Source organism: Bactrocera tryoni, chromosome 1 (genome assembly GCF_016617805.1).
Source record: "Bactrocera tryoni isolate S06 chromosome 1, CSIRO_BtryS06_freeze2, whole genome shotgun sequence".
NCBI lineage: Eukaryota > Metazoa > Arthropoda > Insecta > Diptera > Tephritidae > Bactrocera > Bactrocera tryoni.
The window spans coordinates 71,849,217-72,136,893 of NC_052499.1; the positions used below are offsets into that span (position 1 = coordinate 71,849,217).

Genomic DNA, 287,677 nt, shown 5'->3' on the forward strand with positions numbered 1-287,677 from the left:
TATTTTTCGGGTAATTGGTTGGAATGAAAATATCAATAAATGCAAATTTTCTTGTGCAATATCATAACTGGGCGTGCTTACGTAGGTATAGTCGCGTGTTGCATGTTTTTCGGAGGTAAATTTGCGTGGATGTCGCAACCACAACATTTTATATATATATGTATGTATATTTGTATTTTTTCATTTTAAATTATTAGGAGAAAATTCAAGTTTTTTAAATTTGATACTTTTCCTAAGTACATACATACATTGCAACAATAAGATATCGTAATAAAATATAGAGTATTGTTTTATACATCTTTTGTAATTACTGTTCCATTGTGTATGAATCCATCGTGTACATTAATTAATAATAACTTGCAAAGAGAATTTTGGAAAAATTTAAATTACTTTGTGATTTCAACGACAATTTCGGGTGCACAAATCTTTAGATACTTGTTTAATGCAATAATTTATGTTTTAATAATTGTTATTAAATTTTGTTTTTAAAGTCAACTTTTTTATTTTTTTTTTTTCGTTTGATAAAGGTTTTAGTTTAAATCTATGTGTCGAGATGAATTCAAGAAATGTCAGAACTTTTGCGTGTTGGTGAGTATTGCGGAATTGATGGGTTATTCTGGCGAGTGAAAGCACAGCATTATTAATATAATTATAATTAGTATTTAATTAAAAAAAAAAATTTTCGAAGCTCTATGTATACCATTATCTTCTTCTTATTACACTTCTTGAAACAAGTGTATGAAATAAATATGTATGTATATGGAGTAAATATAAATTACAGGCTGTCATATTGGTTTTTATAGGAATATCATGTGGGGTTGTACAGAGTAAAGGGTGAGTCAAAAAAAGAGAAAACAAGTAATTAAAGCATTTTTACTCTAAAAAATTTTCTGCGACTTGAATTAAAAAAAGTTCATTTTGATTTTTTTGTATTCAATGCAATATTTCTTTGAGACTGTAATATCAATGTTTCAAAATGATTTCCTTTAAAGTGTTTTTGAATATTCGTATGTTATTGGGATTTGCAGATTTCAATTACAAATTGGCAGTTTATCTATCTATAATCCGTATCTCTTTGTTGAAGAAAAGCTGAACACATACTTATGAAATTTTCTATTTAATACAGTGTAGCAGAAAATGTAATGCTAACAGCCACTGAGTTGAATTTTTACTGCAGAGAATGTAATGTTAAGTACTCCTGCTAACAACTTAACAGAAATGAAATTGATTCACAGTCAAATATGTCAATGTAGCCTATATACTGGTATATTCCGTGTTACGAATTTTTCATTAAAAAATTTCATATTGAAATTTGAATCAAAATTAAATATTGGAAATGTTTTCTTTTTTTAATAAGAAATTAATTTTAGTTTCAAAAATTAATTTTTTTTAATTCAAAAATTGGAGTAACAAATAAAAAAATATATTTCAAGTAAAAAACTAAATTATAAATTTATTTTATTATGAAGAATTAGAAATTTTTAATTTAAAAATTTGGAATAAAAGATAAAAAAAAAAATTTTTTCAAATCATAAAGCAGAGTAAATACATAGGGTAAAAAGGAAGGATTTACTACTGAAAAACTACAATTAAATGTAAGTAAGATAAAAAGTGTTCAAATATGTTAAAATTTAATTAAAAATAAGCTTTCCTTTTACAAAGACTTTTTATATTAAATTTAGTAAATTATTATTTTTTAATTAATTTTTTAATTAACTTAAATTTTTCATAACTTTAAAAAATATTAATAGTATACTTGGCATCAATATTTATTTTTCATTTCTTCAATCCGCTATTTGGAATCAGAAATTATTTCGAAATATTATTTTCGGGATTAAAAAATAATAAAAAATTATTTAACTATAAATTCAATTACCTTTTAATGCATTATGGTCTTGTGCAAAAATATTAAAAAACGGGATAAAATTAACTATTTTTGGCAAACAAAAAATGCTTCAAAGGCTATATTCATACTAAAATTTTTTCACAAAAAAATAGGTTAGCTTTGAATGTTATGAATTTACTTTCCTTTCTCATGTAAAAGTGATATGCAAATACTTTACTCTCATGCAATTAAAAAATAAGAAATACATATACATATGTACACATGTATGTATATCTGCTGATCACGTTGCCTCAAGCTGAATATAGGATTAATGGGATGAGAACAATCGCTTGCTGTAAGTGATGCCGTGTATGTATGTTTTTATGTTTCGTTTTTGTGTGCTTTAATTTGTATTTACTTTGCTTAGTTTTAGTAAAATGTTTGCATTTCAAAATGTCTTATTTTGCATTTGATATGTCCGAGTTAAGCATTTTATTTAAGTCTAAGTGTAGACAAAAAGTCTTTCAAAAATTCTTAAAAAACCAACACAAAAAAATCTCTATTGTATTTAGCATCAAAAAACGATATACAAACACGCATTTGTTGCTGTTGTAAAATATTTACCATTCTAATAGCTGTTATAAGTTGTTACGGTGTCTTTTTTGTATAATAAATATTGTAAAAAAGTTAAATACGGTGAACACTGGCAATATTACCTTTTTACCCTTCATGCATACAAAGAGAACGCAACACGGCGTCGGATACGAGAGATCAAATAATGAGCCATATATGCGCGTGAGTAGCTTAGTTAAGGTGTGTGTGGTGTGTGTGTGTGTGGAGTTTGTAGTGAACGATGCAAGTAAGTGCAGTAAGCCCGCCATTTTGTGTTTGCGTGAATTTGAGCTATTCGACCGAATGACTGAGCGTGTGTAAATCGGCGTGTGACGTGTAAATCGCGTCGAGAGAATCGTCCAGCACAGTGTTGTTTACCTTCTGACCCCATTTGTTGCTGTTGTAATTGCAGTGTCAAAGCCAATAATTAATATTATATTATATAGTTTCAGTATGGTTAGCTTTAAATTTAATTTTTTGTCACGGATTCTCTGTCATTATATTTATAATATGTGTTTTGTATATCACTATAATAAGTGCCTTCATTAAAGTTGCTTGTTATAGTATTTTACTTTTGGTTTGTAGCATTAAGTTATGAGTTTTTCCTTTACTAAATTAAATATCTTGAATTTAGTTTTTAAAAATTTGGGACTAAGTATTACATTATTACAGCACCACATTTGTTATATATATATGTATATATTTAAGTTTTTAATTTTTCCTTTTTTGTTGTTGTAACTTTACATGAAGAATTCAACGAATCAAATTTGGTTAAATATTCATATAGATTTGCTTGATTTTGGAACTACTTGGTATTGTTTTTGTTTTTTTTTTTTTTGTTTTGCCTATTTATGTATTTTTTATATAAGTTATTAAGCCATAGATTTTCACCGTTAGACGGCAATCATTTTCTAAAACTTTTTTGTAATGCTTTGCTATTTTATTTGTGTTTATTATTATTGCCAACACTGTTTCTAGTATATTTAAGTGTATTTGTTCGTCTTTTTAATAAACCATCGTCACCTTGTCAGCCTAATTGAATCAATTTGGATGTGTTTTCTAACTCGCGTGACAACTTTCAGTGTTTCCTTACATTTCTTTATAGTTTATTTTATTCTAAATATACATATGTACTTTACATTATAGTATTATATTCATACCCATATATGGCCACTAGCTGTATTTTCCTGCTCACTAATACACAACTTAAACCATACTCTTGTTTCTAACGGACTTTTCAACAAAGAAACCCATTGGATTTGTATACTGCTTTATAACACAAAATAATACTTGGATTCACTCGGAACATCAGCAGCCGAAACAGACAATATACATGTACAATCTATCAAGTAAATGAATTCAACCCACCAGTTCGAATGTCGCTTTTTGAACTTTATACCTTTACCTTTAGGAATAAACTCACAGATTTTAGAGCAACATGGATACATTAACCCAATATTCAAATTGATTTTTTCAAATGATTTCAGCATTAAAGGTTAATATTATTAAGAAAAAAAATTGAGCTACAAAAACAATCCATCTTTGAAAATTTACTTTAAATCTGGATATCATAATTTATTTATAGGTTTTTTATTATTTGAGTGACATATTACTCTCTTAATATTAGTATTTCAGCTCAGAACACTGACAACTAAAAGATTATTTTGCAAAAACCTCAATGTAAGTACTCATCTCCAAAAGGCCTTTATAACATAAGTAGTCGATAATTCTTAAAAAAAAGCCGAAGTTCTGCCGAGGTCTACTAACAATTGGTTTTATTATACTCAAGAAACAATGCTGAGGACCTTTTGAGAATTTCTGCAGTAAAACTGTGATTTTTTTGTTAAGATCCTTTGGGATAAAGTGATCAATTCTATTGTCCCATTGCTGAAACTGCCGCTGATGCACCTCATGATTATTATCTCTTTCGTTTTGCTTTTTTTGTACATTACATATACATACATACATATGAGTTTTATTTTTTTGTTTCGTTATCTTATTGTTCAACTTGTTATTATTAATATTAGAATAATCAAGTGTTAGTATATTATATATTTTAAACTGTCATAAATATTTGATGTTGGTTTTGTTTTATTTTGGTAGGCTGTTTGTGTATTGTTGTTACTTCTTTTCATTGCTTTTGCTTGCTTTTATACCAGAATTTTCGAATCGTTATGTATGCAAATGCATTCTTTCGTGTGTCGTATAACTGTTATTTTTGCTACATACACGCTCATCGTGAGTATCTCTGAACTATTTTCTGAACCCTTTCGTATATCACTAAGTGTATTTATGTGTGTGTTCGTTTGTTTACGTTTAGGTGTTTCTGTGCCTTTGACTAAATATGCATTCCATAAATTTAGTTAATTTATTATTGCTAATTTGAATTAAATATTAAAATACTTAACCACTCCGTTTATCAACACCTCATCGCTGTTAATCCAAGAGTTTAACAATCTCCATCGCCCCAGACCTCATTCAAACAAAAACAATTTACACATACCATTCCTTAACATCCTTGGAATCTCGTTTCTTCGGCTTAGGCTGCACTAGCCCGGCCATTTGTGGGCGACCATCGGCGCCGGTACTGGCTATGCCGGAACTTATACAACCATAGCCGACTACGCCACCACTATTAACACCAGCTGCGCCGAGCATGCTGCCACTACCGCTGCCACCAGTGCCGCCACCTCCACCACCACCGCTAGCATTATGCCCATTGCTCTGATGGGGTGTCCCGTGGTGGCGCTGCTGATGATAGGAACCGTTGGTACTGCTGTTGCCCAACAATGCCGCATTGGGATTATGTCCATAGGCAGCGGCTTTCTCTCCTTCCGTTTTATAGTTGCGATCACCGGTCGATTTCAGCCACAAGACCAACAATATCACCAGTATTACAGCTATCAGTATGCCGGCGACAATGCCGATTATCATAGCGGTGCGCTCCTCTTCGATGGAGTTGACGCGACCACCCTTGCCCTTGGAGCGGTAGTTATTGCCGTATGTGGGCGGTTGTTGTGGTGGCATTTGATAGTATGGCGGTGTTTCATGTGGTGACGGTATGTGCGGTGGTGGTCGTTCCTCCGGCAGTGATGTATGCTCACCATTAAAGATCATATTTGATTTTTCATCTTCATCGCCATGATGTCGTTCGCCGCCTTCACCACCGCTAAACACCTGAACGATATCATATGGTGTGGTTTGATGTTCCGTCGCTGTGGAATGGATTTCAGGGGGTGGCGTTGCTTGGCTGGTAGTTGTTGTCAGTGTTGATGTAGATGCTCGTTGCGTAGAGGTCGTGTAGATCGAAGTGGGTGTTGATGTCTGCCGTTGCTGCGTGACAATGCTCGTAGTGGCGCTATAAGGTACGGTAGTTTCTCGCGGCGCATAAGTTTGACTCTCAGTTCGTGTCATCACACTGCTGGATAGAGTAGTAGTTGAACGCTGCTGTTCTGTGGTTGTGCTGGACGTATCAATTCGTCGGTTAACGCCATCTGTTGTCGACGATATGATTTCATGATTCGATTCTGTAATGAGGTGAATATTAATTTGAACAATTACTTTTTTAAACAATATATAGAAGATATTTGGTATAACCCCCAAATTATTGCAAATTTTCTATGCATTTAGATTTCCCAGACTTTTACGCAATCTTGAATCCTAGCTGTTCTTAATTTGTCTCTCAAAATGTGTATTTTTCCTCCATAGTAAGAAATCTTACATTATTCCTCTCCGTAAAACCTCAAGTTATCCACCTAGACCAGGTTAAATTATAATTTCATCACAATTGACATTTCATCCTTCTTTCATTGTCAAAGATGTTCAGGCGTTTACGAGGAATACTCTTCAATTAATGTTCCTCTGATCAAAATTTATTTATTTATATTTCTACTGCGCTGTCGAATCGAACCCATAAAGTTAAATGTTTAGCAGTTTGAAATGTTTATCTGGCTGTTTTTACCTTGGAAAAAAATTGAACAACGAGTTTGCTTGGAACTTTGTGTTTCCAATGGAATCACAACTAGACAAGTGTTGGAGATATTGTAAAAAAAATTCTGGGAGTATACTATACTTTATCACAAACAGATGTATTTGAACCGCACCAAGCATTCAGCGAAGGTCGCGAAGTCATCGAAAACTTGCCTTAGTCCATCCACCTGTGTTTATAACGATAACATCGAATAAGTTAAAGAAACTATGTTTTACTATCATCCTGTCGGCAATACATAAATAGGTGCGGATCACAGCATCTCAATACATTTTGGTTAATGTTTTGGGTAAGAAGCGTTTCTTTGCTATACTGGTACCAAAAGCCTGAATTTTATGCAAATATTACGTCGAATAGAGTCGCAAAAATAATGCTTAAAAACGCAGACCCTACATTCATAAAACACCTCATCACTGGTGGCTAGATGTGGGCTTATGAACATGGCATCGAAACTGTACAACAACCTTTCGGATGGTGTGCCAAAAATGAGCCGAAACCGAAAAAACTAATCGCTGAAGGCACCAAAGGCACTACAGGTTATCCCAGCGTAGGCTTGTAAAAAGTGTATGGTGAATTGAGTAAGCAATGTATGACTGTATTGACACGAAAGGACCGTGTTTTGAAAGCAATAATAAAGATTTGTAATAAAATACCTGGTACGAAGGGCTTTAACAGCTGGTCGGCAGTCATCTAGTGACTGACGCCCATACTAAATTTATGAAGGGAACACTTCTCCAGTCTGCCGAATGGCAGTGAAAGCATAACACCAGGAGGTGGCGAACCCGATTCCCCAATCGATGACGATGGAGCTGACGTTTCATTGCCTGACCATGAAGAAGTTGGCTTCAGGCCTGGAGCCCGTGAAAGAAGGATCGACACACACCACCTCGTCTTCGATTTCAAAACTGACTTTGACAGCATGAAAAGGAGCTTCCTTTATGCAGCTATTTCTGAATTTGGTATCCCCTCTAATACGACTGGGAAAACTGACTTTGAGCAACACCAAAAGTTCTATCAGGATAGGGCAGAACCTCCACGAGCCGTTCCATACCAAACGAGGCTTCAGCTTCAGAGCTTAATCGAGCAGGAAGGAAGCAAAAGAAATGGAACTGGTAGTAAAGTAGGGCAAGACGTAATATCTCCCGTAATGAAACAAACGATCTTCGCACTTGCGAGATGGCTTCCACGTCACTGTTGACAGTTATAACTTCGAAATCGTAGATAAATTCGTTTATCTTGAAACCAGTATTAACACCAACAACAATGTCAACTTCGAAGTCCAACGTAGAATAACTCTTCCTAACAGGTAAGCGGTGTCTGTCCAATCCGTTTCAGTGTTATTCAGATAGTATGTCTTGTTTGAACTCTGCATTGATATTAAATTTTCTTAGATAAAAAAATGTTGAAATACCACAGACTTTTATTTGTATACTAGTTTCAGCGTAATTTGATTTATTGTTATTGCTTCGCTTATTATTTAATTGCCAAAAAAAAGCAGTTCAACAAGTATGTAGACATACATATACATATACATATATGAGTATTTGATAAGAGCTGGACAACATTTGTCCATATAAACATATGTACAATAGATATGTAAGTATGTAGGTAACTATAGCAAGTGCGTAAACGAATAATTTTCTTATACATAAACATAGTACATACATAACTGTAAGAATCAACTATGAATACATAATAGACATACGAGTACATACTTAGGTACATAGTAGTAGAGATTGATAAATTTGTAAATTAATTAGGGGATATGTGTTTTAAAGAATAACATGTGCATTTCTAAGTCACTTATACTTATACATATATGTACATACGCAATTACATACACATGCATACAAGTAATTTTGCATGCATGCTCTGCCCCACCTGCGCGCTCTCTTACAAATCCATAACTACAAATATACATTTACATATGTATGTGTCCTGTAATTTCACCTATATTTACTCATTTCACACCTACTACCCACAAATACAAACTATATAACGCTTACAATCAATTATTTATAAATTTCTATGCATGTATGTACATATGTATTATATTTGTATATACACCTCCAAATATTTATGTTCGGAATGGTTCCGTTAAATTTAAGTTCATTATTATAATTTGTTTGTGATCATATGATTTGTAGGTGGCTTATCTGACATTTTACAAATGCGACGAATTTACTATATTACAGTTAGCCGTCAATTCAACACATCGTTGAGGTTATTTATTTTGAACGTTGAACCAATTTTAATGTTGTCGTTAGAGATTTTAGCCTTCTTGAACTTAGACATAAACGACGATGACATTTTGCCATTGTAACGTAAACGTAATTACATAACAGTTAACGCGTAGTAGTTGTAGTGAGTGGCCAGCAAAATGGTGGTGATGTTGTCTTTTGTTGTAATTTTGCAAGTGTTGTTGATCGTGATCGTGGTGGGCATGGTCGTGTTGTGAGTAAACTGAACTTTTTGATAGAATTTTTTCTGATATTCTTTTATTAAACATTTTTTTTATTTATAATATTTCATTTTTTGTTTTCTTTGTTTTTCATTTTGGCCATTTCGTTTGTTTCGAATACAACTTGTTGTTGTGATCACGTTCGCCACATATTCCACTCATTCTACGATTGCTTTGTTTGCAAGTGGCAAATCCATTGCACGATCAGAGTCAGAAATATGAAGAGTTCATTTTCTGAAAGAGATAATTCCAACTCAGAATCATGAAATCAAGATTTCAAGTTGTGGAACAGCGATTAACAAGAAACGAGTAACGAGCTTCCATGGGCGAACGGCAGTGGTTGTGGTGAATGTACGAATATGGCTGATTGATTGGTTGATTGAAATGTTGTTGATTGTTTATATATTTATATATTTTGGTAATTGTTTGGTTCTTTGTCTGGTTTAGCGAAATTGAATGCTTGGAGTTGCGATTTGTATGTCTGACATTATGAAATAATAATGTTTGCTACAATCAAATGATACGCAAATCTATCGCTTGATGAGCTGACAGGGCAAAGCCATGCTATTTACATATATACACACGCTTGTACATACACACAAGTGTCTAATATGCATGTTGGACTACAGCTTAGACTAGTCTAAATTTCTCCTAGGTACTGTAATCAGCTATGTATCTATCTTTGGCAAACTGTGTTCAATACATGCAGATATTATTTGTATGTCTAGTACAAAATATTTTTAAATCAATAAGTGTCAATTACGTAGAATATTTCCATATGTGTTTCTAATCTATATAGAGGATTTTGGTAGCAGAAGTTACTATTTTATATAGACTAGGATAGGAGGCAATAGAAATGCTTGGAAAAGTAGGAGGAACAAGGTGCACATAATTAATGAAGGAACTTTGTAGCATACCTATAAATCTAGTCAATATTTATGTACATTTATATGTAAGTATGGCGAGACATTTTACAAATACATACTTGTATGTAATGTAATAACCGAATTGAAGGGTAAAAATTAAAAATTGAAGATATGTTTTTAGATATTCTTTTGCTTAACTTGAAAATAGATCACACTCATTTCATATTAGAATTAAGCAGAATTTATTCTTTAAAGAACTGACAATATATCAGCTAGTCTTTAGAGCCCAGTCTGAATGTCTGGTTGATTTCTTTTTTTGAGAGACTTTATATCCTCTAATGTAAGGAGTAATACGGTTTATCAAGTATTGAACGCCCTTAGAAAACAACAAAAACCGTTAACTTTGCTGCAGCGAAGCTATATACCCTTCACAGATGCATTTCATATAGCATATATAAGAATTATACACAACTAAACCTCGAAACGTAACCTACCAACGGTGTGTTAGTTCTTTCTAGCCACGAAATTTCATTCAAACAACCTTAAAAAATCTTTATCTTGATCTTTAACAGTCAATTTAAGTGGCTATATGCTATAGTAGTCCGAACTGAACAATTTGTTAGGAGATTATATTATTTCCTTGGACTATAATCCAGGCCAAATTTCCTGAAGTTATATTGTCAAATAAAAAGAGTTTTCGATACTAAAACTTGATTTTAATCAGTTAATTTGTATGTATGAATAGATTCTTAGTAAGAAAAAGACGCAGATCAATAGCTCAAAAATTGAGGGACTAGTGACGGTTGTCCGAGATTTCGTTCTTCGAAAATCTGTAAAAACTTCATGAAACCTCTCAATTTATTACTATTGAAGTAGAATTCAACATTTCATAAACTTATATCCTGGAATGGCTAATGCCTTAAGTCTAAAACAAGGCTCGTTCTCGTTACGAAACTCCGAGTCTCTTAAAAGTGATTGTTCATTAAATGTTATGAGCTTGTTATAATGGATTTGTCTCCATGACTTTATCTTACAAATTCACATTATCATTTAATATCTCCCAAAATCATGTATTGTAATTCATTAAGTACCAAAATCCTGCAAAAAAACTAAATATCAAACTAGAACCCCGATTCTCCTCTAAACTTCAATAAGTAAATATTTATACAAATAATTTCAAAAACCTATGCCCATACTATATTCAATTTCCCCCATTACATTTTCTATTTTCATTTGCGCCTCCCTTCCTACTGCCTTATCAGCTTAATTATTGTGAGTGATATGCCAATGAAATGACCATACTGACTACCAACTAAATGGCAATTTAACTTTTAAATAAATTCTCTACTACTTTACTTATACAACAAACACTGACACTTACCTGATCCTTTCGCTGTGCTGGTGGAAGTGAACTGCTCCGTAGTCTCGCCGTAATCACCAGATCCATGCAGGCAGTCCTCATCGTCACAAGCACGCTCCGTACCGTTAGTTTTGTCTGTATTAGCAACTTGTGCTGTTGTGGTTTGTTTTGTGGGCGGCACATACACAGGCGTGATCAAGTCATCTCCGCTGCCCGATTCGAATGGTGGTGTACACTCATCTTCATCGTCACCGCGACAACCAGAACCGGCGCCGGAGAAGATCAAATCATCAATGGCGCCCGGATAGCCACTTGCTGGGGTCTGCTCGTAGGTGTCATGAAATGCATAATAATTTAGAAAAACATTTTCATAGACAGCAAATGCTTCAATTTTAATGACATCCATTACAGCGCATGAAGATGTATGTTTAAATGTGTGTATGTATGTATTAAAAGTCAAGACAAGCAATGCAATTTTATATGAAGTAAAGGAGTATATGTTATATGTAGAATTCGGGTATGATTATTACGAGTATCATGCAGAATATACTGTTATGTATGCATATGTAGATATTTGTATGTAAATCATGAAGAGATGTAAAGGATTTTGAAATGTGCTCGAATTAGTTAGTGCGTAATATAATTAGTGAATAAAAACTGGGTGGTTCCAATATAAATTACATGAAAGTGTGCTTTAGCGCAAAATATTATACATATGTATGTTAAGTAATTAAATTAAATAACTTAAATAAAAACACATTGCCTGTAGCAATAACTAAGGCCAAATTAGTCTTTATTCGTCCTTTTATACTATATACCGTTAATGTTTACTTCTTAATGATATATTTATTTTAATAGATGTATTATCATTCTTAGTAATTAATAAAAAAGTTCATTAAATATTTAGGAAGTATTTGTTTTAGTTTTTGACGTGAAGGCAGATAATTATATTTTGAAAATTTTTAGATAATCGGTTTTCAATAATTTAAAACTTTTAAAACCTGTACCCTTATACATATGTACATGGATTTACGGGTTTCAAAAAAATCAAATTTTTTTATTACCTTATTAAATTCTACAACATCTCAAGAATATTGTCCTAAATTTTCATGTTGATCCGAGTAAGAGTTTTAGAGATATAGCCTTGAGAACATGTGATCTCGAGACTAAACATCTTTAAACGCGTTTTTCTCGAAACATTGCTTTTGAAGTCGATTGTTAAGATTTCTCTAGAACTACTTAACCTATCTTCATGAAAGTTTACACAGGTCTTTGAGATACAATTCTTAGATTTGAACGAAGGATTTTTTTTTCTATTATAAAATTAAAATTATTATTAAAAAAAAAGTCCCGAAAATTTCACTGAAATTTTCATTTTTTTGTAACAAATATCTGCCAAAAATACGATTTCCAGTTTTTTTCATCCAAGTCTTAAGTTAAGGTTTTAACTAAAACACGTATTTTTTCTCTTTAGATGATCCTGTAAGGTGTTATCCAGCCAACGCGGACAGATCGGATCACTATAGTATAAGCTGCCACACAAACTAACCCATCAAAATCAAGATAAAGATCTTCATAAAACAATATATTTTTCCTTTTTTCCAATGTCAACAAATAAGTAGAATTAAATGAAAAAAACAAAAACAAAATAAAATATCATAAAGACACTTATACATGTATATATAAATGTAAGTATAATGTGTAAAATTTTCTTATTGTTGTAAGTGCAGTAAAAGTAGCAAATAATCAAATAAGCATATTGAATACCAACCCACGCTCACGTATTGTTAATATTCATGTATAATGGTTTGTATACATTAGGGTGTTCATTATTTACAAAGTTTATTAATTTTATTGTTTTTTTGCAAACTCGCCTTTTGCCTTTAAAAAACTTATCCAATGCAAGAAAGCTCTTTATTTCCCCATGAATATAACATAGGATTTTTTTGCATAAAGCAAGTATAATATAGAACTTTGGAGAAATCATATTGTAATACAAAATTTTCCGCAACGCAAAAAACAGCTCATTCATTTTTTTCATAAGAACATTCCTTTAAAAGTTAAACGCTTTATTCTTACAAGTGAATTATAAATTTCGTGTTGCGCATACGACATGGTGTACTGTAAAGTACACGTAAAAAAGAGTTTTTTTATGTTGGATAATTTTTTAGGGTAAAATGAAACTTCAAGGAAAGTCTGCAAAACACTCAACTTGAGAAACAACGGACACCCTAATATGCATGTACATAAATATTAATAGCGATTTAATTAATCATAAGCAAGATTGCTATTCTCTTTAAATAAAATAATATTTGGTTAAAGAATGCGAATGCAATATTATAAAACTTTACATCGAAACAATCCACAATGTTATTAGTTAGTATGAAAAGTTTACAAATATACAATATAGTATATGATAATAATTTATGAGCCATATTTGTACGCATGTTGATTTATTTGTCGGAAGTATTTCTTTACTTAGCACTTGAACAAAATAATTTAGTTTAAATATACACATAATACCGTTTGGTTCTGGGTACCTGTGAGGGTTATTTTTAGATCTTTAAATCACATTAATCATCCCAGTAGGAATTATTAAAGTATTTTATAATAAACTTGATCATTTTTAAAAACTTGATCTATAACGCTATAAATTTCTATACATCGAAGAGTAAAGAATAATATTGTGAGGGCCTATTTATATCGCTAAAATGTTAATGCTTAGTTAGATGATCTGGTTGTAATATATGAGTATACTGTGTTATATAACATATTCACAGGGTTGCATGGGCTTACGGTTTTCAAAAAATCGATTTTTTTTATTGTTTTATTAAATTCGACAACACCTCTAGAATATGCTGCTAAATTTTTAAGTTGATCCGACTAATAGTTTCGGAGAAACAGCATTGAGAGCATGTGAGCTCGAGGCTAGCTAGGCGAAGTGCGCCATCTATAAACGCTTTTATCCCGAAACTGTGTTTTTGAAAACGTTTGGCAAGATTTCTCGAGAACTACTCAAACGATCTTCATGAAATTTTACACAGATCTTTGAGATACAATTGTTTAAAGACTTAGGCGAAGGATTTTTTTTCGATTACAACTATTTGAAAAAAAATGTCTCGAAATCTCAATTTTTTTTTGTAAAAATATATGCCAAAAATCCAATTTTCATTTTTTTTATTCGTCCAAGATCTAAGTTAAGATTTTAAAATCCGTATTTTTACACTTTAGATGAACCTGTAAGGAGTTATCCTGCCAACGCGTGCGCATTTTTTCCGAAGGTCACCGGAAATGGCGTCGCAATGGCCGAGTTTAAAACATTTTTTTCAAAAATTTCAGAATATCTTTATTAATAGTGTATGTTTGTAACAATAAAAAAAAATCTAATAAAATATTTATTTTTATATGAGAAAAAAAATTTTGAAAAAGGCTGTTTTTACCCGAGGAAACCCACGTAGCTCCTTAAGATCGGAAACCTTTTGGTTTACGAGATATTGAGTTGCAAACCCGGTCCGCGGTCCTGTGCTATCAACTCACTTTGCTCAGATAGCTTCAAATGCGTTTTCTCAGCCTTTTAAAGCTTAACCTTGCCTGAGCTAGAACTAATTCTAAATATATTTACTCGGTTAGTTTTGATACTGATTGTTTCTATCTGTTTCTTATTTTTTTCCTCCCCATAAAACTCACCACTTTTAAAAAAATAGGTCGCAAATGTTAAAAAAAAGGTAAGAATATTCCTAATTTTATTTTAACGTATAATTCCAAAAGTGTTTTTTTCAGTCACACATTTGTTGTAATGTTAATGAAAATTTCCATGTATTTGTGCACGTTTCAATGTGTGTGTGTGTGTGTTAGCGATTGTGAAGTGTTTTGTTCACCTAATGGCTCATAAATTATTTATTCATATGACCAAGAGAGAAAGATCGACTGATTGATATATATAATTTTTTGTTGTTGCAAGACTTATTTACGATGAGAATACTTGAGATTTGAAGAGTTTGCAAGTTTGATTGTTTAAAATAAATTCCCTAACCTGCTGCATTCTTTGCAGATCATTTCTATCTAATACTCCAGTTACCAATTGAACATCTCCTCGTATGGTTATATGTGGGTCACGTTCAACAGCCAGATCCAGTATGCGTAGCTTATTCACCGACAAACCGGCAATAACACCAGCAAATGGACGTTCAATTCGTGTTCTACCGCCACGGCTAAATTTTCCGCCCACTTGAATGCTAGACATGGTATTAAACACGGTCGATTGATGCCCTGATGAAAAATATATAGGAGTAAATGAAAAACCACATAAATGTACTTTATCTTCCTGATTTACCTTGTGGTGTCAGTGTTTGCACATTATAGTCATCGAGCTGGAGTGTAGCGTTGCCACCTTTACGACTAAAACGCACCACATGGTAGGTGTTGTCGTTCACTTTGGTGCCAATTTCACCTAACGGCAAATCGCGCGTACCAATATTATACACCATAAATATATTGCCTTCGACTATTTCGAGCTCCATATAGTCCTGTGTGGTCGCGCTCTCCACACGCAATATCACAGCATCGGATTTGGTTGTGATGAAGCCCAAAGCGACATTATCTTCTTCGGTATCTGCTTGCATATTTTCCGGAAAAGCATATTGAATGATGCCCTTGTTGTTGCCGAACTCATAGGCGATTGATTCTGAAATAAAAGTAAAAATGTAAATAAAAATATTTGGTAACTTTTATTGCAATTAAATTTCAATAAACGCTTTTATTCACCATCGTAGCACGTCGGGCCGGTATACGAAGTCATGTCACATTCACACACGTAGGCATTCCATTGTTGCACGCAAACGCCACGATTGGCACATGCATTCTGACTGCATTTGGTCGGACCTTCACAACCAGACACCACCAGCGAGCTGGGCACAACCGCATCGCTGGTCAGTGTCGGCGATGTATCACCCAGATCCAAAGAAGCAAGACAACCCTCAAAACCAGAACGCGATGAAATGGACGCCGGCAATTTCGCGTACATGTCTTTGAACACGCCACCAATATAAAGTATGCCCGAAAGCTCCAAATGCATGCTATTGCCAGTTAGAGTAACAATCTCGAATGAATCATCCACGGTAAGTGTGTGCGTTTTGGGTCCCGGTCGACGTATGCTCACTTGATGCCAGCGATTGTCATTCATGTGTATGCGTGACTTGTCGCGCATTGTTATCGGCCCGTCACCAATGTCAAAAGTATAGTGTATATGACCGTTAACCAACTCCAAAGCAATGAAATCATTACGTCGCCCACCATTATAGAGTAACAAACCATTTGGTTCGACTGTTTTGAAGCGGAAATCGACCGAGACGCTTGAATACGCCTTCAGCATCGGCAAACCTACATAAGAGTGCTTCGAGCGGAAGGTGGCAGCATGGTAGGGATTACCGGGCGGTGAATTCACAAAACGCGCTGTCAACTTGAAGGTAGCGCTTGGCAGTGCCGATAACTCGGGACCCAAATTTTTAACAATATCAATATATCTGAAATAACGGTATAAATGGGAAACATATATGTATTTGCATCTATCCACAGAATTAAAATTTAACGCACCTCTGTCCATTGAAAATGAATCCCTGTAATTGGCCAATGAAATTCGGCATTGTCGACGTCATTTGGATTTCCTCCTCGGCATGAAACATTCCACCCAAGTGGATGGAACGTATCTCGATGGTGCTGTGACGACCGAGTATAGTCTCCGCTGTCGGAATATACATATGTACGCTAGATAAAATACTAAATCACTCATGCAACACACACCTAATTCAACTACGGCATAATTACGATTATTCGTTAGTCAATTAATTATACTAATACATATGTACGAGTAAATAATATATGGCAAATACAACATACAGTACATACATTCGTATGTGTATTGCAAATACATACTTTTGAAGTGGACGTTCTAAGTCCGCTCCTCAAAATACAACATTTTTACAATGTCTTTAAATTACAGGAAGCATGTACATATGTCTGTATGTATGGTATGTAAGTATAATAGTATATATGTTTGTATTATATATTGTATTACTAAGTATTGTAGCTTTAACAAATATTTCACTTAGTGAAATGCATAAAAGTAAGTTGCATGGTAGATGATAGACTCATAAGTAAATATGTATAAGAGTATACAGCTGTAGACATATACATATATGTACGTATCTACCATATGCAGGTGTATTAGCCATTGTTATGACTATACAATTTAACGTACATATGTATATATTAATATGTAAATATATTTATTATTTAAAGAAGTTTCAAGCAATTCTGGTGAGTCTTTGAGTTCTTGTTCAGATATATATGTATGTATATAGTTTTGCAGTTTGAATTACTAAATTTGTGCAGTTTACAATTGTTGGAAAATCAAATAAAAATAAGTAAGGAAGAGCTAAGCTCGGGTATAGCCGAACATTTCATACTCTTGCAACTTGTAAGGATTAAAGCCAGGGAAGTAACTTCAAGTACATAAGGCTTGTTAGTTAAATGGGGTCTAGAGCGAGTTTCCACGCGAATTTCTAAGCGCAAATGCACACCGCACCACAGCTTGTGTGGACGGACGGTCGGACAGACAGACAACTACCCGGATTTGAATTCGTCTTGTCATCCTAATCATTTATATGTATATAACCCTATATCTATCTCGCTTAGTTTTAGGTGATGCGTACAACCGTAGGTGATCAAAACTATTATACTATGTAGCAACATGTTGCAAGAGTATAAGGATAGTGTCTAAATAAGAAGAATAACAGAAGAACGCATATTCATAAAAAAAATCACTTGGCAATTAATAAATAAGTAAATATCTGACCCATTGATATTTCCCATAAAAATTCACAAACATGTATCCTTACCATCTGATCAAATATGACTCGGACTGGGCCATTTAAACTGCGCGCGCAAACCAAATCGATTAAAAAAATTTTTTTGTCTTTTGTATGTTCGTGTCAGGTCGTGTCCATATGTCAATTAGTGTGTGCTTGGCCGCTGTTTTCTTACGAAAGGAGGAGTTTGCTTTGGATTTAGTGTTCCCAAAAGAATCACGGCTAGGTAATCATTGAAAGTATTTCAGAAGTATTTTGCAGATTTTACTTTATCACAAACACAAGCATTTAGGTGGCACAAAGCATTCAGTGAAGGTCGTGACGTCATTGAAAATTTGCCGCTTGCGAGTCGTCAATTCCACCCTGTTACTGACGATAACTCGAAAAAGTTAAAGAAATAGTGCTTGGTAATGTCTTGAAAAGAGAGAAAGCAGAAGATCTCAACACCTTTTATGGGTTGACGGAAAACATTTTGGCTAATGTAAAAAGCTTGTCAAGCTTGAGGGTGCCGAAAGTCTGGACTGCTGCGCAAAAACAAAATATCAAATACATACATTTATCATTACTGGCTAGAAGACGTTGGTTTACAAATTATCAAAAAAATCGCTGAAGGCTCGGAAAGCCATCGTAGACAAGGCTTTTAGCAAGTAAATGGATAATTTTAGTAAGCGTTGGCAAGCTAGTATTGGCTTAAATGGAACCTATTTTGAAGGCCATAATAAAGATATGTATTAAAATAAGTGAAAACGTTGTTTGTTTTTTCTCAGTCCATGTCAAAGTTTGAATTCAGATGATAGTTTCGTCGAAGTTAATAGATTATGTCTTCACCGATATGTACGGTATAAAGTCATAGCATAATGAAATTTAAGATTACGGTATATTGGATTCTGGGGAATATCTTATATCAAGTTTTATTCAAATCGGCGAGTTTTCGAGCTATGGAATTTAGTTTGAAATTAATTCATTTAGTGTTTTGAATAAAACCATTATATGGGTGGTGGGTGTGGTTAGGGTCTGATTTATACCACTGAAAATATACTTATATATAAAAATATTATCTAATCATATTTTCGTCTGCCGCCAAGTGATTTTGTAGAATAAGTTTTTTAAATTATTTGAGTTAAAAAAAATTAGTAATTAAATTGAAGAAGAAAAGAAATAGCTTGAATAAAATGAAAAAACTACGTATGTATGTATACATATATCTGTATCGTGATTGACATAAAGAGTGCGCCAAGTTGGGAACGTACAATAATACTTTTGTATTTCAGCAGTTAAGTCTAAAGGTGCAATGAATTGAAAACGAATATAAAAACGTAAACGTTTAATAAATCTAACCTAACTTTTCATAAATCTGTGTAATAGAACGCAAACATACAAAATTCCGCTGGTTTGCCAGTATTTCATATTAACTTTAATTTGTAGATATACAAAATATATCTTTCGGTCTAAAGTTCTAAAAAGAAATAATTAAATTAGGATATAATGCGCATAAGATACTAATAAATGAAATAAGAGAAAACGAAAGTATGTATGTGCAGAATGTAAGATTATAGTTGGTACGTCATAAATTTGTTTGACATTTCACTTTTCTATTTATGATAACTTCATATGTAAGGTGGAACAACAAAAGCGATTTCACAAAATGAGTTGAAGTTGATGAGGTGGCACGGAATGAAACAGCTAATGCACATATACAATAACTATATATGTACGCGTATAATTATATATGTATATAAATGGAGTGGGTGTGTAAATTTCGTTATGTAATGGGTATTCACAAGACTTTGCAAAACACCTTAGTTTTTATCGATTTTTGTATATCGAACTATTATATACTGAACGTAGGACAACAATTAAAGTAATATTCTAGATAGTGAGGCACTCTAAGGTACATATTATATAGTTTGAAATATCAGAATTCCCAATATGTTCTGTAATGGTATTGGTAATAGTTATAGACAATTTTATGCGTTTGTGAATACCCTTCTATAACTCAATTATGAAGAGGATGATTGAGAACGTTCAGCGATTTAGATATCGGTGATGCTGATGGCAATGGCTTAATGCTCTAGAATTGGAGACATCAGGCAGCAATTTTTAGACTTGCGATTGTGGAAAATCACTCATGCAAATTAAAAGTTATAATTTGTGATAAGAAAAGTATAAATTACAAATATACATACATACATAAAAAAATATTTTTTCTGTGTATTAGTTATGGAACATGCGAAATATGCGTGTTGCCGTTAGAGCGGCAATTTGGCGCCATGCATGCATACATACGCACACACGCACACACACAACCAGGTGCAGCTGCAGCTAGGGTGGCGGTGTTGGAGAGCTAGGATTGGCGCGTGTATACGGTGGTTGCGTAGTAACAGTGCGACGGGTTTACGAAATTGACAAACTATTTAAGTATGTAAGTATGTAGTAAGTATGCAGAAGTCCGCTACACGCGATTCGGACATTTTTGGTGCTTGTGCGACAATATATAAATAACTAAAATTTCGTTGGTGAAGACAAACACACGTACATTATTGTGTAGTATTGCAAATGCATCGCTACGATTTGTGAGATTAGTTTTAGGTTATGCTTTTTTTGTTTTGTTTTTCTGCAGTACACGAATATATAGAATTAGAATAAAACACTAGTAGAATATTAGTAATTGGTGCAGATTACAGCCCCGGCGCTTTATAAACATTTTTTTGCCGCAATTGTTAGTGCCTCTTCAGCAGCAGCCACAACAACAGTGGCAACAAAAAAATGCGCACCTGTTCTTGCGTGTCGATTTTTTAATTTCTCTAATTCCTGCTCTAAGAAAAAAAAATATAACAATCTCTGAATTTTGAAAAAAACTTTGTCAAAAATAAAACATTTTTAATTATTAATTTATCATATATAAAACACTATACAAACCTATACAAATTATTTTTGCACTTTAACCTTTCTTGTAGCTTGCCTTCTGTTATCGTGATAGTATTTTGCAGTAAAATTTACTCAATTTCGCACTGCAAAAACATTATATTCCCGAAGTTACAGAAAACACGAAAAATGTTACCGTTACCTTTCGAAATGTACGCGCTGTGAGAATATGTATGTATGTATAATTAAATACTTATTTAATATCGTTACAGTTACATTTTATGTAATTATGTACATTAAAAATGACCAAAGTGAAATTTTGCATTGTAATCCATCAATCCATTAAAAAATATATGTCAGATTTAATGAAACATATTTCCACTGCAAGCAACCAATTTTTTGCTGATATTCGCAGACATTTTACACAAAGATTTCCCTATGATGAAGTTTTCATTTTCTTATTTTCTTAAAGCATGCACTTTCAGTACTATTACATTTTTGCTAAAGTGTCTTTAGTAAATTCTAACTTTTCTTGCTGTAATTTAATCTATTTTTTTCGCTCCAGGGAGAGGTTAAGTAAAAATCAAAGAAAATTTTCAATTTCATTTTCTCTTAAAAGAAGGCAATTTGGTATTGAGGCAAATGAAAACACGACATCAAGATTTTAAAAAGTTTCAAATTTACAAGAACAGAGGTTGAAATGTATGCGTTCACAGGGCACCCAAGTTTGTATATTTGTATAATACTTATATTCAACCAGTTGAACTTCGAAATCAGTTTTTATAACCTTAACACTAATAAAATCGGTTTTGGAGGTTATGTTTGCAAAATATATATCGAAATTACAAAATATTTATATTTCTGCTTCTCACAACTTTTACATAAGCTGTTTGGCAAACAATCGAAGAATACGTCCGCTATCGCCGCTCATTTTGGAATATTTTTCTGATCTTAAGCGGTTACATGGGTTTACGGGTTTAAAAAAATTCTTATTGAATTCTACAATACCTCTAAAATATTGTCCTAAATTTTCAAGTTGATCCGAATAATAGTTTCGAAGATACAGCCTTGAGAACATGTGAGCTCGCTAGCTAGGCTAAGTGCGCCGTCTTTAAACACGCTGTTCTCGAAGATGTGTTTTTGAAGCCGGTTGGCAAGATTTCTCGAGAACTACTCAATATTGCGATACAATTCTTAAAGACTTGGACGAAGGATTTTGTTCAATTACAATTATTTGAAAAAAAAATTTTGCGAAAGTTTCACTAATAATTTAATTTTTTTTGTAAAAATGTCTGCCAAAAATCCAATTATCAGTATACATTTTTTTTCCAAAAATGTCAGAATTTCTTTGTTAATAGTGTATGTTTGTAAGAATAAAAAGTTCTAATAAAATATTTCATATTTCATATGAGAAAAAAATTGTTGAAAAAGGGCTGTTTTTTACACGAGGAAACCCATGTAACACCTTAACACACTTAACAAAGAACCAAATTGAAGTCAATCTAACAATTTCTTCCGAGATTGCACCATTCGCTTAGCCAATATTTTATCTTTTAAAATGAAAAAGTTTTATATATAAACACTTGATTCCGATCGTTCAGATTGAAATAAAAGCTGGGTGCAAAATTAGAGTTCAATATCCCAAAAACTGAGGGTCTATACAGGCAGACGAACGGATGTTGTATGTATGTATTTTATAGGGTCTCTGAAGTTTCCTTTTGTATGTTCCAAATAACGTGGCAACCTGCTATACACTGTTCAGGGTATAAAAATTTAGCACGTGAAAACAACATCTGCTGAAATTTAATAGTTATATAGTTTTAAATAACCTATAATATACAATTTGCCAATTCTTTTCTTTTCCATTATTTTCTCACTTCGAAGTTCTGTTACTGGCCTACCTCTTAACATCCCTCACAACATTTTGTAAGTGCCGATTAACCGATCTTGGCAGACTTTCGGAGTTTACAACGTACTTTATATATTTAAGAATGTTTAGTATTCAAAAAATATTCATATAATTTCTTAGAATTTTTCGAAAAGCTTTCTGGTGCCCCATGATCGTTTATAAAACGAAACAAATTTAGGTACAAGTAACGTTTAAGGTACGGTAAGTAAATATAAAATTGTAACAAATGAATTTCATAAAAGCAGAATGAATTTATAAGATGTATGTATGCATGTATGTACTATGTATAAGTGATTGTATGTATTAATGTGAGTTGTCATATTTATAAATACGATTTTCGAGGTTCGCTGGTGAAGTGATGATCATATATTATTTTACAGGATAAAATAAACGTCGATAAAAGGAAATATGTTTTATATGAAAGTATGCAAACAATGATACATACAATATACCAATAACAATTTAAATACGATAAAATGAATCGAGGAAATGAACTGTAAATTATATAGTATTTAATTGACAACAAAAATATTTTATACGAACATTTAAATGAAAATAACAACACCTTTTGTATAAAAAAAGGATTTTTTTATTCAGCCTTTGGAGTTTATAGCATGGCAAACTAGTTTTACCTAATTTAGGGTACTTTCTGTTCCTCTCAACATTGAGTTATGGGAGATTGACTCCACTTATGATTATACGGAAGATGTAAAAAGGCCACGAGTAAAATTCTTGCTATTTTTGTCTACCAATACGTTAATTTGACATTTATTTGGATTCTGTTTTTGTTTATTAATGCATCACGCATTTGACAGGTGTTATTGTTGATTAAGTGATGGTGGTGATTTGGTGATTGGTGATTGCAAAGTAGGTAGGTATTTGTTAACATTTTCTTGAACAAAAAGTACAAGTATTTTTACGTTTGTTTTAACGAGTATTTACAGTTAACAAAAAAAAAACAAAAAACAGATTCAAATGAAATACCGAGTACGCCTGACAGAGACGAGACCACTGCACTGAAACTCATACACATACATAATATATACATATGTATTATATATACATATCGCAGATAGTTGTGTTTGTTCTTCCGTGGCCCATTGACGCACTCGATGAACAAAATACAAAATTGTTGGGTAATACAAAAGTAAAAAGCAAATCACAAAATTATAACAAAAAGCAACCAAACTTAAACCATAGAAATTTACAATTGTTGTTCTTGCTAAGAAGTTCGGTTGTTTGTCCCCTACGCTTATTATTGCTTGATTTACTTATTAACTATTTTCAATATTTCTTTTTAATGTCTAATTATTATTATATTTTTTTTAATTTTTGGTAGAATGAAAAAAACGACACGGCACGACACGTAGTAGGGCAAATAGAAGTGCTGGTGATACATACATAACATACCCCTGACAGGGGGAACCCCGTCAACTTGTAGCCGTAGATTGGAGGCACGTCGCGAGAAGCGTATTGTGTGCCAGTTGTTGTCATTCAACACCGATTGACCGGCAAGTAAATTCTATAGAATCACAAAGATTTAAAAGTAAACATGGCACAGCATAGCATTTAAATGCAAAGCAGTAAAGAAATCCTCATATTTACCTTCTCTCGATCACTTAAACGCACACTGGCACGCACACGTCCCGCCACCAGCGCGATCTCCAAGCGATCTGGCGAATTCGACTCGGCACTTGTTAATAGTATTAAGCCGGTGGGTCGCGATGTTTTGAAACGTATTATAAGCTCTTCGGTTTGAGTTTTGGTGCCTTGACCATTGCCCAGCCATATAGTCATATGTTGGCTGCCGTTGAAGGCCAATGTGGCCAACTCGCGTCCACATGTCGGTCCGGCGTATAGTGTAGCAGTGCAGTCGCAAATGGGTCGATTCCAGCCCTCTATGCAGGTGCCACCATTCAAGCAGGGATTGCCGGAACAAACGTTGGCCTGTACATGGCATGATGGCTTCACCGATGCTGCGGGTAAGTGTCAAATATGTAATTACATGCATTTAATAGATTTTTCAAATTATGTTAATTTTTTATCAGAGTGCTCTTAAATTTTATTTAGGGGATATTAGAGATCTTAATTTCAACTGACTAATTCCAAATGGTATCGAAAAATCAGGGGATCAATTAACGGTTTTCGAAAAAATCATTAAGTTTTTCAAAAATATGATTTATGACAGGCTAAAAAACATTACCTTTATATATGCGCTTTAAAGAACATGGTTATGTAAAGAAATGATATGCATATTTCACGTCGACCAGTATTTGAGTTATCTAAAGATCGTGTTATCTCAAACATTAGACACAGATAGTAGAGAGAAATATCTAAAATCTTTGGACTATGCCCAATTCTACCCAAACTAAAAAATATTCTGTGAGATCTTAAAAATAAATTCATTGAATATTTATCAAAATGCTTCTAAAACCGACTAAAAACGAAGTAAAAAAATGGAGAAATAAAAGGAAAATGTTTAATCTAATTATTTTTTTCATTGTCACAACAATTATCTTCATTCCAATTTTTTGTTGTCTTTGACATAATTTTCTTCTTTCTTCCTATCACATGCTAAACTGAATAATAATTATCAAAGCTTTTTGCTTTTTTACATCATGATACCAAAAAGTTGTCGCTATCAGCCATTTGCATAAATAATTGTGTCCGTTTATTTTTAATGGACAAAACATTTCATACTTTCACGTACATTTCAAATCATTTACATCGAACATGTACTACATACATACATACCTCGATATACGTATGCACATACATACCTGAGTCCTGTAAGCGTGCGAATGCTGCAATATCGATTGCCTTGCCGCTTAAAACCAAGTCACGCAAGCAACCGACAAAACCTTGCCGCAACGTTGCCGTCCAGATAGCCGGTGGCCATGCGATATTATTGTACGCTGGACCCGTACCACCGACATACATATGCCCATCCAGTTCCAGTATGGTACCATCGCCCGGTGTACGGAACTCATTCCAAACGCCGTCGACGCTTAACTTTGCATCTCGTCCGTTGCGCCGCAATATTAAATCATGCCAATCACCATCGTCAACTCGACGTCGTGAGGCACGCACCTTCGCCGCACCCGAACCCAAGTCCAAGTGTATGTAAATGTGTCCATTCAATAACTCAATGGCAAACAGTACGGCCTGGAAAATATAACAATTTAATTATGCCTTTTAATTGTGGCGGTAAACAAGCATTAGTGAGTTAAAATGAGTTAAAGAACAAAAGTAATTGAATTACTGGTATGGCGCATGCACTTGCATGAGGGTTAGCCTCAATTCATCATTACACGCCGCTTTTATGCAGCCAGCAGATTCTACTGAAGGTGGTTAATATGAGCAACTCATAAACAACAAGAAAATTATACAAGAAAAATTCCCTTAACCCACTTTAAATATAAGTTTAAATATTAGTTTATTGTTTATTAGTTTTATTGGTGATGTAACCCCACTATTCACATTTTCGACTAGCGCCATGTGTATGGTAATCAAAGTCTATTGATTTTAATTCATATGGCACCCATTTTTCTTGTCTTATTTTTAAACATTTGAAAAGGCTGCTTGAGTGCCTTCCAAAAATTCTGCTAGCACTTCTTGTGTTTGACAATATTATTCAGGCACAACATTCAACATATTTAAGTAAATCTAAAAAAAAACGCATTTTTGTTTACGCTTTTAATAAATGAATGAGAAAAACGCCCAGGGCAGTAGCTTTCCAACGCATGTTCGGAATATTGAAACGATGGAATAATAGTCAAGTTACTCCATCTTTTGAAAATTCGCTCAAATATAACAGACAAATATCACAAAAGAAAGCAAAATTATGGAGTATTAACTAACAAGTAAAAAGAGAATATATACCCGACACCCATAAGTCGGCACTGCTTCCATTTAGAGTATTAATAATCTCTTAATACCGCAGTATTTTCTCATTGATAAAAATATACTTACATTCTTCGAGCGCGGTTGTTTCGAGCCTGTGGCCAAAATAATCAATCCATTTGGTTCCTTGGTGCGAAATTTAAAGGATATAGAGCTTTGTTTGCCAGTCTCCCAAGGTGGTAAAACCTACAAAAATCGTGGTTTACATAAGCACAAGCCAAGTTTTAGACATATGTATGTATGACACAATATAAAGATAAAATACAAATAATCAAAATTTGTCTATAATTATAAAATGAACTCATACCAAATGCGATTCCCTTGTAGTAAACGTAACTGGGTCCTGTGGATCGCCAATGGGACACTGATATTCGACATTACCTGCGACTTGAATCAGTTTTGAGCCACTTTTAGCCAAATCAATGAGGTTTAATAATAATGTATCGGCAGAGAACTCAACCTTTTGAAACATTATTTATTTAGTATTTATTGAAAAAATTATAATAATATATAGGGTACTAACCTTACGAAGACAGCCTACAAAATTATTATGCACACGAGCACCGAGTAGCGCGCGTGGATTGACGGCGCCACCAACATAAACACGAGACGAAGACAGCATTGTAAATTTGCCGGCAATATGCGAGTGATCGGTGTAAACATCATCAACAACGGTCACAAGCTAGATTATAAAAGGTTTCGAAATTATGCGAAAACTGAGTTTACAAATTCTGGAGCAAATTGACTTACTCTGCAGAAGCTTGTTATCGAAGAGATTTCTTGAATTCGTCGATGTACCGTTACTTTGTGCCATTGATGATCATCAAAACGTACCTTGGATGGTTTGATATGCATTTCCTGTTTACCGTTAGCTAAACCCATTGTAAGTGAAACGCCGCCATCACGTAGCGCCAAATTCAGGTAATCAGTACCGTGCCCTGATTATGTGGGAGAAACAAGATTGGCAAATGCACTTGCGTATATACTTCCTTTTTAAAGTATGTAAATACAAACCTGTATAGAATAATAAACCATTGGGTTGACGAGTGCGAAAGTATAGCGTAATGGCATCCTGAGCACTTACAATGGGCTCGGCACTAGTTTGACCAAGATCATACGACAGGAACTGTTGACCGCGAAATGTGGCTTCAGATGGCGCTTTTTCTGCAGCGAAATGAGGTAAGTATTTTATTTTTGGATTTTCTATTTTGCAGCAAATCTGAGTAGAATTTACCTTTTTCACAATATTGTCCATCATATTCAAGATTTCGACACTCACATATTGGACCCGAATCGGTTGAGATGCAAATACCGCCATGTTGGCAAGGATCACTTCGTTCACAAGCATCTGTGGTATTACCGCCGCGTACACCCTGGGTAACAGAGAAATTCAGAAACAGATTTGTATAATATATATAGTAATTTCTTCTTAACTACTTACCCTAGGTACCTTCTCCTTTGGCATTTCACCGTTATCGCAAGGGCCGTCGCCACACTGTCGATTAAAAAAACAAAAGCTTATGCAAATAGTGTTGTTAAAAGAATTCAGTATAACTGAACAGTGTCCGTAGAAGCCAAAGACCTAAGTAGTCTAATTTTTATACAGATGGCCTTGGGTTAAAATCCAGTTTTGGATACTTGGGTGGACATACATTCCAGAAAATTTATGGCACGAAAAATTTGCATATAGATCCACCTTTAGAATTGGTATGGACCTCCTTCAGCAGATTTTTTAATACGCATACCACAAAGAGAAGGAGAAACTCTATCGGGCTTATAAGAGAGTGATGAACGCTGGTTATATAATAAGTGAAAACGTGAGTAACAATCTTTTGATTGTGAATAAGGTAGTTTCAGAAGAATAATAATAAACATTTTACAACAACTTTTTCTCCTTTAAGGGAAATTTCGTGTAAGGAAAGATCATCTAAACTTTCTTTTTATTTTATTGTAATTTTCTGGAAGCAAAAAACATGAAGGTGAAAATTTATTAGGAAATATAGAGCTTAGATTGACTTAAGCTAAGTCAGGTGCTTTAACTTTCGGTGAAAAATCTGAGCATATCCTCCAGCTGCATTTCACCATCGTCAAGTCTCGAATAATTTTATCACTACAACAAAAATTATCACTTTTATCTTTTATCTTTAAGTCGGGTTATGTTACAATTAAAATAGTTAAAGAAAAAAATATGGCCAGAATCTGTTAATTACCTTTATATCTCGTGGCTGCTTCATTTCCTGACGGCGTGTCGCCCCACCTGGCTGGTCGGCGTATACCAAATTGCGAATGGCACCCCGGAATCTCGGCTCGAAGATCACGCTTGGCAAGGCTAATAATGCCAACTTTGTGCTGTACCTACACACCATAAAAAATGTGTTGATATGCACAAACACATACGCATTAGAAGATATTCCGTGTAAATTTACACTTAACTAATTAATTTTGGTCTTTTCGCATTTATGTGTACTTATTATCAAATAAATACACAGCCATGCGTGCATATGTGTCACTCACTTACATGTCGCTCTCACCAAACTTTCCATAAGCAGATTTACGCGAATACATTTTCTTTAAAGCAAAGTCTTCTGAGAATAATAATCATATTCTTAAAATACATATTTTAACATTTTTTGCAATTTAATTGTACGGCGGATTTTTCGGCAGAGTAATGAGGACACGATTATATCATCGAAATAATGAGGCAATTTAGTTGTTCTTGTTATAGCAGTATTATCATCAAAGTCATCTAACGATATGCCCAGGAAACGTGATGTTTAGACATGGTCGGCCCATAGGGAGAAAGACGTTTGATGTGTGGTATTCGTGGGGCATGCAAACTGGTGATTAAAGTCATGAGGAACTCATTGCACATAGATTATATATTTAGTATGTCGGGGTCGACGCTGGATAAGTTAGAGTTTAACCTGCTACAGTATCCAGGGAGAAGTTATGCAAAGGCGAATTAATTAAGCCACGTCACGAATAAAATGAAAAATATCCCGTTGAATCAGAGAATATTTTTTGAAAACTATGAATGAATATGTATGTGAAGCATTAACTAAACCAAATAACGGAAATTATTATATTCAAATATTGAATACGTTGACATAATTTCAGAAATTTTCATATACATAGACTTCTTTAATTTAATAAAAGTGTGTAATTATCAAAATGCTTTTCATGAGGAAAAGTTGTAATAATATATCTGCTGTTTTACTTTCTCTCATTCTTTCATATTATTTAGTAACCTAAGAATAAAGGTCTCACCCACCCTACATATGCATGATAAAATATTTACGAAATGTTCGTCTTCAAAATAGATATCTAGATAGATCTGTTCTAGTACAATAAGTTATTTCAAAATGTTTTGATGATACACAAAAAGTACCAGTAAGAGTTGAATCCTACATCAAAAGGAATCTCGACATGTGAAGGAGCGATTTTTGAGGAAAAATCAGATTCAGCAATCGGCTTGAAATTTCTACACGATTTTCTTAGATATATTTATTAGAAAATCGTAAAGGGAAAAATATTTTTATAATAATTTCGATTTTTCAAGACACTTTGAAATGCAGAGTTTCCACAAAAAAAAGATTTTTTTGAGAAGCCGCCATAGAAATCGTCTATTTTTTTATTGTCCCTGATATCTTAGCAAATTTCGTTGCTTTCAGGTGTCCAGATTCCGATCTTATTCATGAAAATATTGAATGTGCTCTCGTACGTAGAAATATCTAGAGTGCAGTCCACACATTACTTTATTTTACCTAATGAAAATCTTCCGCTTCATAAGTAATTTGTATGGACTACTCAGAAACAATGATGCCGCCAAATACCCAAATATCGGTACTCATAGATTTAATACATGATCAAGTTAGCAATAAAACAATTTGCCAAGGCATTGGACATGGAAGGATGTTGTTTTGGTGACATTTGTAAAAAAATTTCAAACTTAGTATGGCAAAGTTCAAAGGTGGATTACTTTATGGTTCTCCAATACGGCAAATAATGACAGATATGGATTATATTGAGGTTATAACTGGTCTTATCTAATTATCTAAACTACTGATTAGCAATAATAATAGTAATTTAAATTGATGTTACGATGGCAATTGAAAAAATTATCTATCCTACTGATAATTTGAAGTTGAAGCAGTAAAGTAAAGTTTAGGAGGTATGAAGGTATTTATAACATTTGTTTACTGATTAATATAGATAATTTTTTCAATTGCCATCATAACATCAATTTAAATTATTATCACCAGAGTAGTAATAACTCTAGCCTCTATCTTTTCAAAAATAAGCAAGCACTAAATACCAAACTATGAAGAAATTGTGCAAAATGTGCTGAAAACTGGTCATATCTCTAGGGACACATTTGAGTATCAAGTTGAACTGTCTCCATAATAATTTGGATACATTTTCGAATAATTTTTGGAAATTACAGTAGGAACAGCAAAAGCGGTTCAACTAGAATTTAAAAGGAATGGAGGAAAGGTTTCAATGTAGATGGGATTGTCACACGATGACAAGTTAACAATCTGTTAACCTCGATGTGTTACTTTCCAAAACATTACAATGATTTTAATTATTTACTTTCATATTTTTTTGATTTTTGTAAAGAAAATGAAAAGAAATACTCAAAAACGAGAGCAAATCTTAGGAAACTATTATTAGTTTCATGAACTGTGAACACAAATGTGTCCAAAATCGTTCTAATATGGAAAAATGGAATGACTTAAAAAAAACTCACAAAAAAGCGCGCTTTTCTGACTAAGCGTGTCAGAAAATCTATAAAAAAATTCGTGGACGCCTTCGAGTCCCCCATTGATCTCCACAAATCGAGTAAAAGTCTGTTCTGATTTAAATGATTTCCATCATATAGTATCACAACACAATTAATGTCAAAGCAAATGCCAAATAATCGAGCTAATTTTAAGAGTAACAATTCTAAAGCTAATCTTGTAAAACCTTTAGAGCTGCAAAATAATTCTTAAGTCCTTAAAGTATACATATGTAATTCACGAATTCTTCACGATTTCTACAAAATTAGACTCAATGGCAATAGTTTGGTGAGAGGACAAAGCATTTGGTATTTCTCGGTAGATAACCAACCAATTTGGCATGCCGCCTACATAGACGTCAGAGTTGGTGGCAAATTTTCCAAATTGAAATTCCTTGCCCTTGGTCGTACTACTCTGCGACACGCCATCCACAATCAGCGATGTTTGTTCATCATTGCGCAACACCTACAAGCATAACGACAGTACTCAAATATATTTACGTAACAACAAATGCAAACATACTGCAGTACATCTAACCTCACACGGTAGACGAAAGCACCAAGCATACACCCACTTACCTGTACTTTATGCCAATGGCCATCATGTAATTCCCTGCCGACAGTTATGATATGCGCTCCACCGCCCAAATTATAACGCAAACGCAATGCACCCTCCACCAGTTTCAGCTCGAAGAAGTCATATGTACCGCCATCATCGGTGTAAAGCACCAAGCCGTTGGGCTGCTCAGTCTTAAACTCCAGCTCCAGCGAGCCATTGAGTCCCGTATACCATTTGCGAAATTGGGCGAAAGAATTTTGTGAGCCATCCAGCTGGAAAGCGTGGCATGGCGATAGAAGCGCCGAACACAACAGCACCAAACCGGTAAGGGCATACGCCGAGGCGGGCACATTTGTCGGCAACAGCGTTTTCAACTTTCGGCGCTGTTTCAGCCGTCCACAACTCGAATAGGGCGAATATGACGGCACATCGTCGCCAGCTTCTGGGCAGCCCACAAGCTGTGCCACTGCAGTTGATGGGCTCGTTGTTATTGTTGTTGTGCTTGTTGTTTTTGCTTTGATGCTGTTTCTGAATTTGTAGTTTGCATTGATATTGCCATTGTTCCTTTGCTGCCGCAATGTTTGCCGAAGTGGCAGTTTTTGTTGTATAGTTTGCAGTTGGTGCCTGCTATTGTTGTTGTTGCAACAGCTACTGTAGTCGTTGCTATGCCGATTTATGAGACGACCACTAATGCAGCAGCCGCAGCCACAACTACTGCTACCGTGACATGTTGTGGTACCATTAGAGAGGTAACTAACGGCAGTCATTGCAAATGCGCTGAAATTGTTGTTCCTCCTTCGCACTGTGCTGCCTGGCAGCAGCTCACAAGGTTCGCCTAAGGACATTCTGCTGCTGACTTCAAGCGTGACACTGCACTAGTGTTGCATATTTTTCGGCTTTGCGTTGCGTGTATACTAGATGATTGTGTAAGTGTGTGTGTGTGTATATAAGTTTTTTGATATGTTCAAAGTATTACGCATAAACGCGAATTCAACGCTGCAGTTTGCATGTGCAGATGGCATACAACAAACCAGCTGCCTCTACGCCAAAAAGCACACTACACTATTATTTAAATTATATCCCCACTCCTATACAATCGTGCTTTTTACTTAGTTTTTTTCTTTTATTAACTGTAAATGCATTTCGCCTTCAAGTTTTCACTCCCGATGTCCTTGTTAAGTTTTTTTAGCTGTGTGTGTTTGTGTATGTTTCTACACGCACATTAGTGTAGGTGTGTTTGTTTTTCCCACCGGATGTGGTTGTGAGTTTCTATTTTTTACACTTCGGCAGCACTTGCTATTGAGTCTAGCATATCGCTGTCGTTAATTTGTATATATGTATCTTGAAATCCTTGAAGTTCCTTTACATTTGACAAAATCTCTCGTACGTAATTTGTGTAGCTGTTTGTTTGTTTGTATGTATGCGTTCTGACGTTGTTCAGGCACGTGTGTGTCAGTATGTATGTGTGCTGTTTACGAGGATATGTGAGTTTGTGCCGTCGCGTATTACTATAACTGCTTCTCATGTGCATTTAAATCGCGTGTAAGTTTCATTGAATTGCATTTACGCTCTCAACCCTCTCACTCTCTCTCTCTCTTTTAACTTCCTTTGATTATGCTTTATTTTAGTCTTTAGTATTTGTTTTTGTTTGCTTATGCACCAATGCGTGTGTTTGTTTTTACAGTTTGTTTTATGGCGTCTTTTCTTTTGCTGCGAAAGCTTTCCGGGAGCTTTTCTCACGGATTTTTATGTACACAGAGCGTTTTTATCGTGATTTCGACGAACTCTACCTCTCTTTCTTGCTATGTGTCGGAATTTTTCATTGATTTCGTCACTGTATTGGTTGTTTATATGAACGCGCATAGGTGAACTGAAGCAGGCAGCGCTATTGAGTATGCTATTAAGTATGCTAAGTTTCTTACATGTTTTAACTAAGTAATTTTCGACATAGAAGCGGACGGTTGGTCGGTGTTACGTAGTTGATTGGTTAATTATTTTAAGGTTGCTTAGCTAATGGATTGTTTTTGCTTTATACTAGATTTTTACGCTTAACGTAACATCTCTTCACACTACACTTTACACTCATTGTTTTATGTTATTTTATTTGATTTGAAAAGCCAAAAAGCATTAATGACCACATTTGTTATATATTCTCTGCAAGTAGAAAATGCATTTTTCACATTTTAATGCCAATATACATATATACTTTTGTTGAAGGTTATGTTATATTTAATACTTATATTTAATTTTTATTTAATCAATTAATATTTTAAATATAACAATTATTTTAGATATTTCTACATTTTTATTTTTATAATTTTTTTTATTTACTTTATTATATTAATTAATTATTATTTTTTTTTTGATTACATTATAATATATATATTTTTTATTATTAACTCTTCAATATAATTTCTCATTAAACACATTCACATTAATTTGATAGCATAGCCTCCAAATGCTCGTAGCAGCTGCCAGAGCTCCTACGTCGGTTGCTGCTGCTGCTGTAAAACCAGTGGCTACGGCTATGACCACTCAAGTGCTACTAATGTTTGTTGTTTTTAGGTTACAACAATGTGATGGCAAAGGCTTTGAGGGTCGCGGAGATGCGTAGAAAGCTCAACTGTCTACCCTTACCGCTCAATGCCACATTTCGTTCGCAATCATTTTGGCCCCTCAATCTAAGTACATGTACATACTAAAATTGGTGAAAAAATTTACCAAAGCAAATTTTCACTACAATTTTTAGCATTTCTATATGCCTGTTTAGCAATACGAAAAGTTAACAGCATACAATTCGATTAGAGGAAAATAATACATTTTGTCATACAAATCATTAAATAACGTTTAACTCGAAATATAAATTTTCCATTGATTTTTGCCCATAAAACACACGCACATACGTACGCACGTCATGAAGTACCACTTTTCAGGTCTCTAAGTGCTGGTTGCTCATGTACGGCTGATGGAAAATTAATATTTAGTGCACCCAACATTTAAATTCTTTGGTTTTCACTTTAAGCCAATTTTCAATTTCGAATTCTTTTTTATAAATTTATTTAAAAATATTAACACATTCGTTATTTCCGTTATATATTTATTTCTCCCTTTAACTTACACTAAGTATATATTTTTGCTTATTCTGCAACTGAAGGATTTTCTATTAAATAATTTTTCACAATTTTTACATTTCACTCTGCCAATTTTTGTTCTATTATCGATCCACACTGCAATCGCGACGAAACTAGACTGCAATTTTCAGCACTGTGTATTCCTGCGTAGAGTTTTCAACGGGATGTTAACATTCACACACGCACACACACAAACACGCACACATATCATGCTCTCCAAGTTTTGGCTATAGGACATAATGTGGAAAGCTCATTTCGTTCTATTCACAAAATAAAGGAAAATACGAAAATTGGTCGTCGTCGTGTAGTGTTGGCGTTGTTGTTAGTATTAGTATTGGTGTTGGTCGCGGCAGCAGCATACCGTTATATCGTAGAGTAGTCGACAGTTGAGCTTTACTTTGACGTCTTTATGAGGCGTTGCGGTAGCGACCATATGTAGGCACACAGATGTACTCCCACATATTTGCACACACACACACACACATGTACTCATTCATGCTCGTAGTAATTTTTGCCTACAATCATCAACTTGATTTATACATACATATGTATGTATGCACATGCTTACACCTACACCCGACAGTTTTCGGCGGTTGACACTCGCAAGTTGAGAAAAGAGTCCAGTGCATGGCCAACAAGCAGAGAGGTTCATAACCTGCATGTATATGCAATTGCATGTGTATGTATATAGTATGTAATAGGGTGTTCATTTATTTGACTAAAATAATATTTTTTTTAGTACTTGGTACTTGGTTATTTCGTGAGGCTTCTCTTATTGTATATACTACTGAGGTAGTAGGTGCATTTCCGATCTTTTGACCTATTCTCTAAATTATAAAAACAAAAAACTAAATTATTTGGGTTGATAGATATTTTTGTTGGAAAATACGTCAACATTCAAATTTCCATGAGGGGCTTTCCAGCACTTGTTTTGCTACGCTTATTCTCAGATTGTTAAATGGTGAGTCTATGTGCTGTTATCAACATAATCAAACGGTAGCACTAGTAAGAGGACTGTTTTAAGAGAATTTAACTACCTAGAATGTTGTGTTTAGATTAATAGGAAAATACTATTATATGTCAGACTTAGATCTGATGCGAAATTGTGGTCAGCTTAATCGGATAATATTATAAAAAATATATAGATCATAATATACAAATAATTTAAGGCGTTATATCCATTTACAAATTTCAAAAAATAGATTTCTTTTCCATATATGGTGTGCATATTGAATGCACATGTTCTCCATAAATAAGTTCATCGGGCAAATGGTTTCGTAGGTAAAATTTTTTAATTTGGTCTAAATGGCTTTGTTTAACACTTTTCTAGAAACGATGTTTGCAGACTGTACGTGACTGTATGCATTTTTGTAATAATATTTTCTTCTTTTTTTGGTTTTTCGTTTTGCGATAATTTTAATCAGAAAAGTCCTAATCACCGCTAGACACTTTTTCTTTGAGACCTACTCAACCTGATGGGAATACAAAACATTTTATTTACCTAAGGGGTTAGGTGAGTTCGAAAATTTCAAAAAATCCTTTAGAATAATGTCATAAATTTTCAAGTTGATCTGAGTAATAGTTTCGGAGATACAGAGAACTTGTGCGCTCTAAGCTAGCTACCTGTAGGCTAAGTGCGCCGTTCTTAAACGCGTTTTTCTCGATACTGTGTTTTTGAAGTCGATTAACCCGATATCACGAAAGTTTATAGACCGATTTTGTTCGAGTAGTGTACACATCTTTAAAATAACATTATCTAGTTATTGACTGAAGGATTTTTTTTTACCAATTAATGGCTAAAATTTTACAAAAAAAAATTTTTTTGTTCTGAGAACAAATAAAAATTTTAATTTTTTTTACTTCCTTCGTTCAAAAATGAGGTTTATATATGTACTAATGGAATATGTTTAGTTTCTTAATTTTAGATGAACCAATAATAAGTTATGCTGTCCACGGTGAGAGCACTTTTTTTCTGAAACACCCAGGGAGGTGAGGTCTGAATGGCTGAATTTGAAAAATTTTTATATCAAAGTTTCAGGAAACATTGTTCAAATATTAAACTGTCGATTAAAATTAATTTAAAAAAAATCATGAAACAAGGCGTTTTTCCAACCTGTCCCTTAAACAAACGCAGTTGATCCCTGGCTAGCAAACAATATATTTGACGAAATTAAAACACTACTCCAACCATATTTTGTATGACCTTTTCGAACTGCGGCCGCCGAGCTTTCATTATCTTTGAAATATTGTTCAATAATGTAGACACGTTGTTCTATCATGTAACGCTCCATTTTTGCTAAGCTTAAAGTGTCAGCTGTCGATTTGTTTTTTTTTACTATACAAAAGGTGGCAAATTTAAATCTTGCATTAATTTTGTATTTAATCCAATCTAGCTTTAATTTTCGGACACCCTTCATAATAGACATATGTACATATGTACAATGTTTATGGACGTGTAGATGTTTCATTAAAGCATTTGCTAAATAAACATACATACTTGTATAGTACATATTTACCACGACATAAACTATTTGGAATGAGAAGCTTGCAGAAGTTATAAACAAAAACACCCACTTAACAGTACTTCAAACGTGACTTACCAGAAACTTATTTTAATGAAAATGAATTAATAAATAATACAAACAAATGTTAATTGCCTTATAATAAAGATTATGTTTAATTGATAACATTTTAATGACAATCCTATCGAGGCCATAAATATAGAACCACAGCTATGAGTTTCCCTCACAACGGTTAATAAAAAGAAATTCTTTAATAACATGAGCGTCAAAAAATCAACACTTCGTTGACTCCAAAACTCCATTTTTACTGTTTCAATTGCTGTGAAACGAAGATTTGTATGAATTTAGCCGCCTCGAACGTTTTATTATTTAAGAAAAATTGCATGCAATCGTAACATGGCTTTCATTATTTATCACTATTTTTTGCACAATTTTCAATAATTTAAGCGATTTTGCACTCTGCACTCAGCTCTCACTTTGATTGAAAACTTTGCCCATTACACAAATGCTTATCATTGTAATGCGCATGTCAGTCTTCACAAAGCTCTGCTAATAACACAACTTTAGGTTGTTATGGCTCGTAAACGGCCAAGATACGATATAACTGTTTATTTCAAAAAATAAAGTTGTGTTTAAAAAAATTAATAATACAATTTTTTGTGTAATTCCAATTTAATGTAGTCTAAGGAATCCAATACTACGTATATTAGCATAGATATTTGCGTGGCTGTTTTGGTACATTCTTATATTATTTTTGAGCTATTAGTTTTCAAAACTTCAATATCGTATTAAATGGCGCCTCCAAACTAGTATGCTTACCTTACGATTTTTCATTTTATAACTCTGTTTTATTTAATAAATAAATGCCGAGTTAGCCAATAAGCCCTAAATCAGTTTTTTTCTTTGATTTGCCGGCGATACATTCTTACCAATAATATTCTTATAGTACCAGTACCTCATAATACCAATTACTCTACACATTCCGAAGAGCGGTAATCTAAAATGATACCACCACAACTTCAGCCTGCTAAAAAAACTTTCGCGATATCGCATTTCCGGATTTCTACCATATATTAAGACAAAAAAACATCCGGAAATTGTAATTCAATTCCCCGGGTAAATAATATTTCAAACAAAATGTATTTTGCTAAATTTAGAGGACTGTCCTTCATTACTATGACAAATATGAGCGCGACCTGTCAGCAAGTTTGTTTACAGCAGCTGGTACACTCAGGCGATACACTAAGTAGTGCGTTGCGATTTTTAAAATGGATAAAAATACCGAACAAAGAGTTTGTCTAAAATTTTGTGTTCTTAACCAAATATCGTCTTGCTGGTCCGATGGAATAATTTTGGTTGTTATTTTAGGTTCTTAGTCGACTCGTCCCGATATAACTGAATTGCTTTCAAAGAAGTATGGTTGTGACCGAATTTAAAATCAAACAAGTAAGGAAGGGCTAAGTTCGGGTGTCACCGAACATTTTATACTCTCGCATGATAAAGTGATAATCGAGATTTCATTATCCGTCATTTACATATTTTTTTTATTTTGCTGTAAAATTAATTAGATTAGTAGTTCCTGAGATATGGGTTTTAGTCCATAAGTGGGCGACGCCACGCCCATTTTCAATTTTTAAAAAAAGCCTGGGTGCAGCTTCCTTCTGCCATTTCTTCCGTAAATTTAGTGTTTCTGACGTTTTTGTTAGTCGGTTAACGCACTTTTAGTGATTTTCAACATAACCTTTGTATGGGAGGTGGGCGTGGTTATTATCCGATTTCTTCCATTTTTGAACTGTATATGGAAATGCCTGATGGAAATGACTCTATAGAGGTTGGTTGACATAGCTATAGTAGTTTCCGAGATATGTACAAAAAACTTAGTAGGGGCGGGGCCACTCCCACTTTTCCAAACAAATTACGTCCAAATATGCCCCTCCCTAATGCGATCCTTTGTGCCAAATTTCACTTTAATATCTTTATTTATGGCTTAGTTATGACACTTTATAGGTTTCGGTTTTCGCCATTTTGTGGACGTGGCAGTGTCCCGATTTTACCCATCTTCGAACTTAACCTTCTTATGGAGCCAAGAAATACGTGTACCAAGTTTCATCAATTTTTACTCAAGTTACAGCTTGCACGGACGTACAGACAGACATCCGGATTTCAACTCTACTCGTCGCCCTGATCACTTTGGTATATATAACACTATATCTGACTCTTTTAATTTTAGGACTTACAAACAACCGTTATGTGAACAAAACTATAATACTCTCCTTAGCAACTATGTTGCGAGAGTATAAAAACGCAATGAATACCATTGATCAACACCGTATTAACCAGATTTGACACCGTGTGTGTTTTTTTTGTTCACCAAACTGAAAACAAAATACGCTGAAGAAGCCGAAGGCGACCCCAAAAAGTGCTTGTGAAAAGTGTAAAGTAAATCCAAAGTATTCACCAAAAATTACTTTTTATAAAAGCTGAATACCATTGTTGCAAATCAACATTAACTCATTATTTATTTTTATGTATAATTGGGTGTCTTCAGTAATGTTTTATTTAAGTTCTAATCCGTGTTAAGTGAAAGGCAAACATTTTGTATCTATAAATAATCTTTTACATTTTATTAATTTGATGTACATACATATGTACATATTTGGTATATGTGTTATAGTATGCATGAGCATTTAGTTAAATAAAATAAACAAAATATGTCATACACTTTTTTGTTTCTGCAATTAGTCAACAATTTGTGCTCTTAATACCGGCACATAATCATCGTATTGCGCTTGGTAAAAGTTTCCAGCGACCGGGTCACCCAAATTATATTTTGCAATGAAATCTTTTGCCTTCACCTTTACACGACCTTCACGAGACCTACACACACAAAAATATAAAATTAAAATATATTTAAATTATTACATCATATGACGAACTCAAGTATGTGTAACAATTCGAAAATTTTAATATTTGACTTACGTTTTTGATATGAATTTTTCACTCTCAATCTTTCCAGGCTGTTTGAAGACAAATGTAACATAACGGTGTAAGCCAGTACCCTCTGGTGGACCAGAGCCAATATATTCGGCAACAGTTTGACCTTCCGCTACTTTATTGCCTGGAATATTAATAACCAACCAGTGTAAAATTTCCCGACTAGTTGGCTCAGCACGTGAGGGTGCATCGGGGTCTACCATAAACAAAGTATACAGAGCATCATCTTCCGCCTCCCAATTGAGTGTGGGTTGATCCTTCACCTGCGTGGGTGTCAGTTCTTTACCAAGTTCTACTGTAACACCACTTGGATAAGTAACCTGGATTATTTATTATATTTATAATTATTTTGACTTATTTCGTATAGAAATAAAATTTGGAAGTCACCTGCAGTAAACCTTTAGGCTTGTGGTCAATAATTTCCGGAATAATACCACTTGATTCCATTTTGCGTCTACCTCCACTGTTTGCTTGAAAATGACTGAATACAATTATAGCAAAATCCAACTTTTATATCTCCTGCTTTATGCTTATCTGCCGGTCCGATTTGTGTAAGTCACTCTAACTTGCATTACTGATAGCAATATCAGCATAAATCGTGAATCAGTTTTTTCGATGATTTGCAGATTTGATAAAGAACGGCAGTCAAGATATTCAACTAATATTCAATACCTAATAATACCATATAATATGTAGCTCATCATCTTCTGCTCCCCAAACGGATGTAGGCAGGATCACTCACCTGAGTTCAACTTTCACACCCTCTGCGTAAATGATTTGAAAAACTATTTTTGTAAAACACTTAATTCTCACATTAGCTTTCCTTTAACGATTATTTGTCACGCTTTAGAGCTCGTAACAATAATCCGGAATATAGCTGATTAAATCCATTATTTGTGCATTGCTGCGGCGTAAAGGATCGGCAGGCCGATTGCCTTGTATGTTGCCAACAAAGTTTCTTTATCTTTTCCCCACGTGCTACCGGCTGGCGATTTGAGGATTTTATTGGGGCTATGTACTTTGGCATTTATCACGGTCGTATGAGGATTTAAGGAGCACAGGTTCTTCTTCTTTTTTACTGGCGTAGACACCGCTTACGCGATTATAACCGAGTTAACAATAGCGCGCCAATCACCTGGTCTTTCCATAGCTTGTGCCACACCTAAAATCTTAGGGTTATTGGCAGTCGGTATTTTAAAGTCATCGACTGCATTATTAAGGTTGAGTCTGTACTCATTTCTCCAGCTTATGAATATGGTCGATGTGGATTTAGTGAGGAAGAATGTTAGGTATCTTGCAGCCGAGAAGCGAGAAAGGTTAGAGAGATAACCGGTTACTTTTGAGCACATGTCATCGATTCAATTGTCTATCTAATCTAAACTATTTAGGCGTTTATAACGCTAAGTGCTGTGGGGGAGCTGTGCACCTTGCCAAAGCCATGCTGCTGGTCTGCTAGACTCCAATGATGAGTTAAAGTCAACTGCCTTCTGTATTGGGTTTCCCAGGTTTCAGTAGTGGGAGGCCACTCGTCCGACTCTCCCCATGTCGGGTATTTGAAGAGTGCAATGAAGAAAGAGCAACAGGTTGAGGACCGTGATTAAGTAGCTTACTCCCGTCGAGCCTAGGAGATTTAACATTCCATCTGGACCAATGGATTTAGAAGATTCTACTTTATTGATGACACTCGTAATATACTCATTGAAAGTAAGTAGTGCAAAGTATGCCGAAGGGTGCAATGTAAATTACCGGCTAAAATAGTAGCAAGGACTCCTCTTAGTTAGCGGGTTTCCCAGGTTTCAGTAGTGGGAGACCACTCGTCCGACTCTCCCCATGTCGGGAATTTGAAGAGTGAAGTAAAGAGAGAGCAACCGGTTGAGGACCCGAACTTAGGTACTTTAGCATTCCATCTGGGCCAATGGATTTAGTTTTGTGTCAGTTTTTTTATGACCTTTTAAATTTTTTCCTTATCTTGATGTTTTTTCGCTTAGTTGTAACATTTTGGCAAAAACGTAGTTTAACATAACTCGCGAACCACTCTTATCTATTTTTCCAATCCATTAGACGGTTGTAGCAGCTTTTACACACTATATTTGGTACCCAATTTTCGTTCACTATAACATAAGAAAAAATTTAAAAGGTCATAAAAAAAACTGACACATACGAACGCTAAACCCTTTGATGGTTTTACTATACTGACCTAGTACCATCACTCTGACTTGGAATTTCTCACCCCCCAGATTAGCTGTCGTACTGTGTAATTTATGATTCAATAAAAAAATTACAATCGAAAGACAAAAAACTAATATCTATTTAAATCCAATCCTGCGTGAACTTTGGAACACCCTTTGTTTTAAAAAGCTTTTCCCATCCATATCATCTGGTTAACTTTTTCAAGACTCTCCTGTATGTAGACATATTTTAGTAACAGTAACTTTACTGTTAACTACCTTAACAGTATTAGTTGATAATTCATTTTACTATTAACATTTCGTCAACATTTTGCTAATCATAAAGTGAGTCGTATGCAATGTCAAAAAGTACTACATATGAATGTTTATATGTATATATGCATAGATGCATTGAACTGATTAATAATGCACTGTGGTTCAGTAATAAAAAAATATACATATGTACATACAATACAGTATATATTTTATTGGTACTGGAAAATTTTTTCTAGTTTGATATATTTACATAACTATGTACATATGAGTAAGCATACAATTGTGTTATAATACATACACACATATATGGAAACGATAAAAATAAATTTATATTATCGCACTAATTGAATTATCATTTATGTTATTAATTCAATATATTTAGTAAACAAGTAAGGAAGCGCCAAGTTCGGGTGTTTCCGAACATATTATACCCTTGCAACTTGGAAGAATGAAGGTGAGGGGAGTACCTATGAGGCTTGTTAGTCATATGGGATCTGGGGCGAGTTTTCACTAAACCCAAAGATGCACCGTTATAAAAATACACGCTCTCTCAATTTTTATAAGATAACTCATATATTGGCCGGTATATGGGGTATAAAGTTACCCGATAGTTCCAAAATATCAAAATTTAGCATATGGAGGGTAAGTGAAATATCAAGAAAAGATTCTCTCTGAATTTCATTATACATTTATATCTCACACATTGACCGATATTTTCCGTAAAAAGTCAACTAGAGCACCAGTTTCACATATTCAATACTTAAAGACTTCAACAGTTTTGGTTCGATTTGGGAAGTTTCGAGTCAGAAGGTGGCACTCCTCAAAGGCACCATTCGTCCAAAGTTTTATCCATTATGTTAATTGACTCTTGATTTGCATACTGAGAAGTTAAAATTTGAAATGGAATTTAAAATTGTGTTATATGAGAAGTAGGCGTCGATTTTCGGGTATGGAGATATGGGATTTAGCCTAAAAGTGGGCGGGGCCGCGCCCATCATCCAATTTTTACCCCGGCTACTTTAAAGGTAAAATAGCTCTGGCGTAGTTAGTTATTGATTTGTTGTGCTTTTAGTAGTTTTTAACAGTACCGTTATAGGGGAGGGCTGTTTATATCTAATTCTATACATTTTCACACTGTCGATAGAAGCTTTTATAACATTTTCGCCAAGCGAATTTGGTTGTTATAGCTTTAGTGGTTTAAAAGATATGCGGCCACTCCCATTTTTCCAAAATTGCTACAACAATCCAATGTACCAAAAAACAGTTTTACTTGTAATCTTAATTTAGTGCTTAGTGCTTAGTTATGGCATATTATAGGTTTTCGATTAAAAGGGTTTTGTGAGGGTATCAGTGAACCGGTTTTGCCAAAGAAGATGTGTAGCGAGTTTTATTAAGACTTATTTTAGAATTTTTACTGAAGTTATCACACGCGCGGATGAACAAACAGTCATTCGGAAACCAACTTGCGTCGCCATTCTGATCGTTTGTAGTCATACGAGGTGTGACAAAAAAGTAGTGAGGCTGATTTTATTGCCGCGCTTGTGGTAAACCTGTGACCCTGAAATTTCCTTTTTCCGGCATCCCTCCCCTCTCCATTGTTATATGTACCATCGCTCTAGCTTGTTTATTTCGCCTGCTGCGTCAAGTTGAGTAGACGTGTATTGGTAGTGCTCGTCACGAAATTGGAAAAACGAAATCAAGAGCAACGCGTCGCGATAAAATTTTGCGCCAGATTGGGCTAAACAGCTTCGGAAACGTACGCTTAAATTGTAAGAGTGTATGGTGATAGTGCTCTTAGTCAGGCCCAAAGCTCAATGATTGTCTCCACGCGCCCCCCGCCCGAAAAAAGCTGGCATGAGCAAGTCGAAGGTGAAAACGATGATTATTGCCTTTTTTGATAGCCGTGGAATCGTCCACAAAGAATTCGTTCCACCGGGGAAAACTGTGAATCAAGTCTACTATTGCCAAGTACTCGAAAGATTGCGAAAACGAGTCAACAGGGTACGCCCAGACATCGCTAACTGGATCCTTCATCACGACAACGGGCCGTGCCACACCGCCCTCAGCGTGTTCAGTATTTGCAACAGCCGCCTTATTCGCCCGACATGTCACCCTGTGACTTTTTTGTTTCCTAAAATAAAATCGGTGGTCAAAGGAACCCATTTTGAGTCGATTACGGCCATCCAGGCGGCCATGACGAGGGTACTCGCGGACATCCCAGTCGCAGCGTTCCAGAAATGTTATGAAGCATGGAAAACTCGCTGAAATCGCTGTATAGCTGCCCAAGGCGACTACTTTGAAGGGGATGGCAGAGTTGTAGAATAATTTCCAAATATACGGTTTTTATGGAATCAGTCTCATTACTTAATTGTCACACCTCGTATATGTATACAATGCCTATATACATATAGTTTTTTTTTTAATTCGTTAAGAAAGGCACTGGAAAAGTGTGATATTAATTGTTTAATGATTGCAATAACTAATTTGAGCTCATACTGTTATTACTATTTTTTATCCGCAACGCTCATCAGTAAACCAGTGAGAAAAACAACCCTACTGTGATCGGTAAATCATCGGCTTGCTGTCGACATTCTTCATTCTATTTTGCTGCTTATCATTGAGCGACTGGACATTATTTCTACTCCATATAATTGCCCAGGATTGCATAATGTTCCAAGTGCGACCAAATCTGTATAGCCGATTTCTAAAGCCGTTAGTAAATTGTACTATAACACAACGCAATAATCACATAGAAACAAAAGTAAAACTTAGTAACGGTATCACCATCAATTATGTTCAAACGGGCAAAGGGGACAAAAATGTGTTGCTAATGCCTGGTGCACTTGGCACTGGCTGGTCACATTTCAAACCACAAATAGAAAAACTACCTGAGTTGCTACCAAATCATACAATAATTGCATGGGACCCGCCCGGTTACGGAAAGTCGCTACCGCCAGAACGACACTTTGATCTCAACTTTTTGCAAAACGATGCACGTTGTGCTGTAGACCTGATGCGCACTATAGGAAGACCCAAATTTTCTATACTAGGATGGAGTAATGGTGGCACAACTGCCATCATTGTGGCTGGTCGTTTTGTCGAATGTGTCGAAAAACTAGTTATATGGGGTGCCTGTGCTTATTTGGATGCTGAACACATAAAAACATTGCGAGGCAAATACACAATAATATTTTAAAACAATAAAGTTATTTTACAGCATGTAATGGATTTTACAGTTTTGCGCGATGTGCAGAAATGGTCACAACGGAATCGTGAAATAATGGAGAAAGTATACGGTGTAGAGGGATTTCCAAAGTTGTGGTCTGCGTGGGTTGATGCTGCGGATGCAATTTATAAAAAGCGTAAAGGAGACTATTGTTGCACAGAAGTAACCCAAATAAAAGCCCCAACTTTTATATTGCATGGCAAGAAGGATCCAATTATTGCTGCCGAGCACATACCATATCTAAGGGAATGTATAAAAGATTCCAAGTAAGAAATTGTGTATATTTCTGCGATAACTAGTTGTTTGATTATACATATATTCTTCATATTTCCAAAATATTTCAACTTTTTGTGATTAAAAATTAATCCATACATTTGAAATTTTTAGATATTATGAATTCCCCGAAGGCAAACATAATATTCATCTACGTTATGCAGACGAGTTCAATAAATTGGTAGCGCATTTCTTAACGCAAAAGCCCTAACATCGTACTTCAAAAGAATTTTATATGTGTATACATATGTATAACCGCTGACCTTTGGTAATATCGCAGTCTACGGAACCGATTGTGGTATTGTTTTATTTAAATGTTAACTCGTCTTAAGTAAAAGGTCAAACTTTTTATTTGATACATTTATTATCGCATGCGTATGTACATATGTATGTATATAAATAAAATAAAGAAAATACATAAAATATCTGTTATATTATATGTTTTTGCAATTAGTCAACAATTTGTGCTCTTAATACCGGCACATAATCATCGAATTGCGCTTGGTAAAAGTTTCCAGCGACCGGGTCACCCAAATTATATTTTGCAATGAAGTTTTCCCTTCACCTTTACACGACCTTCACGAGACCTACACACACAAAAATATAAAATTAAAATATATTTAAATTATTACATAATATTACGAACTCAAGTATGTGTAACAATTCGAAAATTTTAATATTTGACTTACGTTTTAGGTATGAATTGTGTACTTTCAATCTTGCCCGGTTGCTTGAAGACTAAGAAAACATAACGGTGTAAGCCAGTACCCTCTGGTGGACCAGAGCCAATATATTCCGCAACAGTTTGACCTTCCGCTACTTTATTGCCTGGAATATTAATAACCAACCAGTGTAAAATTTCTCGAAGGGTTGGCTCGGCACGAGATGGTACATCGGGGTTTACCATAAACAAAGTATACAGAGCATCATCCTCCACCTCCTAACTGAGTGTGGGTTGATCCTTTACCTGAGTGGGAGCCAGTTCTTTACCAAGTTCTACTGTAACACCACTTGGATAAGTAACCTGGATTATTTATTATATTTATAATTATTTTGACTTATTTCGTATACAAATAAACTTTGGAAGTCACCTGCAGTAACCCTTTAGGCTTGTTGTCAATAATTTCCGGAATAATACCACTTGATTCCATTTTGCGTCTACCTCCACTGTTTGCTTGAAAATGACTGAATACAATTATAGCAAAATCCAACTTTTATATCTCCTGCTTTATGCTTATCTGCCGGTCCGATTTGTGTAAGTCACTCTAACTTGCATTACTGATAGCAATATCAGCATAAATCGTGAATCAGTTTTTTCGATGATTTGCAGGTTTGATAAAGAACGGCGTTCAAGATATTCAACTAATATCCAATACCTAATAATACCATATAATTTATAGCACATCATCTTCTGCTCCCCAAACGGATGTAGGCAGGATCACTCACCTGAGTTCAACTTTCACACCCTTTGCGTAAATGATTTGAAAAACTATTTTTGTAAAACTCTTAATTCTCACATTAGCTTTCCTTTAACGATCATTTGTAACGCTTTAGAGCTCGTAACAATAATCCGGAATATAGCTGATTAAATCCATTATTTGTGCATTGCTGCGGCGTAAAGGATCGGCAGGCCGATTGCCTTGTATGTTGCCAACAAAGTTTCTTTATCTTTTCCCCATGTGCTACCGGCTGGCGATTTGAGGATTTTATTGGGGCTATGTACTTTGGCATTTATCACGGTCGTATGAGGATTGAAGGAGCATTTTAACGTCATCAACTGCATTATTAAGGTCTACTCTGTACCCATTCATCCAGTTTGTAAATATGGTCGATGTGGATTTAGTGGGGTTGAGAGTTAGACCCAGTTTACTATTGAGCACATGCCATCGGTTCCATTGCCCGACGTCATTATCGTGCAATCATCAACGTACGAGGTGATAGAAATTCCCTCTGATGGTTGATGGAATTTCGAAATGTAGAGATTAAACAGCAGCGGGGAAAGGAAACCACACCGCGTAACACCCGGTTTTTTCAATTTGGAATTTTTTCCTTGAAACAGTGTGGATGATTGCCGACCGTTCAGGTAGTTCAAGGCCCACCTCTTCAACCCTGGAGGGAGCGTGGATTGTTAGATGTCCTCAAATAGCGTTGTGTGGTTGACGGTGTCAAAAGCTTTTGGCAGGTCCAACCCCACGAAAATCGTCAGCTTGCAGGGTTGTTCGGGGTCATAAACTATCTCGTTTATGACTGTGGGGGTGCTGTACACTTAGTCGATGCCATGCTGGTGGTCTGCTAGACTCAAATGATGAGTGAAAGTCGAGATGTGATATTGATGTGGCCGTTACTCGTATGTGGTTTCAACGAGACGATGCCACGTGTCATAAAGTCGGTGAAGCGCTTCATTTACACCATGAGACATTTCCAGGTCGTGTACTCTCTCGTTTTGGTAATCAGATTTGGTACTCTCACTTACTTACCCTAGATCATGTGATTTAACATTACTTGTAAATCATTTCTTTCTCCGGGGCGTATGTAAGTTAAAAAACTTTTACTTAGTTTTTATAAAAAAAATGTTTTTCGGGAGCTATGCTCCTTTATTGAATTCTGTGTAAGAACTGAATTTTAAAATTAATTACGCTTCACTCTAAACCTAAGTTTACCTCTGCAACGAGTATGGAGTTTGCTGACGCTGCGCTTCCCACAGGTTGCCCCTACACATGTCGCACTCTCAACGATTTAACTGAAACGAGAAAAAAAACTATTATCTGTTTAATTCCAATCCTGCGAGAGCTCTGGAACACCCTTTATTTTAAAAAGCTTTTCCCCTCCATATGGTTTGGTTACTTTTTCAAAACTCTCCTATAAATAGACTTATTTTAGTAACAGTAACTGTACTGTTAACTACCTTAACAGTATTTGTTGTTTATTCATTTTACTATTAACATTTCGTCATCATTTTGCAAATCATAATGTGAGTCGTATACAATGTCAAATAATACTACATATAAATGTTTATATATATACATAGATGCATTTAATTGATTTATAATACACAGAGGTTTAGTAATAACAAAAATATACATACAAATGTACAATACAGTATGTGTTTTATATTTAACAAGTAAGGAAGGGCTAAGTTCGGGTGTCACCGAACATTTTATACTCTCGCATGGTAAAGTGATAATCAAGATTTTATAATACGTCATTTACATATTTTTCAAATACCGTATTTTTGTAAAGTTTTATTCCGCTATCATCATTGGTTCCTAATGTTTATACTCGTATTATACAAAGAAGGCATCAGATGGAATTCAAAATAGCTTTATATTGGAAGAAGGCGTGGTTGTGAACCGATTTCAGCCATATTTCGTACATGTCATGAGGGTGTTAAGAAAACATTATATACCGAATTTCATTAAAATCGGTCTAGTAGCTCCTGAGATATGGTTCTTGGTCCATAAGTGGGCGGCGCCACGCCCATTTTCAATTTTTAAAAAAAGCCTGGGTGCAGCTTCCTTCTGCCACTTCTTCCGTAAAATTTAGTGTTTTTGACGTTTTTTGTTAGTCGGTTAACGCACTTTTAGTGATTTTGAACATAACCTTGGTATGGGAGGTGGGCGTGGTTATTATCCGATTTCTTCCATTTTTGAACTGTATATGGAAATATCTGAAGAAAACGACTCTGTAGAGTTTGGTTGACATAGCTATAATAGTTTCCGAGATATGTACAAACAACTTAGTAGGGGGCGGGGCCACGCCCACTTTTCCAAAAAAATTATTTCCAAATGTGTCCCTCCCTAATGCGATCCTTTGTGCCAAATTTCACTTTAATATCTTTATTTATGGCTTAGTTATGACACTTTATAGGTTTTCGGTTTCCGCCATTTTGTGGGCGTGGCAGTGGCCGATTTTGCCCATCTTCGAACTTAACCTTCTTATGGAGCCAAGGAATACGTGTACCAAGTTTCATCATGATATCTCAATTTTTACTCAAGTTACAGCTTGCACGGACGGACGGACAGACGGACGGACGGACAGACAGACATCCGGATTTCGACTCTACTCGTCGCCCTGATCACTTTGGTATATATAACCCTATATCTGACTCTTTTAGTTTTAGGACTTACAAACAACCGTTATGTGAATAAAACTATAATACTCTCGTTAGCAACATTGTTGCGAGAGTATAAAAAGGTACTGGGAAATTGTTTCTAGTTTGATATAACAACATATGTACATATGAGTAAGCATACAATTGTGTTATGATACATATGTACATACATATGTATATGGAAACGTTAAAAATAAATTTATATTATCGCACTAATTGAATTATCATTTATGATATCAACAGAATATATTTAGTAAACAAGTAAGGAAGAGATTCGGGTGTATCCGAACTCATTACACCCTTGCAACTTGCAAGAATTAAAATGAGGGAAGTACCTATGTGTAAGGCTTGTTAGTTATTTGATATCTGGGGCGAATTTCCACCTGATTTTAATCATTCTAAACCTAAATATGCACCATTATAAGAAAAACACGCTTTCTCAATTTTATTAGAATAACTCATATATTCGCCGACATATGCGGTATAAAGTAACCCGAAAGTTCGAAAATCTTAAAATTAAGTATATGTAGGCTAAGTGAATTATCAAGAAAAGATTCTCTCTGAATTTCAATTATACATATATCTCACATTTTGACCGATATATTTGGCAAATATAAGCACTAGGTTCACATATTCAGCACTTAAAGATTTCAAATTTTCGATTTGGAAAATTTCTAGTCATAAGGTGGCATTCCTCAAAGGCACCATTCGTCCAAAGTTTTATACTGACACATTAATTGACTCTTGATTTGTATACTGAGGAGTGAGAATTTCAAATCGTGTTATATGAGAAGTAGGCGAGGCTGTAGTCCAATTTCACCAATTTTCATGATGTATCATAAGAATTTCAGAAGAATGTCGCGTACCAAATTTGATTGAAATCGGTTTAGCGGGCATTGAGAAAGGAATCTCACCTAAAAGTGTGCTCTGCCACACCCACCATCCATTTTGCACCCCTCCTTCTTTAAAGCCTTATTATACCAGCTCGGAGGTAAAATTTAATGGCTCAGGCGTAGTTAGTTAGTGATTTATTGCGCTTTTGGTAGTTTTTAACAGTACCGTTATATGGGAGGGAGGGACGTGTTATCATCTAATTTGATATTAATTGTTTTATGATTACATTAATTAATTTCAGCTCATACTGTTATTACTATTTCTTATCCCCTACGCTTATCAGTAAACCCGCGAGTGAAAACAGCACTAATGCGATCGGTAAATCATCGGCTTCAATCAGAATCAGCTGTTTCTTTTGTTATTGTTCCTATTAAATTTTTTTCTGCTTATCATTGAGCCACTGGACATAATTTCTACTCCATATAATTAACTAGGATTGCATAATGCTCCGAGTGCGACCAACTCTGTATAGCCGAATTCTAAAGCCGTTGATAAATTGTACTATAACGCAACGCAATAATCACATAGAAACGAAGGTAAAACTTAGCGACGGCATCACCATTAATTATGTACAAACGGGCAAAGGTGACAAAAACGTATTGCTTATGCCTGGTGCACTTGGCACTGGCTGGTCACACTTAAAACCACAAATAGAAAAACTACCTGAGTTGCTACCAAATCATACAATAATTGCATGGGATCCGCCCGGTTACGGAAAGTCGCTACCACCGGAACGACACTTCGATCTCGACTTTTTCCAAAAAGATGCACGTTGTGCTGTAGACCTGATGCGGGCTTTAGGAAGACCCAAATTTTCTATACTAGGATGGAGTGATGGAGGCATAACTGGCATCATTGTGGCGGCTCGTTTTGTTGAATCTGTCGAAAAATTAGTTATATGGGGTGCCGGTGCTTATTTGAATGGTGAAGAGGAAGAAGCCATGCGAGGCAAATACACAATAATATTATAACACAATTAATTTATTTTACAGCATGTAATGGATTTTACAGATATGCGCGATGTGCAGAAATGGTCACAACGGAATCGTGAAACAATGGAGAAAGTTTATGGTGTAGAGGGATTTCCAAAGTTGTGGTCTGCATGGGTTGATGCTGTGGTTGCAATTTATAAAGAGCGTAAAGGAGACTTTTGTTGCACAGAAGTAACGCAAATTAAAGCGCCAACTTTTATATTGCATGGCAAGAAGGATCCAATGATTGCTGCCGAGCACATACCATATCTAAGAGAACGTATAAAAGATTGCAAGTAAGAAAACTTGACTTTTCTAAAGCATTGAACGTATATATTTCTTCGATAACTAGTTAGTTGACTACATCTTCTTCATATTTAAATAATATTTCAACTATTTGTGATTAAAAATTAATGCATACATTTGAAATTTTTAGATATTATGAATTCCCCGAAGGCAAACATAATATTCATCTACGTTATGCAGACGAGTTCAATAAATTGGTGGGGCATTTCTTAACGCAAAAGCCCTAACATCGTACTGAAACAAAACAATTTTATATACAGGGTTTGTCCGGAAAGTAATAGGACAGTCGAAATAGTCTCCTTCGGCATCGATGCAGCGCTGCCTGTGCGATTTCTAAGCATTGAAGCGTTATTCAAAAATCGGGGTTCGGTTTCACACATCTTCAAATTTTCTTGGCTCTCTTCCACTCACAGCAATTTTGGTCGTCAGTGAGCACTTTTTGGACCATCTTCGCTCACACCTTGCGCATATTCAAGTGCTCCGTCACAATGTTATGAACCACAGATTTTGATAAATTTAACATCTGGGCAATTAAATTATATAAATACTTAGTCGACGCTCTGAGTTCAAAATTGAGCCACATTGCCGGTGTTTGTCGGAGTCGCAGGTCTCCCAGCCCGGCCTTTATTAGCGACGTATTCCCGGCCCTCTAAAAAGGTCTGATGCCAGCGAAACACACCACTTCTTGCTAAAGCAACATATGGCTGAGCCTGCTTGATCATATCAAACGTCTCTGTCGCAGATTTACCGAATTTCACACAGAATTAAATCGAGTACCTCTGCTCAAGTAAACGCTGCATTTTCGGCTTGCACCTCTCACAGAAACACGTCGCGTGAAAATGTTTGTCCTGACTCTCCAGGTGCTCGCAGACAACTAAGCTAAGAACTCTTCTACCGAATCCAGTTGGCACGGCGAAAGAAAATCAGTCCTATTATTTTCAAGACAAACCCGTATATATATATATCCCCGCTGACCTTTGGTAATCCCGCAGTCAACGGAACCGATTGTGGTAATCTGTTATTTAAATTTTAATTCGTCTTAAGGGAAAGGTCAAACTTTTTCACTATTTATATATTTATTGACACATGCGTATGTACGTATAAATAAAATACATAAAATATCTGCTATAATTATTTGTTTTTGCAATTAGTTAACAAGTTGTGCTCTTAATACCGGCACATAATTATCATATTGCGCCTGATAAAAGTTTCCAGCGATCGGATCACCCAAATTATGTTTTGCAATGGAATCTCTTGTCGTCACCTTTACACGACCTTCACGAGATCTGCACACACATATAGAATTAAAAAAATATTTTAAAATATTGCAGAATATGACAAACTCACGTAAAAGTTTGAAAATTTTAATATTTGACTTACGTTTTTGGTATAAATTTTGCACTTTCAATCTTGCCCGGCTGCTTGAAGACTAAGAAGACATAACGGTGTAAGCCACTGCCCTCTGGTGGACCAGAGCCAATATATTCCGCAACAGTTTGACCTTGCGCTACTTTATTGCCTGGAATATTAATAACCAACCAGTGTAAAATTTCTCGAAGGGTTGGTTCGGCACGTGAGGGTGCATCTGGATCCACCATAATCAAAGTATACAAAGCATCATCTTCCGCCCGCCAACTGACAGTGGGTTGATCCTTTACCTGAGTGGGGGTCAGTTCCTTGCCAAGTTCTACTTTAACACCACTTGGATAATTAACCTGGATTATTTATTATATTTATAATATATTATATTTTGAGCTATTTCGTATACAAATAAACTTTGAAAGTCACCTGCAGTAAACCTTTAGGCTTAATGTCAATAATGTCAGGAACTATGCCACTTGAATCCATTTTGCGTCTACCTCCACTGTTTGCTTGAATATGACTGAACAGTATAGCATTTTTAAGTTTTTCACTACTATTTTAATCAGTGCATGAATATATTTTGATTTGATTTCGGTAAGCCACTACAAATTCTGCAAGTACTGATAACAGTATCTACTAGTAGTGTTTTAACTCTCTTATCTCTATAGATATATAATAAATGTGTGGGTGTAAAAAAATTGAAATTATAAATATATATACATACATACATATATTATATTATTAAATGACACCAATCAATATCTTTAGGTTTGTATTACAAATGGTATATATGGTATATAAAAATGTGTGTCATGCTGCTTGTCCTAACTCCTAAAAGTGCAAGTGTTTGTTATTACAAATTATTTGGGGTGCAAATAGGCTGTTGTAGTTACTCTGGGTATCCAGATATACATAGTTCAGCTACCATACCATACCAAACAACGTGAGCAAATTTGAGTGAGGTGTGGTAACCAACCTTGAGGGAACCTTGATGGATTCTCTTCAAAGTAACCGTTTTAAGAGCTCAACAAGGGTGCAGTGCAAGAGGGCAAGTATCTTTGAGTAAGCAGCCCGCTATATAAACGATGAATAACGAAACTAACTTCCCAGCTGGAATCTTCTGGTTGGGTTGCGGACCCGCCACGTAAAAATATAATTAAAAAGAATGGACGCTTACATCAAACTCAATATGCACCTGAAATGCTGGGACCCTTAATAATAAGAGAAATGCTGCTATCCATGTGATGAATGTACTTTAAAAATGCAAAGCCGATATCATCGCACTCCAGGAAACGGAATGGACAAGACATGGCTGCACGATATATGCAACAGCTGCCATGAGACGATGCACAATTTGGTGTAGGATACGTGTTTGGTCGAAGGCTTCGTCACCTTGTCTCTAGGCTTATCCGGATGAGCGGAAGGACAGCGATAGTCTGCATCAAATCTAAATTTCATTTTATAAGTCTTATTTGCGCACGCCTAACAGAATAAAAGGATGACGAAACCAAGAAGCAATTAGACTTCACGACAACACTTCCAACAATGGAGAGAGGCTGGTTTATTTCGCCGAGGCACGTAATATAGCAGTTTGTAGCACCAGATTTCAGCATCTAAATATCCATAAATTTATCTGGATGTCACCTGATTAAAAGACTAGTGACCAAATTGATCATTTTGGTCTTTTCATAGACGGAAGGCAATCTTCCAGTGTTCTAGACGTATGCTCCATGCGAGGTGCTAACAAGGAATCACTATCATGTTGCAGCTAAGATACGTACACTTCGAAAAGCCACAATCACAACAGACAAGCAAGTGCTCGACCCTCCATCCTGCTTAACCAAAGCAACTTCCATCGTTAGGACGTATGTATACAAACTGTGGACGCCGCCTTCCGTCCTCTTTATACCTCTGTAGAAAATGGGGTGGGTTTCTACCGTCCTTTCAGTCAAAAATTTTGCCTTCAGAACCATCCTGCAGCCGATTGGGAAGAAGGCTGTGAAAAAAGGATGTCGCAAGAAGAGGAAGCAAAAAAACAGGAGACCGGAGGACATGAGTAGGAAGAACTTAAGATGCTGGCTCACTGGAATTCGAAATTCGAAAATTTTATAAGAAATCTCTTCCCAAGGGCCAACTTCTGTAAAGACAGATTACACATATCCAGTGTACATTTGAAATTCCTAAAGTACATTCCTAGACACTGCTAAGAAGGACCCGCACCAACAATGTACCCTGACAACGTATTAGTCCCGTTAATCGACTAAGACGAAGTGAAAGCGGGGTGTGTTTGTTGGGTTTAACTCCGGTGAACAATACGCCAACCAAACTACTGGCGAAACTGTGTACAGTCACCTATTACTTTATCTCTTGCCCTTTCTCAAGGACGAAAATTATTAATGTCCGGTTTAGATAATGAACATTTATTCTTTTTACCCATAGTACCAATATTTAGATACCTCAAGTTCAGTCCCTCGGATTCTTATACCGCAATAACGTTTTCGTCTTTATTCGTAAATTTATGTCTTGAATAATTTATTATAAAAGAATATAGTATAATGTATGTATGTATACCATAGCCACAACAACGTTTGGCCGAATCTACGTTATATATTCATATATGTGCAATGTACTACAATAAACAAAACATATTTTATAATTATTTGTTTTTGCAATTAGTTAATCATTTGTGATTTTAATATCGGCACATAATCATCGTATTGCGCCTGATAAAAGTTTCCAGCGATCGGATCACCTAAATTAAATTTTGCAATGGAATCTCTTGTCTTCGTTCTAACGCGACCTTCACGAGACCTTCATACAAACATATCGTTGGCTTAATATAGAAAAGGCGTATCTACATTTTTTTCGAAATCGCGTTTTTAATGTATTCTGGTAGACCACTGTCAAATACTCCTCCCCTTAAAAAATTAGTGGGCTATGATCGTAAATAACGGATTTATAGTCATATAAAAAAAAGCCCTAACTCATTCGAAGTTTTTTTTGAAAGAAAAAAGCCCTAAGTCATTTAAAGTTGAATTTAAAATAGACATACAATCAAAGCCACAACAGAAATTGCACTACATTTTGTATCTATTCTTATTCTTATTGTTTTGCTTTTGTATTTACTTTAAAAGAAAACAGGATTTCCCCGAGTTTGTCTAGCATAAGCATTTTTTCTGTGCTACGTTCCGTTCGTCGGTACGTTTTTGTTTTTTGTGTCAGTTCAATTAACGTTTTTGTGTTGGAAACAGTTTTTTGATTGAAAGTTTTAATAACATGAATTGTGCAAAAGAAAATTCTGATTAAGATGGTGTTCCAAAAAGGAAAAATACTGCTAACAAATCCGAATGGAAACAAAATGTAAATAAAAGAAAAAGATGGGAGGGGTGGAATATTTGGGTATATCAAAAAAAGGACTTTGTCAAAAACCTTCTAGGCAATTAGGAGAGCCATGTTCATCACGATTTTGTGTAAAAAGTGCGGTGAGAAAGTGTTCGACGTTTAATGAGTCCACGCGAAAAGAAATTTTTAGTTTGTTTTGGGAGATGTCCTGGGAGCAAAAGAGGCAGTATGTTGCAGGTCTTACAAGCTTTATGAAACAAAAAGGAAAACCTCTGAAAATTCGAGACGGAATCAGTCCATATCATATTTCTTGAGTCATAATTCAAAACGATTACAACTGTGCGTGAAATGTTTTATTCAACCCTAGGAGTAAAGGAAAAGATGGTTCGAAATTGGATTAGCAGCGCCGGTAAACACGGTACTCAATGCAGTCCCGATAAAGCTTTACTTTTGCGCAAAAATGCTAAGCGGTCATCAGTTATAGGTCAGCGCAAGAAAAACCGACGTGACTTTCTAAAAAAATGGCTAGAGGAGTTGCCAAAAATGGAGTCACATTATTGTCGAAAAGATAGCAAAAAGTTTTACTTCGAATCGGATTTTTCCTCATATCAGGAGATTTACAAGCTTTATGTCAACGAGTGTGAATCCGAAAAGAAAATGGACGCCTAAAATTGTCGTACCCAATATTTACGCAATTAATAAAGGAATTAAATTATTCTATTTTTAAGCCAAGAAAAAGATCAGTGCAATTTATGCGTATCACATAAAGTTAATAATGTTTCCGATGAGCTATACGAAAAACATAGAGAAGAAATCGGAAAAATGCGTGCAGAAAAGCAAAACGATATCAAAAATGCTGAATCCGGACTATGTGCAGTATTCTGTATGGATGTGCAGGCAGTTAAATTAGTGCCTCAACTAAAACGCGAGTGCTGCATATTATAAAATGAAGCTTCAACTACATAACTTTACTGTCTATAATATTGTAACGCATGAATCAGATAATTATGTGTGGAACGAAACAGTTGGAAATTTAGTCTCTTCCGTTTTTGCTACATGTATTATTAAGCACTTAAGGTATTTCCATGCTCGATCGCCTGAAACCCATCACATTATTATTTACTCGGATGGTTGCTTTCACCAAAATCGTAATACTGTTTTGTCTAACGCCTTGTTGAATTTTTCAAAGGAAAGCGAAATAACAATTGAACAGAAGTTTTTAATAAGTGGTCATACGCAAATGGAATGTGATGCATCGCATTCCCTTATAGAGAGAAAAATAAATAAAAAACAAATAAACTTGCCGTCTCAATTTGTTCAACTCATTAAGGAATCTAGAAAAGTTCCAGCACCTCTACAAGCGCACCATTTGCGTTATGATTATTTTTTAAATTTCGAAAATATTTCAAAGATATACACATCAATACGACCAGGTGAATATTGCACACTGAAACAACTCTTTAGATATATATACTTAAGCTTTTCTTAAATTGCAGGCAGGGCATTGGAGATCATACAGTAAGCATGCTTCGAGCCTTGGCGTATGACTCGTCAGGATCAATTTATTTTAAAACAAATGTAACGGATGAATATCAGTTACTCCCACAGAGATCGAGGTTTCCGATTGAAAATGTGTCCCCGATTGTCTTTATAAAGAGAAAATAGCCATATCTAAAAAAAAGTGGGACCATTTGCAAGATCTAAAAAAAAAATTTCTTCAAGCAGATTGCCACAGTTTTATGATAATTTACCTTATAAAACCTAATTTGTTTACAGTATAATAACATCTGCCTTGAAATATATATTTTAGTTTTTAATTATATATTTATTTTACTTCAAACATGAATTATTATATAAGTTTGTCCTAATTTTCACTTACGACAAAAAGCCCTAACTTAAATTTATTTTCAAGAAAAATAATAACATAAAGCCCTATCTCAAATAACTTCAAAGAAATTAAAAATAATAACAAAATTATACCACAATTGAATTTGTTACCTGTTTTGAATAAAAATTGCAATAGAAATGTTTTTTGCATCTTAAGTTTTTAAGGTTTTATTCAGTTTTTTCCTTCTCCTGAAAAGTAACGAAAAGTGTAGATACGACTTTTCTATATTAAGCCATCGATATGTATAAAATTTAAAAAATATTTTAATATTTATTATTTAATATTTGACTTACGTTTTCCGAATGAATTTTGTACTTTCAATCTTGCCCGCCTGCTTGAAGACTAAGAAAACATAACGGTGCAAGCCAGTACCGTCTGGTGGACCAGAACCAATATATTCCGCAACAGTTTGACCTTCCGCTACTTTATTGCCTGGAATGTTAATAACCAGCCAGTGTAAAAATTCCCGATTACTTGGCTCAGCACGTGATGGTGCATCGGGGTCTACCATAAACAAAGTATACAGAGCGTCATCTTCCGCCTCCCAACTGACTGTGGGTTGATCCTTCACCTGAGTGGGAGTCAATTCCTTACCAGATTCTACTTTAGCACCACTTGGATAATTAACCTGTACCAATTTCCATTAAGGAATTATACTTTCTTTGGTTTATTAGTAATAATCGTTTGTAGTCACCTGCACTAGACCTTTAGGACTGGTGTCAATGATGTCCGGAATTATACCACTTGAAATCATTTTGCGTCCACCTCCACTGCTCACTTGAATATGATTGAACATCAATATAACAAAACTCTCATAACTACTACTTAAATCAGTATGAGTATATTTTTAACCGATATTGGTAAGCCACTCCAAATTCCACTAATCTGATAACAGTATATATGTACTATTAACTACTACTAGTATGACATTAACTCTCTATGGATATATATATTTGTATGTATATTTGGTGGTCAAAAATTGCTAATACACATATGTTAATGTATGATATTTTGATATTTATTCTATGAATAAATAAATAAGGAAGGGCTAAGTTTGAAGCCCGTGTAATACCTATTAAGATATATGGGAGATACGGGTAGTATTGAACTTATTTTGCTATCTTTTTGGCGTCACCACATATGGTAGAAGATGCTTTCTGAGTTTCATTAAGAAACCTCATAAACCACCACCAATATATAAAGTCAAACGGATGTTTGAAGATTTTATCCATTACTGTTACTGTTACGCACTCTCTCAACTTCTTTAAGACAACTCATATACAGGGTTTGTGCGGAAAGTAATAGGACTGAGTCGATTTAAAAAAAATTATTGAACCAATCGTTACAATTCTTTAAAAACTTTTAAATTAAGCTTCTTCTGCTGCCAGCGCGATTTCCAAGCATTGAAGGCGTCACGGAAGGCATTCTCCGGAATAGCCTAGAGAGCTGAGGTGCATACTGCTCTGATCCCATCTTGGTCATCTCAAAATGCTTACCGTTTATCGGCCCTTCAGGCAAGGAAACCAAAAAGTCTCCCAGCACGGTCTTCATCAGCCTCCGGCCCTCCAAAAAGACTTGAAGGTACCGAAACACACTGCTTCTTGCTAAAGCAACATCAGGGTAAGCCTGGATCATATCAAAAGCCTCTGTCTCATATTTCCTGAGTTTCACACAGAATGGCCGATATTTTCAGTCAAAAGTCAACTATAGATACTGGGGTCCACATATTCGGTACCTATGTAGGTGCTGGAACAGTTTTTGTTGGATTTTAACAATTTTTAGTCATAAGATGGCATATACTAATAGTATTATTCGTGCAAAGTTTTATCCCGTTATACTAATTGCTTCTCGATTTGTGTTGTGAAAGAATCAAGTGGAATTTAAAATTGTGCTATTTGGGAAGTAGGCATGTTGGTTGTTCGATTCGATTCGTTTGTCGAGCGGATCCCGAGATATGTGATTTCACCTAAAAGCGGCTGGTGCCACGCCCATCGTCCAATTTTCAACCCGGATCCTGTAAAGCTTTCTCATATTATCTCCGAGATAAAATTCAATGTCTCTGAAGCATTTAGTTATTGATTTATCGCAATTCTAGTGGGCGGGGTTACATCCAATTTGATCCATTTTTACATTGTCGGTAGGAGCTCTTGTAATATTAGCTTTGGGCGAATTTAGTTATTGTAGCTTTAGTGGTTTAGGAAATACATAGGTACATTAAACTTATTAGATGGCGGGGCCACATCCACTTTTTCAAATTTTTTGCCCACAGGTGCACCTTGCTATGCAAACCATTGTCCAAACAACAGTTTTATACAAGTATATCTAATTAAATATTATATAGTTATAGTTCTTAATTGAGTGCTTCTTCTTCTTTATTGGCGTAGACTTTTCGCAACGTGGCGCCAATTGGAAATGTCAAGCGCAGCCAGGTCCTTCTCCACCTGATCTTTCCAACGGAGTGGAGGTCTTCCTCTTCCTCAGCTGGTGTTGCGTCCAATACTTTCAGAGCTGGAGTGTTTTCGTCCATACGTACGACATGACCTAGCCAGCGCAGCCACTGTCTTTTGATTCTCTGAACTATGTCAATGCCGTGGCCAACGCGCAAAGGACCATAAATCTTTCGCAGAACCTTTCTCTAGAAAACTCCTAAGGCCAACTCATCAGATGCCATATAGCAGGACGGGAATACTGAGTGACCTATAGAGTTTGGTTTTTGTTCGTCGAGAGAGGACTTTACTTCTCAATTGCCTACTCAGTCCAAGGTAGCACCTGTTGCAAGAATTATTCAGAACTAATGGCACGGGTGTTGCGGCCAATGATATCAATATCATCGGCATAGGCCAGCAGCTGTACACTTTTATAGAAGATTGTACCTGCTCGATTAAGTCCTTCAGCTCGCTTTGGGAGTCGCCTCGTTTGGTATAGAACGGCTCAGAGAGGTCCTTCCCGTTTCTGACAGAACTTTTGGTATTGCACAATGTCAGTTAACACAGCCGTATTAGTTTTGCGGGAATACCAAATTCAGACATCGCGGCATAAGGCAGTTCCTTTTCCTGCTGTCAAAAGCAACTTTGAAATCGAGGTGGTGTGTGTCGATTCTCTTCTCACGGGCGCATTGTGAATGTCTGGTCAATTGATGATTTTCTTGGTCTAAAGCCACACTGTTAATGTCCAATCAGTTTGTTGACGGTGGGCTTTAATCTTTCACACAATACGCTCGATAGAACCTCATATGCCATATTTAGGAGACTTATCCTATGGTAATTGGCGCAGATTGTCCTGCCATATTTTACAAAGAAGCTGATACAAGCTCCTTATCAGTTCCTCGCCGCCGTGTTTGAATAGCTCGGCTGGCAATCCATCGGCCCCCGCCGCTTTGTTGTTCTTCAGACGGGCAATTGCTATTCGAACTTCGTCATGGTCGGGCAATGGAACATCTGCTCCATCGTCATCGATTGAGGAATCGGGTTCACCTTCTAGATTTCAAACAATAACCCTGTCGGCCAGCTTGTCAAGCTCTTTGAACTCACGCATTTTGGCCCCTCTCTTTTTCTGTCTGCTAATGCGTCTCGCTTCCCTCTTCAACTATTAATGGGATAAATACTCTCACTTGTTGTGGTAGGCAGCCTGTTTTCTCTCCGTTGCGACTCGGCACTCCTCATCGTACCAGCTGTTCTTTTGCATTGTCCGAAAACCAATCGCTTACAGCTGTAGGTAAGGAGCTTGAAATGCCTTGATTGAAGCTTCTCGACGTCGGACCTAGCTTGTGTTTGTTGACGTACGTTTTTTGCTGCACAGAGGCGGGTGCGAATCTTGGCTGCAATAAGATAGTGGTGCGAGTGGATGGGCGCAAATCAGCAATATGTTGAACAACTTCTCTTTGATGCAGACTGTGACCAGACGTTCATCCACCGGGGTGAATGACAGTACTCGGCGACGGACTCTCTCTCACCGCGAATCCCACACCAAATTTCCTCCTCCTTTATATGGCCTCAGTCCTTGTCCCGTCCATCGCATTTCTTGGACGGCGGTGATGTCAGCCTTCACTCGAAGAGGACGGCATCTTCCTTATTAAGGGACTGGACATTCCAGGAACATGCCCTTAAATCGTAGTCTTTAACACATTTGCTGGGGTCGTCATCAAAAGAGATGTCTCTCATCCGAGGCTGTTATCTTCTTATCCTTCGTAGTGTGTTTTACGTGGGCCACTCTCAAGTGAATGGCAATCAGAGAACTTTCCTCACTTGTGTCAACTTCTACACATGGCTCCATTCTCCTTGTTTTATGATTACAATAATTAATTTGAGCTCATACTATTATCAGTATCGGTTATCAGTAAACCCACGATTAAAAACAACACTTACATATGTGATCGATAAGTCATCGACTTGGTGTTGATATTCTTCAGTCAGAATCAGCTGTTCAGCTGTTTCTTTTGTTATTGTTCCTTTGGTTTAGTTTTTTTTTTTTGATTTTTCTTATCATTGAGCCACTGGACATAATTTCTACTCCATATAATTAACTAGGATTGCATAATGCTCCAAGTGCGACCAACTCTGTATAGCCGAATTCTAAAACCGCTGATAAATTGTAGTATAATGCAACGCAATAATCACATAGAAACGAAAGTAACACTTAGTGACGGCATCACCATTAACTATATACAAACGGGCAAAGGTGACAAAAACGTATTGCTAATGCCTGGTGCACTTGGCACTGCCTGGACAGATTTCAAACCACAAATAGAAAAACTACCTGAGCTGCTACCAAATCATACAATAATTGCATGGGATCCGCCTGGTTACGGAAAGTCGCTACCGCCGGAACGACACTTCGATCTCGACTTTTTCCAAAAAGATGCACGTTGTGCTGTAGACCTGATGCGGGCTTTAGGAAAACCCAAATTTTCTATACTAGGTTGGAGTGATGGAGGCATAACTGGGATCATTGTGGCGGGTCGTTTTGTTGAATCTGTCGAAAAGTTAGTTATATGGGGTGCCGGTGCTTATTTGAATGCTGAAGAGGAAAAAGCAATGCGAGGCAAATACACAATAATATTATAACACAATTAATTTATTTTACAGCATGTAATGGATTTTACAGATATGCGCGATGTGCAGAAATGGTCACAACGGCATCGTGAAACAATGGAGAAAGTATATGGTGTAGAGGGATTACCAAAGTTGTGGTCTGCATGGGTTGATGCTGTGGTTGCAATTTATAAAGAGCGTAAAGGAGACTTTTGTTGCACAGAAGTAACGCAAATTAAAGCGCCAACTTTTATATTGCATGGCAAGAAGGATCCAATGATTGCTGCCGAGCACATACCATATCTAAGAGAACGTATAAAAGATTCCAAGTAAGAAATTGTGTATTTTTCTGCGATAACTAGTTGTTTGATTATACATATATTCTTCATATTTCCAAAATATTTCAACTTTTTGCGATTAAAAATTAATCCATACATTTGAAATTTTTAGATATTATGAATTCCCCGAAGGCAAACATAATATTCATCTACGTTATGCAGACGAGTTCAATAAATTGGTAGCGCATTTCTTAACGCAAAAGCCCTAACATCGTACTTCAAAAGAATTTTATATGTGTATACATATGTATAAGCGCTGACCTTTGGTAATCTCGCAGTCTACGGAACCGATTGTGGTATTGTTTTATTTAAATGTTAACTCATCTTAAGTGAAAGGTCAAACTTTTTATTTGATATATTTGTTAACACATGCGTATGTACATATGTATATAAATAAAATAAAGAAAATACATAAAATATCTGTTATATTACATGTTTTTGCAATTAGTTAACAGTTTGTGCTCTTAATACCGGCACATAATCATCGTATTGCGCCTGATAAAAGTTTCCAGCGATCGGATCACCCAAATTATATTTTGCAATGGAATCTCTTGTCGTCACCTTTACACGACCTTCACGAGACCTGCGCACACATATATAAAATTAAAAAAAAAAAAACATTTTAAATTATTGTATAATATGACAAACTCAAGTATGTGAAAAGTTCGAAAATTTTTATATTTGACTTACGTTTTAGGTATGAATTGTGTACTTTCAATCTTGCCCGGTTGCTTGAAGACTAAGAAAACATAACGGTGTAAGCCACTGCCCTCTGGTGGACCAGAACCCCTATATTCCGCAACAGTTTGACCTTCCGCTACTTTATTGCCTGGAATATTAATAACCAACCAGTGTAAAATTTCCCGATAAATTGGTTCGGCACGTGATGGTGCATCGGGGTCTACCATAAACAAAGTATAAAGAGCATCATCTTCCGCTACCCAACTGACTGTGGGTTGATCCTTCACCTGAGTGGGGGTCAGTTCCTTACCAAGTTCTACTTTAACACCACTTGGATAATTAACCTGGATTATTTATTATATTTATAATTATTTTGACTTATTTCGTATACAAATAAACTTTGGGAGTCACCTGCAGTAAACCTTTAGGCTTATTGTCAATAATGTCCGGAACTATTCCACTTGAATCCATTTTACGTCCACCTCCACTGCTTACTTGAATATGACTGAACATCAGTATGACAAAATACAACTTTCATTACTACTATGTACTGAAATCAATGCATAAGTATATTTTTATCCGGTTTTGTTAAGCCACTCCAAATTCTGCTAGTACTGATAACAGTATACATATACTATTAACTACTACTAGTATGACATTAACTCTCTATGGGTATACACATACATATGTACGGTGGTCAAAAATTGCAATTATACATATTTTTATGTATTATATTTTATTTATTCTATGAATAAACAAATAAGGAAGGGCTAAGTTTGAAGCCGGTGTAATACCTATTTAGGTATATGGGAGATAGGAGAGGTATTGAACTGATTTTATGTCTTTTAGGCGTCACCACGTACAGAAGAAGATGCTCTCTGAGTTTCATTATGGTACCTCACACACCAATATATGAGAAGTAAAGTCAAACGGAAGTTTGAAGATTTTAACCATTACTGTTGCTGTTATTATTGGGAGAAAAAATTGCGCTATAAAGCCAACGGGAAGTTCGAAACTGTTTACATTAGATGCATTAATTTCTTGTTCCCACGATGTATTTTGCTTCAATTGTTTCTTTGTTTTTCGTAAAAGGAGGTCTGCATGAATTTGTGAACCATGTACCATTGGGTTTTAGGGAGCATAAGCAAACAGATGTTATATTTACTGACTTTAGCAAAGCTTTCAATAAAGTCACTGTCTTGTAATAATGTTTGTTTTTACTACACTTAGCACCATTGCTGAAATGAGCATACATAGTAGTAGCTGAGAAATCCGCTTATTCGATAACTCTGACCTACACATTTTGTTCGCATGGTATTTACATTGCTGAAATAGATACCGACTTTAGTCCAGTTCGTCGCAAACAATTGCGCTTGTTATCAAGTATTGACGAATAATTATGTAGCTATGTAATTATTTTTTCTTTAGTTCTATTCTAATTTTTCTGTTCTTAATTCTGGATTAACAGATTTCTTTTGTTTTTTGCTTAATCTACCAATTTTTCACCTGTATGAATTATGTATTATATTTTAAGTTTTAATGCTCAATATAATGCCATATGAACATACAATTTGTATGCATATCTGAAATTTTATAGTTTTCAACATTTTTTACACGGTTTTTCGAAGTAAATATAGTTTTTTATTTCATCTTACACGGGTTTGAGATGACATGGAACGTATACCCCATTTTACTATAGGAAATACTTTTTTTTTTGCACGGATTTCTGAGGAACGTATCTACCGTGTAAAAAAAGAGTTGGGTGTACTTATTTATTTATTCAATAATTTGTGTACCAATACCACGCAAATTGTCAAATATATCAATTTCCATTTAACAAGTGCATCTTTTGATATTATTTATAAAAAAGGAAAAGAAAACATACACGATCTCTAGGATAAATTGTTTGAAATCTACAAGGCGGCTAAGGATCAAAAGGCGTAGACACAAAACATAAGTAGATACATAATTCAACTATTTTTGAATAATATTTAATATTTATTTGTCATAACTATCAATTCAACACTTTTAACATAATTATAATATTTCTATATGTTCGAGATTTGTGTACTTGAATGATTTTATTATTCTACATGTATGTTTATACTTATACAACAGAGAAATGAGAAGTTACGTTAATTGTTTTCTAACAGTTTAGACAATTATTTGCAGGTTTACACAAATTAACTAATACGAGTAATACATGTATTTGAGTAGATGTGCCAGCACAAATTTGTATGCTCCACTTTCAGACCGAATTTAACACTTTGTTATATTAAAATTAATATAGTTATACGTTCTTATTTTTAACATAATTTTCTTTTAACAGTATTCTTTTGTGGAGCATATTCTGTTTGGCTTTTCTTCAATATTTTCAATTATATTCAAAATGGATAAACAAAATTATTTTAAAAAAATTGCAGTCCTCCATTTACAAAAATTGTTTGTAATATACATAGAAACGCCTTTGCATATAACGTTAATAATTGAGAAAATAATAATTTTAATTATAAAAGGTATAAAATTGAGGAATATACATAGATATAATAGCAATTGCGATTAAATAATAATATGCATATATTTATGTAGGTAATGATGAATATACATTATAGAACTAGTGTGGAATATAATGTGTACAATTTGATTGCGAATACCAATCGGAAAATTGATTATTCTTCTACCCGACTTTATCAATAAACTGTTTAACAGCGAGTTTCATAAAGCCCACTGCGACCAATGTAGCGTACCCATTTTACTACATCGTGGTCAGAGTAATTGAGCTTTGGCTCGAAGACTTTTAAATAACGTACTTTAAAGCCAGAGGGTGCGAATGGTACCTCAAAATTCATTGAAATTGGTGGGCGTGTCCACTTTTTCTTTGTATCTGTTTCTAGTAATTCGATTTCTGCTGAAAGTTGAGTTTCTTTCATTCCCGCCATACGTTTGATCTTCCAAACAATTGCATTATCCGAGGCTTTATATTTAGCTTTTCCCTTCAAACAAATCAACTGAACACCAGAAGTATTGAGTGGTGTGGGAATTTTTACTTCAATTTTTTGACCCAGTAGCGAGGGTTTGAAATTCGATTTGAGCACAACTTTTACTTCCATTTTAGTTCGGCCAACTTCACGTACAAGTGGAATTACTCGGAATGGCAACGAAATATCTTTTGTGGTACGATAGCGCATGAGCTCAAATTCTCCATCAGGTGGTATAAAACTAATGGAATGTTCCGTCTCGAATTTACTCAACTTAACACATTGATGAAACTGACAATCATCGATGACGACAACAGGTTTACCTGAACGTGAAGTTTCCGCTTCAGAGTTGCCACCGATACCACGTCCTTTGGATTCCATAACTATTTTATCGTTGATACCAAACTTACATTCAGGCATACCTGTTTTTATACGAATTAAAATATTTCTATAGGATTACCATAACTTTATTCTTAAGAAACGAAACATACCCGAAAGATACGACTTCATAACCACTTTTCCAGCTACATGGGCAGAGAGCACTTGCCCCTGGGGACTCATCAGCAGATTCACGTACTCCAACACGTCGAGGAAAAGTTCATTGCGACGGTATTTTATTCCTTCACGTCGCCAGCCGATTTGACCGGTCACTTGTGAGGTGATTTGCATTTGTTCCTCCTTAGTAGCCGATTTGATACCCTGTTGCGTGATGAACGTCTTCAGCGTGCCCGAGTCCGTGTTCTGCGGATAGCCAAAGTCGAGAATCTCGTCGAGCAGTTCATATATTAGAACAAAGTTGTTCTTAATATTTTCTTCGGAAATTTTACCAAAGTATGACTGCATAACTTCTATAATTTTCAATAGGAATTCAAATACCATTGCTGCATTCACATTTTGCTTTGTGACTGCAGCCAACCAGATATTAGCACGCTAAAAAGAGTATTTGTTGCAATGAAATAGTCATTATAAACTCATTTTATAACATATACCTTAATATGAAAAAAACTGGTGCGTGCGATATTTGTTACCGGGGAACGAACTTGCTGTCTTGCATGGATGACGTTGACACGAAAAGCATCAACTGCATTACGACCAATATCATCTCGATACACACGGCTAATTAATACCTCTCCCTTGTGGTTATATACAAATAATCCACCAATCATTTCTAATAAAGAACTTATTTATTTAGTACAATCAATTAACACAATACGCCCAACTAAATATAAGTTTATTAATTTTTCACTTTCAGCGATTATCGATCAACACCCTCTTTTTCAATACATTTGACGGCTGTCACCAAATTCGTATCACACCACATAGTCGCATTTGATAAATATTACTTTTTCTTTAAAATTATTTATTACTACATTAAGCTTAGATTAAGCATATTTCTTACCTTAAAAATTATGTATGACTAAAATGCTTCAATTTCATATAACTTCATAAATTATACTAATAAATGTGCGATATTCCCAAAATGATTTATATATCAATGTGACGTGAACGCTTCCATGCAACCGCAACCAACTTCCCTGTGCATGACTTTGCGGCTTGAATAACAAAAAAATATTTTTAGTGTGATATTGGCAAGTTGATTTGTGAATTGAGGTTTCTGTCTTTTAATTATTGCTAAGCAAAAATGCCTGTCGAAAACTTGGAAGAAGAAGGTTTGGAAAAGAACCCTAAACTCGAATTAGCTCAATATAAGTTTCTATTGTCTTTACCGGAGCATAAACAAGATGCTGCCTTAAAAGCAAAATTACTAGAAGCAGTTCGCGCTGACAACATGGCTCCTTGGTATGAACATATTTGTTTGGAACTTAATTGGCCAGTTGACAAAGATCTACTTGCTCGTATGCGTGAACAAAACCGTCTAGAATTAACTAAATTGGATGACGCTATAGAAGATGCCGAAAAGAATTTGGGTGAAATGGAGGTACGAGAAGCAAATTTGAAGAAATCTGAATATTTGTGCCGAATTGGTGACAAAACTGCTGCCGAAACTGCCTTCCGTAAAACATATGAAAAAACGGTTTCACTTGGACATCGTTTAGATATAATATTTCACCTTATCCGTCTTGGTCTATTTTACTTGGATCATGATTTAATTACACGCAACATTGATAAGGCAAAGTATCTTATTGAAGAAGGTGGCGATTGGGATCGCCGTAATCGGTTGAAAGTATATCAAGGAATATACTCTGTCGCAGTGCGTGATTTTAAAGCAGCTGCTAATTTCTTTTTGGATACCGTAAGCACATTCACCTCCTACGAACTGATGGATTATCCAACTTTTGTTCGCTACACTGTATATGTAGCAATGATTTCTTTACCACGTAATGAATTGCGTGACAAAGTTGTCAAAGGCGCTGAAATTCAGGAGGTACTTCATGGCCTACCGGATGTAAAAGAATATCTCTTTGCTCTATACAACTGTCATTATGCCGAATTCTTCAAACACTTGGCTGATGTAGAATTAGTATTACGTAGTGACTACCTAGCAAACCCGCACTATCGCTATTATGTACGCGAAATGCGCATCCTAGCATACACGCAACTGCTTGAGTCCTATCGTTCGTTAACATTGCAATACATGGCTGAGGCATTCGGAGTAGATGTTGACTATATAGACCAAGAACTGTCACGATTTATTGCTGCTGGACGACTGCATGCAAAGGTGGACCGTGTCGGCGGTATCGTCGAAACCAATCGCCCCGACAACAAAAACTGGCAATATCAGGCCACAATTAAACAAGGTGATCTGTTACTGAACCGTATTCAGAAACTGAGTCGCGTAATTAATATTTAAAGTTGAAATCTATTGTAACATTTATAGTAAACGTATTTGTATAATTGGAAATGAGAAATAAAAACAAATCGTTTCCCCAAAATGTATTTTATTAGAAAAAGTTTTTAAAAACGTGTAACTTAATATTGTATATTGTCATAAAATGGTATTAAATTATCAAAAAATAGGTAGATAAAAATTCTTTGGATTTGGCTGTTGTACATTGAGTGTAACAAATACGAGTATTTTTAAACTTCAGTGCAATCTTCCCAAATATTGCGAAAATTGTTGAAATGGAAGTGCCTGTTTGCTTTTATCTTAAAAAATAGTTTTGACCTTGGTATATCTTTTTCAGGAATCTCCAATTTCGTTTTTGCACTTCCACGTTGCACCGTTATAGCTGCTGTCACGACTATTTATTTCTTTTTCAAAATCATTTGGTATGGTAGTCGTCGTAGATTGTCGAAAACCACAGTCCAATGGTCTAGATGAGTCTACATGTTCATCTATTATAGGTTGATTGTGTATGTTTGGAGTTATACGTGAAGGTGAGATCGTGCCCCTGTCTTTTGTAAAATCCACAACACCAGGAGTATGGTGCTGCGTCTGTTGCTCTAAACATTCGTTATGAAAGCTCTGCAGACTAGCGCTACCGTGCCCACTCATAGCCGCTGCTGTAGCTGCTGCATTGAGTAAACTGGTACCATGAGTAGCTAGTGCTGTAAAATTGCTTAAGTTATTTAAATTGTTGGTGTTGTTCCCATTAGTGCTTTGACGCCTAATGTTTGTGCTAAGGTTTAGCAATGCATTCATCATTACTTTATTTCGTTGATAATCTTTGCGTAAATGCTGGCGTATTTCAGTATGACAATGTTCGTTGTTCGTTACAATTATCTCGCCAGTGTCAGTGGTGGTGACACGTGCCTTACAATTGAATTTTCGTGATAAATTACACTGCCAATACTTCTTATCCTTGCGCACGTATTGGATGCCAAATGTATGACCGTCATGTACCAGAAGAGGCTTTCCACGTTGACTCAGCATAAACTCCAATTTGCCATGAAACCAGTGCTCACCAGGAGCAACTATATCATAAATAAAAATTAGCAATTAAAGACGTTTAAAATTTAAAATTTGTATACTTATGTACTTTTCGTTTGTTATTTCACTAATTGAACGTGTATATGTATGCATGAAAATGTATTCTTGTTAAGCTAGCAAATATGATGATTTCGTTAAAATGATGTGAAATTTGATCATTCCATGGACAAACACATGGTTAACTCTCGAAAATGATTGTTTTATGTATGTATGTATATATGTATATGGGTTACACCATCATAAATGTCCAAATTATGAGTTTGGTTCACCTATTACAGTTAATTTGCTCGGAACTTGCGTATGTAAGTAGATATAACGGCTCCCGAAACATGCAATACGACGTGTGATGTGTGGACGAATTTACTCCATGTGGGTATTAAAATATTGCAATGTGAGTTTAAATACGGATATGTAAACACAACCATACCTCCAAACATATACCTGCGTAGACCGGGAACATACCACTAAACTTTTTTAAAATTTTTTTAGGATTTCAGTTTTTTTTTGAAGCACAAGTAAACTATAACACATTACCACATTATAACTATAGTTTTTAATTTGTTACTTTTAGTGAAAAGCGGCCGATTTAATTGTTTCTATACGTATTACGTAATAACGCGACTAAACTTAAATTAAAAAAAAATAAAAGAAAACACTAATTTCAATTATATAGGGGTTTCACATATGTAGTCTCATAAGGTTATAAGTTATAACGATCCGAAAACATAGCGTTCAGAGTTGTATTTGCGTAAACTTATTTTAGTATGCAATCCAACAACAAAAATTTATGATTTTATGATTTTACGATGCTTTATGACACGTTGTGAGTACCCCAATAGTATAAATTAAATTAATTTAAAACTTGTTTCTAAACAGAAAAATTCGATGTCTGCAGTTAACGCAACTAAAATTAACTTCAGTTGAAAAAAACTTTAAATGAGATGTAGGCCAAATTCGTTAATAGTAACATTTTCGAAGTACTTTTGCGGCTCTCAGAAGCATTTTGTATAAAATCGCGTATACTTTGCCTTAAAAATCTCTGGCTCGAAACCGGATTTATGCAAAGTTGTTCAGAATGATCCGTAGAATATTTCACGCATATTCAATTCTGGGCTCCTTTAAAATCATCCCAGACAAGACAACAGTAACATAACCTTTAAATTCATTAACTTTAAATTTTGTAAACTTCATAATTTAAACTTATTTAAACCGACTGTTATGAGTTAAATAACTATATCTAATAAAATATTATTGTAAACACAAAACCGATTTCAATAGATGCAATGAATAATTACTCCGTTTCTTAATGGGGTGAAAATTGCAGCTAACTCAATTTAACCTACACACATACATACATACATATGTATATCATAAAATATGAATTTAAAAATCTATAGACTTTTAAGTAAGAAATAGTTCTATAATTTAAGTATGTATGTTTATTAAGTATCAGTATTACTACCGTAATAGCCGTAATTTACAACGAATTCCTTTCCGACTTGACTGAATACTTTCACTTACCAATTTCGCATCTTTGGCTTTACACTGACATTGTTATTGTAGTGCCGAAAGATGGAGGAATATTGCCGGGTTGACATCCCTTGGCCAGATAAAAATTCCGGTTCCGGTTACTTAGACCCGACTGTCGTGGGAACGTGTTTTTTCATGTTATATCCTTTACTCACCGTTCTCTCTCATACTATTTACAACAATTGCAAACATTTTTTTACTTAAACTAACAAATTTTTAATTTATCCATTGGCTTGTATGTATGTAATAATTATAATAAAGGGAAGGAGTTGGACTGTGCGTTTCGAACGCAATCCGCTGAGTAATATTAGCGTTTTCTGCTAGCGCAATTTTTTAACAGTTACATATCTTCCATTTTAAAACTATGTCCTTCCCCTGGTGATATCGTTATGGAGTCGATGACATGCGCTTGATGTTGTGATTCAGTCGCTCCATCTGTTGAATGCGATGAGACGGCGGTGTTTGAATTTATTTCAGATGGTGATAGGGTGGTCCCATGGCTCAGCATATGTTGATGTTGTTCACTGAGATGCGCAGAATGAGATTGCGTCTCAGACGCACAGATCGCCTCGTCGCTGAGATTCGTTTGCCCTGGTGATTTGAGCGCACTACCACTGGGAACCGAGGCTGGTGTTGTTGTTATTGGGGAGCTAAGCGAATTAGCACCACCGCTACCATGCTGTGACTGATTACTCTGATTCGATGGACTTTGCAGATGCAGCGGTGGGGGCGGCGGCAGCGGCGGCGATTGCATCAGTGGTGTTATTTCCAAATGGGGTTCGTGTTGTTGGTGATGTTGATGATGCGACAAATGCGACATGTGTGGCAATTGTGAATGGTGATGATGGTGCATGGCATTCGATGCATTCGCGCTATGCAATATATTCTGTATAACGCTGTTCGAATGCAAATTTTGCGATCCGCCGGCACTGCCCACGCCACCGTTTCCTGAGCCACCAATTGTATGATGCTGGTGATGTTGATGATGATGTACGTTGCCGGCCATGCTGCCATTGTCAGGCGCCGAGTGATGTGACATTAGTAGACTAGTTGCCGATGGAGTAGAGTGCCCGTGTAGATGTGTGTTGCCCATCAAGCCCGCCGACATTGGTGGTGGTGACGATGAACCACCCACTGCATGCAATTGATGTTGCTGATGTTGCAGCTGTTGTTGCTGATGGTGCAGCTGCAATTGTTGCGCTGGGGAATTATGCATAGAATTATGCTGTTGATACATCGCCGTACCAATGGCACCGCTTCCTGTTGTATGATGTAGTCGTACGCCAGTGGTGGTACTCACATTTGCCGCTGAATTACTACCGCCTGGCAACAATACACCGGCCATATTAATGGAGTTCAAATTTATTGCGGACGTATTAGAGGTTGCTACAGAAGATGATTGTTGTGCATTGACATCGATGGGAAAACCTACTCCATTCCCACTACCGGTTGCATTACTGTTTCCTCCTCCATTGTTACCCAAGCCACTACCAGCACCACTTCCGCGCATATGTGGCGGATGATTATGAACACCAGTTGCGGATATGACGCGCCCTTGATGGGTTATGCAGCGCGCTCTGCACATGCTTATGCGATAGGACTTGCAGAGCCAATACGTTTTCATACCTTGTTGTGTGGCTACGGTGTTGTTGCGATTAAAGACGCAGCTACCGTGCAACAGTGACGTCGATGAGAGCATCACCACATTGCTGCTGTCTACAGCAAGTACATGCATACATATGTACCATTTGTTGCGGATCCCGAGGTAAAGTTACGAATATGGTCAATGTTGTTGCCGCCCAAGTTGTTTGCACACAAGCAGAGCGCATTCGGCGAATCGGCAAAGTCAATGGCCAAAGATAAAGTAAATACGTAATATGTTAATATCATTCGGATATATAATCATATTACATAAAAAAATATTTGTAGTAATATGAGGAAACTGAACGTGAAATTGTTTTTGCTTTACGGCATAAATATTGGATTAAGTCGTTTGTGCTTTTAAAGGATTCAAAGTGAATTATTTACAGAAAACAGCGTTTAAGCAGTCAAAATATCAAAAGTGTAAGTATTTACATATAAAATAAATCAGTAAATTTAGCTAAAGAAGATAGTGCGAGGTGTCTGAATGTGCGGTGCATATGTACATACATATGTATATAGGTAAACATATGTCGGTATGTATGTACAAAGTTAAAGTTGTAAGTATATGCATAATATGTACAGCGTTGTTTTGGGTATATAATATTTATTTTCAATATTTAATGTTCAAAAGTCTAGATATTGCATAGTTTTAACTGCGCTAAACTTTATTTAATTGAAGAAATTAAATGAACAATTATGATTCAAATACAATGAAAATGTTACCAAATTACAGGCAGAAGGTAGAAACTATAATGTAAAAGAGCTGAAAAACAAAGAAAAACGCTTGAGTCCGAAGCTATAAACCTCATCACAAATACAAAATATTCCTTACAGTTTACAGCTACGTATATGCTATAGTGACCCTATCTCTCTTCGCAGACTGCACCATTGCCTTAGATAATAACACATGCTAAATTTCGTGAAGATATTAAATCAAATCGATATCGGCCGTTCTAACGGTTCGCATCCAAACGAACACGTTAAAAACCTTCACGCACAATTTAGGTTACTTTATAAGGAAGAAATATATTTTATGAAGTTCTTAGTGATCTAGTGATCCAATCTGAACACTTTGTTTGGAGGTTTAACGTTGTCTTAGACATTGTCAAATTTCGTGAAGATATCTTGTTCAATAAAAAGGTATTCCATAGAAGAACTCGATTTTGATCGGTTAGCTTGTATGTTGTCCGATATCGTGGTTCGGATAAAAGAGCAGTTTCTTGGGGAGAAAAGTAGGAGTGCAACAATTTCGACAAAATATCCTCATCTCTTTAATTATTTTTCTATCCTCGGTAAAAGTGACATCCATCCTCAAATTTCTAAATTTCGGTCGATATACTATGAGCAGTGGCTTTTGAAATGTTTACCATCGAGTATTTTACCCGTCAGTCATTTGATCAAGACTACTATATATGAGATAATTAAGTCTAATAAAAGCTTGTGTTTCCCTGATTTACAGAAATTGTACGTTTCAGTCGATAACTATAACGGATTTTGCTGTTACACTAAATCCACGGAGAATTAGCTACAGCTGCAGAACTTAGTATTCAAATCATAAATAGTGGGTGCGAATATTCTCACAAACCCCCAGTAAGTTTATAAATTTTTGTATATGACTTAGATCATATAAAAATTTTAGAAATGCACTGCGACCATCTAGTATGCCTTCACCTATTATCATATAACTACATTTAACCCAATTGCACTTATGTTCTTTCTCACAGAATTCATTACCCCGACAGTCTGACTTCCTTTTGCGATTTCAGGGTAATCGAGGAGTATTGTATATGACTTAGCACAGAGAATATGAATGAAGAGTTTACTTCTACTTTAAGTGCAACGTTTTTTTAAGTTTTCATTCTATGTCATCTAAATTTAGTTACCTCTAAAGAATTCCAGAATAATAGTTATAAGTAAATGTGCTGAATGAAGTTAAAAGGTGTTTTACTTTATCCGCCACCAATAAAGCGAAATTTCTAAAAGCTTATTGCCTATAGCTGGCTCATTGTTTGCTATGTACAATAGGTTATACAGTATAATTAATGATATACAACATACATGTAAATTATATTATTACATAGATCACTTGATCATTTTTAGGAAGTCGCTCACCGATAAATTGATTAGACATTTATCTAAATAAGGTTGCAGTATGTATATAATGTATATGCATATGCCTGATGCGAAATAAAAACTTTTAAGGAAAGAATTCAGCTGATTCTCAAAAAATCGATATTGATATCCAAAGGATTTTTACAAAGCAGAATCGAAAGTTACGTATGTAAACAAAAAAGATTTATCTAAGTTGGAATTCTCAAAGATCCAACAGCTATATTAATAATCACAGCATATTTGTATACATTTCCGATATTAATAAGATACGGTTACGTAATTCGTAAGAAAATAAGGTTGTTTATAAGCTTGTGCCAATTTTGTGTTGTTTCGGCATTCTCTCATAAATTTCGTGATCAAAATTCGATAAGTTAAAAAACAAAAGAAATACCTACACGATTTTGTAAATTCTGCGTTTTTCGAGAATCAGTCAATTATGTATGTTGTTCATTGAAAATGTCCCAAAGGGTAGCTAAAAATTTAGGCTTAAAATAATCGGGATCATTACAGTATTGACTTTGAAACAGAAGTAACATAATTAAATTAAGGAAGATAACAAACTGTTTATTGATCTTTGAGGTTTTAAAAATAGTCCACTTTCATCATAGGTAGAAGAACCTCGATAGGAATTTGGTTACAGAATTATGGGATACAGCGGAGGTTAAGTTGACTAAAAACTGAATATTTGGCCTATTTCAATTAGTACGTTGATAAATATTACTATTTACACAAATAAATACTATTTTAATGTTAGTACAGTTACAATCGTATATAAGGCATGCAAATAAAACAAAGCTTAAAAAGCCAATGCAACATAAAAATAAAAGCAACAAATAAGATTGGATGAACCATAACTACATAACAATAAAATATGTTAGTTTAGAATTTTCTAGCAGTGTATGGCAATGTGAAAATATGGCGATAATAGTAGGAATGCGTACAAAAAAATTAATACTTTGGAACGAAAAAACAATAACATTCGATACATACTTGGTGGAATATCAACATGATTTGCGAAGTTCTTTGAATAGTCACTGGGAATATGCAAATCATTTGGATACTCTGGGCCACTACTGCCACCACCAGGCGTGTTGCCACCACAAGCACCGCCAACGCCGCTTGCACCGCCAGCACTGCTATTTTTGTATAAATTATAATCAAACCCAAAGGCAGCGGGATTGAAGGTGCCTCTAAAAGCCGCTGCTGCCGCCGCAGCTGATGAGTTAGTGGCCAAATGTGGAAGAGATGGTAGGAAATAATCGGATTCAGCATCCGCATCGGCACTGTCACTATGATCGGTATTGTGATCGGCTGAAGCTATCGAGCGACGGAATTGTTTACGCGAGTAAATTGAAAGGGCTTCATTATTTACATCTGCATGTCGTTTAAGACTTGAAGCCGCATGATAATTCGGATGCAACGGTAAATTACTCTCCGGTGAGCTTTTGAAATTTTGCTGATTAGCATTAGCTGTTGATTCCGCAAAGCTCATGGGTGATGGTGACGATGCGGGTGAATGAGATTTCACCGAAATGGGATTGGACACTTTCACACTTGATAGCCCATCAGAACCATTCGCATCATCATTTCCACTGACCGCACGGTTTAAACTTGTTTTTGCTGCGATCCCACTACTATTATTATCAGCGTCTACGCATGCGTTGCTCGCTTCATCGGCATTGTGTGTTTGACTGGCAGATTTATCCGTCGTTGTATTAGCTGCTGTTGAGGAAGCATTTGTGGCAAGACCCTTGATTTGTAGCAATTGACCAATTTTCATGAACGACTGTAATTCCGTGTGCTTGACATTCACCACACCCTGATACATGAATTCCAGTAGTTCGCACATAATGTTGAAGGTGACATCTTTTAGTATAACTAAAAAGAAATATGAAAGAAAAATATTTGCTTTAGAAGATGGCGAAAAAATATGGTATGAAATATGATAAGAAAAGGGGAGAAATGGGGTTGGGTTGTTTCCTTATGCCAAGGTGAAATTACTAATTTAAAAAAAAAAAGATTAAAAACGGTGACCTCGACTGCACCGAAGCTATAATACCTTTCACAGGTGCAATTCTTGTGGTAGCTATATGTATAACTATATGAGCCCCCGTTGACATTGCTCCGAACACTTCGGATACAATTTATACTTTTCATTTCAAATTGCAATCTCAGTGTAACTTTTTCAACACCTCCAACAAATTTCAAACAAAGAATTTTTACACTCTATTTAATATAAGTAGTATTAAATACTATCTATTAGGTGCACCATAGATGCATAGATAATAAGCATGAACGCATAAATGCTTCGGACTGTTGTCATAAGCCTTCGAAAGTACAGTTAAATATCGTGCGTTTGCATATGTACATTTTAGAAATCAAAAAGGCGAGCAACGATTACAGTATACATACATATGTACATACATTTTATGGATTAATTCAGATGCTTATACAAACGTTTACTGTTTCTCGTATGAGTATTCATGATTTCATAACTGTAAAAATGAAAGAGGTCAAATATACTGAGAAGATGTTATCAGCATATGAAATGTATAAATACTAAATCAATACATAAAATTTTTCGATAAGAGCTAAAATCTTAAAAACAACGCTCCGATGTACGAATGTATGTATGCATTTATATATGTAGATAGATAGTATATTTGTTGGTAGTACATGTATCCCACAACAACTGCAGCAGCCGTTTTCATTACGATGGAAATAACCGATGTCGCTGCTGTGATTGAGACAGCTAAGCCAACCAACCAGCGCCAACATCTACTTAAAAACAATATTATCTCTTGTTCTCAATAATCACGAAATAACCGCACACTTCTACCCTACTCGACCTCCAACCCAACTAACCAGCCATACATTCGAACGCTGATGATCCACTTGGCGCAGTCATATCTATGAGCGTATAAGCGCTTGTGAGTATGTATGAGTGTACGAAACGAAAATCCTCCGCCTTTAGTACCCAGTCTATAAGTAATATCAACCGACTACAAAACGGAGATATTTCTCTTTTAATATAGTATATGTATGTTTAGGCATATGAATATATGAACAGGTCAACTTTTTTATTTATTTGCTCGAAAATTGTTTTTTTTTTTTATGACTGTGTAAAAGTCCATGCATGACTCGAGCGTGTCTAAATTTTTTGAAGCATCTCTAGCACGATACAGACCAAATACTTACGAGTCACACACATGCTTGCTAGTATGTAGTATGTATGCAGATGTGAACAATAATATGCCTAATATTATAACGCCGGCAAGCTTCGTCCGCTCATGGGGAGGATCGCTGATCAGCCCAGCTTATTCTCTGATGACACAAATATTTTATAGAACATAATGTTAGTTCCGCATTTCATCTCAGACATCAGAGTGCTGATATTAAGTTGTGTTGTTCGCTTGTGTTAGTAAAGCGTAGCTTTTACTAATGTGCATATGTATGTATGTATAAAGAGAAGTGTATGCATCGACATACATACATATATACATATATAAATGTGATTATATATATTTACAATAAGAAAATAAGCGATTTGTGACACACATATGTATGTACATATGTTGTTATGTACCCAACTTATGTCTGTCAGCGATTGGGCAGTTGCGAAGCGTCTTCCAATAATCCATATTTGTTATGATAAACTTTGATTAAAGTTCATTGAAAATGCGATAAATCCTCGTAGATAATCGCATGTTGTACGGACTAATGATCCAAAGTTGGAATTTTTCATAAATGTTGGCTTTTTAAAATCATTGAATGTTAAGAATATGAACACATGTAGAGACAAATACCAAATAGGTTCTATTATTGCGAGCTTATACTTTGTACCCAATATATATACGTATGTATGTGCACCTATATGTCTCTATTTATGGTCATTATGCATTTGTATTATTCTTAATTTATTTATGCATACACACATACAAATGTATGTGAATATATCTGACATAAATTCAACAAAAACTTTGAAATATAAATATATTCGACTGATAGCATGAAACAGCGACAGAAAAATCTAATAACTAATACTAAAACTATAGATAAATGTTTTTAACTTGATAAGCGTTTTTGAATCATTAACAACATTTTTTAATTATATGGAATTTTGTTATTAGGCATTTCTTGATTGTAGCACTTTCCACAATTCTTATTTTTAACAAAAAAAGTGGTTTTGGTGGTATTATTATCAAAACTCTTATTCTTTTGATGATTTCTTGACCAATATGTGTATGAAGGTAGGTAAAAATTTCAAATCGATCGGTTCAAAAATTTTCATCACAGACTCTGAAAACAAAGTTTTCGAGAAAAAAGCTAATATTAAATCTTCAGAAAGTTTCCAGAGCATTTTAAATCAAAATTTTAGACTCAAGGAGTCTAGACGTTTAACTAAACTTTCAAAAGGACTACGATTTCTAATATTCAAAATGAAAAAAGTTTACCAGAACGCGGACGAACGAGTTAACCAAACGACTGCCATTAAAAATAAACCTGCATATCTTACCTACTACTATCTGGTTTTTACTCGGAATGTTTATACCAAATTTTTTCATATTTGTGGAATCCTTTGAGTTAAACATTTTGCTTGGCACAAATAACATTTCCGCCAAATAATTTATCACAGACTTCACATAGATTACCACGACTATAATTCAACGATTAACTTAGCCCACAATCAATGATTTTTATCTGTAGAAAAAGCGGCTTATGCATTTAAATTCATTATTGATGTTGTCTGAACCGGCTTGAATCCAGTTTTTCAAGATTTGAACTCCACGAAGAACATAAAAAATAATATTACAAATATACAAAAATTTAATTCTAATTAAAAAAGTATTACATAGTTATAGTTATCCTTAAAATTATAAATTTTAAGACTACTAAGACCGTAGAGGGCGTTACCTTATTTTTATGTAATTTCAGCATTCATAATAGGCACGACCAATAGAAAATCGTTCAGGTATTTTCTCCTGATTACGATAAAAATTTATCGAATCAGAAGAGGGCAATGCTTTGGTAATGATATAGCAAGGTGTACACATATGTTACATATCTGCATATGATTTATTGTAGTCATTTCCTTGTGGCAGAAGAAAAAAAATTATAATTTGTTATCTCGACCATTCAAGCAGATAAATTCGAGTTGTACAACACTGTAGAAAATTAAGTACCCAATCTGCTTTCATTTAAAAATTTGAAGCAAGTGTGTATGTGAAAACATTTACAAAAGTAAATACACTCAAATGTGTAAAGTGAATCTTACTACTTTTATATAGCCAAAGTAGCAACGACCTCATAAAATTTTGAGTGAAGCAAAAAAACAGATCGATAGTAGGGATCGATGCAGAGGCTTTATTATATTTTCTATCCTTTTGATATTATCACAGCAAACTTTTTAAGACATATATTGAACACATATTTAGGTTTCCTGACCAATCCATGTACACACCGTACTTCTCATAAGCCTCATACGTAAGAAAGGGATGAACGATCACACGTATACATGGTTTTCGGTTACATTTATCAATTCGACCTTAAGAAACTCGTAGAAATTATAACGGATCTTTCTGTTTTCTGGGTTAACCAGATATTTAACCGATCGCTGTTAACATTTCGAGAAATTTGATAACTACCAACCCAGCAGGAAAAAATTCAATTCATATCCAGCGCATTACATTTGGCAAATAAAATTTATTTGAAAATAATGCTTATTAAAAACCCTTTTTATACCCTGACCAGGTTATACTGGTTATAAGTTTTCCAAGAAGTTTGGAACACCAAAAATGAGTGGTCTGTATCGATTAGAAATTTTGCACACTTACTTTTTTTCCTAGGAAGCTGAACATTTGTCGGAATCGCCGATATCGGACCACTAGAGCATATAGCCCAAAATGATTGTTGAAAATCAAGTTCTTAAAAGGAAAACTTTTTGACCTTTCGAAAGAAAAAACTGGTTCTAATACAACTCAAATAGAAAACGGACCAGTATTTTTGATAAATTAAATAAATTCTGACTAACCTCAAAGCGACCAACCATTTTAAATTGCAGAAGGTTATGCTACCATTTTTGGAAACTCGCTTGATGATAACCAATCGCAGAACTTTTTTTGCTTTTGAATTCCGCTTGAAATTCGTTTAAAGGTGAAGTGTGGACCATTTTCTTTTAATTTATATTATTACTATTTTGGGATTAACTTTAATGGTTCTTAAAACTCTGCAGCAAGTTAAATTTAAAGAGGCAGTCAAACTAAAATTTTAGAAATTAATTTTCGGAAAGTTATTTTTACTAATATTTTATTAATTTTTAATTAAAGTGAAATTGTAAGAATAAAAAATCTGGGAGTGGGTTAGAAGAAAATATGGTCGTTCTAGAAGAAACTTCGAAAGAGATTTATTCACATTTTGCTATGACATCTTCAGCAATCAATTACACAAGAAATGAAAATACTTTATAACCGCTTTTCAGAAGGCCACATAGAAAGTCGAAAAGTCACTATCTTGTATACATTGTATGTATATCATACGTATTTTCTAAATCAAAATGGGTATTTTCCTTTCGTTCTTACGACAGTCGGGTCTAAGTAACCGGATCGGAACTAGATTTTTATCCGGTCAAAGGCTATCAACGCAACACCATTCCTCGAAATTACTTCAGTAATGTCCCTACAACAACTACGACAACAACAAAAGTTTGGCCTCTGCTCCGACATATAGTACAGTAAAAAGTATATACATATGTATGTATATTTCAAAATGGACGCCTCTCGACAGAGAGAGATAAATCCACTAATGCATATTTGCTATAAAAAGTTGAGAGAGTCTTTCCGTTGCAATTAATAAAAACCATTAATTTTAAATAGTGTTACTTAAATAATTGTACATACATACTATGTATTTTTGCATATAAAATCTTTTTTTTTTCTGCTGCGACAATAAGCACGTGATTATTAAGTTTTTGAGATATGTACTACTTATGTCGATACAAATGTGTAAAGGAATTTCACGTTGGCCTTGCTACATAATCGTTTATCTGGTAGAATATAGTGATGAATGTTTAATACAAATGTATGACAATGCTGATCTAATCACCGTTAGCAGACGGTCATTGAATGCATATCGTCAGCGGATACAATGTAAACACACAAACCAGGCCTATTAAGCACAGTTTACCAACTAGCCAACCGGGCAAATGGCAAGTTAATATCAGTATATGAAGCCATAAATGATTGTTGGACGCGATAATAAGATAAAACAGTTTTTATATATAGTTTTTATTTCATTTTTCCTTTAATATGTTATGTTTTTGTGGCGATTTATGAAGTGCTCCCGTTCTGTTGATGTTGTTGTTTTTTTGTTTTATTTCCTAATATTTTGTTATTTATGGGTAATATTAATATTCTTTATCTTTGAAATACGAGAGTGCAGTAACAATAATTCGAAGGAGGCGAAAATACAAAACACTCCTAATAGTAGCACCTTTGCTACTACTTGAAAGATAAAACAATTTTTATTGCTTTTCGATCTGATAAAGCAAACGGGTAGCGTAGCGATATGATATCCAATTCGTACTTGTAAATAACATTTACGCACATCAAGTACTCAGACATATACATATGTATGTATGTGTTTGTCTGAATATTTTAGTATTTATAGTAGCAATAATGTGAGCCTGATGGCACCAACAAGTTGCCCGTTTTATTTGCAGTTGCCACCGTTAGATTATACATAAAAGGCGGAAATATTAAAAAGTAATAATCTTTATGGAATATTATTTAAAATATTTGAAATATCTGGTAATTTTTTTATTAAACTGCCAGGATATATTTTAAATATATTTTTAAGAAAATATTTGTACAAATTTATAATCTCATCCTATAAATGGAAATATTTCTAAGGGACCATCCTCCGACACATTAACTTTAAATATTTAATCTGCCCGTAAAAAATCAAATTAAGAGCAATCATTCACGCTTGATTCAAATCAAACAAAAGTTCTGAGATTAATTTTTTTTATATAATTTTTATTTTAAGTTAAAATTTTATTTTTGCGCCCTAAAATTACATAATTAAATATTTAAATGTGACTATTTGAATACAATAAGATCCAATGCACAAATTTTAGATTAATTATGCTTTCTAAAGATTAAAGATCTAGATTAAAAGTCGATTAAGCTATTTCCCTATTATAAAAGAATGACGGCTACATTATGTAACAGTATTACTATTTCAGCTAATAACTAATCCAAGTAATAATTTATTTTAATAATTCTAATGTATATTATAAAATCGACAGTACTATTTTCCCAATAATTTCACAAGTGATCGAATGTCCTTATTGTCTAAATTCCAGTACTCCATAATCTTTATTTATGTGTTGGTGTTACTTATCCATTATAAATGTCTGTCGATATTATTGCACTGGATTTATTGGTGAAAATCATTGGATTTATTAAGGTAGCAAAATATGCATTGATACCATAAAGCTAACGGTGTATAAAAGTATAAATTGCCTTTTTACAACTACTATCCGCAATATCAGTTTTATCAAGGTGGGAAGCTACATATGTATGTGCATGTGTACATACCTACGTTCATGGACTCATTTATGGCGTAGATACAGGTTTTTCGCCTATAACTAAACAGCTCAATAAGTTAAGTAAATTAAGTATGTCTATACGTTTAAGGGTGATATATTTGGAATATTTATCTAGCGCATACTGTTCACGAGAGTTATTTTAAAAAATTTATTACCAAAGTTGATTTATATCATAGCTGCTTATGACATAAGCAAGAATGGCTACTGTTGTAAAATGTGAACAATTGTCGTTGTGATCGCTGATAAAAAATGGTAAAATAAAACTAAAAAAAATCACAATCAATCGAAATTGTGGCATATACATTGTACATACTTAATATTATTTTAAACGTCGTAGCGAGAGAACATCTTATTTATATTTAATGAAAATTTAAGTGCAAAAAAGTTATTATTATTATATACATTTTTTTATTAGTTAAGAAAATTTAATTTCAGAATTTTAATTTATGCACAGGTTTTGTATAAAATTCTGAGAAACTCAGTACTACAGGGTTTTTCGATGCCATAAAAATTTTGATTTTAAATTTGATGAGCTTAAATCTGAAGTATTTTATTTAACCGTTACCTCTCTCGATAAGAAAACCAGGATAACGTACTTGGCATCAAACTGCTGTATAATAGTCAACAATGTAGGAGACTCAAAGATCTGATCCATTATATCTCCCATTTCGATTCAATTGATCTCCTTTTTATTTTTGTAAAATACTCGTATTTTCCATTGTACTTCAACGCCATTGTTTTGTGTCAGCAAGTTTAGTTATTGTCATTTTAAAAATAAGACAGATTCTAAGTACTTAACACTGAATAATATTGAAAAAAAATTATACATATAAAAATGTCGATATACATAGGAGCTTTTTTATGCACTAGCAAGTACTACATTTCGTTAATAATACCTCACTTGAAATAAGGTAATCGTAAGATATGCAAACCTGACATTAGATATATAGCAAGTATGTAACTACATAAATGTATCAAACCATATTAACCAGAAAAACGCTTCATTGAAACTGCTGAGAATTTAAAAGCGCTTCATGCATAAACAATTTTTGTGTACTAATTGTACATATAGTTCAATAAGAAAGCCATTTTTCTGCCGATAGAGGACATTAGATACCTAGTTCGACTTTTGAGCAATGACACCAATGAATAAATTTGAATGCATTCAAAATATAGTTTTGTAAGTTGTCGCGTTTAGTAAACTATATACATATATAAATATAGTATGTACAAACATTCAAATTATATCATAACAATAGCTCTTTGACATGTACTGCATTAAATATATTTATAATTTGTACTCAATGCAAAACATGGATTATATACTTATTGCATGATACCTTAATAAATTATTATAGTTTACTTACTTATTGGATGCTTGCAGGGATTGGTTATGAAAATTTCTTGAAAATATGGACTGCAAATTGCAAGTACAATTTTGTGCGCATGCAACAATTTTCCATCACAAGCTAATGTAACATCAACCAAATCTCCACGATCATATAAATTCTGAAATCCACTGGCTATATTATCCTGGAAATTCTTCCAGCACAGTTTAAACTCGTCATCCATTACTGAAGTTCCTAACCACAATAGTAGTGGTTGGAAAAATAATTAATTTATATCGATTTTTTCTCAGATGACAATGGCGGTTCTTATTTGCTCCCGTCTAAGGTAAAAATTGTTTTCATAAACTTTTAGCACATTTGCACCAATCAGGAGGCAAACCGTGATCCTGGTGTTATTTGTTAATTTCTATTTTAAAGTATTTTGCACTTATCGTTTATTTTTTACAATTTCACTTTATTGACATTTACAAGAAAACGTCAAACACGGATGATGTGAATTGTCTAGATACAAGATACAAAAGAGGAGATACTCAGATATGAATGCAAAACAAGAATCGCGGAATAATAACAAAACAAAAAACCGACTTGCAGTACTACACTTGGTTATCGTACATTAGTATACTCTTGTTATAAAACAAATTATTATTTATTTATTCACAGCACTTCAGAATTCGCCGCTTTCATAGACTATTATTAATATAAATAAATATTACTTTCATCAGCGAGAGCTTTCTCAAAACTAACCTGAAACCGATGAATGAATGGGATTTTCATTTCAAACCAAAGAACGTACAAGGTGAAAAGAAACTGGGGAAAACAAATTTAGGGTTGCAATCTAACATTTTAAGTAAGGTAGTTGATGTTATTCTAATATATAGTACGATACACTTTCAACCCTGGGACAATTGAATATAAAAGACGCATATGTATATAATGTTTATTAAATAATTAAATCAATTTTATTGCTTATGTATAAAATGTAAAATACCAATAAATACGTTAAACCAAAAAAATTTCAATAAACACAAATTATTACAATCAAATCAGAAAGTGTTCAAACAATGTTATATCTGGTATTTTAGTATTCAAGGAGATATCTAATGTCTTGATTTGTCTATGTATATCACATAAAATGACGAATACTATATATATTTTCTGCTATTACTATTATATACTTCGTATGGTAAAGCAGTTAAAAGATATAAATTTAAATAACTTGTCAATACGTACAATTGTCATTTTTGCCAAAGAATGTTTCCAATTTTAGGTGTAAATTCTTTGAAAAGGCATAATCATCTTCACCTTTATATGGAGTTGTGTTCTTTTTTCAAGAAAAACTGTAAGATTACGAAAAAATATATAAATCAGGAAATATTTTTTAACAATGTTTACATAGTCATATAGCCTTTTGTAGGGTGAATATAAATGAACTACCAAATCTTATCATTTGGGGTTTAATTTTCTTTATTTTGTCTATATGTAATAGAACTTTGTTATCAAATTGGTTCTTAGCATTCAGTTTATCATTAACTGTCGTGAGTGATTGGAAACCTATCAAATTCTTTTGCTTTTAATATGGGTGGTTGTTGCAGTAAGTTTGGCAAATTTTTAATATGTTAAAAATTTAAATTTGTGTACATTTATTTACATTTTTAGGTACGAGGAAATCCGTTGACTTACCAACGGTACCACCCGCTACTGGTAAACCTAATTCAAGGGATTACCCAGCTACCGGGGTTATTACAACTGGAAATCTCGGCACAAATATCGGTAGCACAAATTTGGCGTTAGAGGAAGATTAAAAGAATTGTGCTATAAGCTTGAAAGATATTGTTTAAATTTAAGCCTTTATATAAGTATGTAGCTAAATCTAAATTTAATATGTACATAAATAGTACATTAAATAAATTATGTTATGTTCGAACATAAGTGTGATTTTCCAAATGTTCATATTGGTTTATATATTTTATCAAATACTGTTATGGGTTTTATATATACATAATGCATATATGATAATATGGTTGACTCACAGTCATTAAGTTATGTGCACATATGTATATAGCTAGGTATAACACGTGTAGAGGTAGTGGCATTTGTAAAACTAAAAAATTTATATTAAACGCAAAAATAAATAAAAATTCCAATATGCTTACTAATTAATACATTTTTGGAACATAAATAAGTAATTTATGTAATGGTTGGAAATGGCATACAATTATTTCGATCTTCGGCGTTGTTATGAACGCAGCCAGATGGTTGTATTTTTTTGGTAGTGTAAACTTTTACTAATTCGAGAGTGTAAGTAATATGAAATGAAAACTTTATACCATTCCCATTCCATAAACATCTGATAAGCTCACAGAGCTAGATAACGAATACCATTTAACACATAAATTAATATATTTGTTGTAACGACCGTTTACCGATTGTGATTTTGTGTTAATAATAAGTAATTCGGTTTTGGATCGGAATTATATTGCTGGGGTAATACTCCGGCATTGCCATTTGTTTGTGAGAATCATTTGTGCTCAGACGCGCCTCCAGTGAAATTATTCTCTTGTTATTCCGGTTATTAAAATAGATTATACAAACTTAATACAATGGCCGGTAAGATAATTAAACACGAAATAAGACCAGATTTATTTTCATTAAAAATATGTTTTTAAAAGAATATATTGTAATAAATATTAAAATTGTGTAGGTGCCAATCCTTTTGCGCAGTTTCAAAAGTCATTTTCGTTGAATGGAACAACATACAAATACTTCGACTTGGCTTCAATTGATCCAAACTACAGTAAGTATCTTTAATTGTCAAAATATTTATTCAGGGATCATTCGATTGATTTTTGTGCTATAACATAAAATACGTGCTCTATATACATGCATATATTTATGTTGAAATTAATACTTGTATAATCAAAAAAGTGCAATTTATCAAACCAGAATAAATAATTCAGTCGTTTATCGAAGTATGTTTAAATACATGTAACATACGTCGTACTGATAGTTATGCTTGTAACTCGGTGCATTGCCATTGCAATGGAGTTTATGAAAAGTTATTTAATCAGACGCACCTTTGGAATGCACTGCACATACGTAAATTCATATAAAACTTGTTTCGATAAGCTTCATATATACATATTTACTCAAGTATCAAAAGGTTAAGCAAGAATAAGACTATGTATTTCCAAATCAGACATATGCTAAACGCGCCACTTGAGCTTTGCTATCGCGCCAATGATTTGGCGAATCACAGCTTTTGCATAATCGTAAGCGATAAAAAGAGGGCACATACAGCTTAAAAATAATTGTATATATTGCATAAGCGTGTAAGATTTTTCTTGAGCAATATACATATGTATGTATAAAAAGCCAAACAAATAAGTGTCGAGAATATTTTTATATAAGATTAGAATTTCCTAATTACTAATTCTCTCTTTTTTATCATTGTGCATAATTAGTCCCAGTTGGTTATCTATAGCTCTTATCATGTTGATTAGTTTAATATTATGTCTGTGTTATGTTTCCGTGTTTAATAGATAAACTACCGTACTCAATTCGTGTGCTCCTGGAATCTGCAGTGAGAAACTGCGATAACTTTTATGTACTTGAAAAAGATGTGCAAAACATTTTGGCTTGGACTCCCGACCTGAGGCAAGGTCAAAACGATGTGGAAGTTTCCTTCAAGCCGGCACGTGTTATACTGCAGGTCTGTAAATAAATATTTTTTTAATAATATAAAAACAAAGTAATATTTTTTGAATAGGATTTCACTGGTGTTCCCGCTGTTGTGGACTTCGCTGCAATGCGTGATGCAGTCTTAAAACTTGGTGGTGATCCCGAGAAAATTAACCCAATTTGTCCTGCCGATTTGGTGATCGATCATTCGGTTCAAGTGGATTTCACAAGAAGGTTGCAGACCAATTATTACTTTTTTTGTGCCCTGAACATGTTATGTTCGTCAGTCCGTCTGTCTGACTGTATATACGCAAACTAGTCGCTCAGTTTTGATATATCGATCTGAAATTTTGTATACTTCCCTTTCTTCCCGCGGGCATTGGCAAGTATAGTATAGTTTTTATTTGATAAAATGTCTTTAAGAAATTGAATGTGCCCAAAGAAACGCTATAATATCCGAACAAACTGTTCTTATCGGACCAATATAAATATAGTTGCCACACAAAATGATTTTGATCAATAAGAATCATTTATAGAAACTATTTTACCTGTGAATACTATTATAGCTTCGGTACAAACGCAGTTCTTATCTCTCTTTGTAATTTACTTACAGCACGGATGCAGTAACAAAGAATGAAAGTTTAGAATTTCAACGTAATAAAGAACGTTTTACATTCTTAAAGGTATGTAAAAAAATTTGTGTTTCCGTTCTCTATCTTATTTCATATATGCAATTTTTTTTTATTTTCCAAAAGTGGGGAGCACGCGCTTTCAACAACATGTTAATTGTTCCACCTGGTTCTGGTATAGTTCATCAAGTAAATTTGGAATATTTGGGGCGGGTAGTATTCGAGGAAGGCAACGGCAATACAAAACTGCTCTATCCGGATAGTGTTGTCGGTACCGATTCGCATACGCCCATGATAAACGGTTTAGGTGTACTTGGTTGGGGTGTTGGAGGTAAGCCTGACTCATAAGATCTTGACATTTCAAAGCACCTTTCACACATATATTTTTTTTCAAAAGGTATTGAAGCTGAAGCTGTTATGTTAGGGCAATCGATTTCCATGTTGCTACCAGAAGTAGTTGGTTACAAGCTTGTCGGAAAACTGGGACCCCTCGTTACATCTACTGATTTGGTATTGACTATTACCAAAAATCTAAGACAACTAGGTGTTGTTGGCAAATTCGTCGAATTCTATGGTCCAGGTGTAGCAGAGTTGAGTATAGCGGATCGTGCCACCATCGGTAATATGTCTCCAGAAAACGGCGCAACTGTGAGCTTCTTTCCCATCGACGAAAACACATTGGCTTATTTGAGACAAACAAGTAAATTTTGTACAAAGTCTTAGTTAGACAAGCATTTTCTTATATGTTGACTTAAATGCAGATCGCTCAGAGGAAAAAATTGAGGTTATCCGACAATATTTAAAAGAAACGGGTCAATTACGTGATTATAATGACGTCTCACAAGATCCAATTTACTCTCAGGTATTTATTAATTTCTACCAAAAACTTGATCGAATATTTTAATAACAATTTTAATTTCTTAAATTTAGACTCTAACTCTTGACTTGTCAACTGTCGTTACTTCTGTTTCGGGACCTAAACGACCGCATGATCGTGTTGCAGTTTCAGATATGAAGGGTGACTTCCAAGCCTGTCTGGTCAATCCTGTAAGTGTAAACTGATATTATTCTTCTTCTTAAGACGATGACAAGAAATTCTTCTCATAAATATATAAATACGTATGTATATACATAAGCAAATTTAATTTAATAATTGAAATACACATTACTCGCTCGATTATTTTCGCCAAATACGCTCCTGACGGAAATATATTTAAAATCTTAAAAAAAAATAATTAATGTTGTTAATGACATTCGTAAATTTCACTCCAACTTTTATAGGTCGGCTTTAAAGGATTTGCCATTGCTCCAGAAACTCTACAAGCCGCTGGACAATTCCAATGGGATAATGGAAAAACTTACACTATTCGCCATGGTTCAGTTGTGATTGCTGCAATTACATCTTGTACAAACACTTCCAATCCTTCGGTTATGTTGGGAGCTGGCTTACTTGCCAAAAAGGCGGTAGAAAAAGGACTGTCAGTGATGCCTTATATTAAAACATCGCTATCACCAGGATCTGGTGTGGTTACCTATTATTTGCAAGAATCGGGAGTTATTCCATACTTACAGAAGTTAGGTTTTGATATTGTCGGCTACGGTTGTATGACATGTATCGGCAACTCCGGACCACTTGACGATAATGTTGTAAATACCATCGAAAAGAATGGCTTGGTGTGCTGTGGTGTTTTGTCCGGAAACCGAAACTTCGAAGGACGCATTCATCCTAATACCCGCGCCAACTACTTGGCCAGCCCACTGTTGGTTATTGCTTACGCAATTGCTGGTCGCGTCGATATTGATTTTGAAACAGAGCCATTAGGTCAGGGCCCGTCTGGTGAAAAGGTATTCTTGCGTGATATATGGCCAACCCGCAATGAAATCCAAGACGTCGAGAGTAAACACGTCATACCAGCTATGTTCAAAGAAGTTTACGGTATGACATTCGATCCCATTGAACGGATCAAAAGCAACTAACGCAAATTCTATAATTTTAGGTAAAATAACATTGGGATCTGAAGACTGGCAAAAGATTGAGGTAGCTGAAAGCAAATTATATCCGTGGAATACTGAATCTACATACATTAAGCACCCACCATTTTTCGATGGTATGACCCGTGAATTGCCACCACTGAAGGGTATACAAAATGCGCGCTGCTTATTGTATTTAGGCGATTCTGTTACAACAGATCATATATCACCGGCCGGTTCTATTGCTAGAAATTCGCCCGCTGCACGTTATCTATCCGAACGTAATTTGACGCCACGCGATTTCAACTCGTATGGATCACGTCGTGGCAATGATGCTGTAATGGCCCGCGGCACGTTCGCAAATATTCGTTTAGTTAATAAATTGGTGAGCAAAACCGGTCCACGCACGGTGCATATACCAAGCAACGAAGAAATGGATGTGTTCGATTGTGCTGATCGGTGGGTAGAAATTAAAAGCATTAAGTTAAAAGTATAAAAACCTAAATCTTATTAACATTATTTATTTAGTTATCGTGAAGATGGCACACCATTAGTGCTTATAGCAGGCAAAGACTACGGTAGCGGTTCCAGCCGCGATTGGGCTGCTAAAGGCCCCTTGTTATTGGGCATCAAAGCCGTAATAGCTGAGTCTTACGAACGTATTCATCGTTCTAATTTGGTTGGTATGGGCATCATACCTCTGCAATTCTTACCAGGACAAAATGCAGACACTTTAAATCTAAATGGACGCGAGGTCTATAATATTTCTATACCAGAGAGCGACTTGAAACCTGGTCAGAAAATTCAAGTTGAGGTTTGTGTCATGTTACTATTGCACAGTTTTGTATGAAATTTCGTTATTGATAATAAATTCTCTGATTTCACATGCAGGCTAATGGCGTAGTGTTCGACACTATTGTACGATTCGACACGGAAGTCGATATTACCTACTACAGGAACGGTGGAATTCTGAACTACATGATTCGAAAAATGTTTGCTTAATTGAAAATGCACAGCAATGCGGGCAATATATATGGATATAACAAGTAAAAGGAAGACACTTCCGAAGGCCTTTTATTATTCAGAGTTTAAACTTTCCAGTTATGCATGAAATGCAAAATATTTTTAATAATAAGGCATCAAGGTTAAAAGGGTAATTTCTTACTTACAAACATAATAAAATATAATTGATATATTAATTAATAATGTTTAAATTGAAGTGTAAAAACTTCTGTATCTTCAACTATAGTGTTTCTCGACTTTCGTTGGGTACCCGCAGCTCGTCATTCTATCCCAATTTAAAACGTTTCGTAGTAAATTTTTCATTGGAAAATTCGAATATTCAGGTTAGCAAAATTTACTATTAACAGTTGCTCTTCGAATTCAGGTTTTTTTTTTTTAAACGTCGGTCACATTTTAATACTATGAGATAAACAAAGCCCAGTGATGAAAGGCAACAGAATAATTATTTGAACAAAACTGAACTTGGTATATCTCATATATCAAAACTGATATGATATATTGGCTACGCGCAAGAGTAGAATGCCATTTATTCTATGTCACATTAAAAATACCTGGATGCTTACAAAAGAGCTATCTAAAAGAAACAGCAACTGTGATATGCAAACACTTCGAGTTGAATAAAATCACGGCTACTATTTCCTTAGATAACTCGATATAACTCTATAACTGTTTTACACAACGAGACATGCACTGACGAATTTTATACATAACGCCACGTTTATATTGTTTCTTGTACTAATTTTCACAGCGAAATGCATTGATGTTCTAGCTTTATGATCGCTAAATACGCACTGGGACGGTCCTTCGTCATCATAAGCTAACACACCAAAGCAATTAATTGTGAAATATCCTTACACTAATACCGTAGAAAATATTATATATGTATGTATACTTTGAAATTAAATATCCATGTGTCAGGTTTAAAATTACAATTTTCAACTTTTTTTCTACAAGTGTTTTCAACGTTTCTGGACGTCTATGGATTTCCGCGCCAACTAAGTGTGCATATAGCAAATGCAGGCCTCTTATAAGCTCGTCTTTTGCGTTCGTTGCCCTAATTCTATGTCATTTATCGGGTTACTTACGAATACAAAAAATTTCTGCTAAAACATAAGAGTTGAAAACGCAGAAAAAATTACCAATTTTACTGCAAACTCAATACATGTAGCTTAAGAAAGCAATTTTCTGTAATAGTCAGCATTATATATCTTCATTTTGATTGAATCGGCATTGTAATCGCACACAACAACGAGAACGTACTCATTTTGGTTAAGTATTTTTTTTTGTTTTTAATATAATAACTGATACCTCATATGCCATGAACGATACTACTGCACACACACACACGGAGTACTGAAAGTACTTCAGACTTGAGTATATATTTTAAGTTGTTCAAATTGATCTCTTATCATTATAAGCACGGTATTTTTTTTGGTAATTCCTGTTCATCAAAAATATTATTGGTAAGTAAATGTTGCATTAGGAGTTTAAACCAGCTTTTAGTTTTTTTTTTTAATTTTCTAATAAACTGTTTAAGAAAATATAATGTAGAAAAGAAGGTCGGAGACAATGGGGATGTTCGAGTCTCAATCACTGCGGCAGTATAGCAAGGCATCATATTCGACGCAATAATTTTGCAGAATCTGCAGAAAAACAGCACTGTCGCAATATTGCTGCAGTTATTTGCTTGCTCGAACATCCCCAATTCCTCCTAGGCTCGGAGTTTTCAGGGGTCTGGAGTTCTACAAAATTTGTTTGCAGTTTTTTTTTTCTTCAACAATTGCTGCCATTATGAATCAATGTCGTTTTTTCATGTAATATTATAATTTGAAATTATGCTCCTACAGACTTCCCGGCGGTTAACATCAATTAAAAAGTAAAGTTCGGAACCAATAATTATTCTGGATGCTTTATCCGAACTTTACCAAGTTATCATATATACATATATTGAACACATGCAACATCAACAAGAAATATAAGTATGGTATAAGGAAACTATTTTTTTCTCAAAACAAGTATTATATATTATAATATTAATAAATTGATGGGGCCCGCATATCACATTCTTTCTCCCTCCCTAATGGGTATATACATATGTACATATGTATATTATATGTCAATATTAGTTTGGTTACATTACTTTCTTATATCGTTACAAATCGTTCGGCACTTGCCCTCTAAGAGACAGGTCAGCACATTTTACAGTTCAACGAAAAATGTTTAGACTATCAGGCTATACTTCCGGATTTAAATGTTTTTGATCGATTTAAAGTCTTGAATTGCCTCTGCTAACAGAAAATGCAGTTCGCATTTTAAAATACGTATCATTCCAAAGCTTATACATAGCACAGTAATAGGAGAATAATACTCACATTTAATTTCATTAAAAAACCACTCAGAATAATATATAAATACATATATATTACATTGTTTTTGTTGTTATTTTTGTTTTATTACTATTTGACCAGAAATTTTCTTGCTTTGTTTGTTTGCATATTCTTGACTATATTGCCATATTTGTGTTTGTTACAGTTGCACTTATATTTCTAAAACACATACATAACTATTCCACATTGTTAACATTTATAATAATTTTATTACTACCAACATATTACAAATAATTATATTAAGCAATTCGTTCCAACCTTTCGAATTAATAATAATTAATGTTAAACAAGTAAAGAGTTTACTTTGAAAACATTGTTCAATAATTTAACTAAACTACATTAAAACTAAAATACCAACAATAGTTTATTACAAAATCTCTATATTTATTACTATTTAGTTTGCGCAAAGTATGCAATAATTACAACAAATTGCTATTAAACACTTGCTAATTTTAATCATAAAATTAATTTATTCATTTTCCAGTATTTACAACATAATTTATAATTAGTCTATTTAGCCCCAAAAAGGATGTGCACACCACCAGTTAGATAATACATCCACACATTATTATTGTTATCGATTTCCATGATATATATGTATGTGCAAACGAGAGGGTAGCAATAATATGACAACATAAATTGCTAAACAAATACATAAGGCAAATTCGATTACTATTTAGATATAGTAATTGTCGAATAACACAATAAGCGGTGATTGATTTCTTTGGCATGCTTATATACGGTATTTAATTGATCAGGATGTGATTCTGGTGAGTGAGTTTGTATACAGTTAACACTTGGTGGTTACATAGTTGTGCATATTCATAGCTTTACTATAACTACGAATTTACCAACGTATTTGATGTTTGTATTGCTCTTCAACTGCTATTCGTTTTATTGTCTCGTAGCCTAAAATTATGCTAAATGAAAATGCCGCAGACTGTACCAGTCGTGCGGACAAACCTTTAAAGAAACAGTGTAGATGCTCTTCTCGCCATAACTCTTGAAATGCAACACGCATTGATTCCAGTCTTTGCACCTTCAAGAATAAAAGTTAATTTTCATTCGCAACGAAATTTATATGATTTACTTACTTGAAGGCGGGCTCTGACTATATCAAGCGGATTTGTGATTATGGTAGTAGTAAATCCACCTAAACTACCTGCAACGCATTGTATGAAGAGATGTGACACCCAAGGGGGGCATATTCGACACAGTTCATCTAAAAGTTGCAAGCAATTAATACATATGTGAATTTCATTTATTCTACCGCATTTACTACCTTGATACAAGTGATAAAAAGCCCACCACATTGCAGAATTGGGTACATATGCCATTAAACTTGCTGTATAACCACGATAGAAACCGCGAAAACCATCACGTTTCAATATCTCACGTGATATATCCATTGACAAAGCAAATCGACTGCGACCAGGTCCGGTTTTTATGCCAAGTGGGTTGAGGTCAGCTCTAGGACCTGCATGGGCTGCCATACCCAATACCATAGCATGTTGTGATATTACATCAAATGGTACCACAATAGTTTGGCCAACAAGTGAAGCACAACCACCAGCAACCAGGGCTTTTGTACGGTGACCGGCACCTATTTCATTTAGTAGGTGTCGTACACCCTCATATGTACTTATGTAGAATACACCTGACACAATTTGCACTGATGATATCCAAAATCCACGATATAGACCGGGAACACCTTCTGACCGATATATTTTTATTGCACAATCAATCATGCCTTTATACACATCACTTTTATATTGCACTTGTAATTGTGTTTTTATCACGGTCAATGGAAATAGGCAACATCGCACAGAAAACGAACTCAACATGGAAAGTGGAAAAAATTTCGTTTTATTCATCATGTCCCATTCGATGGTTCGTATGTATGGGGTAGCATCTACGGAACTACCAGAACCGGTAGCAGCTCCACTTGCAACTGAAATGCGATTCATGATGTTAGCTCTTAGTTCGATGAAGCCCAAAAGAATTGGCAGCGACTGTGATGAAGTTGATTCTGACAATAGTTTTTGGTGTAAAAAGCGCGTACATTCAGATTTGTGATGCAATGATGGTGATTAATTTTTACAGTCCTAAGAAAGCTGTACGCTCCGATGTCCCCGCAAGTAAAAGCTAAGTACAATTCATGTCGTCCTGCAAAAGTAAAATTAAGTCCAAATATATATACTATTTAATATTTATTTTCTTTGCCAATGTCATTGACCATGTTGTTTGTTCAGGGTCAGTACGTACAAATTATATGTATATATTATATACATATATGCTTAACATACCATTGTTTATAAAGCCATATAATTACAAAATATTTATTGTCTTGTCTTAAATATTTAAAGGATACATATCCTTAAAGGAGACATTATTAAGCATTAGTTATATAACAACCACGATAGTCCACCGTATGACACACTATTGTAAACATTCGCATCTTGACCAACATATTTAACGTTGAGTATAATGAAATACATCACTGACTTGCGAAATTTGCAATTTTGGATCATTGATATAACACTTGTAAAGCAGCTATAATTTGAATTTCAGAGACTTACACTTTAAAAACCGAACTCTATTTAGTGAGTTCACAAGTTAAATAATCATTGCCAATGGATTATTTTTGCGAAAAAATGAACTAAACTACCACACGTCAATAATAAAAATTCTAGCTGATAAGCAAAACACAATTACTAAAATGACAATTACAAATGTCAACGAAGTTGTCAGTGTACCTGTCAAAGCTTGAAAGGGGTAGTTTGCAAAGGTAGAGGATTTCGGAATTGCACCCAATAGGAAAATAATTGTGTAGATAAGGAACGAAAATGAGTGAAAGAACATGTTAGTAAATTTTGTTTTTATATAAGCAAAACGTACAATATTGTATTTTGGTTTAAATAATTCAAATAATTTTTATTTATAAATGTGAGAATGTTTACATTACATTTGTAGATATACTGGTTTTAGAAATATGCTAGTATTAATATATGTACATATATCAGTATGACACCACTTACATTTAAGAAATATTATTTGTTTTCGATTCGATTTAATTATACAAGTTGAAACAAAACATACCTCATGATAATAATTAAAAAACTTTTATTTGTTGCATTTCAAATAATTTACAGTTCTTCGTGTATGAATACTAAAGTGTGTGTAAAAATTTATTAAAATTTATTTTTCGGATTACATACTTAGTTCAACGTAAGTAGGAGCAGAACTTTTCTAACCATATTTGTACATATGTATGTATTTTCATATATGTACATATGTATAAGCAAATGTAATCACATATAATCATATGAAAATACCAGTGCATATATATACATATATACTTGTATTTACATACATTACGTATACATATGTACATCCATAGCTTATAGGTACATACGTTAGTATGTAATAGCTTTAAGGACTACAATATGTGACCAATAAGAAATCAAATAAGGCCGTTTCAAGCATGCGCATTAAAAATTATCAGCATTAAGCCCCGCCTCTATCAATATGAGATGTGATACTTATGCATAGATGAGCTAAATTCAAAATCCTTTTCCATTCTTTCAAACAGTAACGGTACGGGTTTTAAAAGTTTAGCATAAATACGTCTCGGAGAAATTTGTAAAAGTGTGCTTAATATATTTGCCATAAACTTTTAGCTAATTTAATTTTGATTATAAAAAGTAGTTTTTGAATACGTATCTCTAAAGTGAACGTTAATTTACACATCTGATTATTCAAATACAAATAGTGAAATGTAAGACGAAATAAGAGAGAAAAGAAATATAACATTTAACGGATAAATTAAATGATCGTGAACAAGTCTAATGGATACCCATAAATTGGTAAGAGCTTAACGTAAAAATAATTGTAAAGAAAAAGTATGTTTACAAATATAATGAAATTATTTATGTTAAATAAAATACATACTATGTTGTACATGTAAATATATTATTAAAGAATTAATGTAACAGAAATAAAATGGAATAACTTTCCGGTTCGGTTTTCGAACCAAAAATGTATACAGTTTTACAATTATTATAATACATAATCTAACGAAATATTTTTACAAATTCGGTTCGATATTTGAAATATCACATAGAGAGAAAACGTGCATGAAATATTATATTTTCCCTTCAAAAAGTGATGAAACAAGATACAAATTAATTTTTTTTACTTATTTTGAAATTGCAATATTTATATATTTCAATTATACATAACTAAGTATTTAATCCTCTTTACTTTGTCACTCTTGTAACAAAAAGTATCGCATACGATTTTTTAAATCATAAAACGTCAAGCAAAGGGCTGGTGAAAACCTTACATACCATTTTCGGTTGGAAGCAAATACTAAGTGTCGAGAATATGTTAGGATCTGTTACTATAACTAAACGGATTTTTGATCCAGCCTTTAATATACCATAATATTAAAAAAATGAACCGAATCTGTCTAGAAAAGGCCCGTCTAGCTTATTTACTATATACAGGTTTTGTCCGAAAAGTAATAGGACTGAGTCGATTTAAAAAAATGTACGAACGCTGCATTTTCGGCTTGCACCACTCACAGAAAGACGTCGCGCGAAAATGTTTGTCATGACTCTTCAGGTGCTCGGAGACAACCGACCAGTCGCTTGTTCGTTAGCTAGGAACGCTCCCTACCGAGTTCGATCGATCGCGGCGGAAGAAAATCAGTTCAATTCGATTTTTTTTTTCAAAATTATTTGACAAAAACATGTATGTATGTATTATTCAACATATTGCATACATAATATTTTCTCATCTTTATGGCGATTTATGGATTCCATTCCAAAAGAACCATTTGGCAACCAAGAATGAATCAAGCCAATTTTTGATGTATTGATCTCACTTCAGTAAGAGCATTCTGAATAAACCAGATCAAATGATAGTCAGAAGAGGCAAGGTCTGAGTTGTAGGGTAGGTTAGACAAAACTTCCCAACCACTGTTTTCCAAATATTTTTCCGACAGTGGCTGCAATTTCTATAGTTGTTGTGACTCCGCGCCCCTTTAATAGTTTCACCCAGTTGTCGAAGCTCAATTTACCAAAAAATAGCTTTTAATACAAAGATTCTCCCCGGCCTTCTTGTGTTTGCTAATAGTCTTCATCGAAAAGGAGATTATTATTTACGCTTCTAAGGCACGCAGTACGAATATAGTTTTAGACCCAATATTCATATCGTTATTATCAACAGATACTTTACTTTATTTAATGATTGTTATTTATTGCAGAAATCTCGAGAAACTAAATACAAATTTCCTTACAAAAGACTTATCAATAAATAAATAATTTTAATTTTTATTAAAGCTTACATTTCAAACGAAAAATGCTTATTATATTTAAACCTGATCTGCGTACATAAAATTAGGTAAAAGGCTGAGAGTGCAAAGATAGCAAGACAAGTTTTTCAAATACTTAGCGCGGGAAAAAATGGAAACAACGTTTCTATAATTTATCTAAGAAATCAGAATTCGGACTTGATACTTTTGTGCATTATAATAAGTTAATAGAATAAAACCTATAAAAGATTGTCAATTTTTTTATTAAAAGTAGTATTTACTTATTCTTATTAAAAAATTTCAAATTTCGTAAAAAAATAGACTTAGCTTTAACTCATAAACAGACATTTATAAAATAATAAATTAATTGTTCAAAATAAAGAGAACGGGAAGAATTTATTATTGTTAGATAATATTACAAACTATGAGAACATTTATAACGATGTCAAAATTTGTATAAATAATTTTTTTCTAAAGCAATATCAATTAAGTACAAACTAAGAACTATAGTAATGTTAAAATACAATTCTACTTCTCACTCTCTCCACTCAGCCATAACTCAAGGTGTAACCCATATTTTCCATTAAGGTTTCCTTAATAGCAGGTTGAAGTGCCCGTTGCATATATGTAGTTAGTAAGCCCCGTACACCCATTGAAAAAATCTTCTCTAATTCACTGGAGAAAGCGTCTCCCGCCTCATCTCGATCGCGCACGTTTCCCCGCTCGAAGTCATCACTGAAAAGATCTGCAAAAGCTCTAGCATCTGGAGCTATTAGGTCTTGCAAGTCATCGGATATGCTGAGTATGTCGTCATCGAAACTGAACTCATCCTTCCAATCCGTTTTACTCATTTCTGGCCGAAATTGATTACTCTCGCGTTTTTCGCGGAACTGCGCATGATCCAAATTCTCATTATCACGAGTATCATAAAATACATTTTCATTAGACTGTCCATTTTCGCGCCAGTGACGGTCGTGACTCCGGCGATTTGTTTTTTGGTACTTCTCACTTCGTATATCATACGCATAGGGATTGTAATATTTACGCCAACGATTTCCAGATACTTGTGTTTGCGTAGCGGCCGTACCCAAAACCACATGAGGCTCGGAAAGTTCTACAGCTGGTGGTTTTACTGTTCCCTGAGTGGCTGTTTCACTTTCAAAACCAAATCGGCGCTTTGAATTTTGCCGCAATCTCACACCTGAGGGACCCTGACATCCGTGAGCAAAAACTGATATAAAACCAGGCTCAGCGAAATGAGAATCCGTGCGCACCGAAGCGGCACCAATTCGGCGCGATTCCTCATTTGCGACATTTTCAAAACCAATTGGAATGGTACGAAATTCAATACCGGCTCGACGTAAGCGTAAAATCATGTGACATTTACCACCAGTTGGTTGTAGTACTACTTTGCCACTAATTGTCAAATCGGGGAATATGAGACGCGTGTCTAGCGTTGAGTTTTGTGTACTGAATCTGCATTTATCGACTTCAACCCAACGCGCACTAGTCGATTTCGACGGCAGACGCACTCTCAAATCCTCAACGTCTACGCTGGAGACGGCAGCTAATTTATGTGGTTGCCTTCTATTATACGAGTAGTCTGAGGAGAACAAATTATTGAATCTTCCCATGTATGCCGGCGACTCGCTTTGAGGTTGGCGCTGAATATTTTTTGCATAATAACCGCGATCGCCACCAGAGTAAAAGTCATCTTCTGGTTCACTATTTTGACCGTAGAATGTTTGATAGAGTGTGTATGGAGTTTCACCAGAGAATGATCTTGAACTTTTCGCTGGTATGCTACGGCGACGCATGTGCTCTAAGGCATTTTCTAAGCGACTCGAACAGCGTTGTTGTTTGTAGGGTTGTGCAATAACATCTGGAAGAGATGAAGGTTTGCGAATGTAAGGTAAATACAATATTTCCATATGTTTTTAGTATTTTAGTAATTGCATTCTAATTATGGTAAATGATCTCACTACGTTTCACGAAATTTAACATTCTACTTATAATAATATCAACACCTTTCAAGCTCTCCAAAAAAAAAAAATTAAAACCTTAAATCAGAAAGTATATAAATTGATTAATAAATCCGAAGGGCATTTTCAATAATAACCAACCCATGAAATTAAAATGTTGTTGAAGGGGGCCGTCGCCCCGGGCGCAACGTCTTGGGGGCGGCAAAACGATCTTCGCTGTTTTTTAATATTCAGAAAAATACTTCAGTTGAAGCATAGGGCAAACTGTGAGAGCGACACATTGCGACGTAGGAGTGACAAAAAAAAACAGTATCTTTATTTTTACCCTGTCGTCGCGACGTGTCACTCTCACAGTTACCCTATGCTTTGAATGTAACAAATACTTTTATTTCTGCAAATTATCAAAAATGGAATTTAAAAACTCCAATTCTGGCAAAAATGCCTACAAATTGTGTCAAAAGTGTACAAGATAAAGGGCGAGAATGGGTTTTTCCTATGGCTTTTAATAAGATATCTTGTAAATTTAGTATCAATTCCCTCAAAAACCGTATTGTAAGAATTTTGGAACTTCAGAATTTGCGTGACTTCTAGTTCCTAAATTTTATATACTTAATATCGAAGATATTTTGTAAAAATTCACTTTTGTTCGAACCACCTCATGAAGGGGGGCGGCAGGACATCCTTAGCCCCGGGCGCCCGAAGTTGTAGCTACGACACTGCCCTCAAAGAAGAAGTTTACAATTTATTCTGGGTGTAAGGAAAGCAAAATCGATCCGTCCGTCTGTCTGTCTGTCTTTATATACTCGATCTATAGTCCCTCAGTTATTTAGACATCGAATACAAACTGATCGTTCAAAACGAAGATAAAGATTTTTTACACCATTTTATGCTGTTGTGCTCCTTTATGTAGTTTACCGACATTTTTGCGCATAATGGCAGACATGTAAACTGTTCTTTATTTTCTAACGATTTTTTTTTATATTGTAGTCGTATAAGTTTTACAGACTACTTGGACAGCCGATTTTTTTTCATTACACAACCCTTCAGTATATAAGCCATTTAAATTAGGAAAAAATCACAAAGAAAAATATTATTACCGATTTTATACATTATAATAACAGTTTTCAATAAGAGCGCTACAAAAGTTTTTTTCTATTAATAAAACAAAAAAGGTTTGGGATATCAATGAAATTCTTTATTCCTGTGAAATTACATTCGATGCTATTATGTATGGAACTCGATTTATTGTGCATGGCCACCACTGGCTCGCTTGCAGATGTCCAGATGCTGAACCCAATTTTCGATGGTTTTCAAGCATAAATCGACTGATACTGCTGCAATTTCACGTTTGATATTCGTACGAAGTTCATCAATCGTCGGTGGCTTCGGGGCTTGGACCGTAGACTTGACGTAGCCCCACAAAAAATAGTCTTACGGCGTCAAATCGCACGAACGAGGCGGTCAATTGACTGGACCTTTTCGTGAAAGAACACGTTCACCAAACTCGGTTTTCAATAAATCGATTGTGACATTCGCTGTGTGTCTTGTGGTGCCGTCCCGTTGGAATCACATATCTTCCAAGTCCATATCATCCAATCACAGTAACGTGCAGGTCTTGATCATCATGAAATAAGTACGGTTCAATTACGCCGCCGGCTCATAAACCGCAGCACACCGTAATTTTTTCGGGATGCAATGGTGACTCATGGGGTGCGTGTGGATTGTTGCCTGACCCATAACGCATATTTTTCTTATTGACGAAGCCACAAATTATCCTCTTCGCTGAAGGTGATTTTTCGATGAAAATCCGGTTCATTTTCAAGTTGTTGCTCAGCCCAATTCACTAACATACGACGATTCTGGTGGTGAAGCGGCTTCAGTTCTTGCGTCAATTTAATCTCGTAAGGATGTAGGCCAAGAATTTTACGTAAAATTCGCCACATCGACGTCACAGAGACGCCCAAAGACGTGTGAGAGACTTATTTGGGTCGACACTACGACACTATGGGCACTTCTTTGACACGGGAACATTTTGCACTGTGTCTGTGGATTCAAATTTTTCCACTAAACGCTCAATTGTTGATCTTACAGGGCAATTATGACGACCATAAATTGGAGATAGCGCTCTCTAATTTGAGGTAACTGACTCCGAATTTCGGTAGTAAATTTTAATAATTTCGACTCGTTGTTGGATGGTATATGTTTTCATGATGAAATGGCAAACCTTATTGAAGAGAAATGTCAAGAGTGCTGGAAAAAATATGACGTCGTGGCCTGTCCCTATCGGTCTACTTCTGTAGCGTCCCTATTGAAATTATTATAACTGTTTGTGTATAAACGTTTTACATATATGTAGTTATTCTCACGAATAAATCAACCATTTATGTAAAATGGTTTATATCGAGAAAATTTTTTTACATTTAATTAGATCTTATTTTAATACCGATACTTTTGTGCAAGTAAGTTTAAGTTAAACGTCGAAAACTGGAATATATTGAATCTGCAGTTGCTTAGCAAGTTCACATTGTTCACTGAATTACTTCTTTTGTAAAACATTTTTAAGCATCAGCTCTAAATTTCAAAAGACTTCCCAAGAACTTTTATATATTAATTTCGTTTCAAAAGTTATATACTTTAAACATTAAATTATCGAGTATATCCTTAATTGTGTTTCGCACTGTCGGAATAGAATTCAATTTCATTATTCACTTAATCACTTGGCTTAAATGTCGAAAATATAGCACTTATAAGTTAGCATACAATTTCAGCACAATTTTGTTTTTACTAAATACCTTCGCATTTGCTTAGTAGGATCACATACAGGAATAACAATCCTGCTTTTAAAAATGGCACAGGATACTTCTTTCTGGTTTTCATTTTAGAAGGCATAAGCATTTCGTTATGCACACCCGGACTTTTGGGTTTGTGAAATTATTGTTATCTTATTATTGATTATAATAAAAAGTCGTAGATTTCGTGACTTTCCCGAACCCGCGAAATAAACCATAAATTTAAGCAAGACCGTTCCGTTCTCCTCTGTTGCACTGTCGAAAATGGTATTAAAAGTGGCACGTTGAATTGTGAAGCCTCCACCACTGAGTACCGAAGAAGTTTAAAGACTTTGTGCTTCTTGTATTATAGCGTGAACGCAAGCGCAACTGGAACCGAAAACTATCTATTACATGTAGTAAGTACCATACATACATATACACATTGTATGGATGTATGTGCGCATGCCCAAATGAAGATTTCTATAACTTAAACTCATGTCACTGCCTCATTGTCGACACTTCCAGCACCTTCGTCTTCAGTGAAAGTGTTTTCCACAACAAATAGCCAATGTAAGTTTACTTAATATGTACATGAATAAACACACAGTGTAGTTGTATTCAAGTTCAGCGCCGTTTCATGAAACTCCACAAAAGAGGGGTAATTACATATACATAAGTACTTGAAAACAATAGGGGTATTCTCTTGCTCTTGCAAGATTGCAGATTGCAGATTGCAAAAATACTATACCGAAATATACAAGAGCATGAGAGCACCCATTGCAGAATCTAGTGATATACATATGAACGGTTGAGTCCGTCAATTTATTGTTAATGACTATTATGCATGGCTATTGTGAATTGACGCACCTTTTGCATACATTTAATACAAAAAAAACTTTAACAAATCTTTATAATTTAAATAGAAATTATAAAATCTATTTAAAACTTATCTTCCTCAAATTTAACGACGTAATATGTCTTTATGTAAAATGACTGCTAAAACAGGGTTGCAATTATATTTTTGCGAGACATTGCTCGCAAATATCCATGGGTTTTGGTCTGACATATTTTACAGCCATTGCAAATAATTTTCTGCGTGTGTTTGTTGTTGTGCCGGTGCACCAAGAGGAAATATATGCAATTCTTGCACCGTGCTAGGGTTTTGCAAGAGCAATAGAATACCCCTAATAATTTTTTTCACAAATAATCTAAAGATCGCCAATCTATTACAGTACAAAAGAAATTAAAAAGGGCACGACCAAACGTTTTGAAAAATCCATCAATTCCGAACCTATTCTTCTTTACCGTGCTAGGTTTCAGAATATAAATTTAAAATTACTACGTTCTAAACGAAGTCACTATTTTATGTTATTAATTCTTCAGAACTGTAAAAGTATATAATATTAAATAAAGCAAGTAAATTTATTGTTTTATTAAATAAAACATTTTATGGGATATTAGAAAAAGAGTTAACTTCGTCGTAGATAATAATGCAAATCAAATTTTATGAAAAAATCTTATTAAATAAAAAAGTTTTCATACAAGGACTTGGTTTTGACCATTCAGTTTGTAAGGCAGCTACATCTTATAGTTATCCGATATCGGAGGAACCGATAAAAGAGCATTTTCTTGAGAATAAAAGGATGTCGGAAAAATTTCAGATTGGTATCTCAAAAACATATATGCAAACGGACATGGCTAAATCGACTCCATTCGCTGATCATTTCTCTTCTTCTTCTTAATTGGCGTAGACACCGCTTACGCGATTATAGCCGAGTTAACAACAGCGCGCCAGTCGTTTCTTTTTTTCGCTATTCTAAGCGAAGCCAGGTCCTTCTCCACTTGGTCCTTCCAATGGAGTGGAGGTCTTCCTCTTCCTCTGCTTCCCCCGGCGGGTACTGCGCTGATCATTTACTCTATATATATTCATATAGCGTCGCCACGTTTACATACTTCATGGCAACCGAGAATATTAGTTTAGCATATAAAAATAGAGGCATATAACCCTTGCGTACCCCTCTGACATTATTTAGAGCTACAACTGTTACACTTACCTTCATATGAATTACATACAAATATTCAATGGAAAGAAAAACTGGTGAATCCAACGAAACCGTTAGTGAATCGGTGATTGTACGAATGTTTTTTTTTAACTATATATGTATGTATTTATTTTAGTTTTCACACACAACTTCCATACTGCCTCACACTCCACGCTACCAACACCCACAACAAACGATCGTGTGACTAAAGGCTTAGGTATACATACATACGTACACATATGTACATATCTGTACATAATTTTATGTATTTTCATAAAACTTGCGCAGTATAGTTCGTTGAATGGTTTCACTAACTAAATTTTATGTTGACGTACGGAAGATGCTTGCCAATGTAACTATGTATGTATGTATAATGGAAGGTTTTCGAGTCTGCATACTTAAACAATTATATTCACGAAAGTTCATAATTTATGTATGAAAATGTTGGTGTTGCAAAAAATTAATAAGAAAAATTTTTGGAATTAAGCCTTTATACCCATGTTAGACATCGAACATAAGATATTATTTGTGAATAGAATTTATAGGATGCTCAAAATATGCCGTAAAATTAATAGTCGCTAATTATTATTATTTATAAATATGAACATGAGGACTTATAATTTGCTGATAAGTATTACATACTCGAGATAAGAAAAATGGGAAAACTACGACTCTATGGCATAATCATATGATATATTTAACAATTCGTCTAATGCTTCAAGGAAAGTTTATCAAACTCAAGAAACGTTTAAAGAGTCTTGGTGATATATGTATTTTTGAAACGGATATGTTAAATAAAAAATTATATATACCTACATATATATTTTGATAAAGATATGAAGATTGAGAACGAGAACAAATTTGTAGAGAGAGCTGCTGAGTTCTTATCACATGAGTATGAGTATGTTAAAATATTTGACATTGTATCAAAAATGAAAGGTTTAAATACGGCCTGTTCCTCACCCCACCTTACGCGCTTTATTTACATTTCCTTCTTGTTGCTAACTATTATTTATTAAAAACACATGAGTAGGCATAATTTTATATATATGACTGAATATACAATCTGAGTTGCAAATATTTCGTGGGAGTTTTTTGAATTATGTAATTTGCAACTATTCAAACTTATTACTACGTAGGTTGGCTTTTATTTTTCGGTATTTGGCAAACCTGGTGTTACAATCTGGCAACTGACATTTTTGATATTACTACATACATATATATACATATGTGACCGTTTTCACATACGACCGCTATTTGTGTTATTTATAGTAACTTAAAATATTCTTATCCGTTAAAAAATGAAATTAGATAATTTTCAAGCAATTATTTTTTACAACTTTCGACGTGGATTATCTCAGCAATAATGCATCGATGAACTTAATTCAATTTTATTCGATCGAACTCCATCTAGGATCAGTGTTCATCGATGGTATGGTGAATTCAATCGAGATCGTAGATCACTCCATGACCATTTTCAGTTATTGTTCCGGAAACTATTGATGTTGTACGCAAACTAATATTGCCAGATCGTTATGTAACCTATCTGAGATAGAGGAAAACTAAAGACATTAGTGAAACTAGCATACAGGTATATTCAATATTGCATGAACATTTGACGGTAAAAATTATTTGTTCACGTTGGAGTTAAGACAATTACGCATATGCGCCCGAAAGTAAAGAGCAATCGACTGATGATTGATATATGTTTCAAAATGAGCCGAATCCATCAAAATTAAGCGCTTCAGGCAAATGGTTGCCTGTTTTTTGGACATATCGCAACCATACAACTAGAACAACGCAGAACAATAAATTGTAAGTAATACACAACTATCTTTTAGCCAGTTGTGTTTCAAGAAATCACTCTTCAAGACGGATCACTCTTCATCACGACAACGCAAACTTTCACACAGCGACTGAAACAATTGCATTTATGAGCACTCAAACCATCACTTTGATGAGCCATCTACAGTATAGTCCTCACTTAGGACCGAATGACTTCTTTCATTTCCATTACGAAAAAAATAAACTATGAGTTCAAGGTTTTTCGACACCTGAAGAGGTGGTTGATACGTTCGGAACGCGTGTATTTTGAGAAACCTCAATCAAAGTGACAAAAGTGCCACAACAATTAGTTCAAACTCATGCAGACGTATATATGTATGTAGATCTTAATGAAGAACATTGTGGAAAACAATAAAGCAATTTTCGATGATTAAAATTTGTTTTTGTTCTCGAATCCCAAAATATTAAAGGCAACCCACGTATACATAAATATGTATATTTACATAATGATATATGTATATGTTTTAAGCGAAAGTTCCGATATTTATGTCATGGTCTAATGAACGACATCTCGACAAGTGTAGCAACTTTGTTAATTAAATTTGGTACCAAAATTTTACAAATATGCGTGTATGTGGGTTGCGAAAACACAAAATATTGACAAAAGTGTGCGAAAAATAGATAATTGTCAAACAAAAACAAACAGCAAACTCAACTATATACAGAGTTTGTCCGGAAAGTAATAGGACTGAGTCGATTTAAAAAAAATTTATTGAACCAATAATTACAATTCTTTAAAAACTTTCAAAATAGCCTCCTTCTGCGTTGATGCAACGCTGCCAGCACGATTTCCAATCATTCAAGGCGTCACGGAAGGCATTCTCCGGAATAACCTTGAGAGCCGAGGTGCATGCTGCTTGGACTCCCTCTGTCGTCTCAATATACCTCTTTGTCTCGAGATCATACTCAAAGATCCATGACTCGTCACCTGTAATGACCTTATTTAAAAATTGGGGGTCACTTATACACATGTTCAAATTGGCGTACCACTACAGCAATGTACACTTTTTAAAATTAAATTAAATTGAACTGGTTTCGAAACGGTATGCCAGTAAAGGAAACAAGTGATTTCGATTTTTCTTTTTTATATTAGTTAACAGTTAACTTCTCCATAATGCCTTCATTAAAATGTTAATTTATTTTTTTTTTAGAAATCCGTATTGAAAAATAATTTTGCTGCATTGGGCTTAAAATCAGACAACTTCGAAAGCTGTAAAAACTTTTCTAAATATATATTATGTGTCTACAGATATAATATATACTATAATAGTATATATAGTGTATATAGTATTGTTTGTTAAAGGCTTTTGCTTTCACGTTTGTGATAAAAAAGAGCGTGCCATCGCTTCGCACCTGGTTGACTTTGAGATGATTAAACTCGTGAATAAGTTTGTGATTAGTGCGTTTTTGATTCAGTTCATGTGTGCTTTGTAAATTCTATAAAACCATATAGCGGCACTAAATGATCAGCAATTTGTATAGTTTCGCAACAAATCGGTAACAATACTCACATAAAAAATAATAATGGATGCCTGTATATATATAGGCATAAAACATGTATGTATATAAATATTATATATATTAAATCAACTTTTATATCAAACAAAATATTGTAGATTCTATATTCTTCAAAGCAATTTCAATCCCTCAGGAGTTCAACATAACCAACAAAAATGTCTACTTCATCAGTCACTTTATTTATTTTTTTAAGCTTCTGAAAATTCTTGACGTGTGTGGGCGTTCAGATTGGCATCTTCTCGACCTTCTTGGATGCGCTTATTCAACGTATAAACAGTTTTTTTTATTTAATTCGAGTACACTCCAACTTTTAAAGCACTTAACTCCTTCTTTTTGTGCAAAATCGGTTGATAATTCCTTGACACACTATTGCAATACCAGAAAAATATAATACCTAAGCATTTGCACACTTTTGTGGTTCTTACCAAAAAACGAATTACCATAATGATATTTCTTCTCGCCGGATGTTACTGTTAAAAATCCAAATATTAGGAGGTTTAGATCAGTGCCTAAATGTTAACGTATGTTGATTTTTGGCAATGTTAAGTGTGTAAAAGTTCCAATGTTATACACATTCTCAATGACTTTCTTATTTAAAACTTTTACTATTGCATTTAACATTTGCTACTAACTCTAAACACAATTGCAATTTTTGTTTACATTTTAATTGAAGTGTTTTACTAGTTTTTACGTGTCTTCGAAATTATTTCAACCTTGAATTAGTCCCATCAAAAAACTAGTTTATAATTACCTTACCATACCGTATGTACTTGAAAACGTGTATTATTATTACTTTTCCACTTTTACTAAAATAATTATTTGCGAAATTTCGCTCAACAACAATTTCTCTAGAATTGACTCAAGAGTTAAAGTTCGAAAAATAAATGCATATGTTCGTATGTATGTACATATATTGTTAAAACATATAAATTTTCATACACATACATATGTATGTGTTTGGTGTAGTGTCACGCATGGGCACAACAGTTATATACTAGCTAAAGCAACTTTCGTTCGTTGCCCCATAAAAGAAATTTTGTTTTTACAGTTTTACGGCTGCACAATTTTCGTTGCTTATATGAGCGCCCAACAATCACAACTTAATGTAAGTTATAAAAAATGTGCCAATAACCAAAAGTTGTTAGGCATGGGCACGCCCTGCAGTGAAAATAGACTGACTTCCAACAATAAAAATATATATTCCAAAACGATATATATAATATGCTCTCGACAGGTTTGCTATTCTTCATAAATTTTATATACTAGGTGATAAGATTTAAGAGTAGGCTCTTCGTTATATCGAATCATATAACAGAAATCTTGTAGAAAAAAACCAGCCATCATTATTATTAGCTATTGTCATTGTATCGCTCTAATACACTAGTCGTAAGTGAGGAGTTTAACTAAGTTACCTTCACTCCAATAAGTATTTCACCGCGAACTTTTTACTGTTGGAATTTCAATCTTTTCAATTCTGAAAAAGTGTGCCTGGCTCCGACCTCTAATAAGTTTAATGTATATATCGCCTAAGCTACGAGAATTCACTTAGCGCAAGTATTATAAAAAATTCTACCGACGGTGTGAAAATGGATGAAATCCGATGATAAGTATGACAGGCCTTTAATGAAGACGGGTGGTCATTTAGTTGAAAATACATATCTCGAGATCCGCCCGACCTGTTTCAACAATCTGTATGTGACATTTCTCTGATCTTCTATGCTACAGTGGGCGAAATCGGGCTACAGGCGTGGCTTTTCATATAACACAATTTTAAATTCCATTTGACTATATCAGAATAAAACTTTGCACGAATTGTGCATTTGAGGAGTGCCACCTTGTGACTGAGAATTGTCTGAATCGAACCTAAACTGCTCAAGCAACTAGGCACTGCCCTAGACCTAATATAACTAACAAGCCGTATGTACATGAAGGTACTCCCCTGGCTTTAATCTTTGCAAGTTTCAAGAGTACATATGATAAATTCGGTTATACCCGAACTTAGCTCTTCCTTACTTATTATGATTTATATATATGTACTTATATACAATTTGATACTTCTACATCTTTCAGTTGATAAACTACAACTTTATAAACTTGAAAGGGCATTAAAACCATTTTATATTAATTGGCAACACACCTAATTATGTACTTATGTATGTATATACGTGTATATGGATAAATATATCATTAAAAACATATACATATGTACATATGTATACAATAAACACCTTGCAGAGCAGGTGGCCTTAGCTATTGTTTAACGACGGGTGGCAAGTAGTGCTCGTCTACCAGCAGGGATAGTCCACAAATGGTCTGTTCATTTACCACAATTGCATTTATCCACTGGTGTGACATCGAAGACATGGAAGTGATACTTTTGCCACATTGACTTTGTCTGCACTTGTCGTTTTACACTTGCGACGCACTGTCGGACGTATTGTCTAACTGTTTCAGCTCATCTCATTACTTAATTGGCCATTGTGGCAGATATACTGCGAATTCAATTCCACTATACATCAATGCCTTATGTTTACACAAATGCATTTGACCAACAATAAGTGGAACTCAGTAGCTGTTAACTTAATTACTATAAAATTTTGTTTACACAGCTACTGGGTCGATTTTTTTTTAGAAAATAGTGTATAATATAGTCGTTACTTTAGTTTTTCCAAAAGTTCACTTTCGTTGTATGAACAACAGATAAATTAACCTACTACCCATTTTTATACTCTCGCAACAAAGTTGCTAAGGAGAGTATTATAGTTTTGTTCACATAACGGTTGTTTGTAAGTCCTAAAACTAAACTAGTCAGATATAGGGTTATATGTATATACCAAAGTGATCAGAGTGACGAGTAGAGTTGAAATCCGGGTGTCTGTCTGTCCGTCCATCCGTGCAAGCTGTAAATTGAGTAAAAATTGAGATATCATGATGAAACATGGTGCACGTATTTCTCGGCTCCAAAAGAAGGTTAAGTTCAAAGATGCCCACAAAATGTCGGAAACCGAAAACCTATAAAGTGTCATAACTAAGCCATAAATAAAGATATTAAAGTGAAATTTGGCATATTTGGACGTAATTTTTTTGAAAAGTGGGCGTGGCGCCGCCCCCTACTATGTTTTTTGTACATATCTCGGAAACTACTATAGCTATGTCAACCAAACTCTATAGAGTCGTTTCCTTCAGGCATTTCCATATACAGTTCAAAAATGGAAGAAATCGGATAATAACCACGCCCACCTCCCATACAAAGGTTATGTTGAAAAAAGTGGCAGAAGGAAGCTGCACCCAGACTTTTTTTAAAAGTTGAAAATGGGCGTGGCGTCGCCCACTTATGGACCAAAAACCATACCTCAGGAACTACTAGACCGATTTCAATGAAATTCGGTATATAATATTTTCTTAACACCCTGATGACATGTACGAAATATGGGTGAAATCGGTTCACAACCACGCCTTCTTCCAATATAACGCTATTTTGAATTCCATCTGATGCCTTCTCTGTATAATATATACATTAGGAAATGAAAATACAATTCAATACTCAAAGTACACAAATTGATCTAATCTAATTAATTTTACAGCGAAATAAAAAAATATGTAAATTATTATCACTTTATCATTCGAGAGTATAAGATGTTCGGTGACACCCGAACTTAGCCCTTCCTTACTTGTTAGTACCCTAATTTTAACATTTCTAGCATTACTTTACAATCAAAGTCAAATTTGACACGGATTACTGAGATCGGAAACCGTATCGAAAAAATTTTTACCTATATTAATCTTTGTATGTTCCTGTGAAGTTTGATCTCCTCTCAATTAGCGTTTACGCCGCGAAAAGTTAGTTGGGAGATTTTTACCAATGAAAAAAATTTAACGAGTTTACTTCAAAATTTTTTCTATGTATTGAAATCACGTTTACGGAACAATTGAAAATGTGTTAGTAGTATTGTGGAGTGTCACAAAGCATTCAGTGAAAAACATTCGTAAAGTATTCTCATGCAAGCGGGGGATGACAACTTTGCAAATGACGATAGCATCATAAAGGAGTTTAAGAAACAGTGATTGAAAATCGTCATGTTGGTTTCAGAGTAATAGCAGAGGATCTCAACATATCTTATGGACTGGTTCAACACATTTTGGTTCATATTTTGGGAATAAAGCGTGTCAATGTTAGACTCATGCCAAAAGACATGAATGCGACTCCACATTCTAGATAGCATGATTGTAATCGACTTCGCCAGGTTTGGCTGGCTGTGACTTTTTGCTGTTTTCAAAACTGAAAAATCCACTTCGGGGAATGCGTCATGAGAATATTAATCAAACCTATAAATAATTCGAATTCCATCCAGTCTTATGAAAAACAACAAAATTACCTTATATTATGTTACAGGATCAAAGATTTGCATTCTTCCTATGAAATTCGTGACAAGTTGACGTATTTAAAAAAAATAGACAACAACATATTTAGTTTCTTAATTAACATTAAGTTTTTAGTAAAAAACATTACAAAAATTTACTTGATGAGTGCTATCTAGGTATACTCCACTAAATTCAAGACAATATGAGCCTCGGAGGTAATAGACGTCTCAAGGACCTTGTTGCGGATGAAAATTAAAAAAAAATCTACAAAGAGATGACCGCAAAATGAAGTTGATCGATATATCAGACGAGTTGAATATTTAAGTATGCGAAGCTCTGCCCATAGTGTATACTGCGCGTATGCCACTCTCGATAGAAACTTTAATAAATAGTAAAATAGAATATAAAAGAAAAAGAGGGTTTCTTTAAAACGATAAGAGCTTTTCAACCCATCACACAATTTTAATTTTCAATTTTTCATGCAAATTCCAAATGCACATTTTATACCCTTATTATTTTTTTTTTAATGGGGAAGCTTCTACACATACACTTCTGTATACATTAAAATAAAGGTATTTACCTTTATTTTAGTGACACTATAAGCAATAACTTCCTCATCATGACGCTCAGTGAGTTAGCACAATTTCCTGCTGCGGATTGCCTAACTTCCTCAATTATTTTCCTGTACACAATATTGATCTGAGCCATTTCGCCTGCAATTTTATGAACTTCCTTTCGATGGCACTGTTGCGCCTGATTGCCACAGATAGACATATTGAATTTTCATATCCACATACATATATTCACATATATATAATTATAACTGTAAATATTTTTATTTATGCTCCTTTCAAATTTTAGACAAACTATGCTTCGAACGTTGGTATGCTCGAGAATTTGCAATTAGAGGATGTAGTCGATAGCGAAGCATATTCACGAACAAATAACGATGCAGTCGCAAGCATCAGCAATGAGATATCTTCGACGGCTGTGACTCCCGCACCACTTACTACAACAAGAATTCACGGTATGACAAAATCGACGTACTCGCACTCAAACAGTAACAATCATAACAGAAATACAGCAAACAGAGCAGAGCAAGAAGAGTGCACTGAATCGGCACACTCACCAATGGAGGCCGACCAAAATGTCGAGATGCCTAGCACCACGTACAAATCACCCTGCTGCCTAACGTTTCCTTTGCCGCCGGTGCAAATGCAGTCGTTGGCACCGACGCTATCTATTACAACACCACTTCCCACGGTAGCAGCGGCAGCGGCCAGTAATGGTAGGTTTCATAACTGAAGTCGTTAGGACTCCATCAAACGATGATTTGCCAGATATTAAACTAGCCACTAAACCTAAAAAAATCTCATTTAAATATAAATTATTTTATACCTTTTAAATTCTAAAAATTCTGCAAATATACTCGTTGTGTGAATACCGAAGCTGATTTGAGCAGAGAGCACTGGTATGCACACGCCCATGTGCACGCCCATTCGCATCCGCATCCGCATCCACATCATCATCATCACCATCACCATCACCATCAGCAAATGAGCGAAGATTTGGTGATGTATACACCGCCAGTCGTCTCGGCCACCACATCCGTTTCGGCGACTGCGTCAGCGCCAGCAAGTCCGACATCGATTGGGAAATTTGGACTCGATAGCTCCACCGAAGAATACCTTAGTGCCCGCGTACACGCAACAACAACATCGCCGTCAGGCAAGTACAACAACACAAATACATATGTACATAAACACATATGTATAAATTATTTCAAAGAAGGATATGTAATCAAATGTGAACTAGAGGATGAACAAAATACACCATTGTATATTCTCTGACTTATTTGCTAACAAATTTTTCCACACATAAAATGCAGTTCTTGTTTATTAAAAAATCATATTAGTAGCCCGTTGTTTTTTTGGTAAATATATTTTTTAATATGTTTATGTATCAAATCTTTATTTTATTTAACTTTTGCTACATTTGTTTGTTGTTGCTGTGTGCATAAGTTTTATAATCGTGTTTTGGTTTGTTTGTTAAATAAATATTTTTCCACCCTTCAAAGTGTCTTAGCACTTTGCTTGCGTTGCCCGAAGGTGCGTGATGGTGATGCTTTTAAAATTTAATAAATTCAAGAACAAACTAAGTATTTAGTGTGGGTGTATGTAATTTTATGTGCTCATAATGGTAAGCGTATACATATAAAAGCATTATACATATAAGTGAATTGGAGGAATAATGCAGAATTATTTAAATATTTAGAAACAATAGAAGATACTCAACAAACAATTGTATAATAAGCTTAGTCATATTATTAGTATAGTATTATTGAAAAAAATAACATACAACATATATAAAATGCGAAGTCTAGTTAAAATAAATCTTATATTTTCCCAATAGATAGCTTTAGTAATCTGTGTCTCGTTTTGTAATAAACGCTATCACTATATGGCTTTTCTCGATAAAGGCCAAAATGCCAAGAAATTTTAGTGTGCCGGTTCCGTTCCGGAAATGTTGATGGCAAAGATACACTATGCTCTGGAAAGTCAATTGCAGTGGCTAACCATTGCACAAAAAACTGTTCCGAATCATTTAAATAAAACCGGACAGAAAAAGAAGTTCGAATACTTCCCAGCAAAATCGATGAATCCAACGCAGGATTGCTTGTGACAAAAGTATCAAGAAAGCGATTGCACAAAAGCAACAAACTTAAGCCAATAAAAGAGGCCTTATGTTCCATCAGTTCAATATCAGAGATATCGATAGCGATTTCCTATAAGCTACGGGGGCTTATTTGGGAAGAACATATATATCTCTAGCTTATAGAATGGTCCTTGCGCCAAGTGATTACTACTTGTTCGTGTGTATGGTGATCATTCCTTTCTTTGGCTGATGAAAAATTCCCCTCAAAAGAAGTTTGTGACGCAGTTTTTTTGCAAATAGAGGAGAGAATGAGGGTTTCATAATAAAATTTGCTTCAAAACAAGTAAGGAAGGTCTAAGTTCGGGTGCAACAGAACATATTATAATATTGCAGGTAAAGAGGCCGGATGTACGAAATTTTTGATATTAGTTTTATGGGTCACAAAGATACACTGTTATGAGTAAAACACGCTCCTTCATTTTCATTGAGATAATTCAAACGGTAGCTGATGTATGTGATGGTATAAAGTCCCCCGGAAGTTCGAAAATCTTTATGTTAGGTATGTGGGGCTTAGGGAAGTATTGACTCAACTCAACCCATTTTGGGCACACAGAAATTGTATCATCAAAAAGATACTCAATGTATTTCAATTGTATATCCCATAAACTTTTTTCGTACAAAAGTTAACTATAGATGCTGGAGTCCACATATTCGATACCTAGGCGCTTGAACAGTTTTGATTGGATTAGGAAATTTTTTCGTCATAAGGTGGCATACGCCAAAGGTATTATTCGTTTTAACCCGTTATACTAATTGCTTCTTGATTTGTGTACAGGAAAGTGAAAGAATCAGATTTAATGTAAAATTGAATGTGAGAAGAATATCACGAACTAAATTTAGTCGAAATCGGACAGGCAGGCCGAAATTTGTGATTTCACCTAAAATTGGGCGGCATATTTAGTTATTGTTTTTGGTTCATTATCTGTGGCCTTTTTTGTCATTGATGTCTCGCATTTTCAGTAGTTTTTAACAGTATCGTTATATGGAATGTGAACAGGGTTGTCTTCCGATTTCATCCAGTTTACAGTGTGGGCAGGGGCGCTAAAGGGATTTGTCGTAAGCAAATTTGGTTATTGTAGTTAAAGTTAGGATATACATATAGTACATATACATTAAACGAAATAGAGGATGGGGCCTCGCCCACTTAGCCCCCAGGTATGGCTTTTTATACGTTTTCAATTAATGGCGCTTTGTGGGCGTGGTAGTGGTCCGATTACGCCCTACTACGAAATCCGCCTTACTTCTTACTTTTTTGCCAAGGAACATTTATACCTAGTTTCATCAGATATCCTAATATTTATTCAATTTTGTCTTGCACGCATATCAAAAAGTCATCAAGGTCATAATTCCGAGAAGATTGTTCAGATCACTAAAGCATACAGCTGCAATTCAAATTGACCGATAACATCTAGATAAAGATCTTCTTAAACAAAAAAATATATACACCAAACTCTTTTTTTACACGGTAGATACGTTCCTCAGAAATCCGTGTAAAAAAAGAGGCGTTTCCTATAGTAAAATGGGGGATACGTTCCATGTCATTTGAAAACCGTGTAAGATGAAATAAAGAACTATATTTACTTCGAAAAATCGTGTAAGAAATGTTGAAAATTATAAATTTTCAGATATGCATAAAAATTGTATGTTCATATGGCATTTTATTGAGCATTAAAACTTAAAATACATAATTCATACAGGTGAAAAATTGGTAGATTAAGCAAAAAACAAAACAAATCTGTTAATCCAGAATTAAGAACAAAAAAATTAGAATAGAAATAAAGAAAAAATATTTACACAGCTACATAATTACTCGTCGCTACTTGATTGTTTGCGACGAACTGGACTAAAGTCGGTATCATCGCTGGAGATATCCATTTCCGCAATGTAAATATCATGAGAACAAAATGTGTAAGTAGAGTTATTGAATAAGGGGTATTCCCAGTTACTACTATGTACATACATATGTTTATTTCAGTAATGGTGCTAAGTGTGGTAAAAACAAACATAATTACAAGACAGTGATTCTGAAACCGTACTAGATTAAACAATTGTTTCAAAAACATTTTTTTTTCAACCGTGTAACTTCAAATCCGTGTAAAAAGAAACCGGGTAAAAAAGAGTTGGGTGTATATATTTTTCCTTATTACTTACCCTTATTCGATTTAAAAATAGTTTATACCAAAATAACATGGCTAGAAAAACTTGCAAAACATTTTCCTTTCGATGCCAACCGTTGACCGGTGTGATGCCCAAGTTCCTTTAAGACACAAAACATCAACAAAAAACACTCTTTGCATTCGCCAATTGTAGGTAATGAATTGCAATATTCCCTGTGGTGTGTTAATATTAACCAATTTTGTTGCACAAAAGCATTTTTTATGTTAAATGTGTATTTCTCTACAAAAAACATATTATTTATTTGTGGTACTTGTAAGTATGTACATTAACACTCATATAGTAAAATATGTTTACCTAACTATAATAACCTCAAGGCACATACGCACCACTTTCAATATCAAAACAAAATTCTATACGTAAAAATACATACACACACATTGAAGTACACATACATCATAGCATTTATGCTTTTTCTTTTAATTCCTGATCTTTAATGTCTATTGCAGCAAGCGCCAAAGGAGCACGTCATGAAAGAACATCCTCAACAGCTTTTTTCGATATTCCCGCTGTGACACATCCTTATTGTTACAGGTAAGAAAAGGCAGCCAGCTGCAATAGTGGGAGTTAAGTCAAAATCACCAGAAATAAAATAAAATGTAGCCCAAAACAATATATGTACATACATATGTCTGTATATATACTTGGCGAAACTGTATTATTCGTAAGTTAAAATTTGGCGAAAATGTTTTAATACTTATTTACGTTATTTGCCACACTTTCTGATGACAACATAGATATCATTAGCGATTAAGATCAAAGTGGCTGCGCACAGCAAGTAGTGGAACCAACAAGTTATTTAATCATTATTTAAAGCTAACGCAGGAAAATCGCGATGAACCGCACTTTTTGATTCTTTTACTTTCTTTCGCCAATCAACTTGCTTTATTGTTGTTCAATTTTTCACAATATTTGTTAATAATCTGTACATGTTGTTGTTGTTGTGTCGTATTTTCATCAAAATGCTGCCACCCTTCAAGATTCCCATCATCATCACCCGCAGCGATTCTTAAAAAGAACGACCCAGGTAAGAAACCAGCAAGTAAATCGAATTTACATAAATATCTCCTTAGCCATCCTGCTTAAATATTGCTTACCAATACAGCGAATACTAGAATACACACATACACATAAGTATATATACCATAAAGTTGAATGAAAGAACATTTATAAATGTAACAAAAGTAAGTAATCAGTAGACAGCTACGCAGGTGGCATACTATAACCGAGAGTTTCATTTATTTAAATTATGTGCATATTGTGAAGCCACCAAGCATCAGCATGCACCGCAACACAGACACACATACATTTCAGCCACCTGTTCTAGTGGCTTTATGCTTTAACGGCAGTTGCTGTTGTTGCAGCGCTTGTGATTATAATTCGATTTGTTTTTATTTAATTTGTTTCTAATAAAAAATACGCGGCACGATTTTCAAGTGCAACCACAAATGAAAATATTTAAATTGATTGTATGCGAGTATGTATGAATGTACGTACGTACATACTTATGTATGAAGGGAGCAACAACTGCCGCCGCGGAAACGCTAATCCAATTGATAAGCAATATACCTGGCGTATTGGAATGTCAACACGCTCGCTGGAATATCAATATTTCTTTGAAGGCGTACAATTTTATTTTTTCCTCGAATCATCATGTACTATATACTTGTTAAGTTATTGCCAAAAACTACAACCAACCAATAAACCTCTACCTATGTACATATGTTTCTAAAACCTATATGGTACCTCAAAATATTGTTTACTAATTAAATGCGCATCAAATTGAATATTGTTGTTTTCCACCAATATTCCATCAAACCTTAAAATCGCTCATCACCTTTAACATCAACATAAGCGCTCGTTTTTTTAATGCTAGCCTTCGTCAACCCTCTTTCTGTAGAGGGATAGTGAACTGCGAACATGAGTGCTTCCCTCCCCCAAGGGACTCATGATACTACTCTTCCATTCCAACAGTTTTAATGTTTTATATTGGCTCGTATCCATGCAATGTTGTTGTTCTTGTGGAAGAGATTTTTGTTTTGCCATGCAAAATTACGTAGCTGATGGATTATGCACGGCGAGCCAAGGATCCTTTGAATTTTTAATAGACATCCATCTGTACGTCATTTCAAACGTGTAAATTGCTGCTGTGATTAGCTGCTGCATTATGACCAAGCTATACGTACATATATATATATATGTATGTGTGTGTGTGTGTATGGTGAAAATTTATAACATATTGAACATTTAAGAGCACATTAAATGAGAATTGAACGGAGTGGAGATACTCTTAATAACGGTTAAATGTTGGAAAACAATTAAGAAAAATAAAAACAAGTTTGTAAACTTATGTGAAGTGAGGTGAATAATAACCGATGACAGGCGTTTTACTACAGTCTGCTCGAGATACCTGTTGTATTTTCACGGGAGTTGAATTATATATATGTTTGTATGTAGTAGATTATAATTTTTTGAATTAAATATGATTGCTGCGGTACATACTTTAAGATAATCTAAACAATATTGTCATAATAAGTGGTGGCTAAGATAAGTTAGGGTAGTGTACCAAGCTGATAAGCTTATATAGTATCTCCTTCCTCAGACTTGTTGACTGAAATCTTTTCGACCTGAAAGATTGCGCCACAAGCAAAGGACTTGTATCTTTGTATTAGATTACTAGCCTTAAATAAATAATTCATCCAATTGTTCCCAAAATATTGGTCAAAAATTTACGCTACCCAAAAGAAAAAATGTTAACTTCGGTTTGCATTCAACGGAAAACATTTTGTTAGTTGTTTGAAATGCAATACCTTCAGGTTGAAATAAGGTTACTTAATAAGGAAAAATCGTGTATGAAGATCTTTGTCTTGATTTTGATCGGTCAGTTTGAACGCAGCTACATGTTGTAGGACCGATCTGAAGCTTGGGCAATAATCTATGTCAAACTTCATGAAGATATATTATCAAATAATAAAGTTTTCCATACAAGAACTTGATCAATCAACTTGTACGGCAGATATGTATATTTTACAGACTCCGTTCCGTACAATTTGTTCGAAAATTTTACTATAGCTTTGGATACAAAGTTTAGTGATATTTTATTGTCAAATCAAAAAGTTTTCCAGACAAGGACTTTTTTAGTTTTCATGGGAATGGTCACATAAGGCATTAAAGCCAGAAAACGGCGCGCAAATTGGGCGAAATTATTTTGGGTGATATGATATTGAGTAAGTTAGTTAACACCATTGGCTAATGAGTACGTAGGACATATTGGACTGTATTATTCACATTTGGCTCACAGCGACTTTTACCTCTTTTTTAATTTTTCTCTTTCCAAAGTGCTTGAATGTTAATTTCAAAATGAATATCTGAAAAATAAAATTTTATCTTTTTCTGGCATACTTCAATTTAAAAGTGAGGTTTAACATTGTTCAAACTTGCCACAGGCCGGTAATACTTTGGGACAAAAAAGCACCCGGCAATAGTAATTAAACTCCCAGGGTAATGATATTTCAAAAAAAATTTATTTTGCTAAGTTGAAAGGACTGTGCTTAATTACTATGCCAAATATGAGCGGTCGATACACCTCAGTAGTGCGCCGCGATTTTTACAAGGATAAAAATATCGAACAAAGAATTTGTCTAAAATTTTGTATTTATAACAAAATTTCGAATGCGGAATCGTTGCAAATGTTGGAAAAGGCTTACGGTGATTTAGTTTTATAAACAACATAAGCCTACGAGTGGTACAAAGTCTTCAAAGACGATCGAGAGATCGTTGAAGACATGCCTCCTTCTGGACGACCTTCGACCTCTTCAACTGATGAAAATATTAAAAAAGTGAAGGATATGTTGCTTGAAAATCGTCGGCAAATGTTAGAGAGAGAGAGCTCGACATCTCTTGCGAGTTCGAATGATTTTGGTGGATATTTTGAGTATGAAACGCGTTCTTACTCGTCTCGTCCCGATAAAGCTGAATTTCAAGAACAACAAGAGTACGATCGTGAATTTAAAGCCAAAAAGGAATTGAATACCATCGATCAACCACCGTATCGACCAGAATTGGCTCCGTGTGATTTTTTCTTGTTTCCCAATCTGAAAATGTCGCTCCGTGAAACCTGTATTCAGTCGACCGAAGATATAAAACAACAATCGCTGAAGAAGCTGAAGGCCATTCAAAAAAGTGCTTATGAAAACTGTTTCGTGGACTGGAAAAATCGTTAACATAAGTGATTACATCTGGTGGGGATTACTTTAAAGAGGCGGCAAAATAAATATTGATGAATAATTAAATGCTGTTTGTCATTTTTCATTGGGGAAGGCTTTTTACGTGGCGGGTCCCAAACCCAGCGCACAACCCTATGCAGGGGTTGATGACGACCATGGCAAACGAAATAAGAACTACGAATTGAGGGCATGCACCTGGAATGTCCGGTCCCTTAATTGGGAAGGTGCCGCTGCCCAGCTGGTTGATGTCCTCGTGAAAATAAAGGCTGACATCACCGCCGTCCAAGAAATGCAATGGACGGGACAAGGACAGAGACGAGTAGGTCCTTGTGGCATTTACTACAGTGGCCATACAAAGGAGCGCAAGTTTGGAGTGGGATTCGTGGTGGGAAAGAGACTCCGTCGCCGAGTACTATCATTCACTCCGGTGAATGAACGTCTAGCCACAATCCGCATCAAAGCGAGGTTCTTCAACATATCGCTGATCTGCGCCCACGCCCCGACGGATGAGAAGGACAATGTGACCAAAGATGCCCTTTATGAGTGCTTGGAACGTACTTATGAGAGATGCCCCCGCCACGATGTCAAAATCGTGCTTGGCGACTTAAACGCCAAGGTGGGCAAAGAAGGTATCTTTGGCACTACGGTCGGTAAGTTCAGCTACCACGAGGAAACATCCCCAAATGGGTTGAGGCTGATCGACTTCGCCGGGGCCCGAAATATGGTTATCTGTAGTACTAGATTCCAGCACAAAAAGATTCATCAAGCTACCTGGCTGTCTCCGGATCGAAAAACTGCCAACCAGATCGATCATGTTGTGATAGACAGAAGACAGGTCTCTAGTGTTTTAGATGTGCGTGCCCTCCGAGCTTCTAACATCCGCTCGGACTACTACCTTGCTGCAGTCAAGATCCGCACCTGCCTCTGTGCAGCAAAAACGCACGTCAACAAACACAAGGAAGGTTCGTCGTCGAGAAGCTGCAATCACAACAGACTGCCGAACGATTTTCTACTCGGCACTCCTGCTCTCTGAGAGCACTCATCAACAACTCGGTATAAAGGGAACTGTGGGACGGCATTTCAAACTCCTTACGTACAGCTGCATCCGAAACCATTGGTTTTCGAAAAGTGCAAAAGAACAACTGGTACGACGAGGAGTGCCGCGTCGCAGCGGAGAGAAAACAGGCCGCCTACCTCGTAACGTTACGATCGACCACAACACGTGCAGGATGGGATAGATACCGAAAGTTGAAGAGGGAAGCGAGACGCATTTGCAGACAGAAAAAGAAAGAGGCCGAAATGCGTGAGTATGAAGAGCTTGATAAGCTGGCCGACAGGGGTAATGCTCGAAACTTCCACGAAAAAATGCGGCGGCTTACAGAAGGTTTCAAGACCGGAGCATACTCTTGTAGAACCCCCAAAGGTGATCTAGTCACCGATGCCCAGAGCATATTTAAATTATGGAGGGAACACTTCTCCAGCCTGCTAAATGGCAGTGAATGCACAACACCAGGAGAAGGCGAACCCGATTCCCCAATCGACGACGATGGAGCCAACGTTCCATTGCCCGATCATGAAGAAGTTCGAATAGCAATTACCCGCCTGAAGAACAACAAAGCGGCGGGGGCCGATGGATTGCCGGCCGAGCTATTCAAACAAGGCGGCGAAGAACTGATAAGGAGCATGCATCAGCTTCTTTGTAAAATATGGTCGGACGAAAGCATGCCCAACGATTGGAATTTAAGTGTGCTATGCCCAATCCATAAAAAAGGAGATACCACAATCTGCGCCAACTACCGTGGAATTAGCCTCCTCAACATCGGATATAAGGTTCTATCGAGCGTATTGTGTGAAAGATTACAGCCCAGCGCCAACAAACTGATTGGACCTTATCAGTGTGGCTTCAGACCTGGAAAATCAACAACCGACCAGATATTCACCATGCGCCAAATCTTGGAAAAGACCCGTGAAAGGAGATTCGACACACACCACCTCTTCGTCGATTTCAAAGCTGCTTTCGACAGCACGAAAAGGAACTGCCTCTATGCCGCGATGTCTGAATTTGGTATCCCCGCAAAACTAATACGGCTGTGTAAACTGACGCTGAGCAACACGAAAAGCTCCGTCAGAATCGGGAAGGACCTCTCCGAGCCGTTCGATACCAAACGAGGTTTCAGACAAGGCAATTCCCTATCGTGTGACTTTTTCAACCTACTTCTGGAGAAAATAGTTCGAGCTGCAGAACTAAATAGAGAAGGTACCATCTTTTATAAGAGTGTACAACTGCTGGCGTATGCCGATGATATTGATATCATCGGCCTCAACACCCGCGCCGTTAGTTCTGCTTTCTCCAGACTGGACAAGGAAGCAAAAGAAATGAGTCTGGCAGTGAACGAGGGCAAGACGAAATATCTCTGTCATCAAACAAACAGTCGTCGCACTCGCGACTTGGCACTCACGTCACTGTTGACAGTCATAACTTTGAAGTTGTAGATTATTTCGTCTATTTAGGAACCAGTATTAACACCACCAACAATGTCAGCCTGGAAATCCAACGCAGGATAACTCTTGCCAACAGGTGCTACTTCGGACTGAGTAGGCTATTGAAAAGTAAAGTCCTCTCTTGACGAACAAAAGCCAAACTCTATAAGTCGCTCATAATTCCCGTCCTGCTATATGGTGCAGAGGCTTGGACGATGTCAACAACTGATGAGTCGACGTTGCGAGTTTTCGAGAGAAAAGTTCTGCGAAAGATTTATGGTCCTTTGCGCGTTGGCCACGGCGAATATCGCATTCGATGGAACGATGAGCTGTACGAGATATACGACGACATTGACATAGTTCAGCGAATTAAAAGACAGCGGCTACGCTGGCTAGGTCATGTTGTCCGAATGGACGAAAACACTCCAGCTCTGAAAGTATTCGACGCTGTACTCGCCGGGGGAAGCAGAGGAAGAGGAAGACCTCCACTCCGTTGGAAGGACCAAGTGGAGAAGGACCTGGCTTCGCTTGGAATATCCAATTGGCGCCACGTAGCGAAAAGAAGAAACGACTGGCGCGCTGTTGTTAACTCGGCTATAATCGCGTAAGCGGTGTCTACGCCAATTAAGAAGAAGAAGAATAATTAAATACTTTTATTTACAATTTCCGGATACTTTTTTGTCACAATGTATATAGCACAAACGTTAAGGTCTTGTCTTCGTTCAGTATTCGACAAATATATGTACACATTTTTAACAATACAACTGTTATATAATTTAAATTTTGTTTTTTTAAAAACATTATATATATATATAAAAGTTATTATCTTCCATGCTTTAACCGACGCGACTTAGCCATCAAATTCCTAGTATATGATCTAGGCCCTAAAAGTCTCTAAAGTTGCAAATACCATAACATGAAAAATATTTTAAGATCGATGTATATCTATAGAATGTTTCTGAAATTTTTTGAAACTTACTAGTATGAAGATTATTTGGAGTATATATTGCAGTTTTCGATTTGCACTCTCAAGTTTCGAAAATAAATTCATGAACCACCATAAAGAATTATTAAAAAATAACAAAAATTTATTCCGAACAGAACCAGTACTGGCATTTTGTAGCAATCCAACAACAGCTGCAACAACGAATATGATTCCCATGAGTCACCACTACCACAGCACTAAAGAGGAGCATCCCGATTCAACTACCACACATCTGAGTGGCCATTCTCATCAGCAGTTGTCACATCATCCATCTCATATGCATATACAGCCGCATCCACATGCGCATCCCGCTGCACAACATTCACTGCCAACACATTCACACACCCACACATCCAGTCACCCACATGTACACTCTAGCATGTTGCATCAACCACATACCGGACACTTATCTACGCACGCATCAGCTTTCAAATTCGGACATGGATCCATCCTGTCCACCAGCGCGGCAACCATGTATCACCAGCACCCCTACAGTACAACAAACAGTAATTCGTATGGACTACGCAGTAACGGTTCACTATCACCAACGGCATCGTTAACTTTGGCATCAACGAGTTCAACGGATGTCGATCTCAAATACGAGAGTCCCTACAATTCGACCATATCATCAACGTACGCGCTGCGGCCAGTCACTGTGGACTCGACCACTGTCTCATCAACCGATGCAGACATTAAATATAATGGACTTTACAATAATGCCATTTCGACAAGCCAAACAGTGTCCCAGCGACGCGGCTCATTGCAGTTGTGGCAATTTCTAGTGGCTTTACTAGATGAACCCACCACGAGGTAAATTCTCAAAAATTTATTTAATTACTTCAGGAACAACATTTTTTTACCAAACGAATAGCTCAAGTTGCATTGCCTGGACCGGACGCGGTATGGAGTTTAAACTCATCGAACCAGAGGAGGTGGCGCGACGTTGGGGCTTGCAAAAGAATCGGCCCGCCATGAATTACGACAAACTGTCGCGCAGTCTGCGCTACTATTATGAGAAAGGTATTATGCAAAAGGTAAATGGCGAACGTTATGTCTATCGATTTGTATGCGATCCAGAAGCTCTCTTTAATATGGCTTACGGACATTTGGCGAGTGCGACCAATGGCACACCGCCCTCAACTAAAAGTGAACACCACACACATATCCTATCCACAGCGGCAGCAGCGGCGGCCGCAGCAGCAGCTGTAACATTAACGGCTTCAAAAAATATGCCAGATCCAATTGGCAATGGCAATTTGTTGGGCAGAAATGACTTATCTCTCAATGCGGATCACACAATGGAACACAGTCATGGCGAAAGGGAAAGGAATCTTGTGACACAGCTGAGCGCCGCTAGTGCGATAGCCAATAGTGATAGTATTTTCTATAGCAGTCCAATTCATAAATATTAAAAATTATAAATATTAAAACAACAAATATATGTACAGAATACATATTCACTCTATATGTGTGTGTGATGCAATGTATGTATGTATTTTAGGAGATTGTATGGCATGATTATACGTATGAATAACAATGAATAAAAGAATATCTGCGGGATCAAACCCGAATATGATAGTTAAACTTTATTTTATCAAACTTTTCATTCGAAATAATTTTGTTCATATGTATTGTACGTTCAAAAATATGCACCGTATGTATATATATGAATATGAGATATGTAAATTACATACGGACAAAGGTATGTGTCAACACTTTCGAAGAGTAAGTACAGAAATTTTGTATATTTGTGATTAATATCTAGTACATACATACATACATGTATAAGCACATATTTACTTAGCAAATATTGGCATTATCATCCATGTATATGTATTTGTGTATACCAAATTCGTGTGTTTTGCTTTCAATATTGGTTTTATAAATTACAAAACTGATGTATCTTATTCCGTCTTCTTCTTCTTTTCCGGTGTTTCACCATTATCTTCGTCATCGTCCTCACTATCATCTTCATCAGAGCTGGAGCTATCATTTCGTTCAACTTTACGTTTCTCAGCCTTTTTCTTGGAGCTTTTCTCCAAATACGACTTCACTTTGTCTGGCTGTGGACTGTAAGCCCAATGTATCAGTTCGAGATGAATTTCTGTCGGCTCACCACTTTCAGCATCAAATAATTTCGCTTCCTCAGCCTTCAATTTTTCCATTAACTTCGCAATGTTCCGATTGCGTATAATATCCCATGACGTCGAGTCATCATCTGCGGGGTACATAGTGCGTAGATGCTTGTAATTGCCCTTGGCTTTGGGTCCGCCATAGGCTTTAACAAATTCTGCTGCTAGCTCATCTTTCGCTTCGGGTAACTGTTCAATAATGGAGTATGCGAGGTAGGCTCGATTATTTTTAATCAAATTTTCTGTTTCAAACTTTTCTAAGAAATCTTCTAGTATCTTGACACCTTCTTGAATAGACTTGATTTTATCTTCATTTTTGGTACCGGACAGCACGCGCTTTGAACTGCCAATTAAGCCTTTAATTGCCAATTTCTGATAATCAGGGTCACGATCTTGAAGTATCCTAAAAATTAAGGATAAAAAGCGTATTATTCTGTATAGGAAATATTAGATTGGTTAATATAAAAAAGTTGGTATCAATGGATGACTACGTATGATACATATCCTTAACATAGTGTGGGGCAACTAAAATTGTTCAATAATACATAGATACTGTTTTCCGAGACCGCATTGTATATACGAAATTCTTACATTCTCGCATTCCTCACATTCAATTTCGAACTAAATTATTTGTTAAAACAAAATACAACAATAATTTATGATTGATGGTGCTTAGAAAAATCGCTAAAAATACGTGCTTATTCCCAACTTAGTCCAACATACAACAACTTATGCTACACAAGTCCATTCATATTTTAAGTTTTGCGCTCACACTCATATTTATAATTATTCATTAATGTGCAAATTGATTTGTATTTAAATATATTCTCTTAACTTCCCACACAGCGTCGGCCCTTATGGCGACTCATGCCAATTACTAAACGTGCGCTATGACATCACGCACAGGCGACCTTCAAGGCAAACAAAAAATAGCAAAAATACCGAAAGACTTAATAATAAGGAAATAAACACATTAACCGTTAATGCGCGTATATTGATATCAACATATGTAAGTGCTTGACCAAATGCACACAAACCGACATATGTATAAGTATGTATAGTATTTATCAAATAGTTTGAAAATAGTAGTGAAAATATAGTCCAATTTGAGGCTTGAGTCATGAAGTGAGTACTAAATGTATGAATGAATTATTGTATATTTGCCATATATACATATGTATATACATATGTATTAGAGCGGGTCGACGGAAAATGTTGTAAGTGTTTCATTAGTATACCTCAAATAATGCGAAAAAAACAATTTTACAATCACTAAAAGTTAAACTTCGCCTGGAAAATCGCTGGCTCGAAATCGGTTTTAGACCCTTAGTTGTGTTGGCAAAGTTGTTGAGAAAGATATGTACGTAGGTCATTTTTCGCATATGAGAATTTTCCGTTTTTTCGGAATGTGTATTTTACAGCTGTCACATTATCAGAACAGCAGGTACTGTTTGAAATGCAATTACTCATCAGTCTGAGGGGGATTCGTGTACACTTTGATAAAGTAAAAACAATCGATTGAATTAATTAATATTCACTTAATATAAGGCTTTTCCATGACAAAGTATGTCGTAGTTGCGTTTTAACGCAATTTACAACACGTCCAACACGGCGTGTACGTAATATTTTTATATGAAATCGATTTAGTACCCAATTATTATTATCAGTAATCAATATAATTGAACATAACATATTGTTAGAGCTTTGTTAATAATTTGTAAAGCAATCGAATATGTCGAAAATAGTAAATATGGCATAGTTGGGTATGTTATTAGCAACTAGCAAATGTATCATCTAAACAAAAATATTCAGTAGTATGTTATTTAACTCTTCTTCTAAGACATATGTACATATATCTAACTATTGTAACGGTATTCATAGACCATAGCCATTTATAGATGTTTATACTGCATATGTATGTATGTATGTATGTAAATGCTTATTAATTTTTAAGCACAATCATCCACCGTGCGAGCTCCATAATGATTTTTTGCTTCTAACCCTGTAATTTAACTCGTAGCGTATGTGTAAGTATGTATGTATATACATATGTATGTAAAAACATATTCATTTTGGTTTTGATGTTACCTTTACTACGAAGCTTTAAGCTTACTTGTTTTCGTGGAATAAATAATACTCTACATAACCCAGTAGAGAAGAACACTATACTAAATATAGAAGTTCTTATTTTGCTTTAACTTTGTGTTAAGAAAATGGCAAAGATTTTAAGTGTAATTTAATGTCTACAAGCGAAAAAAAATTATTTTGGAAAGTGTAAGTAGAAATATTCTATTAAATTATGGACGTCTCTGATATACTCTTCTGTATGTCTATACGAATTTATATAAACAGTTGAACCTCCTTAACTCCTATCAACGTAATCCTCAAAAAAATCGAGTTAGAGAGACTTCCAGTTATGGAAGGAAATGTGTAAGAAATTTGACTTCTATTGACAATTCAAGAGTTCGAGATACGGAAAACTCCGAGTTATGCGCTGTGAATGAAATAAGAGTGAACGAAACCGGATTGACCAACAAATTTTAACTTTTAATAAAAAATATATATTATTGTATTATAATTTATTAAGCTAGCGAATATTTTGTCGGTATCATTTTAAAACCAAAAAACCACCGTATAAAAACCAACTGGATGCCTTTAACAAAACATCAAACAATTTAAAGGTAATACTTAAGCCGAACATAAAATATTAAAAATTACGCTTTTGGGAGAAATTTCATAAAAATAATTCTACAAACTAAGGTAATTGCATAAAAAACATTTAAAATTCAACTTTTTAGACTTCACTCCGCCCTTCTACTTCTTATATATTTTTAACTAAAGTTAGTAAAAGTTTTTGGACTTATTGTAATTGAATGAAATTGGTTTTCAAATAAATAAATTTAATATGATATCAATTATGTTCCAAATTCACAGAAAATTTTCCTACAGGGATGGTTTATATTTATATTTATTGTGATGATCTCAGTAAGAGAGCCACACTGCGTTGTCAAAAGCATATACATATGTTAGTAAATTTGTTTAGTAGCACAATCAAACAAACAAAAATGCAAAATACTAATATATGAATATCGGAGAAATAAAAGTGTGCATATAAAACATCTATAAATTTATATGTATGTACATATATGTAAATGTATACATATGTGTATTTGATCATTAACGAGATATGTATTAACGATTCAAATCAATAATACAATAATTATAAACCGATTGTCTTTCCTAACGTTTAATGCCATTTTCTATTGGTCACTCATTGTCCCAACACTTTATACTTGAGTTTAAAAGTTCGTAAGCTACTACACATTCATTTAAGCACTCTCTATTACCTTAGTGTGGCTTCCGCTGCTGCCTTGTCCTTAAATCCTAAGCCAGGTACGGTTTCGACTTTGTCTTCCTTGTCGGTTTTGGCGTTTTTATTAGCAGCACCGCCGCCATTCTCCTCCAGCCATTTCTCGAAGACTTCTATTGCTGAATTGATATTCTTGACCTTCTCCTCAGCCTTGGTCACTGTAGCAATAACGAAATTAATTTTTTTATACAAATTTTATAAAATGTTTATATATACATACATTTTTTGTTGTAAGCACATTTAGATAAAGTTATTATTACTCACTGGTAAGGACACGTTTTGCTCGTCCCAGTAATCCTCGCACTGTTAGTTTCCGATACTGCATATCATGACTTTCTAACAATTGCAAAGTCTCCTCCGCCTTCTCCTTGTCCTTGAAACCGAACTTTGACTCACCATTTGCCGCGTCCGACATTTTTGTGCAATATGTTATTTAGATATTCCTACAGGTATGTATATGTAGCCACACTGTTACGAATGTTTGTAAGTGTGTATAATATGCACGTATAAAATAGTGAATATATTTTAAAAATATATTTTTTGAAATATTCCAACAAATATAATATTTAGTTAGAACGCATAAATTTTAAACTTAATATACTACACTGAATCTAGATCTGGACGTCTATTTTCAGACCGTTCCACACGATACTCAAAGCACTACTAAAAACAAGCGAATGTCTAACACATTATTAGAACTAGAAAATATTTCGAATTGTCGAATTTTTCGCTTGTGTAAGCTTTTGTACCAGCGAGGTTGAGTGAACGCAGCACGGAGACGATAAAGTAGCTATTCGGAACTACAACGCGCACCTCATCCAGTACGGGTGACAAATAAGCCGACATGGCTAGGTATACAGTATGTATTTTCAGACAAATATACTAAATTTTGTTTGATGTACATATGTATATACTTAAGTAGGTAAGTATAAACATGTATGCACATAAATGAGAGTCAAAAACAGAAGCCGGTTCTTTTCACAAGCTGTTATTGTTATTGCAATGCACGCGAGTGCTTGTATCTCTAAGAGCAATGTACATAAATTGAGTGGACCGAGGGTAATAAAAAAAAGCATATTAGATAAGCGCGGCAATATAAAACATGATGTCATAGAAACACGAAAGACAGTGTACATATACCTGTATATAAAACTCAGCGAAGAAATTGAGGAATCAAAACAGAAAGCTAATAATTAGGAATGAGTAAAGAAATTGTATATAAATCTGCACAAGCTCATAAACAGATATGTAGGTGTGCAATAAACAAAACTTTGCGTAATAGGGGGGTCCATTTATTTTACCAAACATACTATGTACTATAATGTAGTACTATTTAGCTTTCTTTAGTGTTTAATAAATGTCGCTAAACTTACATAAACCCACATCTCGTCACCAGTTATGATGCCATCAATTAATGTAGCGTTCTCAGCTACGTTGTCAAGCATCTCTTTTGCGATCTCTACTCAACTTCGTTTTTGCAAACGATTCATACTCAAATCATTAACCATCCATCCATAAAAGATGCTATCTCTAGATAAAATCACGACCTTCAGAAAATGTTTTGTATCAAACGCTTGTGTTCATGATAAAATACACTCAAAACACTTCTGGAACATTTTACAAACGTCCTTTAACTCACCTTTTCGATTTACTTTTACATGTAAATCGAAGTACTCTTAATTCATGCAGATTTATGTCGCAAAGACCGGCTGTAAGAATTACGATTATACTGTCTAACTCATATACAAATATGTTGTATCAAACGCTTGTGTTCATGATAAAATACACTCAAAACACTTCTGGAACATTTTACAAACGTCCTTTAACTCACCGTTTCGATTTACTTTTACATGTAAATCGAAGTACTCTTAATTCATGCAGATTTATGTCGCTAAGACCGGCTGTAAAAAATTACGATTATACTGTCTAACTCATATACATACATATGTTATATATGTACATACACACAGAAAAGATTCACAACTGAAAAGTTTTCAAAATCAATTTGTTTTTCTGAAATGTTTACTTTCGACGAAATAATTTTTATTACCACAATGTTATTCGATGCCTTAACTCAAAAATGTTTCCTAATTTCTCTGTTAAATTAGAACATTAATAATTTTTGAGTAAAGCTTTTAAATAAGATATACCATTTTTCGAGTTGTGACTCTTGTTATTTTGTTAGTGTCCGATGTACATACTTATTTAAAATCTAATCATACTAAAAATAAAACATAGAAATCAAAGATGCCTTTTCCTTTACATAATTATATATTTCATTGTCACATTTTGATGCCTTGGCGAAAGTCATACATTCATTAGATTAATATTTCTGGAGTTCTTAGCTGACGGTATACGGAGTATGTATAAATTACATATTGACCAATGTGCAAATATCGGTTATAGTAAAGATTTGAATAAGCAGAAATTGTCAATATCAAAGTGTAATAGGTACTAACCATGTCTATATATAGTATAAGTTAATTTTTATGAATATGCTATATATGTATTTATATATGTCAAATTGCGATTTGTTGAATAAAACACAAATGAAAAGCATTCTGATTACAAAAATAGGCGAAAGAAATCTACTTGTGCACAAATGTGATTGGGAACAATATTTTCTTAATCGCCTATATTCAAATATATATATAATTACAATATTATATACATATGTGTATCTGAGTGGTAATGGTGTTTTTATAGTCAAATGAGGAAATATTAATGAGCAATATGTAACGTTAATGTACTTAGTAGCAACCACGCTGAATCTGTAGTGCATCGTCCATCATGAAATTGCGTAAATGACACAGTGCTGTAACAACATCTTCAGTATTTCCCTCAGCATATCTTCCCAACCAGTTGGTGGGTAATGCAGTACCCGGCTTAGTGGTAACATTGGATGGTGTTGCCATCTTCACTGCAGTCTTCCATGTAGGCTTCTGTGGAGCACTCGAAGTATTTTGCAAATTTTCAATATATTTAATATATGCCTCGGAATGCAAAACGCGTTGAGGCCTTGGTGGCACCGTTACAAACATTGGTTCTGGCGGTGGTCCCAAACCTTGCATTGGATACTGCGAAGCCGCACCATTCTCTACTCCATTGACGGTGCCTCCTCGAGGTGACATAACTGCTTGTTGTACTTGATGTGATTGTGTATTTAGTTGAATAACTTGTGTAGTTTTTTGATTTTTTCTCGGCACAAAATTTTTGCTTCGTTCATTTGGAAGTAGAATTTTACCGCCCTTGCTTAAATGTACCTCCCGGACATGCTTGATGAGACGCAATAATGACGGAAACGCCTGCATGTTTTTCTTCATGCGTATACATCCGCGCCATAAGCAAGTGAATTCAGTATCGTTGCCTTGCATGGCAGTTCGTTGAATGTGGCCAGTGCCATCTTGAATACAATGTTCCATGCAGTCGACAGCATCTTCAAATTGATAATCACATTTATCCCATAGACATTCATATATATGACCATTCTGCTGATCATTGGGTCCTGGGCTACCGCTTACCGCACCACCTGCACAATTCAAACTTTCATCTATTTCCCGGCGGGCAGCTGACTCCTCATTTAAGCGTGAAGCACGATCCTCCCAACTCTGTTTGACGCTAGCTGGTAAATTCTTCCATTCCGTGCCCACCATACGTGAAATATCACCGAACGAAGCATCTGGATTGCTCTGACTAATTCCTAAAATTCCGAAAAGTAAAAATTAAGTGAATTATTAGTTTGCTATATTAAATGTACTCACCTTTACGCACTTCACTTGAATAGAGAATATAACCAGTAAGACTCTTTTTAGTTGTTTTATTCTTTACTTTCGACGATATCGGTGTGGAAGATACCGAAGGAGCTGGCGACGATATTGCCGCTATATCCGAACTGACCGACGGTGGATTACCATCTAATGAGTCTTCCATCAAAGCCAAGTTTTCCTGAGCTTCAGCCCCCTTAACATCTCTGATAGGCTTCAAATGAGTTTTAAAATGAAATATCTCATCCTGTGTTACTTCAGGACTATGTTGAAATTTCCGTAAACCGCCAGGTGTGTTGAGTTTACGTAATGATTTTCGTAGTTCGTCGTAAACAGACTCACAAATGTAGACATCGCACTCTGGAATCTCAGTGGGACGACTACTTATGTAATCGATATATTCCAAAACAGCACAGCGCCCAACAATGGCGATTAATGGACTAATGTCCTCAACGGTCGACAATAAAAGTTCTTGACGATAGTATTGTTTATTTGATGGCGATACTATCTCGCTTGGGGTCAAGAGCCAGGGTCCTTTGAAGTATGATTTGCTACCACTTTCCCATATTTGATGAATTTGTGCAATCGACTGCTTTCCACTTTGGGTAGCCACGTATACGAAATCACCGATTTTAACGGCACCACTGCAAATCGTGTTAAATTGCTGATAGTAAACACTGTTCGGTTCCGAATTTATAGGTAGAGTATCGCATATTACATTTGGTTTTTCCTTTTCCACCAATGTTTCTTGTAACTTAAGCTCTTCCAATTCACCTTTGTGCTTCTCAATGCGTTCTTTAAATACCGACATAACTCGTTTCAGCTCTAATGGCTCATCTCTGGGAACAAAACGAACGGGATCGTTCTCACGTACAAAAGGCCATATTTTGAATTTCTTGAAACAACGTGCGCGACCATTATATCTTGATTCACAAACAAATACATCCTTATCGGCATAACCTTCTGGACGCATTTTAATATAATCTTTGATGTGCATTATATAACACTTGCCAAGTACCTTGTCCATTGGAATCGTCTGAGAAACACTGCTTTTAAATACCTCCATTTCGAGAAATTTTCGGGTTGTAACATGGTATGTTTCATGTGGCCGCAAGAAAACTGATCCATGCATCCACTTCACATTATCTGCTGTTGTCCAAAGGCGCTCAATGTATGCAATGCTGGGAATTTTGTTCTCCGGTAGTTGAAAGTACACAAAGTCTCCAGGCGAAAATACTTTCTGATTTATGGTCATACTTTCACCTTGCATTGCAGCCGTATCCAAATCGTCCTTGTCTTCCTGGTCTTGATCTTCTTGTGCAACTTTCTGTTGACGCATTACTTCTACCTCCGCAAGTAAATTTTCTACAGTGTACAGTAGTGCTGGTGAACTGAATGTATCTTTGCACAATTCATCACGCTTTTTAATGAAGAACATCTGGAGTTCAATTGAATCCTGGAATACGTCGGAATCCGTTCGGGATAAACGTCGAGCTCTTTCGAGACATGAAAAAATATCTTCTTGAAAAACATCTAACCGCTTATATGTCAGCTTATCTAAACGGCGTTTTATCAAATCCAGAGAGATACCTCGAATTTTACTCATTTTACCGTTACCATCAGCAATTTCATCATACTCCGGCACTTCAGCTAAAGAGTCAGAATAGCATCTTCCTGCCTCATCTTGGTGATTGTATAACTGAGTAAACAAACTCAGAAACAATTCTTGTACAGCTAGTGATACATCTGGTGTGGATGATTGCTCATTTCTTAAGCTTTGTTTTAATTGGAGTGTCAATTGCTGTAATACAAGGGCGTCCTTGTATATCTGTGAATCTGGTTCATTATACTTGCAAGCATTTTCAAGCATCAATAAAAAGTCAGCCGCCAACTCATCTACGCTCTCGTAACTAGCTTGCTTTAACTTTTGCGCTATACGCTCCATATCGATTGGTTCCTTAATAATGTCATAGTAATCTGGATACTCATTTTTTGATGGAAGCTTTGTAAATATTAAAGACAGTTGTCGCTTGCCTTTTGGTTCTTGATATTCTCGTATGGTCTCATAAAATTGCCACAATTTATCAACAACAACAGTCTTTCTACGACCACTGGGTTTACCCAATTTTTGTGGCGGTTTTTTAATGTCTGCTAAACCAGGGAATTCTCGTAGTTTTTCATTCAATGCTCTTTCCAAATTATTCGCATCTTCATAAATTGTGGATCCCTCTTCATTATATTGTCTACAATTCGAAAACATAAGTCGATAATCTGCAACTACATCTTCTACTGTGGCATATTTATCACAACGTATGTTGTGTTCAATTGTATTCATGTCAATGGGATTTTGTATAATGTCATAGTAGTCGGGATAAATTTTTCTAGGTGGTTTCTCCATAAACAAGTCAATGGGCTTTCGATTTCCAATAGTAAAATCAACCAAATACCTTTGTATGCTCAAAATTTTTTTCTTTATGACGGCGTTTATCGGAATCCTACTTGCCTTTGGTGAATTACTGATAGGTGTATTGGGCGCACTTGTATTATTAGAATTAATACGCGGACGCCCTTTTTTCTTTTCACGTGGTGTATCACGATTGTTTAACAATGTATCCTCCGCATCTCCATCAATATCACCGTCATCATCCATGTCGCTAGTTTCCGGTTCCAACGACTCTTCAACTAACTTTGTATTCATTATTTTTAACATCTTCACGGCATCCTTGTGCGTACGATGAGTTGATGGAAATGCTTTTTTTGCATTGTCTAACATAAGACAGAGATCAGCGGTAAGATCGCTGATGTTTGCGTAATCTCCTTTTTTCAGTTTAGTATGTATTTGACACATTGATATCGGATATTTAATGAGTTCAAAGTACTCTGGATGAAAACGACGTACCGGCAATTTCCATAATGACGTACCCAATGGAGGACCTGTTGCTCCAGGATGCTCCGAAGAACCAGGTGCATTATATAAATGATCAAAAAGTGCCCACATCGGTCCTTCACCTTTTTTGCTTGTTTCTTCATCATCAGAACTATCAACTTCTTCCTTCATAGCTGTAATATAAAAATTTAAAAAATTTTATTGATTAACGTTAATGGAAAAAGCATACCCGAAATTGCAGCACTTGATAAAGTTTTGACGCGACGTGATGGTTTAATTTTACCACTATCAATTTCCATGCGTCTTTGCGTGAAAAGACGTTTTAGAGTTTTTGCATCCTTATAGATTTGTGAACCGGGCTCATTAAATTGACAAGCATTCTTTGTCATTTGTAAAAGATCGCGTTCCATTTCAACAAGGTTCGAATAAGCATTCATTTGAATTTTAGTAGCTATTAATCTTAAATCTATTGGGTGTTCAATGACATCATAATAATCAGGATACATTTTTTTAGAAGGCAATAAAAGAAACATCCGATGAAGCGGTCGATCATTCATGGTAGCGTCCACTGCGTTCATAACAACGGTAAAAAGTTCTTCGTAGGGATTTATATCCTCATCGAGTCGTGTTGGTTCGTTATCTACTTCGACTGAACCATTGTTACTGGTGGATCCAGTCAACCGTCTAGGATTGCGGCAGAGACGTTTCGTTTTTGGTTCATCTTCAACGATACCATTTGAATCCAATATTCTATGTTTATTCATCAGAATATACTGCCAAAGTGATTGGGCATCCTGATGCTCAACAGTGTCCGACTTGTAGAATGCTTTCGCATTCTTCACCAGAAGTTCGAAATCTTGCATCAAATCATCTATATCGTCGTAAGAATCTGTCTTTAATTTCTGTTGAATTTTCAGTAAATCAATAGGATTCGTTACTATGTCGTAATAAGAGGGCTCCTGGCGTCTTTTTGGTGCACGTATAAATGTGTCGCACAATGAAGCGCCATCTTCTTTTTTAATGCTTCGTATTGAATCGTACAGCTGCTGGCACAATTCACTTGGGTCTGGCCGACGTTTTTTGCGTACGGAAGTTTGTAGAACTGGAGATTGCTCCGGGGTTGAATCATCCATTTGTAAGGGATCCTCATCCTGCTTACTAGAAATAGAACTAGCTCGTCTTTTACGACTCATCATCTTTTAACTTTTGTAATAAAAAATAACACGGAATCACGCCAAATAACATGTAATACACAAGTAAAATTACAAACGCTTTCTTCTATTTCATAGAGTTGCCACACACCGAAACAATTGCGCAAAAAACGAGTTTGCCACACTTTTCAATGGAATTATACGTTCATTCTTATGATATATATTGCTTGGAAATTGCTTGGAACACAACTACGGAATCTGCAATATATTGAGAAAATTAGAATACAAAAAAGGAGTTAAAATTTTCATTTGTGTCTTAAGAAAATCATAGAAAGTTAACAGAAACCTCTAAAAGAGCTGTTGGGTAGTTAACCGATAAGTTGCTTGGAGGGTGGTTCGTAGAGATCACGGTTATACGCAAAATCATAGTTATCTCAAAATTATATATTTGTATGTAGGTCTGAAGATTTCATATCAAATAAAGTTTAAATGAATAAATAAATAAATTATTTAAGTAAAATAAGTGCAAATTCTTTAAAATAAAATATTTAAATATCCTCACAACCATTATAATCTATTTCACCATAAACATTTTGTGTTTCCATGTAATTTTGTGACATTTCGTTTTGCTATATTGACAATTATTTGCTTATGCTTTTTCCATTTTCTTGTATACATTAATATTTCGTTTTTTATGCCTTTCTAGTTTGTGCTAAATATCACATTTTTTAAAATCCTCTAATTACCAATAAATAAATAAATAAATATTTCAAAACCTCAAAATATAGTTCCTTAAAATTGTTCTAAAATATATGATATATTTCGGTTTAGGAAGCTCTAACAATGTGAAGAAAACGAAATAATTTTCAATTGGGCGTAGGGGTAGTGATAGTACGATTTGGATTGCTTGAGAACGTATTAAGAGGACATTATCTCATAAGAAAAAGTGTTTTGGGGACGAAAACTGAAAGTAAAGAAACATTTTGATTAAAAATGTTTAACGATGTTCACCTTGCACGCGTCAGTAAAATTCAACGCAGTGCGGACGTGGCCAAAGGTCCTGTTGAGCCAAAATCTGTCGGTCGACGCTTTACTACACGCAACACCAAAGAAGTTCATTTGGGAAATAATATCACAGACGTGGTATTTGTTAGTAGCAACTCTCCTAGGTCTGGTGATATTGTCGTTACCAAGGAAATTGAATCACCTGATCACACTCAACGCGACAACAATGAAAGTGATAATAACATTAGCTCCTGTTCCACATTGGATATCGGAAAGGTTAGTGGATAATACCTTAAAATTGTTTGGAGTAACAAGAACAAAGAAGTGTTAGTGGTGGTGAAGTAGTGCCTGCATTTTCTTTTATTTATTATTGACATATCACTGCGCAAGTACTCTTGTGATATTGTGATAGGACGAATATTAAAACAGAAAAAAAAAACAAAACGGTGCAAGGTCAGTACAAAAGGAAGAAGGTGTTTAGAAAACTAAGATTTGAATGACGTACAAGTTAAATTTTTATAAAAATTCGAACATAAAATTTTTGAAAATCACTGCAAAATTATTCAAATAAAGCTTATTGGCATAAACCGCGTTGTATTATTATGATCATGGAATATTTACCACCAATTACGAGAAGTTTTAGCTGTATGTGCTGCAGCGAAATGCAGCAACGTCGTCAACAACAACAGTCTTGTAATGAAAATATTGTCCCAACCGAATGGGAGTATGCGATGATATCACAGCCACTACCGCTGCATAGATTTAAAGTAGTCGTATAAAATGCACTCAATTCTTATAATACGTAATAATATGTATGCGGATCTGTGTGTATAATTTTAGGTGGAAAATCTATCACTTCAACAATTGGAATCTCAAGTGCGAGACTTAATGCATCGTCTTCAAATTTCTGAACAACAACGAGCAGATTTACAACATCAATTGGAGGAATGCAACGGAGAAAAAGATTTGTGCCTGCGTCGATTAGAAGTTGTCAGTGCTGCACATGAATGTCGCATAACAGAAATGCACTGCGTCATCGCTGAGTTAAGTAAGAAATTAAGAGCTAAACAAGAAACCGTAATATTAGAGGAAAATGAGCCTGATGAGAGTGGTAAGCTAGTTATCCTATGGACTCAGGAAAAATGTTACAAAAAATAAAAATTTTATTATTTTTTCCAACAGAATTGAGTTATCAAGAAGATGTGTCCGTTTACAATTCCGAGCTAAACTTGACAAACCCCGATGCTGAATGTCAAACTGATATAGTTGAAAGTGGGGCAGAAAAGTCTATCTGTAAAAGTCATAGCACAGGCGATAATGTCCATTGCGTAGATTTAACAGACCAATGTCGGATTAATGATGCGGTTAGTAAAGGACAAGTGGAGGTAGTATATAAAATTTTCTAAACCGAATTTTTATATTGAAAGTTTTTTATACGAAGGCACTTCATGAAGAGATTCTACATTTAAAAGCACAAATCGCTCTACTACAGTCAGAAATAGCTAATAACGAAATATCACCACGTGAGCAAAAACAAAGTACTGAGCAATTCGCATCAACAATTGTTAGTGAAGACAAAAATAGTGAATGTGATCCCAAAAGTATGACACAGTCTCGTATTTATTACAAAATGTCCCATTATTTCTCAGCAAAACACTTTGTGGTAAAATTGTATTACAGATTTTGTAACGCCTCTAAAACCGTATGAGCTGTTATCAGCTCCCCAAGTCCCACCACCTGTAGCGAAAATAGCTGAACGTGTTAAGTTGAAATGTGGCAGCAGACCAATGCCACACAAGCAGGAGTCAAACACTGAAACAGGCATTCCTAATACTAAAGTTCGTAAACTAAAATTAATATTTTTGAGGAAAATTGAATAAACCAATTATATCTCATCATCAAATCAAATTTTCAGATGCAGGACGACGACATAGTTGAGCAAGCCATGACGAATAGTTACTCCGAAATATCTCAAATGGATACGGAAATACAGCGGCTACAACGAAAAGTTGAGCACCTGAAAATGCGAAACACAATTCTATCCCTCTCACTAGACGAGTGTAAAGAACACTGCGAACACCTGTACTTACTTTGTGGCAAATACGAATCTAATGCGATAGCACTGCAAACGGCAGTAAATTGCAGTGATCGTGCAATAGAAGCTTACGATGTTATGTTGGCACTCCTGGAGAGCAAGTATGAACGACATAATAATGCGTATGCGAATGTAAATAACAAATCTATCATAACTATATTAAAAATTTAGGTTAGCATTAATGTCGGAAAAATCTCACAGCGCTGAAGAAAGTAGAAGAGCTGTAGAGACAGTGGCACGACACTTATTAGATCGCTTAGAAAGTGAAAAAAACATTTGTGAGAATAGTTTGGGGCCCTGGCAGTCAACGTAATTTAAAAACTCACAAAAGATTCATTTGAATTAAATAATTACATATTTTCAATTTCAGATTTAGCATTCCGGATAAAGTTTGCGTACCATGGACTACAGACGATGACAACCGCTTACGATACCACGTTTCCAAATTGAAAGGACGTCGTTCAACAGTACAAAATACTATAGTCAATTTGGAGTCACCGTTTAGTGACTTGTATGAGAAATCGCGCGTAGCCATCGAGAGTAGTAGAGGAATGGTTGAAAAAGTTAGTAATACACAATTTGATCTCGAAACGGCTGTAATGATGCAAGAATTATTGAATTTGCGAGAGGAAAATATCACATTGAAATCAAAGATGGAGTCAACGGAAGCAGAAAAACGTATTGCCAACGAACGCAATAGCTCGCTCGAAGAAGCTTTGCAGCAATTGCAACTTCAATTGCAATTGCAACTTCAAATTACAACAGATACGAGTAGCGCACTTTTCCATCGTGAACAGATTGCAGAAAATAGAGTATCGTATTCCGAGTCAGAGCATGTCGCACTTACAGAACAACAATTGGTAGAGGCATTGACACGCGAATCTGAGCTTAAAAGTCGTATACAAACGTTAATTGCATCAGTTACAGCTTCGCAACTTAATACAGATGAACGACACGTCCAGCTACAGAATAATATTCAGGATTTGCAAAAATCAAATTTGTAAGATTTTCTTGAATTTATTTTAAAACTTTAAGCATATTAATATTGTTTGTCATATTTCTAAGAAACCTAACGCAACTCTTGGAGCAAAACAAGCGCAGATATCAAGCACGAGTGCGCAGATTAGAACAGAGAATTGTAGAAATGTCATTTGGTGCGGACAAGAAATTTAGTGGAGAAAAATGTATTGCCAATGATAATTGTATTGGTCGAGACAGTTTCACTTATAATGCTAAAGCACAGCAGCCTCAACGTTTAAAATCAAAAAACTCAGAGGAACTATCACAGTCGTATGAGTCACAACTACAAATACAAGATATCGTGCCTGAGACTACTCTTTAGAATAATAAATAGCGGAACTATGTTCACAACAACAAATACAATACAATTAAGTTCTGTTTCCTATTATTCTAGCCTACCATATGCCAAATTCACTTAACATTTTTAACTAATCTAATCCAATTCCATTCGAGTGTGCCATTTATCAATTGATTTACCGCTTGGCTTAGCTAATCGGGCGCCTTTGTGCAAGTATGCAATATTTAATTAATTGTGCATAAATTACACATGCACATTTCTGCATCACTTAATATAAAGTATTGCGGTATCATAATTAATTCCTTGTATTCACATAATTATACCTTATATATAAATATATATACATATATATATATATACATATGCCTAAGTATGTTTTTGATTACACAATGCTTGTTAATATATTACTATTGTACAAAACGCGCTGAAATAAATTATTAAAATTGAAGCATAAGGCATTTATTCTCTCAATACATTTAGTGGAATGTTATGTGTTTATTATTGAGTCCATTGAGAAATATATGTTTTAAAATTACTCCTACGGAACCGTAATTGTCTTGGATTTCATCCGACCAAGGGCTAACATAACGGTGCTTTGACCAGAAATTGTAAGTAGCAAAGTAATTATGAATTAATAAAATGACGTATTTATATTCTAGATATTAATTAATAAGCAACGAGTAAAAAATGGTTGTTATTTTCTGATTGATTATAATTTTTCATACAAGTTTAATCGTTTATATTATATTTTGACTTTTTCGTAAACATTATAAATATTGCAATAAACTTTGAATGTAGAGCTCGCCATTCACACTACGCTCTCTGCTGCTGTCAATTTAGTTTACAACCAGCAGCGACATCTACAAGTTCGAATGTACAGAAATTGTCCGCCATGTTGGGCTTCCGCCCAAATGCTGTCTTTTTCTGTCCCCTATTGTTTGGTGGAGGACGTTTTCTGCTCTTACAGCGGGATTTTACGCGTATTTTTTAACAATTAGAAAGCAAAAATGGTGAGTTTCTCTTCAAAGAAGTGCGCTGTGTAATTTACAAATGATTAGCTTCTACAAAACTCTTAAAACACGGAAATAATATCCAAAACTTCATACGGAAAGTGTCGTACACGTGTTTAGTGTGGCATTACAACGCCGCTCATAGCTCGCAGAAAATTAATGGATAATAAATGACAGTGCTTTGGTATTTATTAACTTTATTTTAATTTTTTACTTTTAGAGTTTAGCCAACGCCAGACCTTTGGTCTCTGTCTATTCAGACAAAAATGAACAGCTTAAGGATAAGAATATCTGCTTGCCTGCAGTGTTCAAAGCCCCCATTCGTCCGGACATTGTTAACGAAGTGCATCAGCTAGTACGTCGCAACAATCGTCAACCTTATGCCGTTAGCGAGCAAGCAGGTGTGTAAAGAATTGTTGACTAGTATATAAAGTAAATTTAATAACTCATAAAAATTATTTTTAGGTCACCAAACGTCTGCTGAATCTTGGGGTACTGGTCGTGCCGTCGCTCGTATTCCCCGTGTTCGTGGAGGTGGTACCCACCGTTCCGGTCAAGGTGCTTTCGGTAACATGTGTCGTGGTGGACGTATGTTTGCTCCAACCAAAACCTTCCGTCGCTGGCACCGCAAGGTGAATGTCAACCAGCGCCGTTACGCTCTCGTGTCGGCTATTGCTGCATCAGGTGTTCCAGCCTTAGTTCAATCCAAGGGCCATATTATTGATGGTGTATCAGAATTCCCATTGGTGGTGTCTGATGATGTGCAGAAACTACAAAAAACCAAGCAAGCTGTAGTGTTCCTAAGACGTACGAAAATTTGGGCTGACATTCAAAAGGTGAGTTACATACCTTCTGGTTAATTTGGCAGTATTCCGTGCAGATGCAAACAAAGTTATATAGTTTGTTAATGCTGGAATCAAATTGAAATCAATACTGCTATAGTAAAATCTTTTCATAGGCGTTCCAGTGAGAAGTTTCAATACTTATCAATTGGGGTATTTGAAAAGTACATTCAAATACATATATACAAAGTATGGAATAATTGGCGAAATTGTAACGCAAATTGTTTTTCATTTAAACCATAGGTGTACAAGTCGCAACGTTTCCGTGCTGGTCGTGGTACAATGCGCGATCGTCGCCGTATCGCTCGCCGTGGTCCTTTGATTGTTTACTACAAGGATGAAGGTCTACGTCGCGCTTTCCGCAACATTCCTGGCATTGAAACAATGAACGTTGACAAAATGAATTTGTTGAAACTTGCGCCAGGTGGTCATGTTGGACGTTTCGTTATCTGGACTGAATCGGCATTCGCTCGTTTAAACGAATTATTTGGCTCGTGGAAGACACCATCAGCTTTGAAGAAGGGTTACAATTTGCCCCAACCTAAAATGGCCAACACCGATTTATCACGTTTACTGAAATCGGAAGAAATCCGTAAAGTATTACGTGATCCACGTAAGAAGGTGTTCCGTCGCGTCCGCCGTCTGAATCCATTGTCTAACGTGCGCCAATTGATCAAATTGAATCCATACGCTGAGGTATTGAGACGTCGTGCTGCGTTAGCTGCTGAGAAGCGTACTATTGCTAAATCTTTGGCAATCGCTAAGAAGAGGAACGTAGAATTGGCGAAATCGCACTTTGCTGCTGTGGCCACCAAAGCGCAAGCTAACCGCACAAAAATGTTGCAGAAAATTTTGGCTGAACGTAAGAAGAAAGCGGCCACCAAGAAGGCTGCTGCCAAAAAACCAGCCCCAGCTAAGAAGTAAAATGGGTGGAGTTCGATTGTTATGCTTTTCTTAATATGTAATTGAAGAGTAGTTACAAGAGTTCTATTCATAATATAAAATACTTTATAAAAAACACGACTAATGTTATTATTTAAGAGAATATACCATAGGAATTTTGTGAAAAAAATCCGTGCACTATATTTTTAGTGATGAAATATTTATGATTTTTTCATTACCACTAAAGGGTTACTAGTTTGCTAGTGTTACGAATAAGTTCAAAGAGAACAAAATCATGTCTCAATTTGACTCGAATTGGAAAACAAAAACAATAAAATCTTAAAAGAGATAGACACTGAACGATATTTCAGACATCATGCTTTAAAATGCTCGGGTCTATGTAACCGGATTGGACCCGGATTCTCATATGACCAAGGACTGTCAACTCGCCAAAATTCTACCGCTACAGCAACAAAATGCTCCGTCTTAAAACTTATTTTCGAAGCATATTTTTAGGCATGTGTGAATAGTTGAAACCCTTTAAATTAAATTATATGATTCGAGAAGTCAATCAGATTCAATAATGATACATACATACTCAGGTGTGTAGCATGCACACATATTTAAATATCCGAGCTTTTAAAATATTAATTATAAAATAAATTAAATATTAAGCTTTTATGCTATTTTCATTTTTTAAAAAATAAAAAAAATCATTACAACTCGCAAAAAGCATATGTATGTATATACATATACGGATATAGTCAATGTTATGTTTATAATTATTTTCCAAATTAGAAACTTTTCTAAAACTTAATTATACCAGATATAAGTCTTATATGATTCGATCCGCATTAGTTTGTAAATTTAAATGATTCGAACCCAAGGGCAATAGGCCCATTGTTTGTTATCATGCTGTCTTATGCTTTGCACAGTTCTCCCAATATTTCGCTAGTGATTAGAACTGAGTGCAAAGCTTACGCTCCCATTCGCCCGAGAAAACCGAGAAAAGGTCGGCGGTGCGCCAATTGAGATTTAATTAAAATACAAAAATACTGAACATCGAGCGACAGTTTCACCATAATAACAGTCGTCAACACTTCGCCGGTGTGGACAGTTGCAGAAATAATAGCTACTCTTCTTGTTTGTAGATAGCATTTAGTTGCTTATATTCACACCGCAACATAGTTAATTTTATCACACATTATCGATAGTATGGCGGCATCAATAAGTGTATAATATCAGGTTAATCCGAATGATGACATTTGTAAGGATTTACGTGAAGATTAGTGAACGCGTAATTCGATTGTCTGGTTAACTGACGAATAGTCAATTAATACATGCATGTTGCATACGGTACATGTGTGCCTATAATCTACAACGCGCAAGTGAATCCCTCGTATGATATTTTTCCAGCAGCCAGCAGCCACCAACACAATACGTCACAGATCATACGTCGCCCGCTTAGCAGCAGCCGTTGGCCTTATCAATGAAATAGAGTATGGCGGCGCAGTAGCTAAAGACACTCAATTGTTAAATGTGATCGCTTTTATTATTGTTTATACATACATACTGTATATACATATGTAAAAAATATGTGTTTAATTAGAGCGATCGTGTGATTTTGCTATTAAAGAAGAACAAAAATAATAAAAGTAATTAAACACAACAATATTGTGGCATATGTGTTCGCTTTTTTTACATATGTGAATTATTATACAGCATTAAAAAATAAAAACGAGTACTACTAAAAACAAAAACGTAATTAGTTAAACCAAAATGTTAGCTTCATTGCTGAACTTTGTGCAAGGAGCTGTGGAAATGTCTACCATCGGTTGTGTTGAGTTGGCATCAGTGGTTCTCATCGTTTACTATATCTACGCCAAAACAAGGTAATTTCGTCAACTTGAGCGTTGTGTCACGTCAAGTTCAATATCGTTTTTTGTTTACTAGTCTACCGGCGCTGTTAGTAGTTGGGGCAGTTGATGAATTCGTAAACTCGTAGTATAAGTAAATACCGAATATGCATGTATTTATAGCTATGCAAATGCTACATATTTAATTAAATTGTAAAGTTTTTTTAATTTTTAGTTTGCAACTATATTTTGTCAGTATTTTATTCTCCTTGCTTATTTAAGTAACTTATGTACATATGTATGTACATACATACATATATACAAGCGCAATAAAATATGCACAAGTATTTATCTATGTAGTAACGGTACGACACATTAAAAGTAGTCATAGGATAATATATCCGTTTCAGAAACTTATCGTCGAGAACAAATTAAAGACATACATTTGATATAAATATTTTTTAAATCTTTGTTTTAACCTTTGAATTCAAATTATTTTTTGACACTAATAAACCGACGATAAAAAAAATGTATAAAAACATAAACAATGTCCGCGACGAGTGTAGCATCTAAGCAACTGATGACATTAGTTTTATATTAGCCAAACGAACTTTTGAATTCAATTTGAAGGTGAAGAGATTTGACGGCGTACGAAACGCAGTAATTCTATATTTTTTACGATTTCATAATATGTGCATGTGTGACAAAAATTTGGTAGACAAGAATAGGTAATTTATTCTGTTTCGTATTAAAAAACAAATTAAAAAATAAATAATATTATAAAAAGAGACATCTTTGTTATTATCTTTGAGCTCCTCGAGGAGGTACAGAAAGTAATGCAATTACTTGACGTATTTAATTACGACTTTAATTTTATAGTAATGGTGGCTTTACGCATATTATAAATTGTCTGCAGATTGTTTACACCATTCTGAGATTTAAAACTATTACTTAAAAAATAATGACAATCAACAATTGTAATATCACTAATTAGAGTACTCAAATTTCTTCTCATTTATTCTGAATTTACATACATTTGTCTATTTAGTGTTTTATATGTTTATGTAAAAGGACAATCAAACTTTTATAGGCGGCTTTATATGAAGTGTTATTAACTAATTACATATATGTATATGTACATAATATTTTCTCGCTTTTGAGCTTATTGGGTATATTATAAATCGATTAACACTTTTTTATACACGCATAAATACTTGTGTTAATCTTAAAATCCATGAATTATACAGTAACTACTGAAGTGCCTAATTATAAAGAGCAACTCATTAGTTTATAATCTATATGTTTCCCGAAGTTGAACTTAGGACCCTCATTGCTATGAGTGCTTGTACGGTTTCCCAATTTGATTGATAACTTAATACGTATTTCTTTGTACTTGATGTAATAAGAGTATATACATATATACATACATATGCACACACAATTTATATAATTTAAATATCATTTGGATGTAAATTATATATTAAATTAATTGTACATAAGTATTTATTTACAATATGCTTCAGCTGATTAAATTCTCTTAATAAATTACTTTATACTAAGATACTTTCTTATATATTTGTTACAGAACGCTGGAAATCTTAACCAATCTATTTCCTAATTTGAAATTGAATATTAATTATCGGCCATCAATTGTAAAGTTCAACACCATGGGCAATGAACTGTTAACAACACTGCGTAGAAATGTTCAACCGGTAAGCGAAGTATTTTAATTTATTACGAACAGATTAAAAACGATTTCTAATCGCCGCACATTTTTCCTTTAATATACATATCTAATACAATATAAACAAACATGTTTAAGTTTTTTTCGATCTTTAGACAAAATATATGATTTTGAAATATATTTAAAATGACCCTAACAGATTTTATGTTCCAAAATATTTCATTATTTTATTCCGAATGTTAAATGTAATGTCAAATAATTTAAAAAAACAGAAAATCATTTGTATGATGATTATACTAGTGTTAATTTTTGCACGCGCTTATATTAATACAAACAAATATTTTTGAATGTTTCATGTTTTTTTTAATTATTTTATACGTTCAGATTAATTGATAGCGGAAAGAAGAGTCATAGTTACCCATAGACAAAGCGTGATCCAATGCAATATAATCATTTACTTGACTTTTCTATAGCATAGAGGTCGTTTTAACTGTACTAGACAGATTATACTTGAAGGCATTAATTGCTTCTGGAAACTGTCATATACCCCTTATTAGATATTTTATTTATAACCATCTACATACATATATTGCACATAAATATGTATCTAAAGATTCTTTTTAAAAAACTCATATTTATTAAATTATATACATATGTACATATACATATGTATTTATAGTCTAATAATAATATTCTTATACTTTTTCGTCTCAAATATTTTATTGGATTGAAAATATTAGTTTTGTACATTTTTAAGATCCAAGTACTGCTTTAAGTACACAAAAGCATAAATTCTAATTGTTATATTACAACTGTATTTCATTGAATGATAGAAAGAAGTCAATCGTAATAAACATTGTTTACTGAAAACACGAAATGAACATATAATATATAATTATGTTAAACATATACAAATTGTGAATATAACATTTTCTAATTTGTACACATCGTTCCAAAATTTAAAAACAACCCAGATGCTTAAAATTTAATGAGCTTTTTCAGAATATTTAAATAAATGGCAACTACAATATTACAATTTATATAACATTTTTTAAGAGAGCCTTAAGTGCTGGACACATAGAGCGCGACAGGCAGCAGCAGCACGACAGTGAACTGAAAACGTCGTTGTGCATCTTACTACATATACATTTGTGAGAAGCAGCAACAACACAATGGCCGGCATGTACACAAAACAACGCAGTTGTCCATTTTGTATGTACACAATTTCGTTGTGGCCATACTAATTCCTTTCACTTCAATGAAATTTTAATATTTTGTTCAAAGTAAAATTTTTTATGCAAAAAATAAGTAAATAGGTAAATATTTTTGCTTTGTTAAAGCTGTGAATAATTTTACATTTTACATATTAGTGGCATCACCACTCTACCTCATCTCTCTATCTTCCATTCTACTGTCAACTCTACTGTCGTTGGCAAATATAGGATTAAATTGAAGTTAGCGAGAGCGACGACTGTCGGCCTGCAGTCGTGTATTCGTGCAGCTGTCAAAATAACAGTGTCCATAAGAACGTGTGTATTTTAATATTTGACAGATGTAGTTTGCAGTCTGTCGCGCTCTATGCGTTCAGCACTTTACGTGAAATTTGCAACAAATTATTTATAGTTTCTAATCTGGCAACATTACTTATTTTGCCAATTGATGTTTGCATTGCATATTTTTTTGTTGGCTAGTGCTCCATGTAGCGGATTAAAGTATAACTACAGTTGCAGTGCAAATTAATTGTGTTGTTTAGTGAATCTTTCTTGGAAAATATTAGCATAGAGTCCAAAATTGAATGCTAATAATAGCTATTGTTATTTAAGTCCTGCAATTTTTGCTGACCGTTTTGAGTATATCATGTCCGACGATGAATTCCGCGCGCGTGGTTGGTTTGAGGTGGGATGATATACCGGCGTTAATTTTATATAAACATACAAAAATAGCCTTATATGTTACAAATTGTTATTTGTTACGTCACAATATATTTTAAAAATATTGTGTTTTTAGGAAACAAAACAGACCAATGCGCTCACACATGCACAAGGCACGAACAATATGTTGCAGTTAACACCTCATGCCGGTAAAAAGCCATACCAATCAATGTTTGACTGGGGTGTTTACTTCCCGTTTCTAGCGCAATGTTTGCGCATAAAACGTTTTGAATATCCACAGGTGGTTGCATTTCTCATATTCATCATATATAAAAGAATCATCTGTAAGTTCTGCTTTTCAGGTGTCTGGTGCTGCGCAAGAAGATCTAATGATACAACGTGCCATCAAGCAAGCTGCAGAACAAATCGTACGTGAACAGAGAATTGAATCACACAAAACATACAATTTAATTGGTGATACATCAAACGACACGGAAGATTCAAAAAACTACCAAGACATTTTGTCAAATCAAGAACGACGTGCTAATAATATTTTAATGAATATGCGTTCCACACTGAACCACTACTTAATAATGCTTACTTCCTGGTTATTGTACAAGCTTTTACCATGCTTTTTGTCTGGAGTGGTAACGCACACAAGACAAATAGAAACATTAAAAAAAGCTTCGGAACGTGCACCTGGTATTCCTTTAATATTTTTACCATTGCATCGAAGCCATCTCGACTACATAATGGTCACTTTTATTTTGACCAATAATGACATTCGCAGTCCATTAGTAGCTGCAGGCGACAATTTACAGATTCCCGTATTCGGCGGACTCCTACGTGGCCTTGGAGCTTTCTTCATTAAGCGAAAAATCGATCCTGTAGTTGGAAAAAAAGACATTCTTTACAGAGCTATTCTTCAGCAATACATTCAACATGCGCTAAAAATGTCCCATAATGTTGAATTTTTCATTGAAGGCGGACGCACCCGTACCGGAAAGCCCTGTATGCCAAAAGGTGGTATTTTATCAGTAATTGTTAATGCATTTATGGACCATAGCATCCCAGATGCGTTACTAGTTCCGGTTTCGGTTAATTATGAGCGTCTTGTTGATGGAAATTTTGTACGTGAACAAAAAGGTGAAAAGAAGGTACCGGAGTCATTCTGGAAAGCTATGGCAGGAATTTGGAAGGTTTGTGTTTGAAGAAATTTCAGTATATATTGAATATTTACGGATTTAAAATATTACAGACTTTGCACTCAAAGTACGGTCTTATGCGCATCGACTTTAACGAACCATACTCTATAAAGGAACTGGTCCAATCATATAACAAAGTTGCCACAGATGATAGCCAATTCAAAGTGTACAAGCCCTCCGAAAGGTAGGTTAAAAATTGTTATAAATTCTATTATTAAAATTATTGATGTGCAAATTTATTCGCAGAAAACTACAGCACAACCAATCAACATCATCTTTATATGGCACTGACGTGGTATGCGAAGAACATCGCACACTTATAGATAGCATTTCAAGAGAAGTTGTATATGATTGCGCTACCGCCACATCAGTAATGTCAACAAACGCGCTGGCATTTCTAATGTTGACTCAGTTTCGCAAAGGCGCACTAGCCACTGATATCGCGCTGGCACTAGATTCACTTCGTAATCGGTTAAAAGGGCGCAAAGATATGGCATTCGCGGGAGATTCTTTACATATTGTCAATTATTCGGCAGATTTATTAGGCGAAGGTAATAAAGGTTGACTTTTTCATTTGCATATAATAAGCAATGTCGTTGATAACTTAGGTTTAATAATGCGGACGCAGGATGAACGTGGACAGACTCATTTACAACCTGTGCAAAGCATTGAGGCGTCAATTGAGTTATCCTACTATTCAAATATGCTTACACCACATTTTGCTTTGCAATCCGTATTAATGATAACCTTCCACGAATTGTTGTCATTAAACGGAAAGTTCACTAAAACGGCAAGTTCACGTTTGATATAAAAAATATACTCTAAACATTATTGTTTTGTTTTTGTATTTGTCATTATAGGATACCGAAACGGACAATATACCAGGAATTTCGAGAAAAAATCTCATTGATGCAGCTTTAGCAAACTGTGATGTACTACGATACGAATTTATTTTACACAAGCCAACCCAGATATTAAGTAACCTTTTGGAGATTAATTTGGATGAACTAATAGTCAACGATCTTATAAAGTTACCAGAGGTGGGTTTTGTAAAATGATTTTTGAATTGTAATTATTCTTGTTCTCTTAGGTAAGAGAAGAACCTGATAGCAACGCCGAAAGCCGTAAAATTGCCCGTAGTATTGCGGCATACTTAGAAGATGCAGATGACTCTGAATATATTGATTATGTGCCGAATGGGAATAATCAAGATGAACAGCCCGATATATTTTTGGCAAATGACACACTGACTGAACAGAAAGCGATTTGTGAAGTTTTGGCGCCAGTTAGTCATACATATCTCTCGGTAGCTCAATCACTTAGTATTCTGTATAAAAATTCGATGCTCGAAACTGAATTCATTAAGTTCGTTATTAATAGCATATCAAACAAGGTGAATAGTGGAGCTTGTCCATATGGTAAGTGGTATAAAGCTTTACATATAACTAATATTATTTTTGAAATATACATTTCTCTTTTCAGCTGAAAGTGTATCCACAGACTCTGTGCGAAATTGCTTGAAGCTGCTAGAAAAATGGTCAGTGTTAGAAATTTCGAATGATCATGGTTTGCGTCTGTTAACGCTTGGAACGCTTTATGAAACATCCAAAGAATCTGTAAAGACTATTATTGGAAGAATAGCCAAAATAGTTCCGCCAAAAACCGGTTACCTGCATCTTTCAGCATAAAATAACAACGTATTGCCAAATATAATGGAGTTTATTCCTCAATAGGAAACTCCAAAAGAATAACAAAAGCAATGAATTTATCGACTGAGTAACTTAGCATAAAAAGTGAAAATCATTTAACTATTCGAAATAGTTTAAATTATCATAACGATATAATCGTTAAAAGAACCACATTGTCACGTGGACATTTCATTCATTTACATGTATATTAAAAGTAGAGGAAATGATATTAAGCTTTAGTTCCGATATATAAAGGGACTACGCATAAATGTAGACTTTGTGACATAACTCATTTTTTTTTTGTAATAAAATTACTTTAGACTAAGATCTTGTAAAAAAAAAGTGAAAATAAATTTTTTACAACATTTCTAACATATATAATTTATAAATATAGATATGATTTAAAGATTCTAGAAATTTTTATATTGTCTTATGCAGTAGACCAAATTATTGACAATAAACATTTTCAGACTCTTTGTCTATGGATATAGAGATATCCCGGTAAAAGTGTGCATTTCAATTACATATATTTATTTTTATTACTTCTAACACCACATTAGTGCATAAAATCAACGACTTATGTATGTAATTATATTAAATACTGTCTTCTACTGAAAGTTGCGTACTGGAGGAATATGTTTTTTAGGTTAATGTTCCTATTTGGGTCTGCAAATAAATTTTCGAACTATCCAACATTTAAACTACATAATTTGATTATAAAAACAATTTTTAAAAATAAATTTTTTACTCACGTTATAAACAGAATTTTGTTAAATTATCTCTATACATGCATGAAACGATTTGCGAATGGATATAAAATTAATATCAAAATATATTTGTTGTATTGTCGTCTTCATTAATTTTGGCAGCAGTATTAATGGAGTTGTCACTGTTCTGGTGTGATGTGTTCTCATCTGCTGATTCCTCAATCCTTACTGGAGTCTTCACTGTTGCATTAGCACGCTTTTTGCTTGGTTTCTTCCCATTTGCTTCCCTGGCACGATTTTGAAGCCTTTTTAAAGGTTTTCTCTTCCGTGTGGGACCGGCTTTAACTTTGTTTGTTTCGACTGCGGTGTTCTCCTGGCAACATCAAAATATTATTAAATTTAAAATTATATCGTCAAAGGAAAACTTACTTTAGAAACCTTTTCTTCTCTGTTTTTACCACCTATTTCACCAACACATTTAAGTGCTCCACATAAGCATAACTTTTTCTGATTTCCTAATAAATCATCCCAATGATAATTAAATGTTAGTTCCGTGTCCTATAATGTTGACATTGCTTAACGTTTGTATGTCGATATATATGGTTATATTATAATTTTCTTACCGCTGGTATATCTTTAATAGCAAAAAGTCCTATTCGATTCAGACCGTTTACTGACCATTTTTGTGTCTCACAATTCGGGTCACAGGAATGATTCATGAAGCGTGCCAAATTCCCCTTCGGACCCGCATCAATAATGTAGTCCTTCTCCACTGACAGAAAATAGAAATTTTCATCACGATCCAAAGACTTTTGAGATATTCGTTGCTTAAACTCATTATCATCGATGATTTCACCAACGTACTCAATAATAAAATCTCCCGCATTTATGGGTTCTCTACACACCAGCCCGAAACCACGCTCCTTCAGATAGACAACATCTAGCCGTGGTGATAATCTTGATTCGAACATTTGGTTTTGACAACGTTCGCCCGCTGGACACAACTTTGGATTGCACTCATGATATAGAACACGATTCAAACAATTTGAATTCGGCCCACATGGATTCTCATCGTAACTTCTGCATTCACATTTATTGACCTTTTCCAAATCTATGTGCAGTTTAACCGGATGAACGGCCCGATTAGCTTTAATCCGCACATATGGTTGTGGATGTAACTTCTCTTTATTTTCATTTGAAAGGCGTTGTGCCATCTTCTTCGATTTTATAATTTCATATATACGTTTCGCTTCCTCAACGCCGCGATTATAACTCTGATCCAAACCTAAAATACGAGTTATAAAAATATCATTTTTATCTAATATCAAATTAAAAGAATTTTACTTGATTTTGTTTTCGGCGGTTCCGAACTGTCACCCTCCAAATAAAGATAAACGCGACGCCTAGAGATCCAACCATGGTCATGTGTTCCAAAGAAACGAACTACAAAATCATTTGGGTTATGTGCCTTTCGTCTGATATTTTGTGGTATTTCTGTTGGTGGCAGTATTATAGCCGGCCACCATCGGAACGAATTGAATTTAGCCCATACCATTTCCCCATACAATGGCAGACGACCAGACTCACACTCCTCACATATGTAACCTTCACTTGGATCAAGGGGGATATTTAAACATTTCGCGTGCACAGCGGTTGGACAAGTTTCACAACAGATTACCTGACCGCCTCCTACGCAAATGAAACACCAACTGACGTTCACGTGTCCATCTGATTTACTTGATATACCATGGCGAGGGCATATTATATGCGCTGCTGTCAGTATTTGAGAACCGGCAGGTATGCAAGTCGAATCCATATGATAACTAGCAGGACATTTCACACATTTTGTAAGTTTCGAGTTACTTAAATGTTGAAATTTGCCTTTGGGATCATCTGAAACACAAGTGTGACAAACATGCGACGGGCAGCGAAAAGATTCAATTTTATTTTTCGATTTGGTGAACTTTGCTTGTGGCCAATATCTACAACAAGCAGTATGGAAAGCTTTCGAACAATGAGGCATGTTACATAAAATTAATTCTTCCTTGTTTGAATCTGATGAATTGTCTTCTTTGCATACTGCACAAACAGGGGGCTTTCCTATTGCACAGGAATCGCAAATTACTTCCATATTTACTTTAATGATGTGATCATCAACATCTCCGTCGGCAGTAACATGGTAATTGTTTAATGATGATGAGGTGCCAGCAATTTCCTGACCGTTATTTATTGAAGCTATTGGATTTTCAAATGACGCTTTCATATCAACGGATAATTTAGAAGAACTACGCCTTACATTTATAATATTTGATTTTCGACGACCTCCGTTCCGCGTTTTTTTTAAAGCTGTTGGATCTTTTCCAATACAATCAGCATGCAACCAAGTCTGACAACCTTTGGCACATCTGACCAATGGACCACCGGGATGAAGACAGTACTTACAAACAGGATCACGAGCTAATCCTCGAAATAAATACTTGTTATCTAAGTTGAAAATATCATCGATAACTTCTTCAATAGGTCGGTTCAATTGACGTTTGGGTTTGTTATCAACTGCTTGAACTTCACCTTCTTCTTGTTGTTGTTTCCCTTGCGGTTCCAATTCGAATTCATTATTAAATTTGGTTGGTAAACTATGACGATGTTTCAAAGTTTTTAATCTATTCGAAAGCCGCTTGACAGCACCTTCTCCACTACCATTTTCAACAAGACTAGAGCCCAGCTCATGCTCATTACTTCCTGCCTGCAATCGCCGTTTTATTTGATGTATATTAATCTGCTTTAATGCCCAAATGTTCCGTGATGCAACCATTAAGCTTCTTTCCAAAGATTCGTCCATATTATCTTCCAATACGAATTCTCTCATAGCGTTGTAAAACTTTCTATATTCGCTGTTACCCATTTCCATTTCATGCAACGCAGCAAACGAAGCCAAAGTGTTAGTTTCGTTTTCTTTAACTTGCACAGTACCGGAATTATTATTAGAGCTTTCATTAGTCTCGTTACTATCTCCACCTGAGTTCTCTGTAGTTTGCTGCGGTTGTGTAAAAGCATCACTTAATTTTCGTCGCTTCGTTTTCGATACTGGTTTTAGCGGTGAATAGGCGGGACTGTAAGGCGAAACTGAACGATCGCGTTTTCCCGAAGCCAAAGGATTTTTTACTATTAAACTTTCCATAGGATCGTGACTTAAACTATCAGTTCTACTATTGTTGTCCGTGCTCAATTTTCGTTGTTTTCTTTGTATTTTTTGCAAGACTCTAAAAAAATATTATTTATTGAAAAAAATACAAAAATTTAAAATGTTTACAATATGTGTATTTATGAATGTATTTTATATTAGCAATATTAACTAAAAATTATTATTAGTTGTCAATAAAAGAAAAAATAAAATAATGTTGCTAAGTAATTTCAATTTCACTTACTTTTTATGCTCGTAAATTTCAAAAAACTTTGTTAACCTATCCTCGTATACGATTTCAGAGACTTTATTTGCTTCTTTTATTGCTTCACGCCAGATCATTACTTTACTTGGCTTTGGTAAAAGTACCTTATATTTTAGACTCTTCTTGCCATATTTTTTGCGTATTTCACGCATATGTTGCTTGTAATTTTCTAGATCGGTATATGGGATGAGGTTTTCACGTTTTACCCAATTCCTCCGACCGCTATCAGCAAAGAATCGTACATGAACTAATACATATTCTTCCCCATTACGCACATTGCGTTCAGATGACAACGTCCTACCATCGGGATCCGGACATACTATGCAAGGCCAATAGCAGTAAGAGTATATTTGTCCCCAAAAGATATCTCCTGTTGAAAATGTCATCCAATCCATTCCCGTTACCACAGAAGAGCCTTTAGCGCTATCTAAACTGGTTGCAGAAGGTGATTTCGCACTTAAACCAACGACGTTGCTTAATATCATGGACTCGCCACTCTCTCCTCCCTCTAAATCGTACCGTAACATTGCCTCTGCATCGTCTATGGGACTTTCAACGATTTCCAGTTTACATTCCGTGGTTTTATCAAAGCTATCATTTTCGATTTTTACTTCTGCTGTTGGATTAATGAAGTTGTCCAGAGAATGAAGTTCTGTTGTAGAGGCTTCCAAATTTTCTTCGCCAACCTCACTAGTTCCACCTTTGGAAGAGTTAGCAATATCTGATCCTGCATTATTTACAACACTTGTCGATTCCTTTTTTATTAAATTAGCGATATGTGTTGTTTCTTGTTCATTATACTCTTCATTGCTTTCAGTTATTAAGCAATTAATGATATTGTTTATTTGCTTTTGCGGCAGATTTACCAAATCAGGCGAATTATTATTATTTTCGCAATGAACATCAATGAGTGTTTCATTATTTCTTGAAAGTGCAGGTTTACTTTCATATATATCGTTATTTAATATAGTATTTGGACTTACAGCTAAGTTTTTCACTATTTTTTCTTTGCTAATATCATTTAACACAACTGAGCCATTCCGTGCTAATAATTTATCAATGGGACTCTCAAATTTTTTGCGCGCTGACAATCTATTCGGGGACGGCGTTACTGATTGATTTGCCGCTCGTCTGACGCAGCCTAACAGTGCTTTGGACGAATCAGACAAGACTTCACTATCGCTACCTCCTCCTATCTCGGGACTGGCAACATATACAAGTAATTTACGATGACGAGAACTTCTAGTTTGAAGACCACCATCACTTTCGCTGCTAGTTATGGCAACTGTTGACGATGATGGGGGTGTCGTAAATCCAATATATTTAGGGCTCAAGTCCGAATATAAATTGGCTAACATGTTACGTTTCCCTTAACAAATACAATAACGAAATGTTATCATAGTGAAATTTTTTTTTGCATAAACTATGAACAACTCACTGCGTGGCGTAGACGAAGACAATCTATTGCCTGAACCAATACACGTTGATGTATCTTTTCTTTTTCCCTCATTGTCCGAGAATCTGGTTGTTGTTGGTGTCGACAATCGAGGCTCATAGTTTTCTGGTTTATTAATAAAATTACACTTTTCACTTTTCATTCTTTTGAGCTTTTTATCGAAAGTGTTTTTATTGCTATTAACACCTTTAATACTTTCTACCGGATATCCAAAAGAAGTATCAGCTTCTATTGCCGAACTGCTACGTGTTTCTACATTGGTCGCGTTATTTTGTTTTTGCTCGGAACGCATATTTCGTTCCTTTTGCAATATACAATTTCGAATTCACTTTTTATACTTATTTAAAACGCTTGATTTGCATTGATTTATATAAATATAAGCAATTTTATATAAAAATGAGGATCACCAAGCCTAGAATTTATAAAGCCGATTCGACATACGCGCCAAATTTCCGCAGCTGTTAGTTTAAGTGTTGCCATATTTTTTAGAAATTTTGCAAATGTCAGTTTCTACTGTCACATGTCATTTAGCACTTATGTATGTCTAATACAAATTTATACATATATGTATGTATATATTTACAACTATTTGGTATTTATTTAGAGTCCATATAACTGCAACAAAAATTTGTTACAAATTTGCAACAAATTTCAAGTAGACATACATTTCTAGAACATTGTACAAATAGGATTGTTTATCTGGCTTTCGAAGTCTAACTTTTAAATGATTTATTCGGACTCGTACACATGCATACATACATAAGTATGTTCAAAAGCATATAATAACCTATGAAGTAAAACTATATTAGATAAAAACATATCTCATGAATATACTTATTTTCGTACATATGTACATATATGGGTTATCAGTCGTGGAGGGAATCAGCATTTGTGCACATTTAAATTTCTAAATTTCACAATTAATTCCTGCAATAGCGATTTGAAATAAAGCTTGCTTGGAAATGTCATATCAAAACAATCATCCTGTTAGCTATAATAGGTAGATCAATTTATTCTACGTATGCAGCTACTTATGTATATGTACATATGTACATATAAATGGAAATGGTGGTAACGAATTTCAACTTAACAATAATGAAATCACATGCAAATACTTAGCTATCAGCTGGACAATCAGTAATTTAAAACTGCACTGAAAATCAATTACAGTATCATATTCAAAAGCCAAATGTATCTCTTTACTGTGATGGTATCTCAAAAGAAGGATTATTCCAAACTAATATACATAAGTTTGTTGAACGATACATCGATGTTCTCTCGTTTCTTATCAGATATGGGGGAGAAAGAGTTTTCATCCTCCATGGAATGACACAGCGCATAATGGGGTTATATCCACAAGTGCAACTACGATTTTTTTGTGAATTAATTTTGAAGACGCATTTTATTTAATAAATACATAAATCAAAAAAATAATAAATGAATAATTGAAGCCCTAATTGTACTTTGATAATCGATGATTCTTTTTGAAAATATTTCGAATCTTCAATTTCTGGAGATCGAAGTACCTTCCGCTAACGGCAGTCAACCTTCGTCATTATATCGTATACAATAATTTAGAAGATTTTGAGTATTTAATTAAAAAAAAAAAATAAATAAATAAAGCAGTACTCATTTTATGCAAGTGACCAACCTAATTTAAAGCTCACTAATATCTAAAAAATTAAAAATTTTTTTTTAGTTTTTTTGAAGATTCATCATTTTCCCAAAAAAACAAAAAAATACATTAACACGGACTGAAGGTCATTCATTTAATCGGTTCATTGTGGTACGGTTACTTAGGTACTAAAAAAATCAATTTTGAGTAACATCGCTGAAGTTTGTAATTCTCACCTCCTACTATGTGCGTTGGGGGAAATTTTTTTCACCGACTGTATATCGGGAAAAACTCATTGAAAGAAACTAAATTACCGACTGTATATCGAGAAAAACGCATTGAGAGTTTTTGCAGTATATTACACTAAATGAAACAAATTTTACAAATACGTTCTTCAAACCACCGACACTATGTGTTGAATAACCTTCAAATTTCTGAAATTACATAAGTACATTCGAAATATTTTGAATTTGAGTCCTGCAGTAAGTTATGATGTGATTTTAAATCACCCTGATTGGCGTCAACGTAGTTAAGGCAATTAGCGTAGAGTTCCTATATAAAAATCTGCATCTCGCAATGTCTAATATAATTTAAAATTTTGGGAACATTTGAGTTTTTTAATATTTCATAATACTGTCCCTTAAATTTTCATCATCAATTGGCAGTTGTATGTGCTCGAATTTATATCTATTCAATTTCAATTCATAACAATAATTAATAGATTATTTTACAATAATTATTCCTATATTATTTAAGCATATTAACCTCAAAATGAATATCAACGAAATCATAACACTGTACGAAATGGATATGCAAAGAGTTCGGTTTCAAGGTCACCTGTATCGACGACCGAAAATTATGTAACCAAGCCAACATTATTGTTAAAGAAAGCTAACCTTGAAATGAAGAGCAAAGACATGTGGACAAAGTCAATAGTGTTCATTCAATATTTACATAAGTTTAAGCGAGTGAAAAATTTAAATAGCCCATCCATAATAAAGATAATGTGTATGACACATGGATCCCTACAGTTTAGGAATTGTATGCGTATATAACTCGTTGTTGCATTTAAATGTAAATCCATGCACAAAACTAAGGTGAATCTTATACTGGTATATGTATGGTTTATTCCCTCTTTTGAAAACAAAAAAGCCCGAAATGGTGTTGGAGCAAAAGAGCATAAATATGTGCGTATATAAAATCATATACATTTTTACAAACATACATATGTGCATGTAAGACAGGTGAATCGCCGCAGTGGAAATTTCTGCTAGTTTCTGAGGGAAATTACTTGTATACTGGTCGCTTTAAGACTAGTTCTAATAAAACTATGTATACTGAGTTGGTAAAAAAGTATACATTAACTTGGATTAAATTAGAAATCAACAGAAATACACATACACTTCTGCTTTTGTTTATTGTAATTGAATATTGCTAGCCATACATACATATGTATATTTATGTAACCGTGTTAAATGCTTTTGCTTTCTTTCTAATTAGAGTCTAATTGGCTTAAGAAAATATCGACTTAAGGATTTTCGCATTTATAAGAAAGAGTAATATTCTCAAATGATCGAGTACCTAATTCAAATTAAATAAGAATGCAGTAGAAGTTAATACCGTCTAATAATATGTACTGGGTTCGAAACTCAACATTATTTTAATTTACATAAAATTATACAATTTTCTTGGGAGTAATAAAAACTTTTTTGGCGCTTTTCGAATATTACTCCAGTTAATCTACCAACATTATTATCGAAATCGTGTATTTTACATGTGAGAGCCTGTAAAGTCAACGACACTGAAATCGGCAAAAACTTCAAAGTTTGTTTAACAAATTAACATAGGATTGGCAATATGCTACTCGTTGACCCCAATAACAGCCAAACATTTTTTATGTAATTTAGCTATTTTTGCGCAAATTTATTTCGTTTAGCCAACAATATAAATATGTATGAGGATGCGTTTGTATTTTACACAAAAATATACATTAGTGTTTCTATTTTGAGTACGAATTTCGAACTCTGACCCATTCAGATGTATGTGTGTGTATAAAGGTATTGTTTTAATCTTTAAATTCTAATATATCATCCTTCATCCTTTAATGCAAGCTTTTTAACTTTCTAATGTTCTTAAGTATGTGTGAATATCAGTAAGAGTCAAATGTGATCAGATAATACACATACATACATATGTATATAAAATGTGTTCTAAAACTTAATGCGCATTTTTGCACACAATAAATTTTTTAATGCAGTATAACTTTACCGGCAATATTTCTCTCACAATTTTTAAATATTTTTTTACCACAGTCATTTCTTCACTCCCACTATAAACCATGTTTGTGCGTTGGTATGGGGTTTTATTTATATTTTGAGCTGCTGTTTCCACGAAGTCGTGTTCATGGATAATGCAATACTTTTATTAGTTTACTCCTATGACTTACTGTTCGCAATTGAGAGTGAGTAAAACATGGATGTTTTATACACATGTGCATAAGCACACATACATCTATTTGTAGATACCACATGGATTCGTATATAGATAGGTATATGGGTGTACGAGTGCGCTTTTTCGCTAAGTGGAAGCAGTATGATGATTTAACAACAGATTTTGCCACGGTTTGGCAGTCGTTTGCGCGATCGCTTGGTTTCAGTTACGAATTGTCTCTGATACGCGAAGTTTGGCACGGTGCGCAATCGCAACCGTTGTAGTTTTTTGTTGGTGTGAAGGAAGTGAAGGAATTGCTAAATCATCTGGTTTTATGGTATGCGAAAAAATATAAATCTACATATTTGAGACAAACAAATGTTTGTCAATAAACTGTTGAAAAAATGAGTGGTGTTATGATAAATAACAGTAATATACGAAAATATAGTGTGGTGAAAGAAATACAATTGCATTATAATATTTTTTTTTTTAACTGGAATATCAATTTAAAAACCCTTATTGCATTTTAGCGCATTGTTTTAAGGCTCTAATTCCTAGACTGATTGTAGATGGCAAAGCGCCGCTGGAACAAAAGACTTAAGACACAAACTGCATAGATACAAACATGTTATGAGCTAGTGATTTCGCATTTACTATGTGCTAGTGCTGGTGCTGCTATTTGTGCTTCGAATTACTGATTAACCAAAAATTACGTGCACATGTTGAAAAAGTGGAATAGCAAACATTACAAAATGTGTTAATTTTTCCATAAAAATGTGTAAGTGTGTGTTGCGGCAAGTTGCTGTTTCTTTTACAATGTTAGTGTTGCTAGCCACAAGCATACATACACATACCTACAAATGTGCGTTGAGCAAGTCAAATGAAACTGTATTATGTTCCACAATTATTGGATAAAAACTGTGCAAAAGCTAAATTTAATTATAAATATTAAAAAAAAACATGCACTTACAATACTCTCACAAAGAATAATATAAGTATGAATGTAGCAATACTTATCAACAAATTACAATTAAGGATATGTCATATTTGCATTCCATACAAATACATACACATATAAACTGTTATTTACATATTCTGGCAATTATATTCTGATTGTTGTCAACATTTCAGTTTCATATATGTATGTAATGCGTGTTAGTGTGGATGTGAGTACAGGATTTTACAGCTGTTTTGTCATTGAAGCTCTACAATGCTAACATTAATTGCCAAAAGGAAAAATCCATTTAACAACAGTTGTCTGTTCCATTCGCAATCATAGTAGCAAGTGAATGGACATTTATGTAGACTTGTATGTGTGCAAGTTTGTATATACCTATGTACATATATACCATATGTATGATGTTTGACTTCCTTATATGTCAGTTGGAGAGACCGAAAATGCATTGCAAATGTAAATAAATAAACAACAAGGGCGTATTCCAGGATAAACAGAATAAATAGTGCTTTTATTTTAGCACTTAATGTTATAACTGTATATAACTTCGTGACTTTATTTGGTAAAAATCAGCTTCTAACAAAATATCATGCTTTAATAAAAAATGGTTAACGAAATATTTAACTTGAAAAATGGCATCGGCAATGCAGCACTTTATCGCCTACAATGCCCAGTCTAAAATATTTAATTTGCAGTATTTCAAATAAACTTGCGTGCTTAATAATCTTCACTTTTACTTTCTGGAACCAATTATGCGGTTAAGAAGATTTTTAAAAAATTTTGTGGAATTTTTTCTTGCTAAATTTAATGCGTTTTGGCCAAAATCGGTGGAGTAAAAACTAAAATCGGTCACAGTTCAGAATATCCCAAATGTTCAGCAGAACCATAGTTTGTGAGTTTGCTCGTCATACTGAATTTATAACAAAAGAAGTATTATCAAATAATTTTGCTAAGCTTCTTAAAAAAAGGTATTGATGAAAATTATTATCTTAGGGGGAACAACTAATGAATAAATTCCAAAAAATCATTTTGTTATTGGTTTTCGCATATTTCAACAGCTTTAAATATAACATAAGAAAATTTTAATTGAATATTTAAATTTTTTTTAAGTTACAGCTTTCTAAAGTTTAGCCACTCAGTTCAATAAGCTCAGTCAGTTTATCTTTAAACTCGTTTTCGTTTTCAAAACTACTTCTTTAAAATTGGCTCAAATCATCCGATCGCTTTGAATTATTGTTCTTTTTATTCGATATACATACATATACATATTTATCTGTACATTTTTTTGATTAAGGATTAAATTAAGGAGAGCCCGCAATTATCAGACTATTGAGCAAAATTCAATATTTGTTTTTTTCAAAATCTACCATTTTATTAAATTTCTAATATTAACAACCGACAATGTATAGTTAAAACCTGGTACACAATTTTGTTTTTAATTTTTAAATTCGGAAATTACTGTAATCATTGAAGCAGTTCGTACCGTTTTTGGAAAGAGTCAATAACTTGCTAAAATTAAAGAATATTTTTTTTTTAATTATTTGCGTATATTGACTAATTGGGAAAAAATATATTAAAAAAAATTTTAAAACATATCACGCAATATTTTTTGTATCAAAAAAGCATTTTTTACTCGATTGCACTAGGATTGCATATGTAAACATATATTAACGGTTAAAACACTAAGAGAATTTCGTTCGTTATTATCTTTACTATTGGAACGCACCTTCAACAAAGCAACAATCTGGGTAGTCCAATGCTTCAAGGCACTTGTCTTCCACGACCATTGCCTTCCACCATACAGCAGCAGTCAGCAATCATTCACCACAACTACTTTGGCAATATCAATACGAACATTCGCTGCAACGGTAGCGCGCCACTAACCACAATCCACACTCTGCAACAGAGCCATATTGAGTAATATGCGAAACTCCATACGGTTGCTCAGCGTATTGTGACGTTGTTCATGCCACATAAGTACCATGCAGCCGACTCAACTATCAGTTCCACATACGAGTCGAGCACAATTTTACCAATCCTATCTCAGTTGCCAAAGCAAACACGTTGCTTGCAATCCACTTTGTTTATATAACTTTGGTTTTTTCTTTGTTTATATGTTTTTTTATTGCGATTTTATTTGCATACTCATACCAGTAATCGCTTAAGAGGCATTTTGGGGCATCAGTACAGGTAATAATAACGTTGCTAATTGTTGTTCTGGAAGCGTTTAGAAAAAGATTCACAAAATACAATAATTAAATAAATAAACCAGAAGATAATTTTTAAATTTGTCATACAACATTAACAATTGTTCAGCTGTCATTTGATTTATCGCATGTGAGGTGATTTTCGTTGCAATGACTGAGCGAATAACAATATACATACATACATATACCGATATGTATGATTTTGCAAAGATAATCCTTACGTGCATTCGTGTCATTCCATGTCAGTAAGTGGGAAATATGATTAATAATAACGACTGTGACGTATCTTAATCACTTTTTAACCAAACATGTGCCTGCGGCCCACCTAGAAAAAGTGAATATCGTAAAATTTGAATACTTAGATTGATTTGCGTACGCTCAACAATTCAATGCAATCTGATGAGAAATTATTAAACACGCATTTAAATATTTTTGTTGTTGTTTATTAGTTGTAGTTTCCTTCGTAATTGCAGCTACACAAGCACACTCAAGCTAACTGACCTTGGAGTTTGTGTGCTGATGTGTTTTGGAGGCATACTACACACCTTTTTCATGTACGTATAGTAAAAGCGGCGCTTTGATTTGACCCTTATTTTTTGAAACACAGAGTTTAGTAAAAATTAAAACTTTTTAAGTCGAATGACAGCTCTCGTGCAATTATAGATACGTAAGAGAGATGTTATTGTGTGTAAAATAATCCCTTAGTTTCTCATAAAATACATTATACGTTGTAAGATCATAATCAAGGTTAACTTATTTACTCTCTAATTCTGAGGTCAACCGGGAAACTTATGAATTAGAGCTTCTGACTCAATATGAGTCTAGCTTTGAAACGATAAAGACTATTTTTTTAAAACATACATTAATTTTATTTCTGGTATACTATATATCAAAAATGTTAAAAGTCTTTTCTATATCACCGAGGTTGTCAACTTTATCACCATAAAAAGTACTTATTTTTATTATTATTCCTACCGAACCATTGGATTTCCCATGGGCTTAGCAGATACCGGTCGAAGACTAAGGCTGAAACTTCTCAGTAGTCTTACCTTCGGCAAACCAGAAGACATGGCCGACATTACCCGTCTTAAAAAGTTTTTGGGAGGTTCAAGGCGCTTCGACGATTTCTAATCGTCTTATGATCCAGTATACAGGAGTTTTTTGGATACCACAACGGATCAGCGTTCTATAGCTGTCCAACTGGGATCCCTGTTCGGATCGACCTCTGAATCTAGCCTAACCTATATCTGAATAAATGACAGTAGTAGAAATTTGGAAACAATGAAAATAAAAAAAAATTCATATTTCATTCAATTCATTTGTAGCCGTTAACAATTATCTGTTCAGTTAAGTTCTAAGTTAAAAAAAAGTTCTTTATCGGAAGAAGGAGTTTTGGTTGAGTTTATCAAAACTTAACTGACTGATGGCTGCTAACCAGATATTGACAAAACGACCCTAAATTATTCTACATAAACGCACGGTATGCGTTTGATTCTTGTGTTGACCAACATCAAAATTTTTAAATAGCGGCCGGCTCTACAAAATACGACAGTTTAAAATAAATTGTAAGTCTCATCAAATTAGACTGTAAGCTCAACCGATTCGTCCCGATGAAGTCGAATTTTTTCAAAAAGAGTACCGTAAACAGATCTCTTTGGACTCTTTTGGACGTCCTTGTTTGTGCGAATTCCGACCCTAGATTCATGGAGTGCATTATAACTGCCGATGAGATATGGGTTTATGAATATGACATGCAAACAAGTCAACAATAATCGAAGTGGGAGAAAAAATTAGTCGAAACCAAAAAAACACGCCAAATCCGCTCAGAAATCAAGGTAATGCTAAATGATTTTTTTTTGATATTCTTGATATGGAGCATCAAGATTTGTTTACCGAAATACAGACGATCAATAAAGAGTTCTTTTTGTATTCCGTATTGAGGCGTTTGCGTGAAAACATCAGTCGAAAACGGCCGGAGTTGTGGAAGAACAATTCATGGATTATACCACGATTGTGACCGGATTTTAAGCCAAAAACGCAATGAATATCACCGTATTCACCAGGTTTGGCTCCATGTGATTTTTTCTTGTTCCCCAAACAGAAACAGAATCTGTGGAACCCGTTGTCAGTCACTGAAAGCGCTGATGAATATCCCAAAAAGTGTTTATGAAAAGTGTTTCGAGGACTGGAAAAATCGTTGACATAAGTGTATTACATCTGGTGGGGATTACTTTGTAGAGGCGACAAAATAAATTTTGATAAATAATTAGCTATTTTGCGTTTTATTTCCATCAGGTATTTTTTGTCACAATATGTGTACATTTGTGTAACAAAGTACGATGTTGGAAACCCCCAATTCAGTGCAAATACAAATATTAACCCAAATATTTGCTTAAGTGCATTTTTTAACTATAACTACATAGTTTGCATTATATATGTATGTATTTTTACGTATATATGTACATATACATATGTACATACATACATTTTTTTACGATTTAAGCCATTATTTACTTAATTACTATTTTAACTAAAATCAAGTTGAGTAATTTTCATGCCTAGACCCCCTAGCAAACACCATTCCAATTTTTCATTTTTTGTTTACAAAAGCAAAAACACACACTATGCACAAAAACTCTCTACGAACGGTGTTACAACAAACGCAATAGAACTAATACATTAACCTCCAAGAAAATGAAGTAATCAAAGAGAAGTAAACCGAAACCGAAAAGCGAATGTAAATGAATATTTGAACGTAAATATTCACTTACAAAGTCAAACACTTCGTTTATTTATGAATGCATGTGCATATGTTTGTACGCATACATATAGATATGTATATGTATATGCACATAGGAAATATGCGAAAAGACGGCCGACTGCCTTTGGTGCGTCGTTTAATGTAAAAGAGAGTTACGAGGTCAACTTACAAACAAAAAAAACGAGTTTAACCACGAAGAGACGCAGACTGCAAAAGCAATTAACCCATAAGAGACTGCGGTATTGCATGGCATTCAATAACATGCAGGTATTACAAAAATTCGTTGTAATAAAACTAAAATAAGCAACCAGCGTGTACACATATACTATATTAAAAAAATTAAAGGGTATCATAAGTCTCAAAATGTAATACGCATGCGCATCTACATACATAGTACATCCACATGTGGATGCATCGCAACAGGTAAATGGACTGGATGGTCTGAAGTAAAAAATCCAAGGTTGGCAGCAGGTTTGTAATATCAGCAATGCGCTGCCGTGCCGGCTCCACCATTGAGTTTTATGCAATACTATGAAATGTCGAAAATGTACCGAGACCACGACGCAGCCGAGTGAGCGTAGTTTGGCGCGTTGGAGCTACCATTGTGTACACCAGCTGACAGAGAGCAACAGCGATTGGTAAAACCAGAAGCAGTTTATTAGCGCTACAGTTTTTTGTTGATTTTGTCATTTAGACAAGCGACCGCTTTATAAGAGTGCAAAATAAATAGCCAAAGACAAACTCACAATTTCCACTTAACGATCTTCTGGCTGAGCGTGCATATATACTATATGTATGTCGCTAGGTATTTGTGCACATACATAAGTATCTATCCGTGACACTAATTATTTTATATGAACATAAGAACTGCTATGAAACTGACACACATGCACACATGCAAATGTACATATGTAAATATGTGCAACAAAACCTGAAGAAACAAATTTTAATTGATGAGCGGAAAATTAATGCCAGTGTCGAATTTGTTTTGGTTTATAAAATAGCTAGCTATTAACTTAAGGTATATACCATACGTAGATAAATGCATATAATAAATTGTTTATTGTTATTTACCGTTATTACTTGAATCAAAGTCATAGTTTAATAACTATCTCGAACTTTCTTAACTGCCAAATTTTTTAGTAGTTAAAATAAAAAAACAGGCTTGCAAACAATTCCAAGAAATCTCCGAGAGCCAACTTACCTAAGAAAACAAAATTGGCGATTACTCTTACTATAAGATCTACAAAAAAATGTCCGATCACTATCTCAAAAATTGAGGGATTAGTACGCGTACTACTTCAAATTTACAGGTGAATTTTGTCAATTTTATCTCTTTCAAAGTAATCCCCTCCCGCTGCAATACACTGATGTCAACGAATTTCCCAGTCATCATAGCACTTGGAAAAATCTTCCGTCGTGATGGCTATCAGAGCCTTCTTCGATTCAGCTTTTATATCCTTGAGTCAAAACGGTGTCCCCTTAGTGATAATTACGAATAACCAATGCAGTATTAGATGGTGCATCGCATTTCTTTATTCAATAAATTTAGACACAGTAAAAATCGAGAATTCTCTTTTAGAGCCTCACAAAACGACGCGTATCTCAAATACTAATTAATATTTTGACGTAAAATTTAGCATAGATGTCATTAACAGTACTACCAACTTATAGAAAATAAAAATTTACAAATTAAAAGTTTCAATCTGATCACAGTACTATATACAGTCCGACTCAGCTTCTGTGTGTGGCAAACTTAATATACTCTCTTCAAGTTATACAAATTTTATATTCCAATCAAAATTGTTTCGGAGTCTATGCTTATGAGATGCGTACTTTAAACACCATAAAAATTGTTTAATTCTATTTTAACTTGAACCGTATGTGTTTCCGTCGAAATCAACTCGATATACTCGAAAATAAATATATCTCAATATAAGAAATGTTACAAGCAATAATTAGGTGAACAAATCTATTTTAACATTGTATAATTTGGTTTTGTAAGATATACATAGACATACATATGAATTTTCACTAATATTGGCGATAAATCGTTAACTTATATGTTTGTTCAATAGAACATCAACTGGAATCCGCCTACGAGCAATAAATTTCCTGCTGAAAGAAAAAGTTCTAAATGAATTATTTTCAATAGCGTCATATAACCTCATATAGGTACGCTGTTCGTCTATATGTATAAGTTAGCAAAAATTTACAAATGCACTTTAATTAAGTGTTTAAACTAATGAAATGCTGCACGTACGTCTGTTAAAAATTTATTAAACAAATTATATGTACTTCCGAGAGGCATTTACCCACTTATGTATGTATATACAACAGTATTAGCACTAACTTGCACATACATATAAATATACACATATATACACATATATAATATGTTTATATTTATTACATAACAATTTGACGGATATAGGTACGCACAGAATGAGCGATTCCTCGAATGAACGCATTTGGAATATTAATTATTGAAGAATAAAAAGAACAGAATATTTGCGTATGTGGATGTGTGTAAATAAATCTATCTTTCATCTATGTATATGTTTTTATTATTTGTTCTAAAACTCAATTGCACTATTTGCGCTTATAATATTGCAAAATAATATTCATGAGCAAAAATAGTTAGGCAACGACCAAATATTTGTTGATTATATTATCTGTTTAAAGTTGAATTTCTATTCTGAATGAGACAATATTAAATTTTGTAAATGCATTCAAATACACCCTTACTAATAGACAATAACAATAGATAATCGAACTTTAACGATGAATTATTATGAAAAAAGTAACGATAGGCCAAAATTTAGCGCGTCTATTAGAACTTAGATACGATTGCAAATTTTTACAAGTAAAGAAGGGCTAATTTAAGGTGCAACTGAACATTTTATACTTTTGCAACTTGTAAGAGTCAAGGCTATAAAAATACCTTAAGGTGCAAACCGTCAATTAGAAGATCGGAATCCAAGTAATTATATAGTATACAGTTGAACTTCTTTAACTCGAATCACCATAATCCACAAAAAAACTTTGAGTTATGGAAAGAAAATTGTATGAAATTTTACTTCTATTGGCAAATCAAAAATTCGAGTTATGGGGAACTTTGAGATTCATACACTCACCGACTTATTCGATAAAAGGTTTGTTGGAAAAACGAAAATCATTACACATGTAAAGTATATGAGAGTTCTAGATTATATCGATCCGATTTGACCAATTTTTGCCTAAACTATAATACATATCATTAATATGCAACATACTAATATAATCTTCTCGTTGGATTTGAACATTTTTTGGTCACAAGGTGGAATACTCTAAAGAGATTATTCGCGCAGAATTGTATCCCGTTATATTAATTTCTTCTTGATTTGTATACCGGAAAGTGAAAGAATCAAATAAAATTTAAAATTGAGTTATATGGGACGAAGGCGTGGTTGCAATCCAATTTTGCCCATTTTAGCACTTTGGAACAATGTTATGTATCGAATTTGGTTGAAATCGGTTGAGCAGGTCTTAAGAAATGTGGGTGCCACGCCTATTTACATTGTACATTTTTTACACCAGCTTCTTTAAAGCCCTTACATACCATCTCAATGGTGAAATTCAATATCTCTGACGTATTTGTTATTGATTTATCGCATTTTAAGTAGTTCTTAACAGTACCGTTATATGTAAAGTGGGCAGAGTTATCATCTGATTTCATACATTTTCACTTTATTAGTAATAGTTCTTATAAAAATTGTCTTACATGAATTTTGCTATTGTAGCTGTATTAGTCTAGGATATATGTACATTAAACCTATTAGAGAGCCCCAGATGCCCCTTGCTACTGCAATCCTCCGTGCCAAATTACATTTCTATATCTTATTTTAGTGCTTAGTTATGGCACTTTATAGGTTTTTCTTTGATAGTGTTTTGTGGACGTACCAGTGGGCCGATTACGCCCATCTACGAACTGCTTCTTAAAACCGAAAATCGATTGAGTAATATATTGTAGTATATTGATTGACCTTAAAATATTGATGGTAGTAAATAACAACATACTGTGTGATGTAGTAGATGTGTAAATTAACCGTTGGGACGGTTATTCCCGTTCTCTGCGATTAAGATGACTTTAAATAATTACGTGTCTTAATAAAGAAAAGCTATCAAAATACTTATTGATATTTATAATAAAAGCATTTTTTTGCTTTACTTAATTGACTACGATTTCACAAATGTAAATATGTATATGTATGAATATACGTAGGGAATAAATATACGTTTTTATTTCATTATGTAATGAGTCGTGAGCACTGGCAGCTATGATATATGCAAATAGATATACATGTATATGTATGTATGTAGATCTATCTATCTATAGGCTATAATGGCGTAAGCGGTGTCTACGCCAATTAAGAAGAAGAAGATGTAGATCTCTGTATCTACGCTATGTACATACATACATATGTATACTTCCTACGACTTATCGGCTTTCATCATTTCATTTGTATGTTATTTTTTCCAGTTTGTACACGGTCTGAATAATTTATGCCGTCCATGATTCTAAAGCCAGTGTGAGCACCACTTAAACGTCAACGTCTCCAGCAGCATACCAACATCAGATCACAGCTACGTCCACATTTATATATCCACAGGTTTTTTTTATAATACTCATACATATAATTGGCTCACACTGGTCCGAAAAGAATATTTCCAGCGAGTCATCTATATGTACGAGTATAAGTTAGCATAAACCGAATTTAGCAATTTAGCGAATATAGATACAAATAAGCGACAAATTCCTTCAATATGGCGGCCGTAGAGGTACGCAACGGATACAAATACTATGGCAGTAAATCAAATCCCAAAATTATTCTCAATTACTTGAATATGAATGTAATGCGCGGTTCAATGTGAGTACGATTAACTTACTTCAATCACCCTACTGAGTGTGTACGGCTTTGTTTATTTGTATGCATTTCCTTGTTTTTTTTATGATTCACAGATATGGTCTTCTTGGTGCTTCAGGCTGCGGCAAAACTACGCTACTCTCCTGTTTAGTCGGCCAGCGTCAGCTTAATAGCGGTGAAGTCACAGTTCTGGGCATGAAGCCTGGCCAACCGGGCAGTGGCATTCCAGGTGCACGTATTGGCTATATGCCGCAGGTGAGTATCATACTAAGACTCCAATGTTTTCCTTTAAAGTTGGCAAAGATTTCATGTACATATGTACATATCCCCTAACCTATTAAACCAATTTACCTAGCACAAATATTATAAGAATTCTTACTGACAGCGTAAAAATGGATGAAATTGCATGATAACCCTACTCACTCCTCATATAACGGTACTGTTAAAAACTACTTAAAAGGCGATAAATCAATAACTAAATATGCCCTAGACATTAAATTTCAAACTGTACAAGCCCCTTGGTACCGAATATTTATACCCCAGTGCTTATAGTAGTACTTTTTACTGCAAATATCCGCCAATGTGTAAGATATATGTATATAGAATTGAATTTCCAATAGAATCCTTTCCTGTTAGTAGTATGTATGTGTACTACAAATGGGTTGAATCGAGTCAATACTTATAGCTCCCATATACCTAATATAAAGGCTTTCGAACTTCCGAGAAACTTTATACCGCATATATCCGCCAATATGTGAGTCATCTTGTGTGTAAGTGTGTTTTTCTTTTAACACACATTTGTGTTTATAATGAATAAAATCGGGTAAAAACTCGTCCTACACCCCATATAACTAACATGTACATACTTCAATGTACTTTCCTGGCTTTAATCCTTCCTGGCAAGTTGCAAGAGCATAAAATTTTCGGTTATACCCGAACTTAGCCTTCCTTACTTGTTTTATAATTAGTTTATGTACACAAATTTGTTTATATGTTTATTAAATAGGAAATCGCTCTTGTCGATGAGATGACGGTAAAAGAGACTATCTTCTATTTTGGCCGCATTTATGGTTTGAAGGAAGAACAGATTCGGGAGAAATTCAAAATATTACGTTCACTGTTGCAACTACCACCACCAAGGCAGCTTGTGAAGAATTGCAGCGGTGGCCAACAGCGACGAGTCTCATTCGCATGCGCCATGATACACGAACCAGAATTATTGATTCTAGACGAACCGACAGTGGGTTTAGATCCCATGCTACGGGAAAAGTAAGTATTCAAGTGAGATATTTCGTCACTGGGTACATTGATATAATAATTTATATTCAAATATAAGTAGTCGATATAGAAACTCTGAAAAAACACGCCCACTAAATACCGCTAAATGTATAAATATGAAATGATTTAATTGTATATTGAAATAAGCTATAAATTTAGTACAAAATATGCGGTTTAAATTTGTCTAAAAGTCTAATATGCATATCTCTCTAATTTTAAAAATTTCGAAAGTACATAATATTCGCCTAAACCTAAATTTACCTCTTCCTTACATTTTTCTAATAAAACTTCGTTTTTTACACCAGAATATGGGACTTCCTTGTGGAAAGCACTAGGAATAGTAAAATGGCTGTGATCATTACTACACATTATATAGAAGAGGCCAAAAAAGCCAATTGCGTAAGTTTATATAAATCTTTAACAATATAGATATATTATATATAGTATAAATAAATTTCGTTTTAGATCGGATTAATGCGAAATGGTGTACTATTGGCGGAAGATACTCCAATAAATATAATGATAAAATTTGAGTGCAACTCTATTGAGGATGCCTTTCTAATATTGAGCCAAAAACAAGGTGACTCCGACGTAGTGCAGCCCAACACGATTAACACATCCCAGCCGCCTGCAATTATGCATTCTGTGGAAGTAATCGACGCAACCTCTCCAGAACCCAACGACATGTGCAAAAAGCTTCCATTGGTCGATGAAAACGACAACAAAACGCAACGAACTGATCAAGGGGGCCATTGTAGAGAGCAAGAAACCGAGAATAGAAAGCGAATATTTTTCACGACGCGCGGCCGCATTAAAGCTTTGATGACAAAAAATTTTGTTCAACTTTTCCGACAGCCATCGTAAGTGGAAAGAACGTACATATGTATATGTATTATTCTTAATTACTATTTAAGAAGTTTGATTTTTAATTCTAATTTTATGTGCCATTTTCAGTGGAATAATATTTATGCTGCTCTTCCCACTAATCCAGCTCACCTGCTTTTATTTAGCCATAGGCAAAACACCAACAAATCTAAAACTCGGTATCGTCAGTGGTGAAGTAAATGATTATGCCACATGTTTTGATCACAATTTAAGGACGGTTTTTAATCACAATGACACGTGCGAATTTAAAAAGATATCGTGTCGTTATATAACCGAGTTGGGTGATGACATCGCTGAGAGAGTATGTATTTATCTACATATATTTTTTATTAAACTTCAAACAAAAGTTGGAAAAATTAGCTAAATATGCAAATAGTATTTTCAAAAATAAAAAGCAATTAACAAACGTACAAATACATATATCAATATTTGCTCAGGTATACTACAAAACAGAGGAAGAAGCTTATAATGCAGCCAAGCGCACTGAAGTCCTCGGTTATATCATGTTCCCCAGCAATTTTTCCGAATCAATGAGAGTGAGAATGGAGGAGGGACGTTACGCGGATGACGGCGCAGTGGAAAACTCCGTGCTTAGTGTACACATTGATATGACAGGTAAATAGGTGTCAGCAGACGCAAATTTGTTAACTCTTCTACATATGTATGTATGATATAAAAAATTGCCAAAGCTTCATATTCAGTTAACTTAAGTTTATAAAGAAAATTAGTTTACAAACAATGGATGCTCTTCTCAAAATATTATTTTTGAATTATTATTTACATCTTTGTTCACACTATTTTGACAACCTTACTATGCCTAATAAATAATTCCTAATTTTTTGCTTTAATTTATTAAATTCTTTTACCATATGAAAGATCAACAAATTGGATACTTTATTGAACGCAAATTACGTGATAGTTTTGGTCTTTTTGTCAAAAACGTGTTAGCTGATTGTAATCTACCAGCGGGCTTGGGAAATATTCCTATACAATTTCAGGAACCCGTTTACGGTTCTTTTGATATTGAATTTCAGCAATATGTGGCGCCTGGTGTTGTCATGACGTAAGTCTCTCAGCTTTATTTGTCAAATCGAATGAAACTTTTCGGTTCAACATTATATTACTATGATTGCCAATCATATATAAATTTCTTTGAATGGTCAGCATGGTGTTCTTTTTGGCTACATTGATGACAGCCGCCGTCTTCATTTCGGAGCGTATGGACGGTGTGTGGGATCGCACACTGGTGGCTGGAGTATCCGCCATGGAAATGCTGTGGGCGCATCTACTCACACAGCTCATTATAATGGCATTCCAATCTTTTGAGGTTATAATGTATATTGGATTGGTATTTGACACTTACAACAAAGGTGATACAGCAACACTAATTGGTCTATTAACAATGACAGCCTTTTGTGGAATGCTTTTCGGTAAGCAAACCCCACTAATATTATGTTGTTATAAATTTTGTAATATTTTAAAATGAAAATTTACTATAAAAAGGTTTGCTCATATCGGTGTATTGTAAATCGCACACAGAAGCGAATTTCGTGGCCACTGGTGCATTTTATCCAATGATAATTCTTTGTGGTGAGTACTAGAATATTTACCTACTCCTACGCATACATATGTATATACATATACATAATTTTAATTAATTTCAATATCAAGGATTGCTATGGCCACTGGAAGGAATGCCGAAATCTCTACAAGACATTGTTTTATTCTTTCCGTTTACGATCCCATCTATATCAGCACGAAACATTATAGAGAAAGGCTGGTCAATTACAAATTGGCAAGTGTACAATGGATTCATAGTAATGTCAGTATGGATAGTTATATTCTTTACACTCTGTATGGTGGGCCTTAAACGTAAAGCTTAATCCGATCTGGAATCTGGCGCCAAAGAAGAAGTTGTAGTATTAAATTTTAAATATGTATATACGTGTATAGAAATAGGTAAAAATAAAGCAGATGTTACAAGTACACATACAAAGTTATTGGTAAAAATTCTAATTTTAGCAAAAATGGCTTATCCTAAAATTGCGAACCGAACATTACGTAGCACGCCATACGCTTGCAAATTTAAAATACATATACATATGTAAATTCCTAAATCAATCATCTAAATTGTTATCCTGCATGCACATTCACTAATTTTCATTATGAACATAAGTTTTCTCCTTGTTAAAGAATTTATAATATTTTTGTAATATGTTAGCTACAATGCATGTGGTAGGAGATATACAGATATATGTATATATATGTATGTAGTATAGACATAATCGCATAGAATTAACAACAAATGTTTATGTATTTATGTACTTATGTAAGAAAAAAGTGTAAATACTTATTGGACGTAAACGAGCAAATATTGAATAAATATTATTTTGCATAAAGAAAGTCTTTATTATCGCAACAGTCTCGTTATTTTATTTGCAATGAAAGATACATTATTCAACTTAAAGTACGTACTTACAGATCCTCATATGTTGTATGTTTCTCCCTATATGTACTTCATACAAGCCTCATTTTAATCTCGTTAAAATTAAATTATTTTTTTTTTAAATATACAAAAATTTGATAAAAATACTTTTATTATAATTATTCAAAAACTAAATGTATGGAAATGAAAATTGCGGTTCCATATCGGATGTGACATTTCAACTACTTCAGAGTCTCGAATTTAGTGAGATAAAATTTAATGGCGGTTACTCGAAATTGTTCGACAACCAAACTTACTAATAATTACAATATATAATTTATTAAAAGCTGTTGTTATTCTCTCACTCCGTTGATGATTTGAGAGGAGTTCTTCACATCTATTAACACTTAACTCGCTTGGTTTTTCTCCGAAGTAAATTATTAAATTACTGAACCGATTTTAGTAAAATTTAACCTACTGTTACAACATTCATTTCGGGCAAAAGTAAATTCAAAACAGAAAATTAAAAAACAATATTCCCTCCTTAAAACTATGCGCGTGTTCTTTTATGCTAATATTAACTATATATTTACGAAAACAGAAAGTTTTACATAAAATATTTAAAATTCTATTTACATGCTTAAATAATTTATTTAGACACATTAGTCTGGCAACATGCAATGCAACCCTGATATTTGCGTTAGCCAATCAAAATGAAGCTTCTAAAATTTTCAATTACGGAAATGTAATTCTTCCATGAAACGCACACAACGCCAAGCGTTTGGTCGAAATTGGATTTCATTCGTAATTTGACCGAGAACGGTTTGTGTCTGGCGTAATACTATTGATGTTGTTACTACGATTTCTATTTTAGAAAGAAAATAGTTTAAAGTGAATCCAAAGTTAGAGTAGTTCTGCAAGTTTACTGAAAGCAGTTGTAATTAATTGTAAGTTTGAAGATAATACCACAGATTCATTGAAATTTTATCTGCAGCAAAAATAATTTCCCAGTTTTTTTTGGTAAAGAAAAACTGGTTTTATTTTTGAATAAACAATGTAATTGTCAATGAATTGAAATAATTGAATATCTGATTTGTGATCGTAATGTTTAAAATGAATGTTTTCTAGAATCTTCAGTACTTGGTACATACACAAATTTATCGATTTGTGTCAGCAAACACATCGGATCAGACGACGAATTCTCTAGTATTGTGTCAGCCAACATGGCGGACGACGAGCAATTCTCGCTATGTTGGAATAATTTCAACAGTAATTTGTCGGCTGGTTTTCATGAATCGCTTTGCCGCGGTGACCTGGTGGACGTGACGCTAGCGGCGGAAGGGCAATTTGTCAAAGCGCACCGTTTAGTTTTGTCTGTATGCTCACCCTATTTTCGCAAAATGTTCACACAAATGCCGGCCAATCAACATGCTTTTGGTAAGTGCGAAATTTCTCTATAGAAGGAAGTATTAATAATATTTATTTCTTTAGTTTTTCTCAAGGATGTATCTCATACAGCATTAAAAGATCTTATTCAATTTATGTACTGTGGAGAAGTAAACGTAAAGCAAGAAGCTTTACCAGCGTTTATTAGTACAGCAGAAGCTCTTCAAATAAAAGGCTTAACAGATGTAAGTATCAAATGTTTGTAATATAAAAATATGGAAAGCACACAAAAAAAATGCTATTTGTTCATGTCACGCTTTTGTTTTTGCGCCATTTTTATATAAATACATAAATATGTATGTATACATACACAAATATCTACATTTGTGTTTGTGTATGTATCTGCCCGAAACTGTACCCACCCCATATGAAAGTTGAAAGTGAATGTAATACGAAGATGCTTGTTGAAGCAGAAATTGAGACAATGTGTGCTTCTCCCCACATTAATATGTATTGTAATATGTAATAATATTATTCTTCTTTAATAGAGCGATCCTCCACCATCGCAATCGCCAGCGGAACCTTCCACACCTTCACCTCAAATTCAACAGATATCTTCGCCTCGCGTCCGCCAACGAACATCAACTTCTCGTTCGTTCAAAATTGAATCTGTTGAAGATTCTGGAGATGATAAGCAAACTCAGATTGTCATACAAACTACGGCGGCTCCTGCAGCACAGCAAGTCGTTGCTCAACCGCAAACACAACATTTGCAGACTCAAAGTCAAACGCATATAGCACCTCAACAAATCGCAACCACCACCACCGCCACTACTACAACTGTTGTTACGCATAAGCGACCAGCGCGAAGTATTGGAAGTGGGCCCCACATTAAACGCACCAAAAGTACAATTGATCCGCTAGATACAACTGATGTGTCGACCGGAACCCAACAAATAACTGTGCAAACAGCAGTTGTTGCTGCCCCTGCGCCTGAGACTAAAACACAAGTACAGCAACAGCAAAGTGAGCCGGAATATATAGACTTGCCAATAGAGTTGCCTACGAAATCAGAACCAGACTATGCAGAAGATGCTGGTGATGTAGATGGAGGCGAAAATGAAACCACTTATGTAGAGGATGATTCTTATGGAGAGCTTAGGTATGACGAAAGTTATTTTACCGAAAATGACGATACGCCTGCAGGTGCGACGACGGTACAAACTGGAACAGGTTCAGGTGGTGGTGTAAATGCAACAACATCAAAAGCTTTGGTGAAACAGCAACAATCATCATTCACCGACACCTCGTACGTGGATGTGGCGGACCAAGGAAACAGTGACGCACAAGGTTGGTTGAAAATACATTTCGTTTCTAGAATGTAAGAAAGTGGTATAACTGCAACTGAACTATTAACTAAGTATTCTGTAGTATGTATATCTACATATAGAAATTGTTCTTAGTACAGTCAACATTTAGTTAATGGTTCAATTACATGTATTTCCACGTTGCGTAAAGTCGGCTTAAAGAGGGTTGGTTCGTATTAGAACCGTAAATATGCCTTCATTAAGATGATCTTTCACCAACGAAATATTTACTTTAAAATTTATATATTTTATACGTATTTTCCAAAGATTTCGATTTTATTTATAAAATTGTGTTGTCTAATTGACGATACAACGGTCGTAATTCGGGTTTATACTTTTATCCATTGCAAGATTATGTGAATAATTTAAATGATCGCGATTCCGGTTTTATAATCTTATTTAGTGCAAGATTTTGTGAAGAATTTAAACGGCTGTGATTACTCTTACCTAGTGCAAGAATTTTGTGAAAAATTTAAAAATTTGGTGAACGTTATAAGTGAATATTTAAATTAAATATAACAATGTGAAGAAATATTTGCGGTAAGTCTTAAAATTTGAATTATACTTTAGAGTAATTACTTGATTAGTATATTTACATATTTAATACGCGTTAAATATTATTCTAGTATTGTGGTTTTCATACCTATTTTACATGAATTTTGTTTTGCAAATCCCACTGAATAACCTTTACTTTACTTTATAAGTGGTTTCTTTAAGTTATAGTAAATATGTACTTAAAAAACTAATGGTGCAAATATAAAGGGATCGGTGTCAAGACTTCTAATTTGAAATTGATGTCAGATGTTGTTTGTTTATCAAGCAATGGCGATACATTATTGCCGAATCTGTTCCGTGATTTTGACAAGTATTGTGATAAAAAAATAGACGTTAGGTTGGAGGTTCAAGCTGCTTAATTACGTCATACTAGGTACTATTTGTTGATAATGCTTTGTCGAAGTACTGCAGTAATTTCGCGCAATCGCTGAAAAATAGAATTATGAACGTACGTAATTAAAATAATGAAATGCTGGGATTTTTTTTCGCTAAAAATATTCCCTATCGCAGTTCATCGTATATGTCGCAAATGCGCGTAATTTGCTGTTGCTGAATTCGAAACTTTTTACAATACTTTATTTTGACAAAACTAGAATCGTTTATATTCAAATTAAATATAAAATATGGATCGGCTAATTGTCGCTATGAATTTCGAACTTTCGTTTGGAAATGATACCAATTTCGTATCTCCCAGAAGTGCAGTATACGATGATTTGCGTGGTAGGACCGATTACTGGAAAAAGGAATAAAAGTAAGACTACCAGGGGGCCTATTCTGTAACTCGATTCGAAAAAAAATTTACTCGAATTCGGATTTTCAAGCCAATTTTTGAATAAAATATTCGTTAGCTTTTGAGTTGTAGAAAGCAAAAAGAAAATTGTGCGTATTCTGGCACAGGATGGTACAACTTTCGGATAATTATAAAGTAGATTCGAATAGAGATACAGAATAGGGCCCCAGACATCTATTTTATCAAGCTTGAAATTTAACACAGGCTATGTTCGTAAATGCATCATGACTCGCAGCATAAGCAACAGTAGCAACACTGCAAGTTTGACGTTTGATACTTATACAATTTTTGACAATTTGCAGATACATTTGTTTGCAATTTTGAACGCGTATAGTACTAAAATGGAAATTTTGCTGAATCTAACACTAGACGAAATTTGTGAGCAAAGAAATGATAGATTTTCTTTAAATTTAAGAAAAAGAAGGGTATTGAAGCCAAAAAGAAAAATTTGTAGGTACAAATGTTTGTCTTTAAAAAGAAAAATACCTATAAACAAATCACTTTTTAAAACAATAAAGTCGTTTCCCGAGGACATATTCAACCGTACTCTCAGCAATAACTGCGTCTCCCCATTACTGAGATTTTCACTAAAAATTTAAAAATAATAATTTATACAATTATTATTAACATAATTTAACTAAATTCCAATACAAAAATTAAAGTAAAAAAGTTTTGCACTTACTTTTCGTCAGACATCGTAGTTAAATGCAGCAAACAATTTTTTGATAGAAATTATGTATGACAGTTGATAGAAATGTTGCTTTTTTGAACGCTTGATTATTGCAGTGTTGCAATATTGCATTTCTGAACGTTCTGTTTGTTATGCAATCGTCATGATGCGCGTCATGATGCATTTACGAACACAGCCACAGGCTATGTTCGTAAATGCATCATGACGATTGCATAACAGTATCAAACGTCAAACTTGCAGTGTTGCTACTGTTGCTTATGCTGCAAGTCATGATGCATTTACGAACATAGCCTTATTTAGACAGCTGCAGGCCGTCCGTTCGCTAACTTGAAAATATTCTTAAAATTCCTACCAACAGTAGAGAGGAGTGATGCCACTAACATGTAAAATGTAAATTTATTCAAAGCTCTAACAAACCTGACGTTATTTTACAAATAAAAGCATAAAATAGCTCTATAATAACAATTGATAATTAAAAACATAAATTTTCCTATCTACTTATTTTTTGCATAAAAAATTTCACTGCACAAAATATTAAAATTTCATTGAAATGAAAGGTATTAGTATGGTCACAACGAAATTGTGTACATGCAAAATGGACAGCTGTGTTGTTTTGTGTACATGCCGGCCATGTCGCTGTCTTCTGCCAAATGTTCATGTAGGAGAATTCACGACGCCATTTACAGTTCACTGTTGTGCTGCCATGTCGTGTCGCGCTCTATGTGTTCAGCACTTGATGTTTGCACAACAAACACCCCCAAACCTGCAATGATATTTTAGCTAGCACAATAGGGGTATTCTCTTGCTCTTGCAAGATTGCAAAAATACTATACCGAAATTTAAAAGAGCACGAGAGCACCCATTGCAGAATCTAGTGATATATGAACGGCTGATTCGGTCAATTTATTGTGAATGACTATTATGCATAGCTATTGTGAATTGGCGCACTTTCTGCATACATTTTTAACAAAAAAAACTAACAAATCTTTATAATTTAAATAGAAATTATAAAGCTATTTAAAACTTACCTTCCTCAACAATTTAACGACGTAATATGTCTTTATGTATAATGACAGCTAAAACAGGGTTGCAATTATATTTTTGCGTGACATTGCAAGCAAATATGCATAGGTTTTGGTCTGACATATTTTACAGCCATTGCAAATAATTTTCTGCGTGTGTTTGTTGTTGTGCCGGTGCACCAAGAGGAAATATATGCAATTCTTGCACCGTGCAAGAGTTTTGCAAGAGAAAGAGAATACCCCTAATTGGTTTAGTTATAAATTTTTGTGCAGCTGTTCAAATGTTGCAACATTTGCGCAATAGCTATTTTGAGCTTTCAATTTTGGCAAACAACTGTACAGTTTGCATTATCGAAAACGCCTACCCTCTGCTGATATTCAAGATAAATTTAAAGTTGCTGATATTTTGCATAAATCCCGCTCAAAAATGACTGCTGAATGAGATGCTAAACTTTTTCGGAAATTCAGTGCACGCTGGCAACACTGCGCAGTACGTACTGCAGATTTTATGCTGGTTGTATGTCCTTGCATGAAATTGCCTGTTCACAAACGGACTATTTGTGGCTCAAAACCGGTTTTAGAGGTTGAGGAAAAACGAAAGGACTATACCTACCGTGCTCGGGTAGCACGCTATGTGTTCTTGTTCGTCACTACGCAATTCATTTTAATTTTTTTTTTTTAACGATATATTTTTTCATTTTAACGACATGTTCGAAAATTTTAATTTTGTTATCTATTTTTTGTATGTAGTATGCATAGTAAATAAGAATATTTAAAAATTATGGTTAAGGATAAAAATAAGGCACTTAATTCAAATATTTAATAACATTTAGAAGTATTAAAAACAATATTATATGTATATAAAACGAAATTACTTTTACTGTTTTAAATTATATTAAAACTATTAAGTGGTTATGTAGAGTAAAAAGCCAAAAACCGATTTTTTCCTGAGAAAACTTTTAAACTTATTAATCTCAAAATGTGTACCCATATTATGGTATCTTTTAACTGTATTTTAAGACTTAGTATCAAAAAAAAAATTTTAATTGGAAAGGAACTACAGCTGATCTCCTGCAACCCTCTCGATACGTTTTGCATAGAACACTATATCTCTGAACTGGATCCTCTGAAATTAAAAATCCAAACAGATTTCGTTAAAGTAATGTTAAATCTAGTAAAGAAAATTGAAAGAATAAGCAAAATAAAATGTTTTGACAAAATGGCGGTTACTGAAAAAACCCAGTTTTGTCCAAAATTCGACCTTTAATTGTTTATTAAAATAGTATTTATCGGTAATAAAAAATCTCCATTTAATTATTAATAATTATATTTAAGAAGCTCGTGTTAAAATTTTAGACTAATCGGCTTAGGTGTTTTCGAGATATGTAAAAGTTAATGCTTTGTACATTGTCAAAGAAGAAATGCAGGTAAAGAGCAAAATCTTCCTCGCAGTGTGATACGCTTCTTCGATTAATCCAAATTACTATATCTAACATGTGTATAATATTATTTCTTCTTAATACAGAAATGTAAAATAGGTATTATTAATTTTTCGGGTCATACATTGGGAATTGTGTTGGTTCTCTTCATTGATTATAACAACTTTTAATAATCGAAAAGCAACTCTATGCACCAAGGCAACCCTAGATAGTTCTTAGATGTATGTTGTGATTTTTGTGTTTTCTAGGCGAAATTATAAGTTTTGCTAATAAAAGTGATTTTCGTAAAAGTAATTCAATAATGTGGTGATAATTATTAAAAATCCTCTTGGGATAAAATTCAATAACACGGCATAAACTAACTTCATTCGCAATGTTACTTTCCACGAATAAATTGTCAATGTTCAGGACGCGTATGTGCCTACAGATTTCAGTGCATTTGAAAAATCTGTTGTAAATAGTTTGTGAGTTCAAAAACTAGAAGCAAGTATAATAAAAACGTGCATTTAAATAAATATATACAACTATGTGCATTATTTCGTATTAAATATGTATGAAACATATAGAGATGCGGAAAGGATTGTATTTAAAGGGGTCAGTAAGTCCAATTTCGACATGGCTTTTTAAACCATTATATTCATGACAGTTGTAATTTATTGCAGTTTTTTATACCTAAACCATCAATGTCCTAGAATAAATCGCAAAAAAAAAATATACATCAACAATCTCAAGGTAGTATTAATGTTTTTAGCAAATTTTCTGGCTAGTGACGTCCCCTTACCTTGATATCTGGTAAGTTAATTAATTATAAATGTACATTTCACACATTTTAAAGCATTCGTCTAGATAGCAAGCTGCCTATTAAAATGTTGAACAGTTCGCTAAAATATCTACCAGTTTTTATAACTTATTCCATAATAAATGATTAAAAATGATTGCTGTTGCAATTTGTGAACGTCTTTTCATTCCTAAATTGTTATAAAATTATTATTTATGAATGTATTGACTTTTTTTTATCATATAATTCAATATTATTGTTATTGTTACACAGGTGAAGATGAAGTGAAATTCATACGAAGTCAGAAAAAATATGCCCAGTTAGTTTATAACGGATTCATATACAACAAGAAGTTAACTCAGGCAAATGGACAAACTACATGGCGGTGCGTAGATCTGTTAAAGTTACGTTGCAAAGCTGTCGTCATTACGAAAAAGAATAAATTAGTTGCTGCACGACGTTCCCACAATCATGAGGATCATGTACAACGTATAGGTCAACGGCCTTTATATAAAATAGAGGAAGATCTCAGCGAGTATATCGAAATTAAACCTGAAGACCCGAAACTTGCCGAATTCATGAATGTTTCCAACATCGAGATCTGTGCACAGAAAAGTGGCAAAGAGTTTAAGCTATTTGTCCCGACACCGGCAGTACGAGCAGCCACAACAGTTTGGCCTAATTATCAACCAGAATAAGATGTTGTGTGTTTGGTAACATAAACCAACTTCTATTTACGTCTAATTGTAATTGTAAATTTTAAATAAAGCCTATACGGTAGATAAAACCAATACAAAATAAGTTACTGTGGTATATATTCATAATTATAACTCTTAGAATTTTTCTTATATATGTATATTAAAATCACATTTTGACTTAAACATTTGTATTTTCTGATTTCCCTTATTGCAGATACAGAATTAATGTTTATTGTCAGTCCCTGGGCTACACCTTGTCTAGTGCTACGCAACTTTATGTATAACTGCCACAGTCGGAAAAATAGCAAAGAATACTGGCGTTGCCATAATTACTCAAAGAAAGTACAATCAGAACGGTGCCGTGCTCGTTGTGTGCTGGAAGATGGAAAATTAAAGTCTGAAACTGGTGGATTGCATAATCATCCGCCTCACACAGAAAAAATCGAAAAGATGATTGAACGAAACCGTATGGTTGAACTTAACAATGGTGGAGGGAACGGTCTAGGTTATAATATAAGCCGAGGAAGTGTTGAACTAAAACCAAATCGTCGCACTTATCACTTGCCCATACGAGTGCAACAAGAAGCGGGAGATGAGCTCATCGAAACATCAATTATGTTAATAAATAATAAATTTGATACCTAGTTTTTATATTGTATTTAGATAATACATAAAATATAGAGTTACATATTCAGGCTAAATTGAGAACAACTAAATCATATAATATCCTATAAAACTGAGAATAATTGTGTTGCTTATTTAATAATAAAAAATAGTAACGCAACTATTTAACAAAGTTATAAATAAATTACAGACACGTCGCCAAGGCAAGGGGATAACGAAGCTTCCGAAGAACCTTGTGATAACGATGTGGCTCAGAATCGAGTGAATTATCGTTCAAGTTTAAAAGGAACTTACCAACTGGTATTGGATGGGTTTCCTTATTCACGACACCGAATACGTGGTTGCACAATTTACTGGCGCTGTGTTCAATTTCGTCCCTTAAAGTGTGTATAAAACAGTATAAACCATAATTGTTCACATTGGAATGTATGCATTTATATATTTTTACACATTTAAAATTACAGATGTAGAGCAAGAGTTCGAACTAACCCTGCCGGAGATCGTGTTTCGATTGTGGACGAATCCCACAATCATCCTATCGTTCGAGAGCGACGTAAAAAAGGCACACTTAAATATGTTTATGAGCAACGCAAGCTGGAGCGTAGTTGCAGTTTTAAATAGCAATATCCGTGCTGTGAAAAATTTTCATTAATGCAAAAAGCATAAAAAAGTTTGTTTTTCATTATTAAACTTAATCTGTTGTTTGTTTAAGAGAGGGGGAGGATAATATAAAAATATTCAATTATTTAAATCGACGTCAACTGAAAAGTGTCTGCATACGCACAATTTATTACACTCACATCATATAATATTCAATATTTTTATATTTTAGCAACATCTTGTAACTCTAACACGAACGCAGGAATTGTTACGTCTCTAAAGTATAATTACAGAGGTCAATTAGTCTACAACGGTTACACGTATTCAATGCATTCGGAGAACGGTAACACTTGTGTGGTTCATTGGCGTTGTTCGGCGTATACAAAACTTCGATGTCGTGCAAATATAAAAACCCGTGGCAAAATGTTAGTCTCTCTGCGTGGTATACATACACATCCTGCAAAAAATCCACTTAGTTGTAGCCCCATAATATTTAAGCAGGTTTAATGCGCATTTTCGCATACAGCAACGTATTTTAAAGAAATAAAATTTAAAATAACTGAAATAAAATTTGTGTATTTTACTTTAACACTTTCCAGCTAGTGATAAATTTATCTTTCATATTATTAATATTTATTATTTTCTTTTCAGTTAAAAAGCGAACGCCTGTAAATATGATTTCTCCAGTTATTATGCCACAACAACATCAACAATCGAAGCAAAAAAACACATTATATAAAAGGCCATACAAATCCTTGACGATATATACAGTTGATGGTATGCCTGTCGTTAAGTCATCATATTCGGAAATTAAAACTGGCGAAACAATTTTGAAAACGTCCGGGAATAACCATCACTTAACTAAAATTGGTAAACCGCGGATGTTCGGAAAGTGTGTTACTTGCTTGAAGAAAACACATAAAAACCATTTAGCTCTCTCTAAAATCACCACGTATTGTCCACAGTGCCCCGGTGGTGTTTGGATGTGTGAAGATTGTTTTGATAAAGCTCATTAGATAATTTTGAAATCAAATTATTTTTCTATTTTCAATAAATCTTATATTATACCACATATTTTTATTTATTCACTAATCTTTCAACTCATGCTCAGTAATATTAGACAGCAGTAACTGTCTGAAACATATCAATGTATTACTTTCAGAAATATCTATCGCAAAACCAGAATAATTATCTCAACTATTCCCTAATGTTTAATAATATTACAATAAATATCTGTTCGTTGGTAATGACAAAACAAAGTTGTAGCGGTTAACTAAACTCCGTTAGGATGATGAAGTTCAAATTGATTTTCATCGAAGTCATCATACCGGAGGCCCAGAAAACGTGTTCTTTCGACTGGGTCGGATCAAAGGGAGTGTGGTGTTAAAGAGAGGACTAGGTAACCGATGGGAGAAGATAGTGGCTACAACGACAACAACAACAGACGGGTATCTATTTAAAATTTAACGGCTTTGATGACAGAATTTTTACCATCAACCGTGGAAATTTGAAAATATATTCACATTTGTAGCAATTATGATATAATCAAATACATATATCCCTTTTTTTAAGATTTATGCGTCTAATTATAAGTTTTCAATATACAAGGATTGCAAACAATTTTCTCTCATATTAGACGTATTAATTTCTATTCTACAGCTTGTATTAACGAATCTAATTTGGTGAGACATTAGGCAGAAACATGTGTTCGATAGTAGACTTATTATCTTTTTCCATTTTCCGTGGATATTTTTTTTGTATAAAAGAATGATTGTGTTTAGCATGAAGCACCTCGAGTTGCGAATTTTTTGTTGTACGTACTCTTGCCCTGCATTTGGTGGTAGATCGTGTAGAACAAATCCACTTAATACCTTTGGAATTTTCCATGAACTTGACATATTGATAGCCTCCATATACGAGTTTAACGGATTTCCTTTGTCCAGCTGTGAAGTAAAAGTTTTGACTGCCAGCTTTAGGTATTGAAATAGGTACTAAAATGAAAAATACACAGGTATAAAATGAATTAGTTGTAGGAAATTTTGTTTGCTTGGTTTAATTATGTTGCACCGGAGCGGCAAAACTTATAAAAAAAAAACTTATTTGCTATAAAGTAGTTATAGATTTTATTCAAAGAACTATTTTAAATCAGCTTTAGAAAAAAGCAATATTTTTATATACTCAATATATGTAGTACATTTCCTTGAAAAATGTAAAGTTAAAGTTGGAGTAATTGTATGTTTACATATGCATATATGTATATTCCAGAAATTATTTCTTTAAATCTTTTTTTATGACGATATTAGGCTCCTCTATTTCCGTAACATCTGCTACGATTTCTTCATATTTTAAGTGCATTCCTAATTCAGATACATCGATTGGGTCCGTAGTTGTGACTCCTACCGCATCTACGCTCGAACTTTCTGTTATCGCCACTTTCTTATCCTTCTTTGGTTGTGCACTGACAATCGGTGGTATCCTACGTGTACGCTTTTTACGTCGTACGATTTCTTCATGCGTATGGTAGCGGTTAAGTGGCATAACTATGTCATTAATGGTATAGACACGTGAACGACATTTTTGGTTCCACCATTGATTACAACGCCAAAATTTCTTTTCCTCACCAGTGGCTAATTTCAAAATTTTCTCAAAGATGAATGGTTGGCCGCCATATATGAGCTGCACACGTCCTCTTGATGTGGCCGAATAAATAGCAACACTGCCTTCTGGAGGTGAGGTAAACAAATAAATAAAAATATAATATTAGTGGAAATTTACAATAATCAAAAATAATTAAAACACATAAATAAACTCTAAGAAGAAATACAACTTTAAGAACATACAATTTTCTGAATGTTTATTATTTATATTTGTAGTTTTCTTATTTTATTTTAGTTAAGGCTTAAAGTGATCTTTTCAACTTCTTCAGCACGCGCAGAGAGGGTTCATGATTGTGTTCAGGTTTGGTAAGGCATACTCTGAACAGACCATTTGGTTGTTTCGTTGTAGTGATGCGAGCGTTGCATGGCTTCATACCGACACGTCGACTACGACAATTCCAATACGTTGTATTACCACATACATTATTTTTGGCGTATGTGAACTGGTTGAAACACAATAAAGATTTACCCCGTTGTCCTGGTATAAAACAAAGGTTCATTTTCTTTTGAGTTAGAACCAATGATGATATTTTTTCTTCTCTACCGTCATCTCTACTCTCTGTATTCGTTTCGGATGTAAAAAGGTTGCTCACTAAGTTTAAGGATGACTTGTTATCTGCAAAGAATTTAGCTTTGGTTAATGTGATATCTTTAACTGTTTAATATTACATATACTTAAAGTCATTCTGATTTTTTTTTTTTTGCAAAATAATTCACAATATATATCTACAATGAATGAGTTTTTGGATAATTTACTTCTTTATTTTGTACTATTTATCAACTTGGTTTTTCATTCAAATTAACGTGGCAGCATTTTATCAAATTGTGGCGGAAGAAGGGATACATTTGTTATGGGCGGTAGATAAAGCGCTCGTAACTGCATTGGCTGGAATTGTTGTATGTGCTGTAATTGAGGCAAACATTGCAAAGAGCTAATAGGACGAATTGGTTCTAGCTGTTGTGTATCATCCGTAATTTCATGTTTTCGTTTGGGTTGATGTGTTAAAAGATTTTGTTTTTGCATCAATTCCAATTCAGCAGCTGTGTACATTGGTTTATGTGTATGTTTCGCTGACGTTACATGGATTACATCCCCGGTGAATGTTTGTTTTGTTACAAGTCTTGCGCGGCATTTCGCCTTATGATACATAGAGCATTTCCAATCCCGAGAAAGTCGGCCGTCTCGTACTTTTTCATTCGGGGTATATGTATTATATTCATGTAGCACGAGATGAGTTCCTCGACGTGAGCGTATATATTGCACCGGAAGATTGTTGTCTGCTAAAATAAAACAATATAGATGTTACAATAAATGTAGAAAAGAGATATGTACATATGTTACAAATGTTGATGTATTGATGTTTGATTTTGTATTTTATTATATTTATGTATATAAGTTTATTTAGTACGATGATGCTACAAAGCAGTCTTATTACAAATTAAATAAACCAAACCTTATTTATTTACATTATTACTTTCTCTTTAAATTTTGCTGTTCTACTGTGTGATTATGTTTCCGCCGCAAAATTAAAGCCAATGTATCCTTGCGTATAACAGCACGAGCGCGACATTTGTTACGAAAATTTGCACACTTCAAATAATATTTGCTCGGAGATTGTGATCCGATTACAAAACGAAAGTTTTCTATAGTTGTAAATTTCGTACCGATGACGAGAGCATTTTTAATTGAAAAAGCTAAAGAAAAAATACATATATACATTTTTGTATTAGAAATTCAGAGTTAATTGAAAATCCTCTCAATATAAATGTGTTATGAAAAATTTAATATATATCCCATAAAACAAATTGTATAAAATTCAATATTAAAACTTCTTTTTTAAAAGTATTTCACTTTGATTTATTTTTTAATGTACTCAAATAACAAATTTTATGCATATATAAAACAACTTACCTTCAAATAATTGGTGAATGATTATGACATCTTTGACTCAATTTAATATTACTTTGACCTGCTGTGATGCAGCGCGCTGGACAACGTAATGTATGACTACTATTTTTACTGCACACCCAGTTTATTGTAGAATTATACCTTCTTTCCGCTGTATACATATACCCATGATAAAGAAGATTGAGGCCACCACGTCTGTTTCGTTTAAATTGAAAATGTGTTGCTATCCAAGATCTGTTAACACCTGTAATTTTTTAATTTTGTTAGACACAGCAATTAGAAGAACAATGTCTCCAATACACATAACACGTTCCAACACCGCTTATAGCTAACATACTAAATTTATTTTCAAGCATTCACTAAATAATTACACATATTTATAAATGGTTATGATCTCCACGCAACGATGCAATCTGATCACATTTCGTAATGACACGCGCGGTGCATTTTGTGTACTTGCATCGCAGTTTTACACATTCCCAATAACAAACATCCTTTATTCGCCGATTCAATGTGTATGGCTTGCCGTTGATAGTTAGCAAATTGTTCCCGCGAACACTTCTGGTAAAGCATACATCGAGATCCTCATATTTTTGTTTGCGCTGTTGCAATTTGTTAATTTCCGCACAAAATAAGCCATTTGAAGTATTAGCTGGTCCATATTCTGAAAAAATCAAACGAATTTCCATTTATGTACATATGTAGCAAAATTTATCCAAAACTTACTTATAAAATAAGTATTTTAACATTAAACATTCTTAATATACAATAGTCATAAATTTTACAATTTTGTGTTTTTATTATTGTCAAAACATTTCTATAACATTCATTAAATATCTTTTTTCATGAATTGTGATATAGAAAGCTGCAAAAAAAATTGTTCCAGCAAACATTTCTAACACAGTATTGAAGACGCTTTAGCAAACAACGTAAATTAGTAGAACTGTATGCTAAAAAATATAATGCAATATCAATAACATATTAAACGAAAGTTTTGCACGTTTGTAAAATCTAAATATTATTTTTTTTTAACTTTATTATTTTCAGATTGAGTATTCGTTTCACATCTTATTCTTAAAACACGCAACTTTTTTCTGATGCACTATAACAAATAATTAAGGTACCGCTGACATTTAGAGTTGCCAAATTTTAAAAACCAATGTTTCCAAGCCTTCTTAAATTTTACTTAAATTCCATTATAGGGATAAGTGCAGAGAATGATTTTTAATTAGAATCTGTATATTTTATAGTATCAGTGTTAAAATATATCATATATATAGTAATTTAAAAGACATAATAGGTTAAATTTACCTACATCTTCCCAATTTGAATATACGTATTTAATGCGCATTGATTTATTTTCTTATCGATAAATAAAAGGATACATCGACTTTGTCGAATATCGATAGATTAGTATTGCAGCTAATTTCATGTGACAACAAATACATTTGGACGGCCTGAGAAGTAAACTTTATTAAATTAAAAATGTTGTGAATTTAATTGAATAAACTGTTTTAATTGTTATTTTAGGCAAATATTTGTGGGAATTATCCAACAGTAACGGCCTCGAAAATAGTTAATGAATTGAAAAACTGAAAGTGAAATGAAGCTATAAGTGTGGAGCATGGCCAAGGCCTGTACAATCAACTTGCGTGAATTACATTTAGAGGCTGTAAATGCGATAATATTTATGAAAATTTTAAATAAAATGTATATTGTGAACTAAAAGATTATAATTTAAATAAATACAATTTTAAGGTTTTCCGATCCCGCTGATAAATTTGTTTTTATTTATTTCCATAATTGATGCATAAATTTCATTCAAATATTTAATCACATTATTTATATTGTGCTTATTTTACAGACAAAAATATACATACAAATAACAACAACCAAAACAAAAAACTTTCAAATAAGTCGGCAGAGGCTAAAATTCCATTGCATGCTGGCAGTAGAGTTTACGTATCCAAACATGATTTAGCTAAAATTTTTATACCGAACGCCTGCATTTATACGTCCCGGTTAAGTGAACTGGTATTTGGTTTAGATGTGTTGGAAAATATAGCACGTTCAAATGCTAAACAACGACTTCTAATGCTTGACGAGAATTTGCTGAAATCCATAATAAGTAAATTACCATTTGTATATTTTTCTTATTTAAATAACCGAAGTATCTTTGATAGCCCATGTAGTACAGGTATTCTCAATGAGAGGAGAGACCATTGACGAGAACACAGTGCTTTCGTTTATACAACACAAAATTAGGAACATGTCAAATGTAACACCGCCAACAGCAAGTGAACAACATTCAAAAAATAATTCCACTTTTGAACGCAGTTCTCAGGTCAATCCATAATAAGTTTATCGTGTTTATAATCCTTATAAAATATATGATTTTTCAATAATAAAGAACAATTGTCTTAGTACATCTAATATTACGACATGAAACGGTGTATAAATAATACAGATATTATAATAAAATAGTATTATGCATAATTATACATTATAATTATAACGTGTTTTTTAACACTAATGAACATTTAAAATACTTTTTTTCAGATTTGAAATATATATATGAAGACAAAAATACTACAACATATTTACAATACTCTACTACACAGCGTGGCCGTGTTATGCTTATTTATAACGGATATCGCTATGTAGAGAACCGTCAAAGTCACAAAAATATATTCTGGCGCTGTTCACGTTACGTTAAGTATGGGTGTAGAGCGACTGTTGTCACATCAAAGCTGCATGATGATGTATCGGCTATACGAGTTACTGGTTCACCTCATACACATGATCCAGAAATGAAAACAGATAATCTTGTAGAAATTTCACCTGATTTCATTGATGAATCAAAAGGAAGCTTGCTAAGGATGGTTTCATTACTAAGCGATCTTAAATAAAAAATTAGGAAAATTAATCCGGCAATCATTTACCTACGGAACAAAATGTTATTCTATTTTTGTAATATATGTATTCTAAGTGCAATAGATAAGTACAATAAACACCATAAATTATTTCTGACTTATAAGCACCTAGAAAATTAATATGAATATGCTTTCCACAAGTTTATAAAAATTGTGTGTTACATTAAAGTAAATTTAAAATTTTTTTTGACATTGACAAACTCTTTTATCGTATACAGTAGAAAAAACTTCTTATTTCAATTAAAATTACTAATAAACTAAAATTTTCTTTATTTCAATTTTAGTTACAAAACCAATGACATTACCAAAATTACTGGATGGGAGATTTTATAAAGACGTTCAGCCGAATCGGAAAACTTTTGGAGGAATTCAAGCAACATGCACAACATGTTTAGGTGTAATATCAGGGACTACAAAGTCTACAGGTAACTTTCTTAGTCATATCAAAAGGCGTCACAGAGAGATACTATCAGCATGCCAGATGTATTGTCAAACAAAAGCTCCACATATGAGCACTGTTTTATCTGATGCTTACAATAATATGTGTGACAGTATCAAAGCAGAAACTGGTATCAAAGAAGTACGTAAAGATAGTTTGGGTGTGCCAATATATACAGAAGCCGGATTATCACCACACGTTCAATTTCACGGGCAACATAACACACCATCAGCAGCATTTTTATGGCATAAAGCATTGCCAGTAGTAACCCCAAGCGCCATTGCAGCTACTGCATCTATGCAATATAGAAAATTAAAGCCAAATATGCCAACGAATGGGTGTTATATTAACACTCCTCCTTAGAATAAGAATTAATACTCCTCAAAAGTATGTTAAGATTCTTAAAATTATAAGCAGGTGCGAATATTTTTTTTTATTTTAAATGAAATATTAAATCATATAACTAGTTTATATGAAATCTTAGAATTAAGTAATTTACTGCCAACTAACTCACTATAATAAAAATACGAATCTTATGACAAAACAGCATTGATAATAATTTGTTGCGTCATACTTTTCATTTCATCAATATTAATTAACTTACTTCTGAACAAAAAACCTATATCGATATACATTTTCTTAAGTTTTATCTAGATATCTTTCCAATTTTCAACGCCTTATGCAAGCATACTTAGATATATTCATACATAAGTATTAAGTATTATTTAGGTGGGCTTCATAAAAAATAAGGCGTTTGCTGTAGTAAAAATTGAAAACATCAATATTAATAATAAAATGATATACATTTTATATTGCCAACTTTATAACATAAATTTTGAAGCGTGAAAAATTATATGTATGTATGTATCCAAATATATTAAAAGACAATCACATTTTAAGTTTTATAATATATATATGGTTTATTGTGGTAAAAACACCACAAAATCGATTGTCACTTTAAATGTTTAGCGTTTTGAATCTCACCCCCATATGTAAGTATGTAATTTAAAATGAGAATGATATATGGACTGTATTTTATTAATGTAAAAATAATATATGTATGTCTACCTAAGTATATTGTCCATACAAATAAACTAAAAATTTTTCGTTTAACATTTTAAACATATTTAACTTTTCTAAGAGATCGTATTGCATTGTAATTTTCCTACATTTTGTCCTATTGAACTAAATTTTTTATAAATTAACAAACCAGCCCGTCTAGCGGTAGCAATGCGTTGACCATCACCTATATGATTGTGAACATCTTGAGGAAAATTATTTATATTTATTAATAGTTTCAAGTTAAACGCTGAATATTTACCATTTGTAACGTATAGATCATCGCCAATAGTTTTTAAACGACTTCGGCATTTTTTGGAACGATTGTGAATACATTCCCAGTATACCTTGTCACTATTTCTTCCGAAACGCTTTAAATTTGAGCGATATATAAAATCATTTATCGCCAACAGTGTGCCGCCCTTACGACTGTAAATAAACATTTGCGGACCACAGTTACGTACATGTTGCATTACTGTAAATAAATATTGGAAAAAATGTATTAGTTAACGAGTATACGCATATATTAGCCAAAGATGCCTGTCCTGTAATATATTGAAATTCAGTATATAGGCACTTATATTTTTTTATTAATTATCTTCATGTTCTTATGCACTGTACTACCCACTTAAGGCACTTGCTATTCAATGTCTGTATACAGAAGTTTATAAAATCTAGAATAAAAAAATATTTATAATTATATGTAGTTGGAGGATTCGACATTGTCGTATCATTTCTTTTTGCCTAAAAGTGCTTTTTGCAAGCGTCGCTTTATTTTTTCTCGAAAATCATTTGTGTCCGATGAAACAGGTGTATCTTCGTTTGGCTCTGCCAAAAACTCTTCCGAATTATCCAATTCCATTGTTCGCGACTCATTTGTCTGCACTGAATCAGTTACCTGTATCTCATACTCATCGAAGGCGTCAACTTGTTCGTGTTGTTCTTGACTATTTTCATCGTCCAAATGACCATCAGGTTCAAAAGTCATTGATGTAACACTTTTATCTGTGGCCTGCATGAAATGTACATGTTCTCCGTCCAGGGGGAAGACACGTTTCTGATCAGTAACAACTCGAACTTTACATTCCTGCATATACTCCTTATAACAACATTGAAAAATTGAATATGGACCTCTTCGGAATGTGAATCGAAAATGATGTCCTTCGTAGATAAGTTTCATGCCGCCTTTGGTAGTAGAAGCGTATAAAGCAGGTTGCCCACGGCCGCGTTGTACAGCAGCTAATACTCTGTCTGCCAGACGCTCATCCTTTTTCGGTTGTTTAGGACGACGCCCGCGTTTTCCTTTTAGAGGACGAGTTTCAATCCATGCCGAGTCCGACTCTGATAAATTTGCTGAAAAGTTTAAATATATTTAATATTCCAATCAAACCACATTAAAGTATATAATTAAATATTAAACTATTCATGAAATAAAACAACAAAATCACTAATTGTGAGGATTAAATATAAATTTATTTATTTTTGCGTAGGATGGGTGAAATTTTGTTTGTGTCACGCGTCATTCGGTAAACGAAAAAAATGTGGCAGGGTTGCATACCTCATTAGTTTTAATTCGGATGTAGTCGATATACATCGACATTATGTACGATAACTTTTTTGATATAGTGCTGCATAATTTAAATATCAAATTATAAGTATATTCTCAATTACAATACATATTTGATAATTTTTTGCATTAAGTAAATATTCTGAAGTATCACCAATATATTCCAATAATATGTGCAGTTAAAATATTCTCTTCTCGGCAAACCCTAAATCGTATATTTGATGCATACCTGTACTTCGAAACGCCATTTTGAAGCGTATATTGTTTCGCAATTATTGTTTGACTATTTTCGCCGCATTTTTCGTCGCTTATAAAATAATATTGTGTATTTTATCTATATATATTTTTATGAAACTAATAATATAAGTTCTGTGTTATCATCTATATAACAAGTTATACCTGAGAAAATCCATAATATGTGAAACTGTGTTATGTGTATTTCGTGTTAATTTTGGTAAATGGGCTTTGGTTCCTACAAGAACTATGCAACTATAAAATAAAATGGAAATATTAGTCAGAGTATGTGAATTTCTTGAATGGAAGTTTAAATCCACTATAAAAACAATATACGAAAATGGCTGATAATTTGCAAATATTATCCAAGTGAGTAAAGAATAATAATAACACATATTCTAAAACTTTCCTAGTATGAATTTAATAACCATACATATGTATGTATATAAACTTTTTATTGAGGAGTACTCGCAGATTGTTTGTCAGTATGGACATTTTTTTGCTTAATTTGGCGCAATATTTACAGAACTATTCAATATATCATGTTTATCATGTTTAACATGACTTTGCCCCTTGAGCATAAAAGCATTTGGTGTTTAGGAATTACTTACCACATACATATTTTTATTAAATCAAAGCCACAATTCTAAAAATATAACATGCATCACGTGTATGTGACATATCTATATGTATGTATATAGTGGTTATGCATAAAAAAACAACATTGTTCATTTTTGATATTTAACGCAATTTATTTATAATATGTAATATATAGTAGTCATGGAGGAATCTGAAGATTTTCTAGCATCTCATTTTGATCATGTTTTAATAATGTAAAATTGAAGTACAGAAAGAATTTTACAATTCTTTGTAAATAAATTAAATTCGTTTCTACTTTCCATAATAGAAATTTCTAATTTCCATTAAAAAAAATACATTTTACTTGAAATTTTGCCTATCACTTCATTTATATTAATTCTTAATTATTTGAATATGTCCTAATATTCCCCCATTGTATTTACTCTAATTTAATTTAAGAAATAGTACTATTGGAAAATTGTCCGGAATTTGCCTTAAACACGTTTAATATATTTGTACTTGTGTTTTCTTTTTTTACATAAATTACGTAAAGTAAGGGAATTAATATTGCTTTTAGTTTTACCCCACTAGAATTATAAAGATCGTGTTAAAGCTAAGTCTGAGTAAGGTTCAACCACCGCGATTTAAAATTGTTTGTTGTTGTTGTTATAGCGAAAAAAATTGGTCAAAAGATGATGCATGTATTTAAAGTATCAAAATTTGGACGCTCCATGCAAAATTTTTCGTGTTATAAGGTGATAATAAAATTTATACTAATTACAGAACATAAATATTAATTAAATTATATGTAACATAACTAATATATTTTATGAATGTATAAGTTTATTTAGTAAATTCTAATTTTGATCAGATCACCTGGCTTTTTGAAACAGCTGCCCCTATACAAGATAGTTTTCAAATAGTGAACTTTACTTCTGTGATGATATTGAAAACAGTAAATGTATATACATATATTATCAGATAATATACAAAAAGAAATGTCAAGCTTGCGAAACTTATTCGAGACTTAAACGAGAACAAATAAAAATATGTGTTATGTATAAAACCACAATTATTAACTTCCTATTTTTTAAATCATATTTATTCAATTGTTTTTTGTCATGATTGTCAAAAATTAAATTAAATTTTCAATGTGGCCAGTCAAAGTTGCGATAAAAATTATTCCTCACATAATGCCGAACCCCGCACCAACATCTTATCGGGCAATGCAGGGCTTCGCTTGTTATTTATGTTCAGTGTTGCTGTTTACTTTGTATATTATTTGGGTTCTTGCGCCGTTGAAGCAGCTGGGGTTTCAAAATTTTCCATACAAATATTTGGCATTATGCATGACCAATGTGGTGTCGTGTTTTTTGGTTATGATTTATTACGTTTTTTATCCTGCAATTAATTTGGCAATGACCCCGAACGTCGACGAAATATCGGCAATCATAGACGTAAAACTATTAACACGTGGCAATGAATTGGAAGATGTAATTAATTGGAAGACAATAAAACATTTGGAAAATGTGCAACGACGACAATCTAAGGAAATATCGTTAGAAAACAAAATTATGGAAAACTGTCGTTGCTGTAAGGGAGCTCAACACGAGGTGAATGTGATTACAACAATACCTACGCTGTATCACATCGACTTGGCTGAAATTAATCGTTTAGTATATGATTAGCTTATAATTAAAGAATGTCACTAGTCGTAGAATAAACATATGTTTTTGGTTATGTACGTACATACATATAAAATTCGTAATAAATAATAGGGGAAAAGAGTTTTGAATTTGAAACTAATATATGCTGCGGTTTTGTTTTAATCGATATAATTTTGTTTCTTTACGTACATGCATATGTTTAAATAAGGGTATTTGGTTTCAGATGAAAATATTGAATACGACCCCGCTGATTTGGAATTCATCTTTAGTCAACGGGGACATCCATTAATTGTGCTCAACAATTACTTATACCGAAAGAATCGTGGTCGTTATTGGCGCTGCATACGTTGCACGAAGCATAAGTGTAGAGCTCGTTTAATTGTCTCACCGAAACGTTATGTACGTTTGTACGGCATGCACACGCATGGCAAAGAATCGGAGAAAATTGAGTGCGGACGTAGAATTTGCAATGAATTGAAAACAACCTGTCTTAAAGAACTTGACTTAGGTTCAAAGCTCTCCGTTCGACAGCCACATTTTAATACAGATGATTCAAACTATGCAAGCACGCCACCAGATGATTGTCTTCGGCGTTACGAAAACGTGGAACCGGAACTATACATGACAATGCAGTAGCAATACGTTGATGATTGTTCACAATTTCAACTAAACCTAAAATAAATCTTAATTTTATAAGAAATATAATTATTTGCTGTTTTTTTCTCAGTAAAATATATGTATATACTATTTAAAAAATTCGTAACGATACCTAATAAATTGTAATATTAATTTAATCGTAAATTCCAGGGAGTTCGGATTGCAGAGATGCTGAAAACGAATCACATAAAAGAGAAGCCGTTATATACACCATGCCTTTTCCATTAGGTGTATGGTTGGAAAACCAAGAGGTATTATACATGCGCAATCAAAAACAGGGTTATAATCTAATTTTCAACGGGTTCATGTATAAAAAAGAAGCCAGTTTTCGTTCTACGATAAACTGGATTTGTTCCAGAGGTAATGGAAGGCGAGTATCGGATAACAAATGTACCGCCCGCTGCATTACCAAGTGGGATGGCTCCATTAAATTGGGCAAACATCCACACAATCACCCGCCCAAGTTTACGCCTGAAACGATGCCATCGAAGGCGTTATCAAGAGCAGAATTTGCTTTGACATTATAAGTCAAGCAGTGCATTCATCAAAATTTTACAGTTAATATGTGCTCGTAAACATATGCATACTTATATACTCGTCTATTCCTACATACTTAAGTATTATCGAATGGCCATTTAAGTGCCGAATAATAAAGGCTACTGAAAATAATTGTAAGAAAATTAAAGTTTTAAAAATGTACGTGTATAATTAGTTTTTTAAAGTAATAAATCACTTAGTAAGAAAATAAAATATCTCTCTCAAATACCAGTATATAACAAAAGTACAATTAATACAATTTTGTAAGATTTTCAGGGTTACTTTATGTTAATAAGCCCTAAATATATTCCAAATAATTTATGGGCGAAACTTTTTATTGTATATTTGGGAAAGTTTTTCTGCACTGTATTAGTTCAAGCCAAGTTCAGATATTTTGAATTAAATAATAAATAATATATTTTAATAATATATTTTAATTGCTAGCAATTTACCTTTTTTCTTTTAGCCATTATTATCACGGAAAACCAATTTAGGTATCTCATATTGAGGGGAGTAAAATACAAATTATTACGTTCAAGAGCATACAATAGTCATTGGTATTGCATAACGCCTAATTGTCCCGCCAATATAACCATTGACGAACTGAAAGGTGGTCTTGTCTTGATTGGAGGATCCCATACGCCTGCTTGTCGGAAGAAGTACTCGTCTTGCAATCATATTTGATATATTTATAACTAAATATAGGAAGACATAAGAAAATTATGAAAAATAAAGAAACAGTAGTTCGCAAAAATCACATTTAATTGAAGCTAGCTTTTTCGAAAATATGATTTCCATTTATTTTATATAGAATTCACGCATGTATTGTTATAGTTTTGTACAATTCTCTCTTACATCTGAACTAATGCACGATTTTACAACTATTTCACTTTCAGATAAAGGTATATATGAAGAGGAGATCTATTTACAACCATCAATCCTGCATGAGCCAACCGAACGGGCCCCTGCACAACAACTGCATACACATAACGCCTTTGAGGGTCCCGTTTTTGTGGTGAGCAAATATGGTACAAGGCAACTAGTCCTGAAGCAGCACACATTCAATCGACACGTTAGCCGTGAAGAGGTCACCTATTGGCGCTGTAGCCAATTCGCTGTATTACGCTGTCGTGCGCGTATCAAGACAAAAGGCAACACATTAACGGTGTTGAATAGTGAACATAATCACGAGGTTATTACAAAAGCTCGAAAGTATGGATCATTGAAAGCAGCTGCAGCGGCGGCAGCTGCAATGTCTTCTAATAATACAACTCCGGTTGCTGGCAAGGTAAACCTTACCAACACTGGCGATACGATAACATATTGTAAAGGCACATATACCTTAGCCAGTGGCAGAAGTGAAACGAATATTTTGGACTAAAAATATATGTATTATTGTAGATGTATTAACGCCATTCATTACGGTTAATTCTGAATTTATGAAGTTCTTCTTCATTTTATATTACAATTAGTATATTAAACAACAATAATAATGCTATTAATGACAACAATATGCTAACGACATGCAAGCAATAAAATTATTTAAAAAAAACTTAAATATATGAATAACTTTATCTGTTCCGCACAATAAACTATGCAGCAGGACTATACTTAATTATGAAGGTTTTTTGATTTTAAGCCAAAAAGATATAAAATTTTACTAATCGAATTTTTTCGTTTTATTCGACTTATTTTGTTACAGGCCGAACAATTAACTACTTTTCCTATATAACGGGATTTCGTGGTAGCCGTAAATTGAAGGTGGGCGACTATAGCTTTACGCGCAACAAGTCGTCCGGCTCGAAAACGTACTGGTCCTGCGCACGCGCCGGTATACATAAGTGCAAAGCGCGCGTTGTGACGATAGATGAGGATTGCCGACACGATGTTATAGTCAAATGCGAGCAACATAATCATCCGCCATTTTAAGCCAATCGAAACACGGAATGAAATACATATTTTGTATTTTCACTTATATGGATATTTTAGTTAAACTGAATTAATTTATTTTATTTTAATTTCATTAGTGAAGTATGCAAATAAATTTAAAACAAAACATATGATTACTATCTTTGAACGACAAAAAAAAAAAACATTTATATCCAAATACGCAAAATTAATGCGGTCATTGTTCTAATGTATGTATCAGCAGTTAGTAAAAAGCCACACAATTTGTTAAAATTTCGTTTGTTAAATTGAATACTTATTTATTTCGTTTCTTACAGATGAACCACGGGATATGGGTGTGTCTGAAAGTTTGCTCTCATTCACGTTGGGCCAGCGTGGCTGCACGTTGCTAGTTTTCAAGGGATACAATTATGTACGAAATCGACGTAGCGGCTTGAAGACTTATTGGATATGCGCGAAAAAGGTAAGTTTTAATATATTTTCGTCATACCTCAACATATTTAAAAGTGTGTATTACTTATTACGTTTATAGGGCAGCACTAAGTGCAATGCACGCGTGGTGACTGATGTTATTGATGGTGTACAAAAAATCGTGTTGGAGTCCTGCCGTCACAATCACGCGCAAAAAGTAGCTCGCAAAAAGCGCAAAACATCGATAGAGCAGTCAGGGAGCACAATTTTAAGTATTGGAGACTCAAACAAATATGTTCAAGAACATATGAACAAAGAAATCTCGTGCATTGCGCAGAATGCAGCTTTCACATAAAGAAATTCCTTTGGTTGTGAATTGTAGCTTACTCCAATGCATGTTAAATTGCAAAACCAAAAGACTTATTGAAAATACACTATCAAGCACATACAAACAAAACTAAACACCTAATGTTATATTTCTGCTAAGCCGTTGCGCTTAACGCTTCTCAAAATTAGTTATGGGATATTGTAATAGGATGTTTCTAATCACATTTACTCATCGCATAAGCATAAAGGTTTAATGATATTAATTTGTATTTTGCAGAAATAGCTACTTTCAGTACCGGTCAACGCGGATGTACAGTACTCGTTTATGGAAATCAAAAGTTCGTGAAGAATCGCAAATCAAGCACGCGCACTTACTGGATCTGCTCGAAAAAGGCAATTTATTCTTAATATACTCACTTACCTAAAAAACTCTCTTATGCGAACAATTTGTGGTTATTTGGTAAGTGTGCATTTTTGTTTCTCCACAGGACGTTACTTGGTGTCGGGCGCGAGTGGTGACGGCGCGTGATAAACAAGGCACTGAACGCATACTTCATCGCACTTTCGAGCATAACCACACACGAAAATATCCGCGTAATCAGGCTGGATTGCAACGCACTGAACTTTTTCTAAAAGATTTAATGTCGTTGCGCAGTTAGAGGTGGTGTTGCCAAATAAAATGTTTTAGTTCGTCCTTTAAAAAAACGATTTTTTAATGCGTTTAAAATGTTGTATAAGCAATTACATTTATGATTGAAAAAATTATAGATTAAGATTGTTCAGTTTATATATTTATTATAACTACTAAATTAAGTTATTTGTGTTCCTGTTCTATAACTGTCACTGTCTCTTTTTTTTGTCTTTGTTGTTAATTTCAGATTCAATGAGAACTTTTCAGTATAGCATAACGAATTGTAAATTTGAGATGCCCTGCAGCGATGAAAGTTTCTTGCCCATATTTACGACCTTGCACGATTCCAAAACCATTAGCGCCGAAGGCAAAGCGCTTAAAGTTAAGACTGGCTTGTCTAAGCGTAAACCGTTGTTTCTGGAAAATCGTACCTTGGATGACTGGGGGGCTATCAAATATAGCACCACATCGAGAGGCAACAAGCTGCTATCATATGAAGGTCATCGTTTCATCAAAAATAACATTTACGGCATGAAAGTATATTGGAAGTGCACAAAGTGGCATAGCAATTGTAAGGCACGAGCAATTACTAGTTTTGCAGCACCCACACGTTGCGTTATAAAGGGCGTACATAACCATTCGATTGTGAAGGAGGAATAATTTTGTACTAAACACTACTTACAACTTAATAATGGCAAGGGCAATTCATGTGGAATATGCAATACAAAACGTAGACGTTTTAGTTAGCTAAGTTCATAATACATACATAATTATATATGTATGTTGAGTAACCGCTTTGAAAATTCTTGCCATTTACTTCGATAATTTTTTATAATACAGTTTAAATATTTAGAAAAAAGACTATGGGCAAAAATACGCCTGTACTACAACATTATTTTTTATTATATATAACTACAATAAACATCTTGTTTGTACCAAACGTTTTTGATTTATAAGTTTTAGGAAATAATCGAATGTACTAACTACTAATTTTAGTTTGCTCAAAATTAAGTATATTTTTATTATTTTTTTTGTAAGCTAGCAATAGCTTATATTAGCAATATTTAAGTGGAAACTATAATTACATTAGCCACATTGGACTGTAAAGCGAACACTGTGAGTTCAACTTTAATTTGGTTAAGTTTCCCATGAATTTTACTTATAACCAGCTTTGGTGCACTACATAATTTGTAGTGTATTTGTATTTTGTATAAATTTATTTATTTATAGTTGCTTAGTTTATTCTACTAACCGTTTGTTATTTCTTCTTACAGGTTTTCAAATCGATTTTATTGATTCGAAAAAGAATGGTGGAAAATTATTGGTTATAAATGGATTTCGCTTCTTTCGTAACAAGAAGCGTGGCTCCCGCCAGTATTGGAAGTGCAGTAATTACTACAAAGAGAAATGTCCCGCCATTGCGATATATGATGAGACAACGTTAAATTTACGTTTATGCCATCAGCATAAACATGTAACCAGCAATGATATTGAAATTAAACCTTTTCTAGCCAAAGACTGTGCACTAGTCGATGAGGATCATATTGACTCATTGCACGACGACATAGACGATCTTAAGGTTTAGAATATATTGAAACGAGCATAATGAAATCTGAGCCAAAAATATGGCTATTGTTTCTGTTGTATATCTAGTATACAAATCTGAAGTGCAGTGTGTTGAAGTATCGCCATACCAAAAATGAATGGAAAAATTAATTCTTGTAAAAATAATTTTTAATTACATATAGCTAAACTAATATAAATTTAGTAGTATGAATAAGTTATTTTATGCGACGTGTCTTATAAGCCGAAATTCGATTTTCTAAACGCGAATTTGTGAACTTTTTCTTGAAAGTCTTTGCAGCAAGTATGGTTTTGTACGATAGGATGCACGTTGTTGTGGTTAAAGCAAAATTTTCTTTAAAAGTACATATGAATATAAAATCAAACAAAAAAAAAAATAACAATACTAATAATAAAAAGCTGTCCATCGAAGTTGTAAAGTATGATGGTCTATTTCATAAATTTTGTGTGAAACTTCTTCTTAAAATTTTGTGCAGTAACTTTAACAAAGAAAACTAAAGTTAACACTTACTTTTCATATATAAATCTCTTTTCTTTTACTAACTTGCTTTCAACACATCTAAGGATGCCAATTCAACGCAACACAACCAAAGATACAATTTTCTGTCTCGAAACGTGGTGGCCAGTTACTTTGGTTGGATGGACTCAAATATTTTCGCAACAATGAGAACCGTACGAATTTATTCTGGCGCTGTCACTGGTACTACAGGTAAGTGAAATATCTACAGCGCCGCTTTAAGTTTGCTCTGTACTAATAATTCCAACTTTCTTTTATATCTTTTTATTGTAGGCGTATTCGTTGTCCCGTATTGATTTGCATGAATAAATATGACAGCAGTGATTTTCGCCAAATTCATAAACACCGTCATGTGAAGTCAAGCAAGAAGCAACAAGGCACCAATGTCGCTCCACTGGCAATAGCAAACGCACTTCCACCTCATTTGGCGGCAATCAATATTCAAACTGTGGCCGATGTGGAAATTGATAATGAGCAAGAAATGTTCACAATTTAAACTTCACAAATTATAACTGTATATTATTTAAGTTTATGTGAAACAAAAAAAAAAAAAAACAATTGAAAACAAATTCCATATTGTAGCACTGTGGTATTAATAAACAATTAGGCGTTTAAAAATATTCGTTTGCTAACACTTGGAGTGTATTAAAAAGTAAACTATGCACTATTTAAATATAATCACTAACAAATTGTACCATTTGCTCTATATATTTTCATACGCCAACACTCAAACGTGATGCGTTGCAGTTGTTCTTGCCAATGATGTGGTGCCAAACCCGGAGGATGTGCTAGTCTTTTTCACACAATCGCTGCGCGGTAGACCCGCTATAATGGCCAACGGCGTACGTTTTCTAATAATGAGTGAAAATAAAAAAAAAATATTATGGCGCTGTAGTTCGATGGCAACCAAAAAGATTAAGTGTCCAGCACGGATCACAATGATAAAGGGCAGTCCACCAAAGTTTATCATCAACAAAGCGGAACATATTCATGCAGAGCTAAAGCGCAACAAATATGGATCGAGCAAACAAGCACAGCACCAACAACATCATCACCACCAACAACAGCAACAGTACGATCAACATCAACAGGAACTGAACCAACAGTGTTACAGTGTGACAGCTATGAAAGGCGATGAGGAGCATGAATTGGAAGTTGATGGAAATGTTAAAATTGAAATTCTAACACAAAGTATCGGTAGCTCCACGCTGCAACGTCAGCAACATCAGTAGAATGCTTAACAGCAACAACAACAAAAAGTTAACATGTTGATGTTTAGTTCAATAAACACTAATTCTGTTTTATTGATATTATATACATATATATTTGTACTATGCTATAGAATAGAATAGAAATGAAAATTATGTAAATAGAGGCGTTTGATGCTTGATCATGCACGTTTTTGTGATACAAATTTCATGAAAATGGTGAGCGTTTAATTTTTTTAACTGCAATTATTACATGTTATTAACATAAGCATATATGCATACATTTTTATGTAAGGAGCTATAATGATTGCTTTTAATTTCATTTGCAGGCGCCACATCGTTTGAGGTTCCCATAAATAATGCTAAAAATATGCATCGGTCTATACTAGATGTGGATGATGCTTCAGATATCCATTATATTTCTAGCCAAAAGGGACGTACATTATTAGTACATAGAGGATTTCATTATGTGCATGAAAAGCGAATACGAAATAAGGTATATTGGCGGTGTACGCAATATACAACGCGACGAAAATGTCATGGTCGGGTACACACTGAAAATGGGCGCATTGTACATAAAAGTTTTCACAATCATAATGCGAATACATTAATGGAGAGAAAATCACATATCCGTAGTAATAACTAAACTGATACTCAAAAGCACCAATGTAAAACTAGTATAGGCGCTTATAGTTTGGATGCAGATGGGGTCGTAACCCTTATAACTGATAGTTGTGTTACGGAGAATTTGAATGATTTGTATTGTATACAAAACAGCAAATATATATTTTTAGTACGTATTTATTCTAGATATTTTTTAATCTTAAAGTTTCTGCAGAAAAGTGAGAATACGTGCAAATTTATTATATAAAAAAAATTGTAATAATATATACAATATATTTTGTGCCTAGAGGAAAACATAATATGCATATATCTGTTAATTTTAATGATATTTTCGAATGTGAAGTGATTTCAGTTTAGTTGTAAAATATTAAAGTGATTATATTTCAATCTTATCGTTATGGTATTATTTGTTGTGTATATTATTATATATATTTCTTAGAGGGCTCCTTTATGAACACAGAAATTTTCGCCGTACAAAAACAATTTTCACGAAAACACTTCAGGTATTTATTTTAAAAATATGCGAGACAAACAATTACCAAATTAATAATAGCGTTTTATTTTCAATTACAGATTTCTAAATAAAAAAAAGGCTCGTGAAAACAATGTTCGTAAAAATAAAAATTTAGAGAAAATATGAAATCGTTTGTCGAAGTAAGAGGGTGATGCTGCAGGGAATGTAGTATAAGTCCAACAAACCGATATAAAATATTAGCCTTCTTTGTTATTGACATAAAAACAAAACCTCGGAACGTGAGTGCAATTTGAAGAAAAATTTGCTTTTATTAACTACTCAAAAACTTTATCCCGATGCTTGAATGTATAAATGAAGCCCCAAAAATCTGGCCGAGTGGACCATAAGTGCAACAATATTTGTGGAGTTGTGTTGTAGAAAAACGCATTAACTGCAATAATATATTTACCATCGCAAAATTGTCTAACAATTGAACGACTAATTGATATAAATTGAATAGTAAGCTATATAAACAAATAACAAATACAAATACAATATTTAAAGTGTAAAATAACGAGGATTGGATACAAATAGTTTACAATTCAATGTAGGATACTGTTGTATTCTGATTAAGCGAAATTGGTTTTAAGAAGATATTGTTTGGTATAGCTAAATAAAATATAAATAAAATACATATGTTACATAAATACATACGAGTAAGGACATTTACAACAATTGAGAAAGCAATGAATAATTATGAATATTACTTCATTACATGAAACTTGGAATAAAAACCTTTTTTTCAGCATAACATTTTACAATTTCTTTTTACTTTATTTTTAATCATACTGTATGTAGAATAGAAATCATTTCCATATACTAATTCAAATTTCCAATCTTTACAGGCAAAAAATCCAAGACATTGCCGTTCTCTGCTCTAGCATCATTTGGCAATACCAAGAAGAAGCGTAAAAAGTTGATTATTAACTCATTCGAATTTGTTATCGATCGAATGCTGAAGCAGAGTACCAATTGGCGTTGTGCCCGGTACAAAAGTGCTAAATGTAAGGCACGTGCAACAACACGAGTGGTGAACGGTGTAGAACGTTACGTCTTAAGAAATGCCGAACATTCGCACGAGTAAATCGATGTTTGCCAGCTAAATAGTTTTTCTCCGAAAAGGATATTGTATGACGTCAGAAACTATGATCCTAATTTTCTGATTTAATTTTATGATTTTCTTATATATAAAAATAATGCGTATGGCTTATATCAATACATAATTATCAAGATTTTTTACTTAGATACAATTATAGTTTCACGGTTTAAAACACAATCTTAATATGAATAAATTCCTTGTTAATGCAGAGTAAGATTTGATGTATTTGCTGGTATGTACCATCTATATTTAATTCTTTTGTTACTATCACTACCCAATTCAATTTGAATACAATACGTTCTGTTTTTTTTTAATAATTTGAAGTTTTTAGTTCAACTGTGTGTGGATTACAGTTATAAAACGCTGTTTAATGGAAGAAAATAATACAAAATTTCAATATTTCGTATTGAGTGTTATTATTATGTACGCATTGATTGGTGAGTTGATGTTAAAAATGGTGTATATAAATAACAAATTGCATCAAGAAATATTTTGTAATGAGTTTTTCTTATTGTGACAAAATTTAAATAAATAAAAGCCTAAAACGTAATTTGAGTACTCTATAATGCTTATACAAATAATACTCGCTGTGAGATTGTATTGCGCTTAATTAAAATAAAATTAAAATGTTATGTACTATTTTTATTATAACTTATTTATTTAATAAATTGCTATACATATAAATAATTGAATCGTAATTAAACATAGAAACTTGCTGACTTTTGACGAGTTTTATTATTAACTGTAACGCTTTAAGCTTTCTAATTTTTAGTAATATGATAATTCAGAGTCGTTTAGAAATTTTATGAAGCTTTTATTGACCCGTTCCTTCTTATTGCTTATTTTTATTTCCAGCTTTGGAGTCTTTAGCCAAGAAATGCGGCTTAATGATTACACAAGGCAAAAAAGGAAAACCGAAATTGTTATTCGCCGGCTTTGCATACTTCCGAAATAACAGCAAGGGCCCCAAGACTTATTGGCTGTGCGCAAAAAATCGCGATAATCGTTGCCGTGCGCGCATCATCACTTGCGCTAAGACTGGCGCTTTGCTCATTAAAAATCAAAGCCACAACCATCCACCACCACCACCGCTCCCCGGCGCGGCAAATAATCGCAAGGATTTCAAAAAAGAACTGTAATGATATTAATAAAAATCTGTGGAAGCATATGACTACGTAATAGTGAAAGATATATACAATGAAAAGAAAAACAACAAATGAATAAAGTGTATTGCTCCTTTTTCAGTGCTAAAATAAGTAAACTTGTTTCACTCACTACACATTTATATTTATTATTTACCTTAAACAAATAACAATAATTCATTTGTCTACTCTCTTATATACATACTTAATCATTTTAATTGGATTTTTAGTTGTTTTCATTACAGAGGGTTCTGATATTTGTGCCATACAATCTATTCGTTATGTTTTGGGGCAGCGTGGCGCACGCAAGATGATCTGTGATGGCTATTCGTATATATGCGCTAAAAAGGTGAAATCACGTAAATATTGGATATGTGCAAAGCAGCGCAGTCGCAATTGTAAAGCCCGCCTTATAACCGATGTCAATGAAGAGGAGTTTTCGGTGCGGAATGTCGAACACAATCATCCGCCGGAAAGAGTTTTCAGTGGATCGAGCTCGAATCATAACGAAGCCGAAATAACGAATTGATTTTTGGTGTTCAATATCGTAAAGTTTCTATTTCGAAAACTAGCCCAAATCTCTGTGTATATCTGGTATGTTTGCAATTTATTTCGAAAATTTGTTTTTAGGCGTTAAGTTCCTGTTGTACGTTCGTTTAGATGTGCATACAAATCGATAATAGTAGTCCATATTCAAAACCAAGCATTTACAAAAACTATAAACATTTAAGATATCCATTTAAAGCTTAATATTTACAATAAAAACAGAGGTAGTTAGACATTGACTACAGAAAAGTGATCGCTACACCATAAACAAGTTTTCTATTACTTTTGAAAACGTCTAGTTTTAATAGCATAAGGGAATTTAAGAAATAATGTTAATTAAAAAATAAATAATACATTTCGAAATTATATAATATATTAAATTATTTATATTATAAATAACTGTTAGAATTATAAAGGGTATTTTAATTAAGGTAGGGATGAGATTTTATCCTTTGTATACTCGTGCAAAATGCAAAACCTTAAATTAATCGAAATAGATATGGAATAATACATTATATCCGTATACAGCTATGGACAGAGATTTAGCGCACTTTCTTAATGTGAAATATGATACTTAATAATGTTATATTTAAAGAAAATAGAATCGTTATAATGTAAAGAAACTATTTATTACCTCACTAAAAACTAAAGTAGTCCAAAATTTCGTAGTTTTCTATTTCTATGAACTTTTTGTTCAGTTTACATTATTAAGTCAAAATTGGCTTGGACAAGTATTTAGCGCACTTTAAAAGATCAGTAAGGAAAAATAAATATTATTAACACGTGGCGTGAAATTTCTCCGATATTATATCTAACTGGGTTAATAACCGTTATTCGTTATCACCGCTTCACATCTGCGTGGCAAGCTCTCTATTAACCTTTGGCATCTGTCCAAAGGAATAGAGTTCCACGCTTCCTGTACTCCTGCCGAAAGCTCGTCGCAATTTTTAAATTTTCTTTGCAAAACTTTTTCTTTGACATGATTCCACAAGTTCTCGATCGGGTTTAGATCAGGACTTTGCGCTGGCCAATCGAGAAGTGGAATTTTTTCTTGTGCAAGCCAGTTTGCATAAAGATCCAGTTTACAGGCATAATATCATAGGAATATGGCTCCATTGTATTCCTCAGTATATTAAGGTATGCAAATTCATCCATATTCTCTTCGATCTTTACTAGGGGTCCAACTCCACGCCATGAAAATTATTCCCATACTTTTAAATTTCCTCCCCCATGCTTTACGGTCTTTTTGGTGTACCTTGGATTGACTTCTTGGTTTTTTTCACGATGTACAAATGTTTTACCATCAGAACCAATCCGGTTTATTTTAGTTTCGTCCCTAAAAAGTATCCTTTTCCAAAAATTTAAATCTTTTGATCTATGGCTATGAGCGAATGACAAACGCGCTTTAATATTTTTTTTCGACAATAGCGGTTTTTTCTGCTCACACGTCCATACAAATTATTTTCATTTAAACGTCTTTGTACTAGTCTACTTGACACGTTTAAGTCCAATTCTGCATTGACTTCGACCATAATCGCGCGTGAGGATTTGAAAGGATCAGCTTTACACTTTATAAGAGGGTTGTTTTGCGAGGGGGAGCCTTACGAACTTTGTTTTGTTTTAACAAATTTGGATCACTCTTAACATTTTTGATGGCATTGTACACCATTTTTCTAGAACGTTTTTGTAAAGGTCCCAAATAATTTTTCTTTTTTCAATCGAACAGTATATCCCTCTAACACTTTTTTTTTTTTTTAATTTGTAATATTACTAAAACTATTGAATACAAGTTCACAACTGAGATTAATTCTTCGTTGGACCAAACACAACTAATGACCGAAAACTATAAGTGCACTAAATCATTTTCCAACGATTATATGACAAGATTTAACAAAAACAAATTAACGGTATCTGAGGGGAAATGATAACGGTTGTTTTCCACGCATTTAAAGAGGCGACAGAAGCAGTATTGATCTACTAATAACAAATTCATGAAAATATCGCTCTCCTAAAAGTAACGGTAATATTTCTAATTATGAAAGCAAGTGCGCTAAATCTCTGTCCATAGCTGTATATATGTATGTATAAATGGTTAGGAAGCGAGGCGCGTTGAAATCCGGTTGGCTGTCCGTCCGTAAAAATTGAGATATCTTGATGATACTTGGTACTTAAGTTCCTTGGCAGCTAAGAAGGGTTGGTATTGCAAATGGGTGGGATCGGACCACTGCTATTAATCGATAACCCATATAGTGCTATAACTAAGCTCCAAACTGAGATACGAAACTGTAATTTGGTGCAAAAGATTGCAGTGGTGAGGATCATCTGAGGTTTGAAAATATTTAAAAAGTAGACGTGGCTCCGACCCCTAATAAGTTTAATGTACATATATACATATCTTCAAAACCACTTAAGCTAAAACAACCAAACAATAAAAGTGTAAAAATAGTTTAACTCGGATTTTAATCCTGCCCACTCCCCGTATAACGGTTATGTTGAAAACTACCAAAAGTGCGATAACTCTATAAATAAAAGCGTCAGAGATACTAAAATTTAACGCCCGAGATGATACCAAAAAGCCTTATAAATGCCAGTATCATAATGGGACAATAGGCAAGACACTGCTTTTATTTAAATGAAACCCATATTTCCGGACCTGCTCGACCAATTTTAATCAAATTTGGTAAATTTTCCGATTCTATTTATAAAGCGAAAATGGGCGAAATCAGACTACAACCACGCGTACTTTCCATACAACACAATTTTAAATTCCATCTGATTCATTCACTTTCCAATGTATAAATCTAGAAGCAATTAATATGACGGGATATATCACTTAAAATTGTCAAAATCGGCCCAAAATTATACAATCCCCCATATACCGAATATGAGAAGCCAAGCTTCAATTGCGAACTTTTTATCGAATATAACGGTTAATCTGTATGATATACAAAGTACGTTCCAAAGTAAAAAGGACTTTTTGAATCTAGCGCCTTCCGGTGGCGCCATCTATATGTCGACTGCTATCTTTATCGATTGTCCAGTGAGAATTTCATGACATTTCATCGATTGGTAGTGAAGTTATTGCATTTTAAGTGTCAGTATGTTTGTGTTATCGATGCAAAATGAGCTTCGAACAAAGAGCCAACATTAAATTTTGTTTTTTAATTTGTAAAACTTTTACCGAAACGTTTCAATTGATGAAACAAGTTTATGGCGATGATTGCTTATCCCGTAGCAGAGTGCACGAGTGGTTTCAACGTTTTCAAATTGGTCGTGAGGAGATAAATGACGATCAACTTGTGGGCCAATCAAAATCCCTGATCACCGGAAATTCCATCGAAACTGTGCGTGAATTCATCAAAAATCAACCAAAATCATCATTGAAATTCATGAAAATGGAATGGAACATCTCCAAAACATTGATTTATCGCATTTTGGCCGAACATTTGGGTTTACGAAAGGTGTGTGCACGGTTTGTTTCGCACAAACTGACTGACGACCAAAAATTGCTCAGAATCCTACATTCGAAGGACGATTATTTCACCAAAAATCAAATTTTAACCAATAACCAACCACTCCACGTATTCACCTGATATGACACCGTGCGACTTCTTCCTTTTCGGAAAAATGCATTTGCCCATGAAAGGAAAGCGTTATGCAGACGTAGAGACCATTCAAAAGGCTTGCACCGGCATACTGGCGGCCATACCGGCCAACGAGTTAAAACACTCGTTCAACATGCTTTTGGACCGTGCAAAAAGCTGTACTGAAGCAGAACGAGACTATTTTGAAAAAAATAAATTGATTTTGCCGAAAAAACCATTTGTTCTGTTTTTTTTTTTAAGTCCTGTTTACTTTGAAACCTTGTACATAAGAGTTGCGAGAGTATTAAATGTTGCACCCGAACGTAGCCCTTCCTTATTTGTTTTATTTTAAATTTTTTTATTGGAATGCTTAATATTTCCAGCATATTGTGTCGAAATTTTAAGTCGATTGGAGCATAATTGACAAATACTCGTCACTTTGTACCTTTTTTATGAACTTTTCACAGTAGGTTTCAAAACTTTAAAACCTTTACCCCTCAACTCACGTTTTCGAAGTCAGTGCTTTTCATAACCCTAAACTAGTGCCCCGATCTTTTGAAATTTTGAGCACTATTTTTGTGCATAATCTACCAGGTAACGCCGGGAAGTTATTATCCAACTTTTTACAAAATTTAATTTTTTTTTGCCCAAAATCGCGTTTCACCTTTAAAGGGTTTCATAAATTAAATATGATTAAAACCCCTCACGCCGTTACCTATCGATAACTATTATTTGGTGAATGAAAGGCGGCCAATTGACTGGGCCATTTCGTGAGATAACAAGTTCACCAATCTTGGTTTTCAATAAATCGATTGCATTCGCTGTGTATCCAAATCCATATCATCCAATTCGACTCAAAAATATTCGATTATCATTGAGCAGTAGCGATTTCCATTCACAGTAACGTGCCGGTCTTGATCAGCACGGAAGAAGTACGGCGCAACGACGCCGCTGGCCCTTAAACCGCATCAAACCATAATTTTTTCGGGATGCAATGGTGACTCATGGAGTACGTGTGGTTTGCAGCCTGACCAATAACGCATATTTTGCTTATTGACGAAGCCATTCGGCATGAAATGAGCGGTGAAGATGATTTTTTGATGAAAATCTGGTTTATTTTCAACTTGTTGCTCTGCCCAATTTAGGAATATACAACGATTCTGGTGGTCCAGCGGCTACAGTTTTTGCGTCAATTTAAATTTTCAATAAATTTTCGTCAATTTGTCCTTTTCTAAGAATGTAGGCCAAGATCTTTTCGCAAAATTCGCCACAACGCCATCACAGTGATTTCCAATGCTTGAGAACGACGTGTGAGATACTGATTTAGGTCTTCCTCAATTTACATATGCACTAGCGGTAGCAATAACCTCGACACCACGGGCGCTTCTTTGTTTCACTGTGGATTAAAATTTTTCCATTAGACACTCAATTGTTTATCTAACAGGATGATTATGACGACCATAAATTGGACGAAGCGCTCTTAAAGTTGAGGCCACTGACTCCAAATTTCGGTAGTAAATTTTTTATCTTTCCATGATGAAATGGCAAACCTTACTGAAGAGAAATGACAAAAGAGTGGGAAAAAAGTAGACCGATAGGGACAGGTCTACTTTTTGTTGCGTCCCTATGAAAAAGCCCTGTATTTGTAAAACCTTAAGCGTGGTCGGGTGTCTGTCCTTCTGTACGTTTGTATATGAGTGAATAGTCCTCTATGAGATATCGATCTGAAATTCTGAACACATCCTTTTCTTTCCAGGAAGCGGTTCATTTGTCGGAACCGCCGATATCGGACCCCTCTAGCTATAAACAGAACGGCTACAATCGTTTTTAAGATATCTTGACGAAATTTGGCCATGGATTATTGTTAAAGTCAACGAAACAATCTCCGAAGAAATTGCTTAGAGCGGATTATTAGGGCATATATGTATGTATGTAGCTGCTATACAAACTGACATGTGGAGTATATTGTAAGAAATTTACGTTTTTTCTTGTTTAATATTAAAGTGAGATTTTTGGAAACTCATTTTGTTACGTTTTTACGATTATGTGATTATTTAACAAATGCTTACAAATTCAACCGTTAGATGTATAAATCCGTTAAATTGAATTTATAATGGAAATTCACCTACATATGTACATAAATATGCATATATTTGGAAGCTGTCTAGTGGAAGAAACGGTTTAAAACATCAAGGAAAAATTTTATTATTTATATCAAAAAGAATATTAAATAAAAATCTTTTTTGTCCTTCAAATACAGCAAACCTCTTTGAAGAATCTTCTGTACCTGTTGCTATGCGATAAGATTACAATTATCAGACTTATTAGAGTCGGCTAAAGCGAGAAAATCTTATTTTGAAATACACAAATTTACAACTTTAAAACTCACTGATATACATATGTACATATATTCATATCTATCGGCTGCTTAGGTTCGCAGGTGAATACATTGTACTTAAGTATGTACAAATGGCAATTTTTGTAATTGTTTAAATGTATATTAGTAAGTCTTACGTTTGTACGTTAGTTAGAATATTGGTATGTAGCATTTATGAATGCATAAATGCTCGCAGATACTTTTATGTCTCAGTCCTCAGTAATTTCTCCGTGCTGCATTGCTTTTTAATGACAGCGCCGTCAGTATTCCTCAATGCTTTTGTTGTGGTTATAAGCAAACACATACACACACACATGCGCATAGACGCAGGGACACAAAGCCAGCCCTGTACACAAAGATTCGGATCTAGGTTGGTGTGTCCGTGCGTGTGCGGTTAATAAATCCCGCGGGAATGCTTTTAATTTATTGCTGGCACAGCAGTAAAATGTACAATGTTCGCAATGCACGCAGTCGCTTGCTTGCTTGGTTGGTTGGTTAGCTGGCTGGTTGGTTCTTTGGTCGCCCATGTGGAAGTAGACGATGGTAGTTTTGCATGCCACTGTTGCTCATGCCATGCTCTCATGCAAACACAAATACACAAGGCAAAACGCACACACATGTATGCATGCTTATGCTTGTGTATGGGGCTTTGTATCGTTCCCTGCGGCAAGTGCTTTGTAACTGGCTGTGGGTGGGTTAGACGGGTTGACAGGCAGCGGGTGCACGTTTGCGCCAACATGATCTCATTGAACAAGAAGAATAGCCGAAGGTAAAGCTTACTGCTTGCTTGCTGGAGACAGCAAGTCTACAAACATAAAAATTATAATATCTAAATGCGAACGAGCAGGTGGTAGCTGTGAGACGTGGCATCCCATGTACGTATGTATGTATGTATGGATTTGTGTGTGTCACCTTGCTTGCGTTTCGGAAGTGACCGCTGTCTGAATTCCCTCCTGAGCGAGTCTAAATTTTTCTTATTGTTTATATAAGTGCTTTGGCCATTTACAATGTGCGCAAATTTGTTTGGAAAGTGTAAGTGTAAATTTAATATGTCTTCGCTAAGTATGCTGACATAAATACATATTCACATGCATTCATATACAAATATACTCGTATATTAGCACACATGTCTTTTCAGAGGCTGCTCTGTTGATTCAACAAATGCATTTAAAACGAGGTGTTGACTCAATTTACTACAGTGTATAAATCAGTTTCATTCATACATACAGCTGTGCTCAAAATAATGACTCAATTGTAAAGGTTGCGGGCAGACGGCGACTTAAGATGTTACAGGTATGTATTTGGTATGTCGGCGTGAAGGTATGGAGTTAAGTTGAGTTTCTCTGTTGGTTCTTGGGGGAAATGTTAAATGTTTCATGAATTCTAATGCTGGTATTTAATATATACACTGTGGTTGTGCCGCTGTGGGATTACCCTGGCTGCTAGACAATTATACCAATAACTCATATAATTGGTAGCTCCGTATAGTTGTAAATCATTTCGACTACCAGGTGAGACTTATCGCGGAGCAAAAGTTGGGTTATTAGACGTGCATTAAGTATTTTATAAGCCGGTTGGGAATTGCAGCTGATGTACCGCTACATTACAACTGTTATGCACGTATTTGTGCCTGTCCAAAAACTCGATTTTATGGAGGCGCTAAGTGAGTAAGTAAATATTTTTCGTAGAAACCCGAGATTTAGTGAGACGATAGCTTGATTCCAGTCGGTTTGGCTATTTTTCTAACACGTAAGTAAAGAATTTCAAAGCTGCTTCAGAAATACATATTTACCATCCAAACAGTAACAATTAATAACAAAACAAAGCAAGAAGAAAACGTTAGCTTCGGATGCAACGAATTATACATGTATACTTTTCACAAATAAAAAAGTTTCCACTCTAGAATTTGATTTTAGCGGTTCCGTTTGTATGGCAGCTATATGCTATAGTGTTCCGATCTGGAAAATTTGTTTATAGATTTTGCCGTTGCTTTAGACAAGCATCCATGCTTAATTTCGTTAAGATATCTTGTTGACTAAAATAATAGCTTCTTGGGAAGAAAAGGATGTGTGAAAAATTTCAGATCGATATCTCAAAAACTGGTTCAAATCATCAGGGTATAAATATTTGAATGTCTTTATTATATTCATGTTGTCCGAACGGACGAAAACACTCGTGCTCTGAAAGTATTCGACGCAGTACCCGCCAGGGGAAGCAGAGAAAGAGGAAGATCTCCACTCAGTTGGGCAGACCAAATGGAGAAGGACGTGGCTTCGCTTGGAAGAAATGACTGACGCGCTGTTGTTAACTCGGCTATAATCGGTATTTACGCCAGTGAAGAAGAAGATATTATATCCTTGAAGACTATTATTTACACTAGTTTTTTCAAGGAATTTATTTTCAAGCCTCGAAGCAATTTTCGATATATTACGAGGCGTTGCATTTTTTCTTCAGGAAAAAAAAAATTGACGTCTATCTAAATCTCTCTTCAGAGAATTCACTCAACATTATTTTTGTAAAAAAATCAGGACTTTCTGTACGAATCTAGCGGTGAGATTCACCAAATACGTTTAGCCCTATTCATATGTTGCAGATGGAAACCTATATATTTTTTATGTGCTAACACAACGATTTTCTAGCAAAGCTCTAATTTTTTCGATGACGATCTTGCATCGCTGACCCATAAACCGCACCAAATCGTAATTTTTTCGGGAAACAACTTTCACAGGAATAAAAACTTTATTGATATCCGAAACCGTTTTTGTTTTATTTAAACAAAAATTTGTATTGCTCTTAATGAAAAAGCACCCGAAAAAGTTGCGGCCACTTACTCCAAATTTCGTTAGTAAATTTTAATAATTTCGACTTGGTATTAGATCGTATATCTTTCCATGATGAAAAGGCAAACCTTATTGGAGAGAAATGTCAAAAGAGCGGGAAAAATATGGCGTCGTTTGCTATCCCTATCGGTCTACTGTTGTAACGTCCCTATGAAAAGACCCGATATTTGTTAATGATCGAAGATATACGATTTTTGATAATAATTTCGATTTTAAACGACTTTTTGTGGAAAAGCCGAAATTTTGCCAAAAATCTAAATTTTTACCAACCCTTCGATCATTACTTGTATTCATCTATAGTAAAAATACTTTTTATTTGGTTTTTGGATTTGAGATAGTTTTGAGCATAAAAATCTTTCTCTCAGTCATACACTTTTTCGCAGGTTCTCCTGCAGATCGGCTACGGGAACGTAGTAGATTTGCAAGCGGACCCCTTAATAAGTACAGCGTTTTATGACTTGAGTTTTTAGTCTTTATTGCAATTTAAAGATTCTAACCTGAATTCTATCTGAAATATTTACGACATAGATCAACTTTTAGCTTTGTAGCTTGGCAGATCTTTGAAAATACGCCTAATTTTCACCTGGTAAATATTGTTCCACATTTACAAATATTGTTACTCAATTACCCTTTGTTATTACTCCTACTGCATCATCAATAACATTTACATATGCACATATGTATGTATGTTATGTGCATGACTCTGTAAGTATGTAGGAATGCTTTCAAGCGCAATCACATAAGTTCGCAATGCAGGTAAATTGCAGCACTACTAATTATTACTCATAACTACTTGCGTAATTGAAAAGAAATGCCTTGAGTAGTGAAGAGTCGGATGAGTGTGTATTGTCAGATAAAAATTTTCTGAATAAACAATGAGTTAGACTATATAACGCCCGAAGAGACTGCTGAGGTTCTTAGAATTATTATAAGAAGTTTGAGTGTTTCTACAGTAAATACTATCTTTTATGAATCATATATAGCTTCATTAAAATAAAAATATTGGACGAAATTATGTGATAGCTATATGAACTACATATAGCGGTTATTCAAACAAACTAGTATATAAAATACCCCTGTGGGAAATTCATACAGAAATTGTACCCAATTACTTCGTCTCGTGAGGCGAGATTGTAATAAAACTATAACGTAAGAACGAGGGTGTTTCTGTAGGCAATATAAGTTTCTCAGTCGTCGAGTCCTCAAGTAGTTTCGCTCTCTGGTTTGCCACTAGCCGGTCACTTCATTGTTTTGGTATACGTCATAACGAATGAATTCGTTAGAAACCTGGTCTTTAAATACTATATACATACATACATATGCATATGATTATTAAACAAAAATGTTTGCCAAATTGGTGCCATCTCCAGCAATGTGCTAAAGATAATATTTTCCAATTGGGAATTAAGGCGCTTATCTAATTTAGACCATAGTCATACATGCACATTTGTATATATGTACATACATACATACATATGTATGTAGTATATAGGTAATGCTTCATTTATGTGCGTCGCTTACATTTATGGGAACAAATATAAAAATTTGATTAGCAGTCACCTTAGAATCCAAATTGTGTACTAAGTGGCCAAATCTGAACTATTCATTAAGCAGCCACTAACTGGAGTAAGTGTTAATGATAGATCAAGAAAACTCTTATGAACTTGCAGCTAAAACGTACATACATTTCCAGTTATGAACGATACTATCTTCTGTCAAAATTGATAAAATTGAAACGGAACGAAAAATCAATAAAAATTCGTTTCCTTGCACTAGTGAGCTACTAAGATGAATTTAAGTGCGGAAAGATAAAAATACAATGAGAGCGCATACTAAATGCAGGGTGAACTGAAGAGTACACAACAACAGAGAATTCTCTCAGCACAAAGGAATTGCATTGAAACTAGGAGTGTGCAATGTGTGGAAATTCGCCGCAAAATTGACCGCCACCAATGTTGGTCCGGTTTTGGAAGTAAAGTAATTGAGCGCCGCATACTGGCGGTGGTAGAATACCACATTCGACACGCTACTTATACCATTCATCCCGCTCGCACTTAGGTCATAATAGTGGTGATAATGCTACGGTTAACAAACAGCCGTTCCTGTTCTATTCACAATGTCATCATCATCATCATCTCGCTGTGGGCGCATTGAGAGCATATCGCTCCATGCTATCGGCTGTAGGTTGTCGACCGAGCGTAATTTGACAGCTGCCGCGCCAAGGAGCAAACGCATACGTAGCGTGTGCTTGACTTGACTCTGGACTCTCATATATGCCGACACTCGTTGGAGCGCTCGTCGTGACTTGGTTAGCTAGCTACGAAAAAGAGTGAGCATGAAACATTGCGCTATTTGCCATACGAGAGCCGTGCCTACTACTAGTAGACATTGAACTTTAGTACAACAAGGTGGTTAATATTTGGAGCGGCTAACATAATGTTTTGTGTATTTGCAAGAAGAAATTGAAATCAGTAAAACTGAAAAGCACAGTCACAGTCATAGTCCCAATCGCAGTCGCAGTCACAGCCACAGCTTGGGCGCATATACTATACAACGGGCAGCGGTAGTAGCTACTACTACCACATAAACACTCGCACTAGCCAAGCCAAGGCATTAGCATTCAATTAAAACAAAGAAGTTAGTGGTCGCAGCTGCAGCTACACAAAAAGTCTGAATGTGTGTAAAGGTTTAAATTGTGAAAAGGTGAATATAAATTAAGAAAAAAATATAAAAAAACGAAAATTAATAGCTGTAGCACAAATGTAAAGTATTATTTAAAGAAGTGTAAGAAAATTTTGCAAAATATTTATAAGCAAAAGTGAAAAAGTGAAGTGTAGTCTGAAAAATACATACGCACATACATATAACTTATAATGTACATATCTCAATATGTATATAGTAAGTAGACGCATATGTACAAACATACGTACAAAATTGTTGTTATTAATGAAAAAAAGCGCACAGTACGCTAATAAGTCCAACAAATGAAAAATTATAGTGTTCAAACAGAAAGCGAGTATTCGATTTTTCCACCGAAAATTGTGTAAAATTTTGTATACCCTCAAAAGAAAAACCCCCTGCGTGAGTGACGTGAACTGAAACCCGTACTAGTGTCGTGTCGCCCCTTTCACCGCTCACTTGTGCTCTCACGACACCGCTCCCTAAAGTGGTGCATGTGAAACTTCGCTACGCCAACATGTGCATATGTATGTATGATTGTAGATATGTAAGTAAGTATGCACGTCAATGTGTATTTGCGGGAATACATTTTTCAACTTCAACTCGGAAGCACCTCACCAGATCGAGCGACATTCTGCATTACACTGGATGATGGGCGCTTAACTATGTACAAATATACGTGTCTGCATATGTTTGTGTGTATATGTATATATGTGCAAAAGTAATTCCTCACCTTTCGGTCGTCTGTCGTGAACATAGAAGTATCTGGCGCTCCGCCAGACTGCACTGCTGCAATCAACGCAGCAAGAAACAAATCGAACCAACCCAAAAGGAATCGAACGGAATCAAAAGCCAAACTGGAACAGTTGGCAATGAAACGTAACTTGTGTATGAGAGTTGGAAAAATGTTGAAAACTTAAAATTTATCATAAGAAAATGAATATTCCAACAAAACGGCTAACGCGCTATGTAGCTGTGTTTGTGTATGTGCCTCCATGCATGAAGCATTCATAGAATGGAGTCACAGTCATAAGTTGAAGCGCCACAGCGGCACACATTTCCAAATAATCATATCTTAAAATTATATCTAAACCCAATTATTCAGTTTCTCACAAAGGCAATGAAGTCTCGTGCACAAGAAAAAAAAAGAAAGAAAGATGAAAACAAGCACTGAATAAGCGCATCTCTTTGACGTTAAAACTCTGCATTTCCATGATTCCAGAGCGAGCATTCAAGAGAGCGCATACTCCGACTTTACGGTATGCCCCGAGCGCTCGCGACAGGATAATAGAAAAAAAAATAAAATAAAAAAGCGATATCGAATGGCGCAGCAAAAGAACAGATCGAACTGAAACTGGTTCAGCCTGCCTGTAGTGCTGAAGCTGGTTGATAGCTACAGCTGCTATTTGTGCTCTTACAGCTCTGCAACGTTTTTGGGCATTGTGGCCTTGCTCTGAAGGCGAGCTTTTACGGGAGGTCCTTCGCTACTGATTTTGCGAGAGAGTATCGTATAGTCGTCTATTCGCCGTGTAGCTGTGGAAAAACACACCTTTCACTTATGTACTAACACTACTGGGCCGCTTTTAGAACGATAATAATCATAACTACAATCAGATTATGCTGATGACGGTAACGTATATCATAATTGCGATTATGTTGCTGAACACTGTCCAGTGCACACATTCAAATATATGTATATACACATATATACGTATGTATATGTATGTACGCGCATATGCTTAGGCATTAATTGTTTATAATTGGCCTCAGAGTAAAAAAAAGAAAACAGCTAAAACGTGGATCTAAAAGTGTAATTATGTATGTGTGCAATACAATAATTTACTAACGTTTTCTTATGAAAAAGCAGACTAAAGAAGGTATAATTGTGCATAGATAAACCTTGACATCTACGGAAAAATAGAAACACAGAAAATGTATCAGTGTTAACAGTGGAAGTATAGTATATAACAGTGTCGTATAATAGATTAGCAGTTTTTTCGTGAAAAATGTACGCATACAAAATATAAATATACATATAAGCAAAATCTTTCCCATTCATGGGATAATCGATTTTTTTACGACTTAGTGTTCTCTTATCCACAACACTTGAGTAGTTTGGAAATCTTGAATATGTGGTATTATCTAAAAATGTCTGTCGAGATTGTTAAATTATGAACTACCAAACTCGCTATGTACTTGCTTCTCTTCTTTTTAACACTTTCTCTCAACTAAAAAGTGTTTAATTTCTTTGTTCAAATAAGTTCAAAGTGTTTTTATTCCTGGCATTGAATACTTCTACTCGTACCATAATATATTTCATTTACAGATGATAATTTACGATTCTTGTGTTTCTTTAGCATATCCTGTGTACTCATTTCCTTTTTGATATAATACAAGTTTTCAACAGCGATTTATTGATCTGTATAAAGGTTATAGTAATAGTTTTAACTATTGATTGATTTTTGACCACTTTAACTATTAGTCCGATCAAATTAGACAGGAACCATGAGAAAAGTTATAAGTTCAAAACATTATCAAAAATAATATATAAAAAGTAAAAGGTGTAATGTCAAATATTGTAGATCATATAATTATCTATATAATAAATCATAAAAATGAATATAAATTAATACTTTTTACACAAGACCTAATGTTTCTGAGGTAAAAACGTTTCCACGTCAACCAAGAGGTAGATACTTAGCACCGTTTTCACAACTTTATGAATCGTTATATTTCAAAAACGGCAGGCCTTGGTTAATTGATACATTTTTATAGACAATTTTATGATCCACACTTTTTTTTCAAACAAATTTTTTAATAAAACTTAAAACTTTGAAGAAAATTGCAAACAAAATATTTTGACCTCTGACCTTGAGTATTTTTTTCTTTTAACTGAACGATGAGGAGTTTTAGTACGTTATTTTTAAACATGTTTTGGTCATATTCACTAATTTTAAGCATGTTGTAAAAGTAACCTTGAACGTTTGTTTTGACCGATTTATTTGGCTTACAGTATAATTATTTGAAAATACAACTATAATAGAAAAATTATTTAAATATATATTTTTTTATAAAATCTAATTTCTTATGCGAAATGTTTTGAATTACTGAATAATTTTTTTGATTAAATTATGCTTACTGGCAAATGTTTGCCAAAGCTTTTCGTTGCTTCTATTATTTAGGGAGATTATAAAACTTTCAGCAGCGTAATAAAGGACTAAAGCACCTGTATAAGCTTTTTCATGTCTGAATTTTACTCTGGCAAAGGCATGACAACTATTCGAAAATGATTTTTATTTTCTTTAACATACTTTCATAATAAATACGGTGGTAGCTTAGCGAAGTGTCAGGAATTTGAGTCATTCGAGAGCTACAAATGTATCCACCTACTTAAATAGGGCCTATAAAGAAGTCTCATTAGAAACTCCAATTGTCACAATCGTTAGATTTGGTTGGTCAATTGACAAAGCCAAGACAAAAAGTAACATTTATTATGATTATATCAGGCCTCATCACAATTGCTCAAAATTATTTATCGACCATCTAAAAGTAAGTGCTTCGAGTTAATTTCAGGAAGCAATGTTTTCACTGTAAATGAAAACAAAGTTGAGGCATGACTTTTATACAATCTATTTAAAAATAGTAACCGACTTTCATGGTTTTCAAAATAACGTCTTAATAATGCTGGTAAATAGAATATTTAAATCTACTTGCACATTTACTTATGTATATATATAAATAGGGGTATTAACATATGTACATATGTACAAATTTGTGGGCATATCACTGAAATTTGCCGTGCTTTCTAAAAGAGCAAATGATTTTCGAAATTAGGGCATTGATTGAAGTCATTTTAATCTCCGCGTAAATGAAATAAATTTCTTACTAAATAAAGTATATTTTCTATAATTCTCTTGTCTTTTTGTTCGTCATATAGAGATATGGTATGTTAGGAGATCCGCTATTCGTGCAAGAACTGAAAACGCCTTGTACACGAAGCTTTCCTCCCAAATGCATATTTATGGCATATCTTCTACTTTTTGACAGGCAGAATGCATGAAAAATAAAATGGTTTAGTGGCAGTAGGCGCACCACGCCAGGCTACTATTCAGTGCACTGCAAGATGTCTGCATAAATTTAAAAATTTATCAACCCTCCGCTCTTTCGAAGTTATGTGCCCACACACATACACACACACACGCGCATAAGCGCACATGTAGGTTGTATGTATGTATATTTATAATGTGGAGATATGGAGATAAAAGTACACCTTTAAATGGAGCCACATATAATAAATACATATTCAGATAGAAGATATCTATGCATAAATATAGAGACCATGTCAGGTGTGTTAAGGCGCCCTGAGGCGTCTGCTGTTCTACCAACACTGCCCCTACAAAAAAAAAAAAATAAAACGAAACTTAAATTACTCGTATAATTTTGTAATTTATTTTTTTAATATAAATTTATGCATACTATACCTCATCCAGTGCCAGTGACACGGTAGTCTTATTTACATAAAGATGTGCGCTTAAGCCTGTTCGGCAATCGTGTGTGCGTGCGTGTGTTCTTATAGTTCGTTTATCGTGGCCGTAATATCATTTATAGCGTAGTCGCCTCAACTTGCTTGGTTCTTGTTCCTCTCAGCATGCAACAATGCAGATGAACATACTTTTCCACCTACATAGCAAAACTCGTTAATATGTATGCATTCTCAACACTTCGTATTAGGGTGGTCGAGGAAAATTTTTACAATATAATTTACGGTTAACAAATTATGCATTTTTTTTTATAAAAATAATAAGTTTTATGAATAATTGACTTGTTCTTGTTCGCACATAGGAGTACCTGCTAAGCATAATTGGATATGTAGTAGCTATTAAAAGAATAAAAGCAGAAGTAATCATTTTTACTATATACTATTTATTTTTAAAATCAAGTTAATTTTTTGTGGAAGTAAATGCATTTTAATTTAATATAAACAACTTGTCAGAAATTACTTGAAGCTTATACATCCAGAGAGAATCCCATAGGCTCTATAATTTGTTTGGGTTTTGGTTTAAGTATAAAAGTCAAGTTGATTTTTGTCGATGATCCAAATTTAATTACCATATAACGTTATATATACTTACATAAATGAAAAAGCGTTTATTTTGTGCATTTTGTTAACTTTTCAGAAACCACTTACTATATTTAAAAATAAAGTTTCTCAATAAGCTTGCCTAATTTCGAACTTCAAAGGCAAATAATGCCTTTTTGGAGGCTAACTTCGTAAAATGGAAATATTAATTTTTTACTTATGACACAATCTTTCCAAATTATTGGTTTTGTCCAATACGTAGACGAGTGTTGTACAGGATAATTTGTAAATTCTTAAATACTATTCAAAAAGATTTTGGTTGTAACGAATTGAAAATTACACATTGTTAATTTAAAGTTAGTTCAAATTCTTTTTTTTTTTTAATTCCATATTTTTGGTATTGTAAAAAGAAAAATAAAGTAATTTTTTGTTTATATTCATTTGTAATTCTCGATATTCAAAAACCCATTTATATTTATCATATTTTACTTTTATTAATTTTATTATTATTATTATTTTTTAAATTAAGGCAAAGCATTTATGAAATTCGAGCAAAAAGCAATTTGATCGACCACCCTAATATCTAGGTATGTTTGCATTTGAATGTGTCATTTTTGAATATAAAAACAATAAATAACGGATAATGACACATCACAGTTGCTTGGATGAAGTTCTAACACACACTCACCGCAACGTAAAAGAAATAACTTCAAAATTTGGGAAGAATTTAGTTAATAAGTCTAAAATACGGCATATACGAGTACATATGTATGTATATATGATATGCATATGAAAGGAATAATGTTCTAATGTGCTAGATATTATAAAATTTATGTAATGGTGTTTCATGTGAGGTTGTTGAATTCTTGTAGAAAGATTCAAGTCGAGAGAAGCTTTCTCAGAATTTTATGCAATTGATCGTCTTCATCAGCTCATGGAAAAATACTGTGGAAAGTATGACTGTAGGTTGATTTAATGCACATATTTAAGCTAGCATGTAGTTGCCAAAGTATTCAGGGTGGCTTCTGTATAATTTTTTTTTAAATAAAACTTCACTACTTCAAGTTTTTTTTGTTCGCCCCGAAAGTTAAAAATCCATCATATAGGTGAACTTTACTTAATTTGCCTTATAACACAGGCTGCTAGGTATGCAGCAGTGATAAGGAAACCCTAGAGCGATTATAAGAGTTGAAATTCGTGAGAAGAGATAATGGCTTCCTGTCAAATAATTTAAATGTACATATGCAAGATTAAATGATTACTTAAATTTATAGTAAATTTATTTTTTCGACTACTAGAGTTAAGAGAATAAAAATAAGTATGAAATCAGAACATAAATCTTTCGAAAATATGAAAGAGCATATTCTCTGTAGTTAATCGTTGCAGTCCAATAAAATTAATGCCGGTCGTTTGTGTTTATTATATCATTTATATAAAATTATTTTTAAAATAGGCGGAGTAATCAGTACATAATTAATAATAAATTTACTCACATACACCTACATATGCATGTGGGGCGCACAAGTAGCGCAGCCGCATTTCTTCCATACATAATTTATTCGAAGAGATTAGAAATGGAGCAAATATAGAAAGCTTTGACTTATCATTTTATTAATGATTGTCTCCTATTCTAAATATATAGCTAAATTATGAGCTAAATTTGAATTTATATATGCATAAATGTATGTATGTATGTACAAATCACCGCTAGGGCTGATTAGTGTTTTAGAGTGGGTGTAAGTGTTGCACCAGCTCAGCAGTTTGCTAGTTCTAGGCGAAGTTTTTGACTGGTCGTGCTCGCAATCGTTTAAAAGTCTTCAAAGCATCAACACAGTCATTTTAGATATTGAAAAAGTTTTTTAAATATTTATTTTGTGTAATTGTGATTTCGTTAAGGTAACGTAAACTTTTTGGCTACCAAAGTGTTGTTTTTGTATTTTGGAAACATATTAAAAATATTGATTCTAGTTTGCTACCAAAATATTTATGATGCAACGTTATACACCCCGATGGTGCTATTATAGTACATATAACTAGTCTAAACCCGCGGCTCCGCTCGAACTTTGTTAAGAAATCATTAATCCTGAAAATATAATGGAATAGTTAAATTGTAATCTGCCAGTAGCTGTGTGATGTTATTTTGTTTTTTTGAAGTAAAAAAATATTCAATTGATTCTTATATGAATTGTATTTGAAATACATATAACTTTTTTAACATAAAACTATAAAAAGTATACTGTGCCGGTCCCGAGGTTCTAAGCTACCCCTTCACCAATTTTCATCCAAATCGGTTCAGCCGTTCTTGAGTTATAAATATAATATATACTCTTCTTCTTTATTGGCGCAGACACCGCTTACGCGGTTATAGCAACTGTAGCCAAGTCCTTCTTCACCTGGTCTTTACTACGGAGTGGAGATTTCCCTCTTCCTATGCTTTTTCCGGCGGGTACTGAATCGAATACTTTCAGAGCTGGAGTGTTTTCATCAATTAGCACGACATGGCCTAGCTAGCGCAGCCGCTGTTCCTTAATTCGCAGAATTACGTTAATGTCGTCGCATAACTCGTACAGTTCATCGTTAAATCGAATGCGATATTCGCCGTGATCAATACGCAAAAGACAATAAATCCTTCGCAGAACGTTTCTCTCGAAAACTTGTAACGTTGTCACATCAGATATTGCCATCGTCCATGCCTCTGTACATATAACTAGCAGGACGAAAATAATGAATTACTTGCAGAGTTTGGTCTGTGTTTGTCGAGAGAGGACTTTACTTCTCAATTGCAACTCAGTCCGAAGTAGTACCTATTGACAAGTGTTATTCTGCGTTGGATTTCGAGGCTGACATTATTGTTGATGTTAGTATTGGTTCCGAGATAGACGAAGTTATCTACGACTTCGAAGTTATGACTATTAACAGTGACGTGGGAGCCAGTCGCGTCGTACTCGCTGTTTGTTTCATGACAGATATTTCGTCTTGCCCTCGTTCACTACCAGACCTATTTGCTTCGCTCTCAGTCTGGTGAAAGCATAACTAATGGCGCGGTTGTTGAGGCCAATGATAACAATATCTTCGGCGTACGCCAGCAGCTGTACACTCTTATAAAAACTTGTGACTTTTCGATTCAGCCTGCAGCTCGTATTATTTTCTCCTGTAGCAGATAGAACAAATCGCATGAAAGAGAGTCGATTTGTCTGAAACCTCCTTTGGTATCGGATGGCTCAGAGATGTCCTTTCCGATCCTGATGGAGCTTTGGGTATTGCTCAAAGTCAGTTTACACAGCCGTATTAGTTTTGCGGGGATAACAAAAGCGGCATAAAGGCTGCTCCTTTTCGTGCTGTTAAAAGCAGCTTTGAAATCGACGAAGAGGTGGCGTTTGTCGACCCTCTTTTCAAGGGTCTTTTCCAAGATTTGGCGCATGGTGAATATCTAGTAAGTTGTTGATTTTTGTTGATTTTCTAGGCCAAAAACACCACTTATAAGGTCCAATCAAATACACATACTTGTATATCAGAGCTGAACGCTATATTGCAAAATCGACGGTGATTTGGCAAAAAAAAAGGCCTCCGATAGGACCTTCTACAGGACCAAAGAAATACCTGTCCAAATGTTCACATTTTTCCGTGATGTGGTTTGGTCGTTATGCGGGCACATAACGAAATGGCTTTTAGATTTTTTATATATGTGACCTGGTCTACGAAAAGGGGGCTTAGGTGTCAAAAAATGGGAGATCAATTAATGAGATAACGAGAAATTGACGATTATTTTTAACAGCTTTTCCCAGAAAACTAGTTTTCGCACGTTAGCCCCCTTTTCGTAGACCAGGTCACATATAGTATAAGTTTTCCTAATTGTGGAATACACCTTAATGTTGTCGACCAAATGAATTATCTTACAACTTATAAGGAAATTAGAAACGTTTAAGAAATGTGATGGAAGGTCCGCGTGTTGGGTTTAGAGATATGCGATGGTAATAGGTGCTACAGATTTCGAGATTTCATGGCGATTGGAGCAAGATAATACATTTACTAGGTATAATCTCATAATTTTACTTTATTTCTTGAACGCCAATTACAGAAGTGTTTACATATTTCATAAACAAGAGTAGCGCGATGATATTTCAAATACATAGTATGATAACGCCATAACATTCATAAAAAAATATAATTTTTCTAGTTTTTCGAAATACTGATGTTTTTCCTCTCCGAATTCTTCTGCTATGAATAAATTAGTTTGATTAAATGCTGAAAAGTAATTATTTAGTTTTTTCCTTGGATTTTGAATAACAATGGAAAATATATTTCAACCATTTAAATTAGCGGGCAAAAATGCTCTCATTATACCTTGAATAGGGTAAATTAAGTTTGCCACGGTGTTTCCAACACACAGAAGGAAACTCCGAAAATCGTATAAAATATATATTTAAATGATAAACATTACGGGGTGAATAGTTTAAGCCATGTCCGTCTGTCTGTCCGTCCGTCTATGAGTATATATCGAACTAGTCCCTTAGTTTTGAGATATCAAGAAATATTACACACATCCTTTTCTCTCCAAGAAGTTGCTTGTTTGTCGGGACTGAACGATCAGAATCAAGGGCTTTTAATTCGACATAAGTTCTACCTAAGGCATTGTGCAATGTTTGTATGGAAAACTTTTTCATTTGAGGAGATATCTTCAAGAAAGTTGACAGGAGTGGTCGTCTAAGACAATGACACAATTTTCGGAAAAATTGTTCAGATCGAATTGCTATAACATACAGCTGCCATATAAATTGACTGTCAAAATTATGGTTTTGTAAGGGATCTTTTACATTTGTGAAGAATATTCGAAATTTTTCAAAGTCTGCCATTTTGTTAAGTTTAAATTTGATTAACAATTGAGGTCCATGATATAGACCGAAATCAATAAATATGGCAGAATTCTGAATATGTCAAACGTCAAATGCGCAAAAATAAAGATTGTTAAGGGGTTACATGGGCTTACGGATTTAAAAAAATTGATTTTTTTTACTTATTCAATTCTACAACACCTCTAAAATAATGTCCTAAGTCTTCAAGTTGATAATAGTTTTGAGATATAGCCTTGAGAACTTGTGCGCTCGAGGATAGCTGGACTAAGTGCGCCGTCCTAAATGGGTTTTCTCGAAGCTATGTTTTTGAAATCGGTTGGCAAGATTTCTCGAGAACTTCTCAACCGATCTTAGTGAAATTCTACAGACGTCTTTGAGATAAAATGCTTAAAGACTTGAAAGATTTTTTCGTTTACAATTATTTGAAAAAAATGTTACGAAATTATCACTGAAATTTTAAATTTTTTGTTAAAGTGTCTGCCAAAAATCTAATTTTCAGTTTTTTTTCATTCGTCCAAGTTCTATGTTAAAGATTTAACTAAAACACGTATTGTTTCATTTTGGACGATCCTGTAAGGAGTTATCCTGCCAACGAGGGCGCATCTTTTTCCAAGGGATCACCGGAAATGGCGTCGCAATGGCCGAGTTCAAAATATTTTTTTTCCAAAAATTTCAGAACTCTTTGTTAATAGTGTATGTTTGTAATAATAAAAAATTCTAATAAAATATTTCATTTCCTAGAGGAGAGAAAAATTGTTGAAGAAAGCCTGTTTTTTTAACCGAGGAAACCCTTGTAACTCCTTAATTGATTGAATAAGTATTGGTTAATAGGATTAGACGGTGACAAAGGTAATTAGGTGACATGTACCGTACTGGAATTTATACCGGTTTTATTTATAACATAAGGCAGAAATCCAAGATATGAAAGGAAGTGTAAGATTAAAGCCTCTCCCAAAGAATTGTGCTGTTGAAGCCAGACAGACTGTTGATTATATAGCTTTTAAGGCACAATTAAAATATATTGCCGCTCAGGCGAAGAAAATACTTAGCGCATTTCTTTACATAATGTCTAAATTAGTCCCTTAGGGTAGAACACATGTGTGGGAGGACATAGGTATTTAATATGCATCCTTGTAAATTAAAACGCGTAAGCAGACATATGCGTGTATAAAAAACAGCACTGAGTACTTGTGGATGTCTCACTCCTTTTAATTGCATTTCCGGACACAAACATATTTTTATTAGCGGTAATTAAAATGTTATAAAAAGGAACATATATGTAAAGCAAAGATACAATATTGCAACAGACGGCTTTTTTAACGAAATGCAATTACACACACACACACAGACGAGCTTGTAATTTAATTACACCTACATATGTGTGAACATAAAAAACATATTACTCCATAAGATTTCTCATTAGCCTTATTTCACGTTGCATTTCTTTTTTCACATTGCAGTGCGAGACGGCGGAAGGCAGACGTAGAAGAAGCAGCAGTAGTGGCAGCAACAGTTCAGCACCAACAACAACTATTCCAATGAGGGCGACAATAAAGTACTCACCGCCTAGCTCGAATTCGAATCAAAATGTTCCTCATGCAGAATGCACAACAACAAAAACAAAGACAAAGATAAACGCAACAGAAACTACATTAGGATGTGTGGATGTGGTAGACAGCGATCAGGAGGACGACAACAACTGCAACAACGGTGGCAGCAGCAGCGGTAAGAACTGTAGCTGCGACGATCCCATTGCAATCGACATGGGCCGGAGACAGCGGTGTAGGCACAATTATAGCCACGGTGACAGTGAAACGCGAGTTGTCACAAGGGGCGACAGCATGAGTGCGAATCTGAGAAGCAATTGCTGTCAACGTGAACATAAAAATTATCGCAAACATGTGATGTCCCAACTGCCAACAAGCCGCAAGAGGGACGACGACAACGATGACGACGATAACCACATGATGAGGCCAGCGTCTGTCACAGAAGTACGAGAACGTCGCCAGCCGCAATATACACGCGACTTTACGGTAAATTTAGCGACGCAAGTCAAGACATCCAGAAGATTGAAGAGGATGTGTGACGATTTTGCAACAGCACCACAGACACAATTAGCAAATGAGTCAGAAATTAGAGGAACGTTGGAAACAGCATTTGACCGGGGCATAATGAGCGCCGCACTAAAGGCAGGTGAAAGCTCAGACTCTGTGCTTAGCGATTCGGACGATCTTAAATCTAGCTCACAGGAAAGACTAACACCCACGGCGTTATCGTCAACATTACCCACATCACACACGGAGTATAGCACAGTAAAGACACCAACACCACCCATTTGCCTAGCGGATAATTTTAGTTTAAGTAACAAAAGACAATTAGTTATGCCAATTGAGGAAGAGAATAGATTAGGAAATGTATTTGCTGGTGCGCAGCTACTCAATGAGTTGCCGTTGGATCGACGCCCTAGCAGTGATTGGTATAATTTCTCAACGCTTCAAGCGCAAACACAATGGCGTCATAGAATATTTTCACGACCCACTTCGAACTCGCTGACAGTGGGCATTGAGCGGGCTTTTGCTTTTCTCGCGTCTGCAATCGATGCAAGAAGAAATCAATTGAGGCACGGGATCGCCCACAAACAAGTTGTGCTTCGCAGTCTTGCTGAGGCTGCAGCATCAGGAAATTCGCAAACAACGACAACAACATTAGACTGCAGGTGCTTTAAGGAAAATAGTGATATTTGTATGGTTGCTGATCAACCGGAAGTGGGGGTGGATGTTGATGCTGTGCAGGCAGAAACCGTAGATGAAAGAGAAATGTGCGACTTAGCAGGACATAGTGATAGACGAGTGGCAAGCCAAGAATATCGGCAACCAGCACAACGATTCAATTTCTTTTCCTCGTCTTCACTTCTGATGCGAACAAACATTTTTTCTTTGGCATTAACGGGTGTGCCGCCTTGGCCGGCTAATCTTATGCTTTTATCACTATTTATGCTGAGTTTAACTACGCCGGCCAGTTGCTGGACTGGACGATCAGATGGTGAGTATTTCTTGAATGGCTTAGTTTTTGTTCTTTGATGTAAATAAAATATTATAAAAATATTTTTTTGATAGAAATTAAAAAATAGTTAATTATAAAAAAAATAATGCAGTTTCTAATGAAAAAATTCGGTATGAGAGTAGCTTAGGTTTGGTGATATTTTCTTTCTTTTAACTCTCTGTTCTTGATGGTTAGCAGCCATATAGTGAACCAAAAATAAAATTGTGATATCTTATCCGAGCTACAGAGATTCGGGAACATATTCTTGCAGAAGTGGCATTATGTTCTGGAGCTTTTTACTAGCGATTCTTATGAAGTTAATTAATAAGATTTTCAGATAGTTTCTAGTAGGCCAGTGCACACCGATCTGGTTGATTAATTCGGTTTATTAACTGGTTAAGCATATTTTAGCAACGATTTTCAAAAAAAATTGTATTATGTGTCTTTTAGTAGTTTGTGTATTTTGGTCGAAAAAGTCTTTTCGTAGTTTGTCAATAGATGTCGTTGCAGTCGTATATCTCCAGTGCTACCAATCACATTGTGCCATACCATATATGTAGTGTTGAAAAGGTGAGATTTTAAGCTTCATTTAACAAAAAATTAAATTCGCGGAAGTTGAAAAAAATTTACTGCTGGGTCAAACCACATCAAGTGATCCAGGGAAATTTCGCAAAATCAGCGATTTTGAAAATTAGCAGTTCATTAGGAGGGGTACCAGACGCATACTCTCTGATATAAATATTTCGTCAAAATTATTATTTTTGTTAAAGTTATTGAAGGTTGAAATTTAAAGGACGATACAATTTTAAAATTATTTTCTCATAAACTACTGGAGATAAATCGATGAAATTTTGTGAAGTCAAAGAAAAATGTTTGTGCTATATTATAAATATTTTTTCATGGTCCTTTTGTTTAAATAATAATATTTTACTGACCTTGAAACATCGGACTACCATTTGTATGGGTCAATGCCGAACTCCCTTAATGGAGTAAAAAGAAAAGTTTTACACTGATGGAATAATGTCTCTAGCGGAAAAATGGCAAAAAGTGCCATTGTAAACTCGGAATCGAGTTTACCATCCCTACCAGCAGCCATCGCGTGCACATACATATGTATGTATAATAACCTCCGCACAATAACCACCAGAAAAAAAATGGTTTTTGTTTCCATGTAATTTATATGGAAAATAGAAAATTTGAAACAGGCACCTCTTAATATTACTATTAAGAGCTCATCTTTTGAGTGACTTTTTTTCACATTTTCGAAAGTTTTTAGCCTGTTTTTCAGTTGAAGAAAAAAGGTTGCCTCAGAATGACACACCCTAGTATATATATATTTCAATATGGAATTTGTATTTTTTGAATTTATACAATTATACAATACAATTATTTGAATGCCAGATTCAACTTGTTATTAAGCTATATTGCAGAAGTTATTTGCATCATTCCTTCAAAAGTATTTTATTGTCACATCTCGTTGAAAAGAGTCTCGCCTTTTGTGCCTTATGGCGAATACCCGGAATGTGGCACATATTTACAGTTCAGAGCAGTGTCGGCTGTGCCTCCGATGTAGGGTAAGTGTGCTGAGCACACAGCGGTCAAGTCACCCCTAAGTGCATACTACGGTGTACATATAAGTTAACTCAAACGTATGTATGTATGTAACGTATTTGTGGCGTTTACAAAACGTACGTAAAATATAATAAAAAATTACACTAAAGTGCAGGCATTCCTTTCCTGTCTCAGAGTATCTATTAGTCGAAGTGGGTACTCCAGTTGTCGTGCATATATGTATGTACATACTTGTAGATATCTACATATGTAATTGAGTGTTTGAATGAGTTTGGCTGTGCATTTCAGCTACGCTCGGTGCACCGTGCATATAAATATATTGTCAATGCCTTCAATGGTTGACGGTAAGGGAGACGCTCAGTAGGTAATTGTTACTTTTTTATATTCTTCAAATGTGCCTGAACTCTCTGATATGCCTGCATTTTCATAAGCATTTAAGCTTTGTTGCGTCGTGGGTTTCGTTTTGTCCACGGTTGACACTACATAACGCTTTCGTTTTCTTTAACTTTCCATTTCTCTTCACACACTCGTGCCCAGGGTGGTTGCATGCCACTAATCCGAACAATTTACAGAAATTAAAAAGCCACAAATCTTTTGTACGAAATGAAGGCTTAATTATGCATTGTCGTTGGATATATTATACATATGTCGCTACTTACATGTGTATATATGTACTTGTGTGTTGAATACTAATGTTATTATCGGATATATACAATAAGTAAAATTATAAATGCATGTTCATTATGATTGCATAATTTTCGACGAAATTTCCGTTATTATTATATAGGGTGCCATGTATATTATAAATTTTTTTATGAGTTTATAATTAAACAGAATATTTCTATTGAAGACTGGAATTACAAATCAAAAATGTGTCGTCGAATTCATGCTGTCAACTGCAAGTTAGAGTTGTTATACCCTGAACAGGGTATATTGAGTTTGTAACGAAGTTTGTAACATCCAGAAGGAAGCGTCGGAGACCCTATAAAGTATATATATAAATGATCAGTATGTTGAGCTGAGTCGATTTAGCCATGTCCGTCTGTCTGGCCGTCCATCTGTCTGTATATATACGAACTAGTCCCTCAGTTTTAAGATATCCTTTTGAAATTTTGCCTACGTCATTTTCTCTTCAAAAAGCTGCTCATTTGTCGGAACGACCGATATCGGACTTTGACAATGTATCTTCACCAAATTTGGTATAGATTATTTTCTAAGGCAACAATGTAATCACCGAAGAAATTGGTCAGATCGGTTAACTATAGCATATAGCTACCATACAAACTGAACGATCGGAATCAAGTTCTTGTATGGAAAACTTTCACATTTGACAACGCATCTTCACGAAATTTGGTATGAGTTATTGTTTATAAAAATAATATAATATCTGAAGAAATTGTTCAGATCGGCTTAGTATAGCATATAGCTGCCATACAAACTGAATGATCGGAATCAATTGCTGGTATGGAAAACTTTTGCATTTTACAAGATATATTTACGAAATTTGGTATAAATTATTTTGTTAAGGCACCATTGTAATCTGTGAAGGGTATATTAGCTTCGGTGCAGCCGAAGTTAACGTTTTTTCTTGTTTTTTTTTTTGTTTTTAATAAGCGCTCTTTTATTAAGTACGGAATTTCCACTCTTTCTCTTAAGAGGTTATTCGATTAATTGAGGATCCTGCAGGTTTAAATCCGCTTTTCAACAGCTAATTAATTTTATAAGAATAATTTTCATATCAGACTGTCGTAATTAAGGTATCCGATAAATCCTCCATTCACCTGATTTGAACTCGTTTTTCAACAACTAATTAAATAAGAATAATTTTCGTGTCAGACTGGTACCGGGTGGTGAAAGTTTTTATTGAAGTACTTCAAAATTCGATCTTTTAAATTGCACCCAGAATTTTTTTTAAATCTTCAAAATTTTCTGGAAACGTTCAATTTAGTTTTCCATACACTTGTTATAAGCCTCGGCTTAGATGACCTTCAGTATCCTCAGCGAATTTTTGTTTTTTTTGGGTTAGGCTCAGTTTTGAAACGCCATCCCTAGATTGTGCGACAGTTTCGTACATAAGTACATAAATTCTCGTCTCGTCGTTGTGATAAATGTAGGTTTCTCAGTTACGTTGCCAAGCATTTATCTTGCGTCCTGTACTCGAAGTCCTTTTTCCAAACGATTCGGGTCTATTGGTACGAGTCCAACATTTACACGCTTCATATCCCAAATATTAACCAAAATCCATAAGATATATTATGGTCCTTTGCTATATCTCTCTGATGCCGACACGGCCAGTTTCAAGCATTGTTTCTTCAATTGTTTTGACGTTATCCTCATTAACAGGTATGGTTGGGCGACTCGCAGGAGGTAAGTTTTCGATAACTTCATGACCTGAATGTTTTGTCCTTCTCAAATACTTTGATACGCGTTAGAGTAGAGTAACACGTCTGCAAATTTTTTTTTTCGTATGCTAAGTAAATCATATATCGAAACAACATATCTACTAGCAGACAATTTTTCCAAGTTTTTTAATACTTATAAAAATTATTAGATCTGTCAGGGAAGATGCAATATTTTATAAAGGTCACAATGTTTAATACATATATGTATATATATACAGTATCAAGCAATATATGTATATATAGGGACACGTTTCAGTTGTAGGTTTGTTAACTACCGAAATAGGATGTCAGCACTACATACATATGCAGCTTTGGAGCAGCACGACTGCAAACCAAATATATTGATTAGTAATTTGAATATTCGCAATCATAAGCTTCGCTTAGTATTTTATGAAATATAAACGTTGTATGACATAGAAATGATTAGAGATAAACTTTGTGTTTCGAAGAATGATTAGTGCATCCTGGTCTATATGGTTACAAATAAGTTGCCATAAAGTCCCCGAAATGTATAGTATACGTATAGAAGATTAATCTATCTATCTATCTCGTAATTTCCTGTTTTTGCTTCTCAATTGTAAGGGGTCAGAATGTCAAATATTGGTTTTAAAAACTATTATTTTGCATTCTAGAATGACGAATAATTCCAATCTCATATTTAAAAAAAATGTTTTACGAATAATTATTATTGTATCGTTGTCTATGAGGTTATATATAGGTTACAACAAAATCACTTAAATACATACATACATATACATATAGTATGTATATAATAAGTTAACCTGCCTGATTTTTCTGAACTGTCAATATTTTACTGATTTTATTATCATGGTGTCGGTTTGTGATTTCTTGTTGTTTGTTTCTCGATTGTTAGGGGTCAAGAAGTTGCTTGTATATTTATAAAAAAATTAATATTTTGCGTTCAAGAATAACGGAAAATTCCAACCTCAAATTTAAAAAACTTGCGATATGTCGTACATTATTGATTATTGTTTTTAACGTTTACGTAAGTTTGTACTAAATTTTATTTTATATTTTCATTGCAGTTCCAACAAATTGCACTTTTCCCGCACGTTGGGAAGGTTCATGGTTCCTATCTGGCTATCAACAGTCTATTCATATAAAAGGTTCACAATTCAGTTATCGTGGTAAATGTGCGGCTTCGGATGGTAACAAATATTTGATTGTTGACGAGTAAGTTGAAATGTTCTCTTCACTTTTCAAACATGTTTCTAAATATATAGTATTTAATATTATGATTTATTACATAAATATTTAATTGAGCAGCAGTTCAGCGCTTTAAATAAAAACATTATTAATAGAGGCAAAGCAGTGGCTAAAAAATGCAGATATTTAAAGTTTTGATAAAAACTTTTTTTCAAAACAAAAAAAAAACAAGTAAAATAAATTGAGCTTGAATTTTATAATTCAGAGTTTTAAATTTACAATTTTATATAAATATAGGTCTGTATTTATTAAGTTATTGTACTGCTCTTGCCTATTTTATACATATTTTCATATATACATATATTTTTATGGTAACAAAATTGTTGCAACAAAATACGGTATGCGTATTAAATGTGCTTACCTAATTTAAAGAAAAAAATATTTTTTATTGTTCCCTTATTACTTTAACTACTATTCCCGCTCCTTGTATTGTTCCACAGAGTTTTAAGTTTGCTCTTTCACACCATACTTGCGTGTAACGTATTTGTTAAAAAATTAAATAATTCTTTTTTTTTAATTTTGTGGGCTTTTGACATTTTTATAAAACACTTTTTGAAGAAAATACCTTCTTCAAATCTTTGTTGCAATTTTAATTTCATACAAAATCATTCCTCCTTTGCTTGATACTGTTCGAACACACAACTTCTTTTTAACTGGAACTGAACGCGCCTTTTCTTGTGTGCGTTCTTCAAATCAGTCTTAATTTTTTTTCTTTTCCGTACATGTTTTTTGTGTGACTGTCCTTTTTCTCTACTGTCTTGTTACCAGTTGTTTGATAATGACGTTTTTTTGTAGCTGAAATGGAAATAGTTTTACTTTTTTTGTTGAGAAATCGTAAAAATTCGTAACTCTTTAAGTTCTTTAGCAGCAAATACAAACGTGTTGACAAAGAAATGTCTTAAATGTGTTATGAGCATACCTTTAATGATTATTTTATTCAAACTACTTACACACAGACATAATATGTATATTAAGAAAAAAACAACTTAATTAAAAATAAAAAAAACAATAAGCTTGTTTTGTCTTGTATGTCTTTTCAATATTGAATTTCTCTTAGTTTCAGTAACGCTTTATGATGTGTATTTTTTTTCTAAAAGAGAACTAAATATTTTCTAAGTATTTTGCACAGTACATAACGTTATTTATTATGTTTTGTAATTTCTATCACAGCGTTTATTTTTCACTAAAACATGTATTCCATTTTTTTGCGTATTTTATATACCGTTTTTACAGAATTGTATTTTTTATGATTTTGTTTACTTTTTAAAGCATTTCAAGTTCATTTTGTTCATGTTTCATGTTTGTGAAAAATTGTGCATTTCGAATTATAATTTAGACTTACAGCTCGACATGTGGTCATAGGCATAATACCATGTGATTACTTGATTAACCCGTTCCAGTTAGAACGCGACTATTTTAAATAATATTATTGTATTTATTTAAAAACTATAAATTCACATTTTCACTTAAAAAAGTAATAATATCGTTCATTTCGGTTCCGAAGCAGTTTTCGGCAATTGCACTCCGAGACGAAAGTTTTGTAAAATCTATCCAAAATTTACATGTCGAAATTTGTTTTCCAAACATATTTTAGATTGGGCTTAAAATTTTAAGAATTAAACTGTTTTGGCGTGAAATGATAACATCTTATAATTATTTTGATCTTTCAAAGACCAGTGTGTACGACAAGCAAGAACTAGCACAGTTCTAGAAGGAATAAGCCTTTATTGTATAAATCTTAAAGGCTTGATATCAGTTGTTGCCAGCCTGTTCAAGCTTAAAATATAACCTCGCTCGAATAACAGTCAAAGAACCGACAGGTTTGGGAATTAAAACAGATGTCGAATAAATCTTTCGCTTTTTGATAATCTTTTTAAGGTTATACGATGCTTTGAATATCGTAATGCACAGTTTTTCTGCATTTCTATATAAAAATCTTCATATTTGTTCTTTCTTTTACATTTACCGTACTGTTTTTTATCACCATTAATTTTTCTCCGTTATATTTTTATACATTGCATAAATATCTAATTCAAAAACCTAATTTTTGATTTGAAAAATGATTTTAAAATTCGTAATGAAATAAATTATCGTTTTCGCAACAAGTTGCCAATTACATTTGAATAAATTTACACATAATAATTACATAAATATTTATAAAAGTATTTTTACATTTAACCTTAAACGTCGATTAAGCATAATAAAATTCATATGAAAAAAGCAAAACAAAACAAAAATTTTGAAAACAAACTGCACACACATGCAGTTCAAAAACATATCCACATTACCTACCTACCTCAAATACATACCTATGAGTACTTACATATACGTATTTATGAAATATTTATTTTAGTATTTATTTTTCATTTTATATTAAACAATTTAAACAATTGAAATAAGCAATAAATGATTTGACATAACATTTTTGTTTGTGCCGAAACGCAAAGTATATTACATGAATACATAAATATTTGTAGGAAAGGATGTCATCGGTGCCTGGTTATCTATGAAAAACATAAAAATGTTCTTCAATATAAAGAAAGTGAGTGCGAAGGTGATAGTATGTATATGCATCAAACGAATCCATCTGCCATGGCGATGCGTAGCGTTTTAAAACAAAGCGAACATAGGGGGGGAGCTCATCCCAATTTGAACAACAACAACGGGCATTCAAGACTATCCTCATCGGATCAGTATATAATGAGATCCTATGATGATATGAATGATTGTAAGCATTAATTTTTTTTTTATTTCCTCTATTCAAACTCACTCTCTAGCTATCTATCTATCTGTCTGTCACGCTCTTTGTCTATTTTTTGCAAAATCAAAAACAAAAAAAAAATACGAAGTTTTTGTTTATGATTTTTTTGGTATATTTATTTGTTTTGGAAACGTACGTATAATATTTTTAAGTTTTTATTGTGTGATTTGGGTTATGTTTAATTTGTTTTTTTATTTTTGATTTGATTTTTGTGCATTTCTATGTTTTCTCATCCAGTTGAATTTTGTTTTCGGTTTAATTTTTGATTTCACAACTTCCATATTTCGTTTTATTGCACCCGTTTTAGCAAAGATTCATGCTAGGTTTCTACAGCAATTCGTTTAAGTTTATTGTTAGGGTATTTCATTAACGCATTTACTATTTAATATTTTATACATACATACATATTTATGTGCATCACGATTTTTCAACGATTTTCCCTCATTTAAAATGCTAATTAAATCTATGTTTTCTGTTGTTTGTTTTTTATTTCTCACTAGCTTATATTTTGTAAATTATTATTTAAGTATTTTTCAATTTCTATCGCAAGTTAGTATATATATATATTTTTTTTAACTCATATATATGTAAATTTCAAGAATATGTTTTATCCATTTAGTTTTCTACTTTTAGTTTGTTTGATAAATGACTAATAAATGCAGGAAAAGCCAGACACAAACACCAAATTGTATACTTGTAAATAGTTACTCCAAAACATAACACATACATTGAAAAATGCATATATAATATATAAATAAATCGATATTTTAGTCCACTCAATATTCGAATATTCCGAAAGTTTTGCGTTTTCTTAAATTTTTTTCGTTTTTTTGTTCATCTTTGCCTCTCATTTAGTTCATAGCAAGGGTCCTCTCTCTCTCGCAAATAATCACAGTTAAAAAGAAAAAAAATTAAGAAACAAAATATATATATAATTTAGTGGCAAACAATACTTTAACACATATAATTAAAGTTAACGTTTTGAAAGCAAATAAAAGAAAGATGTTATTTTTTAAGCGTACGTATTAGCGGATTAGCAGATTAACCCGTCCCAACTTTTGTAAGATACGTATTTTTCAAACATAATTCAAAACATTCAAAATAAATCAAACAAAACTGTCAGCGAATGGCTGGTGAACTGTTCAAACAATATACATATGTATAAATACAATATCTACTCATAAATACATACACGAGGAAGTTAAAAAAAGAATAAATATATAAAATGGTTTAATGACGGTTAATTAAATTGACAAGCAATTGCGGTGGTCATTCTGTTTTGATCTTAAATAGCTATTGTACATAAATAAAGCAGCTAAAGCAATTGCATAAATTTGCATACAATACATAATTATAACACAAAAAATACACGCATATATATTAACATAATTAATTTTTTATATAATTTACTCTTTTGTGTTTGTTCAAAAATTTTATTTTAAAACACATAACTGTAAATAATTGACTTTTGTAAATAAAACTTGTTTGTTAATATTTTTATACTTAAATATTATATATAAATATATATATATATATATGAATTATATACATATTACATATAATTATTTGAAACTGAAACCATAATATCTGATATGTATTTCTGTATTTCGTTTTTCTTCCTATTTAACTTTTATTTGACTAATAGACAACTATTGTGCTCTGAAAAAAATTATTGAAAGCATTTGCTCTGTCAGTTACTGTGTGTGCTTAAAAGGCTGGCACAACGTAGGAGACAACTCGTACATGCCAACTTATAAACAGATATTTACTCTAACTAAATGGTAAAGTTATTCCCTGTAATTAAATAAACTAGTTTTAAACTAGTGCAGATTGGCCCAGTCGGTTAAGTTAGTTTTTCTCGCAAGAAACTTATATTTTCATGTCTTAATGCTTTAGTAATTACTAATTGTTTTATTTCATGCAGTCTCATGCTAGATTCAAATAAAACATAAACTTAAAATAGCTAACAGAGATTATGGCATCTAAAAAATTAATTATCAGCTAATTGAAATACCAATTATTTCACAGTAGACCGTTGCATAATTCATAGCAGTCCAATCTGTTTCGCAGAATTTAATTTTGAAGTCATAGTCTCTTATCCCAGGCTGTTGTATCCCTTCTCGGCTATAACCACGCAAGCGGTGTCTACGCCAATAAAGAAGAAGTAGAAGTCATATTGTGACCATAGTTTGTTTATCGTCCGAATTTTCTAAGTTTAACTCATTACATTACATACGAAGTGTTGTTTTCTGTGCCGAAGGCTAGACATTTTCAGGACAGGTTTTAACACTTTTTCACCTCAAATTTCATATGCATTGCTTTCTATGCCAATAAAATTTATATGGAGACTGTTAATTGCACAGCTTCGACTCTGACCGAACGACGGACGTCAAACAATCATTTGTAAATATCTCATTTTCATTTCTATTTCCACTACCATTGTAACAGTCGCACAACAACATTAAATGTTGCAAACATTTTCTGTTACCCCAAAAAAAGGAAGAAAAATAATTATAATGCCCATAACTATTATCCTCCAGTATTTATTCATACACACGTTCCTTGTTGCCGATGTATCCAACAAACGAAAAATCAATTATTAATTTCAATGAAGCTACAAAATTTTATTTAAAAAATCTTAGTTATACACATACATATGTACATATACTGTGCGCGTAGAATTCAAATGAATTTTGTGTTTTCTATTTTTATTGCACGAGCAAAGCCAATTAAGCTGATTTAGGGCGCGTTTTCACAACGATATGTTGCTGCTGAATTCAAACACTTGACGGCAACATTTTCCTTAAAAAGTATGAAAATATTTTATTTTGTTGGTAATTATATTTATTTGCCGTTTTGAATTGTTTAAATTCTTGTTTGAACTTATTTATTTGTAAGCCTAAATGTGTGTGTCCTTGTGTGTGCTGTCTTACCCAGTCCATCCCACCATGATAGTTTGCCATCTTACAACCCTCTTTCGTAGTAATGCGTCCGATATTTGTATGTATAAAATAAAAAATATATATATCTTTTCACTCACATACATACAAATGTATGTACAGATTCGTTTACAAAATGCGTAATTATTATATTGATACTAACTTATACTTAATAATCGAAATTTTTGCTTCGATAAGACAATTATTTAAATTCAAGTTTAATTAATTTTGACAAGCTTTGTCGTAAAATATTATATATGTTTTGCAAAACGGAGAGTTCATTTAATAATCTCGCGAAAACCGAAAAGTTTTACTGGAAGTGTTCGCAAATTTAACGAGTCTTTTAAAGTATTGTAAACAAATTTTGTCATTTTCGTCCCGTTCGTTAATTCGTTCTGTCAAATATGCGATTACTTATTAAATTTTTCGAGAAATAATTTGGGTTTGGCTGTTTGTTACATAAGGGTTCCATAATTCCACAATGTGCACTAAATTATTATATCCACATAACGGTAGAAAATAATTTGTTTGCTTTGTTCCGCTTTTTCAAGGCGACATAACCTTAAAAGTTGCATTTCATAGATTTTTTCTGTCACTAATTGGTCACCATTGTTTAAAACAATTAATGTTTTTTTTTTATAAAATAGTATTTGATTCAAAACGAATTCAATTTTTTGCAATTATTTTCAATTAAAGCATACAAATTTGATCATTTCATTACAATTTCAATTTGCTACAAAATATCCGTAAATCCATATTGAATGATTTGATTACATATTTGCTTCAAAAAAGTCTTAATATCAAAAAAGGTTAGGTTGTAAGATGGATTTTCAAAATACTGATTGAAAAGCTAAAATATATTATTTTATGGTTTATTCAAAAACAGTTATTCTTGTAGACTAAGAACATTTATGAAATAGAACTTATTTATTGAGAGAAAAATAAAGTACAATTAAAAGTATAGTAAATTTTATATTAATATGTATGCAGGCATATCGATAGTGGACTATAGAATAAATCAAATATATAGTAGCAAACAGAGCACAGCAAACTGCTTCCTGGCACCGCAAAAGATCGTCGAGAGAGTTTTGCTATTTTACTAAATTTTAAAGGCGATAAAAAAATTTCTTCTTACAAAATATTTTGTTTGTTCATCAATTTGAAGCAATTCATGTTGTTTAAAAAAAATTGATTACGAAATTTTAAAAGCGGTAAAAAAATTTCTTGATAAAAATATGTATTTTGTTCATCTTTGCATCTTACTTAGTCTTATGAGTTTACTTAAGATTAGTGGCATTTTTTTTTAATTCTTCTGCCAAAAATGAATTCCTTAAGTCGATAGCTTGAAAAAGAACTATTCTATGGTGTAAATTCTTTAATATTTTGGAGCTAATTTTCCATTAGATTAAAATATAGGACATTTCGCTCTAAACTATATGGTATTTTGCAGTCTAATGTTTTTTTTTTTGAATCATTAAAATCGTCTAAAAGTTTATTAATTACTACAATACATTGCCCAACCGATAAATAATAACGACAGGTTTCGACCATATTAAGAAATAAATTGTTGAAAAAGTATAATTTTTTTAAATCGCTTAAAAGCATCGAGAAATTAGACTCAATAGAGTCTTTAATTCAAAGTTAATTATAAAGAAGTTTAAAAAAAAAATGTTATTTATTTAAGAAATTAAGTGAAATAAAAAAAGTCCGCTATTTGATTTTTTAATTCATTATCGAACTCAAATAAACAATTAGCAAAGCAAATCGATTACCATACTCCTTGCCGACTGCGTGTAAATAAGAAGCGAGCAAATAATAAGTTGCCACAAAGCAGTTGGATAAAGCGCAGGCGACGCTAAAATGCGCTAATGATGCCGAGAGCATTAGCGTAGGAAAGCAATAATCAAAGCTAAATAAAATGCTAATCAAAAATCAATATCAAAATGTCGTCAATCGGAGGAGTATCAACAAAACCCATAGAGACAATAAATATGAATAAACATAGCGTTGTTTATTTACTACTTTAGCCTCTTATGTCCTTAGCTAGATAGTTAGTACGAGCGTATGTATATACATATACATATACATATATGTATGTACCTTTATATTCACATTCACCCAACTATGTACATAGTATAATGAACTCCGGTTTATTTGCGAGCGCACTAAGAGTACTTATTCTAATTTATTTTCTAAGCTTATAAAAATAATACAAAACCAACACACGCATACACTCCTTTTTACAATATATGTGATAGTATACAACTGCTTTTCATTAGGGTTTTCATGAAAAACAAAGGTCTTTATTGTACACCAGCAACTAACAAGTTTGTGCCTCACAAAACACTGCGACATTTATATATATTTATAAACTTATTGCTAAGTGCTCATTTACATGAAAACCACAAGCGCAAATAAAAGAATAACATAACACACATACATATACATTATAGGCGTACGTTGTGTAGGATACCAAAGGATACACGCACACACACATATACGCACACATTTATATACAAGTACACTTTTCAATCAAAACTGTTTCCAGACTGGGTAAACTAGGCAGCAGGAATGTTTGCATTTGTTTTTGGATTTTTTCGGTGTCATCTACAAGACAAAAGCGCAAGCAGCACACACTCGTACACATTCATATAACGAGAAAAAGTTTGCGTGTTTGCATTAATTTCATACAAGTACTATTTCATTTATTTTAATTATTTTTATTTTTCTATTATAATTTTTTTTTATGCGCATACTTAATGAAGTCAGTTTTTTGTTAATTTTTTTTTAGTTGAGTTTCTTATATATTATATGTTATATGTATAGTTTTTGCTGCTTTGAGAGTGTCATATTGATTTCCGTTTAGTTAACTTTTTTTGTGAAATTTTTTGTGTTTTAAATTTTTTTACATTTTTCATTTTTCTTATAAATTTGATATACACCTCGTCCAACAAAATACATTATTTCCTTTATTCATTTTTTATTTAAACAATCAAGCTTTCATAAAAACAATTACCGTTAACCGATACTTTGGCATTTCTCTTCTGGTTATTATTTACAATTGTTTTTAATATTTTTTTTTATGTTCCATTGTGTGCTTTAGTTCCTCAGCTGTACCATTTGTACATAAAACCAAATTTCAAATTCCATTGTAAACATAATTCTGTAAAAAATGCTGTAAATATGTTTGATATTTTTTCTAACCTTCCATTTTCAACGCTACTAAGTATATTCATAACATACGTGCATACATAATTTGTTTATAACCAGTTTATCTTGTAAATTTGTACAGAAACGAGAGTAAATATTTGAAAAATGAACGAAAAAGCGTATGAGTGTAAAACAAAACCAATTAATAAATACAGATTTTTAAAACTTTTTCCCAATTTTTCTATACGGTTAACTGTCAATTTGTTTCTGCTTTGGATTTGTTCTGTTCATTCCATATTGATTTGTGTTATGTTTATTGGTGCTCGAATTCGATGCAGTTTGCTACGATTTGGCTCGATTCGCTTCGATTTTTTCTTCATTTTTTTACCTCATAAATCCATTGCTAACCTAACCTCATGCCATCCAACTCCATCTATCTACTTACCTAACTACCTTTACCTTTATGAATACATATCTATCCACCTAACATTTCTACTGCCGACGCCATATTCACAAGCACCACCACGATTATCACTACTTCCGCTAAAGAAATGCTAGAACTAATTTTTTTTAGTAAATACTATATGTCTGTCAACAATATCGGTTAACAACAAAAAAGCAAATAAATAAGAAATACGCACGAACAATTTGTTGCTCCGTTTTGCTAACGAATTGTATACACGAATATCTTTGTAAATCACAATTTACCGTTGAGAGAGCGAAATATGCGCGGTGTGTCTGATCGCACACTGTTAGCTGTTGTACACATATTTTTAATGTCGACTGTATAAATGCGTTGTACAAATATGTCTGCATGTGACTGTACATGTGTGCGTATGACAGTGCGTATACGCAACCAATTGTTTACTCCTCGATTGAGTGCTCATATGTATACTTTGTACTGTAATACCTTACATGCTCATACCCTACATATACCGTATACATATATACAATGTATATTCATTTGAATTAGAATTTGAATTTAAGTCTCATTTTAAATAAAATTTTGTAATTTCACTTCAAAACTAGAAACCATTAAATTGGTCGAAGGTACACTGTGTTTGTTGAAACGCGTACATATTAACGCAGTTATAATTGAAAACAAAGCGAAAATGCGTAAAATGAAGGAAACTAAAATACGTTACATTCATCAATCGTTTGTTGTGTGTGTCTTGCCCAAAAAAAAAACTAAAAAAGCAAAAAAAATGTTTAGCAATAACAATAACAATCGATTTTACATAGCTCACACAAGTAAGACAAAAGACGTTTTAAAACTCAAATGCAATGTTGGGATGGGCTGCCCGGTGACCGCTAGTATTTTTTGTACTTATTCGTATTATGTACTTTTTATATACTTACTTACATGAATTCATTCATTATGTGATATTTTTTCGATGTTTTCGTAAATGTTGTTTGTTGAATGTTGTTGTCATTTTTACATCAATAATACGTAGCTGTATTTATTTGTTTTTTATTTTTCTATTTATAATTACTGTATATGTATGTAAATATCGTTGTACGTAATTAAGTAGTGTCTTTATCTCATTATTGTTGTTGTTAATGTTGTTCCTTATACGCTAACATGCATACAAACACACAAAGAGATAAATGTTTTTTGAAAGTGGTTCAAACCTACATACATATGTATATATATGTATGTAAGATTTATATATATACATATACATATATATTTATTCATATACATGTAAAATGTATATGTACATACATATGTATATACATGGATATGAAACATACTATTTTCTATAAGAATAATTAAAAGTGTTTGCCTACACAGTTTTTTTAACTTTTAACTGCGACAAAATTTTTTTTAAACAATAGCCCCTTAATGTTTCTCAATAATACCATATACATACATATCTACGTATATATGTATGATACGGTTTAGCTAAATGCATTTGTTTAATTACATCTGTTTGTTTTTAATTAATTGTATGTATGTGTATGCCTAAAGCGTTTCTATAATTAATTATAATTTGTTTCTTTGTATCGAAAATATAGTACGAAATTGTTGTTGTAAATTAGCTGTAATTTAAAATACATTCCATGTTGTTCTATGTATGCTCATGGCTCAGCAAAAAATGACTAAACAGCCAACTTATGCAGTGTTTTGCTGTAACTCGAAACCGTTGCAACGCATACACATATACATGCATACACAAGTACATGCATATCTATATATAAGAAGTGCATTGTTTGCGTTGACAAGAAAAATTCATTAAGTAATACATAACAAACATTTTTTTTTTCACATATATTTTTTTTATATTGTATTACCAGTATTATTCCTACTGCGGTGTTGCATAAAATGCGCTAAAACGCCATTTGTACCTAAAAATTTTGCTTTACGCAATTATTGAATTTTTTATGTCATCGCAATCATGCACATAAACCGTATAACATTTATAGGTCATTTTAACGGCGTTTTTGTGTTAACATCAGTAATTATATACATATATAAACTTCTGTTTATAAAACTTTTTTTTTTTCATATTATTTATTTGCTTTAAAATTTCGTGGACCATTTTGCTTTTTTCATCGAATGCAAAAGTGCTCTCTTTTGCCTAACGGTGTTATACATGAGAATGCTTTTGCTGCTGAAGCAAATTATTATGTTTTTGTATGTATGTGAGTACTTGCTTTTTTCTATTTTCAAACCAACTTAATTGTAGTAATGCTTTAATAGCAAATAAAATTTCATGAAAAATATTGGCAATATTATATATTTCAAATATAAAGTGTAAGACCAGTATTAGTCGTAAGAATCAACGGCGCTCAAAATGAAAATAGTAGGAATTTTGGTAATTATTTTTTTCATACAAAACAAGACCGTTGATATTTCAAAGGTGCATTTCTTTTAGCAATCGTCAACGGATCATCACCCTGATCATTTAAATACATTTGCATTATACTTTATATCTGACGTTGCTGTGACACACAAATTATCGTGACAAACTTATGTACATATATTCAAAATATAAACAAGCCTTTTCGTTGAAGAAGCCTTGATTACCTAATTGATTTAAATTATAAAATATTTGAGAAAAATGCCAGTTCTCAACGCGAACTATGATTATAATCAGGTCTAAATGCTGCAGCATCCAGTATATAAATTGAATTGAAGCTCTTTACCGTGTTATTTAACCAAAATTTTAACTAAAATATGAAGGAATTAAGCCGGTTTCCGTTATTTGGCTGAAATCTTTATAATTTTCGAAAATAGTTCATGCGTTTTGAAAGAAATGAAACCAAATTTTCGCCAAAGGCTTGCTTGTGATTTAAAACTACGGTTTAATTTTCAGAAAATAAATCAAATGCACAAAATGGATATAGATGCATTAAACGATACTTACATACATATTTTATATAATATCCTTAATAAAAGAGGGAAATGCGAACATAATAGAATACATAGCAAATATCAATAAAATTGTGACTACGTGCATACTACATATGTACACATTCATTTCACACATCTATGAACAACTGTGGATAGCAACGAGAAGTTTTGCAAACAAAAACAAAATGGTCCTTTGTATACATATGTGTGTATGTATGAATATATTTACAAATGAATATGTTTCATGCTTAAATTTAATTTTTTTCAAGATTATTTGTATTTGTAGTTAGAACTTTGGTGTTGTGTTTTTCCATGTACATACATGTATATAAATACGAACACACAAAATACATACCAACAAATATATACACTATTAGTGAATGCAATTACTTATTAGCAAATCGAACTACTTTACCTTTTTATTATTAATTTATGAGTATTTAAGTGCTCAGTCAACATGAGCACACGCCATCATTTCGTAATGGCATGTTAAAAAAATTTTAAAAATTACAGAGAGGACCCTTGGTGATACACAAAAAGAAAACTATTAAGAGTGTTTTGATTATATCTTTTTTTCTTTATGAATATTTTTAACTTAATTCTTAATTTTTTTTGTAAAGCGTATTATTATATTGTGGAGGCTAAATGTTCATGCACACAGTTAAAATTATTATTATGAGAATCAAAAATAAATTTCAAAACTTTCATCAATGGTAACACAGTTAAAAATATTATCAGGATATGAATAACAAGGCCTCCTATTGTAGCCTATTTCTGACTCAATGATGTCTGTTTTAAATAGCCATTTTCTGCTGGTCTATAATATATTAATAATAACTTTGAAATTCATTTAATAATATAGTATATTTGAATTATGTTTGTTCTATGTCACTTATTCTTATAGTAGTAGATATTTGTATATACTAGGAAAAAAATCCACTGCCAAAGTTCTTCTGTAATTTCTCTAGGTTGACCGCGAATATAATATAATATCTTTCAATAATATTATAATCTATAATAGACTATTCTGTTCAAATCATCTCATCTGAAGAGATCGTAAAATGTATATACTTGTATATCAATTCTAAACGTGTTTTTTAGCCATTTTGGCAAAAGTGGAGTCAAATCCTCAAAATGTTTACCATATACATATATCATATATGTATGACTGAGTCTAGTATAAGTTAAAGGTGCCTTTAATAGCATTCTTAATTTTTAAGGGTTAGTAAAAATTCCTTATTTACAACACTAGTTAAGAGGAAGCCCAAGCCAATAAAGAGACTTATTTCATTTAGAACTGAATGTAGTGTGTTTTCGAAAGCTTATACATATGGTAGTTTATCAGGCTACCTTTTAAAATTTTGAAATGAAAAGAGAACCCTAAAGAAATTATAAATATACATATACTGTGTGCAATGGAGCTTTAGTTTTTACTTTATTTCTGTTGTTTTGGGTTTAATTTAATTTATATATCATTATTCAAATACATTATTATTATTGTGTAATAAAGATTGAAATATAAATATAACGTAAGATTTCTCATTGTGGAAATTTAGAAAAGTAAGTCTATCAAAGTAATTTTATATACATACATACATATATGTATAGTATGTATAAACTCAGTGCTGGTTGCTGTTTCAACTATTTTAATATTTAATAAGACTTTATGCGACGCATACAATGTGTTATACTTAAATAGGTGAATATACCATAAACAAGTCAGTCTTTCTAATTCAAGGTAAACAAATTTTACTCCATTGAAATATTGGTAAAACTGAATTATACAACACAATCGAACAAATAACTGCCATAATTAAATAGTGAAACACTAGTATTCAATCAATTGGTTTACCTTGTTGTTGCTATCGAATGAAAACTTTGCGACAAGAAATCTGATCTCAAACATAACAAGTAAATAAATGGCGAATCAAGGACAGCTATTAGCGTCAAGGGGTTACATGAGTTTCCTCGGGTAAAAAACAGCCTTTTTTCAACAGTTTTTTCCCATATAAAAAATGAAATATTTTATTAGAATTTTTTATTGTTATAAACAAACACTATAACAAAGAAATGCTGAAATTTGCGGCGTTGGCAGGATAATTCCTTACAGGATCATCTAAAGTGAAAAAATACGTGTTTTAGTTAAAACCTTAATTTCGAACTTGGACAAAAGAAAAAATTGAAAATTGGATTTTTGTCTGACATTTTTACAAAAAAATGGAAATTTGAGTTAAAATTTGGCGACATTTTTTTCAAATAGTTGTATTCGAAATAAATCGTCCAAGTCTTTAAGAATTGTATCTCAAAGACCTGTGTTAAATTTCATGAGGATCGGTTGAGTAGTTCTCGAGAAATCTTGCCCACCGACTTCAAAAACACATATTCGAGAAAAACGCGTTCAAAGACGGTGCACTTAGCCTAGCTAGCCTCTAACGCACAAGTTCTCAACGCTGTATCTCAAAAACTATTACTCGGATAAACTTGAAAATTTAGGACAATAGAGGTTGTCTAGAGGTGTTGTAGAATTTAGTAAGATTTTCGATTCGATTTTTTGAAATCCGAAAAACCATGTAACCCCTTAACAGCGCAATCAATCTTCGTTCGAGTCTTTTAAAAAATGAGTGCATATACCTACTTATTAAAAGTATGTCGTTTTTACTGCTTAAAATTGGCTCCAAAAGCGAATTGCTCGCTAAAAATGCGAGCATATACTTTGTTTTTCCACAAAGAGAAAATTTACTTGAAACTTATGAAACTTCATCGATTCGCACTAATAGTTTTTTTGTTTTAATTCTTTAAGCCGTTACTATTTGTTTCTATAAGCGTGTAAGTTAAAAGAAAACTAGTAAAATAGTATGGTTGTTTCCTTTGGGATACGAGCAAATGCAGCTTACTGTTATTTCAATTATTTCTGCACACATTTATTTAGTTTGTTTCTTGGCTCCGTGAAATCTTAGCAGAAAACAAAACCTTTCCTATAATATGTTTATTCATGCGCTAGTGTTAAAATCGTATAAATGTATTGCTTGCCGTTTGCTCGATCCCAAAAAAACCACGCTAACACCACCTTATAATATGAGTACTATTGTTGATTTATCTATTATCGTTTCTAAACTTTCCAACGTAGTTAACTTCTTTTATTGCTAACTCAACTATCAATATATAACTTAGTGTGTGTGTGCTTCTTTACTAACACCGTTTGGCATAATGAAATCTGTATTGCTTGTTATTTTGTGAAAAAATGTGCATTAATCGCTACACTTTGTTGTGGTCTTCCAAAAATTATGTCCCCCAGACTTTTGCAAGGGCCGTGAAACGTTACAGAATCTCTGCGATCAAATACCCGGTGACGCTTTGCTGTATTCGCTGTTTCGCGAGAGTGCCGAACCGGTCAAGTGTCCGTTGAAGGGTGAGTTTGATCTACATATTTTCAGAAGCATTCGCTATATTAAGCTAACGCATATGTTTGTTATTTGCAATGCATTTTTTAGGACCCTTTGTATTCACTTATAATCGTGGACACGGTGAATGTAAGAGTCCTGTTTCGAATATCGAAAGCTGCACTGAAGATAGTCGCCTGTTGCTCAGCTTCCAAGCTTGTCCTGATGTGCAAGGCACCGAGAGCACAGGTATATAAAACCTAGTTTTTAATTTTTGAAAATTTATTATGCTAGCAGTCTTATACTAATATATATATAAAAATGTATTTTTATTATTTAATTAATATCTAATTATTTTACAATAGTTGAAGAACTAACATGCTTGGCCACCTGGAAGGATGGAAACTCCCGTTATCTTGTCGGCTTGGTTTCACATCATCATGCAATTTCAAATGAAGAACGTTATCGTTGCTTCGTCTATGAGAAAATTTCATCACTATTAGGTAAGTTTTAGTAAATAACGGTTATTATAGTGTCTGCTAACTATTAATATAAAGTATTAGTTTTTTAAGAAAAACTTAAAATTGAGCTGCAAACTTCTTGCCAACTTTTGTGTGAGAAAAATCAAAGTGAGAGGTATTGGAACGCTAACTTAATGATTATTATCTAAATTAATTTAGGGTAAGAAGAAAAGGAGTAAAAATAAAGTTTGGGAAATGCAGCATCAGATGCATATTTATAAACCATATATTTGTAAACCAATTACGAAGGAGACCAACAGTTTGTAGTTTTCAAGTATTTCCAAAAGATCTGTGAACTCGATTATTTATATGGTTTAATATTAGATTTTTCAGAAATAATTTAAATTCGCTAGCATACCGCAAGTTTTTAAGTGATCTAGATATCATGACAAATAGACAAATACTTAACTGGTCAATTTTAAATAAATTTAAAGCTTCCTTACTCAACCAATTATTTCTTTTTCGTAGAGCAGTTAACCTAAAATTTAATAAAATTAGTTTGCTTTGTTGCACAGATAAGTATATTTGACGAAATTTCCCTTATTTCAGGTGGTCTTAGCACTGTAAGTGCAAAAGATGCCGAATACAAATTAGCACAATCTGGCGATGCCACCTGCAATGGATTGGATAGTGCAGAGGTACATACTTGGCGTGTTGAAAATTTTACTTTCGCACAATTTTTAAGAAAAATTTTGTACTTGCTTTTAGGTTGGTTCACGCATAATGTCGCTGAGAAAACCACCGATCACTGAACGTTGTGACTTCCCGGCATGGTTCAAGGGGCCGCGACACTGGCATGTTCTAATGGGCAATGCTGTCTACAACTATCATCCCAAGTAAGTATCGAAGTTAATCAAAATTATTTGTTGGAAATGCATAAGCGCCCAAGGTATTTAAGGAAATTTGAGTTCTGATTACTTGTTTTCAGGGTGGCAAATAATGCATTAAAAAGACAAGTCATCCAATATCTTTTTTTTTTTTGTAACTCCGTACTATTCCCAAATAACGGATTTGAAGCTAAATAAAAAGAATATCTTTTTTATAAGAAAAAGTTAAAAAAAATAGCTTTTGAATTCCAAAATATTTAGCGCTTGCGTTTTTTAAGTAAATTTTTTTGAAATGTAATTATTGTTTATGCTGCGGCAACACAAAACTTAAGAAATATGAATGTAACAAATATATTAATATATATAGCAATATTAAATTTAATATTTATTATTTTCCTTGCACCCCACTAGTGACGGCTCTGTACATATTATTAAGCCAAATGGTTTCATGGAGACACGAGCACTCTGCGAGCAGATTAATAAACAAACCGCTACTGAAATGATGGCTGTGGTGCACTATACAACCGGATGGTGAGTCAATTTTCGCACTTATGTTTTATATAACAATTGTATTACAGTATAAATGGTAATAATAAATAATTTATGTTCTTTTTTATAGTCAATCGGGCTTTATGTGCATGATGTTTTATCGCCGCGACACACATGTCATTGAAATTCAGACGGGCAAACAGGCTTCACGGCTTGAGGATGCATGTGCGCCGGATCATTTCGATGTGAATCGTATGCCATATATCACTTTGCTAGGTAAGAAATGAAAAATTATTCATATTTTCTTATTGAAAAAGGTAATACAGCTAATTTGATATAAAAATTCTGTATTACATCCTTGGTATTCATTTATCATTGTTGTATACATTTACAGCCAGCAATCCGGATCCACAAATTTGTCCGATGGAGGGTTTGTTCAATTTGCGGGGCGCTATTGGGCCTCCTTACTTGACAACGCGTCACAAACGTAATCACAACAACAAAATTCATTTAACTCACGGTCATCATCATAGCCAAAGCGATTTAGTCGTTGCAGCGGGTACGGCAAGTGGAGTTGATGGCGGCGGTTATGCGAATAAAAGGTAGGTTCTCAGATTTTCCATGTACATATGTATATTGTATGTTTTATACTATTTATAAAAATTTATTTACATACGTAAATATTGAATTCCTTTTGTATTTATTTCAGACAAGCCACACTTACTTTCCGCGATGCTGATAAAGTGGATAAAGGTGCGTGGCATGCCAATGCGCGTGCACTCCAACCGGGACGGAATAGGCGCGCCACAGCCACAACAGCCAACAATAATTCTGGCAATATCGTTAACACTACGGCTACTTTGGAGCATATGAATATACTGGAGAGCAAATTGCAACGACCAAATGGTTCAGTAAAAAGCGACGAACGTTCAGTGGCTGTAGACGAAGCATCGTCACGCAAAACAGTGGATTTCGTACATTCAACGAATGCAATTGATTTGGATCGGCAACGTAATCGTCGTGATGCACCGGGCTGCATAACAAATTACAAAGCACAACGACGCCTCTGGGTGGGCTGCACCGAACCGGATATTATTGATGTGCGACCAATGTGCAATGAAGATGGTGACGAAGGTAAGTGCTCTCTGTATTTGTTAGGTGCTTATAATTTCTGCTATTATATTTAGTTACACTTATGATTGTGTAAAAATCTGTGAATTCGAAGGTTCAATTATCTGTGAAATACAATTTCCTCTTTAGGAGATCTTTTTCATACCCTGAACCTTGAATGGCATATTAGGGGGTTACATAGGTTTCCTCGGGTAAAAACAGCCTTTTTTCAACAATTTTTTTCTCATACAAAAAATTAAATATTTTTTTAGAATTTTTTTTGTTACAAATATACACTATTAACCTTTGTTAAAAGGTTCTGAAATTTTTGGAAAGAAAATATTTTAAGTGGTCAGTAGGGTAATCTGACCTGTTTTTTGGCATTTTTTTTCATAGAAGCTTTTGTTCTACAATAGAACTTTTTTCACATATCATGAGGTATGTATGTCGTGGAGTGTATAAATAATTTTTTTCGGAATTTTTTTGATGACATTTGTCGGAGAAATGGCTGGGTGAATGAGATGCGTTTTTTCACTGGCGGACACGATTTCTCATGTTTGGATGAAACACAAAAACCCAATTTATTCTTAAAAAGTACGTCCCTACTAAAATCATGAAAAAATGTTGATAAATAAAAAAGTAATTAACTTTTTTTTTTATTTTTTCCCATGTTTTTTAACATACATTTTGTCATAACATTGTCAATAAATTATAAAAAATATTGGGACGATAGCCAGGCGTTTTGTGAACATTTAAAAATTAAGCAAATCGGTTGAGTAGTTCGACCGAAATCATGTCCGCCAGTTTAAAAAAGTGTGTTTTGAGAAAAACGCGTTTTTACCCTACTGACCCCTTAAACTCATTGTGACGCTGTATATCCGAAACTATTACTCTGACTAACTTCTAAATCTTCTAAGATCTTTTGATGCTTCTTCATGCCATAAAAATTGCACTTGTGAGAGGTATTACAGCTTTGGTGCAGTCAAAGTTAACGTTTCTTTTTTTTCCCTTTCAATTTCATATTCGTTTTCTTTAAAGAGTACTCTTGTCACGGATCGTGGTCTGAGAATGGCACTGTGTATATTATCGCACGACATAAAGGCACCAAACATGGCGTATGTCTGAGTTATCGCCCAACTGAAGGCACAGCGGCCAAACTGGTTATCGGCGATGCTTGTTATCGCGGCACACAAAAACCACCCGATCATCATTTGGTGGCCAATCTAACTGTTTTCGGTATGTTTGACTCAAAATGCTATTTATATATTATTCTCTTAATAATTCTTATTTTTACGCAGGAAAATGTGGAGAAACTGGTTCCGCCGCGATACAAATACGACCTAGCGCCGAGCTCATCAAACTGGCCGCAGTGCTGTACGGGTTGTTGTTGGTGGTGAATATAATGAACAATGTGAAAAATCGAAGATGATGAATTTGCAACGGTAATTGAAGAAGATCAACGAAGGACAATGAAATGCCCGGAGAAAATACTAAAGGTGGCGCTCTTCCGTTTAAGCTGCAAAAAGCACATCAAGTTTAATTGACAAATATTAAATGAAAATTTTAGATATACACACACACAAACAAGTAGTTAAATATAATATGTCAGTATGGAATTATGTAGGTGCATATGTGCATATACATATGTCTTTACACATGTATGTGTGTATGTACGTCGGTGTAAGTTTATCAAATAGCAATGGTATTCTGTGCTATCTACATACATTCATTCATACATACATACATGTTTGTATATCTATGGCTGTGTATGCATGTAAGACAGTTAATATTTTAATGCAGAACCCGAATTATCGCACGAAAGACTCACTTGTCTGCAACTGAAAACGATACGTGATAAGAGCGACAGCCTACAAATATCGATCGGGTACTGAATGTTGGACTAATGTATACCTTTTGAATAAGACTTAGCATTCATAGTAACGCCCACACTTATTATGAACGAACGAACGAAACGCGCATGCGTACGCATATGTTATCGCACACACACACATACAGAAGCATAAAGGAGCAAAGAGAAAATATGTTGTAAATACATACATACATATAATGTTGGTTGGTATGGATATGAATGTCATTTATAATATATGGAAGAAAACTTATTATACATATAAAAATGGACTTTGTAAATAATAAAATGAGCATATTTTCAATTAGTTAACCTAAGAAATCGTAATTTTAAGACACAACTGAACTAAGCGTAGTTTTAGATAAATACATAAATGGTTTGCAATAGAGCCTTAGTTACGCATAAGTGTTCGTAAAAGTGAAAGGTGTTTAGCGGGGGGCGGTAAATAGCCGTTACTTATGCATATGTACAACAAGTAGACGTGCAAAAATGAAAGACAATTACACATGAAGACGAACATACAAAAGCTACGTAGGTATGTAAGAACGAATGTTAGTTATGCCCTAATAGTTATGTGATTGCAGTGTGTGAAGCTTATCGATGGTTGCGTGCTTGTTTACCAATTAAGTAGCTGTATGTATATATGTATGTATGTATAGGGTGGTGACTTGTTGCAGCACATGCTAATTACATACATACATAACTATAATTACTATAATTATAATTTTATATAACTGTAGAAACTGTATATACATGCGCATACATTTGTATGTAAGGCATGAAACATAAACGAGCGAATAATTTGTATTTATTGTAAAATTAATAGTTTCTTAAATATTATATAATTATGTATATTGATAAGTACATATATACGAATGTAAGCTTAAAGCTTCTGTATTAAAAAAAAAAGAATTAAAGAAATTTTGTATGCAATTTTAACTACGTATATATATACAGACATAGCACTATGTGCACGTGTACTTCACGTGCGCTTGTCTGTATGTACATATGCATATGTATAAGTGCAGCACTTCTTATATTCATTGTTTGTGTGTATATGTATGATATCCTCTTTTACATTGACAAATGCACATACATAGCTATTAAATATTCTTTATTTGTTTGTTTTTATACTGAATTTGCTTAGATCATAAAAATCATAAAAATAAAATTGCGCCAATAATTTGGTATTTATATATAAAAGTGTGATCAATGATTTGATAAATCCAAAAAACGCGAAAGGTTTAGTAATTAATTATTTTTATTCGGCTTTTTATTAAAATTTGAAAATTTTATCTCAAAATCGGAACTAAAAATTGAAAATTTTATTTTAGAATTAAAAAGTTCACTGAAAAATTGATTAAATATAATTTGATTTCTCAGTCCGGTTTTGGGGATTAATAATTTTGTTTTTAATCCAGTGTTCGGATCTAAATTTTTTATTCTTCAATTCGGTATTTTGAATGAAATTTTTTTCGTTTTTAATCCGGTACCTATTTAGGATTATAAAATGTTTTTTTTTTTTAATTTTTTCTATACCGTATCTGATCAGCGTGGTATTCGGGGTTAATTCTGTTTTTCAATCCAGTGTTCGGATTTTATTTTTCAATACGGTGTTTCGGATTAATTTTTTTTTTTCAAAAAAAAAAAAAAATTCAATCCGGTTATGAGATTAAATATTTTTCGTTTTTTGATCTGGTATTTAGGATTAAAAATGATGTTTAATTTTTTCCGTACCGTATCTGAAATAAGAAATTTCAATATTATTTTTAATTAAGATTGCATTGAAATGTTAATTAAATTATTTTTAATGCAGTAATTTCATCATTCTTTGATGAATTCCAATGTTGCCTGCCATCGCTAATGACGAAAGCTAGAAATTTCTAAAACTTTTCAGACTCGTATACTTTCCTTACTCATACATAAATAATATATTTGAATTGTTCGTAATTCAAACTATTGCAAGTTTTCAAGTGTTTTGTCGAAGTAGTTCCGTCATTTCTTAATTGTAAAGCCTGCTTAACTCTTTAAGGCTCTCAAGCCCCTAATGTTATTCTTCATTAATCTAATTTATTAACTTTGCATTGTCTAATGTTTAGTCATCGCATTGTTTTACATCTGCATTTATGCAATCCCCATCAAAAAAAAAAATATTTGAATTGAACTATAACTTTCTTATATAAAGTACATATACTATTGTGATTTAAAGGTGATTTTTTAATTCATACTTCGTGGGTTTTTCGAATCGGTAAATTTTTATTCTGTAAGTTGGTAGTACTGTTAGTGACATCTATGCTAAGTTTCACGTCAAAATATTTAATAGTATTTGAAATACGCGTCGTTTTGTGACGTTCTAGAAGTGAATTCTTCGATTTTTACTATTTTCTGAATTTATTGAACAAAGAAGTGCGATAATGCACCATCTCATACTGCATTGGGTATTCGTGATCATTTCGACACATTTTCAACTAATATCGTGCCGCAACCACCGCATTCGCCTGATTTACCTTCGTGTAACTTCTGGCTATTCAGCAAATTCACATGACCACTCCGGGGACACCGTTTTGACTCAATTGCGGATATAAAAGCTGAATCGAAGAAGGCTCTGATGGCCATCACGACGGAGGATTTTTCAAAGTACTAATGATGACTGGAAAATTCGTTAGCATAAGACAATGGACAAAATTCACCTTTCAATTTGATCACAGTAGCATGTCGAAATCAACATTTTGCCCTGGTCGGAGTCATTTCTTCGATGTAATCGCCAATTTGGCTTATTCGAAACGGTAAATGAAACTTGTGAAAATTTGATCACAGTGGTATAACACTTTCAACAGTTATTGGTTCTGTAAGAATCAATGATTTAACTTCAATATGGTTTAGTTTCAATATGTTTTTCTGTTTCACTATTTACGATAGTTCTTATTATTTATGATATTTTTTTAATCTTCAATGTCCTTTCTTTATACTAAAAAGCCTTCGCAGCAGAAATTATATTCCTGAAACATGCAATTAGAGTACATACTTACATCCTACAACACATACATATGTATGTATTTATGTATGAGTAAGATTACTCAACCTTTTAGAAACAAAAAAAAAATTGAAACTTTAAGCTGAGGTGGAGCTTTTTAGTAGTAAAGTGCTTTTTTTTGGTATTTATCTTTGCAGTAATAACAATTAAAAGTGCAAAAATGGTAATATTGATTTAGTTATATTGTATTTACAACGAGCGCCTTGGCATATGCTTGAAATTTTGTTTTTCAGTTATAGTAGCCCAATTAGCGCCTAAGGGTATGCTTCAAGTTTTGTTTTTGAATTACAGTTGACCAGACAGTTGCGAAAGTTTTTGGGTTAGTGATAAAGATGTATGTATATGTGTAACTTTTGAATAAATATTTTTATAATTTTTGTTAATAGAATAATCCGAATATAGAAACTTGTATCATTTAAATAAAATATGAACATTTACATAATAAAATATGTCAATTTTAATAACTAAGTTTAAAAAAAAAAAACTTGGTTTTGTAAATATTTTTATAATAATTTAAACCGAAAAATTATTTTTAAATATTTTTATAACGATTTTAACTGAAAACAAATTTTCTTAAGTTTTTTTTAATAGTTGAAAACATAAAAAAGAAGAAAATATTATATAGTATAACAAGTTTTGCAAAAAAACGCTTTCAATATCACAGATGTCTTTAGAATTTTTGTTTTTAAATACTTTTTCAACGTTTCCTTTAATGAATTGCTAGTTTTTATCAAACGGTATATTTTTTTTAATTAATAGCATTTCAATACTTTAAAATTCTTCCTCCATGTATAATTGAAATGTATGTGTTTACAATAATTTTATGTGCTGACTCACACATATTTACATTAAGTAGACAGTATAAGTCTTGTAAATATTATAAATAATGATCATAATAATACTAAAAACTATTTCACATGTGCAAAATTATTGGTTTGTTAAGCAATAAAGGAAAACCACGGCGTTTCAAATTGATGTGTGCAGCCATTGAATAAAACTAGTAAACACAAATACAAGCATGCGTCTAATTTCTCACAGAATTCACATACATTTCATGTGATGAAAATAAAAAGCGGGAAATTATTGATATGAGATGTTAAAAATGAGTTGAGAGTAAAAAAGTAAAAAAAAACAAATAACACGAAAATTCCATTGGTTTCATAAAAATATATGTATGTACGTATTTATAATTACAAGAAAATTAAAACATAGTATGATTAATACATACTTGTACTTACAAAACGCATGTACACGATTGTATATAAAACACACAAACACAGACACAATCACACTTGCATATTATATATACAGACATATGTAGCTCATAATTGGAGTTAATTGTAAGTTATAAATAATAATTAACTTTATAATATGGATACAAATAAATTTTACAAAAATGTAAAGTAAAGCTATGATGAATAAAAAGAGAAAAAGAAGAATAACAAGATTTTGCAAAGTATGTAAAGCGATAGCAAATACGAAACTGATGAGCAACTAACGTGGTTTGAACCGAGTGTCCTCTTTTTATTTCGACTAATTAAAATGTACATAAGCGCATACACACACACATACATATGTATGATATATAGTAAAGCATATAAATTTGTACGGAAAGGCAAGGCAATTAGACAAACATGTTACATAACCCATATATGTACATACATAGTAGCTGGGCTCGCTGTTGGATATGCAAATGAAAATTCATATGTACATACATATGTATGTGTATGTGTGTGTGCATGTGAATTGGGTAGGCACAAATGTACTCGTATAAGTCTAGTTATATGATACAATTTAAAAGTTTAAGACAATTGTGCGGTGATATAGGACTAGAGATTATAATTAAATAGATTGTCGCTTAAACAAAATTAGTGTTTAGTATATATATATACATATATATATATATAAATATGTATGTATGCTTGTAAGCACATTTAAACAAAACGGTTGGTATGTATGCACACATTTTTTACTTTACATTTTTGTTCATTTACATACTTAGAAAACATGATTTAACTGAAATACTGCTACATACATACATATTGTATATGTGTATGCATGTGTGGTATGTACATTTAACATCGACGAAGAAAATAAAAAAAACTGAAATCACTAAAAATAATGGTTTTTCAATGTAACGGTACGGAGGTTTTGTAGTATCTTCAAGTGGAACAATAAACTACTATGAAAAAGCAATAATATTGGGTTGTTCACTAAGAAATTTCATTTGAGAACAACAGCTGTTCTTATTCAAATTTTTCGCAGCCAACTTCGCACTTAATCGCTTTTCCTTTATGTTTTTGAAGAACTTAAAAGTTCGTAATTTTTTTGAAATAGTTGTTCTTTGGTGCCTTATCGAACATGGAAGATCGAAAACGGCATTTTCGGCATAGTTTACTATTTTACTATCAAAAGGGCGAATGTGATATATACAGAGAAGATGTGTTGACCGAACGCCAATGCCAAAATTGGTTTTCAAAATCTCGTTCCGGCAATTAAGGTCTAGATAATGCACCATATCCAGGAAAGACTCTCGCAGCCGATTTGGATAAAATAAAGTTTTTGGTCGATGCAAATCGTCGAATAAAAACTCGGAATATGGTCGATTGCTGAGGTTAAATTTATCTATCGTGACCTCTCACAAGCACATGAAACGTCTAGAATTAATTCCGAAGCTTGACATGGGTTCCACATTTTCTTACAAAACGAAATTTGCTTCGTCGCATTTACGGCTACGATTTGCTTATTAAACGTCTAAGAAGGGATCCGTTTTTGAAGCGAATTGTTACTATCGACGAAATGGGTTGGTTTCAAGAAAGTTAAGCGCAAGAAACCTTGGCTTAAAAAAGATGAACCGGATCAAACCACTTCGAAGGCCGATAGTCAGTAAGAAAAGGTTATGATGCATATTTGGTGGAATTTCAAATGGATAGTTTATTTTCTGATTTTGCTTGACAATACCACGGTTAAGTGTATTGTGATCAGCTGGACAAATTGAGCGAACTTAAACAAAAGAGGAAAGAATTGATCAATAAAAAAGGTGTAGTGATCCACCGCATACAAGTTTGAAGACTAGCCAAAGACTTACCTAACTTTAGGAATATAATTTGTTTTGGTCTCTGCAAAAGATGGGATCACCTTCAACTCAAATCACGACGTCAAAAACGCTTGAACCAGTTTTTTTGCAGCAAAGATCAAATCAATCTCTGGTTTGCACAATAAAAATATAGTTTTCACAAAAACGACGTCAAGTAAAGGTCATGCTTGACAATGTGTTAAGGAGTCTACATTTATCAACCGCATCATTTCAGGCGACCAAATTTGGACTTATGAATGTGACATCGAAATTTTCCACAATCTAGCGAATGACGCCACAAGAATGAGCCGAAACCGAGAAAAATCCTGAAGGCAACTGAGGACTATTCCAGCTGAGACTTATAACAAGTGTATGGAAAATATTCTTAGAAGTTGGAATACTTGTTTTGGCTCAAAATGAGCCAATTTTTTAAGACGATAACGAAGATAAGTATTAAAATAGCTTAAACTTTTTTTTTTATCAAAGGCCTTCCAATACATGCACAGATCTAAAATTAATGGCAAATTATGGTTACTACTTTCCAAGCTTTGTATAGTCCTTTTTCACTTTGAAATCTCACAATACATTGTGACAAAAAGTACCCGGAATGTGTAAATAAAACGCAAATAATTTAATTATTCATCAATATTTATTTTCTCGCCTTCTAAGAAATCACTACCAAATGTAATACTTACGACATCGATTTTTCCGGTCCTCTAAACAATTTTCATAAGCACTTTTGGCCTTCAGCTCCTTCAGCGAATTTCGTTTTTACCCTTCGATCGACTGAAAACAGGTTCCATTCCGATGATTGTTTACTTGTTTGCATGTCAAACTCATAAACCCATGTTTTGTCGGCAATTAGAATGCTCTCCAGGAATGTGGGATCGGAATTCGCAAGATCAAGCCAAAGCGATCTGTTTATGGCACTCTTTTTGAAAAAGTCAAGTGAAGTCGAGCAAGAACGCGTTTTATACCAAAAAATGAATCGAACAGGCCTGAAGATTTTTAAGCACATTTTTTAATATTTTCATCAGTTGAAGAGTTCGAAAGTCGTTCAGAACGAGGCATCTCTAGACGGTCTTTGAACGATCTCACGATCTCTAGACGGTCTTTGAAGAGTTTGTATCACTCGAAGACTTATGTTTTTGATAAAACTAAATTACCGTAAGCCTTTTCGAATGGTCGGACCGATTCCGCACACGAAATTTGGTTAGAAATATAAAATTTGAGACAAATTCTTTGTTCAAAATTTTTATCAATTGTAAAAATCGCAAGACACTACCAAGGTGTAGCGACTTAAGCAGCTACTGCAAACAAACTGGTTGACAGATTGCGATCATATTTGGCATAGTAATTAATGACAGTTCTACTACCTTTGAAAAATGCATTTACGCGCGGAATTTAATTACAGTTTCTAAGTGTTTTTTGTCACAATATATAACCACTATGGTTCTGAGGAGAATTGATAGTGGACTTTAGTAAAGCCAAGGGTTTTGCTTTGGCGGCATCTTTCTTATAAGAATTTTTTCGAGAGTACTAATAGGATTAATCGCAAAATATGGTTTGCCTTGAAAGAATTTTTGGCATTGCTAAAAAACTGCCTTGAATGTTACATACAGGCCATATAATGGGTTGTCAAAAAAGTCTTGCGGTATTTTTATTGAATTTTTTTTTTATTGAAATGGAAATGAATTTTTGATGACTCATGCCCAGCTCTTAACCGGTGCTACGGCTGCTACTATGCCGGTCTCTTTCGACCAATTCAGCGATTTTATCGAAATTTTCGACGACAGGCCTTCCGGAGCGTGGCGCATCTTCGACCACCTCTACACCAGAACGAAAACGTTGAAACCATCGTTGTGCGGTGGAAATGGAAACTGTATCGGGTCCATAAACTGCACAAATTTTATTGACGGCTTGAGATGCATTTTTGCCTTTATCGTAGTAGTATTGTAAAATATGCCTGTAAAATATACTGCAAGACTTTTTTGACAACCTAATATAATTTTTTACATAAATCACATTTTTACTTACCATAATAGAGACTAGTACCGTTTAAAGGAAATGTATTACAAATATTTCGTTTTTCATATTGGAACATTGGTTTATTTGTTAATAATTTTATATTTAAATATATTAAACTTATAAACTATTAAATAAATCGCAATTTCATTTAACAAAACGGGCGAAGGAAATAAAATTTGACAAGTAAACATTATATAAGCATATACATATCTGATGACATTTCAACTGAAGATTATCACGCGCAGATGCTTCTTTTGAGTAACTAACGGAACCTTCAATGATGTATGCTGCTTTTCCATGATATTGGAAGTTGTTTCAAAAATCTGTAAAAACAGTTTTTTTTAAATATAGATTTATTTTAATAGTATTTTTATAATATTATATGTTAAAATATATTGATAAATATCACCCAATTTCAGAATTTAGTTGGCAAAGACCTACTACGAAGTTTATATTATATTTTGTTCGGAGATATGTTATTTAAATTAAATACAATTAAATTTTGAAATTGCATGTTCAATTTATTGTTCTTTCTTGAAACGGCTGCCAATAAATTGTTGTATTTATGTCTAATTAGTGTATAAATCCTATGCATGAAGATATACATATGTCATTATTTTTCGTAAACTAAATTTTTATTAACAAAATAAATTTTACCTTCTTTGAACTTCAGCTTCAGCTAGATTACTATTCGCATCCTCGGTAGGGTTCTTCTGCAACGCGCTCACTCTCAGTTTAACTGGCTTCCTTCGGTCGTCCACAAAGTCATCCATGCTCGTTTAACGAATTTTATGCAAGTGCATTATTGATCTCTTTGTTTATATATTTTGGTGGGTGAGGTTCATTTTTGTGGTGTTGAGAAGACCACAGAGGAGTTATATTTTTATTGATGTGTTATGAAATAAATTCATATAAAAGACTAGAGAAGAACCTCACCCCGAAAATTTATATTAAATATTATTGAATACGAAATGAAGTAATTAGTAAAATTCAATGAAGCTTCTTGAATAAAGAGTATTATGAAATTGAAGTTATGTAGAAAATTAGTTTTCTACCGAAACAAAAACTCAAATTGAAATTGGTAGTTTTTGTGCTGAAAGTTAATTGTTGAATTTTGAAAAATTTTCAATAACGAAGCTTTAAAGTGAAGATTAAATAAAAATTGAGCGCTTTTAATCAATATCAACGATGGGTCTTTTAGACATATGCAAAGCTTATTTTTTATAGTTGTTTTTATGTTAGATAAGTGTGAATATAGTTTTTAATTATAAAAACAGATCTTATCAAAAGCAATCATTTATTTGAATAGTTTACTACTAAAAGAAATATTAATTGGTTTGATATAAATATTATAAATTTTCTTTTTTTCACGAAAATATTATAGAAGGATCATAAAAATTTCTAAACTTTGAAATTTCTACAAATATGGCCTGAAAAATATACACGCTTTAAATCAATACTATTTTCACATTTTCTCTGTTTGTTTCATTTTCCTATTCTTGGTTTGTTCCTATTTTCATTTCATTATTTTTTCTGTTTATCCCAGTGATATGCAGATAGCTTATGTTGTTTTAATTTTTGGTATATTAATGGAATGCTCAGTGTTCACTATATTTGCGAGATTTTTTACGAAACTGCATAACGCATTTTGTTCTGAACTTTTCTTTTATGTTATTATTCATTTTTTTCGATTTGGTCAAAGGTCGCATCCTAAATGTGTTTCCTAGTTCATCACTTTGATTTTTTGCAACTTTGTAAATTTTTCTCTGACGAGGACGGGAGACAACTGCAAGCAATCAGAGAGTTCAAGGCTAATTCAACTGGGTTCAGTTAAGTCGCACAATTTTTCTGTTAGAAAAATTCCTTTTTTATGCTCTCGAATTATAAGTCTTTACTGTTTAGTACAGTCTGTCAAGTAAGAGCGTGGTTGTGTTAATTTATAAAAAAAAATTATTTTTTGAAACTTTCATATTTATATACATATACATTGTACACATTACAAACAATGATGAAATTTGGTCAATAATATGTCCAGTCATCATCGGCGTCGATAATTGCCTGGCATCTCCGAGGCATGCTTTCTACTAATTTGACGGCGTATTCTAGTGGCAAGGAACTCCAGATTCATTATTTCACTCAATATCACATTCCTTTCTTTGACATATTGAAATAAATATTATTTGCTTTGGATTTTAAAGATTTCACCAACTGAATTATATAGTATATCTTAAGCACTCTCTTATTTCATATATTACTTCCTCCATAGACTTGAACTGTTAATATTTTGTGTTCCGATATATTTTCTCGAATTTCATTTGCTTCTCTCTCAAGTATGTTAATTTTGAATAGAATTCTCATTCTCAACTGAATTATATATCTTAAGTACTCCTTATTTCATATATTACTTCCTCCATAGTCCTGAACTGTCTATATTTTGTTTCACAACTATTATTACAGATATGTATATTTTCTCGAATTTTATTTGCTCCTTTCTCAAATCGGTTTATTTTGTATAGATTTCTCATTCCCACAGGTCATTCATGCATATCTTTTTAGAAAACATTTCATTCCGAAACTACTGCAAGCTCCATGAAATTGATTGTTATATTTGTTTTCATATTCCAATAAATTTTACTCCAATTCTACATCATTCAAGCGAGTTTTTGCAAACAAACAATTTGAAAAATGTGAAAAATGGTGTAATAATGCATGTGATTCTATTCAAATGACCATATGTGTATGTATATTGCTAACTGAAAAATTCGTGGATTAAGAATCGTTTATTATTTGACTACAGAAATAATATTTATAGAAAAAAGTTCTCTTCTTTCAAGTGAGGTTAAACGTTTACAATTATTTAATGAAACGAGATAATTAATATCAAAAATATCTTTAGTAATAACAATTTTAAATTTTACTCAACCAAAAGAGTTTGTTGCATTTTACAGCAATACATTAAGGTGAGTTCTGATTAAGCGGTTATTGCTGAAACTGATATTTACGGTTGAAATAGATGCATACATTTCAGAGTAGACATGAAGTACACTGTTATACATATTCAAAAGAATATTAATTCAAATTAAAAGCATATTTTTTTGTGAGTATGTATGTACGTAAAATATTTATAATATATATATAATATTCGAAGCAGTTTAAAATAATTGAGTTTCTAACTACATCTTCAACATAATTAGTTATGGTAGTCATTCGACATGACGGGAAATTTACACCAGTGTAAAAAAGTACTTTATTAGTATGTGAATATCGAAAGAACAAGTAATCTGCAAATTAATGGCGATAATACAAGTATGGGTAAATGTGACTGCTCCGGCAACGAAACCGCATGCGTGGTCGTGTAGCAATTACAATTAAGATTATTACATACACTATTAATATTCAATATATTAATATACATATATACACAGTATGTAAAATATGACAAGATCCAAATGTATGTAAAAACCAATTTCAAAATCTTCTCTAATAAGAGTAAAATTTTTTAACAACAAAATATCATACACATATATAAATATTTAGGCGTCGATAAACCAACACAAAGGATCTTTGAACAAATTACGTATAAATAAATGAGAAAATAATCCTTGTACTTGCTTTGAAATGTTAAGCTGAAATTAAAAATCTATTTCTCTACAAAAAATTAAACAAATTATATTATATGCCTACAAAGACATTCGAGATAATACATCTTTTCAATTGTTTGTATGTATCTCCATAGAGCACTAAGAGGTTGTATGTACAAAAATATACAAACGGATATCCTATATCTTTCAATACCCAATCAGCGACAGATATGTAGGATCAGGGTAACGTAGTTCATAGAACTCGTACTGTCATCAATTGTATGTTCAATATTTTTCGACGCTTTTCGTAATATTTTCGAAGTATGATTTTAGTAATATTTTCGAAGAATAAATTTAGTGGTAGAAATAGTGAAAACAAATTAAAATTATACGGGACGTGTTTCAAATAATTTCGACGAATGTATTTATACGAAGTATGTTACGCTTAGTACTATTGAAATGTCGCAAAAAAATATGGATTGGTAATTTAATCTCTCCTATCTTTCAGGGTAACGTAGTTCATAGAACTCGTACTGTCATCAATTGTATGTTCAATATTTTTCGACGCTTTTCGTAATATTTTCGAAGTATGATTTTAGTAATATTTTCGAAGAATAAATTTAGTGGTAGAAATAGTGTAAACAAATTAAAATTATACGGGACGTGTTTTAAATAATATGTATTTATACGAAGTATGTTACGCTTAGTACCATTGAAATGTCGCAAAAAAATATGGATTGGTAATTTAATCTCTCCTATCTTTCAGGGTAAAATAGTTCATAGAACTCGTATTGTCATCAATTGTATGTTCAATATTTTTCGACGCTTTTCGTAATATTTTCGAAGTATGATTTTAGTAATATTTTCGAAGAATAAATTTAGTGGTAGAAATAGTGAAAACAAATTAAAATTATACGGGACGTGTTTCAAATAATTTCGACGAATGTATTTATACGAAGTATGTTACGCTTAGTACTATTGAAATGTCGCAAAAAAATATGGATTGGTAATTTAATCTCTCCTATCTTTCAGGGTAAAATAGTTCATAGAACTCGTATTGTCATCAATTGTATGTTCAATATTTTTCGACGCTTTTCGTAATATTTTCGAAGTATGATTTTAGTAATATTTTCAGAAGAATAAATTTAGTGGTAGAAATAGTGTAAACAAATTAAAATTATACGGGACGTGTTTCAAATAATTTCGACGAATGTATTTATACGAAGTATGTTACGCTTAGTTCTATTGAAATGTCGCAAAAAATATGGATTGGTAATTTAATCTCTCCTATCTTTCAGGGTAAAATAGTTCATAGAACTCGTATTGTCATCAATTGTATGTTCAATATTTTTCGACGCTTTTCGTAATATTTTCGAAGTATGATTTTAGTAATATTTTCGAAGAATAAATTTAGTGGTAGAAATAGTGTAAACAAATTAAAATTATACGGGACGTGTTTCAAATAATTTCGACGAATGTATTTATACGAGGTATGTTACGCTTAGTTCTATTGAAATGTCGCAAAAAAATATGGATTGGTAATTTAATCTCTCCTATCTTTCAGGGTAAAATAGTTCATAGAACTCGTATTGTCATCAATTGTATGTTCAATATTTTTCGACGCTTTTCGTAATATTTTCGAAGTATGATTTTAGTAATATTTTCGAAGAATAAATTTAGTGGTAGAAATAGTGTAAACAAATTAAAATTATACGGGACGTGTTTCAAATAATTTCGACGAATGTATTTATACGAAGTATGTTACGCTTAGTTCTATTGAAATGTCGCAAAAAATATGGATTGGTAATTTAATCTCTCCTATCTTTTAGGGTAAAATAGTTCATAGAACTCGTATTGTCATCAATTTTATGTTCAATATTTTTCGACGCTTTTCGTAATATTTTCGAAGTATGATTTTAGTAATATTTTCGAGGAATAAATTTAGTGGTGGAAATAGTGTAAACAAATTAAAATTATACGGGACGTGTTTCAAATAATTTCGACGAATGTATTTATACGAAGTATGTTACGCTTAGTTCTATTGAAATGTCGCAAAAAAATATGGATTGGTAATTTAATCTCTCCTATCTTTCAGGGTAAAATAGTTCATAGAACTCGTATTGTCATCAATTGTATGTTCAATATTTTTCGACGCTTTTCGTAATATTTTCGAAGTATGATTTTAGTAATATTTTCGAAGAATAAATTTAGTGGTAGAAATAGTGTAAACAAATTAAAATTATACGGGACGTGTTTTAAATAATTTCGACGAATGTATTTGTACGAAGTATGTTACGCTTAGTACTATTGAAATGTCGCAAAAAAATATGGATTGGTAATTTAATCTCTCCTATCTTTCAGGGTAAAATAGTTCATAGAACTCGTATTGTCATCAATTGTATGTTCAATATTTTTCGACGCTTTTCGTAATATTTTCGAAGTATGATTTTAGTAATATTTTCGAAGAATAAATTTAGTGGTAGAAATAGTGTAAACAAATTAAAATTATACGGGACGTGTTTCAAATAATTTCGACGAATGTATTTGTACGAAGTATGTTACGCTTAGTACTATTGAAATGTCGCAAAAAAATATGGATTGGTAATTTAATCTCTCCTATCTTTCAGGGTAAAATAGTTCATAGAACTCGTATTGTCATCAATTGTATGTTCAATATTTTTCGACGCTTTTCGTAATATTTTCGAAGAATAAATTTAGTGGTAGAAATAGTGTAAACAAATTAAAATTATACGGGACGTGTTTTAAATAATTTCGACGAATGTATTTGTACGAAGTATGTTACGCTTAGTACTATTGAAATGTCGCAAAAAAATATGGATTGGTAATTTAATCTCTCCTATCTTTCAGGGTAAAATAGTTCATAGAACTCGTATTGTCATCAATTGTATGTTCAATATTTTTCGACGCTTTTCGTAATATTTTCGAAGTATGATTTTAGTAATATTTTCGAAGAATAAATTTAGTGGTAGAAATAGTGTAAACAAATTAAAATTATACGGGACGTGTTTCAAATAATTTCGACGAATGTATTTATACGAAGTATGTTACGCTTAGTACTATTGAAATGTCGCAAAAAAATATGGATTGGTAATTTAATCTCTCCTATCTTTCAGGGCAAAATAGTTCATAGAACTCGTATTGTCATCAATTGTATGTTCAATATTTTTCGACGCTTTTCGTAATATTTTCGAAGTATGATTTTAGTAATATTTTCGAAGAATAAATTTAGTGGTAGAAATAGTGTAAACAAATTAAAATTATACGGGACGTGTTTCAAATAATTTCGACGAATGTATTTATACGAGGTATGTTACGCTTAGTTCTATTGAAATGTCGCAAAAAAATATGGATTGGTAATTTAATCTCTCCTATCTTTCATGGTAAAATAGTTCATAGAACTCGTATTGTCATCAATTGTAATAACGCTTTACTTAAACTCTTTACTCTTTGTACGCTTTTCGAAGACATTTTCTTTTCGTAAAAATATTAGGGTTACGTCAATAGGGTCTATCATACCAAATTAATTTAATAACGCTTTACTTTAACTCTTCACTCTTTGTACGCTTTTCGAAGACATTTTCTTTGTGTAAAAATATTAGGGTTACGTCGATAGGGTCTATCATACCAAATTAATTTAATAACGCTTTACTTTAACTCTTTACTCTTTGTACGCTTTTCGAAGACATTTTCTTTTCGTAAAAATATTAGGGTTACGTCGATAGGGTCTATCATACCAAATTATTTTAATAACGCTTTACTTAAACTCTTTGCTCTTTGTACGCTTTTCGAAGACATTTTCTTTTCGTAAAAATATTAGGGTTACGTCGATAGGGTCTATCATACCAAATTAATTTAATAACGCTTTACTTTAACTCTTTGCTCTTTGTACGCTTTTCGAAGACATTTTCTTTGTGTAAAAAAATTAGGAATTCGTCGTTAGGGTCTATCATACCAAATTATTTTAATAACGCTTTACTTAAACTCTTTACTCTTTGTACGCTTTTCGAAGACATTTTCTTTTCGTAAAAATATTAGGGTTACGTCGTTAGGGTCTATCATACCAAATTATTTTAATAACGCTTTACTTAAACTCTTTGCTCTTTGTACGCTTTTCGAAGACATTTTCTTTTCGTAAAAATATTAGGGTTACGTCGATAGGGTCTATCATACCAAATTAATTTAATAACGCTTTTCTTAAACTCTTTGCTCTTTGTACGCTTTTCGAAGACATTTTCTTTGTGTAAAAATATTAGGGTTTCGTCGTTAGGGTCTCTTTCAGTTCAAATTGTTTTAATAAGGCTTTACTCTTTTGTAAGCTTTGTGTAATCAAAATAAAATTATTGTAATTGTATTCTTATACGAAATGTATTATGATTAGTACTACTGAAATATTGGAAATAAATATGGATCGATAATTTTATCGCTCAAAACTTGCAGGGTGTAAAATAGTTCAAAGAAGTCTTTATTGTCATCAAATGTTGCAAAAAATTTTCGATGTTTGATTTTAAGAATATTTTCGAAAAAATAGAAATAGTAATAAAATTAAACGAGACGTGTTTTGAATAATATTTATGAATGTAGACGAGATGTGTGATGTTTAGTATTATTGCAATGTTGTTAAAAAGATATGGATTGGTACTTAATCTCTCCTATCTTTTATTGTTTAGTAATTCATAAAATTTGTATTGTCATCAACTGTGTGTTCAATATATTTCGACGCTTTTCGCAATATTATCGAAGTTTGATTTTGGTAATATTTTCGAAGAATAAATTTAGTAGAAAAAATTGTGTAAACGTAGTAGTATTATATGAGACGTTTTTTAAAGAATTTCAATGAAATTTTGCGCGGTGTTTTATGTATAGTGTTATTGCAGTATCGCAAATAAATATGGATCGGTAATTTACTCTGCCTATCTATCAAGGTTTAGTAGTTCATAGAACTGTGTATCGTCATCAATTGTATGTTTATTAAATTTTGACGTTTTTCCAATTTTTATCGAAGTTTGACTGTAACAATAACATCAAAGTTTAAATTTTGTAGTAGAAATAGTGTATTTAAAAAAAAATAATCCGAGACGCGTCTAAACGAAATTAAGCGTGGTGTATTATGTTAAGTAATATTGAAATATGGCAACGTTTCTTTCTTGTTTACGTTTTTAATTGTAGAATTATATATGGTTACGTTTTGTTAACATTTAAAACTTTTGAAGAGAAAAGTTGTAAGTTACTTCCGTAATAATAACCAAATATCGTGTTTGTTATTTCTATTATACGTGTATAGGTTTTCGTTTATGCACCATTTATATTCATTCAGGCTAAATGAGGGCTATGTTATTAATACGCTTTTATACTTTTATATTTGTTTTGGTTCCACTTCAATTATGGATCATTAATACGCTTCAAAAAAAATTAAACCTCAACGGCTCAAAACACCATCTTATGGTTGGAGCTATAAATTTTGTATGTTATATTTTAACATTAGTAGTTTAACCATTAACTCGGGTATTCTGAATATTATTGTGAAATATTTCTCATTTCATCTTAACGTTTCAGTTTTGGTATTTGGACTTGAAATGAAATTTTGAGTAAGTAATAGGATTGGAAATTTTGAATTTTGACTAAGTTACATATTTGGTAACTATTTATTTAATATCACCTTGACCATTTCACAAAATCGTGAAATCAAACGTGTGGGTAAAAATGATGGAGACCATCACACGAATTAGTGACAGCTTGGTGGAAATGAGAAAAGATCTAATTATCGATCGATAGCGAAAATAGGGAATTGAAAATCAATATGTTGTACAACAACTGTGGATATTGTGATGTGACTGATGCTTTACACCGTTTGATAAACTTGGTGAACAAATGGTTTGCAGGAATCAAATTGAATGAGACTAGCAAGAACCTGTGCCACTTTAATGTGGTATCCACAAGAGTTTTATATTGAATAGACTTTTATTGAATATTGTTGTAATGAATAGCTTTCACATATAATTTTTTAAGAACAGAGTGTGGCTCAATCAGGGCGAGCAAAGAAGTGGCGAGTCCAAATGGTTGAAATGATTGAAGAATGAAAGCTGTTTTCTTTGTTATGTCTTCTTTACCAAACTGAGGGAAGCTCAGGAAATATGAATAAAAAAGTATTTTAAATCAGAAATAGTTTTGAATGAATCCAAATACTGGCAGTTTTAAAGTCGTTTAAGATGTTTACCACTAAAAGGACATGGTAAATAGTCCACCTTGTGCCATTTCATAAGAATAAACATGAATTTATATTCATAGTTGTTTTTCGCCAAAAATTTGGCATATTTGGCACTTGTGTTTTTTATCTACACTCTTTCTTTTCATATTGTTCAAAATACCATATGATGAAATATTTGTTGCAATAATATCACCAGAATCTTGTATTTTATCGGCATCCTACCTAAAGATTATTACTTCTACAACTTATTAAGTACCGTCCATCGTTCTTGTTAAGAGCATATAATCGGATATTTTTATAAGGGTACGCAGAATTTATATATAGGTATTTTTGGAACAGTTTATAAAACCATATTATAATATAAAGCGCTTTATATTACATCCCGAAAAATTTTATTTGATTTATCGTTTTTCGCTTTCCCATCGGTTTCTTAATGTATTTTATATTATTTTCAGGTAGTTTTTTGATTTATGTATCGCAGTTGTTTCCTACAGTTTCTTATGAAATAATAGTTATAAAATCTGTGACCATTTTAGTTCAGTGCATTTGTTGCATTTTTTGTAGGGCAATGTAAAACAAATATAATAAATTATTTATATATTTGTGCGTTTAAAATTCATTATTTCTATGTATTATTTACGTTTGTACTCACTTTGGTCGACGACGGGGCGTTCCTAAAGAATTTAATTAAAGACTTAACAAAGTGGGAAGGAATAGTTATTTATTTTTACCTTCGTTGTAATGCTTTTCTTAATTTTTTTTAGCTTATTTTTTGTTTTTTTTTCTGCATTGTGTTTGGTTTTGATTTATATAAATTGGTATTGTCATATATGATAAATAACGCAGTAATTTTGTATTAACATAATTATATAAGAGACCGATAAAACAATATTTCAATAAGTTTGATTTATGTAGGTTTAAGACACATGTACATATGGAGTTATTTGATTTACTCTTTCAACCTTTTAAATATATAATTCAAAGCTTTTTATATTAAAAAAAAAATTATTTGTGTTAGGTTTCTTAACAATTTGTGCTAAACTGGGGGTTTTTAACGTACGTATATTTATATTTATATGAACAGTATATCCTAGGTAAGTAAGTGGAACAAAACAAATACCAATTCTGCATCATAACATTCCTCTACCGTCGATGACAAGGGCCTTTTTGGCAGTAGAAGAAACAACAATGTCGAAGAAGATATACTATGGATATTGTAGTAGATGGGCTTATCGCTTTGTCTTCAGTTTATTACGAACGAGGAGCTCTGCGCCTATGGTCAATTATTGTCTTTATAACTGAGTAGTGTTTCATTTTTTTCAGCAAACTGCAATAACATTTAGTTATAGACTTATGTTTGCATGTAGCGGAAGTAGTATAAACGACAAAATTGCTTTTCAAAGACGCCCAACAACT

General features: G+C 33.8%; 27 protein-coding genes, 1 long non-coding RNA gene and 2 pseudogenes across 79 annotated transcripts in view; 13 read left to right on the plus strand and 17 right to left on the minus strand.

The window, feature by feature from the left end:
- Positions 1-4,463: 4,463 nt before the first annotated feature.
- LOC120766368 (neurexin-1) lies at positions 4,464-35,226 on the minus strand. 4 transcript variants are annotated; one of them, XM_040091798.1, is made up of 20 exons: positions 35,113-35,226; positions 32,015-34,148; positions 31,768-31,901; positions 28,866-29,010; positions 28,097-28,150; positions 27,890-28,028; positions 27,670-27,819; positions 27,406-27,593; positions 27,179-27,337; positions 26,963-27,115; positions 26,725-26,841; positions 25,533-25,917; positions 24,358-24,728; positions 24,163-24,274; positions 16,705-16,852; positions 15,877-16,634; positions 15,446-15,796; positions 15,146-15,381; positions 11,134-11,434; positions 4,464-5,964 (listed from the first exon to the last, which is right to left on the minus strand). In XM_040091798.1, exons 2-20 carry the CDS (start codon positions 32,837-32,839, stop codon positions 4,931-4,933), a joined length of 5,760 nt encoding a protein of 1,919 aa, XP_039947732.1. In that variant the 5' UTR covers positions 32,840-34,148; positions 35,113-35,226; the 3' UTR covers positions 4,464-4,930. The 4 variants fall into 4 exon arrangements, with proteins under 4 accessions (XP_039947732.1, XP_039947733.1, XP_039947731.1 ...); XM_040091799.1 differs by having other exon boundaries at positions 15,191-15,381; positions 24,154-24,274; XM_040091797.1 differs by having other exon boundaries at positions 24,154-24,274.
- A 5,092-nt stretch (positions 35,227-40,318) lies between these two features.
- LOC120766369 (protein D3-like) lies at positions 40,319-41,161 on the minus strand. The gene is made up of 3 exons (XM_040091802.1): positions 41,029-41,161; positions 40,627-40,961; positions 40,319-40,524 (listed from the first exon to the last, which is right to left on the minus strand). The coding sequence occupies exons 1-3, from the start codon at positions 41,086-41,088 to the stop codon at positions 40,386-40,388; spliced, it is 534 nt and encodes a 177-aa protein (XP_039947736.1). The 5' UTR covers positions 41,089-41,161; the 3' UTR covers positions 40,319-40,385.
- Positions 41,162-45,584: 4,423 nt separating this feature from the next.
- Positions 45,585-46,933, plus strand: LOC120778885 (valacyclovir hydrolase-like). Its single transcript, XM_040110932.1, has 3 exons — positions 45,585-46,258; positions 46,322-46,577; positions 46,699-46,933. Exons 1-3 carry the CDS (start codon positions 45,754-45,756, stop codon positions 46,793-46,795), a joined length of 858 nt encoding a protein of 285 aa, XP_039966866.1. The 5' UTR covers positions 45,585-45,753; the 3' UTR covers positions 46,796-46,933.
- A 92-nt stretch (positions 46,934-47,025) lies between these two features.
- Positions 47,026-47,808, minus strand: LOC120782493 (annotated as a pseudogene).
- Positions 47,809-51,941: 4,133 nt separating this feature from the next.
- Positions 51,942-53,997, plus strand: LOC120771800 (valacyclovir hydrolase-like). The gene is made up of 3 exons (XM_040100413.1): positions 51,942-52,537; positions 52,601-52,856; positions 52,997-53,997. The coding sequence occupies exons 1-3, from the start codon at positions 52,033-52,035 to the stop codon at positions 53,091-53,093; spliced, it is 858 nt and encodes a 285-aa protein (XP_039956347.1). The 5' UTR covers positions 51,942-52,032; the 3' UTR covers positions 53,094-53,997.
- LOC120769769 (phosphatidylethanolamine-binding protein homolog F40A3.3-like) lies at positions 53,947-60,243 on the minus strand. Of its 2 annotated transcripts, XM_040097233.1 has the most exons (5): positions 60,153-60,243; positions 59,752-60,086; positions 54,655-54,748; positions 54,247-54,581; positions 53,947-54,152 (listed from the first exon to the last, which is right to left on the minus strand). In XM_040097233.1, the coding sequence occupies exons 1-5, from the start codon at positions 60,210-60,212 to the stop codon at positions 54,014-54,016; spliced, it is 963 nt and encodes a 320-aa protein (XP_039953167.1). In that variant the 5' UTR covers positions 60,213-60,243; the 3' UTR covers positions 53,947-54,013. The 2 variants fall into 2 exon arrangements, with proteins under 2 accessions (XP_039953167.1, XP_039954003.1); XM_040098069.1 differs by lacking the exons at positions 53,947-54,152; positions 54,247-54,581; positions 54,655-54,748 and adding an exon at positions 56,705-57,039.
- Positions 60,244-63,885: 3,642 nt separating this feature from the next.
- On the plus strand, positions 63,886-65,101 carry LOC120771013 (valacyclovir hydrolase). Its single transcript, XM_040099191.1, has 3 exons — positions 63,886-64,498; positions 64,562-64,817; positions 64,939-65,101. The coding sequence occupies exons 1-3, from the start codon at positions 63,994-63,996 to the stop codon at positions 65,033-65,035; spliced, it is 858 nt and encodes a 285-aa protein (XP_039955125.1). The 5' UTR covers positions 63,886-63,993; the 3' UTR covers positions 65,036-65,101.
- A 99-nt stretch (positions 65,102-65,200) lies between these two features.
- LOC120772547 (protein D3-like) lies at positions 65,201-66,131 on the minus strand. Its single transcript, XM_040101620.1, has 3 exons — positions 65,919-66,131; positions 65,517-65,851; positions 65,201-65,409 (listed from the first exon to the last, which is right to left on the minus strand). Exons 1-3 carry the CDS (start codon positions 66,018-66,020, stop codon positions 65,271-65,273), a joined length of 576 nt encoding a protein of 191 aa, XP_039957554.1. The 5' UTR covers positions 66,021-66,131; the 3' UTR covers positions 65,201-65,270.
- A 1,361-nt stretch (positions 66,132-67,492) lies between these two features.
- On the minus strand, positions 67,493-69,782 carry LOC120768976 (AP-2 complex subunit mu). The gene is made up of 3 exons (XM_040096155.1): positions 69,475-69,782; positions 68,977-69,415; positions 67,493-68,907 (listed from the first exon to the last, which is right to left on the minus strand). Exons 1-3 carry the CDS (start codon positions 69,649-69,651, stop codon positions 68,210-68,212), a joined length of 1,314 nt encoding a protein of 437 aa, XP_039952089.1. The 5' UTR covers positions 69,652-69,782; the 3' UTR covers positions 67,493-68,209.
- A 264-nt stretch (positions 69,783-70,046) lies between these two features.
- LOC120768510 (26S proteasome non-ATPase regulatory subunit 6) lies at positions 70,047-71,383 on the plus strand. The gene has a single exon (XM_040095240.1). It carries the CDS (start codon positions 70,128-70,130, stop codon positions 71,295-71,297), a length of 1,170 nt encoding a protein of 389 aa, XP_039951174.1. The 5' UTR covers positions 70,047-70,127; the 3' UTR covers positions 71,298-71,383.
- A 14-nt stretch (positions 71,384-71,397) lies between these two features.
- Positions 71,398-73,081, minus strand: LOC120768519. 3 transcript variants are annotated; one of them, XM_040095252.1, is made up of 2 exons: positions 72,805-73,081; positions 71,398-72,361 (listed from the first exon to the last, which is right to left on the minus strand). In XM_040095252.1, exons 1-2 carry the CDS (start codon positions 72,812-72,814, stop codon positions 71,628-71,630), a joined length of 744 nt encoding a protein of 247 aa, XP_039951186.1. In that variant the 5' UTR covers positions 72,815-73,081; the 3' UTR covers positions 71,398-71,627. The 3 variants fall into 3 exon arrangements, with proteins under 3 accessions (XP_039951186.1, XP_039951201.1, XP_039951192.1); XM_040095267.1 differs by lacking the exon at positions 72,805-73,081 and adding an exon at positions 72,427-72,617; XM_040095258.1 differs by lacking the exon at positions 72,805-73,081 and adding an exon at positions 72,647-72,773 and having other exon boundaries at positions 71,399-72,361.
- Positions 73,082-73,811: 730 nt separating this feature from the next.
- LOC120768497 (broad-complex core protein isoforms 1/2/3/4/5-like) lies at positions 73,812-88,361 on the minus strand. 2 transcript variants are annotated; one of them, XM_040095223.1, is made up of 3 exons: positions 87,639-88,361; positions 78,654-79,541; positions 73,812-75,623 (listed from the first exon to the last, which is right to left on the minus strand). In XM_040095223.1, the coding sequence occupies exons 1-3, from the start codon at positions 87,841-87,843 to the stop codon at positions 74,248-74,250; spliced, it is 2,469 nt and encodes an 822-aa protein (XP_039951157.1). In that variant the 5' UTR covers positions 87,844-88,361; the 3' UTR covers positions 73,812-74,247. The 2 variants fall into 2 exon arrangements, with proteins under 2 accessions (XP_039951157.1, XP_039951163.1); XM_040095229.1 differs by lacking the exon at positions 87,639-88,361 and adding an exon at positions 86,837-86,989 and having other exon boundaries at positions 73,813-75,623.
- A 1,607-nt stretch (positions 88,362-89,968) lies between these two features.
- On the plus strand, positions 89,969-96,977 carry LOC120769532 (cytoplasmic aconitate hydratase-like). Of its 2 annotated transcripts, none has more exons than XM_040096574.1 (16): positions 89,969-90,227; positions 90,322-90,414; positions 91,160-91,329; positions 91,387-91,532; positions 91,912-91,981; positions 92,054-92,258; positions 92,325-92,627; positions 92,689-92,789; positions 92,858-92,974; positions 93,209-93,863; positions 93,925-94,357; positions 94,427-94,712; positions 94,790-95,051; positions 95,119-95,244; positions 95,670-95,803; positions 95,876-96,977. In XM_040096574.1, exons 1-13 carry the CDS (start codon positions 90,221-90,223, stop codon positions 94,898-94,900), a joined length of 2,697 nt encoding a protein of 898 aa, XP_039952508.1. In that variant the 5' UTR covers positions 89,969-90,220; the 3' UTR covers positions 94,901-95,051; positions 95,119-95,244; positions 95,670-95,803; positions 95,876-96,977. The 2 variants fall into 2 exon arrangements, with proteins under 2 accessions (XP_039952508.1, XP_039952516.1); XM_040096582.1 differs by having other exon boundaries at positions 95,148-95,244.
- A 778-nt stretch (positions 96,978-97,755) lies between these two features.
- Positions 97,756-100,027, minus strand: LOC120782805 (solute carrier family 25 member 44). Its single transcript, XM_040115284.1, has 4 exons — positions 99,888-100,027; positions 98,591-99,474; positions 98,403-98,530; positions 97,756-98,347 (listed from the first exon to the last, which is right to left on the minus strand). The coding sequence occupies exons 2-4, from the start codon at positions 99,273-99,275 to the stop codon at positions 98,156-98,158; spliced, it is 1,005 nt and encodes a 334-aa protein (XP_039971218.1). The 5' UTR covers positions 99,276-99,474; positions 99,888-100,027; the 3' UTR covers positions 97,756-98,155.
- Positions 100,028-100,809: 782 nt separating this feature from the next.
- On the plus strand, positions 100,810-131,139 carry LOC120775694 (ETV5-related protein Ets96B). Its single transcript, XM_040106042.1, has 7 exons — positions 100,810-101,174; positions 118,007-118,433; positions 118,595-118,873; positions 122,485-122,569; positions 123,016-123,062; positions 129,844-130,537; positions 130,599-131,139. Exons 1-7 carry the CDS (start codon positions 101,157-101,159, stop codon positions 131,137-131,139), a joined length of 2,091 nt encoding a protein of 696 aa, XP_039961976.1. The 5' UTR covers positions 100,810-101,156.
- LOC120782285 lies at positions 103,174-107,496 on the minus strand. Its single transcript, XM_040114488.1, has 2 exons — positions 107,400-107,496; positions 103,174-104,507 (listed from the first exon to the last, which is right to left on the minus strand). The coding sequence occupies exons 1-2, from the start codon at positions 107,494-107,496 to the stop codon at positions 103,174-103,176; spliced, it is 1,431 nt and encodes a 476-aa protein (XP_039970422.1).
- A 132-nt stretch (positions 131,140-131,271) lies between the features above and the next one.
- LOC120782286 lies at positions 131,272-136,018 on the minus strand. The gene is made up of 3 exons (XM_040114489.1): positions 135,494-136,018; positions 135,207-135,387; positions 131,272-132,262 (listed from the first exon to the last, which is right to left on the minus strand). The coding sequence occupies exons 1-3, from the start codon at positions 135,642-135,644 to the stop codon at positions 131,632-131,634; spliced, it is 963 nt and encodes a 320-aa protein (XP_039970423.1). The 5' UTR covers positions 135,645-136,018; the 3' UTR covers positions 131,272-131,631.
- Positions 136,019-137,477: 1,459 nt separating this feature from the next.
- On the minus strand, positions 137,478-143,138 carry LOC120772457 (protein polybromo-1). The gene is made up of 3 exons (XM_040101084.1): positions 142,110-143,138; positions 138,991-142,053; positions 137,478-138,929 (listed from the first exon to the last, which is right to left on the minus strand). Exons 1-3 carry the CDS (start codon positions 143,074-143,076, stop codon positions 137,980-137,982), a joined length of 4,980 nt encoding a protein of 1,659 aa, XP_039957018.1. The 5' UTR covers positions 143,077-143,138; the 3' UTR covers positions 137,478-137,979.
- Positions 143,139-143,776: 638 nt separating this feature from the next.
- Positions 143,777-147,539, plus strand: LOC120782182 (colorectal mutant cancer protein). 3 transcript variants are annotated; one of them, XM_040114321.1, is made up of 9 exons: positions 143,777-144,312; positions 144,877-145,147; positions 145,219-145,421; positions 145,478-145,652; positions 145,717-145,874; positions 145,952-146,232; positions 146,303-146,440; positions 146,502-147,131; positions 147,197-147,539. In XM_040114321.1, exons 1-9 carry the CDS (start codon positions 144,025-144,027, stop codon positions 147,471-147,473), a joined length of 2,421 nt encoding a protein of 806 aa, XP_039970255.1. In that variant the 5' UTR covers positions 143,777-144,024; the 3' UTR covers positions 147,474-147,539. The 3 variants fall into 3 exon arrangements, with proteins under 3 accessions (XP_039970255.1, XP_039970257.1, XP_039970258.1); XM_040114323.1 differs by having other exon boundaries at positions 143,778-144,312; positions 145,478-145,637; XM_040114324.1 differs by lacking the exon at positions 143,777-144,312 and adding an exon at positions 144,512-144,803.
- An 822-nt stretch (positions 147,540-148,361) lies between these two features.
- LOC120782039 (60S ribosomal protein L4) lies at positions 148,362-150,321 on the plus strand. The gene is made up of 4 exons (XM_040114197.1): positions 148,362-148,459; positions 148,680-148,860; positions 148,925-149,295; positions 149,545-150,321. The coding sequence occupies exons 1-4, from the start codon at positions 148,457-148,459 to the stop codon at positions 150,223-150,225; spliced, it is 1,236 nt and encodes a 411-aa protein (XP_039970131.1). The 5' UTR covers positions 148,362-148,456; the 3' UTR covers positions 150,226-150,321.
- Positions 150,322-151,285: 964 nt separating this feature from the next.
- Positions 151,286-159,007, plus strand: LOC120777159 (glycerol-3-phosphate acyltransferase 1, mitochondrial). 2 transcript variants are annotated; one of them, XM_040108713.1, is made up of 10 exons: positions 151,286-152,075; positions 153,625-153,751; positions 155,731-155,895; positions 155,957-156,793; positions 156,853-156,983; positions 157,046-157,350; positions 157,408-157,589; positions 157,660-157,839; positions 157,890-158,217; positions 158,282-159,007. In XM_040108713.1, exons 1-10 carry the CDS (start codon positions 151,963-151,965, stop codon positions 158,485-158,487), a joined length of 2,574 nt encoding a protein of 857 aa, XP_039964647.1. In that variant the 5' UTR covers positions 151,286-151,962; the 3' UTR covers positions 158,488-159,007. The 2 variants fall into 2 exon arrangements, with proteins under 2 accessions (XP_039964647.1, XP_039965461.1); XM_040109527.1 differs by lacking the exons at positions 151,286-152,075; positions 153,625-153,751 and adding an exon at positions 155,415-155,619.
- LOC120776156 (probable histone-lysine N-methyltransferase Mes-4) lies at positions 158,998-164,506 on the minus strand. Of its 2 annotated transcripts, XR_005705466.1 has the most exons (7): positions 164,079-164,506; positions 162,620-164,009; positions 160,539-162,454; positions 159,818-160,479; positions 159,624-159,752; positions 159,240-159,567; positions 158,998-159,153 (listed from the first exon to the last, which is right to left on the minus strand). XR_005705466.1 is itself a non-coding variant. In XM_040107070.1 (6 exons), the coding sequence occupies exons 1-6, from the start codon at positions 164,386-164,388 to the stop codon at positions 159,313-159,315; spliced, it is 4,662 nt and encodes a 1,553-aa protein (XP_039963004.1). In that variant the 5' UTR covers positions 164,389-164,506; the 3' UTR covers positions 158,998-159,312. The 2 variants fall into 2 exon arrangements, 1 of the variants encoding a protein (XP_039963004.1); XM_040107070.1 differs by having other exon boundaries at positions 158,998-159,567.
- Positions 164,507-168,341: 3,835 nt separating this feature from the next.
- Positions 168,342-183,533, plus strand: LOC120779335 (ABC transporter G family member 20). 2 transcript variants are annotated; one of them, XM_040111535.1, is made up of 12 exons: positions 168,342-168,478; positions 178,587-178,974; positions 179,067-179,226; positions 179,978-180,240; positions 180,555-180,648; positions 180,715-181,109; positions 181,204-181,435; positions 181,572-181,749; positions 182,011-182,197; positions 182,299-182,564; positions 182,638-182,724; positions 182,806-183,017. In XM_040111535.1, the coding sequence occupies exons 2-12, from the start codon at positions 178,871-178,873 to the stop codon at positions 183,015-183,017; spliced, it is 2,178 nt and encodes a 725-aa protein (XP_039967469.1). In that variant the 5' UTR covers positions 168,342-168,478; positions 178,587-178,870. The 2 variants fall into 2 exon arrangements, with proteins under 2 accessions (XP_039967469.1, XP_039967475.1); XM_040111541.1 differs by lacking the exon at positions 168,342-168,478 and having other exon boundaries at positions 178,871-178,974; positions 182,806-183,533.
- An 819-nt stretch (positions 183,534-184,352) lies between these two features.
- On the plus strand, positions 184,353-218,540 carry LOC120766419 (modifier of mdg4-like). 35 transcript variants are annotated; one of them, XM_040091908.1, is made up of 7 exons: positions 184,354-184,506; positions 184,688-184,996; positions 185,051-185,190; positions 185,494-186,295; positions 210,671-210,786; positions 210,882-211,054; positions 211,272-211,364. In XM_040091908.1, the coding sequence occupies exons 2-6, from the start codon at positions 184,783-184,785 to the stop codon at positions 211,050-211,052; spliced, it is 1,443 nt and encodes a 480-aa protein (XP_039947842.1). In that variant the 5' UTR covers positions 184,354-184,506; positions 184,688-184,782; the 3' UTR covers positions 211,053-211,054; positions 211,272-211,364. The 35 variants fall into 35 exon arrangements, with proteins under 35 accessions (XP_039947816.1, XP_039947842.1, XP_039947821.1 ...); XM_040091887.1 differs by lacking the exons at positions 210,671-210,786; positions 210,882-211,054; positions 211,272-211,364 and adding exons at positions 199,940-200,203; positions 200,259-200,419; positions 200,635-200,726; XM_040091899.1 differs by lacking the exons at positions 210,671-210,786; positions 210,882-211,054; positions 211,272-211,364 and adding exons at positions 213,173-213,317; positions 213,399-213,852.
- LOC120766423 lies at positions 194,961-196,912 on the minus strand. The gene is made up of 3 exons (XM_040091925.1): positions 196,842-196,912; positions 196,495-196,782; positions 194,961-196,232 (listed from the first exon to the last, which is right to left on the minus strand). The coding sequence occupies exons 1-3, from the start codon at positions 196,849-196,851 to the stop codon at positions 195,778-195,780; spliced, it is 753 nt and encodes a 250-aa protein (XP_039947859.1). The 5' UTR covers positions 196,852-196,912; the 3' UTR covers positions 194,961-195,777.
- LOC120766424 lies at positions 197,820-198,795 on the minus strand (annotated as a pseudogene).
- Positions 202,323-203,234, minus strand: LOC120766422. Of its 2 annotated transcripts, none has more exons than XM_040091924.1 (2): positions 202,769-203,234; positions 202,323-202,693 (listed from the first exon to the last, which is right to left on the minus strand). In XM_040091924.1, exons 1-2 carry the CDS (start codon positions 202,977-202,979, stop codon positions 202,584-202,586), a joined length of 321 nt encoding a protein of 106 aa, XP_039947858.1. In that variant the 5' UTR covers positions 202,980-203,234; the 3' UTR covers positions 202,323-202,583. The 2 variants fall into 2 exon arrangements, with proteins under 2 accessions (XP_039947858.1, XP_039947857.1); XM_040091923.1 differs by having other exon boundaries at positions 202,323-202,711.
- LOC120766421 lies at positions 204,683-206,688 on the plus strand. Its single transcript, XM_040091922.1, has one exon. The coding sequence runs from the start codon at positions 206,038-206,040 to the stop codon at positions 206,572-206,574; it is 537 nt and encodes a 178-aa protein (XP_039947856.1). The 5' UTR covers positions 204,683-206,037; the 3' UTR covers positions 206,575-206,688.
- A 10,836-nt stretch (positions 218,541-229,376) lies between the features above and the next one.
- On the plus strand, positions 229,377-268,811 carry LOC120766851. 4 transcript variants are annotated; one of them, XM_040092571.1, is made up of 15 exons: positions 229,377-229,762; positions 241,132-242,713; positions 247,734-247,881; positions 250,392-250,642; positions 263,409-263,531; positions 263,614-263,751; positions 263,868-264,005; positions 264,573-264,661; positions 264,732-264,859; positions 265,262-265,381; positions 265,470-265,615; positions 265,734-265,941; positions 266,049-266,473; positions 267,488-267,685; positions 267,748-268,811. In XM_040092571.1, exons 2-15 carry the CDS (start codon positions 241,210-241,212, stop codon positions 267,876-267,878), a joined length of 3,747 nt encoding a protein of 1,248 aa, XP_039948505.1. In that variant the 5' UTR covers positions 229,377-229,762; positions 241,132-241,209; the 3' UTR covers positions 267,879-268,811. The 4 variants fall into 4 exon arrangements, with proteins under 4 accessions (XP_039948505.1, XP_039948507.1, XP_039948508.1 ...); XM_040092573.1 differs by having other exon boundaries at positions 263,418-263,531; XM_040092574.1 differs by having other exon boundaries at positions 229,378-229,762; positions 250,392-250,456; positions 263,418-263,531.
- Positions 268,812-276,590: 7,779 nt separating this feature from the next.
- Positions 276,591-287,677, minus strand: part of LOC120766931 — a 13,060-nt gene continuing 1,973 nt past the window's right edge. The window contains exons 2-3 of the long non-coding RNA XR_005704631.1: positions 277,112-287,675; positions 276,591-276,777 (exon numbers count right to left, since the gene is read on the minus strand). This is a non-coding gene — a long non-coding RNA (uncharacterized LOC120766931). The remainder of the gene's footprint in view (positions 276,778-277,111; positions 287,676-287,677) is intronic.

What these genes read in the sequence shown, in the direction of transcription:
- LOC120766368 (XM_040091797.1), bottom strand. Translation starts at nt 32,839, where the DNA reads ATGTCCTTAGGCGAACCTTGTGAGCTGCTGCCAGGCAGCACAGTGCGA. An exon ending in TGGACAATATTGTGAAAAAG is followed by an intron (nt 27,820 to 27,889) that starts GTAAATTCTACT and finishes ATTTCGCTGCAG; the next exon opens with AAAAAGCGCCATCTGAAGCC. An exon ending in CCCTGTCAGGGGTATGTTAT is followed by an intron (nt 16,853 to 24,153) that starts GTATGTATCACC and finishes ATATTCCGACAG; the next exon opens with CGGAGACTATACTCGGTCGT.
- LOC120766369 (XM_040091802.1), bottom strand. Translation starts at nt 41,088, where the DNA reads ATGGAATCAAGTGGTATTATTCCGGAAATTATTGACCACAAGCCTAAA. An exon ending in AGCCTAAAGGTTTACTGCAG is followed by an intron (nt 40,962 to 41,028) that starts GTGACTTCCAAA and finishes TAAATAATCCAG; the next exon opens with GTTACTTATCCAAGTGGTGT. An exon ending in GAAAAATTCATATCAAAAAC is followed by an intron (nt 40,525 to 40,626) that starts GTAAGTCAAATA and finishes TTGTGTGTGTAG; the next exon opens with GTCTCGTGAAGGTCGTGTAA.
- LOC120778885 (XM_040110932.1), top strand. Translation starts at nt 45,754, where the DNA reads ATGTTCCAAGTGCGACCAAATCTGTATAGCCGATTTCTAAAGCCGTTA. An exon ending in ACACATAAAAACATTGCGAG is followed by an intron (nt 46,259 to 46,321) that starts GCAAATACACAA and finishes TGGATTTTACAG; the next exon opens with TTTTGCGCGATGTGCAGAAA. An exon ending in GAATGTATAAAAGATTCCAA is followed by an intron (nt 46,578 to 46,698) that starts GTAAGAAATTGT and finishes TGAAATTTTTAG; the next exon opens with ATATTATGAATTCCCCGAAG.
- LOC120771800 (XM_040100413.1), top strand. Translation starts at nt 52,033, where the DNA reads ATGCTCCGAGTGCGACCAACTCTGTATAGCCGAATTCTAAAGCCGTTG. An exon ending in AGAGGAAGAAGCCATGCGAG is followed by an intron (nt 52,538 to 52,600) that starts GCAAATACACAA and finishes TGGATTTTACAG; the next exon opens with ATATGCGCGATGTGCAGAAA. An exon ending in GAACGTATAAAAGATTGCAA is followed by an intron (nt 52,857 to 52,996) that starts GTAAGAAAACTT and finishes TGAAATTTTTAG; the next exon opens with ATATTATGAATTCCCCGAAG.
- LOC120769769 (XM_040097233.1), bottom strand. Translation starts at nt 60,212, where the DNA reads ATGATTTCAAGTGGTATAATTCCGGACATCATTGACACCAGTCCTAAA. An exon ending in ACAAAATTCATTCGGAAAAC is followed by an intron (nt 54,749 to 59,751) that starts GTAAGTCAAATA and finishes TATACTGTTCAG; the next exon opens with TCATATTCAAGCAAACAGTG. An exon ending in GCAAAATTTATACCAAAAAC is followed by an intron (nt 54,153 to 54,246) that starts GTAAGTCAAATA and finishes ATGTGTGTGCAG; the next exon opens with ATCTCGTGAAGGTCGTGTAA.
- LOC120771013 (XM_040099191.1), top strand. Translation starts at nt 63,994, where the DNA reads ATGCTCCAAGTGCGACCAACTCTGTATAGCCGAATTCTAAAACCGCTG. An exon ending in AGAGGAAAAAGCAATGCGAG is followed by an intron (nt 64,499 to 64,561) that starts GCAAATACACAA and finishes TGGATTTTACAG; the next exon opens with ATATGCGCGATGTGCAGAAA. An exon ending in GAACGTATAAAAGATTCCAA is followed by an intron (nt 64,818 to 64,938) that starts GTAAGAAATTGT and finishes TGAAATTTTTAG; the next exon opens with ATATTATGAATTCCCCGAAG.
- LOC120772547 (XM_040101620.1), bottom strand. Translation starts at nt 66,020, where the DNA reads ATGTTCAGTCATATTCAAGTAAGCAGTGGAGGTGGACGTAAAATGGAT. An exon ending in AGCCTAAAGGTTTACTGCAG is followed by an intron (nt 65,852 to 65,918) that starts GTGACTCCCAAA and finishes TAAATAATCCAG; the next exon opens with GTTAATTATCCAAGTGGTGT. An exon ending in ACACAATTCATACCTAAAAC is followed by an intron (nt 65,410 to 65,516) that starts GTAAGTCAAATA and finishes ATGTGTGCGCAG; the next exon opens with GTCTCGTGAAGGTCGTGTAA.
- LOC120768976 (XM_040096155.1), bottom strand. Translation starts at nt 69,651, where the DNA reads ATGATTGGTGGATTATTTGTATATAACCACAAGGGAGAGGTATTAATT. An exon ending in CCAGTTTTTTTCATATTAAG is followed by an intron (nt 69,416 to 69,474) that starts GTATATGTTATA and finishes TACTCTTTTTAG; the next exon opens with CGTGCTAATATCTGGTTGGC. An exon ending in TATGAAGTCGTATCTTTCGG is followed by an intron (nt 68,908 to 68,976) that starts GTATGTTTCGTT and finishes GTATAAAAACAG; the next exon opens with GTATGCCTGAATGTAAGTTT.
- LOC120768510 (XM_040095240.1), top strand. Translation starts at nt 70,128, where the DNA reads ATGCCTGTCGAAAACTTGGAAGAAGAAGGTTTGGAAAAGAACCCTAAA.
- LOC120768497 (XM_040095223.1), bottom strand. Translation starts at nt 87,843, where the DNA reads ATGGATGACGAGTTTAAACTGTGCTGGAAGAATTTCCAGGATAATATA. An exon ending in TCCCTGCAAGCATCCAATAA is followed by an intron (nt 79,542 to 87,638) that starts GTAAGTAAACTA and finishes ATTTCTTTTTAG; the next exon opens with TTATACTAAAAGATGTCACC. An exon ending in TCATGTTGATATTCCACCAA is followed by an intron (nt 75,624 to 78,653) that starts GTATGTATCGAA and finishes TACTTGCTGTAG; the next exon opens with ACAGCAGCAATGTGGTGATG.
- LOC120769532 (XM_040096574.1), top strand. An exon ending in CGGCACGTGTTATACTGCAG is followed by an intron (nt 91,330 to 91,386) that starts GTCTGTAAATAA and finishes TTTTTTGAATAG; the next exon opens with GATTTCACTGGTGTTCCCGC. An exon ending in AACGTTTTACATTCTTAAAG is followed by an intron (nt 91,982 to 92,053) that starts GTATGTAAAAAA and finishes ATTTTCCAAAAG; the next exon opens with TGGGGAGCACGCGCTTTCAA.
- LOC120782805 (XM_040115284.1), bottom strand. Translation starts at nt 99,275, where the DNA reads ATGAATCGCATTTCAGTTGCAAGTGGAGCTGCTACCGGTTCTGGTAGT. An exon ending in TTTTTATCACTTGTATCAAG is followed by an intron (nt 98,531 to 98,590) that starts GTAGTAAATGCG and finishes TGCAACTTTTAG; the next exon opens with ATGAACTGTGTCGAATATGC. An exon ending in TAGTCAGAGCCCGCCTTCAA is followed by an intron (nt 98,348 to 98,402) that starts GTAAGTAAATCA and finishes TTATTCTTGAAG; the next exon opens with GTGCAAAGACTGGAATCAAT.
- LOC120775694 (XM_040106042.1), top strand. An exon ending in AACAACAACATCGCCGTCAG is followed by an intron (nt 118,874 to 122,484) that starts GCAAGTACAACA and finishes TGTCTATTGCAG; the next exon opens with CAAGCGCCAAAGGAGCACGT. An exon ending in ACACATCCTTATTGTTACAG is followed by an intron (nt 122,570 to 123,015) that starts GTAAGAAAAGGC and finishes CCACCCTTCAAG; the next exon opens with ATTCCCATCATCATCACCCG.
- LOC120782285 (XM_040114488.1), bottom strand. Translation starts at nt 107,496, where the DNA reads ATGCCTTCTAAAATGAAAACCAGAAAGAAGTATCCTGTGCCATTTTTA. An exon ending in CCTACTAAGCAAATGCGAAG is followed by an intron (nt 104,508 to 107,399) that starts GTATTTAGTAAA and finishes CATCTCTTCCAG; the next exon opens with ATGTTATTGCACAACCCTAC.
- LOC120782286 (XM_040114489.1), bottom strand. Translation starts at nt 135,644, where the DNA reads ATGTCGGACGCGGCAAATGGTGAGTCAAAGTTCGGTTTCAAGGACAAG. An exon ending in AGCAAAACGTGTCCTTACCA is followed by an intron (nt 135,388 to 135,493) that starts GTGAGTAATAAT and finishes TTATTGCTACAG; the next exon opens with TGACCAAGGCTGAGGAGAAG. An exon ending in GCAGCGGAAGCCACACTAAG is followed by an intron (nt 132,263 to 135,206) that starts GTAATAGAGAGT and finishes CTTAATTTTTAG; the next exon opens with GATACTTCAAGATCGTGACC.
- LOC120772457 (XM_040101084.1), bottom strand. Translation starts at nt 143,076, where the DNA reads ATGATGAGTCGTAAAAGACGAGCTAGTTCTATTTCTAGTAAGCAGGAT. An exon ending in ATCAAGTGCTGCAATTTCGG is followed by an intron (nt 142,054 to 142,109) that starts GTATGCTTTTTC and finishes TTTATATTACAG; the next exon opens with CTATGAAGGAAGAAGTTGAT. An exon ending in TTCAAGTGAAGTGCGTAAAG is followed by an intron (nt 138,930 to 138,990) that starts GTGAGTACATTT and finishes TCGGAATTTTAG; the next exon opens with GAATTAGTCAGAGCAATCCA.
- LOC120782182 (XM_040114321.1), top strand. Translation starts at nt 144,025, where the DNA reads ATGTTTAACGATGTTCACCTTGCACGCGTCAGTAAAATTCAACGCAGT. An exon ending in AAATGAGCCTGATGAGAGTG is followed by an intron (nt 145,148 to 145,218) that starts GTAAGCTAGTTA and finishes TTTTTCCAACAG; the next exon opens with AATTGAGTTATCAAGAAGAT. An exon ending in TTGGCACTCCTGGAGAGCAA is followed by an intron (nt 146,233 to 146,302) that starts GTATGAACGACA and finishes TTAAAAATTTAG; the next exon opens with GTTAGCATTAATGTCGGAAA.
- LOC120782039 (XM_040114197.1), top strand. An exon ending in TGCCGTTAGCGAGCAAGCAG is followed by an intron (nt 148,861 to 148,924) that starts GTGTGTAAAGAA and finishes AATTATTTTTAG; the next exon opens with GTCACCAAACGTCTGCTGAA. An exon ending in TTTGGGCTGACATTCAAAAG is followed by an intron (nt 149,296 to 149,544) that starts GTGAGTTACATA and finishes TTTAAACCATAG; the next exon opens with GTGTACAAGTCGCAACGTTT.
- LOC120777159 (XM_040108713.1), top strand. Translation starts at nt 151,963, where the DNA reads ATGTTAGCTTCATTGCTGAACTTTGTGCAAGGAGCTGTGGAAATGTCT. An exon ending in GTGTACAAGCCCTCCGAAAG is followed by an intron (nt 156,984 to 157,045) that starts GTAGGTTAAAAA and finishes ATTTATTCGCAG; the next exon opens with AAAACTACAGCACAACCAAT. An exon ending in ATCTTATAAAGTTACCAGAG is followed by an intron (nt 157,840 to 157,889) that starts GTGGGTTTTGTA and finishes TTGTTCTCTTAG; the next exon opens with GTAAGAGAAGAACCTGATAG.
- LOC120776156 (XM_040107070.1), bottom strand. Translation starts at nt 164,388, where the DNA reads ATGCGTTCCGAGCAAAAACAAAATAACGCGACCAATGTAGAAACACGT. An exon ending in GAAATTTACGAGCATAAAAA is followed by an intron (nt 162,455 to 162,619) that starts GTAAGTGAAATT and finishes ATATTTTTTTAG; the next exon opens with AGTCTTGCAAAAAATACAAA. An exon ending in GAGAAGAAAAGGTTTCTAAA is followed by an intron (nt 159,568 to 159,623) that starts GTAAGTTTTCCT and finishes TGATGTTGCCAG; the next exon opens with GAGAACACCGCAGTCGAAAC.
- LOC120779335 (XM_040111535.1), top strand. Translation starts at nt 178,871, where the DNA reads ATGGCGGCCGTAGAGGTACGCAACGGATACAAATACTATGGCAGTAAA. An exon ending in GATCCCATGCTACGGGAAAA is followed by an intron (nt 180,241 to 180,554) that starts GTAAGTATTCAA and finishes TTTTTACACCAG; the next exon opens with AATATGGGACTTCCTTGTGG. An exon ending in CTTTTGTGGAATGCTTTTCG is followed by an intron (nt 182,565 to 182,637) that starts GTAAGCAAACCC and finishes TACTATAAAAAG; the next exon opens with GTTTGCTCATATCGGTGTAT.
- LOC120766419 (XM_040091882.1), top strand. Translation starts at nt 184,783, where the DNA reads ATGGCGGACGACGAGCAATTCTCGCTATGTTGGAATAATTTCAACAGT. An exon ending in AAATAAAAGGCTTAACAGAT is followed by an intron (nt 185,191 to 185,493) that starts GTAAGTATCAAA and finishes CTTCTTTAATAG; the next exon opens with AGCGATCCTCCACCATCGCA. An exon ending in AGGAAACAGTGACGCACAAG is followed by an intron (nt 186,296 to 201,292) that starts GTTGGTTGAAAA and finishes TTTCAATTTTAG; the next exon opens with TTACAAAACCAATGACATTA.
- LOC120766423 (XM_040091925.1), bottom strand. An exon ending in TACAACGAAACAACCAAATG is followed by an intron (nt 196,233 to 196,494) that starts GTCTGTTCAGAG and finishes CCTCACCTCCAG; the next exon opens with AAGGCAGTGTTGCTATTTAT.
- LOC120766422 (XM_040091923.1), bottom strand. Translation starts at nt 202,979, where the DNA reads ATGCAACATGTACGTAACTGTGGTCCGCAAATGTTTATTTACAGTCGT. An exon ending in TGATCTATACGTTACAAATG is followed by an intron (nt 202,712 to 202,768) that starts GTAAATATTCAG and finishes ATTTTCCTCAAG; the next exon opens with ATGTTCACAATCATATAGGT.
- LOC120766421 (XM_040091922.1), top strand. Translation starts at nt 206,038, where the DNA reads ATGTGGCCAGTCAAAGTTGCGATAAAAATTATTCCTCACATAATGCCG.
- LOC120766851 (XM_040092571.1), top strand. Translation starts at nt 241,210, where the DNA reads ATGAGGGCGACAATAAAGTACTCACCGCCTAGCTCGAATTCGAATCAA. An exon ending in GGTCAAGTGTCCGTTGAAGG is followed by an intron (nt 263,532 to 263,613) that starts GTGAGTTTGATC and finishes TGCATTTTTTAG; the next exon opens with GACCCTTTGTATTCACTTAT. An exon ending in CAATGAAGATGGTGACGAAG is followed by an intron (nt 266,474 to 267,487) that starts GTAAGTGCTCTC and finishes TTTTCTTTAAAG; the next exon opens with AGTACTCTTGTCACGGATCG.